A 272507-nucleotide genomic window follows, 5' to 3' on the forward strand; every position below is an offset into this window, starting at 1 on the left:
TGCTTTCTTCATAGCACAGTGCACCTTAAAAGGAGCATGTGCCTGAATCAACAAGCAATACTCACAAAGATGCAACACAATTTGTTGGCAGATTGTCCTGGTTTTGGCTGGCATAGAGTCTACTAGGAAGAAAATTAACTCTATCCCAGCCAAAACCAGGGCACAAATATAAAACTTGACTGACAGGAATGGAATGACCCACAGAAACACTGTGAAGAAAAATACAGAATTGAGCATCACAGGCAAACGCTTAATTTACACTAAAAATGGGAATTACGGATGCACAGCAAACAGAGGTAATCAAAACTGTCATGAGCTGGTCTGCACATGCAAAAGGCTCATTACTTCTGTGCATATACATCTTATACCTGAAAACTGCCATTGACATTTAAATACTTTGGATAACATGAGCCTAACTACAAACTGTATTTACTCTCAAGGCCATTTTTATACTTCTCCAACATTCTGAATACAGCTTGACATCAGGAATCACACGTAAGTTTTTTAAAAGCCACATAAGTTATTTAAAAGATTTATGCTTAATAAAACAGCATCAGCAATTCCTCAATAGAAGCAGATGCATGAAATAACAACATTCCAAATGAGGCATCTTCCTCCCCACCTTCCTTTAAACCTGATTTACGGAAGAAGTATAAAGTGCTCTTCAAGCAAAGGCCACCCAACAGTACACCTGAAACATCCTCATGAGGGTGAAACCGCTTTGGTGTGTTCTGTGCTTGTCTCGCACAAGCTTGCCAGGGCAGTGCCAAAGGCTGAACAGGAGCAATCATTTGTGGCTCACAGGCACCCTGGGATCCCTCGGCCAGGGCCGAGTTCACATGCCACATGCGTTCTGACTATTAGCGTCCTTAATTAGATGACACTTATCTCTGCATTATGGTTAGTAATGGAAGGCATCTAAAGGATGTCCAGAAACTGCAGAAGGAGAAGCTGGTGTTTACTGTGTGCACTGGTCATACAGGGATTGAGTCTTTTTCATTTGTTTGTTTTGGTTCAGCATTAAATTCTACCATCAGGATTTGTGCCTCTTATTACTTTCAGGTACTTTAAAAGAGTCCCTTTGAGGGATATGGAACACATTAAACAGAAAAATGGAAAGTAAAATAACTGTTTGTTATAGACAGAAAGAGCAGAGGATTGCTGGGAAAAAAAAATTTTTTTTCTTTTCAATAAAAAAACCTACAGCTGTAAAGAGCAATCAGTCAAAGCTTCATATTTCCATATGTTTTCTTGGAATGGCACCAGCAAAACTAGATATGCATACTACTTTGATCTGCTTTGGAGTCCAAACCTCAAGCAACATTTATGCACAGCAGCATCCCTACCCACTGCAGACTCTGCGCAATCTGGTTAGAGGATGCAATTGCTGTACTGGATCTTCTAACCAGCACAGAATTAGAGGAAAGATGGATCTTTGCAAAGAAAGGCCCCAGTACACAAAGTCATTCCATACTTTTCAGTATGGGGCCTCAAACTGATTCTTCACATGTGCACACAAATAAAAGAAAAAAAACAGTATCAGAAACCACCAACCTCACCAGCACAAACAAAATCCCTAACAAGGCACTGAAGTGATTTTAACCTTCTTGAATGCAAAGCTGTCTCTTTGACATATTTGTATGTACAGCAAATAAAAAATATAAAATGTGTTTGGTACCCAGAAGGTATTAGTAAACTTCATTCACATCCCAGTCTACAAAACAGACTGAGGTAAAAGGCACAGCCTTCGAAGTTACCAAACAGAACTGGTGAGCACGCATGTGTGTGCAGACACAATTGCTGTAATGATTTGGCATCAATCGATACTGCAAAGCAATGGTTTTTATAATGCACTTCATAGCCGATATTTTAGTAATGTCAGTTCTTACAATGGATCTGACAGGCAGAATCTGATTTGAGAGAAAAGCCTCCCTCCTTTTCAAGAATTTCCTAGCATTTCTGCTTTGTTTTCATCAAGTACAAAGGGAGATTGGAAGTCTCTGTTCTTCATGTACGCCTCCAGACCCTGAGAACGTGTGAAAACAGTACTGTTAGGCTGTAAATGCATCAGACTGGTTATGTGCACTAGTTTTAAGTCTCTGTAATATCCTAGAAGAAAAACTGACTAGCCAAAGTGAAAAGATCACTGGAAGGACGGACAACAGCAACAGTTTCCCCAGTGACAGGCAAAATGTTTCAGCCCCATGCCTGGGTTTCATAAAGGAGAGGCACCAATAAGCCACAAAACAATGGATCTCAAAAACAAGCTTCCTGGGGAGGGGCAGACAGTGGAAGATATATCCTTAACTCACATTAGAATAATATTAGCAAAGAAAAGTCAACTTAAATTGCCTTGTTTTCATTTTGTTCTTACAATGCATCAATTGCGACAAGTTCACTGCCTGCACACAGAAACCCAGCAAAGATTTAGTTTTATGAACACCCTTCTTCACAGTGTCCACATATCCTCCTGCAATTCACTATTTCTCAACCTGTCTGTCCAACACAGGGAAGCTCCTCTTGCTACTAAATGGAAGCAGCTTTCCCAGGCTCAGCTATTTGCAGAGGGATAACTTGAGAAATCTAAGATGTGGTTTCTCTAAATCAAATGTATATATCACACTTCTCACTCAGTGCTCACTCACTCTGAGAGACAAACACAGACCAGCACACACTGAATACAGTGACCCCATGAATTCTGTAATTTGGATATTCTGTGATTTTCATTCAGAAGATCTCAAAGTACTCATAAGTATGGATGAAATTTTGCAGTCTTGTTGCAAGTCTCATTTTACAGATGGCTAAAACTGAGCATGAACAAACTGCTGAAGAGTATATCACAGTGGAACCAGGAATGTAACACTGTCGTGGTTTAAGCGCTGAACCCAGGACAAACACAAAGCCCAAAACCTAGTTCCCTTGATCTTACCATTTCTCAGCAAGCCCAGGCTAAAGAAATCCCCCATGTTTGGAATGAAATCAGATGCATACCTGCATGCTTAAAAATACCTCCATAGACAGTTATTCTCACCTCTCCAAAGTAAGACACTAACGGAGATATCTCACACACAGCCGGAGCATCTTCAGTTCTTGAGAGACTAAAGAAGGGAACACAGGATTAACTTCTTGCTATGCTTAGAAACCAGTGCATCTTCTTAGAAAGCTCATCCCAAATAGGATATCCAGAAGGATAAGACATTTGTTATATTCACATGCACCAGACATTATCCACACACGAAGTGTGAAAGTAAAAGGGACTTAGCAGGTCCCAAATATTTCTCACCAAAACAAGAACATTGCTTTTATTGGAGTGCTTTTCAAGTAAAACAAACAGCTTGTGGGTTTATTAAACTATGAGCTGATGAAATAATAGCCCCACAGAGTAAAAGTAGCTCCCATTTAGAATGATGCAGGAAGTATCTGAATTGGTAATTGCTATAATAGCTGATCCTTAAGCCCTCCTGAAAATCTTGCTGGGCCATATTCAGAAAAGCTGGTGAGGACTACAGATTACAATTCCTTGGCCTGGCTAAACCAGAATGATGGAAAAGGTTGCCCCTGCCTAAGGAGCTGCTATAGGAGGAGCCAACTCATGCTGCCAGTGGCAGGAATCTCTGCCAGACACAAAGCCCTGAGCACTGTGCATTACTGTCTGGAGCACTCACAATCAGTAATGGAGCAGAATCTGTAATGGACATTACTCTTCACGTTCAGAAATGACCAGCTGAACAAGAATCATGCTGAGTCACCCTGGAGTCAAACTTATGCCTGCCTTTGTAGAGCACAGTACATGCCATTAGCTAGCTGGCACGGCTGAGCAACCACAGGCAGGGAAGCTGCAGATCACAGAGGTTCCTACCTGAGTTTCTCTGGTATCCTGCAACCATTTTCATCCAGAAATATGGCCCCAGCCTTGAGAGCCCAAAGGTAATGCTGGGCCAGGAGGGCTTGCCGTGCAGTGGTGGGAGTGTCTTTGTCAGCTGTGTCTGCATTTTTCAGTGGCGAGAACTCTTCTTCTCTCAAAACTTCAAATGCCACAAAATTCCTACCAGCAAAGGGGAGAAAACAATGATAATGAAAAAGCAAGCTAGCCATCAGCCCTGCTGATGCAACAACTTTCATGGGAAAAGGCTCATACACATTTTAGGAAGCAGCAATGTATGCAGCCTGGGACAGTCAAGCTGAGAAAAGCCCACCTCCCATCTGAACAGCAAAGAAGCACCAGGGTTGTATGACGGCAAAACGCAAGAAGCAGCTCAGTGTCTGGGAACATAAGAGCAGCCTCACAACAGCTAGGCACAGGTAAGAAGAAAAACAACAGTTCTGCAGAGATCCCACGGAAAGCTCTCCAGCTCTGGGAGGCTCATGGACAAAAATCCTCAGTCAAGAGCACAAGAAGATGGAGAGAGAAACGATGCCTGATGCACAGACACAGCCCTGGACACTTCAGAGCACCGCACCCCTGCTGCAAGAAATCGCCACTCCACTTGGGATCTGTAGGCAAGGATCAACTCAGGACACCAGTTCCCAGCGATGAATGAGCAATACAGGAGGATTCACATTGAATGTTAAGTGCAGCCATTTACCAGAAATGGGAATGCAAATTAAAGCAATCCCATGGCAGCATCCATGTGCATTTCATGTGTGAACAGCAGCTGCCAAGCTGGTTTTGCGGTATTATGAAAAAAGCACAAGGAATCGCTGATTACAAATAAGTCCTTTCAATGCTCAGGACTTGGCACTGCTTCCATCACACTGGTTTTGGTTTTGGTGTGTGACACTTTATTGAACACATCTCAGGAAACAGAGACTGATTCAACCCTTGAGCTCTCTATCCTAAAGTAAATCATCTGAAGAGAAAAATACTGTCCCCAAAGACAGGTAATTCAGTTTGCATGAGGTCTTTTTCTACCATTTGTTTAAAACTACAACAGAATCCTTACTGCTGAATTCCAGACCTCTGAAAACAGTTTTTGTAAGAACACTTATACTAAATTCCTAAATTATTAAAATCCCATATTGTTTAAACACAAAGTACCCCTGACTGCACCAAAACCAGGGCAGAGCACTCTCAGTGCTTGGCAAATCAACACTGACAATTCCACAGCAACAGTAACTTGGCTCCACAGTGCTTAAACGACCTGTTTTCTTTCTGAGCACTAAGAGTGTGAGCACCTAACCCATAACCAGAGCTGCAGTTGCCATGGAAGCCAGAATCCTAAAAGACCCAATTTTTGCAGTCTCAACATACGCTTGTATTAAACGTTGGCTTTGTGCTCAATTTCCTTTTTATTCTTTCTTTAACAGGGCTGGCAGAGGGTAGACCAGCCTCCACATCCTCAGTGGAATGAACATGGCTCCTCTTGGAGCCAGTAGCATGACTGTGGTGCTGGAGCTTGATGTAGATCCAACAGCCTTTCTAAGCAGCCACTCACAAGCATACGCTCCCTGGCGAGGCCCATTACAACCTACAGTCATTCAAACAAACATTGAGGAGAGAGAAGAAAAATTAAATCATGTCTGCCACTAACTTAGAGAACTGGAACACATCAAATACAAACTTCTCCAGCTTTATCCCGTTCGGTTTTAGTGGTTTTACCAGATTTCCCTCCTCGTCAATGTAGGGCACTTTCTTTATGGCTACATGATGCTTCAGCTGCGGCTCATATTTTCTGCAAAAGGAGAAGGAACAAGTTCATTTACTTTGTGCCCACTTGGGAAAAAGTAGTACACTTCTGGGAAGGAGATGCCTTACTACAGCTCTGGGTCATCTCTCAGCTGCTGTGGGTGTTGCTCTCTCCAAACTGATCCAAGCCACATCCAGGAAACACTGAGCAGAGCAGCCCAGCAAGCAGGACTCCCTGTACCAGTGGGACAGGACAGGGTAAAGCAAGAGGAGAGGGAGGACCTAGCGTGGAGCTAAAATTGTTACCTGACCAGAATGACAACAGAGCACAGCAGATCCCACATAGAAGGGTGGATCAAGCTCTTCAGGAAGGTCGTACAGCTGCTCACTGAATGTCCAGCATCACATCTTCATCTCCCAACACCAAGGAGCACAGTCCTCCCCCAGCTTCACCCTCTCCCCGAACCTCTTGTTATCCCAAGGGAGGGTATGGGTGACATTGTCACTGAAAATCCTCAGTGTGAGGCTTCATCACTGACCATACTGCAGCCTACATGGCTGCTCAACCTTGCAGGCCCAGGAAGGTCATGCACTGGTATATCTATGGTTGATTTAGCTACAGCAAAGCATGCCACTTCTTCACTGGGTAAGGCCTGAAGAGCACACTGGGGCTGTCAGAAAGGGGATATAGCTGTTTTGAACTGTTTGGGGAAGAGAGGAGGTGAAGAGCAGAGCAGGAGGCACCCATAACAAAAGTTAGCGTGGGAAATGAGAACACCCTTGGAGGTACTTCTGGGCTGCATAGCTGCCTAGCAGGTCTGCTGGAACTTACTGGGCCACTGTTTCCAGGAACTCAACCGTGAAGAAGTGGTTACAGATATTGCCAGTGTTGTACATCAGTCCCCCACTGGGACTCTGCCGCTGCGCGGTCTCCAGGCTGATCTCACTGTACTCCACTACTTGGTAGACCCCATCCACACAGCACACCACCCCAACAGGCTCTGTGGCGTAGGCCTTCTCCACCACCTGTAGCCGCAAGACAGAGGGCTATGACAAGGAGTAAGAAAATCCCAGCACTACTCCAACTCCAAACAACAAACAATCCTATAGGACTGTTTTCCACTGATTCTCTGGCACCTCAGGAACAGGGGCACGACAGTGCTGGTGTCCAGAGTAGCCTGGAGGCACATTTTGCCCAACGACTGGGCATAAAACCCAGTACTGCTCAGAAGACAACCCAGTTAAAAGAAATCAAGATACTGTGGAACACTTTTCTTATCAAAGACTGGGACCTGGCATTAAATGGAAAATGTTCGCAGCTATTAGCCTTCAGTGTTAATGATTAAAGTAGTATGTATCTTTCCTCAGGCACCTGCTGCTTTAGGGTGACAAAACTCAGGCTGGTTTGGCTTTCCCCATCTTCCACAGCAGGGCATAAGGAATGCCTTCATTAGTCTTAAAGGTGTATCTATAAACCACAACCCAGTACAATACAGCTTCTAGATAGGACAAGTGCCTTTGCAGAAAGGGCATGGCATAAGCAGGAAGCAATTCCAGTTTGTAATTCCCTGTGCAGTTACAGACCTGCTCTGCTGGAAGTTTATTTCCCACTGTACTCTGGGAAGAGCAGAGGACACCAACAGGTAGGGATTCTGAATGCAATGCAGGCAGCGAGCGGCTCCTCTAACAGCTTGGAGCAAGCTGCTGTTAGAGGTGTGAACACCTCAGTTCACCTAAGCGCACCCAGCCAGCAGGTTCCAGGCATAGTCAGACCTTAATTCCCCATGTGACAATGTCCCAGTGTTAGCACCGCTTCACCTTTGCACCGCAATCTGCCCCTTTGGAAACACAGAAGCCTATGAAGACTGGATCTGCCACTTTCACGAGGATATTGTCCACACAGTATACATGGACATACTGGATTCCACGCTGCTTCATGTCATCCAAAATCTTATTATCCACCAAAGCACGGTATAAGCCACCATTGCCATCTATAACACAAGAGAAAAGAGAAAGACCTGGTTAATTAGTGCCTTTGTAAGGGTTTTGGAGCTAAAAGAGCTATTTAACAGCAGAGCAGGGAATGCTCTCTGGCCAAGAGTCAGTGCTACCAGGTTTTATCACCAGCTTTGCCACACAGTTCAGGCAAATCTCCCCTGCACACCCCAGCTCGCTCACTGGCAGTGGGACCACAGGGACCAGCCTCACAGAGAAGCCTTATGACACTTTATGAAGCCTTATAAGATCCTCAGAGAGAAAACACTAAAAGGCAAAACATTATATGTAGGGTGGGAAAAACCTGTTACATTCATTATCTTCCAGTGCATATCATACTATATTTTTAATCATATTAAAAACTCAGCTTGGAGAAAAAGACCAGAAAAAATCCTGTTCTCTTTCTATCTTTCCCCCACAACTTCCCAATGCCTTTTTAAAGGGCTTGAACTGCAGCTGCACAAGATACCTGCACATTTGCTCCTCAGAGATCACCCTTTCGAAGTTCTTCCTTTGACACTCCTGTCAGCTCTAGAAAACCACTCTGCAGCCACTAAACTGCATCACTGCAACATGGCCACAGCCAGGCTGTCTTCACTGAGTCTCTTACCATGTCCAGGTTAAGAGGAGAACTTTACTAAGTGAGACACTGCAGTTGTTTTGGCAAGTTGATCTTTTTTACCCATTTCCAGCTATCAGCCTTGAACAGGAGCCTGGCTCCTGGCAGCTTCACCGCTGGGAGGCAGCACCTCAGGGACCTCATGCTGGTTGCAACTTGCTCTTGACCTGTAGCTGCACCACGCCTCATCCTGCCAATGCTGCCAGCCTTTCAAAAAAACCTGCTGTGGGTGAACCTCTGGGAAGAACAGAACAGAGATTGCTGCACTTGTGATCACCAGCCTGAAACTTTGAACTGAACCCTCCCACGCTAATCAGAAGCACTAACAGTGACCCAGTTGGAGAGAGATTTGAGCAAGCTGCTCTAGTGGAAGGTGTCCCTGCCCATGGCACGAGTTGGAACTGGACAAGCTTTAAGGTCCCTTCCAACCCAAACCATTCTGTGATTCTATGATTCTATGACCTCTACAAGCAGCTGAGAGCAGCCTCACAGTCACAGGACGTGGTCGTCATGGGGGATTTTAATTTCCCTGATGTTTGCTGGAAGGACTACTCAGCAACCCAGCCACAGTCCAGGAGGTTCCTCCAGTGTATGGATGATAACTTCCTCATCCAAATGGTGGATCAGCCAACCAGGAGAGGAGCGCTGCTGGATCTCATCCTCACTAACAAAGAGGGGCTGGTAGAAGCAGTAAAGGTTGAGGGCTGCCTTGGTTGCAGCGACCACGAGATGGTGGAATTCAGGATCTTGTGTGGTAGGACCAGTACAATAACAAGTAGAATTGCAACCCTGGACTTTAGCAGGGCAAACTTTGGCCTTTTCAAGCAATTGCTAAGGGAAATCCCATGGGCAAGGCTGCTTGAAGGTAAAGGGGCCCAAGATAGTTGGTTGACATTCAAGAATTGCTTATTCCAAGCTCAAGAGCAGAGCATCCCGACATGTAGGAAGTCAAGGAAGAGGGCCAGGAGACCTGCGTGGCTAAATAAGGAACTGCTGGGTATGTTCAAGTGGAAGAGGAGAGTTTATAGGTCATGGAAGGAGGGGCTGGCCACTCAGGAGGAATATAAGGCTGCTGCTAGAGGATGTAGGAAGGCAGCTAGGATGGCTAAGGCCTCCTTAGAATTAAATATGGCGAGAGGGGTCAAGGACAACAGAAAGAGCTTTTTCAAATACATAGCTGATAAAACTAACACCAGAGGCAAGGTTGGCCCACTGGTGAATGGGATGGGTGCTCTGGTGACAGAAGATACTGAGATGGCAGAGTTATTGAATGCCTTCTTTGTCTCAGTCTACTCTGCCGGAGGCAGTCCTGAAGAGCCCTGTACTCCTGAGACCTCAGATGAAGTCAGGTCACTGGAGCAGTTTGCCTTAGTCTATGAGGAATGGGTTAGGGACCAGTTGATCAATCTGGACATCCATAAATCCATGGGTCCAGATGGGATGCACCCGCGGGTGCTGAGGGAACTGGTGGAAGTCATTGCTAGACCACTCTCCATCATCTTTACCAAGTCTTGGGAAACGCGAGAGGTGCCTGAGGACTGGAGGAAAGCAAATGTCACTCCAGTCTTCAAAAAGGGCAAGAAGGAGGACCTGGGTAACTATAGACCGGTCAGCCTCACCTCCATCCCTGGGAAAGTGATGGAACACCTTATCCTTGATGCCATCTTAAGGCATATCAAGGATAAGAGGGTTATGAGGGGCAGTCAACATGGCTTTACCAAGGGGAAGTCATGCTTGACCAACCTCATAGCCTTTTATGAGGAAATAACACGGTGGATGGATGATGGCAGAGCGGTGGATGTGGTCTACCTTGACTTCAGCAAAGCATTTGACACAGTCTCCCACAGCATCCTCATAGCTAAATTGAGGAAGCGTGGCCTGGATGATCAGGTAGTGAGGTGGACTGCGAACTGGCTGAAGGAGAGAAGCCAGAGAGTTGTAGTCTATGGGGCGGAGTCCAGTTGGAGGCCTGTATCCAGTAGAGTGCCTCAAGGGTCAGTATTGGGACCAGTATTATTTAATATATTCATCAATGATTTAGATGAGGGAATTGAGTGTACTGTCAGCAAGTTTGCTGATGACACTAAGCTGGGAGGAGTGGCTGACACGCCAGAAGGCTGTGCTGCCATCCAGCGAGACCTGGACAGGCTGGAGAGTTGGGCAGGGAACTTGATGAAATATAACAAGGGAAAGTGTAGAGTCCTGCATCTGGGCAGGAACAAGCCCAGGTTCCAGTATAGGTTGGGGAACGACCTGTTAGAGAGTAGTGTAGGGGAGAGGGACCTGGGGGTCCTAGTGGACAGCAGGATGACCATGAGCCAACACTGTGCCCTTGTGGCCAAGAAGGCCAATGGCATCCTGGGGTGTATTAGAAGGGGGGTGGTCAGTAGGTCGAGAGAGGTCCTCCTTCCCCTCTACTCGGCCCTGGTGAGACCGCATCTGGAATATTGTGTCCAGTTCTGGGCCCCTCAGTTCAAGAAGGACAGGGACCTGCTGGAGAGAGTCCAGCGCAGGGCGACAAAGATGATGAAGGGAGTGGAGCATCTCCCTTATGAGGAAAGGCTGAGGGAGCTGGGTCTCTATAGTTTGGAGAAGAGGAGACTGCGGGGGGACCTTATTAGTGTATATAAATATATAAAGGGGGAGTGTCATGAGGATGGAGCCAGGCTCTTCTCAATGGCAAACTATGATAAGACAAGGGGTAATGGGTATAAACTGGAACACAAGAGGTTCCACTTAAACTTGAGAAGAAACTTCTTCTCAGTGAGGGTGACAGAACACTGGAATAGGCTGCCCAGGGAGTTTGTGGAGTCTCCTTCTCTGGAGACATTCAAAACCCGCCTGGACACATTCCTGTGTGACCTTATCTAGGTGTTCCTGCTCTGGCAGGGGGATTGGACTAGATGATCTTTTGAGGTCCCTTCCAATCTCTAACATACTGTGATACTGTGATACCTCGAAAGACTGCTCCATGTGCCAAGGCTGGTAGAAATTATCAACACATATTACATTACTGTACCATGTAAGAGGAAATGGTGGGGTACCTGGAGCCATGGCAATTTTCCCCTTCTCCTCCAAGATAGCCTTCCCATCAAAGGTGACAGCGGGCAACATTCTCTGTTCAAACATGACCACGTTGGATCTATCCAGATTGAAGTAGTTGTGTTCTACAAAGAATTCCTCTGTCGGCCCCAGTGTGAACTCACTTGTCATGATGTACCTGGGCAGAAATGGGTGCTGAGTAATGAGCAAGAAAAGCATAAGCAAAAGACAAAACTACAAATGGAACAGAAAAAGAAGGAAACCCAAGAGTGTTAAATGAGAGACACTACAGTGTCCTGCAGTATGCAACTGAGCAGGAGAGCTCTCCTCCAGAACTCATCCCACCGGGATGCTGCACAGGGTCTTGTGCATGATTCAACCTACAGGCTTAGCTCCAGCCAGGACAGAATGTTCCCTACATGTGAATGACATCTGGATGAGCTGGAAAACAAGGCAAAGGACAGTACAACAGCCTCGTTCACCCCAGATTACAGCTGATGTTAAGTGCCTAAAGAAGCATTGAACAGCATGAGGTGCTCAGAATGAGCTGCAAGTCCTCAGCAGCTCAGCCTGCCAGTGCCTCTTCTGTGCCAAGGCCAACAGCAGCATTTGCAAATGCTGGCTGCAGGAATTGTTTTTCTCTTAGGTTTCTTTATTTCCTCCTTTCCTTTCAACTCCATGTTACTGCTGTTTTTCCCTCCACTACCTTCCTTTTTCAACAGTAGCTAAGAGCCATCTTCATCATCTACCTGTCAAGCACTTCAACTATTGGCAGAAGTATACAGCGTCCTCTGCCAGCATGCCAGGGGAATCAACCCCTTGCACAGGAGAGCCTGGACCTCATACGCACCCCGATGTACATCTTTGCAGCACAGCATAGCCTAGCCTCTGGTGTGCTGTTGTAGCCAACTGCCTCCTCAGCCCAGAGAGAGGAACTGTAAACATCAGCAGATGTTGCATCTTGCAAATAATCCATCCTGGGTTCCACCAGCACCAGGGATGGTGCATTTGCAGCTCAGGTCATAAGGGTATCTCTCCAGAACCTAACAAAGACCACTCTGCAGAGAACATTCCCAGAAGCCTGCTGCAGCACCTTCCTCTCTCTCGCCCACCACATCCTATAGGGAATTCATATTTTGCACCATGCACAGAGCTGGTCTCTTTTGAAGCCTTTTGAAGGTTTTTGAAAGCAGCCAGAAGAGACAGATGACAGCCAGCTGTAAACAACAACAGCAGGAGGTGGCCTGGAAATGGAGCATGACAAGTATTTACTACTGTGAGGGGAAGCCTTTTTTGCTGTTGCAGAAATTGCAGGCAAGGTCTTAGACGGTGAACTCCAGGTAATCTCTCCCTCCATGCAGTAACCTGAGAAGGCACAGCACAAGTGGATGACAACTGCTGGGAGGCATCCAGAACAGTCCCTGAAAAGTGCTCTGCAGAGTGTTTTTCAGGGACTGTGCTTAAAAAGACAACATGGTACAGCAGTGAGGGTAGTGGTCAGTGGTCCAAGGACAGTGCTCGGCCCCTCAGATCTGCAGACACAGACCTGCCACTTCTCATCCTTGTGCACCCTCCTCCAGCTCCTGGCATCACAAACCTTGCCAACTAAAGGGTCTCCCTTGATATGTCTCTCTACAGCCCCCAGCAAAATGCTTCTAGAAAACGACACAGGCAGGACTGCAACACAGATGCCTGCAGAGTAGGTCTCTGGTTCGAGGTCACCTACCAGGGTATGGCACACTTGCAGTGGTGACTCTGTCCAGCGAGCTGTTCCACTTTGTGGATTCTTTCTGCTTGGATCTGATACAAGGTCTTGCCACTGGGCAATCCCACGTTGTACATGCCCTTGGGATAGCTCACTCCCAGGCGAGTTCCTTGTCCTCCAGCCAGGAGCAGCACTGCCACCTTGTTCTGCGAGATCTGATGCAAGCCTGAACAGGAGAAAGGGAACATAAGAATCACAAAAGCAATCAACACCCCACCGTCTTCTGAGCCTTTCTGGAGAGATCAGGCAGCAGCCAGAAGCTGCCAGTTCAATGCGCACTGCTGGTGGTTCAGAGAGAAACAGGATGCTGCACGCAATGAAAACATTCATTTCACCTCTCTGATGCAGCAATTTCCTCACCTAAAGCAGCAAATTGTGTAACAACTGGAAACAGCCACGAGTTACAGCTCAGGATGTTCAAACTGAAAATTGGGATAAAAACTCTTTACTAGGAAGGCGATGCTTGATAAAGCCGTAGCTGACCTGACTTAGGGCTGGGTATGGTCCTGTTCCAAATAGGGGCTGGACTAGCGACCTCCAGAGGTCCCTGATCACCAACATTTCTACATCCCAAAGCAGCAAAGTCTCATCATCTTCAGTAAAGCACAGGCATTTCTGAAATCTGCCTTGATCAACTCTCTGTACTTGTGCTTCAGCTCCTGTACAGCTGCAGTCAGGACCAGTAACACAGCCAAGCCTGCAGAAGCCACGACTGCCATGATCTAATGAAAAGACAGTATTGCTTCTTCCAACAAACCAAGAAAGTCCAGAACTTGGGGAAGAACCAGAGCACATAATAAATCCACAGCTCATCCACAGTCTTTGCTCCCTGCCTTCTCTCAAGCCAGCAGTCAGTAACGACTGACAACCATGAGAAAGATTTTTCCTTAGGGAACACTCTGTGTTCCTCCAGGAATGCAATGAGCTCTGGGACTGCCTAGATTAAAAGTCCCAAGTTCTGTTGCTGTACAGGAGCTATCAGAGCCTTCTGCAACCTAGCACAAGTCCAGCACACACCACTGAGCCTGACACTGCTTCCTGCAGCCCCAGACAGCCAGTACTTCCCCCCCTCCTCTGAGGAGAGGACTAACACCCAGCTTTAAACACACCAGGGACTAAAAAATCCTGACTGGGACTGAAGATACTAAATTTCAGAAAAACAGGATTGGTTTTAAGCTCATCTTTAAATAATCGGCTGTTTAAATGAGCAAGAGAGGGAAAATATCAACTGTTGTTCTAATAACCTGGCTGGGTTTTAACTCTGTTCGAAATCTAACTTTCAACAATAAAACCAGACATAAGTCATCCACGACACTGCAGGAACACTAATGACCTCTCCATGCTTACAAGTTGCAGTTCCACCACAGGAGCAACACCATGTTTCTGCCTAAACAAACCTCTTCTGAAGAGGCTGGAGATGACAGCTTGGGCACACTGAGGAGGGTCTTGACAGCTCTTAGCTGCAGAGCGAGCTTTGACTGCACAGGACCCCATAAGTGTTTGTTCAAAGCCACCTCTAGAGATCTGCATTCCACCCTCCCACTCCAAGTGGGATCAGAAGAGCTCTCTAGAGGGAAACCTGTATGAAGGTGGAAGTCTTGGGGTCTCCATGTTTCAGGAGGGCCTTAGGTAGGGGGTGAAGCTTGAATAGGTTTAAACTTAAGATTTACAAGGCACAGACAATGGCACTGGTGAGCTGTACAGCGAAGCAAATAAAATAAGCCTAATTTTATGCAACAAACCACAAGGAATTAACAGCTCCTTTGCATCTTTACTGAACTTCTTATCACAAAGGCTTAAAACACATAGCAGGGGGTCTAAGGTGGTAGTACACCACTACTACCTGCTCCAGTCCCCAGCATATGGTTTGCCATTGTGCGCTCAGCGGGCTGTTTGCCAGCACACAGCATGATCCTGGAAGAAGGGAAGGATCCTGGCAAAAGGCCACAGAATCAAGAATGGTGACTGTCCCCCCAGTACAACTCGGCACAGAGGCAGCCAACTCGCGCAGGACACAAGCCCAGCACGGTGCAGCCCTGGGGCACAAAAACCTGGGTAAAACCTTCCTTCCAACCAGCCCATTCTCCCTCCCCTCCTCTCTCCTCCCCATGCAGACACAGATTCAGCAAAGCAGCAACCAGCTCAGCACCAGATCAGCCAGGGGTGCTCAGTTCCCAGCTGGTCCTTGAGTCCACATCCCTGCCAGGACATCACCTCGGCTTGTGCCGATGCCTTGAAGCAACAACAGTGAGATGGAGCAGGGAGGAATCACAGGCAAGTGGGGAGTCAGCAGTGATAACAAAATTACCAATGGGAGAGGAAAGGAAAGTCACTGCGGTCAGAAACCACAGCCAAACTCTCAAGTCACTCTGTTGTGGTAGTCACTCTGCCGTGGGTCAGGGCAGGGAGAAGACAGTTGCAGCTATAGCTGAAGCAGTGTTATCACGAGCAAGGATGTGGTTACACAGATCCTGCCCATTCCCTTCCCAGGAAAAGGAGTAACAACTGCCATGGTCCTGCTGAGCTCAAACAGCATGGGGAGCTGGTTCACCACTCCACAAGGCAGTGCCACTCTGTTGACAAACCTATCCCTGAGGAAGCTTAATCTTGGCCTCTTCACAGTGACGATAAGCCTGTCATAAAGCAAGATAAATAGCAGCGTCTGAGCAAAGAAAAGCCCTTAGCTATGAGCACTGTCAAGAGCGTACTTGCTGTCATGCCCACAGCCAACGACAACACTGAGTGAGTCACTCTCCAGTGATTCCCAACCACATTCCAGTTAGGAAGCTCACAATGTCAGTTCTCAGAAGTTTTCCACACAGTGATGAGAGGATGGAATCTGCCCAAGGGTGATTTGGCATCTCACACTCGCCTCCCAGAGGAGCTTCTTACTGCAAGGACCAAAATCTCAACCTAAGCAGAATGAACCCAAGTCCAAAGCAATACCACTGATAGCATGAACTGTGTCATTCTCTTTTTCTCTTCCCGAAATCCAGCCGATTGACAGGGCCATATTCCTGGGATATGCCAGCCCCAGCAATGGGACTCTCCTTCCCGTAATTTATGACATTCCCAGTATTTATGGTGCAACCCTACAAATACTGGAAAGTTTTTCCTGATTTTAGGCCACCATGAAGATGAATATCCTCCCAAGCCTGAGTAAGTAGGTCTGCTCTGACTTCCTAACTGTAAAACTACTAATATTCACATCTAAAGTTTGTAGCAACTGACACATCTTGCTGCACATCAGTCCTGCAGTAAATGGAAATATTTATCCCTCTTCAAAACCCATCCATCTTATTTTCTGCAGTGCATGAAATACCAACAGCTCAACCAAACAAGAAAGGGAAGATGTTTTGGCTGTTGAGATACCCTCCAATGCTTCAGTAAGTCTTACTCTGCATAGAAAGTAAAAAACAAATATAGATTTTGCAGGAAGAACAGACTGAATTCTCCCACTGAACAAGCGCATCAGCCTGGTTATAGGAGCAGTCAGCAAAAGAATAATAAAGCAAAAAAACCCAAAACATTAATTCAGACAACCAGAACAGCTCCTCAAGCCTCTGATGGAATGAGAGCTCCACTGCAGCCCTTGCCTAAGACTTAGATTCCATTACTAAAACATCTACAGAACATAAAACGTCTGTGCTTGATTTACACCATCATTCCTGAGGCTGCCTGGAAAACGTGTTTGCTTAATGTTCGTGTTTAAGGTACGAGAACAAATCTGACCACGCTGAGTTTTATTGTCTCAGAGACAAGAACAATGACATCTATTTTTTTTAATGATCAGAAAATATCTCTGGTGTTCCCAAGATCGTCACCACAGAAATGTGGTGGAATGATTCACATGATCAGTGCTGATCATGCGGATGGCTACAGGCCCTTCAGAAGGGATAAGCAAGGAAAAAGAGATGGTGGGGTTGCACTGTATGTCAGGGAGTGCCTTCAATTCAATGTCATGAGTGAGAAGGCTGTGTGTTTGGGGGTGAAGATCAGGGGGAAGGCCAACTAAGCCGATATCCTCTTAGAATGTTATAGATCTATATAACTATATAGGTCTATAATAGTTATAGACCACCTAGCCAGGATGAAGCTACAGATGAAATGTTCTCCAAACAACTGGGACAAGTTTCATGATTACTTGCCCTTGTTCTCATGGGGGACTTCAACCTACCAAATGTCTGCTGAAATTACAACACAGGAGAGAAGAAACATGCCTGGAAGTTCATGGAGGGTATGGAAGATAACTCCCTAACCCAGCTGGTGAGTAAGCCAACTAGAGGAGATGCCTGGCTAGATCTGCTGTTGGCAAACAGAGGACTGGTGGGTGATGTGATGGTTGGAGGCTGTCCTGGGCAAAGCAATAAGAAATGATTGAATTTTCAATCCCTGGAGAAATCAGAAAGAAGGTCAGCAAAACCAGCACCTCAGACTTCCAGAGAGCTGCCTTTGGCCTGTTTAGGACACTGGCTGGCAGAATTCCTTGGAAAACATTACTGAAGGATAAAGGGGTCCAAGAAGGCTGGACACTCTTCAAGAATTAAATCCTTAAAGGCGCAGGATCAGGCAGTCCCTATGTGCCAAAAATAAAACTGGTGGGGAAGAGACCAGCCTGGCAGAACAGGGAGACAGTGCTGGAACTCAAGAAAAGAAAGAGTTTATCACCTGTAGAAGAAGGGACAGTTACCTCATGAAAAGTACAGGATGTTGTTAGGTTCTGTAGAGAAAAAGGTAGAAAGGCAAAGGCGCAGATGGAACTAAAACTGGCCACTGCCATAAAAGATAATAAAAAAATACTTTTACAAATGTATTAGAATAAAAGGAGGGCCAAGGAGAACCTTCATCCTCTGCTGGATATTAGGAGAAACCTAGGGACTGAGGACGACGGAAAGGCTGAGGTACTTAATGCTGCCTTTGCCTCAGTCTTTAACAGTCACACTATCCCCAGGGTACTCAGTTCCCTGAGCTGGATGGCAGAAATGGGGAGCTAATTGAAGTCTCCATAATCCAGGAAGAAATGGCTAGAGATCTCCTCCTCCACTTAGGTATACACAAGTCTATGGGGCCAGATGGTTTCCATCCAAGAGTGCTGAAGGAGCTGGCAGAGGAGCTCGCTGAGCCACTCTCCATCATCTATCCATAGTCCTAGGTTAGTGGAGTGGGCAGGTCCCAGAGGATTGGAGGTTGGCCAATATGACTCCTCCACAGAAACTGGTGGCCTTGGCAGCGCTGGGAATGGTTGGACTGGATGAGCTTAAAGGTATTTTCCAATCCAGCTGATTATATGACTCTATGACTAAATTTTGGGTAGCCTGGTCCTTTTAACCACCACTTTTTATCACAAAAAAGAGGGAATGGGAAAGGAGGAGACATCCTTTCAGCTGTTTAGTCTTTGCAGAGGACACACTGCAGGTGAGAGCTGCTGGGAACATGGACACTCGTGGACAGAGCTTGGACAAGCTCAGTTCAGGGGATACCCTGACCTCACACCGGGGGCTGTGTCAAGCAGTGGGTCAGGGCTGCTCACCCTGCTCCCATCCAGCTCCACACCACAGGCAGTTCACTGGAAAAAAAAGAGCCTTTAGGGGCCTGCATCCCCACAGGGACCCCCAATCCCCACAAAGCCTGTGCGAATGACACCAGCTCCACTAGGAAACGTTACGTCAGGGCACATGGACACTTCAGGATGAGGCCATGTTCACAGGGACACATGGCACAAAGTCTCACTCCCAAGTGCCCTCCTCTGGGAAATAAAACCAAGGTCTGAATCCCATCGCCAGCATTAAACTGGATCATAAAAACGCACCAAAAGGAAACAGAAGGACAGCATGTCCCCTGCTGGTAGAGATTAAGAAACACTGCCTGCAGGGCTGGTGTGGCTCAGGGCGACCAGACCTCAGGGCCAGGGCAAGCTGACTTGTGCACATGGCCAAACATCCCAAACACACCAGACCTTCTGGACTCTGGCAAGCGTTGCAGTGCTGCAGTTCTGCACCCAGCTCTGGGGCAGCAGCACAAGAGGGACGTGGAGCTGCTGGAGAGAGTGCAGAGGAGGCCATGGAGATGCTGCGAGGGCTGGAGCAGCTCTGCTCTGGAGCCAGGCTGAGAGAGCTGGGCTGGGTCAGCCTGGAGAAGAAGAGGCTTCGGGGAGAGCTTTCCCTTCCCTGCTGCAGACAGGCACAGGGCAGATACACCGGCTCCTCATTGGCCCAGCAGGCTAGAAGATCAATGAACCAGTTTGTCAAAACTGATAATTTAACTGTGCAGCCCTGACCTAGACCCCTGTGCCTCTGGAATTCAGGGGTCCTCTTCCTCCTCACCGCCATACCCTCAAGCGAGAGGCCACAAGCAGCATCCCAGCAGGTTCTCTGCCAAACCCCACTGGTTACATCTGGGTGGCTGCTGTGGTACCAGCTGGGCACTGACGCCCTCCTCGGCTGGGCTGCAGATGTAAGCATGGCTGGTGATCCCTGGTTGGACCAACCACAATGCGGCCCTTGGGTTTCCTCTCACTCTGTCCATCATGCTCAGCCCCATCAGTGGAGTCTGATGTGGCAGAGAAGCTCCCTGTGACCCTGCCACTTCTGTTTCTGCTTTTGCTTGGAAATTTTTACTCCCCTGCCCACAAAACCCCACATCTTTGCTGGCAGTTTTAGGTTAAGGCTGTGCAGATGCTTGCCACAATTCAGCAAGTGTCTCTGACCACAGCTGTTTTCTTCAGGCTTCCTTTTTTAATGACGATGATTTTTTAACAGTACTATTTTATTTCCCAAGGAAGGAGGGGAGACACATCTGAACCTTTTTAAACAAATAAAACAGAGCACACACAGGATATCCATGTAAAATATGTGGTCCCCTCCCTGTGGAGGGGAGCACAGCTCACATCAAGCCACCACCTCCCACATCAAGCCCATCTTTCATATGCCTATGGGGTGTTCAGGGAAAGCCACCAGCATACACCAGGCTCCAAAAAAACTGGATGCTGGGCTTTCCAGGCTTCCTCCACACCACCCATCTCCTCTGCTCCCACATTCCATCTCCCTTCTGCACCACACATGGCGCAGTCTGGACAGGGCTCCACACTTACATGAGACCTGCCTCTGCATCCATCAGTGGTCTGAAAGATTGTGTGTAGCTCCCTATTCCAGCAGCAACACAGCCCCCATTGAAGGGACTTCACATCTTAAGCCCTGGGGCCCTCAACACAAAAGGAAAGTGGAGCTGTTGGAGGAGTCCAAAGGAGGCCACGGAGATGCTCTGAGGGCTGGAGCAGCTCTGCTCTGGAGCCAGGCTGAGAGAGCTGGGCTGGGGCAGCCTGGAGAAGAGAAGGCTCCTGAAGGGGAGACCTGAGAGCAGCTCCAGTGCCTAAAGGGGCTGCAGGAAACCTGGAGAGGGGCTTGGGACAAGGGCCTGTAGGGACAGGCCAAGGGGAATGGCTTGAACCTGCCAGAGGGGAGACTGAGATGAGCTCTTAGGCAGAAGCTCTTCCCTGTGAGGGTGCTGAGGTGCTGGCACAGGGTGCCCAGAGAAGCTGTGGCTGCCCCATCCCTGGCTGTGTTCAAGGCCAGGTTGGACACAGGGGCTTGGAGCAAGCTGCTCTAGTGGAAGGGGTCCCTGCAGGGCCTGGATCTGGATGAGCTTTGAAGACCCCTCAACCCAAATCATTCCAGGATTTATTCTATGATTACATCCACCCGCAGGGCATGGCGTTATCCCCGGTCCTGCCAATCACGTGCTCTTCAGCCTCAGGCTCTATATTTAACAGCTAACAGCGAAAATTCAATGTCACAGCCCTAAAGCGCCTCCTCAGCCCCTGCCGTGCACCGGGATGCGGCTGCCAGTGCTTGGGGCCCTGTGGCACTGCCATAAGCCCAGATCCCCCCCCGCTCTCTGTCCCACTCGCCCTCCTCGCCTGACCCCGGTCCCAGCACAGCGCGGTGCTGACGCTCCCGGTCTGCGCCCGCGCCAGGCTCTGCCGGACGCGCCCGCACGGAGCCCCCAGCCCCGCACCAGGGCCGGGTTCGGCCCATTCCCGCGGGGCCAGGCCGCGCTCTGCTAGGATTTTAGGGCAAAACTCGGTATTTCTGGCACCGCATGGCGGACGTGCCGCCCTGGGGTACCCCTGAGGCGGCGCTGGCACAGACGCCCTGTGCCCTCCGCCCCGGCTCCGGCTGAAGGGCTGGGACCGGGGAAACGCTCCAAGCTTAGGCCCCTCTCCGGGACCACGGCCCCGCTCACCTTCCGCTTCCCAACGCTCCAGTGCGGCGGGGCCGCTGCGACGGGCGCTGCCCAGCAGCCGGGCAGGGAGCGGCTCCATCCGGCCGTCCAGGCACTCCGGTGGCCCCCGCTGGCGGGCCCCGGCCGCCGCCGCCATCCGGCAGTGCTCTCCCAGCCCCGGCGGCATCGCGGCCAGCAGTGCCCCGCGCTGCGCCGGGCCCAGCTCGGCCCAGAACCGCAGCAGGTGGCTCTGCCCGCACCGCGCCAGCCGGTCCTGCACCTCCTCGGGCGGCCCCATGAAACCGGACCCTTCCCGCCGGATCGAGCGAGTACCTGCGGGCACAGGGAGAGCGGCGGGACCGCCCCGCCACGGCCCCGCCCCGCCGAGCAGCTCCCGCCTCCCCGGGCCCCTTTGAGGACCCCGGCGTGCTCTACCTTGTGCTGCGTTGTGTCCTGCTCCGCTTGGGGGGACCTTCCCTGCAGCCCTGCGTCCAGCTCGGGGAACGTGGAGCTGCTGGAGCGAGGCCAGAGGAGGCCACGAAGATGCTGCGAGGGCTGGAGCAGCTCTGCTCTGGGTGCAGAAAGTTGAAGTCATAAAATTCCAGACTGTTTGTGTTGGAAGGGACCTTAAAGCTCCTCCAGCTCCAACCCCGGCCACGGGCAGGGACACCTTCCACTGGAGCAGCTTGCTCCAAGCCCCTGTGTCCAACCTGGCCTTGAACACTGCCAGGGATGGGGCAGCCACAGCTTCTCTGGGCACCCTGGGCCAGCGCCTCAGCACCCTCACAGGGAAGAGCTTCTGCCTAAGAGCTCAGCTCAGCCTCCCCTCTGGCAGGTTCAAGCCATTCCCCTTGTCCTATCACTAGTGTAAGAGTCCAGTCACCCCCCAGTACAGGTTTGTCCTGCTGCACAGTCCCCTGGGCTGATTCCACGGCCCACTGCACCCATGCGGGGAGAACTTTTCTTCTGTAAAGCACTGCAAAGAGCAGCATGTGGGATCAAATATACGAGGCAGGACAACCTGAGGGAATATGAAGGAGGTAAAAAACTCAAACATATGGGTGGAACAGGTAAGAAATTCATCCTTAAAAAAGCTCCAGCACCCTGAAAGCAGATAGACAGCAAACCCTGTGTAAGATATTCCACCAGGAGAGAGGCAGAGCTCCCTGTGTTTAGGGCCCTGCATCAGTTTTCCATATATAAGGATCCACGGGTGTATTCCCCAAAGAAATGCATTTTTGCAATCATTGCCTGAGTAAGATGAAGGGCTGGGTAGGTTTTGGCTGTGGCAAGACTGTTCCTAAACCTGCCCTGAGCCGCTCCTGCAAGATAGCTTCAGCAGCAGCAGAGCAAGACTTACAATAGGACAGAGCAATTGCTGGTAGATTCTAACCGGAGGCCTTGCAGCATCTGTCACACTTTGATTTAAACCCCAGATGATTCCCTCTACTTAAACACATTGTGTGAGACCCCCATCAGCAGAAGGGCAGGAAGGTGACATTGGACACGAGTGACTGACATTTCCTACCAACACAAGTCCTTGCTTCGTGGATGAGGCATGTTGCAGCGTGAGCAAACAGAACCCCCACCCTCTGGACAGTTGATTTCAGCTTCTCTCAGCCCTCGTGACAGCCTGTAAGCCACCGAGCAGCCACCACACTTCCTGCTCGAGGCCCTTTGCAGGGAAAAACAGTCGGGAGGAAAGAAAAGCAACTTTGTGAGAAGCAGCTGGCTCCCTCCAGAGCAAACAGAGCCGGTCCTCAGGAGGCCCCACAAGCAGCAAAATGGAAAATGAGATGTCAGTGCAGAGCTGGGAAGATCAAACAAGATAGCCGCCCTCCAAGGGAAGATCTGCTGTGTCTACCCAACCACATGGCCCTTGCCACTTTCAGCCTCTGCCCAAAGGTTTCCTGGGTACAGATGTGTTTCTGGGTTAACACTTTGGTACCCTACTGGAAGTGATTCCCAGCACTCCTCAGCTCTGGGGCTGAAAGAAGAGGTTAACAGCAATTGTGCTGAATGACTTGGACAGTTGTGGGGAGCACCAGAACTTGGCATCTGGACTGCTGTGTGCACAGCTCCTGGTCTGGTCTTAACCAAGCCCTGACCAACTGTTCCTGGGTATGGTCTGGTAACCTGCACTGCCCGGGGACCAACTCATTTTGGATGCAGCACTGTTGAGGCTGTCAGTACAATACATAGAGGAAGGCTGGGCTGGGCTGGGCTGGGCTGGCTGTCCCACCTGTCAGGCAGCAGCAAGCGTGCAGAGAGCACACAGACATGCAGCTGGTTCCCCATCAGACCTTGCTCTCCCCCAGAAGAAAGCAGCAGCTTTCTTGCAACATAGAACCCCAAACTAGTTTGAGTGGGAAGGGACCTTAAAGCTCATCTAGCTCCAACCCCTGCCACGGGCAGGGACCCCTTCCACTGGAGCAGCTTGCTCCAAGCCCCTGTGTCCAACCTGGCCTTGAACACTGCCAGGGATGGGGCAGCCACAGCTTCTCTGGGCACCCTGGGCCAGTGCCTCAGCACCCTCACAGGGAAGAGCTTCTGCCTAAGAGCTCATCTCAGTCTCCCCTCTGGCAGGTTCAAGCCATTCCCCTTGGCCTGTCCTTACAGGCTCTTGTACACATCTGCTTGAACATGATCAGCCTCATGGCTGCAGTCACCGTGTGTCTTGTGCAGAGTCAAGCTTCACACATGAACCCCTACATGCTCCTGTAGTCAGCATGGGGCTTCATCTACTGCCACAGTCACCCAGCATCACCTGTAGATGGCCAGTGTCATGTAGGAAGGTGCCCCAGTCTCCACCACCTGTTCCTCTAGGGCTCTGCAGGGGTTTTGGTGTGGCTCCTGTTACCTCCCCTGCCAGGGGTGGGAAGGCTGGTTGGTGGACACAGTGGCCTGCCACCAGTGTTCCCGGGAACACCAGAAATTCCATGCCCTCCCAGAGAGGGCCAGTGGCACACTGAGTGCCACCGCACTGGAGCTGTGAGTGTGCCTGCAGGCCGGCAGAGAGGGAGGTTTGAATGGCAGTTGGTGCTTCCCAGTAGCTTGGAGGAAGAACTGAATGACTATATTGTTTAGATTAAAAACAAACCCAACACAAAGATGGCTGTTGAGCAGAAGAGTGTGGGCTGGCCCCAAAATAAACTATTCAGTGAGGGGGGAAAAAGCCTTTTCCAAGAATTTTCAACATCTCCTAAACCTTGTTCACCTGCCCACACTGAGGATGAGAGCCTGTCCCATAACAGCTTTTCCAGGACACTTTGCTATGGAAAGCAGAGTAAGACCAGGGCTGCACTAGGCAGTTGCTCCCTGCTGCTGGAGCAGAAAGTGCCTCATGAAGGACTGAGAGTATTTGGGCTGAAATACTTTGTCAATGCAGGAATTGTTCTTGGTGTCTCAGGATTGCTTTCCTGGTGGGTCCTGGTGGGACCTGCCAGGCAGGGAAATTGAACAAGAGACATTAAGGTCATATTGAATTCCTGGCTGTTCCAGCAAGTCCAGATGTGTGAGGAACCTAAATAAAAACTCATTTTCCTGCAGATTTATCTTTTGCTGAGCAGAACAGCCCATGTGCTGATGCTACCAGAGCTGAACAGCATCACATTCACTGCCTTGTTTCTGGAGCAGAAAGGGGAGGGCTGATGCACCGGTTCCTTCTTCCTGTATCCTGAGCAGGTGTGAACCTGTTCAGTCAGACACGGCTATGCCAAGCAGAGATCTCAGAACGGGTAGGACAGGTCTGGGAAATTTATGGAAATAAATGGTTTGAAGAGAAGCAGGTGAGGGGAGCCTGAGATGAGCTCTGAGGCAGAAGCTCTGCCCTGTGAGGGTGCTGAGGCGCTGGCCCAGGGTGCCCAGAGAAGCTGTGGCTGCCCCATCCCTGGCAGTGTTCAAGGCCAGGTTGGACACAGGGGCTTGGAGCAAGCTGCTCTAGTGCAAGGTGTCCCTGCCCGTGGCAGGGGTTGGAACAGGGTGAGCTTTAAGGTCCCTTCCAACCCAAACCAGTCTGGGATTCTGTGATTCTATGTAAGGTGTTCAGGTATTTCTGCTTAAGAAGAGAGCTGCTTTCCTTTCTGCAAGGTTACAGTGTCTTTGAGGTGCAAAACCTCAGAAAGCTCAGGAGGGACCTTATCACTCTCTACAACTATATGAAAGGAGGATGGAGCCAGGAGGGGTGTGATCTCTACACCCAAGGAACAAACGATAGGACAAGAGGAAACGGCCTCAAACTGGACCAGGGGAGATTTAGACTGGAGCTGAGGAACAATTCCTTCCCCAGAGGGTGCTCAGGCATTGGAACGGGCTGCCCAGGGCAGGGTGGTGTCCCTGCAAGTGTTCACACACCGTGGAGAGGATGCCCCCAGTGCCATGGGTTAGTGGTGGCCTTGGCAGTGCTGGGAATAGTTGGACTGGGTGATCTCAAAGGTTTTTCCAACCTCGTTGATTCTGTGATTCTATTTGTTGCCACCGGCAGCAGAAGCAGTCGCTGCAGTCGGGCGCGGGCAGTGGTACCGCAGCTCTGCCGATCAACAGAAGCAGCGGTGCGGTTCCGCCGGGCGACGAGAGGGGCTTTGATCTGCGCTGAAGACCCGCGCAGCTTGCTCCGGCGGGTCCCGGAGCCGGCACCCGGACGGGGGGGCGGAGCCTCCCCAACTTAGACCCTGTCCCCGATGGAGAGTGGGGCGGGCACCGCGCTGTACTCAAAACCGTCGTCTTCCCCCTCAGCCAATGGCCAGCAGGACCGGCCGCCACCAGCCAATGACAGAGCGGGACCTAACGCCACCAACCAATAGCAGCGCGGGGGCCGGAGAGGCGAGTAACGCTCGAGAGCCGCGGCGGTGGTGGCGATGGCCCTGGAGCGCGGTGACCGGCCGCTCCCCGCCGGCACCGAGGGTCTTCCCCGGGCGTTCTTGCAGAGCCTGCGCACCCTTTTCGATATCCTGGATGACCGGCGGCGCGGCTACGTGCACCTACGGGAGATCGAGTCCCGGTGGCGGGGAGCGGAAGCCCGGGAGCTGCCCGCTGGGGTGATGGAGGGGCTGCGGCGGGCGGCACCGGCCAGCGGGTACCTCACCTTCGAGAGGTTCGTCCTGGGGCTGCGGGCTACCCTGCCCGCGGCTGATCCCCCGGCGGACGGCGGCGGGCGGCGGAGCGGGGAGAAGCCGCCGAGCCCGCGCTGTGCCGAGGAGCGGCGCAGGAAGAGCAACGGGCAGCGGGAGCCGGGGTACGGCCAGCACCGCTGCCGAGGTGAGCGGGGACCGGGCGGGGCGGCTTTGACACTGAGGCTCCTGCGGGGCCTGAGCATCGGGCCAGGTGCCGAACTCCTCAGAAGTTACCGATGATTCTGACCTGGGCTCCCGTGCCGTTCCGCCTGCCTCGGGTTCGTGCTTCCTTCCGCTCGCACCCCTCCTCACGCGGGCCTGTTTATAGCAGTGACAGGAAGAATTAAGGGATTTATCATAACGTGTTCGCAGTTGTGCCTGGTGTAGAGGCTGTCGGCGACCTTTTGATGCTGCCGATGGTCATCTGAGAGTGTCGCCTGCGTCAGCGGGAGCCCCAGTCCCGGAGCCGCCGTGAGCTTTAGTGAGTGCTGTGCCGTGCCCTCAAACACTGGGTTCACCATTTCATCTGTGTTTTGGACCAAAAAAATAGGAAAGCCTGATCCAGCTTTTTTGCTTGGATAATACCGCAGCACTGATTATAAGAATAAATAATTAAGTGATAACTAAATGGGAAAGTAGCATCAGAGAGATCATAGAATCACAGAATGGTTTGGGTTGGAAGGGACTTTCAAAGGTCCTCTAGTCCAGTGCCCCTGCAGTGAGCAGGGACATCCTCAACTCCATCAGGTTTCAAAGAACCACATCCAGCCTTGCCTGGAATGTCTGCAGGGATGGAGCATCTACCACTTCTCTGGGCAACCTGTGCCAGTGTTTCACCATTCATTCTTCCATTATAAAGAATTTCTTCCTCACATGCAGCCTGAATCTCCCAGTTTTAGTTTAAACCCATCACCACTCATCCTGTCACAACAGGCCCTGCTAAAAAGTCTTTCCCAATCTTTCTTATAGGCCCCTTTGAAGTACAGAAAGGCCACAATAAAGTCTCCCCTTATTGTGCTTTGCTGTCCCCCATGGTGTCTGGGTGGCCAGGCTCTGCAGGGCTCACCTGAGGTCCCTGTTAACTCTTGGGGTCCCTGGCTGGGTCTGCCACCCCCAGTGGGACCCTGACCCTGGCAAGGGGCAGGTGATTTCACTGGCATCTTGGTTTGTTGCTAGTCAGTAGGAGATGTTGTCAGGAAACCAGGCTTCTGGGTTTATCTGATGCAGGTAATAATTCTTTAGATAGAATCATTGGAAGGGACCTTAAAGCTCATGAAGTTCCAACCCCTGCCACGGGTAGGGACACCTTCCACTAAAGCAGCTTGCTCCAAGCCTTGAACACTGCCAGGGATGGGGCAGCCACAGCTTTTCTGGGCACCCTGGGCCAGCGCCTCAGCACCCTCCCAGGGAAGAGCTTCTGCCTAAGAGCTCATCTCAGTCTCCCCTCTGGCAGGTTAAAGCCATTCCCCTTGGCCTGTCCCTACATGCCCATGATCTGTGAAGTGCTTTGAGATCTACAGACGTGAAGGTCCATGTGAGGAGCTGGTGTTATTTCAACATTGGAGCGCAATGAGTGCCTCAACCTTGGGAAAGTTAGGCTGATTTGCCTTCGCTTCTCACCTGTTCCCTCCCAGTCCCTTCTTCTGCTGGATGGAGAAGAAACTTTTAACTGTGGCTGAGATTCTCTGCTTTCCATTTTGCCTCCAGACTAATCACTGGAGCTTCATCTAGGGCAATAGTATTAAGCAGGCTGGTTCTCCTGTTGTCAACAGAGTAAATCTGGAAAAACCTGAACAAAAATCCTGTTTGGTAAATAAACAGCAAATGGAAAGCTCTGCCCTGGAAAGGAATGAGCAGGTGATTACAGCAACTTCATGGTTGCTGAGAATCTTTCCACTATAAGCTGATGTTATACTGATGTCTGGAGCCTGCAGGTAGGGTTTGTGCCACAGCCTTTGCTGCCAGCTTCCTGCAGCACAGGGCCCTATTCTGGCAAAAGGCTGGAATCTCACTTTGATTCAGCAGCTTAGCAAACATCATAACTCAGTTATTCTGTTTCTTTTAGCTCTGGATCCTGCACAGCTGCCCAGTGCTCCCTCCTACTGTCGAGGGTTTCCCAAGGTGTGGATGAATGGGTAGATGTTCTCCTCACCAGGCTGCGAGGTTGAGTGCTGCTGTGGCAGGGCACAGCTCTTGCTGTGGAGAAATGTGCTGAGAGCTGCCTGTGGATCCAGGAAGACCTATCTCCATTAAGGTTATATCATTTGGGGTTGAGGCTGCTCTGAGCCTTCAGCTGCCTGAGGTAGTTTCTGTAAGAACCAAACCAAGGGCAGCAAGATGGTAGATCAGGGCTCATCAACTACACAGTCTGAAGAAAGTCTCCCAGTCTGCATTTTGGGGGAAGGAGATGCTCACAGGATGCCACCCCAGCTCTGCTTTCTGGTCCAGGGACATCTGCCTGCATCAGAGGTGATTTGGATGGACTCACGGCAAGATGGCAGAGGTTGGAGTTGTCATCAGCCCAGCAGTGCTGGGGCAGCCCATGAACCACTGCTAGCCACCAGCCATAGTCTCTGGGGAGCCAACAGCATCATGAAGAGGCTGATGCTGGAGAAGTTGCTGGGCAGGAAAGTCACTATGATGGCTTCCCTTCTACTGGTGGCCTGTCACAGCAGCATCTAAGTGTCTTGGTGTTGGGGTCTTTACTGTTGTGGTTCCATTGTGAGCTGAGACCTGAGGAAGTTCAGATATAGATTAGGATGTGCCTTGCCCAGGATGTCTGTGGTGGCCTGGGCACTGCTGCCTCCTCCCTGCACAGCACTGGCCCTCGCTGCTGGGGTGGCCTGGCTCTGTCAGCTGCCTGGAGTGTCAGTGGCCTCTGCAGGCAGGAGGGGATGGTTTGTAGGGAGCAGTTACTGTCCATTGCCAAGGATAGGTATGTAAATGTGTAAATGACCATGAGGTGTCTGCTCAGTCCTGGGCACTTGCTTTGGTTGGAGAATGCTGGGCCTGTGCCCTGCAGTGGCAGAGAGGCCATATCTTGTGGCAGAATCTCATCCACCTCTGGTGAGCTGGAACTGCTCTTTGCCGAAGATGAAATTATCTCAGCTCATTAGCAGGGGTCCTGGTTTAGCCACTACATTGTCAGCTCAGTTGTTTGACCAGGGAGCACCTTCTTATTGCAGGTTCAGCTCAGCTCAACCTGGCGCTTCCAATTAACAGCCATGGAAACCTTTTTAACATGTTTCCCAAAGGTGTTCCTAGCTTTGCTTTGGGATTCTGCCTGTTGAAGCTAGCTCTAGTCTTGGGGCTGTTCCTCAGCTTCCCAAACAGGATGTGCTACAGGTCTGCCAAGAGAACATGTGTGTATTTGCACTGGTCTTGCCAGGTAGATATGGGCGTATGAAACCAAAAAAACAGATGGATGGGTGACGGCAAAGCGTTTGTGTTTATTGACATGCTGGAGACCTGTCTATGATGATGCTTTTGCTGGTAGGAGAAGCAGGATGCCATGGTGAACCAGAGGAGGATTTTTCCCATGCCACAGTAGCTTCTTTCCTGTGACACAGCATGACAGGCTGAGCAGGGCGCTTGTGTAGCATGGCCTGTTGCCCCCCAAGCCGGGTTCCAGCTCCTCTAGCTGAAACTGACAGTACAGGCAGCCCCAGTATGGTGCAGCTCTCCTAGACCTCATTGCCTTCAAGGTGAAGGAGAGTGGTTCCTGCGCCCAGCGCTGTCCTTTCCTGCTCCATATCCCTCTTTCATTGTATCCATGTGCTCGGCTGAGGAGCCTTGTGGAGCTGTGGGCTGTGGGTGCCAGCCCAGAGAATGCTACTTGCCCTGCCCTGGCACCTGCTGCCCTTTGTGCGCATGCAGCAGGGAACACTCTGGACCTGTGCCTGGCAGTGCTGGTGCCTGGGAGCCTGCATGTGGGAGAAGATGTGGCGATGGGTAAGGGTGTCTGGGAGATAGGTGGGCAGCAGTCCTGAGGAGGAGGCTCCAAAGGAGTGTTCCCTCGCTGTCTCTGCCTGCTCTTGCTTGCCTGCCTCCCTGCTGCTCTTGTGCCATGGCCAGGCTGGGAAAGAGACTCTCAAGGAGAGGTGTGTGCAGCAGCAAGGGCTGGGTACAGGACAGGGTCTGCCTGGAGCTGGCACAGAGGGAGGTGGAGCGCTCACTGCCCAGGCATGTCGAGATGGTGCTGGCTGCTCTGTGGCTGCCCTGGTGCCACGGTTTGGGGCGGTGCTCGGCCAGAATCAGGCTCTGAGCTGGCCTTGGCCATGCTGCAGGGCTTTGTTCCTGGTGAGTTCTCAAGGGTGGGTGGTGTGGGGCTTGTACTGACTCTGCTGCAGGTGCCCAGCCAATACCTGCTTGGGCAAACAGGCAACATGGGCAGGAGGTGGCTGATCTAGCCTGAAACATGCCAGTATGAACTTAACCTGCAGAAAGGTCATGCCTGGATTTGCACCAGTGTCATGTGTTTGTGAGAGATCAGTCTTTTGCAGGGTGGGATGCTGTGATTTGAATAACATTTTGGAAAACCTACAGCCTGATTTACTCATGGTTAGGCCACAGGCACCGGGTTTGGGGAGAGAATGTCTGCATGTCCAAGCCCATCACCAAGCAGGAGATGCCTTCAGGAGTCAGATTCCGGGCAGAGCCTGTGCCACTGAGTGGGAGCCAGGGCTCTCATGAGGACAGGACAAGGGTAGCCTGTGTCGCTTATGGTTTAATTGCCTGTACTGGGACTGAAACAGCATTGCCTGGAAGCTATCTGCTTTTTGCAGATGATCAAGGCGTGTTGCCAACCTGGCACAGCCATGTAAGTTGCTGCTGAAGCCTGCTTTGCCTGAAAGCAGGCACCTGGTCTGGTGCTTTGCTCAGCTGCTCCCTGCCATGTCTGCAAGACCATGCTGCAGATAGCAGCTGGTGGCCTTATGCTTTCCTTTGTTACAGGTGGTGATGCTAAAGCTGCTGGGCAGCCCCAGGGAGACAGTGGCCATCCAGGGGCTGGGGATGCTCGGAGGCATCATAGGGGACGTGCAGAACATCGGAGACACACCATCACCAACGGCGTGGACTTCAGCATGGTAAGAGGACAGTCCTGCCATGGGCTCCAGTGAAGGGGACCTTGGTCATAACATAGAATCCCAGACTAGTTTGGGTTGAAGGGACCTTAAAGCTCATCCAGTTCCAACCCCTGCTACTGGCAGGGACACCTTCCACTAGAGCAGCTTGCTCCAAGCCCCTGTGTCCAACCTGGCCTTGAACACTGCCAGGGATGGGGCAGCCACAGCTTCTCTGGGCACCCTGTGCCAGTGCCTCAGCACCCTCACAGACCTTAGGAAAGTCCTGGTCCCTGTGGAAAGGTGGGTCATGCGGTCCCTCACCACTGACACCAGCTCTGGGCTGTGGCTCCGCACTGTCCAATCCTGCATGTGTGAACTGTGGGGTGTTGGGCAGATCCTGATATTCTGCATACAAAGCTCTGTTGATGTACGTGGAGGTCCTGCTGTTACTTCTGAGGTGCTTTCCATCCTGATTCGTGCCAGAGAGGGCAGAGGCGTGTGTTCCCCTGCCTTCTCCTGGAGTGAGGTCAGCCCATGGAGCCAGCATTTGACTGCGCAGGTGCCTTCCAGTGGGCAAAATCCTGGGAAGGGAAAGGCAAATATGTAGGTGTAGGAGCAGGTGGATCTCTGGGCCCCTCAAGCACTCAGTGGAGGTCAGGTATGTTCTGTGCTGGCAAGTGGTGGTGCTGGGCTGGGTCTCCCACTGCTTGTGCTCTGAAGGTTGGGGCTCAAGCATGCTGGTTCTCCTGGCTCCTGAGAGGTTTTTTTGCCAGTAATGCAGAAAAATTAGCATTGAAATTAGCTGGGCAGCCCAGGATGGAGGGATCTGCCTTCCTCTCCATGCGTGTGTGGAGAGGCTTGGATCAGAATCCCTGGGTGAAGGGATTTGCACTGCTCTGAAATGGGATGGAGGAGCTGCCTGGGCATGTTGTCCACAAGCTCAAGCTAATTTTTCCTGGGATGAGAGCCAGGACCCAGCCTGCAGGATGAGTGAGTGACTGGCGGGATGAGCTCTGGCTGGTGTCAGAGCTACTGCTGTCACCTCTGCACTTCCACTCCTTGCACCCTGGTGTCACCCTGAGCCCAGTGGGGCTGACCAGTGGCTTGGGCAGCATTGATTACAGCCTGGCCTGGCCTTGGGGGACATAACATGCTGTGGAGCCTGGCCTGAGGAGAAGGGGCTTGTGCACACTCATGGTTTGTTGGGCCTGCAGCCATGCAAGGGGTTGAGGTGCTCTTGGGCTGAGGAGGTCTCTAATGAGAGGTCCTGGCAAGGAGTTATGTAGGTGTGTGTGTGTCTGGGATGGGACTCTTTGGTTCTCTGGGGTTTGGTGGCTGGAAGTTGCTGTTTTGGATAGTGGAAGGTCCCTCTTTTCCCTGGCAAGGCTTTTCCCTGTGAGTACAGCTCCAGGCTGGAGCCCATCACTGCCATGAGCTCTGGCTTGCTTGTTTTCCTAGGCTGTTGGGGGAGCAGTAGGAAGGAGTCCTTCTGCCTTTCTTCCCTTCCTCTGCATGCTGGAGGATGTTGGGCCCCAGAAGACACAAGGCTCTCAGCCGTGATTAGGCTGATTTGTCTAGTGCCTAATGGGGGCTGGGAATACTGGTGTCCATCCAGCACTCTTAGGTGCACCAGGGTTGGTTCATCCCAAGCAGCAGCAGAGGTGTGGGGCTGTACTGCAGCCCAGGACCCTTTGCACCCATCACTGCTGGTGTCTGCTTAGCTGCTTTTCTCAGCCAGTCCATCATTGATCGGCCTCATTTCGCCCTAGCCACAGGAGTGGCTGGATGAGATGTTCTGTATGAGGCTGAGCACTTTCATTTATCTGCAGCCCAGGGTACAGCACTGTCCCCTCCCCTCCTACCCTGGGCAGCAGCAGCCAAGTGCAGTGCTCTGTCTTCCTCCTGTCCCAGAAGCTGCCACTGCTCCAGAGCTTCCTATCCTTAGAGAGATGCCCTCTGTCCTTGGTGATGTTTCACTGCTCTGTGGGATGCCGCCTCTTCCTCCAGTCTCTGAGCTGGCCAGCAAGCCTGGTGGGACTGGAGCAGGCCAGGTGGTGGCTGCCTGCAGCTCAAGCTGGGTGAGAGTCCTTGCCACATACAGCACCTTCTTCATGCCTCTCAGCAACAGCCTGCATAGCACCAAGGCTCTGCGCTTCTTCCTCTGGGTATGTTCCCTTTGGTCAGTCTGTCCATCCAGGTTGGGGGGAGGCTGGTGTGGGGCACTTGAGGGGCTTCAGGGCTGGCAGTGGGGATGGGAAGTGGCCTGAGGAAGGTGTTGGAGTGGTCTCACATGTCTCCTGGGTAGGGATCTTTTACAAGGGCCTGTAGGGACAGGCCAGGGGGAATGGCTTGAACCTGCCAGAAGGGAGACTGAGATGAGCTCTTAGGCAGAAGCTCTTCCCTGTGAGGGTGCTGAGGCGCTGGCCCAGGGTGCCCAGAGAAGCTGTGGCTGCCCCATCCCTGGCAGTGTTCAAGGCCAGGTTGGACACAGGGGCTTGGAGCAAGCTGCTCCAGTGGAAGGGGTCCCTGCCCGTGGCAGGGGTTGGAACTGGAGGAGCTTTAAGGTCCCTTCCAGCTCTTCACCATTCTATGTTTCTATGATTTGTTCAGGGCCACTTCTGAGCTGAATCACCCCTCTCAAGATGCTGTCCGAAGCAGCAGGAGAGGTTCCTGAGCATCCAGCAGCTTCTGGGTGATCAAAGTCTCACTGGTGCCTGGAGGAGGTTCTCCTGGAGCCCAATCTGTGCTATGGGCAGTGGAAGCCAGGCTATGTAGTGGCAGAGGGCACAACAGAGGCAGCAAGGCAGGCAGCTCTCCATGCTCTTGGCATGGAGACAGGGGGGCAGGGGCAGCGGAACAGGGCAGCATTGCTCAGGGGAAGGGGAGCAGGAGCCCTGGGCTCACTGGGTGATGGCTGATGAAAGGGTTGCTGCACCAGTTGCTCTGTTTCCCAGGATGTCCCTTCTTGTCCCACCACCTCTGCAGTTGCCGGTGGCAGCGCTGTGCTGAGGGGCAGCAGAAGAAGGTGGCAGTGGAGCAGGGTCTCTGCGTCCCCTGGGGCACAGACCCCTGCTCCAGCTCTGCTCTTGGTGGAGGAGCTGGGCTGCCTGTCCTACAGCAGCCTTGGCTGCAGGCTGCGCCTGCTCTGCACGTCCCAGGGGCTTGTCTGTGGACAGGAGCCCCAGACATCCAAGTAGCAGCTATCTGGGTGTACAAAAGTCCCCGCATCCCTCTCCAGGTGATGCTTGTGCTTGAACCTGAAAGACCAGCAGAGACACTCAGCAGAAAGGCACGCTGTGCTCTGCTCAGAGGTGCCTGGGGGGTAGAGTGCAGCTTCCAGTCTGCACATCTAGCTTGGCTCTTTACTGCTCACCCAAAGTCGGGTGTGTTTGTGCTGCTGGCTGAGGTTCACAGTGTTGGGAAGTGGCTGTAGGCCCTGCTCTTGTGTCACTGGATAAATATGAGGTGGAGAAACCTTCATCTGTGGGGAGCAAGAGGGTAGAGATGTCCTTCACCTGCCTCAGTTGTTCTCCCAAACCAGAGAACGCTTCTTCTGAAGCAGCATCAGATAACAGCCTTCAGCCGACTCCTCTGTGGTCCTTCATGGGGAAAGCTGAGACTCCTGTCTGTATACTTATCCCTCTGTGCCTTATGAAGAAACTAGCTCCTGGGGCTTGACAAGGCCTTGGTGGGAACAGGGTGACACATCTGCATCCTCTGTCATGCAGCTGAAGCACATGAAGGAGCTGGAACAGGAGAAAGATTTCCTGCTGCAGGGTCTGGAGCTGGTTGAGTGTGCCTGGGAGTGGTATCACCAGCACATCCAGTTCATGCAGGAACGCCAGAGGCTTCTGGGGAAGAACAAAACCAGTGTGGTGAGTGTGGGACTTGTTCTTGAGGCGCCCACTTGCTTGGGAGGTTTTGGGGCTGTGGGTTTGGAGAGGTGGCCTGGGACTTGGCTGGACCTGGAGCCAGCTCCATAGTAACCCCCAGCCTGTTCTTCCTCCCCATCTCCCAGGACTTTCCCCCTGAGGGCAGCCAAAGCCAATTGGGGCGCCTGGTCCCCAAGCTGCAGGAGGTAAACCGCTGCCTGGGTGACCTCCTGTCCACCGCTGGCAAGGTAGGAGCACCACATCAGCACCTTGTGGTTGTTTGCGTGAGCTTGGGGCCCATCCTGTGTGATGGGTCCCAAGCTCATGTCCCTTTTGTCCTTGTCCTCCCAAGATCCTTGTCATCCCCCGCTGTGGTGGCTGGGCTGACATCAGGGCTGCCAGAATTCTCCTGTGCTCTGGGGAGGTGACTTGGCTCTGTGGGCAAGAGGAGGGATGGGGACGGCCCAGAGGACAGCACAGCCAGGCCGCAGCTGGGCTGAGGATGCTCAAGGCATATGGGGGAATAAAGCAAATCCAAAACAAGGTGTAGACATTGTCAAATGAATAAGGAAACAATCCTGCTGAGCTGGCTGTCCCACTGGGCTCCTGGCAGAAATGCTTCCCATGTCTGCCTGCCTGCCTGAGATCCTGTGCTGGGATCTTAATCCTGTGCTGGGCTTCTCTCAGTTCCCTGTGTGCCACAGAAACAGGTTCTGGCTTTGGAGAAGGGCTGGGGTGGGCCTCTAGGAAGGAGGCTCAATATCTCATCCCTTCCCTTCATCTTTTCTGCAGCCAGCAAACCCCTCCTCAGCTCTGAGCAGGCTGGTCCCTGTGGTGTCCCCAGCCTCAGCAGGCTCCCAGCAAGCCATCAACATGCTGAAGGAGCAAAACCGGCTTCTCACCAAGGTGAGGGGTGAGAAAGGGAAGGAGATTCCATGGAGGGAGGCTGGGAGAGGAGGGGGGAATGAGATGGGGTGACAGAAGGAACACAAGGCAGTGGAAAGTGTTCCTTCAGCTTGGCCAACCTTGGCCATCTCAGAGAAGGGCGCATGGGCTGCACATGGAGACCCTGTGTCATGCACCTGTGTCCAGCTGTTTGCTGGGTAATGGTCCATGGGCAGGGATTGAATAAGTGGAGGTCACAGAGAGTGCAGATGCTGCAGCCATTGTCTGTGAGCAGAGCTGCTGGGGAAGTCAGGGCCATGCTCACTGCTTTGATTCATGTCCCAGCACCTGCAGCACAGCAGATGGTGGTGTTCTCCTCCTGAGCAGCATTTTCCTCTGTCCCATCCAGGAGGTGACTGACAAGAGTGAGCGCATCACCCAGTTGGAGCAGGAAAAATCTGCCCTGATCAAGCAGCTCTTTGAGGCTCGTGCCCGCAATAATCATGAGACAAGTCAACTGGACTCCACTTTCATCTAGCACCCAGCTCCCACCTCCCCAGCCTCAAGCTTCCCTGGGGGTTTCATGAGACTTTTACCCCAAACCCACCACATCCATTGCTCCAGGTTTTTATCCTGAGGTCTGGAACTGCCGGTGGCTTCTTTGCAGGAGGAATCCAGGAACCCCTTGGAACTTCCTTGGACCCACCTGGGCACATCCCTGCACTGCTTTGCTGCTGGGCTTTTCAGCTGTGCTGCTCTCAAGCTGCTCCTTTCCTGTTTCTAAGGGGACTGCAGAGACCGTGCCCCAACCCTGGGTCCCTGATGTGCTGGAGGAAACGGCCACTGCCCATGTGGGGGAAGCTGCTGTGCTCTTGGCCTCACTTGGGCTGAATTTTGGGGGCTGTCCTAAACAGACCATGTATCTTCAACACTCCTGCTGGCACCTGCAGGCAAGCCTGGCCATTGGAGGGGGTGGCCTGACCCCTGCTTGTCCTGCTGTTGAAGACAAGATTGAAAATCCAGTGGGGCATACCTGGCCCCTCTGCTGCCTGAGTTCTGACAGCCAGTGACACTGTCCTGGGCCAGAGCAATGCCTGAGCTGGTGCTCCTCTGGTGTAATTCCTCTTTACAATTGCAGTAGTGATGCCATAGTCACTGTTTACATGTGTGCAGGCTCCTGTAGCTCATGAGCCATAGACTCGAATGAGATAGTCCGTATGTCTGAGCTGCTGTTCCAGGGTCTTTGCAGACTGAGGCAGACACTTCCACGTCCTTTGATCTGCCTTGACCTGGCAAATGGATTCTTATGACTGCCAGACTTTATTTTATTTTTTTTTCATGATGACTTTAAAAGGAAAGGGGATGTCCTGCAGCAGGAGGATGCTAACACAAGCCTGACTTCTGAGGAGGCTTCAGGATAGGGTTTTGTGTTTAACTGAATGATGGAGTGGAGGCTGATGGGCTCTTTCCTTTGCGCATCTCCAAGTTGGAGAAATGGCAGCTTTGTCTGTCCTGGTGGTGGATGCTGGATTCCTGGGGCGACATCCTGAGTATGAACTGCACCTTCCTCCAGGTCTCTTGGGAGGGTGGGGGTGGTCTAAGCATGGGTCCTGTTAGACTAGTGCATTTCAGGATACCTCTTCTTCCCACCCAGCTCAGTGGCGATGCTTGAGCTGAATGATGTCTTCCACTGTGGCTTGGTACTTGATATTTATGGTACTTTCATAGGAGATCCTTGTGAATTCCCATGTAGCACAAATCTGGCCCTTTGTAGCTCCAAGACCAGGACCTTTCTCTACAGGATTGTTTCCTGCTCAGACTCTCCTAGCATGATGCTGGAGCACGATGCACTGAGATGGGCAGAAGGCGCTGGACCTGCCCTGCCCTGAGCACTGTGCAGACCAGTTCCTTTCTTATTTGTGGTTTTTATCTGTCCAGTGCTATCTGTCCCATTCAGCTTCTCTCTTTAAGGTTGATCTTGACTTGAAGCTCACTGCAAGGCATGGATCCCTGCTCTACCCTTGTGCCTGCTGCTCTGTGCTGGAGGACGGATCAGCGGAGTGCCAGGGTGAGGGAGGTGGAGCAAGGCCAGGACTAGTTGTGTCCTCTAGCTGCGAGAGCAAGACATCAGTTGTCCCCTGGGCAACTTTTGTGATGCCACCTCTGGTGTTCAGGCCTTGTTTTGCCTGAGATTTAATTGAATGTGACCCTCTTTATGAGGAGGGTCTCTTGTCCATGGGAGTAATAAAGCAGAGTGAACTATTTAATTTATCCTTCTTTGGGCTTGAATTAGCTCATCTGCTGCTGTGAGCCATGATGTTTTCGAGTATCCTGTCCCGTGGGATGTGGTTACACAGTCACACCCTGAGAGTTCCTGCAAGAGGTCCCTGCTCCAGGCCATGTTCCCATGCCCTTTTCCATCCATTCTGGGCTTCCCCTGGGGCTGGGATCCCCCCAGCATCTCCTCACCACTGTGGGCTGGAGTCACAAAGCCACCCACACCCCTTCCAGTGCTTGTACCTTCACCCAGCTGCTCCTCCAGAAGCTGTGCTGGAGGCTTGTGCTCCTCAGGGGGTGCTGGTGTAGTTCACAGCCCTTCCTCGGAGCTGGCCCCTGTAGCTGCCTACGGTGCTCTGCGCTGACTCCTTCCTGCAGGCAGCCAGATTGGACCACACTGGCCCTGTGTGCTGCAGCCATGTCCCTCTGCCTTGTGGCCAGCCTCAGGCTCTGGGGGTCAGAGGCACCTTCCCTTACCCCTCTGGCGAGCTCAGACCCCTTGTGCTGAAGAGCCCTCGGGGTTGAGCCTCCCAGAGCCAGCATGGGGATGCAGCCAAGTCCTCTGCAGCTGCAGCCTCTTTCAAGTGGTGCTGATGGTAGCCACAAGTCGCAGACAGAGCAAGGAGGAGGGGGATAATTGCCCTCAGTTCCCAGTTGAAGCCTTTGCTTGGATGCAGAGCCTGTGAGAGCTTTCAAATGCAAGAGAGGATCATTGTCTGCACTCAGTGCTGCTCTGTGCGGAGGAAGGGCAGCTCTTCCCCTGCTCCATGGCCCAAGGAAACATCCTGGCAGTGGTCTGACAGTGCTGGCCCTGGGCCCACTCCCTGCAGGACGATGCTGAAGATCTCAGGAAGCCGAGGAGCTGGCTGGGGCTGGGCCGCAAGGCTGACCTCGAGCTGTGCCTCTGGTCTGGCCATGCTGTTTCTGGGTCCCTGATGGGTCCATCTGGTGCTTGACCCTCACCTGGGTGTCTGGGCCGTGTTCACTTCACTGCAGTGTCACTGCACCATGGGGGCTGTTACCTGTTCAGTGCTTGTCTGGGAGCCACAAGACCTAGGTCTGTGGCCAGGTCTGTAAGCCATGCACTCGGTGACGTGGGTGACACCTTCCCTTCAGGCTCTGTTCCTGCCGGTGCTTTAGCACAGCTCTGTGAAGGCACCTCCACGGCTCCGGTCACATCTGGTGCCTGCCATGTGGAGCTGTGGTGACACTGGGAGCAGCTGGGGCAGATCTCTGCTGTCCCCAGCCAGGGCAGCTCCTGCCAACCCCCCTCAGCCCTGCCATACTGGAGCTTGTCAGACGGAGGTTCACACCACACAGACCACGCTCATGTCACTGCATTCATCACAGGTGCCGGGCTGAGGCTGCTCAGGGGGTCCCCACTGTCAGACCTTGGTGATGATCAGGCCCCCTCTTACTGGGGGCATGGTGCCCTTGGCGCTTGCCTGGACTCAACCTGGGAACATGCCTGGCACCCAGAGTCTTATCCTTGTCCTCAGTCATGTGGTTTGGGAAGGATCCAGTCCCCCAGGTCTATTTGTAGTTTCACTCTTCTCCTGCCCAGCTTCATGCCCTTCTCACGCCCTTTGAGGCTGGGCTCTGTGCCCAGCTACCCCCTTAGAGAAGGGCTGCTCTCCCAGCAGAACAATTATCCCAAAAGCCAACAGGAGCAGCTGCATCTGGAGCCCCCAGCCTGAACCTTTCATGTTTTTTTGCTTTTCTTCCATGCTGCATGGTCAGGAGCTGCTGTGCCCATCACAGGCCCTCACTGCTCTGGGTAGTTTGCAGCATCTCCTGTGCTGCCAGCCCATGTCCTGAGCACCCACTGTCCTGCTCTAACCCATGCAAATCCCTGGGAGATGAACTGAGGATGTGATGACCTGGAGAAGGTCCTGGGGCTGGTCCTCGCCAGGACAGGGAGCCCTGGGTCATGCAGGGCTGTCTTGGCTAAAGGGGTGCCTGGTGCATCGCAGACCTGTGAGCTGGCACCCGATACCACTTGCTCATCCCCTTGGTCCCTCGTGTTCTCCAGACCATCCTTTTACCTTGTTGCCACAGCCCTGCTGGTATCCCAGATTCCAGCTTGCCAACACCTTTCTCCTCTTGGCAGAGATAGAACTGCCTCCTACCTTAGCAGCATTACCTGACTCCATGCTCCCCATTCCTCCTCCCTGGCTGCAGCCAAACAGGGACAAACAGGGACAGGCAGCTGAAGGGGCAGAAATGGCTGCATGGACGGAGCCTGCCGGAAGCTGGGCTGCAGCCGCGGCCCAGGGAGTGATCAGAACCCTCCACACGATGACACTGTTTGACTTCTCTGCCTCAGTTTCACAGCTGTAGGCACGGGCACATGGACCAGCAGGTCCCCAAGGCAGCAGCCCGGGCTGCTCTGTGCCTGCGCAGTTGCAGCAGCCGAGCACTTCTCCTTCATCTGTTCCCACATCTCGCAGGTCCAGGCAGACAGGTTTGATTTCTGAAAGAGGTCTGGGGAGTCTCTACATGCCTAAGGAAGCACCAGGCAGGGATGTGGCAGCTGTAGGGATGTCCCCTGGCCCCTTTCCTTGGGGAGAAAAAAAGAAAACATCATCAAATCTTCCCATCAGGAAGCTGGCAGCAGCAGGGCCGTCTGCTCGGATCTGCTCTGCCTGGACAGGGGCATCCTGCAGCCACCCCAGGCAAGGGTCATGGCCAAGGCCACATCTCTGTGTCCTGTGGATGGGGCCCCACAGGGCAGCGCTGAGGCACAGCAGTGAGAGCCCAATGCACGCAGAATGTCCCAGTCCGTGCTCCTCAACCCCTGTGCCCTGGGATGGCTTCCAGCTACTGAGCCACCAAGGAGGGACTGGCGCTGGTCAGGACCTGCCTGCAAGGAAGCTGTCACAAGTGACCCCACTGTGGTCCCAGCAGACACCTGAACCAGGTGCCAGCATGACAGGGTGGGCAATTTGGGCAGACCTGCAAAGGAGGTGGGCAAGGGAAGCAGAAATCTGGCCACACCGTACTGAGAGCGTGCCCCAAAGCGTGGGTAGTTTTCCCCTTTGTGCTGCTGGCACACACATGCATGGCAAAAGATTTATCTGCATTTACTGCTCAGGGTCCCCAGGAGGGATGTGACAGGTTCTGAGCAACCAGATCTAGTGGCAGATATCCCTGCTCATTGCAGTGGGGTTGGACTAGATGAGCTCTGAAGGTCCCTTCCAACCCAAACCAGTCTGTGAGGCTGTGTGGAGCTGTGTGGAACTCTCCAGGTGAGTTGTGCCACAGGCAGCGCTGGGCACGGTGGGGAAGGGCTGAGCATGGTGGGTGCCAGGGTGTGGGCAGCAACAGCCCTGTCTTCAGGATCTTGAGTGGGGTTTTGCATTGCTTCACTTCCAAAAAGGCACTGAGCAGCTCTCAAGCCACAGTGGCTTTTCCGTCCCTGCTGAAGATGAACAGCTCCCATGCAGTGCTCATCACACAGAAAGAAACAGTCTTTTAGTTCTTATTGACTAAGAAAAGAAACCCAAAAGACATTGCCTCAGCCCCCCTGTTTTGTTTAGGCCAAGATGAAAATATTTTGTGTTGTTCTGAGTTCAGTTTGGGCTTTGTAAACACACTTCCTTTTTTTCTTCTGCTGTATTTAGGGAAATGTAAAAGTAATTTCTAAGTAGCACAGAGCAAAATGGCCCTGACCTGGTACCTCTGGCTGAGCTCTGCCATGCAGATAGCTTCTACTTCCGAAAAAGCTCCATTAGATCTTAAAAATCTTCCAAAACCTTCTATCTTCCTGACCATCTTGGAGAGAGCTTGGATGGGTCAGGGTTTCATCATTAAATATTTAATATTGATGGCTTAGGAAGAGAATAATTTGGGCTTGTAAGAGACATTGAATCATAGAACAATTAGGTTTGGAAAGGACCTTAAGATCATCCAGTTCCAACCCCCCTGCCATGGGCAGGGACACCTCACACTAAACCATGGAACCCAAGGCTCTGTCCAACCTGGCCTTGAACACCACCAGGGATGGAGCATTCACAACCTCCCTGGGCAACCCATTCCAGTGCCTCACCACCCTCTCAGGAAAGAATTTCTTCCTTAGATCCAATCTAAACTTCCCCTGTTTCAGTTTGAACCCGTTACCCCTTGTCCTGTCACTACAGTCCCTGATGAAGAGTCCATCCCCAGCATCCTTGTAGCCCCCTTCAGATACTGGAAGGCTGCTATGAGGTCTCCACACAGCCTTCTCTTCTCCAGGCTGAACAGCCCCAACTTTCTCAGCCTGTCTCCATACAGGAGGTGCTCCAGCCCCTGATAATCTTCGTGGCCTCCTCTGGACTTGTTCCAACAGTTCCATGTCCTTTTTATGTTGAGGACACCAGAGCTGCACACAATGCTCCAAGTGAGGTCTCACGAGAGCAGAGTAGAGGGGCAGGATCAGCTCCTTTGACCTGCTGGTCAAGCTCCTTTTGATGCAGCCCATCATCCTGGTGCTGATGCTCCTGCTCAAACACCTTCTCACCAGTGGCCATGGGGCTCATCAGTGCCAATGGCCTCTGCTCTGTGCCGGGCTTCCAGGCTTGTCCTACAGGGATGGATGAGCCCAGCATCCCAGTAACACCCTGGTAACATCCCTGCATCCAGGGCAGGCAGAGGCACTCACCTGATTCTGGTAGGTTTCTTTGTGGTGTCTGCAGGGGCATCCTCATCCCCAGGGTTGCTGTGCTCTGCACCACCCAGGACACTGATGGCTCAGGTCTCATTCTGCTCCTCTGCCCAAACTCATTTGTTTTCCAGTCCATTTTTCATGTTTTCCTCTCATAAGCAGCTGTTGTGCTGCTGCCAGTTCCCAGAGATGAACAAACACCCCTGGGCTTCCAGAATCTGAAATTCAGGGGAAAAAAATTGAAAAGAAAAAGAAAAAGAGAAAAAGAAAGAAAAAGAACCAACTTCTGCAAACAATGCTATTCTGAGAGAGCATTTGTTCCTCTACAGAGTCCACAGCCTTGCTCCTTCCCACCACAAAGCTTTCCTCTGCAGCACCCACCCTTGGTGGAGCCTGGTCTTATGACACCAAAGGAGCTGTGAATCCTTAAGTACTGCAAACCTCTATTTCATTAAGAAGAAAGGTGAAGCAGCTGGGGCCTTGCGCTGTGAGCAGGGGAACAGGATCCTGCAGGATCCGACTCCCACACAAACACCTCCGTTGCTGCGTGTCCCACAGTGCCCATGCTGGCATCCGGGGGTGCTGCAGCTCCTATCCATGGCCTGGGGACAGTGGGAACTCAAAGCCCACCCACCCGCGCTGCACCGGCACCCATCTCTGCATCCTGTGGCTTTTCCAGGGACTTTTCCAGGGATTTTCTCCCAGTGGAGACGCGGCTCTTCCCACTCACAGGATCTTTGCATGGCAGGTTCAGGATGTGGGACTGCAGGAAAGGAGGCCAGCAGGTTGAGGAGGGAATTCTCTGCCTCTGCTGCACTCTGGGGAGACCCCCCCTGCAGTCCTGATCCAGCTCTGGGGCAGCAGCACAAGAGGGACGTGGAGCTGTTGGAGCGAGTGCAGAGGAGGCCATGGAGATGCTGCGAGGGCTGGAGCAGCTCTGCTCTGGAGCCAGGCTGAGAGAGCTGGGCTGGGGCAGCCTGGAGAAGAGAAGGCTCCTGAAGGGGAGACCTGAGAGCAGCTCCAGTGCCTAAAGGGGCTGCAGGAAACCTGGAGAGGGGCTTGGGACAAGGGATGTAGGGACAGGCCAAGGGGAATGGCTTTAACCTGCCAGAGGGGAGACTGAGATGAGCTCTTAGGCAGAAGCTCTTCCCTGTGAGGGTGCTGAGGCGCTGGCCCAGGGTGCCCAGAGAAGCTGTGGCTGCCCCATCCCTGGCAGTGTTCAAGGCCAGGTTGGACACAGGGGCTTGGAGCAAGCTGCTCCAGTGGAAGGGGTCCCTGCCCGTGGCAGGGGTTGGAGCTGGAGGAGCTTTAAGGTTCCTGCCAAACCAAACCAGTCTTGGACTCTGGGATCTGTTCTGCCAGGTCTCTTCACTACCTGGGCTGGCACCCACACCCTCTGCTGCAACCACAGTGGCTGTGCTGGCTGGAGGCTCCCATTTGCAAGGTAATGCAGGGCCAAGGCAGCTTTGTCCATCTCTCCAGCTGCCAGCCCAGCCACAGGGCAGGAGGTGGTTTTCCCTGTACCCATGTGTGCCAGTGTCAGGCTGTGACAGCTGCCCAGGCCTGGGCATGTGCCTGGCACTGCAGACAACTGCTGCAGCTCAAGAGCTCCAGCACAGCCAGCGAGGGTGCTACAGAACACACTCAAATGCCAGACAGATGGGGAGCTGCCGGAGGGAGACTCCAGCACAGACACCAGCTTGCCAGCGCTCCTGGCACTGCTGCGGGGGAACGCTCTGGGATTCAGGCACTCCTGGAGAAACCCCCACCCTGGGCAGACACGTGGGCACAGGCACGGGCACAGCGTGTTCATGGTCTCATCATGCCAGGCTGCGCTGGCACCATGCACACCATGACTATGGTCACACCATGTCTGTGCTTGCCCTGTTTCCATGGTCACACCATGTCTGTGCTCCCACCCCACCAAGCTGTGCCACCCACCCCACACAGCAAACCCCTGCCCTCCCACTCGCCTCCTGCCTCCCCAGCAAGGCAAAGAGAAAGGATCTCCTTCATGGGCAGCACTAGGGCTCAACGTCCACTCCAGTGACCCTACATCCACCCAGACACTCCATGTGCACCCACAGTCCCCTGTGGGATCCCCTCGGTCATGTCGGCAGTGCCAGTGCTGGGACGGGAACCAGCACCATGAAGCTGGAGAGGCACCACATCCTGCAGGAGCCTGGGAAAACCAGGCCGAGTATAAAATTAGCCAGAGCTTTTATTGCTGGGATTTTATTTTCAAATGTAATGGAAAATACATTGCTCAAGGGAAAATTCGAGAGGCCGGAGGCAGCCAGTGGGATAACAGTGTATCTCCGTCCCATGGTGCATGTCCTGCTCAGCCCTAGGTGGGACGCAGGGTGGGCCTGGGTGCAGAGTGAAGTCAGTGCGACAGCAAGGGCTGCGAGGGGGCTGATCCTGCTCGCTAGGATGCACACAGGGTGGTGCATGAGGAGCAGGTGAGCACAAGGAAAGATGAGCCCTGCCTGCAGGCATCATCGTGAGAAACTCTGGTGGGAAGGGACCTTCCTAGCTGAGCAGGATGGGAGCCTCCAGCCAGAGAAGACACAACTGGGCATCTGGAAACTGAGGAGTGTCCTTAAGAGGGTGGAGAGGGAAAGAGCCACTGGCTCTTCCAGAGCGTGTGGGAGCTTCCAGAAGGTGGGAGCCAGATTTAACCCAACCTGAAATGGGCAGTTCTCCACCCTGGGATGGCAGGAGCTCCTTGTGGAGGGATCGTGCTGATGCTGGGGGTTTGCCTGTGCCCAAAGGTTTGCCTGTTTTTTTGACAAGTCCAAAAAGGAGGGATCTACCAATGAATGTAAATACAGAGAAGTTGGGAAATCATGTGTGGCTCAGGAAATGAGCTGAAAATAGCTGGAGACAGGGAGAAGGCTCAAGGGAAGTATCACATACACTTGCTGTCATCTTCCTCATCTCTGGACACTGCTGGGTGGCAGGAGGGGACAGTGGGGACATCATAACTGTGTTACTGGTGGCTGCTCCCAGGCTTATTTGCTCAGAGGTGTGTGCCAGCCAGGAGTGCAGCGAGCACAGGATCTGGCTGGACCCTGAGATGGTTATTTTTTAAATCAGTGAAACTTGTACCTGTAAAGGGTCTAAGCCTGGTTCCTTGGTGAGCTTCTCACCATGAGCTGCCTGGTGACTCCCAGGGGAATCCAGTTCCTCCAGACACTGGAAATGTTGCTCCTTAGACAGACTTCCGCTACTGAAGCCGTGGGACCTGACCCCCATCTCCTCCCACTCTGCAGTGAGACAGTCCTGGCAGGGGGATGAGAGGAGCCTGAGCTCCATCTGCAGCATCAGACAGCTCAGGATCTCCATGTGGGCCCGTGCACCTCTGGCTGGCACTGCCCGAGACGTGGCAGCTTGGTGCCAGCTGTGTTGTCTTGCTGCGGTCCAGCACCGAGTAACCAGAACAGAGCTGAAAGGGTTGACCTCAGGGCTTGTTTCCAAAGGGAGGCACATGTGCCATGAGAAAGGAGAGCTGAATCACGCAAGGTACCTGCAAGCTTTCCTACATGACAAGGTGGGGGATGGATGCGGTGGCAGCCGGGCAGGCTCCTGGCAGGAGTTTGGCTCTCAAAGCACACCTCAGAGGCTGAGCAGGCTCCTGCTGCAGGAATGTGGAGGTGTGGAGTCCTCCCTGGGTTGCAGGTGGATATCTGTTCCACCATGGACCTCCACGGGCTGCAGGAGCACAGCCTGCCTCACCATCATCTGGGCCCCTCACTACAAGAGAGACATTGAGGTGGTGGAGCAGGGCCAGAGAAGGGCAGCGGAGCTGTTGCAGGGCCTGGAGCACAGTGTGATGGGGAAGGGCTGAGGGACCTGGGGGGTTCATTCTGGAGAAGAGAAGGCTCAGGGGGGACCTGATGGCTCCCTACAACTGCCTGACAGGAGGATGGAGCCAGGAGGGGCTGGGCTCTGCTCCCAAGGAACAAGGGATGGGACAAGAGGAACCGGCCTCAAGCTGCACCAGGGCAGGTTTAGATGGAGCTGAGGAACAATTCCTGCCCCAAAGGGTGCTCAGGCATTGGAACAGGCTGCCCAGGGCAGGGCTGCAGGCACCGTCCCTGCAAGTGCTCACACCCCGTGGAGACGAGGCCTCAGTGCCATGGGTTAGTGGTGGCCTTGGCAGTGCTGGGAGCGGTTGGACTGGATGAGCTTAAAGGGCTTCTCCAACCTGGTTGATTCTGATTCTGTGATTCTATGTCTGCACCACAGGCCACAGGCAGATCTGTTCTAGTGCCTGGAGCACCTCCTGCCCTCCTCCCTCACTGACTTCAGCATCTGCAGAGCTGCTGCTCCCACATATTCTGTCTCCTCTCTTCAGCTGCTGTGCAGTGGTTTTTACCCTTTCTTAAATATTTATTACAGAAGAACCACCAACTTTGCTCTTTGTGCAGTGATGGGACCATCTTGGAGATGGCTGCAGCTGGCTGGGCCCAACATGAGAGCAGCTTCTGGTGTCTTCTCATAGAAGCCACCCATGCAGCCTCCCACTACCAAAACCTGGCCATGTAAACCCAATGCAGTCTCAAGGACAAGATGTCTCCATGGCAGGAGGAGATCAAGGCTGCAGCAGAGGCACGCAGTAGGAGCGGGATATGGACACTTGTCCACACCAACTTCTGCCCAGCTCCCATCTGGTTGGCACATATTGGGAAGGATTATTTCTGTTCCAACAGCAGCATCCCACATGCCTGGGCTGGATGTGGCTCTCGTAAGGACTCCCCAGCCTGCGCAGCTCCTCTGACACCAGCATGGGGTGTGTTTCGGGAGCTGGACCTTGCCGGCTGCTGGCTGTGGAGTGCTCCTCTGGCAAGTCCCGCAGCCCTGATCTGCCAAACCTCAAACTCGTGCAAAGTCCCATTTTTCTGCAGTGAGGGTTTAACTTGAGCCCTGCCCTGGGACCTTTGAGCTGGAGAAACTCATTCCAGCAAACAGTATCTTCCCTGAGCAGGGTGTTGTCTCCCTGCAGTGCCTGGCAGCAGTGTGAGGAGTGATGGTTGCTCTTCTACCCCGCAAATAGCAAAATCCAGCTGAAGCTGGAAAAATTGCACTTAGTTGTTTCATCCAAGTCACCTGCTGAAGCCTGACAGCGGGACTGAAACTGGAGGTGGGAAATCATCCTTCCCATGCCCTTCCCTAGCACTGCCCCAGCCCAGCAGGCACAGAGTGGCACCTGGAAGTGGCACTGCCAGCTTCCCACAGCTGAACCTGCCTGAGCGTTTCTTTTCCTTTTGTCCCTGTTACAAAGCACAGACTTAAAAGGGCAGGGTGGTGGCTTTGATTGGAGCGTTATTAGCTCTGAAGGCCTCTGAGATCATCCTAGGACACAGCTATTCTCCATCTCCTTTCCCCTTATGATGACTCCATCACCTCTGCAACCTGCTTCAGCCTCAGTGACTTATGTTTAAGTGGTGCCAGCCCGGGCATGGGCCCTGCTTGCTCTTCTGCCCTGCAGCCTGTAACATCTGTGTGGGACTGTGTTTCTTCAGACTATTTCGCAAAAATTAGTGAAGGAGGGGGGCTGGACCCATCCTGAGGCTGGACCCAGGCTGCCGCTCCCAGAGCTGAGAGCCGGTGCCGTGGGGTTAGGCAGGGGATGTGCTGCAGTCCCTCATTGCTTCATGCTGAAGCAATCTCCTCTCACTTTTCTGAGGTTTGCACTAAGCCAGCTGCCCATCCTGGAGTGGCCTGAAGAGGACCCACGGAGATGTCTCTGTTTTGGGGCAGGAATAGAAAACCTGCAGCACTGGGGTGCATTTGAGGGTGTCCATCTGCAGTTGGAGAGATTCCTGTGCATACTCAGAGCATTCATCTGTTCACAAGTTGTACTTTTTTAGTGAGGAAGAGGAATGAATGAGGCTTTCAAGGGCTTTTTGAGAGTTTCACAGCACATGATTTTCTCAACTTGCAGCTGGTGGCATCCCCCAATGAGCTCAGAAGCTCCAGTTCTCCCTGGAAGATAAATAAAACTCCAGTTTTGCAGTTGCGTTCAAAACCTGAAAAGTCAAACTCTGAAAATGTCTGGAGCTCACAAACTCTTCCTTTCTTTCTAAATGTCAGGATTTGGGTTCTTTGACTCCCATGTTTGAGGTTTGAGCCATTTGCGACAAAAACCTAAAGGGAGCTGGGGGAGCTGGGGGTGCACTGGGTTCATACGAAAGGCCCCAGGGTGGGCAATGCTGGTGAAACAGGAGGGTTAAATATGGAAAAAAATGGATTTTAAAAAGTGATGACAGCTGATTCATTCCCTGGCCGGGGTATGGGTCTGTTCAACAGCCTGATCTCAGTGAAAGACAATTTCATGACAGCTCCACGAAGCTCATCCCTGCTCCCAGGCAGCCCTGGGGAGCACTGGGTTTGCTGGAAGGAGATGAGCCTGGATGCTGGAGGGCTGCTGGGAGGTGGATGCTGAGGAAGTGTCTCCAGGAAAGTTCTCAGTGGTGTTTGCCCAGGGCAGGAGCTGTCAGCAGGCCCAGGCAGCGGGGCAGGGCAGCACCAAGGGCTGGGAAGCAATATGGGAAAGGAAGGGCTCCCGTGGCTGAGTCTTGGCTAAAAGGTAGATCCTGCTCCCCTGTCCTTGTGTTCCAGAGTGTCCTTTTGCTGCTATCCCTGCAAACGGGTCCTTGTAAACAGCCAGGTGCACCCCAGGCTGCTCCTGGCGCCTCGCGCTGCCCTTGCTTCTGTGGTGGTGGGAGATGAAGTCTGTCCTGTGTGTGCCATCATCACCTGTCCTGTGTGTGCCATCATCTGTCCTGCATGTGCCATCATCATTTGTCACGTCTGTGCCACCATCTGTCCTGGTGTGCCATCATCATCTGTCCTGTGTGTGCCATCATCATATGTCCTGTGTGTGCCATCATCATCTGTCCTGCCTCCTTCACACTGAGGACGGGGAAGGATGGGCCAGTGGGTCCCATGTCGCATGTTCCTCAGCCTGTTACCATGAGCCTGCGGATCAGCTCAACAGCTACATGAGCAGAGCTGACAGCACTGGGAGCCTGACAGCCCGTGCTGCCCCTCGCTGCGGCAGCTGTCCCACGGCCGGATGCCCCCAGCGTCTGCTCTGTCATGTGAGGGCTCCTGGCAGGGCAGCCGGGAGAGCCCAGTGGCACTTTGCCAGAGAAGCCGCCTATTTCCTGGCTGCTTTGGTGCCTGGACAACAGGGAGCAGATCCCTTGCCGTGGGAGCCCCCTCTGGGCTGGCATCACAGAGACGCTGCCCTGGGAAACAGGATAGAGAAAAAGGTTTGGAAAGTAAGGGAAGAATGGAGACTTATGCTCGGGTTTGATCTTCCTTCCAGGCAAGCATCCTTGCCAGGAGGAGGATTATAGCCTTGGATACGCTGGGGTCTTTCCAATACTTCGGTGTCTACAGGATGAAAAACTCTGTCCTTGAAGCTAAGTCTCAAGTTCACTGAGGAGCTCCCAAAGCTACTGGCTCAGCAGTACCTGCCCTCGGTCACGCTTCCATTTGCTGCACCCCCTTATTTTTCTCCTCTACCAGTGGAAACACTGGTTGGATTTACAGCCTCATTGCCCACAGACTCAAACCCAAACCAAAACGCCTTGCATACATGTGCTGTGGGCTTGCTTAGTGCTGGGCCAGTGTGGGCACTCCCAGCTATTCCCAGCAGGCACTTGCTGCCGGCCAGCCCTGAGCTGGCTCCTGCTTGAAGATAACGCTGGAAATGTGGAGATGTGGTGGGAGCACCCCAAGCAAAAGCATCATTCTGGCTCCAGCTGGCCGTCTTTGCTGGGCTGAGGGATGCACTCCCCGGTAGGACAGGCTACTGGAGGTTTCCTGGTACCCTGCACGATTCTGGGACTCTTCCGTGCAAGGCAGTGAGATACCTGGGAGAGAATTATCACAAGCTCTTTGGGAAGCCCAGATACCCAAGTCCTTTGATTGGATCCGGAGGTCCCTGAGGAAGTGACAGCTCTGCTTTAGCAGGTGGCTGGCCTGCACTGGCCTGTACCCTCCCAAACATACACCTGATTTCTGAGATGAGTCTCCAAGGCTGGGTCCATCCAGGTCCTGAGCCCAGCAAGAGCTGTGCAGTTTATCCAGCTTCACTGGGAGCAGGTCACAGCCCCATCGTTGGGCTGGGCATCCTGTGCTGCTCCCAGGCAGGATTGGGATTGGGATTGGGATTCCACCTCCCACAGGCCACAGCATGTGGACCTGTGAGCAGACTCAACCCAGCCTCTGGCTGAGGAGAGATCCCCTGCCCTTGTCCCCTGGTTCACACACTGCTCATGGGGCAGACAGGAGCTGTGCTCCTGCTGGGGACACCTTCACAGCCTCACCCCATCCTGGACGTGGCTGCACAGGAACCGTGCTCTTCTTTCCTTGCCTGCTGCTCCCTGCCCTGGGTGTCCCTGCAGAGTAACCACAGCCCCGTTGCCTTCCGGTGCTCCCTCAGGAGCTGGTCGGGACCACACTGGGGCTCCTGTCAGGGCTGAGGTCAGTGTTGTGCTGTAGCTGCTCTTGGGTGCATTGTGGGACTGTGTGCACATTGCTCATGGCTGGCCCACGTTGGTGGCTCATCCTAATCCCAAGATTATTGAATGTTCCTGGATGCATCTCCCCTGCACTTGCTTTTGGCTGAGGAGCTTGCAGATGGGAGCAGCAAACTCTGTTCATAATTTCTCATGTTGGACCCCTGCCTGTTGCAGTGTCTCCAGGCTCATTCTGTTCTTCCTGTTATTTCCCAACCACACATGGAGCTGCACAGCTGCTCAGCAGTGTTCCAGATGTGCCGCCCACCCGTTGCTCCCAGATGTGTTTGTCCATGCTTAATGAAGATACTGAGAAGGTGTAAGCCCCATCACCAGCAAACCCCAACATCTCCAGGCACCATCTTTCAGGCCCAGCCAGTGAATTCCTCCTTTTGCTCCGGTATCTCTACTAATCATTCCTTCAGCTTAGGCCACCCTTGCCCAGGTGGCCCCTTGTCAGATGCTTTTGTTGGAAGTGGATTAGAAAAACCTCTTCCCTTTGTCCAGGAAGCGGTCATCCCATCTGGAAAGTGGTTATCTCATCCGGAAAGTGGTTATCCCAACCAGGAAGTGGCTATTCCATCCCGGAAGTGGTTATCCCGCACTACAGGGTGGGTAACACACTCCCCACCTTCTCAGTTTTGTTCCTCACCTGCCACTTTGCCCTCAGTGAATGTTTCATTCTGCCTGAGTCCCACAGCAAGGGGACAGGCTGGGGTGGGAATGCCACCAAGACCCGTTTTCCCTGCTGAGCCTGCGCCTCTGCTCGGAGCTGGGGGAGGAAAGCCCTGTATCCCTCATGCTGCTGAGCTGCAGTCAGTGTTCACATCAGCTGCATGGGATGTGGAAACACCAAGAGCCTGCAGACACCTCAGGCTTGCTGGTGGCACATCCTCATCCAGCTTTACCTGAGACTAAGCTCTCAGTGTTTACCCAGGTGAGAGGTGAGCAAAAGGCACCAGCACAGTTGGGAGCTGGGGCCCCTGATGTGGTTTCCCCTTTGCCTGTGACATCCATGCTGTCTGCTGGGTTCCCTTTACCATGCCCCATCTCACAGCTACCCCTGGCCCCTTGCTGCCATACCCGCTAACGGAGGTATCCCAGACATGGGGTGTGAGCATGAAAATTGGCATTGAACTGTGGGGAACTGACTGTGCCTCACAGCAAACCCCAGCCCTGCATCTGGCTGATTAAATGGTTATTTCAGCTTACTGTAAGTGTCTGGTCACGCTGAGGGTCTCTGTCCCTCCTCTATCAAAGCAGGCCCCTAACATTTCACCATCTGCCTCTGTCCCTGGGGACACTCAAGGCAGGATGAACAGATGGAAAGCAGCCCTGCAGAGGAGGACTTCAGATACAGGAAGATGACAGATTGGACAGCAAAGAGCGGACATGGGCATGATGATTGTGGGATGCTCTCTGGTGGTGGTGCCACCATTTACTGGTGGCACATCCCACAATCCCACCATTTACTGGTGGCACCTCCTGTAAATGGGTGGTGCCTCCTGTAAATGGGTGATGATGAGAAACCTCACTTTCCTGGGGCTGACCCTGGCCAGGCTCAGGGCAACCTTGTCCAGATGCTCCCCGCCTGAACACACTGTCATGGAGATGTTTCTGGCTCTGCATGGGTCTGCATGGCTGTCATTCGCTTTGCATGGCTGGGAGCATTTCCAGCCCAGTGCACTGCAACTCTTGGTGCCTCCCTCTGTGCTGGAGGTTGAGTCTCTTGGGACACCAGCAGTCAGCCAGGGCTCCCTCAGACTGTGGCTCAACCCCACCACTCCATGGGGCCGGACAAAGGGCAGCAAATGCAACCCCATGAAGAAAAGGAGGAAGAGTGCCTCTTGTAGTGGGAAGGGATGTAAACCCTCTGCTCCATGCCAACAGTGTGGCCAAACCTGCGCAAGAACAAGATCCATACCCACATCGCCACTCAAATCCCAGGAGGGTCCCACCACATCAAGTAACCACTTGCCAGAAAGGGACTTGCTCCAAAGTCCCCACAAGCAAAATGAGGATGAGGAGCAAGGGACCATTCCCACTCCCACAGAGCTCCTCCAGCCCTGTCTCTGCTCGTTACTAGTCAGAAAAGAGATTTTTTATTCCTTTTCAGGCTCTGAAGACCTCTTCTCAATGCTCGTCTGGTCTAAGAGAGAAACAGGAGGCTTGGCAAATATTGAAAAAGGGATTAAATGCAATCCAGAGAGATCTTTCTGCTTCTGTGTTAATCCCTGGTGCGGTTGCACCTGTGAGGGTTACAGAAGTGTGCCTCAGAAGGATGGGATGGGTGAGGATGGTGGGAAGAACAGCCAGGACTAGGCAGGTATTTCCCCCTGGAAACTTGAGAAGCACCTTAAAACCAGCAATAACGGAGGAAGGCAGAGAAAATGATGCTCTGCTAAGCCTCTGAGACAAGACTGGTCTCCTGTGGCAGCAGCAGCAGCAACAAAGAGGAATAATTTTTTCACATAAATAAAATATTCACATCTTGGAGTTGATTGAAGTTGATGTCTTGCAGTTTTGTAATCCAGAGGTTAAATGCTTCCTGGATTGAAGTGAGGAGATAGGCACACCTGCAAAGGTCATGAAGAGGTGATGGGCACCTGCAGGATAAGGGTCACTTGCTGTGCCTGTGTTGAGCCATTTCCTTCTCCAGACTCTGCTGCCAGACACTGCTTTGGGGGACAAAACTGAAGCTGCTCCTCACAGAACCTCCAGCAGCAGGGCCTCTGTGGGACCATGGGCATAGGTTGAGCCCCTCGAGTGCCTCTGCACCCAGATACCCCAGCAATGGGCAGGAAGCCCTGAAGAACCGCCAGTGCTGGTACAACACATGCTGCATGGGGGCAGCACGAGCAACAGAAAGAGCCGCTTGCTTCAAAGAGAATTGAGTCCCGGCTGTGAGGAGCTGAAGTGTGACCCTGCAGCACGGCTGGGCTGGGAGCTATGTCCTCCTTCAGCCTCCTCTCCTTGGTGATATCTCCTTGTTTATTATTTTGCTCACTGTTTTATCCCACTGTGTAAGCAAGCTCAAAACGGCCTTCTCAGAGCCAGGGGCCCAACGTTCCTTGGCTCACTATTCCATGTGGAAATGCATTACATTATTCACTTGCGACCATATTAAAACCAATCTCAATATACGTCTGGGCTCCTCAGGGCTGTCACAAACTCCTTGTAATGATTAAAAGTGGAAAGATGTTCAGAGTTGCTAACCATGGTAGAGGATGTTTGGAGTTAATCATGGTAGGCAAGACTTTTTCAGAGTTTTTCTGTGGCTCAGGGTGTTCTCACCTCCCACTAAACCCATTGCTGAGCCCCAGAGCGGGGGTTATGCCTGGGAGGGGCATGATGGGGCTGATCATGTCTGATCTCCCATTGTGGAGAAGATGGGGCCGACCCCTGGGACAGGAGGGATAGCGTGGGGATTGAACCCTGAGGTGATAGCGATGCCCGTGGGGCCGGGGCTGAGTTCTGAGTCAAGGACCATGCCCAGGGGGGTGGATGGGGCTGATCCCGAGGGGCGATGCCCGAGGCGGGGTTGCTGGACGGAAACGATCCCGGTGTCGGGGCAGCCGCGGGACCCGCAGCCCGCTGACCCGCCCGGGGGGGCCGCAGCGGCGGTGACTCAGCCGGGAGAGGCGGGCGAGGAGGAGGAGGAGCAGCAGGAGCCGCCGCAGCCGCCGCAGCCACCGCGGAGCCGCTCACCTGCCCCGCCATGGCCCGCCGGGTAGCCGCCGTCCTGCTGCTGCTCGCCCTCGGCTGCCTCCTGGGCATCCTCCTGCTCTGCCTCGGCTCCGGGGACACGCGGGGCCCGCCCGGCTTCAAGGTGAGCAGGGCCGGTACGGAGCGGGGACCGGGCATGGGGGAGCGCCGCTGCCGGGGACTGGGACAGCCGCAGCGGGCACCAGATGTGCGGATGCGCGGTACGGGAGCGGCGCCGGCAGCCAGCGGGGTCCCCAGCGCTGGCCGAGGGGATCCCCAAGCTGCGGGCGGGGGTGGCGGGGGCACCCGACCGCACATCCCCAGCACCTCAGACCTGAGCCTGCAGAGAGGACTCTGGGGGTGGCGTGTCGGGATGGGCCCCAGCCCCGAGCAGCCTTGTCGGCATCTGCGGGAAGGGCACCTCACACACCCAGCATCGCCCCTGGGCTCCGGCTACATCGCCTGAGCCAGCGCTGCCAGATGAGACATGTGCTTCCCTGTGAAAACGAGCTGCTCCGTTTTCTTTCTCATTCTAAATTCAGATGCTGAAAGAAGCTCCCAAAGAATCTCTCATTGGCCAAGTCCCCCAGTTGACTCCTTTGCGGCCCAAGTCTTTTGTTTTAAAACGGTGGTGATTTGTTTCAGTGACAGACCAAGCTATTCCGTGGGGAAGAGGCTTTTGTCCTGAAAAATGGTTCATCAAAAACCCCCTTTTTCTCATCCCAAGCAATTTGCTTGGAAACTTTCAGAGCCAGCCCAAATGCCAGATGTGCTGCCTTTGCTCTGGGTTTGTCAGATGTAATGAAGATTAGGTTAGGAAAACGAGCTGCCTTAGCCAAGATGCTTGCTGCTGTTGGTATAACTAGCAATGATGAACTCTTCCCCTGTGTCACCTTTCATGGCGACCCATTGCCATGTGCTGGGGCCTCTTGGGCTGGTTTCAAAATGGATTTTGTCTCTTTGGATGTGGGGGAATTAGACAGATCCATCCTGTGAGCCATATGTGCAGCACTTGGTTCAGCCTGGGAAGTTTTTTTTCCTCCTGGTTCCAAGCTGGAGCTTTAGCCAAATGCATTTCTAAATGCATTTCTCCTCCCAGTTCCAATCTGGAATGCATTTAGCCAGATGCATTCCCAGATATTTAATTTTTGTCCTTTTCTGTGGTTTTTCTCTCTCTGGATGGATGCACTCTCCAGTCCACAGGCAGCCCTGCACTGTGGGGCTGAGCAACCCCAAGCACTCAGATGCGTCCTGGCCCAACTCAGGGACTTGGGGGCTTGCACTGTTCCTGGATGTGTCAAGCACAAACGAAGTCCAGCTCAGGTCGGCACCAGTGTCCTGCAGTGCCTGTTCCCATGGGCCTAACACTCGGCAGGCACAAAGAGGTTTGCTTCTGTACAAAACTCAGGGCTGCTTTGGGGATGCAAATCTTTGTCTTAGCCTAACTCAGCCCAAAATATGTTGACACGATTTAGAGAAGGTTGGTCCTGCTGTGGGGCACATCATCCCTATCCTCCTGGGCAAGACATGGTCCTTGCTGTCTTGGTGCATGTTAACAGCAGCTGTTGGATGACAGCACTGTTCACTGCTCAGCTATGGCTCCAATCTTCCCTTTCCAGTTCCTTTTGCTTGGAATATAGCCCTATAATACCCTGAATTAGTTATCCTGCTGCCAGAGAGATTGATCCCAGGAGCACAGTGTTCCCCTTCCCTTGTGGGTCTGCAGTGGGGCTTAGGGCACTGCTACCTGATGGCTGAGAGCTGGTGCCTTCTATTGGCAACCCTTGTTTTTCCTTCTTTTGGCATATCTTTTCACTGGCCATTACAAAATGCACTGGGCTGTCCCAGGGGAGCTGCAGCTCCTCGGCAGGAATGAAACCACCGCAGACCTGGGGCTCCCTGTGGGTCTCACCACCCTCAAGGGAGTTGAGATGCTGTGGGCAGGGCTGGGCCCTCTCTGCACTGTGGGGCAGCTCAGAGAGCTATTGGGTGGTGGGGGCTGGAAGCTCAGGCACAGCCACAGGACACGGACATGCAGCCAGGCTGCAGCAAGTTGGGCAGCTCCCAGCGTCCAGCCCCACCTCCTGCCCTGGGGTGTGGGATGCTTCTGGCCAGAGCCATGGACTTATCAGGAATCCAGAGCCCTACCTGGGACCTCGCTGCCCTGTAGCCTTTGGGGACATCACCTCCCCCAGCATCCCCTCTGCAGGGGCTTTGGGAATGAGCAGCCAAGTCTGGGGCTGGCCTGAGCAATGCTGTGGTGGGGCAGAGCCCGCAGGGCTTGGGCTGACTCAGGGACACTGTCCTGATGTGGGGCCATGCCAGGTCCACCCGTGTCCCCCAGCCCTGCAGCATCACCAGGGCCTGGTCAGGGGTCCTGTTGTTAGGAAAATCTCACATCCCTGTGCCAGCAGGAGGTGCTGGGGTTGGGGACTGTCCTGCAGGCTGGGGCCAGGGCCATGAACATGTTTGAGGACCTGCCAAGCCCCAGAATGCTGGCAGCTGAGCGTGTGGGGTGGATGAGAGGGATGGCAAGAGCCAGGCACTGGTGCGAGAGCATGTCAGGGCATCCTTGTGTCCCTCCAGCCCCCATCTCTAGCCCACTCCTTGGCAGGTGCAGGACACCTCTGCTGAAGAGCTGAGGGCAGTGCTTACACTGCAGATCACTCATGAGATGGACTTTCAGCCAGGTTTGTCCATCCTGGGACCTGTCTGTGCCCCCCATTTGGCTGAGGGCCCAAGCTTGGCCATGGCTTCTGCAACACAGCCACATGTTCTGCAGCACCTGAAGCCACTGCTCCAGTGCCTGGGCACAATGGCTGAGGCAGGGACAGGGGCTGGGAAGGGGGCTGGGGCAGGGACAGAGGCTGCTGTGGGTGACTCACCCCTGATTCCCATGTGGGTGCTGGAGGCATCTGTGCACTCTTGGGTCTAGAGGAGGAGATGGGACTTCTTGTTCATCCCTAGGGAACTTCCAGGTCTGCCTCAGCCTCTCCATACCCCACATGTGTGCACTTGCCTTCCTGCCCTGCCCATCACCCCAGCACTGCTGGGGAGGGTGATGGCCTGGGATGTAGAGACCTGTGCCCTGGGAGGGGGTGCAGGGGGGTGCCATGAGGCCACAGTGGCTCCTTTCATGCTGTAGTAACCACGGAGTACACCATGAAGCACCCCATGGAGCACCCTGTGGAGCACGCCATGGAGCATGCCATGGAGCACACCATGGAGCACGCCATGGAGCACACCATGGAGCACACCATGGAGCTGGGGCCAGGCTAATGGCGGTGAGGGGTCTCAAGGACCATCCCGTGCTGAGGCCTGGGGCTGCTGCTCCACATTTGGCAGCGATGGGGTCTGCCTGTGCAGAGGGTCTGAAAGCAGAGACCCCCACCCTGACCCACAAGCGCTGCCGCGAAGGGCAATGGGATACGCCCGCATGGGTCAGCTGGTGCTGATGCCAGCCCCAGTGCTGTCACTGTCACCCCAACACAACTGGGGTGGGCAGATACAGCCCCATGTGCTCGGCTGCAGGGGCTGAGCAGGCAGCACGGCTGCCCCAAGCACACACACCCACACGCATGTCTGCACAGTGCACACCACCTATATGCACGTACACACAGACACCAGCACACTCGTGCATGCAGACATGTCAGCATGCCTACATGCATGTACAGCTCACCCATGCACCCTGCACACACACCTCCACACTGAAATTTGCACACACGTGTATAACATATGATGACAGAATCCCAGTCTGGTTTGTGTTGAAGGCACCTTAAAGCTCCTCCAGCTCCAACCCCTGCCACGGGCAGGGACCCCTTCCACTGGAGCAGCTTGCTCCAAGCCCCTGTGTCCAACCTGGCCTTGAACACTGCCAGGGATGGGGCAGCCACAGCTTCTCTGGGCACCCTGGGCCAGCGCCTCAGCACCCTCATGGTGGTGAGCCATGCACATCCCACAAGTGCATGAGATGAGATATGCACATGCCATAGGTCCATGCACACACACATCTCCATGCAGGCATCTACAAGCATGCACACCCCATGCACACACACATGCATCCATGCACATATGTATCCCCAGCACTGCTCCTCCTGGACTGTCCCTATTCCTGGTGTGTGGCACTGTGTCCCGGGCACTGCGGGTCATCCTCACTGCCTCCTGCTCCAGCATTTCTTAACCCCTGCAACCCTGTATGCACCCCCATCTCCAGTTTTGAGTTTAGTCCCCCTCCAAGGGCTGCAGGTCCTGTCCTCCCCCATCATCTTGGGATTAGATGCAGCTCCCTGGATCCTGGCCATGCTCAGCCTCAGGTCTGGGAGTGACCTGTCAATGCTTTCCCTTTGAGGACAGTGGTGTTGTCCTGCTGATGCTCATGTCACTCCAGGTGATGTCTGGGGTGGTGCTGTGCCATGAGGACACCAAAGACATCTGCATGGTGGCTCAGGGTTTGTGGGCACACGTGTGGCAGAGGTGGACGGGGGGGGTCTGCTGGGGTTGGACCCTTCCTGGGGATGCCAGCACCCACTTGCAAGCACTGGGACACTAAAGGGGACATGTCAAGAGGATCATGGGGTCGGAGCTAGTGGGGACATGCGCGTGGGTGTCCCTGGGACAGGCAGCTTCACTGGTGCAGCCTCAGTGTCCTCTAGTACTTGTGCTTGGTGGCTGACGCCCATGCGGGGGTGCAGGGGGGGCATGGGCTGGGTGAGGCAGAGGGTACTGTGGTGAGGAGGGATTGGGGGCACACTCAGGGGGTGCCTGGCCCATGGTCCATGTTCTGCTGGGCAGAGGAGGGGGCCGAGACCCCCCAGAGGCTGCTTAGAGCAACTGGCCCCAGCACCAGGCCCAGAAATGGCCCAATCTGAGGGTCCTGCTCCCCAGTGCTGTGCTTCAGAGAAGCAGCGGGGGGGGGGGGCTGTAGAGGCCCCTTCCTCCTCTCTGCAGGGTTCAGTCACCCGTAGCTGCTCCCCACACACCAGTGTGTGGATTCTCCGCTGGCTAGTGCCTTTTGTCCCAGGACGTGTGGGAAGCCTCTGATGGTTAATAGGAGCTGGAGGAGGCTGCAGGGGTTTCACCCATTGGAAATGGTTCCCTGGGGAAGCTGGGGGTGCTGCTGGTGTGGGGCCATGGCTTCACGTGGGAATGAGAGTTGCCTGTAAGCAGGGAGCACAGGCCCGTGCCCTGAAAATTTATTTCTGCGGACCAAAACCCAAACCTGCAGCCACCTAGGCTCTGTGGGAACATGGATGGGGACAGGGATGGGACCAGAAGCAGCCACCAGGCAGGGCCGAGGTGGATCCCAGAGTCTGGGCGAGGCAGGCAGCAGGCAGAGCCTTTGTACAGGCCAGGTCCAAACCTGAAGTGGTTTCACCCCAGAGCTGCTCAGCTGGATCCCACCTCACCCCCTCCTCCCAGAGCAGCAACCCTGAGCGCAGGGGGTGCAGGCGGCACAGGGCAGCCCCTCCCGGGAGCAGGAACCATGGCTTGGCAGGAGGGAGCCGGTTATTTATAGCCAGAGAATGGCCGAGCCATACAAGGGCAGGAGGGACGAGGTGCCGGGCTGACCATCTTTGGATTGCTGCATCCCGAGGCGACACTCCCAGGTGTTCCCCCGGCGCAGGGACCTGCCCGCACAGCTCAGCGTGACTGCCCATGACTGCCTGTGGATGGCCATGGGTGCCAGTGGATGCCTCTGGCAGCCCGTGAATGCCTGTGGATGCCTGTGGATGCCCGTGGATGCTCATGGATCCCTGTGGGCTGTCCATGGATCCCTGTGTTAGCCATGGGTGTCTGTGGGTGCCTGTGAATGTCTGTGGGCACCTGTGGGTGCCCATGGATGCCTGTAGATGCCTGTGGCTGCCCGCTGGCCAGGAGCGGTGCCGTGGGGTGTTGGGAGCAGGCAGCAGGTGCTCAAGAAGGTGAGGGGGTTCCCATGCTCCGAAAGTCAAAGTCCCAGTCCTGTGCCAAGCAGCATTCCAAGACGTCCAGTATCCCCGGCTGTTCCCAGCCCCATCCTGGTAGGGCCCATGCCTGGTCAGGGCAAGGCCATGCCCGCACTGAGCTGAGCAGTGCTTGCGTTTGCCAGACAACGCTCCGGCAGATGCCGGCCAGGGCACAGGCTGTGGTGGGTCATTGAGCCCCGGCGCCTTCCCTCGGATGATCTGGAGCACCAGGGGGGTGCTGCCTCCAGGCCTGACCCACTGCTTCCCCCCTGCAGTATGGCATCGTGCTGGACGCTGGGTCCTCCCACACGGCCATGTTCGTCTACAAGTGGCCTGCAGACAAGGAGAACGACACCGGGGTGGTCAGCGAGCACAGCATGTGCGACGTGGAGGGTAAGGGCTGTCCTGGTCCCCCGGGCCAGTGGCTGGTGGCACGGTGTGTCCCATCCCCAGCAGGCAGGGCCCCACGGTGGTGTCAATGCTCTGCCATGCCCAGCTGCCTCCCCGTGCATCCACCAGCACAGGGAGGTGTCTTAGGAGTCCAGCTCTGTTCCCCAGACCTCTGCCATCTCCCCCAAGGCTTGCAGTGCACGCCTGTGGTTTGTCTTTTCCTGGCATACACTGAACTGCCAGGAAACATTTCAGCTCCCTGCCTAGACCAGTGAGGAGCGAGGGATGGTTTTCCACTCTCCATTTAAGCAACCTTTCCCAGGCTGTCTGCCAGGGGGACGCAGCATGAGCAGGGAGATGTACTGGACTCTGGATGGCTCCATACCCACAGAAACCTGGAGCACCTGCCTCTGGAGCAGGCTGTGCCTGGGAGGGCCTCCCAGCCTGGGGGAGGCAAAGCTGCCCATGGAGCATTTCCCCACCGTCCGCAGGGAGCAATGCTGTTTATTCTCCACAGGTCCTGGCATCTCCAGCTACAGCTCCAATCCTCCAGCTGCCGGGACAAGCTTAGTGCAATGCCTGAACCAGGCCCTGAGAGATGTGCCCAAGGAGAAGCACGTGGGCACCCCGCTCTACCTGGGTGCCACAGCCGGCATGCGCCTGCTCCAGTGAGTGCCCTATGCTGCCCGGGGGTTCTGCCATGACACCCTGCACCTCCTCACCCAGGCGTGAGAGATGGTGAAGAACAGCTCTGAGGGAACCCCTTTGCTAGACAAAGCTCCTCACCTTCCCAGCTGCCCAGCTGTGTGTCCCTCACAGAGGTCTTCCTGCCCCTCAGAGAAGGAGATGCTCTGCAGTCCTCAGCCAGCACATCCCTAACTGAAAAGTGGCTGTAGTGGGACCAGCACTGGGATAACCCATCCAGTCTTTGCAGCTAGCTGGGAGGGAAGGCCCCCTGGACCCTTTGCAGCCTGATGGGATGCAATGAAACTAATTACCCCCCAAAAAAATGGAGAGGAGGTAGTTGTGTCCCCCCTTGCCCAGCCACGGGATCTGGCTCAGGAGGAGGGAGGACACCCCATCCCTGTCCCTGCCTCCTCCAGCAGAAAGAAGGCGAATTAGCTGGGGCTTTTGGGGACATCCCTATGGGTACCTGGGTGAGAACCCACCTCCCTCCTGCCCCAGTGCCATGGTGAGGCTGGGACCCAAGGGCTGTGTGGGCAGCGGGGGCTGTGCTCGCAGCACTCAGCCCAGCCCTCCACTCTGCCTGCTCCACAGCATCTCAAGCCAGCAGGCCTCGGACACCGTCCTCGGTGCCGTGGCGACCACACTGAAGTCATACCCCTTTGATTTCCGGGGCTCAAAGATCCTGTCTGGGGAGGAAGAAGGGGTCTTTGGCTGGGTCACCGCAAACTACCTCCTGGAGAACTTCATCAAGGTGGGCAGGGAATCGTGGCACCCAGCGGTGGTGGCTGTGCTGGCTGGGTGGTCCTATAGCTCATCACATCATTATGCCCACTCTTGTCTCCCTTGCTCAGCGTGGATGGCTTGGGGAATGGATCCAGCCCCAGAAGAAGACCCTGGGGGCAATGGACTTTGGGGGGGCTTCCACACAGATCACCTTTGAAACCAGGGACACCATTGAAGACCCCAGAAATGAGGTGATGCTGAAGCTGTACGGCCAGACGTACAAAGTGTACACCCACAGCTTCCTCTGCTATGGAAGAGACCAAGTCCTCAAGAGGCTGCTTTCAAAGCTCCTCCAGGTACCAGCATGTGCTCAATGAGGATGCTGTCTGTCATCCACATTGCCCCCTCACCCTGGTGTTTATACAAGGGTGCCCTCAGCCCTGGGTCTAGGACAGCCTCACAGGGCCAGCTGCACCTCCTTCCCAGCCATATCTAGGTTTTTGCCCGCAACCCTCTCTCATGGTCCCAAGGCTTCCTCCCACCTTCTCCATAACGTATTGCACCCCTCGGCCAGAGCCAAGACATCCTAAGTCATCTTGAGATGCTTGTGGCAACTGCCAGTTCTGCATCCTGCTGCCCTGTCCCCTCTGCGTCTCCTGGCAGGGAATGGAGGCAGCAGTGCTGGGGCTGTCAGGGCTACAGCTCATTTCACATATCTCATGTCGCTTCTCTGGCAGGCTGAGAGATACCAAGCCACTGTTTCACATCCCTGCTGGCCCACGGGCTACCACAAGAGCCTGTCGCTGAGCAGTGTCTATGACAGCCCCTGCACGGAGAAGGAGAGACCAAGCCTTGCCCTTGACACCACCGTCACTGTGGTCGGCACTGGGAACGGGAGCCTCTGTGCTCTGCACGTCAACAAGCTCTTTGACTTCACCTCCTGCTCCTTCTCCCGCTGCTCCTTTGATGGCATTTTCCAGCCAGAGGTTTCAGGAAACTTCATCGTAAGTCCTGGCATGGAATGGGATTGTGGCCCAGGTCTCCCCAGCCTCTCAGCATCATGCAGCAGCAAAGCCAAACCCCCAGCTCTGCAAGGGCAGTCGCTGGTGCCTACCACACCGTAGTGGCTGTTGGTGGCAAGAAGGTTTGCTCCCAGCCTGTCCCACAGTTGTCTCCTTTCCTCCATCAGGCCTTCTCTGCCTTCTTCTACACAGTGGACTTCATCCAGACAGTGATGGGGAGACCTGTGCTCTTGCCCAGTGACCTAAAGGATGCTGCTGAGATGATCTGTGCCACCAACTGGAGCGAGGTGGGCTCCCTTGGCATGGTAGGGTGGAGAGGGCTGCTTCATGTGGGACATCACCCAGGAACTGAGAGCAGCCCTTGGAGGGAGCTGGGTGTCCTGGCACCCATGGAATAGGGGGATAGGTGATAGGCCCAGAAGTGCCTCAGGTGGGTATGTGCAGTGCCTTGGCCAGACAGGTGCTTCAGGCCACAGAAACAAAGCCTGAACCCTGCTGGCTTGACTCTTTTACTTTCTCCCTCCATGCGTCCCATCCAGCTGCTCCAGAAAGCCCCCAAGCTGGAGAATAGGCTGCCAGATTACTGCGCCGTCACAACATTTGTTTATTTGCTCACCACCAAAGGCTACAACTTCAATAACCATTCCTTCCCCAACATCGCCTTCCGGAAGAAGGTGGGTAATGCCAGAGCACATCCCCATCCCATGGTATCTGCTTGGAGTCAGGCCAGAAAGTTCTGCAGGAGAGTCCCACACCAAGAAAGAGCCAAGCAGTGTGAGGGAAGATCTCAGGAAGCAGGGACAGGATGGGACTGTCGGGGTCTGGGTGGATCTTTTGGGAGGTGAAAAAAACTGAGCTAAGCTGACTGGTCGTGGAGTAAGGTCCTCCAGTCCCTCCTTGGCCCTCTAGACAAAAGCCACTGCAAACAACTCTTTGCTCAGGCTTGCTGGGAAGTTATCTCAGGGCAGAATCCCACCTCTGACACCTTCCTGAGCCACAGGATGGTCAGCAAGATCAGCACCAGCCTGAGCAGATCAGATCCTGTTCCCAGTGGTTGAGCCCAGCTCAGCACAGGATGGTCAATACTTCATCCTTGGGCTGACTGGACCTATGGGCAAGCGAGGGCTCAGGGTGCTGAATTCCCCCACACCCATCTCCTCCATTGGGCTGACACTGAGGTGGTCCTTGGAAGGTCTCGTGAGACTTGTGGAGATGGGTTGAGTGGGGTGGTGACCACACCATGCTCTTCCAACAGGCAGGAGATACCTCCATCGGCTGGGCCCTAGGCTACATGCTGAACCTCACCAACATGATCCCAGCGGAGAAGCCCTCGTCCCACAAAAGCATGCTGTACAACTACTGGGTTATCCTCATCCTGCTCTTTGTGGTCACCACCCTGACATCTCTGGTGACCGCCGTCTGCCTGCTCCGGCGCAGCAAGTCTGGCACAATATAATGGCCTTGTCAGGGGGCCTTGCCTGCAGGGCCCTGCACTGTCCTTCCTGCTGGAGTCTCCATGGCCTGAACACTTGGGATGCAGCAAGTGCTCAGAGATGTCCTGCTCCCATGCCTGATGCTGCCTGTCCCAGAAGGAAAGCTGCCCCTTCATGCCCTCCCTTTGCTTTCAAGCTGCATAAAGAGAGGGACAGAAAAGGACTGCTGGCCTGGCAGGACAATGTCTTAAGGGCTTCCCAGTGCTACTCAGGGACGGACCCCAGAGCAGACTCGGGATTTGGACATTCAGACCTGGGGCATCTTCCTGCCACCAGACCTGGGCTGAACTGGGTCAGCAAGTCAAGACAATAGTAGGATTTATTTTCATGTGCAGGGTGTGGGTGGGGAACATTACTTACACTAGTCCTTATAGCTGACCTCTCTAGCCTGTCCCTGGAGCACAAGCCCTGCTTCCTGAGAGCTCTGGGAATCACCCAGAGCCCATGCTGTCTTTCTGGATGACACACAAATCCCACTGACCTTTCTGAGGGTCACATCTTGGCCTAGACTTTCACTGGTCTCAGCACACAGGCTTTGGATAGCGGCTTAGCAACAACCAGACATGGGGCGCAGGCAGCTTCTCAGGTCCCACTTCAGCAGCTCCATGATGCCTTCCCCATTCCTGTGGTTCCTAACCCAGATTTGCCTCTGGCCATAGCCAGAGCCTCCTCCATTCCCAGGCGATGGCACAAAAAGTCCCCGTGGCTCCCTGGTTAAGGCCACACCAGTGCAGAGGTGATAGGCTCACTGTGGGAGTGGGGCTTTGCTCTGCTTTAGGATTTGATGCCTGCATCACCCCTCCCCAGGCAGCTGGGAGGACACGCCTTCATTTCCAATTGAGCAAGGACAGGGACATGCAAACAGGCAGGTCTGGGTTTGTTTGGTTGGGGTTTTTTTTATAATCAGAAATACATCTTTTAACCACTCCTATGGCTCTGTGGCTCATGATCAGCAACAGGCTGGTCAAGCCTGGCTGTCCCACAGGGGTAGAGCCACTTACGGGGTCTACATGGACACAGCCACAAGTCACGCTCTGCCTGAAGGTCTCATTCCTTTGCAGCCTGCCCAGTGCTGAGACACCACCATGGCTTCACATGCTTTACCAGCCTGAAGACAGACTGAGGTGGGCTTGAAACCTCACTCCAGACTTGGGACCAAGAGGAGGCGGAAGAGTTTTAATCAGCCTAGAAGGCCCAAAGACATGAGCAGGCAGCACTCAAGCTGACTGTCCTGTGCACTCACTGCTGTGCTCACTCCACACACGGAGAACACATAGAGAACCTCTGCTCCCAGAGACTGGTTCTGGTACCCAGGCAGAGCAGGAGAGTAGCCTGCAGCATTGGCAATTCCGTTCATGTAGTTGTTGGCAGCTCAGAGCCACCAGGTATCCAACTGCCAGCACAGGCCCGGTCCCGACTTGTCTACCCCATCTGGAGTGACCCTCCAGCCCTCTGTGTGTCTCCATACACCCTGGGAGAGGAGCAGCTTCAACAGAACTATGGTTTCCTGGCACGACCTCTGCTCCAGGGCTCTGCTCCACCAACACCCTTCCCTGCTCCAGCTACGCTGTGGCTCAGCACACCCGCCCCCTGCAGCCACTTTGCTTTTAGCTGTTCTGTTGGCTGCTCCCCATCTCTCTGCACAGAGCAAATGTGATTCCAGTTCAGATGATGTTCTGAGAGCTCAAACCAAGCTTTCCCCCCGGGCCCTCCATCTCCCCAGCACAGGAACTCCCTCCCGTGGCGAGGCTCAGGGACTGCACCCCAGCTCCTCCTGTCCCACCGTCCACAAGCGCTTTCAGCTCTCGACTTTTATTGCATTCCGCACATGTGATGTTCAGAGGCCACCTGGGAGGCAGCAATCCCCGTGGTGCCTCTACCACGCTCTCACTGCACGATCAACCCATCTGAGGTGTGGGGAAACGGCACAGACCCACCAGTCTCACAGGCAGCACAGGCACAGCAGGCAGGGAGGGCAGGAGAGGCTGAAGCAGGACACAGGCATGGTGATCTGGGCTCTACCAGCTATTCCACAATGTCCCCATACTTATTCTTCCTCGCCAGGGGTGCCGCACTCCCTCTGTCCTCCGGACTAGGCAGATCTTCTGCAACAGAAAGAACAAGCTCCCATCCTTCAGCTGCAGGGTGCCACTGTGGGACTTACACAGGGATTTTGGCAATGACAGTCACCAGCTTAATTATGAGGCAGGAACAGCAGGGAAGAACCAGGCATGACAAGCCCAGGGAAGGAAGCAGAGAGGGATGTGAACATACCTGAAGGCTGAGACACCCCACCAGCCATGGCGAGCTCTTGTGGGAACTTGCCTGTCTCCAGGTAAATCCAGAAGTCGGAGCATTTCTGTGTCTCAGCTCTGGTTACCACGTAGCTGGCGAGGGACCCTGCAGCTGAAGAGACCAAGATGCTCCTGAAAAAGCTAATAGCAAGGGCATCTGCTAAGAGCAGTGGTGAGAATTGAGCTTGCTCAGCCTGGGGAAGAGAAGGCTCCTGAAGGGGAGACCTGAGAGCAGCTCCAGTGCCTAAAGGGGCTGCAGGAAACCTGGAGAGGGGCTTGGGACAAGGGCCTGTAGGGACAGGCCAAGGGGAATGGCTTGAACCTGCCCGAGGGGAGACTGAGATGAGCTCTTAGGCAGAAGCTCTTCCCTGTGAGGGTGCTGAGGCGCTGGCACAGGGTGCCCAGAGAAGCTGTGGCTGCCCCATCCCTGGCAGTGTTCAAGGCCAGGTTGGACACAGGGGCTTGGAGCAAGCTGCTCCAGTGGAAGGTGTCCCTGCCTGTGGCAGGGGTTGGAGCTGGATGAGCTTTAAGGTCCTTTCCAAACTAAACTATTCCATAATCCTATGAAAGCACCTATTGGCATGCAAGGTGCAGCTGCCTGTAGGCCGCACCTCACCCCCCAGGGCTACATGGAGGAGGGATGAGCCAGGGGAGAGAATCCCCCAAGCTATGGACAAGCAGCTCCTCTGCCTGCAACACGGCACCGTCCCTGCTGCCACCAGCCCCCGGGGCAGGACACTCACCGCCGGCCAGCAGCAAGCTCCACTGGAGGCTGTACGGCACCTTCCTGTTCACCAGCTTCTGCACTGCAAAGGCGGCCCCGCTGCCTGCAGAAACCCAGGGGTGGGGCGCTCTTACCGGCCATAGCCCGGCCCGGGCCGCTGCCTCCCCCCGCTGCCCGCAGCTCCTGGAGGAGCTGGGCCGTTACCTGCCAGGAAGGTGCCGATGCCCTTCAGGAAGGCGTGGGACTGGCAGGCCGCGTACTGCTGCAGCGCCTGCGGGGACAAGCTCAGCGCGGGGCACGGACACCCGTTCCCTTGTTCCCCCCTTTCCCCTTCCCCCCCAGCCCCGCAGCGCACCGGGTGCTTGGCGGCCACCTCATCCTCCACCCGCCGCAGCCCCAGCGTCACCATGGCCGGGCTGGCGGCTGCGCGGCAGGTACGGCCCGCACGGATGCGCCCGCCTCTTCCGGCGCGACCGCCATGGCGGAGCCGGCAGGCCCCTTCCACCGGCTGCAGGCCGGGTCGTGCCGGTACCTGTGCTACTGCCGGCCCGGCGGCAGCGTCTAGTGAGTGCGGGGCCGGGAGTGGGACTGGGGCCGGGGCCGCGCGGAGGCTGGGGAGCCCCGGCGCAACCTGAGCCGCTCTCTCCGCAGCGTGACCGATGCGCTGGAGGTGTGGGCTGGGGCGCTCGGCGCCCGCCCGTCGCTGGGCTGCGTACGTACCGGGGCTGGGGCTGGGTACCGGGGCTGGGGCCGAATACCGGGGCTGGGGGCCGGGGCCGGGCCAGGGCCAAGCGGTTTCGGTACCTGCCCTCCTTCTCCCGTGCAGCGGTGCGAGCCGGAGGAGCACGGCGCGAAGCTCAGGTGCGTGCGGCAGCGCGGGGGAACCGGCCCCGGTTCCGGGCCCCGCTGACCCCGGATCGCCCGCGCAGGGAGGCCCTGGGGCGCGGCGCGGCCTCGTTGAGCCCAGGGGAGGGCCCGGGCACGCTGCGGCTGCAGGGGGACGCTCCGTGCTCGGGCCTGGAGCTCTGCCCGCTGCCCGCCGGGGAGGCGAGGAGCCAGCTGCGGGCGCTGCTGTTCGGCATGGCGGGGCGCATCGAGAGCCTGGAGAGACGCCTCAGCGGTACGTGCGGCCCGATTTGAATCGGGGTAAAGGCGCGAGGGGAGTGGGCAGCTCCGTGCAGCCTTCATGGCATTATCCCCCCACCCAGAGGTGCCCCGAGGGATCCAGATCAGCTCTGGGCCTCTCTGGCATCACCCCAGGTGGTTTCTCCTCCCATGGACTGACCAGGAGGCAGTAGAGGTGATGCTGCTGCCTTCTTCCTCGTTGGCTGCCCAGTTCCCAAAGCTGGCCAGGATTTGCATTTCATCACCTCGAGTGGAAGGGCTCCTGTGTGGGACCTGTGTCCCTGTGCAGAAACACAACCTTGTTTCCGTGGCCCCATCATCAGGGAGGGGGGATTCACCTTACAGAGGTCTCTGTTTTAGGGGTCTAGGAAGATCTTGGGGCTTTGGCAGCCTGGGTGAGAGTTCTGGGAGGAGAATATGGCTCAGTTTGGCCATAGAGGAGAGGGAACTTGCAGGGAAGGCCTGGGGTGCTGCTTGCTGCATTAGAGTGTGTGTATGGTCACAAGCTCTGCCTCTGGTTCTTGTCTCAACAGTGGTGGAGACACTAACAACTTCTTGCAGCCCTGAGAAGAATACAGCTCAGAACCAGCGGCAGTTCCTGCCAGGTAGGCAGTTGCCAGGGGACACTTCCCCTGTCCTGCTGTTTATTTGTCTTCTCTTCCCTAGGAGGCTGTTGTTTCTGTGTCCATGTGCTCTCTAGGACACTTTGAGCCCCCTTGACTGTGGCTTGTTCTGGCACAGAAGAGGCCAGGGCTCAGCATGGTGTCTCGTGGGTGTCTGGGATGTGCTGTGCTCAGGCCAGGTGCCAGGCCTCACGAGGCAGGTTGCCTGGTAGCATCCAGGAGGAGATCAGGCTTCGCTGCTCCTCCAGGCTGGAGGCTGTGGCAGGCCCATATCTCCCTGCTCCTTTGGGAGAGAAGGCCAGGCTTGTCCATTCCTTGCTCACCGTGGATTCTGGGCCTGCCAGGCTGGGCTGCTGGGCACTCACCCTGGGCATAGAGGGATTTGCAGGACTGCCAGAGCAACTGGCTGACTCTTTGTAATCCCTGTCCTGCCTGTCCCTCAATGAGGCAGACCCCAAGCCTGGGAAGAACAGGGGTGCTGGCTCTGCTTTGCCAGCCAGGAGGAAGATCCCAGGGGAGTCTCTCATTAATCCTGGCTTTAAAAGGTGAGTGCTGGGGCCAAGTGCTGCGAATGGGCTGTGTAGAGGTCCCATGGACTCTGCTCTGTAACTGCATGGGAGCAAGGTGTGTGATGCTCCCTCCGTCTCCTTCTAGCAAGAAGGCACCGTCTGGAGTAGACTTTGAGGACTCCTGACCTGTGCTGCCCTACCAGAGCCTAGCCAACTGCGGCTCTAGCAGGTGGAGGTTTCACTTGCACCTGAGGAGATGGATGGACCAGCAGGACCCAGAGGGCCGGCTTTTTTCCCTGCTGGCAGGGGCCACCTTCCCACCTTGCTTGCCATGAATTTGTGGGGTTTTTAAAGATTTTTTATATCGCCATGTAACTAAAAGATTGCCTGTGCTTAACTTATTGCCAGTAAAGACAGGTTTAGCCAGCTGGTCTCGGGGGACCAGGACAACATGGGTGGTCCATTTTGCCTTTCCTTTGCTTGGGAATCCTGTGGCCAATTTCAACTGACCTTGGAGAGCCAGGGGCTCAGAGTTCACCTTCCTGACAGCTTTGTGCCAGTGAGCTGGTGGGTGAGTGGCTGGAGATTCCCCAGGAGAGCTGGGAGAATGGGCCCAGGCCCCGCTATGTGCTGGGAATCAGGTGGAAAGTCCTGTGAGGGGTGAGAGCTGCTGAGGCTGGTCACTCCTGACACACTTGTCTCACTTGCAAAGCCTTTATTGATTTCCAGGAGCTCTGATACATGGCTTGGACTTGCCCTGCCTCACCCCCATCCCTCTCCCACATCTGCTCCTGAGAGTTTCCTAATGAAACGTTCTGGGGGCACAGTGCCCTCCGCTCCCCTTGCCCAGGGGAGGGGGCCCTGCCGTGTCCTCCACCCATGCCATGTTCCCCCCACATTCCCAGGGCTGTGCCATGGCTGTGCTGGTTCCCCTCACTGGTGCAGCTGCTTGGGAGGAACATGCTGCGGGTCACTGACTGGCAGGTGGCATCCTGTGCCTCCAGGGGAGGCTGCAGGGATGCCCGCTGCCCTCTCTGCCCCACAGCCCTCTGCTCTGGGCAGCTTTTCCTCCCCAGCTGCTGCCCTTGTCCTCAGCACCACCCAGCTTTGGTACAGATGGTGCCTGTGGCTGTGGCCCCGTTGTACCCATTACAATGTTTGAGGAACCGCAGTGCAGGTTGAGGGGGTGCTGGCTGGGCTGGGAGTGTGACACAAGAGGTGAGAATGCATTTGCGGGTGCAGTGCAGTGCAGATAGCTGCCAGCACCTCGGATAGGGGTGCCAGCTGAGGGAGTGTGGGTGCCAGCGCACAGCTTGTGCTCACTGCCCTCCCCAGTGCATGCAGGCAGGACCGTGATGGTCACAGCAGGACCAGGGCGAGTGCTCACTGCAGTGACCGCACCACGGAGCGATAGGCTTGTACAATCTCCTCGCTGCTGGGGCAGCTGTATCTGAACTCCTTGGTTTCCCTGGCACTGTTGAGGTACCGCCACACGCACCGCAGGTCCTTGGGGATCCCAAAGCGCCGGTAGTGCTGGCACACGACCTGCGGGCAGGAGCAGGGTGAGCCACTGTCCAGCACTGCATGCCCAGGGTGTGCCAAGGAGGGCCCCATGGCCAGGGGCTGGTACTTACAAGCAGGAGGGTGGCAGGGGGCCAGGGGACATCCCTGAGACTACATAGGATGAGGAGTCTCATGTAGGACGTGGAGGTGGTACAGGGGTTGGTGAGTGAACAGGGGTTGCTGCAGGCACCAAGGGGCAGCACTGGGGAGCCAGGGAGAGGAGCCGGGCACGGTGCTGAGGTGCCAGCACTCACCTGTACGATGTTCAGCTTGGGCAGCAGGTTGCAGTCTGCCAAGGTGAGCTGGTCCCCGTCGAGGAAGCGGCGTCGGGAGGCCCGGAGGTGGGGCTCATGGGCCAGCTCGTGCTCCAGGGGGGCACTCAGGAACTCCTCCAAGTTCAGCAGGGCCCGCAGCAGGTTCCGCTGCAGTGCTGCAGAGGGGTGGCAGCATCAGGGCCCCTCAGCTGTGCTGCAGCTCCTGCCGCACGCCCAGCTGCGTGTGCAGCTCCGCGCGTGGGCCCAGCCACACTGAGCTGCATGGGGAGCGACAGCGCCTGGAGCCCCAGCTGAGGCACGGGAGGGCTGCAATGGCTCAGGGTGACCCGATGGGGCTCTAGAGTGGTGCCACCCGAGAGGTTGCATGAGGTATCCGTCCCCCACCCAGCGGCTCACCCTGATCCTGAGCAGGCACTGGGTTCTTGATGTAGGTGGAGAACTTGTGGAAGATGTCATTCCCTGCCAGGCTGGACTCCCTGTACTGCGGGATCAGGCTGGGAAACCTGCAGGGACATAGGCACAACTGAGGGTGGCAGCAGGAGCCAGCGGGAGCTCATGTGCTGTCTGCTGCGCCCCCTCAGCCTGTCCTGCCCTTCTCTGGCCCCTGAACCCCTGTCAGGGCAGCAGCCACCACTGACATGGGCGGGCCCAACTTGTCCTCCAGGAAGTCCTCGATGGTGACAGTATCAGTCTTTGGCTCCCCGTTGTAGAGTAAAACGGGCAGCTGGGCCCCCGGCGCAAAGTCCTTCAGCACGTCCGGTGCCCTGCAGGAGATGGGGACAGATCATAGAACCACAGAATCAACCTGGCTGGGAAAGACCTCTGAACTCAAATCCACCCGTTCCCAGCACTGCCAAGGCCACCACTAACCCATGGCACTGAGGACTTCATCTCCACCTTGTGTGAACACTTGCAGGGACGGTGACTGCAGCTCTGCCCTGGGCAGCCTGTTCCAATGCCTGAGCACCCTCTGGGGCAGGAATTGTTCCTCAGCTCCATCTAAACCTGCCCTGGTGCAGCTTGAGGCCGGTTCCTCTTGTCCCATCCCTTGTTCCTTGGGAGCAGAGCCCAGCCCCTCCTGGCTCCATCCTCCTGTCAGGCAGTTGTAGGGAGCGATCAAGTCCCCCCTGAGCCTTCTCTTCTCCAGACTGAACCCCCCAGGTCCCTCAGCCGTTCCTCATGAGTTCTTCAGGTTCTGCAGAGCACCACATGTGTGTCCTGGGCAAAGGGATGAGGTGGTGCTCCCAGGCTGCATCTCCTCAGCATGTGCCTATTGCAGCTCAGCCCTTGAAGAAGCCCACAAACCTCCCTCAGACAGTGGGGGGGAGGGGGGAATGTACAACAGTCACCATGGGTCCCACAGTGCCCATCCTTCGCACCCTTCCCAAGGTGCTGAGGACCTACCATCTCCCATCACTGTGCCAGGGCAAGTCTGCCCACCCTGCCTGTGACCCCAGGGCTGGCAGCCCCTTGGGAGGAGGCATCACTCACCTCTTCACATCCACGGTGGTGAGGGTGAAGGGCACCCCTTTGAGCAGCAGCACCATGAAGAGCCGCTGGCAGAAGGGGCAGTGGCCCACGCTCTCCCCATCCTCACTTGCCTGTGGGCAAAGGGAGAGCTCAATGGCCCCTTCGCCCAGCATGGCTACAGGCAGCTGAGCAGCACTGGCATCGGCTGTACTGTGCAGGGCACCAGCACTTCCCAGCTCCTGGGGCCTTGCTGCCTCACCCCATCAGCCTCCGTGGCACAGGGGGTGCTGGCCCTGGCTCACTGGGGGACATGAGGACCCCAGCCCCCCGGTGCTGAGGAAGACGGGGCCTGGGGCAGCTGTGGCAGGGGAGAGCCCAGCATGGTGGGGACCATGCTGGAGAGAGGTGATGGTGATGCTGGTGGCCCCATCGCTCCCGGGTGTGAGCCCAGGCAGGCCCATCCTGCTCGGTGCAGCCAGGCAAGCTGCCCTGCCCGAGTGGAGGCGGAAAGGGCCGGGCAGGTGCAGGGGATGCTGCAGTGGCTGGGCAGTGGGGGGGGGCTGGCGTGGGGGGGCTATCCCAGCCCAGAACCCCAGGCTGAGCAGCAGAGCCCTCGCTGCCCACAGGCAGCGTTACGCTGTGTGCTGGGGAAGAGCCCTGAGCTGCCCGCTGCTGTCCATGGCACTACATGAATGCTGGAGTGGGCAGAGGCAGCACAGCCAAGCCAGCCCAGCAGCGCCTGAGGTCCTGCCAGAGGTGCCCACCAGCCTGGGGCACTCCAGGTCCCCCTGAACCCTCTCACCTTAACGAAGAGCTGGATTTGGGGTTTCTCGGCCATGCTGGGTGGTGGCTCCTGGCTGAGTGGTGGCGGTGCCGTGAGCACCCAAGGGCTGTGCCTGCTGCCAGCCCACATTCCTCCCCAGGGTGCACCTGCTCCCACCCATGCCTGGCCCCACGGCACCCAGGGCCGCCCTGCCATGGGGCCCAGCCCCAGTCCCGCATGGGCGGCTCCTGCCTGTGCCCCCAGCCAGCTCCACCATCCACCCCGGAGATGCCAAGTGCTGGGTGCAGCCCGGTGTGGGGCCCAGCTCCCTTTGCCAATTGCAGGCTCTTGCCCATGCATGTGCACTGTTACACACCCCCCCACACCCCAGCCCTTGCCCGCTCCAGCACTCAGCCTGGTGCCCCTGTCCATCAGCACCCACACACGCTTGTTGGGTCCAGTTATTTTTCTTTTATTTAAAATGATCATTATTTTTCACATTTAATCTCTCGTTGTTTCTTTTGTTAGCAATGTACAGGCTCCTCCAAGGTGTCCTCACCCCATGCCCTGCATGGCACCGGCACTGTGCCCGCGGCTGGTGGCCAAGGACGTGCCAAGGGAGGCAAGACAGAGGCGAGGCCAAACTCAACCAAGCAAATAGTGTTAAGGCAGCAACCACCCCTACCCCTGCTCCCACCCCACCGCCACCGTGCCCCCAGTGGGGTTTGTGCCACCATGGCTACCCAGGTTGCATCTCCATTGACCACCGAAAGCCATGGGGCACGGGGACAGTGGCACGCACAGGGTGGGGGGAGCTCTGCATTGGGAGGGTTTAGGGGATGTTCCACACCCTCAGTGCCAGCGCCCACCTGGAACCTGGCAGCGGGGCAGGCACAAAGCCCTGGCCAGAGCACGGCGCTACCTCGGGGTGCCACCACTGAGGTCAGCTGGGACCCGAAGGTGACACCATCCCTTCTTGCCCTGGTGGCAAAGGGCTGACCCCAAGCTGGCTCATCCCCAGGGTGCCCCAGGGAAGGCAGCGCGTGCGCAGCACCACCCCCACGCCCCGCCAGCGCCTGTCCTGTATGCCGTAAAAAAAATATGGTCTGAAAAATCTGAAAATAGAGCTCATCTCCCCCCGGGTTCCCCTATTGAAAATACTGTATTTTGTATCACAATCTAGAGCAGGTGGCATACAGGACTGGAGGGGACATGGGGCACAGGGACAACGGAGGGGCTGTCCCTGCTCCTGTGACCGAGTGGGGCCAGCGCTGGCACCAGGTGCTGCCCATGGCAGGAGCCAGCCCCGGGCTTCCTGCTGAGCCTGTGCCAGGAGGCAGAAAGGGCAGCCAGGTCCAGGTGCTCCTGGAACAGAGGGGAACTGCTCACAGGCCCCCCGGCTGCTGCAGAACATGGGGCATGCAGGGGTGGGTGGCTGGGGTCTGTGTCATGGGTCTGGCCATCACCCCACCTCTGGGCACAGCTGCAGGTCACTGCAGGCTGGGGGTGCTGCCAGGCATGGTCCCTGTGGGTGACAAGGCAGCAGGACCCTCTGCAGAAAGGAGGGGCACTGACAGCCCTGCTGCCACAGTCCATCGTCCCCCCACCAGCCCAGGCACTGCACCCACCCCAAGCTGTGCTGTCTTGTCCTTCTACCCCAAGGCCACGCCACTCCCAGCTTCTAAAGCCATCCTTGGGTGCAGCAACCCTTCTCCCAGTCCCACCCATGTCCCAACAATAAGAAACCAATGCAGGTGTCTCCTGCACAGGGCAGAACAACTATGCTATGACTGGCAAAGGGGAGAAGGAGGGGGGCACAACATGCCACCACCGTAGCAGTGCCCTGTGGTGGGGTAGCAGGAGGCAGGGTGAGTGGCTCTCGGAAGAAGGACGTGGTTGGGGGCAGAGGGGGAAACAGCTGGTGCCAGCATGTGAAATACCCTGTGAAATACCCCCCTGCCGTACCACGTGCCCCCTGCCTGGCCCCGGGATGGGGCCAAATGCCCAGTGCATATGTGGCAAGACTTCCAGTGGGGAAGCCCTGTCTCAGGCAAGCGGGAGATCACTGATGCCACCCCACTGGTGACAGAAATCAAGCTGGGGTGAAGGACCAGAGCCCTGGTACTGGACTGCAAGCTACCCAAGGGCAAGTGCCAAGCCAGGAACAATGGAAACAAGGCAAAAGCCATATCCTTCCTCCGGCCTTGCTGGGGCTAGGCCTGGGGTGGTGACAGTGCTGGGGGGTGTCCCTGCAGCCAGGGTCCAAGGAGTGGGTACAAAGACGAGGCGCTGCTCATGGGCCTCGTCTTTGCCACACAGCAGGCAGTGCCGGTGGCACTGGCACTGACACATGTCCTCTTCACAGTCTCCATCCACGGCACGTGCTGGGTGGGTGAGCCGGTGGCCCTGGCACCACGCTGTGACACTGCCCCAGAGCTGAAGGGGACCATGTGACTGCGTTGGCTCGTGGGGTCCATGCACCATGGCACATGCCTCCAGACACGACAGCTCCGCTCAGCAGGGCAGAGAGGGGAGAGGCTGAAAGGGTTCGGTGGCTTCACAGCTGGGGGACGTGGCTGCGCCGGGGTCTCAGCACAGAGTGTCCGTGTTGAAGGAGAGCTGAGCCTGAGGGCATGGAGCGGGCTTAGGGGCTGGCTGGGGACTGCTTGCTCTGCCCAGAACACCCGGTGCTGCTGGGGATCACCTGCCCCCCGGAGACCCCACTAGGGTCCATCCCTGGCCCCACCCCCAGATGAGGCCTGGTGCTGCAGCACCCATTTCTGGTGCCCAGCGCCAGGGACACAGCTGGGATCAGGGACACCCACATCTGGGGCAACCTCTCCTCACCCTCTCCTCCTCAAAGCTGATGAGGCCTTCGTCGTCCGTCTCCAGGTCCTCCTGCTCTTCCACCACGAGGGCCCGCAGCTCAGTGGGGGCAGCCCGAGGGCGCAGCAAGCTCAGCACACGCTCCAGGGGTGACTGCAAGGCGCAGCTTGGGCTCGTCTCCTGCTGCTCCAGGTTGTCGCTTTGCTTCTTGGCAAAATTCACAAATACCTGGGGGCAGGGCCTGAAGAGTTAGGGCCACCCCTCACCTACCATCCGTGCCACTGGAGACAGGCCCCAGAGCATCCCATGGGCTGTGGCCACCACATGCTCCCACCTAGCTCCACCTCCCATCCCAAAGGCAGTTCCTGCCAGGCACTCTGGCACAGGCACCCCATTGGGCATGGCCACCCTCCCTGGTGACACACATCCAGCAGCCTGCGCCATCCCTGGTCTCACATTGTCCAGCGTGGTCTGGCTGACGGAATAGTCTTCAATGCCCAGCACGTCCACCACCTGCTCCATCTTGCTGAAGACCTGCGCCAGTGAGATCTGGTCCGACTTCAGCTGGTACTGGACCTTGGTGTGGTGCCGCTCCTGTGGGACATGAGGTGACACCTGAGCCCTCGCTCCCTGACCCCTCCTGTCCCCTGCAGGGGTCCCACAGAGGTATCCCTTGGAGGATGACAGCTGCTTGTGCCCTGAGGCAGGGGCTGGCAGGGGACTGCACCACCATCACAGGGAGCTCACCTTGAGAACAGCCTCAGGGAAGTTGCGGTTGAAGAACCTCACCACCTCCTTGACATTAAGGCTGGACTTGGTGCGCACGGTGATCATGTAGCCATCACCGAACCTGCACAGGGACAAGGGACCCCGTGAGGACCCACCACCACCTGCACCTCGGTGGGGAAGGACCCCATGGAAGAGGACAATGCTCCCTGGCAGCTACTGCACCCATGAGGACAGTGCCAGGATGCTCCAGTGAGCTCATCCCCTGCCCACCCTCAAAGCAGCGCTTGCATACACGCTGACATCTCACCATGGGTGCCACACCACTACCCCCTGCCCAAAGTGCACGTGAATACCCACTGGGCTCTTACCGGTTCTTCAGGTGCTGGATGCTGCCAAGACACTTGAGCCGCCCATTCACCATGATGGCCAGGCGGGTGCAGAGTGCCTCGCACTCCTCCATGCTAGGAGACAAAGCAGGCTTCAGCAGGGTGACATGGGGACACACAGTAGGGGACTCCCCACACCTTTACCCCAGTGCTGTGGCTCCACCAACAGGGATAGCAGAAGGCGAGAGGGTGCCCCAGGTTCAATCTGCTGCCTGCCCAAAGGTCCAGAGACCTCCCCCCCCCACAGCACCCAGGTGCCCAGAGGCACCACAGGCCCAGTCTGAAGCTCCCTGAACCTGTGAGATGTGAGCACCACGGAGCGCCCCGTTTTGATGACATCCAGGATGAGGTTCCAGAGGAAGCGCCGTGCCTTGGGGTCCATCCCCGTAGTGGGTTCGTCCTGGGGGACAGACAGCATCCTCAAAACATGCCAGCCCCTGGTACCCTGCCCTTTCCCTCCTGTCACACCATCCCACACCCCAGGACATATGTGGTGGAGCTGGGGGCAGGCAGCTCCCACCCAGGGGCATTTCTCCACCCTGTGTAGTGCCAACCCCAGGGACAGGCGGTGGGTGGGAGGAGGATCCCATGGGCAGGGTGTTGGAGGCCAGGGCGCACCAGGAAGATGAAGGCTGGGTATCCGATCAGTGCGATAGCTGTGGACAGCTTCCTCTTGTTGCCCCCGCTGTAGGTGCTGGCAGGTTTGTCGGCATACTTGGTCAGCTCCAGCTTCTTCAGGGCCCACTTGACCACCTGCAAGCACGGGGGTTGCTGCCATCCCCTTGCCAAGGCCACGGGGCTGGCAGAGCTGGCAGTGGTTCCACAGTTGAGCTCCATGGCACAGGCCAGCAGCCAAGGGGACCACAAGCCATGTGCCAGCCAGGGGAGCCCCATGGAGCCCCCAGCACAGCCACGAGTGTCAGCAGGGACCTGCAAGCGTGTGTGCCCACCCCAGTACCCCACGTGCGTGCACCACCAGGACGGCTCTGCCATGAGGGCACCAGCACTGGCTCAGGTCCCTGATGGAGGCTGGTGAGATGCCATCCTCATGGCGTAGCACCAGCCCATGTCGCCCACCCAGGCTCCTACCCGCTCCTCATCCTTCCAGGGAATGCCACGCAGGCGAGTGTACAGCTCGAGGTGCTCCTGGGCTGTCAGCTCGTCAAAGAGTGCATCGAACTGGGGGCAATAGCCCAAGCTCTGCTGGACCTGCAGGAGCTCTTTCAGGATGCTACAGGAGAGAAGGAAGAGGCCGTGGGGAGAAGAAATTGCTTTTCAGGAGCACCCCATTGCTCACCCCCACTTTCACATGCCTTTATACTGGAGCATCTTCTACCAGGTAACCCACAAGAGGAAGCCTGGGCTGAGAGCTGGTGTCACTTGCCACCTCCCAGATGATGGTCAGCCCAGCAGGACATGGCTGCAGCTTCCCGAAGAGCCACATGGGCAGACTCACACTTTTTTATCCCAGGAGACCCCACCTCATCCTCAGGACAGCAGGCAGTGCCCACCTCCCACCCAGCTCATGCTGCCCAACCTGTGCCCATTAATGAAGGCCTCTCCACCAGTGGTGCTCTCGTCCCCTGTCAGCATCTTGAAGGTGGTGGTCTTGCCCGCTCCATTGACACCCAGCAGCCCAAAGCACTCCCCGGGCCGCACACCAACACACAGCCGGTCCACAGCCAGGATGCGCCCGATCTTGCGGGACTTGTACACCTGTGGGGCAGGGGATGGGGACTCAGCCCACCCGGAGACACCTGTACCCCAGCCCCAGGGCTCCGAGGTGTCTCCTTGCAGCCCTGGCACATCCCCCACCATGGCTGCACCTTGGTGAGGTTCTCAATCTTCAGCATGTCGTTGTCAGCATCGCCACGCAGGACACGGTGCCGCTCGTTGGCCACGTCGATGTCGTCCTCAATTGGTTTGGTGGAGACAGGCAACCGCCTGCAGGAGGGCACGCATGGGGATGAGTGCATGGGAGCTGCTGACCAGAATCCCTGCTCCCAGCTTGCACCCACAGGAGGGGCAGCCTGGAGCTAAGGGGCCCTGACAGCAAAGCACTTCCCATGGGTGTCCCCCCAGCCTGCACCCAGTGCCCAGCCACACTCACTGGGATTTCCGGAAGAAGTTGTACTGGCACATGATGGTGATGAAGAAGCCGACAAAGCCTTCGATTGTCATGGCAACGAGCCCCCGCGTCACAATGTCCCATTCAAAGGGCGATTTCATTTTATCAAACTGCCCTGAGTGGGAGGAAGAGGAGAGAGCAGCTGGGGACACCCTACTGTGGGAATAACCCGGCTACACGTCTTGAGCTGGTCTGTGACAATGACACTGTCCTGCTCTGTCCCCTTCCCTGCCGCAGCTGCCTGGTCACGAGGATTCCCATTCACAGCACATGGGCTGTTGAAATCATCTTCCAACTTCTCAGCCTCAGTAGGATGAATCAACTCACTGAGAGCTGGGATGGATTTGTCAGATCCTACCCTAAAATTGTCCCTCATGCTGCCAGCAGCACCTGGGTTATATACGGAAGCTGCTTGAGAAACAGAGAGCAGCAAGAGCTTTTTGAGGCCAAGCTGAAGCTGTGAGTAGAAAAGGGCTCATTCTGGCTGGGCAGTGCAGCCCTGCAAGCAAGAGACCACATCTGGAAGGAAAGAGTCCTTGCAGTCCCCATCTGTCATACTGCACAGCCCCACCACAGCCCCACCATGGGGCCACACCACTGCTCACCCCCACCAGTTTGCAGCAGCAGCATACAGCTCTGCCAGGGCTGCTCTCCCCATGGGGCTGTTATTCAGGATAGTCCAAGGAACCATTTTCATTATCATCAGCACTAGGCCATGGCTGACCCTCAACTGTAACTCTTCCACTCTAGTCCACAGCCCCTGACTTTTTGTTCCACAGTGTTCTGGGGCTCAGGACACCCCACAGGGCAGGTGAAAGGGATGTATGGGACCCCCCCCAGCGCCACATGCCCTGTAGCAAAAGAGGGAAAGAACAAGAGGCCCTACCAATCTTGGCATAGTATTCATTGATGTACTCATTATAGGCCATCTCCATCAAGCCATGACCCAGGTTGTAGTTAGGGAATACAAGGAAGCAACTCTTCAGGTAGCTGTTCACCACCTTCAGATCCTGTGAGGATGGGCAGAGAGGACATGATCATCAGAAACACCCCTGAGGGCTGTGAGAGCATGGCAGGGTCAGGATTCCCACCAAGATATGGTTCCACTTCCCTGGCAGTGTTAAGACCAGGTAGGATGGGGCTTGGAACAAGCTGCTCTAGTGGAAGGTGTCCCTGCCATGGCAGGGAGGTGGAACTGGATGAGCTTTAAGGTTCTTTCAACCCAAACCAGTCTGGGATTCTAGGATTCTATGATACAGCCCAGTCAGGTCCCACAGTGGACCCTGCTGGGAGCAGGAGTTTGGAGCAGAGATCTCCCGAGATGCCTCCCAGCCTGAGCTGTCCCACAACCTGATGACAGCTTCTCCCTTCCTGGTGGCCCCAGGCAGAGCTCTGAATCTCATACCTTGTCATGCTCAAAGAGCTGCAGCAGGAACGTCGCGACAGTGGCTGTGATGCCGATGAAGAGGTTGATGACAATGAGGAAGACATAGGCAGAACTGGGCACCTCGAACCAGAAGGAGGCAGGGTACATGATGGGTGTGATGGACCAGCTGGGGAGGTGAGCAGCAGGAGCACACGTCAGTGTGGCAGGAGAGGGACAGGTCAGTGCCAACCTTGGGCTCACCCATCTCCCAGCACTGCCTTCCCTGGGCTCTCCCACCCCAGCCCTTGCAACCCACCAGCTATGGGAGCTGCAGAACGTCAGCCAGATTAGCAGCACCAAGGCCAGATCCTGCCAACGCAGCCACAGTGCAGATGGGGCACAGCAGGGACCTACCAGTGCATCCTGACCACTCCTCTAAGCAACGTACCCATAGAGCAGGAAGAGGGAGAGGACGGCGGGGAAGTTGGTAGGAGAGGTATATGCCGGGAGGTCGAACACGAACAGGATGATGATGCAGCATGTGGCCGGCACCAGGTAGTTCAGCTGGAGAAGACAGAACATCTGTGACTGCTCAGCCACACACACAGCCCTGGGGCCTCAGCCATGGGGTGGGACCATGCACCCTGCTCACCATGTCCCACACATAGTTGGCCAACCAGTAGATGACAGGGTCACAGCCGCTCACAAACTGCAAATGCTTGGCCTTGGTGGCCTTTTCAGCCACCAGGAACACCACAAAACTGGCTGGCACAAATGACATGGCCACGATGATGAAGATGGCAATCACCACGTCGGTACCTTGCAGGCTGCATGGGGAGCAAGGAGGAGAGCAGAGACCCCATCACCCTCAGCTGCCCAGAGAAGGACCACATGTCCTGGTGTGGGACAGGGCACGGCACATGGACCCCCACAGCACAGCCACCTGGTTCCTTGCCATGCAGTTTGTAAGGCAGAAAACTCAGCACTGCCCTGCAACCCATGGTGAGGAGCATCCTCCCTCCCACGGGACAGTCACCCTCCCTCCAACTCACTCCCCGGACCTACAGGTAATCCAGGGACAGGCTGGCACTCGTCTTGTTCATGGGGTGGTTGGTGACCGTGATGCCTGCAAGATGAACCAAGAAGAAACATGGCAGTGTGAAGGCTGGCTCAGCAAAAAAGTCTTGTCCCCAGCCTGCCTGGTCCTGGCTTTGAGCAGGAGGACAGGTTTTCTCCCTGCAGCTTAGCAGGAGCTGAGCTGTCTGAAGCCTCCAAGCACCTTGAGGCCAAGCCCTCCCTCACCAGCTGGCAGAGAGCATTCAAACACACACTGCAAGTCCAGGTGCCTTCAGGCAGCACTCTGGGGCATTCTTCCCAGCCCAGACCCGAGAGATTTGCCTAGCCCAGATATAGCCAAGATGTGTGACCTCCCTGCCCCAACTGGGCACTAGGCTGCTTGGTCCAAAGAGGGGACATTGCACTTTAGAGCCTGGTTGGACCAGGCCCTAAAGCTGTTCCTGCCCTTATCTGCCTTCAGGTCCTCACCATAGGCAGCAGGGTTGCCTTTGCTCTTGGGCAAGTTGGCTCGCAGGATGGCGTTGTTGAGAGCGTTGAGGTAGGTGGGCATGCTGTGATAGCCCTTGTTGTTGTAGAAAACCTGAAGCAGAGAAGAGTGGTGGGAGGTGGCAAGACAGCGGGGCCCATGGCATCTGTGCTGGATGGGACAGCCACAGGGCAGGCTTCCTGTGCTCCTGGCTGTGGGGACAGCAGGTCAGTGCTGACCATGCTGGGCCAGACCTGCTGGGGTGGAAGCTGCAGAACACCATGGGGCAAGAGCCCCGCCAGATTCCTCAGGGGAGAGCACAGCTGTAGAGCAGGGCGAGAGGCTCCTGCTGTGCCCACAGCGCTGCTGCCCCCTTCTCCCCACCCACCTGTGGCTGCCACTGCCCTCCCATCCCCAGCCCCATGGCGCAGTGTGATTATACCTGGGCCGTTCTCCGCACAGCGATCTTGCGCACTGTGGCAGGAGCCCTGGCCCCAAAGGAGGCCGGGATGGATTTCTGGACGTTGCCGAAGGTGAGTGCCCCATACCTGTGGGACAAGGCACCATCAAAGAGCCGTGGCCACTGTCCCCCACCTCCCGGAATGGGGCCATGCTCCTGTCAGCACCCCAGGAAGGCGTTCCCCAGCCCCTCAGTCCCCCAGCCCTGTTCCATGGCTCAGGGCAGGCCCTCCCCACCCCCCTCTTGCCTGTGCAGCCGGAAGCGGTCCGAGGTGTAGAGCAGATACTCAGAGACGTTGCGCCCTGTGATGTCTGCCAGGATGTCCCCTGTCACCACCTTCATCTGTGGTGGGTGGCCCCCCACACCACTGGGACAGGAGAAGCCAGTCCCCTGCATGGAGCATGTGCACTTGATGGGCTCGTGGACAATCTGGGGCAGGGCAGGAGCCGAGGTCACGGTCTCTGAGGAGCAGAGAGGGCAGCTCACAGCCAGGCTCCTGTCTGCCTCGCTGCCCAGGACAATGTTGGGCAAGAGGCTGAGCTGAGGGGTCCCAGCCAGGCAGGGAGTGAGAGAGTGCATGCTCTGAGCCAGCGAGAGGGCTTTTGTGTCCTGGTGACTGAGAAGGTCCAAGAGATGGACATGGGGGAAAACTTCACAGGGCAGAAACACTTCAGAGAGGGGGCATGAAGTGCGGCTGGAGAAGGCAATGGCACAGTGAGGGTGACACAAGGCTGGCCACAGGGCTCTCAAGGGTGTCACCATCCCAGGGAGTTCTACCAGCACTGCCAGGGCTGAACAGAGAGCAGTGCTCCATGGCCAGTACCAGCCCTGAGGCAGAAGTCCAGCCCAGCAATGCGATGCTCTGCTATGGCCAGGCCAAACTGACAAGGATTCCTAGAGCTGCTTCTGTGGGGGAGATGCATCACCTCCTTGATGGAGTTGAATCCTAGGCCTGGACACACTCGAGCACCAAGCACAGGTGATACCTTTGATGGCAGAAGAGAAAGTCGTGGAGTTCCAGGCACGGAGCAGGTCCTCATCCGTCGAGATGGGGTAATCGGAGGGAGCTGGGGATGGAGGCGGCGGCACAAAGTTGGAGAGTGGCAGGCCCTGGGTGAAGGAGTCGATGCACATGGCATCAAAGTACTTGGCCGCCAGCATCTTGGACTCATTGCTGTTGAGGTTCTGCATGGGCTGGTCCAGTGTGTTGTTGAAGGGTGTCTTGAGCACACAGGTGGCCCCCACACCGGAGGGCAGGTGGAAGGTGTTCACCAGCTGCTGGGGGCTGGCATCAGGAGACAGCCTGATGCTGCAGGAGAGGAGCAAGAGATTTGGGTCTCACCACCTTGGTCACCTTCTCATGGGATCTCAAGGCCTCGGCACTTATCATGGGCTGAACAGACATGGCTGAAGAGGCCCATGCCCAACATGAGCTGAGCTGCTGATCTCAGTTAGCACCTCTCCCAGAGACACCCTGGGGAGGATGTAGGCTGCTTTCTGCATGCGGACATGGACCACCAGGCTCTGTACCAAGCCTGAGCCAGCCCTGCTGCAGGCTGCCCTCCCTGCTGCCCCCAATGACAGTCACAGGGATGGAGATAGAGATGGGGATGTGGCATGAGACACCAGGTTACCTGCAGGCAGCAGCTCTCACCGGTATTCACGCCGCTCCTCATTGGCGTAAGGAATGAAGTTGCCCTTCGGTTGGGTGTAGTTGTGGTACTGCGATGGCGAGAGGATGAGGGGTGGCAAGTCACCTGCAGGGACAAGGACACGAACCCGCTCACACCACTGCCCACAGGCAGAGTGGCAGAGCATGGGCAAGCCTCATCCTTGCCCGGCCCCAGCCGCTGTCCCCACCAGCCACACTGGGGCAGACAGAAAAGGCCACCAGTAGTCCCCATTGTGTGGGGTTGACTCACACGCACCTATTTCGGGCACAGAGAGTGCCACTGTCATGGCCACGCAGACGAAGAAGGCGGGCAGGAGGATCTGCGAGAAGAGGGCCTTGGTGTTGCGCTTGGCACAGTGGAAGCGTTTGACAATCAGCCCATGGAACTGGCGCAGCTTCAGCCAGGAGCCCTCCAGCTTGAAGCTCCCCTGCCCAGCCAAGTCGTGGTCCTCCACCTCCGCCTCTTGCTCTGGGAGGGGAGAAGGACATCAGCCCCCAGCATGGCTGCTCCCACACCGGCTGTGTCCTCCAGGGAGCTGAGCTGGGCTCCAAGCTGGGCACAGCCACCCCATGGGACAGGGCAGCACCCAACCCTGACAGCCCCTGAGCCGCAGCAGCACTGGGACATGAAGTGAGGCAGCTGGCTGGCGGGTTCCTCTTGGCCCAAAATGGGAAATTTAGACAATAGGTTTAAAAAAAACAACCAAAATTGGTGGGCTTGGCAGAACCCCTCCATTTTCCCATCAGCTCTCCCAACTGGCGGGGGGTCAGCACAGTTGGGACATGGGTGGGGGGACCCAGTGAGGCAGTGGGCATGGGGCTGGAGCTCTGCTGTGACACTGCCTTGGCTCTGCCTCCCACCACCCAAATCACAGCACTTGGAGCAGCCCTGGCCAAGGAAACAGCACATGTCCCTGAATTAACCATGACAAGACCCACTGAGATAACTCAGAGAAGGATTTGCAGACAAAACAGCAGCCTCCTGCTGTCTGCCTGCATCCTCCATCTTCCAGCAACCTCAGCATCTGGGTAGGAAGAGCCCCAAGCCTGGGTCAGGGTACCGAGAGTGAAGCCAGTGGCTGGAAGATGACTCCATGCCCAAAGGCCAAGAGGAGACAAACCACCCGGGAGCCAGTGTGAGGAGTGAGCACGTTAGTGGGGTGTGTCTGCAAGGTGGCACTTGCGGGATTGAGAGGTGAGGGGCAGAGCTACCACTGGCTGTGCCTGTGCCCACCAGCTTCATGTCTCAGCGCAGGTCCCCCATGCATACCCCACCAGTCTGGGAGTGTGAACTGGTGACAGGACCCGTTTCGAGCCCTCCCACCCAGGCTGCAGCTTTCAGGGTGCAGTGTTGGTGGATGCACCATCAGATCCCATGCAGAGTCTCGCCACTGCCCCCCAAGACCAGGCACACCCATGTCCCCTGCCCAGCGGCACGGACAGCCGCTGGCACTGCCCTGGCCACCCTCCATGTCCCCGCTTCGCAGGCGCCTGCCGCTGGCCAGGCGCCGGCGGCACCAACCTTGCAGACTGATGTTATCGGGGTCCTGCCGGTTATCGAACAGGGGCGCGTAATCCCCAAAGAACTCAGAATAAGCCCCACCTTCGTCACCCCGCACGGAGCCCACCGAGGAGGCTGAGCGCAGGGACGCCTGTGACTGCGCCAGCTTGGAGCACGTCACCAGGTTGCTGAGCTCCACCTCGGGCTTCTCCAGTACAGCTGCTTCGGCCAGGACCTCCCCATTGGCCTCAGGCTTTGGGCCCAGCTCGGTGGTGGGTGGCTGCAGGGTGTCCTTCTTGGACTCCTTCATGTCTGGAAAGAGAAAGCAGGTTGCCACTGGCCATGCCACCCCTCAAGTGTGGCACAGAGCAGGGATGGACCTGCTCTGCAAACACGTGGAGCAAAAGCTGGCTGCCCTGGGCTGGGATGGGCTCCCCTGGAGACCCCTCCTCCCCTTGGGACAGGAGACTCCCAAGACAGCCACACACAAGGGGACAGGAGCCACCAAGCACCTGCAAAGGCTCATGGCCCCTCACCAGCCCCAGCAGCACCATGTGTGTTCCTACTGCTCGTACCCACGTCACTGTTCTCCAGAGACTGGTCCTCCTCAGACACCTTCAGGAAGACCTCCTCCAGAGTGGTGTCCATCAGCCCAAAACTGGTGAGGTCTAGCTCCTCCAGGCTCTGTTCCAAGTGCTGTGGAGGCAAAGAGCAGCATAAGGAGGGCAGGAGGTGCCCACAGTGCCAGGCCCCCCAACAACCACCTGTCCGCCCACCCTGCCAGCCCCAGTGGGTACCTGGAAGAGCCTCTCAAAGCACCCCTTCTTGACAGCCTCGCTGGGCAGGACATAGGATAGCTCAGTATTGGTGTCTGAGATGAGGAGGCAGGAGGCCACGTACTTCTTGATGAACTGGGAGACACGAGGCTCAGAGCAGGGGCTGATGGAGCAGTGGGCTGGCGGGCTGTGCAGCTGGGCTGGCTCTGCGGCAGAGGGGCAGCACCGGTTGGTCACTACGCAACTGGCTTCCCATCAGGACCCAACACATCCACCCTACACCCCCAGTGCTCTGGGGGCTCCTCCAGTCTTCATCATTGGGTGCTGCGGTTTCCTGGCAGCCCAGTCTGCCCTGGGGATGGTGCTCTGCACTGCAGCCACACTGGACATCTCCAAGGGCAGCCCATGGGCCAGACAGAACCAGTGCTTGGAAGCAAATATCACCAAGCAGGGTCTAACCTGGGACCCAGACAGGAGAAATCAAGGCAGAGTAATGCTACCTTCTACAGCTCTGCCTCATTCCCCTCCACCCTCCATCTGGCCTGAGACTCTGGAAGGGAGCACTTGGGTGTTGACCTTTCGCTCCTCTCCTGGGGTGAAGAAGGACTGGTCCCACCTACACCTTTAAACAGAGGGTCCTGCTGTCCCCAGACCTGTGCCATTCCTGGTGTCTGACTGCTTCTTCACTACTGTCAGCTTGTAGCCATCGCCGTATGTGCTTTTAAGGAAGAGTGGAGAGCCACAGCACTTGAGCTTGCCATGGGAGATGATGGCGATACGGTCACCCAGCAGGTCAGCCTCATCCATGTGGTGTGTGGAGAGCAGGATGGTCCTCCCTGATGGTGTCACAGAGCTTCAGTTGAGGGGCCAGGGCCACTGCAGCCAGAGGAGTGATGCTGGGCTCTGGCACCTCCACTCACCTGGCTTATACTTGAGGATGAGGTCCCAGATGGCCCTGCGTGCATATGGGTCCACACCAGCTGTGGGCTCATCCAAGATAACGGCCCGTGACCCACCCACAAAGGCTATGGCCACCGAGAGCTTCCTCTTCATGCCTCCTGAGAGGGTCTGCACCAGGGAGTGACGTTTGTTAGACAGCTCCAGGTCCTCAATCATCCTGGGGACAGGGGAGAAGCACCAGGGATGCTAGGGGACCATACTGGTGCCCAATGATGCCTCTTCCCTGCATGGACCTCAGTTGCTGGGACAGCCCAGCTGCAGCCAGGCTACAACAGCACCTTCTGCTGGCTTCCACAGCATGATACCCCAAGTTTTGGAAAGCACTTGGTGGAGCTGCTCCAAGAGACACCTCTGCTACCAGATCATAGAATCACAGATCACCCACCATGGCTTTAGGCAGCAGGAAGGGGACCCACTCATGCAAAAGGAGCTGGAAGGTGCCTACTTGTCCATCTCCTTGCGGATCTCCTCCTCTGCCATGCTCTTGAGCTGCGAGTAGAACCAGAGGTGCTCTTCCACTGTCAGCCTGTCAAACAGCACATTGTGCTGCGGACACATGCCCAGGTTCTTCCGGATCTCATCCATCTCCGTTCGGATATCATGGCCATAGATGGTAGCGGAGCCCGAGGTTGGAGGGAACAAGCCAGTGAGGATGGACCTGGAAGGATGGGAAAAGGCTACAATATGAGGAATCTTGCATTCCTCTGTCTGATTTCAATCCCAGCCACCTCTAGGAGTATCTGCTCAGCTCAAGCAGAGCAAGGCAGTGCAGGGCCTGCTGCCTGTCCCCCTTCTATACTACCCTTACATCCACACCACTGCCTGCATAGCACTACCTGCCCAGGGGCCCTGCCAGGATACCACGCAGCACCTTCCCACCCACTGCAGCTGGCCAGAAGGACATAGCCCATGTCCACCCTGATGGGCACTCACATGGTGGTGGTTTTCCCTGCACCGTTGTGCCCCAGGAAGGACACCACCTGGTTTTCATAGAGGTTGAGACTCAGCTTGTTCAGCGCCAGCTTCTTGTCTGTCTTGTAGACCTTGGTGAGCTTGTCAATGCAGACAACCAAGGGGAGGTGGGTGGGCTCCTCCTCGATGCCGCGTGTCTCCTCTGCTGTGAGAGCGGGATGGTGAGCAGCTGGAGTGTGTCAGAAAGGCTAAGCTTGGAGCAGGGATCCCCAGGGGATAAACCTTCATCCCACAACAGCTGTGCTACCTCATGGCCCCCTCCCCTCTGCTTCTTGCCAGCTTCCCCTCATCCCATGCCACAAACAGCAGCTCCCAGACAGGCAGCAGTGCCTGGGTAAGGATCCCACCCTTAGAAGGGCACAGGGGACACACAAGGTTCCATGACCACAGCAGGACCCTGTGCCACCCACTGCAGTCCCTGCCTGCCCTCACCCATCCTCCGGCTCTCCATGGCACAGGCCTGATCCTCCTCCATGATGCTGAGGCGGGTGGTGCGGGACCAGGGCCACGTCCATTCCCAGGTCTCCACTCGCCCGTTGCCCAGCCAGTAGGACTTCTGGAAGGGGAAGTACCAGGGCCGCGGCAAGCCAAACATACCTGCAATCAGCCAGTGTGGTCAGGGTAGTCCTGCACCCATGTCTGAGAGCCAGGACAGAGGTTGGCACAGGTACGGGCACCGGCCTGCAGGTTTCCCAGCTCAGGGACATCACTGTGGGGTGGAGGCTACAGGTGCTTTGGCCAATTGGGCTCAGGACAATGCTGCTGGGCTGTGCAAGGAAGAAAGGTCTTTTGGGCTTTGGGGTGGGCTTGGCTCACACTTTGGTTTCACCAAAAAGACAAGGAAGTAGGTGAGACCCCTGCCCAAGTCGACAATAAAGGGGACCTGTGCTCCAATGTGGACACCTTGCTTTGCTACAGCTGGCCAGTGAACTGAGACATGCAACTGCAGATCTCCAAGGAACCTGCTGGTGTTAGAATCATAGAATCATAGAACAGTTAGGTTTGAAAGGACCTTAAGATCACCTAGTTCCAACCCCCCTGCCATGGGCAGGGACACCTCACACTAAACCATGGCACCCAAGGCCTCATCCAACCTGGCCTTCAACACCTCCAAGGATGGAGCATTCACAACCTCCCTGGGCAACCCATTCCAGTGCCTCACCACCCTCTCAGTAAAGAATTTCTTCCTTATATCCAATCTAAACTTCCCCTGTTTCAGTTTGAACCCATTACCCCTTGTCCTGTCACTACAGTCCCTGATGAAGAGTCCATCCCCAGCACCCTTGTAGGCCCCCTTCAGATACTGGAAGGCTGCTATGAGGTCTCCACACAGCCTTCTCTTCTCCAGGCTGAACAGCCCCAACTTTCTCAGCCACGGCATATGGGCAGGTGTCCCCAGCAGAACACACACAGGGCACCCTGAAGGCACACTGTGCTGAATCCCACCATGTCAGGGCTGAGCAACACCAGCAACCAGCAGCCTCCCCAGCAAGCAGGCTCCTGTAAGATCAGAGGAGCCCTCATGCCCCACGGCGCACACCTACCTGGGTGCACAGCCTCAATGTACCATGTGAGCACCCCGTACACCACAGCATCCACGATCAGCATCATCATGGACAGGAGGAGGTTGAAGTCATCTCCTTCCACAGGTGACTGACTGAAGGTGTGCCACTGGATGCCCACACCAGCCACCTCATACAGAGCAAAGTACTTGGAGCCCAGCCCAAAGGCTGTGGTGGACATGAGGGACTGCAGAGAGGTGAAGAGAATGAAACATCATCAGGAATCACAGGGCACCTCCAGAGGGACAGGCTGGGGCAAATTCCTATCCAATGCTGCCTCACCCAGCCCTGTGGAGATGGTCCCCGCCCTGGGAGGCACCAAACTTTCTGGAGATGCCTCCAAAGCCCCTTGGGGAGTTGGTTCATACAGGCAGAGGTTTGTCCAGGGCTTGGTGGCCTGTGTACTGGACATGCGGTGCCCAGGGTAAAGCATCTCCCCAGCAGCCGCAGCCAACTCACCGCGATGCACTTCTCAAAGGCTGTGATCTTGTCGTGCGCCACCTCCTCCCGGATGGCCACATACATGTAGGGCACATAGCTGAGGAAATAGATGATGCCACCGCAGGCAGAGGCCAGCTTGGCCTTGGAGTATAGTACAGATACCAGGAAGCTGCAGGGAGGACAGCATCACCTTGGGTCCTACCCCACCAGGGCTTGCCCCACACCGTCTGATTTTGGCAGTGTTGAGGTGATAAATCAGCCCCATGGCACAAGGACCCCAGCACTGCCCACGCCTCCTCACCCCACAGAGCAGACCAGGCACTCACCAGAACATGATAGTGGCCACTGCGTAGATGGCAAGAAAAAGCCAGATGATGAGGACATCGCTGTGCATCAGGACCTTGCCATACTTCAGGATGGCCGTGAGTGCCGTGACCGAGATGGAGAGCTGGACGAAGCCAGTGATGAACCAAGCCACCCAATGCACCGCGTTGTTCAAACCCATCATCTTCATCACCTGCAGGGCCAAAACTGCTCAGTGGTGCTGTCCCCTACCCTGCGCACCCCAGCTGCCTCACTCGCTGGGGCTGGCACGAACAGGCACTGAGGGGTCCCTGGGGGCTGGGGAGCGGACAGGACACAGCACCCTGTGCCAGGGTGTCAACGGGATCAGCTCCCTCCAGCACTGAGCAGGGCTCATGCTGAGAACACTTGGAAAGACCAGCTCAGCCCAGTGATGTGAGGTCTGAGCCCGCCCCAGCTCACGTACCCCAGAGAATGGGGAAGATTCACGGGGACAGCACAGGACAGAGCTCAGAGATGCCAGATTCTCCCCAGGGATCTCTCTTCACCATACCTACCTCTTTCAGGCGATGTTCCTTCTCCGTCACAATGTGCTGGATCATCATGGCCACTGAGTAGACCCAGGAGATCACCATGCACAAGGGCATCATATGCTCAATGACAAAGAGGAAGCTGTTGGGGTAGAGAGGGGAGAGGTGGATGGTGGCACCACAGAGACCTGGGGAAACCCTAGGGCACAGGGCAGAAGAGGGGCTCTCCCACTGCTAGGGGACAACCAGCCCTTCAGTCCAGCAGCTTCTCAGTACCCTGAAAGAGCTTCTCCAACGAGCCCATAGGACAATCTAGTGTCCTGGCTCTCAGGTCCTGGCAGGCATCAGCCCAGCGCCCTGCGTACCCTGGTGTAGACAAGACATTATCCACCCTTCTGCCCTGGAAGGTTGGTGCATCTGGGACTTCTCCAGGTGCTTTCTCCAGACCACCGTGTTCAATAACCACCAACAGATCCATGTGCTATCCATTTACTCCACTCCTCTTGTTCTCCCAAGACTTTCAGCCTCCAAGACACCCCACAGCTATGAGTTCCTCACTTCACTCACTAACTGGGCAAAAAGTCCTTTCCCTGCTTGCCTAGCCTGGTGGTCCAAGGAACAGTGTTTAACTGGTTGCTCATCATTCTCCATGTCACCAACCTCCTGCAGGCCCCCAGACTTCTCCCTCTCTCCCAGCTGAGGTGTCCTGGACTGCAAAAGAGAAGAGGGAAGGTCCTGCCCCTGCCCGCATGGGTGCTACTCACTCATCCCGGGTGTAACATGGGTACGGGAACATCTGCACATAGTTGCCAGGCTCCACCACGTCATGGCCAACAAACGTGTTGATGAGGGCACGCTCCATCATGTCTGAGAGGAGGAGCAGAGGCTGAGCTGAGCAGGCAGTGCAGGCAGAGGCTGCAGGCAGCAGTGGCAGGCAACTGGCACTCACCCTGGATCCAGACAAAGCCATAGAGGAAGTAGAAGCGGCCACCAGTATTGGGGCCAGGCCGCCAGTATGCCCGCCGGATCTCATTGGTCTTTTCCGTGAAGCTGGAGTTCTGCCGGATCTTGTACATGACGTGGGGAGGCAGCAACCCATCCCTGTTGGTCTGGAAGATGACACCTGCAGTGGGAGACGCAGGGAGCCCACTGGCACCATGAGACACAGCCACTGCAGTCATAGGCAGGGACATGCAGAGGTTCGGCGTGTCCCAAGCACCGCAAGGGCTGCCATGGGTTAGGTGGGGTGGGCATGGTCCTGGCTTGGGTTACAAGGGCACGTGGGCAGCAAGCAGTGGCAGCGGGAAACCAAGGACAGCAGCAGAGTGCTGTGCCTAGCAGGGCTCAGCCACGGCAGAGGATGGGTACTGTGAGATGCTAGGTCTGCTCATCCACCCAATGCATGCACCAAGGGAGCATGTCCCAGAGCCAGTGGCCCCAGCTCACAGCACAGCTGGAGAAGGACATAGCTTCAGGGACCCCTATGAAGGGGCTGGTTCCTGGGGACATACTGGCAAAGACTGTGACATTGTCCTGGTAGGCCTGGTTCAGTGTGTAGTTGACAATGCTCTCCTCATCTGGGAAGCCTTTGAAGATGTCCACGCTGACCTAGCGGGAGGGAAAGGCTGGTGAGAACCCACTGCTCCTGATGGTCTAGCAAATGGACCCTTGCAGACAGTGCAGCATGTGCACCTGCAGCCACTCCATGACCCCTGAAGCAAATGGTGGATGGGCACCTCCACCACCTACATCTATTCTAAGGCACATGGCACTACTGAAGCCACTGTCTCCTCCAGGGCTCGTGTCCCATGGCTTTAAGATAGTCTGAGCAGACCTAACCCTCTTCAGCACCACAGAGCATGGCTGTGGGCAGTGGGTGCTGCTCTGGCACCCATGTTCCCACAGGGCACAACCTCACCTTGGCCATGAAGTGGACCCAGCCACAGGCAGCATTGTCGATGGTGTCCAGCTGCTGCAGCAGGACACTGGCATTGGGCAGGGAGAAGTTGCCGTTGAGGAAGTTGTGGAGAACATCACTGTCAGAGACATTCAGGATCTCTGGGTGCTTGTGGAGGTCAGCAGTGAACTGGGACAGAGACACAGGAGGGAGACATTGGGACACTCCCTGCCCCTCAGTGCCCTGTCTTTCGTATGGGCACAGAGGCAAGACCCAACACTCCTGGGAATGGGGGAAGCAGCATCCACCCCAGCATCCACCAGGGAATCAGCCTGGTCCTCACAAGAGCAGGGTGGGCACCTGCTCTGGTGGTGCTCTGGCGACCATGAAGAAGCTATGAGGTGCCTTGGGGCAGGACACCCCATTCCCACCCACTTCCCAAGCTCAGCCTGGCTGTCCCCACTGCACCATCCTACCTGCTGGAGCCAGCGGATGCGCCTCTGCAGCCTGCCCTCCTCCAGGTAGGCACGGATCTCAGGGGAGATGTTCAGCCATGCTTTGGCATAGTGGGTGACGTTGCCCACAAAGGCAAAAGTCTCGTTGGCCTGGAAGGGAGGAAGGTCACACACTGGGAGCAGGCAGGAGGTCCCCTGCTTTCCGGGATGACCAGCATCATGGAGGCAGCTGCCCCAAGGGCCAGGGCAGCCGGCTGCTTCTGGCCCCACTGAGCCTGCTTGGGCATGTGAGGAGCTGCTGGGAGAGGAAGGACAGGATAGGACGGACAGAAGCCCTGGCCTCTGCACCCTCACCTTCAGGATGACCTTATCCACTTCCGTGCCCACAGGCGCATACAGGATTTTGGGGTTGCTCGTCATCAGGTGCACAAGAAGGCCCAGGTTCCGCTGCTCCTTGCTGGTGAAGCCCAGTGAGCTCATGTTGCCCTGCTTCAGCGCCTCAGGCTCGATTGTCCTGCAAAAGGGGCAGAAGCTGCCAACGCTGCTCCCCAGCACCCCTCACTGCAGGCAGCTCCCACCCCTACCTGTGAGGGGACTCCCCACTCAATCCCATGCCAGTGCAGTGCTGCCCAGCACAGGGAGCTTTCCCCGGGCACCGCACAAGAATGCAGTGCAGCAACCATCTCCCACGTGCTCATCAAGGGGTGACTGGGGCCTTTGACCATGCTCTCACACCCCTGTCCCCGTCAAAAAGCACCTGGATCCAGCTGCTCCATCCCCCAGGGTTCATACCGGTTGTTGCCGCAGAGGATGGGCTGCAGCCCAGCCCAGAGCTGCACAAATGCCGAGAACTGTCCCTGAGGGTTCTCGCCCCCAGCTGGGTTCCCCCCAGCACCCTCCTCCGCTGTGGTGTTGCTGGCTGTGGCATTAGCACTGGCCCAGCCAGTGCTGTTGGCAGTGGGTGGTGGGGCCTTGCTGGCACAGGCTCCCCTGGGCAACAGCTTGGCCAGTGCCGAGAGGATGTTCACGTCACGGAGAACCTTCTCCATCTCCACCAGGTCCTCCAGGAGGGCATGGAAGCGGTGCTGAGCAGCCGTGCTGTTCACCTCATCCAGCTTCAGCTGCAGGAAAGTGGTGACTCATGGCTGGGTGACAGCAGGAGGGGACCACGGGGAATCCCAAGCAGTAGCATGTCCCACTTCTTGATTAAGAAATCAAGCTGGAGCCACACACTCAGTGCCATGCACTCATGGTTATCAGACAGCAGGAGTGCAGGCAAATGCTGGCATGGTCTTGCTGGGGACAGAAGATGTCTCCCAGGCAGGAGGGGTGGTCACAAGGGACATGTCAGACTCAGGTGGGACAAAGAGGGGGACCTCAGAGCCAGCCCTGGGAAGCTGTCCAGAGCTGACCCAGAGACAGCTGTCTGGGTCAGGACTCTGCCAGTCCAAAGGAGAGGACCCTGCAGGGACATGCTTGGAGGATGCTGGGGACACCCAACCCCGTCCATTGGGCAGCATGCGAGCAGGCGGCAGGAGGGGAATCATCTGGGGTCTTGCTGTGGGACTGGGCAGTGGGTGCCCATGTGGGGTAAAGGGGTGATCAGGAGGGACTGAGCCATGTAACAGAGCCCCTCCGTCACCACACATCCCTGGTGAGGAGGGAAACCCGGCCCAGGCCATGTCCCTGTCACAACCCACCCTGCAGCTGTCAGGAAGCACGTCTCACAGCCCCGTGCTCACCCTGCTGATGATCCTGGGGGTGTCCAGCTGGTCCCGCAGCTCAGCTGCGAGCTGGGTGAAGCGGTCACGACGGGCAGCACGGCTGCCATTGCAGGCCAGCATGCGGTACGCCTGCAGCACTGGCTGCTGCGCCGGGCCCACGCGCAGGAGGCGCCGCAGCCCTGCAGGGCTCCGCTCACACGTCAGCTGCTCCAGCACTGGCCCCGTGAAGAGGATACTCTGCAGGACACGGAGCCATGCGGGCACTGTGCAGGCTGCAGAGCCCCGGCACAGCACCCACCCCATGAGTTGCTCACCTCCATCTCTGTGACGAGGGCCTGGGGACTGTTGGAGGCAGCGGGTGCCGGTGTGGCAAGGCCCAGGGCCCGGGAGAGCAGATGCAGCAGTGCTGGACGGCGTGGGGCTGCGGCAGGGTCCCGCAGCGCCCTGTGCACCAGCCCCTCCCGCAGGCTTCTCCAGCCGCCTGGCAGACTCTGCTGCAAGAGGAGTGGCTGGTGGGGGGGTGTCCCTGAGGTCCCCCTCCATGTGTCCCCCCTAGGCACAAGGGAACAGCCCTACAGCACCCATGTCCACGGTCTCCATGGAGAGGAAAAGAAAGGGGGATATGCAGATGGGGGGAGCATGGGTTCTCTGCACCCTATCCAAGGGAGGGAACAATCTCCCTCACTCCTTCCACATTCACCATCCCATTCTCACTGCAATGGGAAACTGAGGCACAGGCACTGATGTGCCTCAAAGCACTGGGGAACCAGTGGCAGCACCAGGACAGGACTCAGCCATCCCTGCAGCTGCTCTGGCCACCTGACAAGAGTTCCATCACATCCCCCTTGCTGGGATGGACATCCCCAGATCGCCCTGTGGTGGGACATGGAGGATGAGCTCTATCCCACCACGTCCCCCATGCATGGCACTGCTCCTCACCTCCAGATGTGTCATCTTCTCACTGGCACCAAAACCATCCCACAGGTCTCGCTTCCAGGTCTCTTCGGATACCAAAGGAAAGGAACCGAAAAACAGGCGATAGACCTGCACCAGGGTTGGGAGCAGGGCTGCCGAGCATGCAGGAGCACAGGCACCCACCTGCCCAGCCATGCCCTGCCACAGTGGGGTGGCAGCACAGGACAAGTCCTGCTGGGTGCCCTTGGACTCCCACCCTGTGGGTCTGGTGGTAAGAGCTGTATGGGTCAGGACATGCCCATTGGCTGGGGCACTGCAGACCCCTGATGGGCAGTCACCAGCTCCTACAGGTTGTCACCCACCTCCCGCAGGTCAACGCTGGAGCCCAGGAGCAGCTCTGCTGTGCTGTTGGGCAGGGACAGGTTCTGTGTTAGGAAGCGGCGCAGCTCGCCCTGGTCCTTGGCTGCCCATGCCAGCGTGAAGGCAGATCCTGTCAAGGAACAAGGAGCAGGACAGGGTGGTCAGAGCAGCTCCCCAGCATCAGGGACATAGCACAGTCCCATGTGGGGACACGTCACAGCTGGCCCTGCGTGACACACTGATATGTGCCCTGGGATAAGGCACTGCCCACATGCCATCACATTGCTGGTTGCCTGGTGGATGGGCATCTCCATCCCTGCCCGCACAGGTAGCGAGGGGCAGGCAGGACACAGCCTACCTGCTGGGTTGCTGAAGTGGGTCTCCATGGAGCTGGGCTCACTGCTGCTGAGAGCTTCCAAATGTCTGCGCAGTGACTCCAGCTCCTCCTCCAGCCCTGGGTGCTCTGGGTCGAAGAGGCTGCTCTGCTCCACTGCTTCACTGAGGTGCTCCAGGAGCTGTGTCACCCTGCAGGAGCCCAGCACCACTGCAGCTTCAGGGACAGTGACAGAGGGATGGGAACACCTTCCACAGAGCACCTCGGGTGCACAGGGCAGCAGTGCTGCCTGCCACAGGCATCGCTGCCGTGGAGCTGCCCTCACCAAATCCACCATGCCAGGGGCACAAAGCAGAGCTCAGAGGTGTCCCCAGGGGCCCCCTTCCTTCCAGCACCAGGCACCCAGGAGCCCAGTAGGGGGAACAGGCTGAGGTGTCCCCTGCAGCCCAGGGACACGGTGCTCTGCACCCAAACACTATAGGGGACACAGACTTGTGGCTCGCCTGTAGTGGGGCAGTGCTAGCACGGAGGAGACAGGCTGTGCGCAGGAGCGTGCCAGGGAGAGGAGGAGGTGCAGTGAGGGCACGACTCACGTGGAGTTGGAATACTGCAGGAAGCCGAACTCGTCGCGCTGGCCATCGGGGCACAGGGACTGCATGACGGGCAGGATCCCGGCCGAGGTGAGAGGTGCCGCCGTGTAGAAAGCTGGAGCCAGCAAGAGTGTGGAAGAGGCCAGGGAAGGTGCAGCCAGGGTAGGAAGAGAGGTAGGGAGGCAGGGAGGAGGCAGAGGGGAAGCAAGGGGCCACCAGAGAGACAGACACTCAGTTCAAAGAGGAGCTGGGTCCTGCGAGCCCCGCGGGAGGTTGATGGCCAAGGTCACAAGGCTGCAGCATTCCCACAGGGCTGACCCTGGCTGGTGGCTCTGGGGCTGTGGGCAGCTCTTGCACCATGGCTCCTGCCCCTGCTCACTCCCCCCTCGTGACAGGTCCCTGCTGCCCCAGGACAATGCTGGTTCTGCTGCTTGCCCCACGATGGCTGCCAACCTCCCCTGGCCTCTTGGCCCCTCTTGTTAGTAACCTCCAAGGCACCACCAGGTCTCCAGAGGAAGAGAAGGAAGAACACGACAAGGAACAGAAGAGTTGTCACCCACAGCCCTGAGAGCACCCGGCCTCCCCCCATCCGGCTGCTGGAGATGTGTGGACATGGTGATACAGTGGGGAGAGAGAGACGAAATGAGGAGCAGCAAGGGGACAGCAAACCTTCCCGCCCTCCACTGGTGCCAAGCCATCGTCCCTGCTGGGGTCGTTCCATGGAGGGTAAGCCCAGGAGGGCCCTGTCCAAAGGGGACCAGAGGTTGTCACTGGGCAGCATGAGGCAGGGACCCTGCTCTTGCACCCCAGCCGGTGGCCCCATGGTTAAGAGGCAGGTCAGTGCTGTTAGCACAGCTGTGGCAGTCAGGGGCTGGTGAAGACGGGCTTCTGGCAGGAACAGGGCCAGCAGCCTGCTGGGGTGGCAGCACAGACAGTTGGTGGCCATGCCACACTTTGGTGACAAAGCCAGCGCATGGATGGAATGTTGCTGGCCTCCAAGCTCCTGGTAGTGCCATGTTCCAGCTGCAAGGCACCGGAACAGGGATGGTGGTGGTGCAGGGGTAGAAGCCAACTCCAGCCTCTTGGGGACCAGCCTGGCAAAGACTTGGGTGACCACAGGCTATGACATGGGTGCCAGCACCCAGCAGGGTCTGCCCCAGAAAGGAGGCAAGAAAACAGGGTAGGACAAGACTCCACCTGGCCTGGAGAGCTCTCTGCAGGCAAGGAGACTGGCGACATCGCCACCAGCAGCCTCAGCATGGGAGAACCTGGCACCACCAGCCTGATGGGGACACTACCATGGGCCAGTCCTGGCTGGGCAGCCCCCAGTGCCCAAGCTCATCTTCACCAGCCACAAAGGAAGGCAATGAGGTTACAGAGGTGCGGATTAGGCCAGAGTGAGTTGATCCAAACTAGGCTCTTTCTCCCCAGAACACGTGGCTGGCAAGGCAGGGAAGGGGGGGAGGCACCCACCCGCCCCACCAACTTACAGACTGGCGCATGCAGTAGAGACATGGAGGGCAGGCAGGCAGGGGAGATGGTGGGAAAGAAAAAGAAAACGTGAGCAAAAAGAAAGAAAAACCAACCCAAAACCAGCACACAACTTTGCACACGTCAGTGCCGGGCAGGGGCAGGACAGCATCTGCCACTGCCGGCAGCCAGACCCATGGTCGCCCTGGGCTCTCCCTCGCTGGCTGTGCTGAAATACAGGCTTGGACCAGTGTTATGTTGGCTCATCACCACCGCAGCTCCCACTGCCCCCCCCATGCCACTAGTGCAAGGGCACCCACCAGGGGGGACATCCCACAGGGTTTCTCGATGCCCCATGGAGCCCTGGCAAGTCGACAGCCCACAGGCACCAGAAGACATAGCCCACCCGGAGCTCCGAGTGCACACCTCCAGGAGCACACAGCTCTGGTCCCAACAATCTGTAACCTTGTGAGTGCCCCGGAGTGCCCCAGCTAGGCACAGGGCTCCATGCACTGCATTACCCACCCTGCACCATGAGGAGCTGGGAACCCTTCCCAGCACCACTCCACCACTCCTTGAGAACTCAGGGGTACTGCAGCTGTTCCAGCACCATCCAGCTCCAACTTCCCCTTTCCTCCCCTGAACACCCCTGTTGATGGTAGCCCCGGTTGGTGCTGGCACCCCCAGGGTGGTACCCACGGATGGGATGCTTCTGGCTCTCCAGCCCCCCTGCATCAGCCCCACCAGCCCTCAGCTGCAGCCCCTGCCCAGCAATGTGTCCCACAGAACACCCATCTGGGTCCCATCAGCTGTTGTGTGTCCCCCCCCCATCCCCAGGCTGTCCCTGGGGGGCTGCAGCAGCTCCCCAGAGCCTCAGGGTGGCCCCAAGTATGAGTGCTCTGAGCACCACCCTGCTGACACCCACCTTCCTTCACAGGGATGGTTGGCTTCTTCTGCCGCAGCCCCAGGAGGATGAAGAAGAGCACCAGGGGGATGAAGATCTCAAAGGTCAGCACCCACTGGGGAACACAGAATCACAGAATGGTTTGGGTTGCAAGGGACATTAAAGATCATCCAGTTCCAATTCCCCTGGATGACATGAAGCAGAGAGATTGTGATGCTTGAAGACAGGACCCAGCTACCAACAAGGAGCACGGACAGGATGGAGGGCCCTGGGATGCCCGCGCAGGGCAGCACCATGCCCAAATCTTGCAGGTGGCTGTTGTCACTGTCACAGCTCAGCAAGAGACAAAAAGGTCCCTAGGCACCCTGGGATTTCCTGCTTGCCCCTGCCTGCTCCATTCTGCCCAGGGGCACCTCAGGACAGGAGAGGGTATCACAGCAGGATACCTACTCCATCAATATGAACAGTGTGCTGGGGCTGAAAGCCCAGCCTCAGCAGGCCACCACAGCCAGGGCTGCCATGGGGAGATGACCCCAAGTCCTTATGGCTGGCAAAGAGAAATGGCCCCCATCCTGGCAGTGCCCTCGCAGTCAGTACTTGCCTGCCATGATGTCCCCCTGCCACCGCCAAGTTCCACCTGGGGACTGTGTACGGGACAGACCCCAACTGCGTCATGACAAGGATCGGTTTGGCCAGACCCTGGCACTGGCTCCAGATGTGGAAGGAGGGCAGCGCTGGGGGTCCAGGCACCCCCTCTGGGCCCTCCCAGAAAGCTATGGCTGCGCGGGATTTCCTCCAGCAGCATACGGATAATCACAGCAAATCCCCAGGAATCCCTGACCCCGACTGCGCAGGCAATGCAGGCTGGGCTCTGTGCCCAGAGGCCCTGGAGATGGGCATCAACTGCTGAATTGCACTGGGAGCACCCAGGCCACGTCACACCCACATTGCCCTTGCTGCTGAGAGAAGAAACTGAGGCATGAGGTGAGGTGAGCCAACCTCAGCTTGCTCCACAGCCAGATCTGATGCCGGGCTGGTGCTGAGACCCTGGAACCTACTGCCACCACAAGCAGAACAGGCCCTAGCTCCGCTGGGCACCAACCACCAGCTCCTGCACCAGCCCAGTCACCCGCAGTGTCCAGGTACCAGAACAATGCAGTGGGCTGGGAAGAGACAGCTTTAACCCCACAGCAGCTGCCTGGAAGGACGTAGCTGATGGCAAGGTCAGGCCCTCCTGTCCCCAGCAGCGTCACCTCCACACTGCCCTCAGCCAGCTGCAAACACTCTGGCAGAAATTCCCAGCATCCCTGAGGCACCCCCACACTCAGGCCCCCACTGGCATGTGACAGTGACACTCCCATGAGCACCAGGGTTGGTAGGGCTATGGGATGGACATGGCTGCACCCACGGGTGCCCCCCATGCTGCCCTCCCCACTCCTAGAGCTGCCAATTTCAGAGGAGACGAAGACCAAAGGAAGAAAGGCTGGAGGGGATGGGGAGGGTAGATGCCCCAGCAGTAGTGCCATCTTTCTGGCACTATCAGTCCAAGGCATGGTCCCCAGTGTCGCTGTTCTGGTACAAGGGAGGGAACAAGGGACACTCCGAGCTGCTCTGCCAGCCCCTGGCCCTGCCCCTCGCTGCCTGCACCCACCTCCTGCCTGTTTACCAGGGACACAATGGGGCCTCTGTGCCCGGGCGCCTGTGGGATCATCCCCACAAACCCGCTGGGCCGTACCAGGCTCCCCTGGGGACCACTGGGCCCTTGGTGGTGACGAGAGGGACCTGCCTCTTGTTATTTATCTTTTTAACGTGGGTCATTGACCTTTTGCTCATCTCCTGCATCCCCTGTCCCCAACCCTGCCTTCACCACTGCACACCCAGAGCCAGGGCACAGTGTCTCCATCACCAGCCTGGGCTGACAGAGTGATGGGCAGAGGGGCAGAGTGGGGCTCCTCAGCCCACACCCTCTCGGGCTGATCCTGCCCCTTTTGGTCACCTGCAGGGGCTTCCCAGGGAGACCATGGCTACTCCACACCCACAGTGGGGCAGAGCCTCAGGCATGCAGCAGTGGGCAGGGATGCCGTCCCAAGGGAGCATCCCACAGTGGCATAGCCTGGAGACAAGGGTCCCTGCCTGCAGGTGCAGGGCACTAGGGGACATTTTGGAATTGTATGAGGAAGCAAGCAGAGGGGAAAAGTCAGCATCCACGCAGCTGAGAGCAACAGGACAAGGAGAGGAAAAAGGCCACCACCTGCTAGAAGCTGGCTGTGCCCTGTACTGACCAGAGTGCTCTGTCCTCTTCTCTCACATGTTCCCTTCCTCATTCCTGTGCTCTTGCTGGGACATTGTGGCAGAGCAACAGGAGATGGATGGGCACAACTTGCACTGAGCAAAAGCGTGACCAGGAGCAGAGGTCCAGGCCTTGGCTGTCCCCATTGGTGAGGGCCCAGGCAGGTCACTCTGGGGAGCCCTGGGAGGTGCCCAGGCTGGTGGTGACCATCAGCAGGTGCCTGTGGTTGGGTCACCCCCCCTGGGGTGGGGGCTCAGCTGGGCCGTGTGGGTCTGCCCAGCCAGGTAGGATGGGGCTTCGAGCAAGCTGCTCTAGTGAAAGGTGTCCCTGCCTGTGGCAGGGGGTTGGAGCTGGATGAGCTTTAAGGTCCCTTCCAACACAAACCATTCCAGGATTCTATGATTCTATGAAGTTGTAAGAGGAGGAAAATCCCACTGGGGTTTGCCAACACCTCTCCTGAGCTGGGATCCCAGGGAGAGCAAAGCATGGTTGTCCCCAGTGCCAGCCCTGCGGTGCTGTGTCGTGTGGGCACCAGCATGCCAGGGGACACAGTAGCACTTTGGCACAGGCACATGGCACAGGGACACCCTCCCTGGCACAGGCCTGTCCTGAGCAGTGGCATGATTGTGCTGGCAGTGGCAGTGTGGAGGCCAGTGCCAGCCACCCCCAGCCTCTCCCTGCGGGCCAGGAACAAGGCAGAGCCCTGCAGCCCTGACAGCTCATGTCTACCCTGCTCCCAGCCACCGAGGCCACCAACCGCTCTGCAACCAGTATCCCCACAGCCGCCTGTGAGCGGGTGTTCCTGGGGACACTGCCCAGTGCTGCCAGGCCAGCAGCACCCTGCCAACTCTGCGGGTTCCCCCCCGCCGCCAGCTGCAAACAGCGAGGGGGCAAAGAGCACCCTGAGCAGGTGGTGCTGGCCCCATCAGTTCCTGCTGCTGATCCGGCTCCCGCCCCAGCCAGCACCAGGGGCAGGGCCCTGCCACCGGGTGAACCCCAGCACTCCAAAGTTCAGCCTTTCTTAGTTTGGAGGTATCAAGGTCCCACAGCTCCACTCCCACACACCAGGAAGGAAGGGACAGATCTGCCAGGACAACCCCTTTGTGTGGTGGGAGCTTTCTTGGCTCTTGGCCAAGGAGCAGAAGGCACAAACCCTGCACAGGGTGAAGCAGGCACGCTGCCTGTCAGTTTTACATCCAACAGGGGTTTAAACCAGCTATCAGAAGTCATTGAGGAGCCCACCCTTAGGACACAGGCAGCTCAGTTCACCCCCGGTGCCAGCAGAGCCAAGGCAATGCAAAGGACAGCACAGCCTGCACTGGCCAGGGCTGCCTTGGGCACCCACAGCCCTGGCTTCCCTCCACTGTTCTGCTTGAAGCCCACCGTTCCAGGGCTCCTGCCTGAAGTCCTGCCCTGGAGAGAATCCTATCACAGCTAAACCTCAGAGCAGCTGCCAGAACCACTCAGCCACACCAAGTCCAACCATCCCTCAGGCTGAGCATGAACCCTTACTGAGGTGCCCAGCCATCAACCTCACCAGGCTACAGGCAAGCTCCTCTGGTGACAGAGGAGGTTATTGAACCGGGTGACATGGTGCTGTGGGTCAGCACACTTCTCACACCTCTCTTGAAGGCTACCTGGTCCCTGTGCCCACCACCGCTGAACCTCAACCACACCAGCCAAAGCCCTCAACAAGTGCCCACAAAGTCTGACCCAAAACCATCACTATGCCTTGCCGCAGTGCTGCTCCCCCCAGAGCCCCTGGTGCCAGGGGACAATGGGCATCCCCTCAGAGTCACCAGCACCCAGGGCAGTGCAAAGCACCAACCCCAGCTCTCCTGAGGCTCCGTATCTTCAGCCAAACATGCAGTGCCTGTTCCCCATCCCGTCCTGCAGCACAGGGCTGTGCCAACAGGCAGCTACCAGCAGCACAAGGCACCCACCATATTCTGTCTGTGAGACTGGGAGGACCCAGCAACCCCAGCTCTGCCCCCCCAGAGTGACTCCCCAGCAGGGGAGGGGGCTCAAGCTGACCCCTTCCCTGCTCCAAGCTCCCAGCCTCTGCCTGCAGCAGCAGGACAAAGAGCTGGTTTCACTGGGTGAAGCATTCAGCTCTGGATGGGGCCAGAGCAGACCTGTGCTGGGGGAGGCAGCCAAGGAGAACAGAGCACAGGCTGGGCTCTTCCCTGGCCAGCACCAGCAGCTCCACTCTCAGGCTGCTGGGAGAGGGCAGCACTCCCCAGGAGCAGGCAGGATGATGATGGGGAGTGTGAGGTGATGGCAGGACTTGCAGGCAGCAGGGGCACGAGGAAATAGATAACACACAGGGCACGACTGCCTCAAGGGCTGCACCAATTCCATCCCTGAGCACCAGCAGCACAGGGGCACCTCTCGCTCTGGCACACACATGCCCCATCCACAGCATCACTGGGTGGGTAAGGAGGTCCTTCCCCTGTCACCCTGCCAGCAGCAACCAGGGCACTCAAGTGATGGTCCCCACATGTGGGAGTGACTGGGTCTGGGCTCATCCTACAACTGCAACCTCCTGTGCTGCTCCCCACACTGCCCACGGGGCTGGGGAGGGTCAAGGAGAAACTGGTCCCCAAAAGATGTGCCCAACCACCAGCCACATCAGCCAGGCCCAGGCCAGAGCGTGCTAGGGCAGAGCAGTGTCGCCCCGCAGCCTCACGAGCAGGGTCCATGGCACACTGCCACTGGGCAGCCCCTCAGCATGGCCACACGGGGCACAAAGCAAGGATGACTCAGCCAAAGTGTGACCCCCATCACCCATCTTGGGGGAACAAGGGCAGCCCATGAGCAGGCGCCTGCCTTAGCCCTGTGTGCCCCTGGCCCAGGGTGGTCCTAGGTGCTCTGGCCACCAGGACAGAGCCAGGTCTGGTGCCCACAGGCTGCTGGTGAAGGAAAGCAGGATCAGGCCTGCAGGATATTTGGGAGGGGGAAGAGGAGCTGTCTCGCTCTCCACAGTAGCTCGCTACCCTCCCCCACCTCTAAAAATAACTGGCTTCTTCGGTGCCCAGCACCCCCATCCCTGCCCAGTGCACCCCCATTCCTGTCCCCAGCACCCTCATCCCCACCCCCCAGCATTCCTATCCCTGCCCCTCAGTACTCTCATCCCCGCCTCCAGCATCCCCATCCCCAGGACCCCCATCCCTGCCCAGTGCGCCCCTATCCCTGCTCCCCAGGACCCCCATCCTCGCCCCCCAGGACCCCCATCCCTGCCCCGCGCTGCTGGGGTCCCTGGGGCTAGGGTCCCCTCTGCCCACTCACTGGCTCTGGCAGGGAATCCCTGCACAGGCGCAGCCAGGGCATAGTTACACCAATTCACCTATGGAACACCTTACACCGATTCCTACGTGGAAGGTGCCATGCTACGCGGCTGGTCCCCCTCGGGAGGCGCCCAGGCTCCCGGACCCCCGCGGTCCTCAGAGCGGGAGCCGCTCCTGCAGCTCTGACCCACATAGGGGAGGGGACCTATTTATAGCCCAGGGGGAGCGAGGGCTCTTGAAGAGCTCCTTTCGTACCCGCAGGGGCGGCCCTGGGGGCCGGGGAACAGGGCTCCGTGTGCCCGGGGTATGTGGGACATTGGACGGCACCAATCGCGGCCCCGGCGGGCGCGGGGCAGGAAAGGCCCAACTGTTGCTGCCCCGCGGCTGGGCCCAGGCCGCGGCTGCGGGGTCGGGGTAGTTCCGGGGCCGCTGCGGGGGTTCCGCACAGCGGTGCCCGCGGTGCCCACGGCTCTGGCTCCCGGCAGCCCCCGACAAGCAGACAGGGCCCGGTCCGCACCGCCCGCGCCGCGGGGACCGCGGGGACACCCCGCCCCGGGCCCTGCCTCCCGCCCGGCCGCAGCAGCCGCTCAGGCCCGCAGCGGAGTCCCGGCCCCCCCGCGCTCACCGGGCTGCGCCGCTTCAGCGTCACGTTCTTCCAGAGCAGGAGATGAAGCTGGTGCAGGAACCCCATGGCCCGGCCCGGCCCCGCCGCAGGGGCGGCCCCGCTCGGCTCCGCGCTCACCCGCCGCACACGGCCATCCCCCGCCGGGCCGCCGCCGCCGCCTTTGTCCGCAGCGCGCTGGGAGGGAGGGCGCGGGACAGACCCCGATGACAGCTCCGGCTCCAGCCCCGGCCCGGCCTCGTGCAGCGCCACCCCTGGCCCGGGCCGCCCGCCCGCCACCGCCCCTTAAAGGCACAGCGGGGCCGCGGCCGCTCCGCCCAGGGCAGGGCCTCGGGGAGCCGCCTCGGCGCAGGGCAGGGCAGAGCAGAGGACAGTGGCCCCGGAGGGCCGCGGGGACCCGTCGCCGGGGTCCTCCCGGGGACCGCAGCACGGAGCCCCGGGGCTGTGCCCGGTGTGGTCTGTGTCCTGCTGCTGCGGGAGGACAAACTCTGCCTGCAGGAGCTGCTGCTCCCAAAGCCAGGGGTGCACAGAGCTCTGTGTTTGTGTCCCTGAGCTTCGGCTGTGCCGCTCCAGCACACACTTGCTGCGGGGTGGTGGAGGTACTGCGTGAAGCTTGAGTGGTGCTGCTGTCCCCACACCCTGCCTGCCCTGCTCGGCCCAGCTGCCCCAGCCCCTGCCCACCCCAACCCAGGGGAAGGGGAGGGTGTCTACATGTGTCCTTGGAGGGGAGCGACCAACCTGCCTGCAGCAAGTGTACCCCTGGGTAAACCAGGCCAGCTTTCCTTTCTGTGTTACTTCCAGCCATCTATGCTTGCTTCCTTCCTCCCTTCCTTTCATCATTCCATTCTTCTCTCCCTCCTTTCTCCATTCCTCTGGTTCTTGCCATTTTTCACCTCTCTCTACCCCTCTCTCTTTATGCCTCTCCATCCCAGTGCTGCTCTCAGGGCCCAGAGCAGCTGGAGCTGTGGCAACTCCTTTGGCTGCCACGGCCTGTGGTGCTGCTGGGGGTGGCTGGTTTGGGGTGGGCTCAGCAGCAGCCACCCGGGCCCTGTCCCGCCACAAAGAACCGTTATTCAAAGAACTTCTGGGTGAAGCTTTGCCCTGGGGCAAGGGAGGCTGAGGGGTGCCTGGGGTGGGGTGCTCAGGGGTGCCTGGGGTGCATGTGGTCAGAGGCACCCCACTGCCCAGCCCCGTGCCCTGCTTGGGCAGTTGGGAGCACTGCAGGTGTGCGGGCAGGGTGCAGGGTGCTTCCCACCTGCCCTGCAACCCGGGGCTGCTGCTCTGCCATGACCCAGAGTTTTCCTGGCATTTCTCCAGCTTTGAAATGCTGGGGAGATCCGGTGCCAAGGTGACCTGGGCCGGGGGGGTCAGCCAGAAGGCTGGCCAGCCATGCACCCTGCTCCAGCAGTGGCTGTTTCTTGGTCCCTGGGGAAGGAGGGATGTGTCCACCCTTGGCTGCTCCCAAGTAATTGCATGTAGGCTGTCCCCAGCCCACACTAGGAGCAGCTCAAAAAGCCCTGCCCTGCAACACAGCGAGTCCCCAGCTCAGAGGGGAGCAGAGGAGGGGGTCATGTGTGAGGCTATGGGTGATGTGGGCTCAAAGCCCTGATCTGGATCTCCTGCCAGGCTCCCTCTTCCTGCCCCTGGGTGGTCTTGATGAGCTTCACAGCTCCTCTTCTGTTTGGCATGACCACGCAACCCCGTGAGCGGCCAGCAAGAGACAAGACCCAAGCGACTGGGTGCTGGGACAGCATAGCTCCAGGATCCAGTCACCCATCTCCTCTATGGATCTGGGGACATGAAGTCCTGAGGAACTGGTGGCCTGTCTCCTCCATGGACCTAGGGCTCTGAGCGTCTCTCAGGGGACCTCCTTGATGGGTGGTCAAGCTCCTCTACCTGTGTGGTGTCATCTGCAGATGGCAGCACCCACCTGCACAGTGCTCGCATTACCTGATGGTCCTATGGCCTGCCCCCGGTGCTGGGGGCTTCTGGCAGAGCTGGCCCTGGCTCAGAGCACTCAGGCAGTCCCAGCCTCTGGCACCATGCTGCCATGTCCCTGTGCTGCAGGGGTCCAGGTGTCTGCACCCACTGCCTGGAAGGAACCCCCTCAGAACATTGTCCCTTGTGCCAAGGTGTCCTGGGGCAGCATCCAGCAGTGATGGCTACATGTGCCAGGTCAAAGCTCCCTCCTGCTCTGCCACCCATCCAGTGTCCCCCAGGGCATGTCCCTAGTGCTGCCCCCCCCCGTGTCCCCAGTGCTGTCCTCTGTGAAGGGGAATGGCCCTGTCCTTTGTGACCCTGGTCTCTGGGCCTGTGCAGGGGTGAAGGGGACAGCAGCAGGGATGGTGCTGACAGGGAATGCTGCCTGCAGCCAGCAGGGTTTGGGCAGGTGAGGCTGGGAATGATGCCCCACGGGCTGTGCAGCACCCAGTATCTGGCCTCTCGATCATGCGGGGGAAGAAATGCAGAAAGAGGGCGAGAAAGATAACAGGAAACAGGGGACATGACTGGGGAGGAAAAAACACCCATCCTCAGAGCTGCAGTTGGCCTCTGAGGGCTCCCAGGGTGGCACTGAAACCACAGAGCCCAGCTACACCCTGGTACGGTGGCACTGCACTGTGCCCAGCCGCTGCCTGGCCCCTTACCTGCAGCCTTCCCAGGATCTGGGACAGTGGCAGAAGCAAGGGGCCAGGGGGGATGTGGACCCCAGGGGTGCTGGAGCAGCCCAAGGACCCCCGGGGAGTAGCGTGGGCCCTGCTGCCAGCTCCGGTGTGCCAGCTCCAGGGACAATGCTGCATGCCAGGAGCCCCCTCCCTGCCTCTGCCTCAATTTCCCCATCTCTTTTTCCCTGCCAGGGCTTTCCAGAAGATTTGGTGCCCTGAAGATGACCAAGTGTGCGGCCAGAGGAGGAGAGGGACAGAGGCAGGGGCAGGGAGAGATCTGAGGTATGGGTGGCAGCTTTCTGTGAGACTCACACATGCCCACTTCCCCTTCTGGCAGCAAACACCCAGCTGGGGCAGGTGCAGGGGCTTGGCAGCACTGAGGAGCTGTTGTACCTGCCCATCTCAAGATGAGTCAGTGGGAGCCAGCGCCAGGCTGGTGTCCTGGTTTCAGTCGGGTGGCACCTTGGCGAGGCTCAGAGCAGGTTTCCTGCACCCATCCCAGCAGAGGCAGGGCTTCCAATGCCACACATGCACCAGGGCAAGCTGCTGGCTCCTGCCATGGCCCTGCCGCGACACAGGCGGTGCCGGTGGCTGTGCCAGGCTGGGCTCCATCCCACCGGCTCTGCAATGGGCGGCAGCAAATGCTGAAGAAGCGCCTGGTATCAGTGCAAGACAAATGAGTGTCTCGCTGTTCAGCTACTGCTGGGTGACTTCAGAGAGAGCTGCATGTGCCAGGGGCATGCAGCCAGAGGACACCCACCCAGTCACAGGGTACCTACCCAGGCATCCTGGGGCAGCACCCAGCTGTGGGTCAGCCGGTGCCCATGCGGTGCAGGGGAAGTGCAGGGAGGGGGCTGTGCCAGCTGCAGCGTGGCAGGAAGGACCCACTGCGGGGCCAGGACGAGGCAAAACCACAGAAAAGAGGAAGCCCTCGAGTGCCCCAGCCCAGCAGCAGCAGTGCCAGGGCACACGCACACAGGCATCTCGCAGAGCACCGCGGCCCAGCCTGGTAAGTCTGAGCTCAGCACCAATGCCCATGGCAGGAAGAGGGGCTGAGGAACAGGGCAACCCCAGCACTGCCAGGGAGGTTGTCCCCACCGGAGCATCTGTGAACAGGGCCAAGGAGTGGTGGGCAGAGGGACCAGAAGCACTGGTGTGCAATGCGGGGAGCAGGGAAACCTTTCCCATCCCTCCTTGCTTGGGATGCCAGGTTTTTCCGCAGCCTAAACTTAGCTTGTGTGTTTTCGCAGAGGGGCAAAGGCAGGGAAGAGGTTTTTCACAAAGCTGCAGTAGCTGGGGTGGGAGAGCCGGGCACCACTTCTCAGAAGGCTCAAAAACCGTGGAAGAATGGGCACAGCCCTGGCCAGCAGCAGGGCTGGCACCCCATGTGTTTGCAGAGGTTACCTGGAAAAGGAAAGCACCCTGGGTGCCAAATGCTGGAGGCTGCATGTGGGTGCTGAGCCCCATGTCTGGGACTGGCACTCCCGCTGCCTGTGGGGCTCAGGCTGCAAGCTCCCAGGTTGTTGGGGCTCCCTGTGCACTTGGTGGCTGGGGAGAACACCCCAAACCTGAGGAGAGCCCCCAGCCCGGGGGCAGCCCAGCCATCACTGCAGGAGGGTGCTGGAGCAAGGGTGCACTTCTCAGGCAGGACACCCCAGTTGGGGGTTCAGACTTCTCAGTGATTCCAGGCAAACACGGTTCCCAGCTTGGGCCTTGCTGTGGGGTCATCCAGGCAGGGCCTGGGATGTTCCCCATTATTGCCCTGTGGTGTGTGGCCCTATCCTGCAAACTCCCAGGCACCAGGTGGCATTCCAGACTTGACCCGGGCAAGCAGGAAGTGTGGAGTTGGGACCGTGGCTCTTTGTCAGTGGGAAAACTGGGGACCAGAGAAAGTACCAAGGACTGAATCCATGGTGTGTGTGACGGGGAGCAGTGCCAGGTGTGGGAGACACAGCTGGCTGCTGTCCATCAACCCTGTACCTCCCCTTCACAGAATCCAAGCTTGGTTTCAGTTGAAGGGACCTTAAAGCTCCTCCAGCTCCAACCCCTGCCACGGGCAGGGACACCTTCCACTGGAGCAGCTTGCTCCAAGCCCCTGTGTCCAACCTGGCCTTGAACACTGCCAGGGATGGGGCAGCCACAGCTTCTCTGGGCACCCTGGGCCAGCGCCTCAGCACCCTCACAGGGAAGAGCTTCTGCCTAAGAGCTCATCTCAGGCTCCCCTCTGCCAGGTTCAAGCCATTCCCCTTGGCCTGTCCCTACAGGCCCTTGTCCCAAGCCCCTCTCCAGGTTTCCTGCAGCCCCTTTAGGCACTGGAGCTGCTCTCAGGTCTCCCGTTCAGGAGCCTTCTCTTCTCCAGGCTGCCCCAGCCCAGCTCTCTCAGCCTGGCTCCAGAGCAGAGCTGCTCCAGCCCTCACAGTGTCTCTGTGGCCTCCTTTAGACTCGCTCCAGCAGCTTCACATCCCTCCTATTTCGTTGCCCCAGAGCTGAATGCAGAACTCCCCTTGGCAGCACATCCCTGCTTGCCCTGTAGATGGAGATGCTGAGGACTGTGGGAGGGTGACACAAAAGCCACCATGCGATGACACCAGGGACATGGGGGAAAGCAGGAGGGTCAGGGGTGACGCTGGAGCCCAAGTCAATGGAGAAGCCCTTTCTCCCGCCCCTCCAGCCCCAGCACCTCCCCACTGCCCCTCGCAACCTGAGCTGACAGGCCTTGGTGTCCTTTCCTCTCTTCCAGGTGTCAGCTTGTCACTGGAGGTGACAGCCAGCCTGGCAGCATGCCCCAGGTGTCACTGCTGCTCCGGCTGCTGGGGTGCTGGCCTGCTGTGAAGGCAGTGGCCATAGCAGTGGTGCTTGCAACCACCCTCTGGAGCCTGAGGTGCTTCCTCAACCCTCCCCAGATCTCCAGAGAAGCCCCTCAGCCCACTGAACCACTGCTGGTCCTGGTTTGGGAATGGCCCACAAAGCAGGTCCCCAATGTCAGTGGGGATGTCTGCCGCGAGCTGTATGGCATCACAGGCTGCTGGGTCACCATGGAGCGCCAGCTCCTGCACTGGGCAGATGTTGTGGTGTTCCCCCACACCAGGCTGCAGCCCAGCAGGGACAGCCTGCCCAAGGACAGGCCACCGTGGCAGAGCTGGGTATGGGTGTCCCTGGAGTCCCCCTCCAACACTAAAGCTCTGGCGGGATGGAACCAGACCTTCAACTGGGTGATGACCTACAGACGGGACTCGGACATCTTCATCCCCTACGGCAAACTTGTGCCCAACCGGTCAGCCACTGTGAACATCCCTGCAAAGACCAATTTGGTGTCTTGGGTCATCAGCAACTACCACAGGACTCAGAAAAGAGCTGAAGTCTACAAGAACCTCTCCAGGTACCTCCATGTGAACATATACGGGAAAGCAAACAAAAAGCCACTTTGCAAGGAGTGCCTCTTGCCAACAACATCCAAGTCCAAGTTCTACCTTGCTTTCGAGAACTCCATCCACCAAGACTACATCACCGAAAAGCTCTGGAGGAATGCACTGATGGCCGGCACCGTGCCTGTGGTGCTTGGTCCTCCCCGGGCCAACTACGAGCAGTTTGTCCCTGCAGACTCCTTCATCCACGTGGATGACTTCAGCTCCCTGGAAGAGCTGGCCACCTTCCTGAAGACCATGAACTCCAGCCGCTACCAGCAGTTTTTTGCCTGGCAGAGGCAGTACAGTGTGAAGCTCTACACCGATTGGAGGGAGCGGATCTGCACCATCTGCAGCACCTACCCCAGCCTGCTCCATGGCCGCATCTATCCTGACCTCGAGAGCTGGTTCAACACCTAGAGCTGGTGTGCAGGGACCATCGGGGCAGAGGATACAGGGGTGGGATACAGAGGATACACAGGGCAGTCCTAGACCAGGACATGGGGCAGGGATGGATGTGGGAGTCTCCACCTCTCCTCCCAGCCTGGCTGTTGCCACACTGGGACCTTGAGCAACTACTTGTGACTTAATTTCCTGCAAAATTGAACCACCCCCCCACCTGGCCCAACACTGACCCACCTTGCCATGGTGCGGGAAGGATGAGATGGTGCTTTGGAAATAAATGACAGTGCTGCAAAGGCTCTGCCTGTGCTGTGGGGCAGGGAAAGGGGTTAGGGGGGGTGTGGGGCTCCCCAGCCTTCCCCTCCCATTGCTCTGTTCCCTCCCCAGTGAAGCTGCAGTGCCAGAGACCCTGTGGTGACATTCCTGGTTGGGCTGGAGGAGCCAAGGTCAGGGCAGTAGGGAGAACCCAGCACCCAGTGGCTGGAGAGCACAGCCTCTGCTCCCCCACTTCCTGGCCCACCTCAGCACGCATTTCCCCCCACAACCCCAACTGCCGAGCTGTGGGTGTCACCGTGCTGGTGAGGAGCAGGACACCGGATGCTCTTGGGTGCAATCTCAGCCCGCTCAGTGCAGTCAGAGGGATGCTGCGGTTTCTCACTCTCCTGCCCTGATGCAGCAGGAAGCCAGCAACACGGTGGAGGCTGGAGCCTAGCAGCAAGCCCAGAGCAAAGCCACTGGACAACGTGTGGCACTGGCAGTCTGATCCATGTGCCCTGGGCACTGCCATGGAAGGTCGTGCTCACCCTGCACTGCACACACCAGGCACCACGCTACCAGCATGGTGCAGAGCTGGACTCGGTGCGTACATTGTGGGCACCCTGGCCCATGCAAACACCTTGCACCTGGGCACAGGCAATGCCAGGCACCCCGAGGGGACACCTCCACCTAGGATGAGTGGCAATGCTGGGGATGGGCGACAGGACTAGGCAGTGAGACAACAGCTCCATCCATGCCTTGCTCTGTGCCCCTCAGCTTGGTGCCATCAACCCCCTTGATACAAACAATTCTTTCTTCAGTTCCTGCCCCTTTCCCTCCCCGCAGCCCTACATCACCTAACCCCACTGCTGCCAGGCCTCAAGGTGCTGGGTGCTGCCAGGACCCACCCCCCATGCCCAGGGTGCAGCAGCATATCCTCTGCAGATGTTGTACCTGCCTTGGGCTGGCACATCCCTGTGTGCCCAGCCCGGCCCTTGCTGGACTGCAGGTCAGTGGCCATGCTGTGCACTTCCAGTTTGAGGCTTCAAATTTCAGTTTGGTTTTGCCTTCTGGACAAGTCGAAAATGCAGCAGGAAGGGTTCAGAGTGCCCAGGGGCAGGACACTGGGCAGTGGGATTTGGGGTCCCATGGAGGGGAGCAGGGGTCCTGCCTGGCAGGCCTTATGCTGGAGGGGAAAATCACATGGTGGAGATGTGGAGGAACAAAGCTCAGGTGACATCCTTCCCAGGCATCCTGCTACTGACTGTGCTGCAGCGCCAGCCCCCAGCACCTCCTAGAGCACCAGCACCAAAAGGCAGCAGTGGCCTGTGCCCCTGGCCTGTGTGACCCTGGGCGCAGGGCACTGGGGAGCTAGTGGGGACACAGGGCGAGCCAAGGGGATCCCACCACATGGGGCTGGTACCCAGCCTGGTGTGTGCACCTCAGCCTTCGCAGGGTCCCCACTCCTGTCAGGGCCATGGCAGCAAGGCTGGGGCCAGACCCAGAGCAAACCCATTTACTGGCAGCCCAACCCAGGAAGGGACTTTTCAAAAGTTTCCTAGAATCATACTCAACCAGATTGGAAAAGACTTTTGGTACCATAAAGTCCAACTGCTCCCCAGCACTGCCAAGGCCACCACTAACCCATGTCACTCAGGGCCTTGCCTACATGGTTTGTGAACACTTCCAGGTATGATTCCCTGGGCAGCCTGTTCCAAAGCTAGTTTCCCTACAGGAGCACAGCCTGGTGCCAAACCAGACTGCAGAGGCCATGGCAGTGAACAGCAAGGTGTCATCTCTCAGATGCTCGATTCTCCTGGCTGGTCTGGCACCCCCAATCTCAAACAGCTCAGCCCCTGATGCTCACCTGGGCTGACACCACTTGGCACAGCCACTATGGTCAGATCATGCACAGGAGCATCCCTTGTCCACCAGTCCCACCTTGTCCACTGGCAGCCCCATGGCAAGGGCAGTCCAGACTTCCTGTTCCTCTCTCTGTCCACCCCAGGGCATGGAGTGCTGCAGCTCCCACCACATCCCTGTGAGGTGCAGTGTTTGTTGGAGCAGCCTGCAATCAAGATACTGCTTCATTCCCACCCTTCCCAAAAGCAGCCATGGAAAAACAGCAGCTCCAACTGGGTGCAGGGTGATGGGGGCAGGAGGGGGGGATGACGGAATCCAACAAGCTGCCGCTGTCCTAGTAGTGGGCAGCAAAGAGCTGTGTGTTGCTGGTTTGACAGGGACTCCTCCACCCTATTTGGGTGCTCTGGTCCTGCCTCACCGTGCTGCCCCAGAGCCAACCAGGCTGGCCTACTGGCAGCATGCAGGAGCAGGGATGAAGTGAGGCAAGGAAAGGGTTAACTTGCTCTCAGGCCCCAAAGAACCGATATTTATTTCATTGTCAGAGGGAATATAATTAAGAAAAAATAGAAATCATCATCAACTACAGCAGGCTCAAAGGCACAGGGGTGCTCACAGCACAGACAGGATGGTATCAGCCCCTCAGGAAAGATGATCCTTGGGGCAGCCATGCTGAGGCAGAGGGACCACACTGGAGAGGGCACAGGGGACCCGGGGTGATGTCGAGCACCCTCAAAACGAGCCCCAGCAGTAGCCCACCCACGGATGGGTGAAGCCTTGTTGTGCCACTGGGTGAGGGTGGCAAAGCCCCTTGGCACAGCGCCCCAGCCCCGCTCTGTGTGACAGGGAGGAGTCAAGCTGGGAAACTAGGAATCACTACAGAGAGTTTGGCTTTTTAAGAACTACGACCAAAAAAAATTAAAGAAAAAATTAAAAAAATAACAAAATAACACCACCCTCCCCTCCTCCCCCCCATCCCCCAAATCACCTAAACCCCACTTTTATCTGGGTCTCACAGGAGCAGCTCAGCTGGGCACAAATGGCTCCACTCAGCACCCCAGGCACACATGGCTTCAGCAGGGTGCAGTGGGGCAGCTGCCCTACAGGAGAGGTCGGATGCTGCTGGAACCAGTAAATTCGCCTAACTGGAAAGGGCTGGGAGCAATCGCAGGGAGTGGGTGACATCCCTGTGCCAGGCTTCCAGCCCTTCCCCTGCCCTGCACACCCCAGCGAGTGCCCCGGAGCGGGGCCGTGCCTGAGCCTGCTTGGGGAAAAGCTGCCCCACGGAGCCTGCGCAGCCCTGGCTCAGTGGCTGCTGTTGCTCATGGAGAGCCCAGGTTGCAGTGCGGGGGGGAACATCTCAGATTTGTGGAAGGGTGGCATGTAGACAGGAGGGGAGGGTGCCAGGCTGTAGCCCTGGGACGTCACCGGGATGGGCAGGCCGGGGGGCACAAGGGGCTGGTTCATGTCATACATCACCCCTTCTGCCTCGTTGCCAAAGGGCAACAGCAGCCGTTTGCCTTTCTGACGCCGGTTGCAGAACCAGACCCGGACCACCTGCAAGAGAGGAGAGACAGGGCAGGGTGAGGGGGGAGAGGGTGACAAGGACACCCTTTTGCAGGTGGCATCTCCACAGCAGAGCCCAAACCCTGCCACAGCTCCTCCTGGGGCAGGCTGAGGATGGCCACTTTCCCACAGCTTCCAGTATTGAACCAGCTGGATGCAAGTGCTTAGGAACCATGGCCATTTGGACACCTGCACTCCAAACTCCTCCAACCTACATCTTTGTCTAGGTTGAGGTCCTCAGCGATCTGGGAGATCTCCTGGGGACTCGGCTTCACACACTTGCGGAAGAAGCTCTCCAGTGTCCCCTTCACGTTGGTCTCAATGCTGGTCCTGCGCTTTCTCTTCCGGGCTTGGGCCAACACTTGCTCCGCATTGCACATCTGAAAAGGAGAGAGGAACCACGCACTTGGGTCACAAGGCTAGTGATGTCCCCACCAGGATCTGGACACACATGTGCTCTAGGCAGGATGGGGACAGGCTTTGTCCCTGTTACTGTCCACTGAGCATCACCCCATTGTGACTAAGGCCATTGCCATTCCCAGCATCCCACCACCACCTGCGGTGTAGAGGTGTAGAGGTGCACATGTCCATGTCTTTCTGCATCCCCCCAGGGAGCAGCAAGCTGCATCTCCAGCCTATCTGTGATTCCAGCAGGACCTGCCTGCTCCAAGATGGGACCACAAGGTTTCTGGGGGGTGATTTGGGGTCTCCCCAGCCTGGCACCAGGCGATACCCAGTGATTCCTCCCACAGCCGGGTTGAAGGAGGAGCCCAGCTGTGCCTGGGCAGTGAGATGCTGCTATGGCACAAAGTACCTGCTGCTCCTTTCCTCTCCCCTCCCAAAAATCTCATGTTAAAGAAAGGGAGAAGCTGCAGCTTGAGGGCTCATGAGTGTGCAGTGCCCTGGCTCCAGCCTGCCCCAGCCCCACACCTCTTGCATGTTGTCCGTGTTCTCTGCCTCGTTGAGCCAACGCTGCAGCAGTGGCTTCAGCTTGCACATGTTCTTGAAGCTGAGCTGGAGCGCTTCGAAGCGGCAGATGGTGGTCTGGCTGAACATCTTCCCTGCGTGGGCAGGCAGGACATCACACACTGCTCCAGCCCCCCACAAGTCCCCTCAGAGCCCCCCCTCCAGCATCCCCTGTCCCTCGGGATGGGGAACAAGGCAAGGCACTCTCCCTGATGCTTAAACATCGAGTTAAATCACTGCAACACTCTTCCAGAAGCAGCTGCAGCCATTTAAAATCAGCTCCTTGTTCTCAAACCCTTCTGGGTTTAAGCAAGTACTTAACAGGAGCCCCAGGACTGGTACTTGCCACCTCCTTTGCAGGTTGTTCAGGTATTTCCCCCCAGCCATCCCCCCAAGGCCTCTTCCTTCCCCCCAGTGGGTGCTCACCGTAGAGGGTGCCCAGAGCCAGCCCCACATCAGCCTGGGTGAAACCCAGCATGATGCGCTTGTGCTTGAGGTCCTTGGCGAATTGCTCCAGCTCCTCCGAGGTTGGTGCATCCTGGCAGGGGCAGAGAGAAGCTGAGAGAGGACAGCCCTTGCCCATGGGCTGCCGGTGTGGGGTGGTCAGTGTGGGACAGGAGGGCTCAGTGGAGCTTTCGGCACCCACCAGCCGCTGCCAGCTCTGGGCAATGGGGTGCTGGGGACGATGGGGTGGGTGGCAGGAGGGTTTTCCCCAATTTCTGAAAGAGCGGCTTTGCTCAGGGGTTCCAAAATGTCTCCCCCACCCTGCCGTACATAGCACCCCCTGCGTACCCTCTGGACTTCCCCCCCCACGCCCAGGTGGCCCAAGGACAGAGAGCGGGCCCGGGAGCACCCAGAGCTCTGCCCCACCGTACCTGGGAACGTCCCCTCAGCCCACGACACGTTCCCACGAGCTCTGCACTGCCGGAGGTGCGCACCCACCGCCCTCCCGACGGGGCACCCCTGCGCCCGGGACAAGTGAAACGCCTCAGGTGAAGCGAGTGATGAAAGGGCCCATGACTCCAGCAGGATCCCAACACTTCCGTGCCACAACCCAGCTCTTTCCTTCAGGAGGGCTGCTTTTCCCTATACTTCCCTTCCTCCCTCAGCGCAGCCTTCAACTGCTGCGGGCGCACGTTGGAATCTTTCACCCGATTTCCATATTGGCAGCGCAATTTCGGATCTCCCTCCTGCCACTTAAGTTTCAGGTTTGAATTCCTGCCGTACTTCTCAGCAGGAACCCCGGAGGATCCCCGCCACGGGGCGACCCTCAGCAGGGAAAAGCAGCTCCTCGTAGCCCCCACCAAAGCGGGGACTGCTCTCCGGGACGCGACGCCCGCACCGATCGAGCTCCGGCCCTACGCAGCAGCCGCGCGGACGCGCCCGCGAAGCCCGCCCGGGAGGACGGGCTAATACTGTGCTGCGGCTTAAAAACACTGAAACCAAACCGAAACCTCAACTGCCAGACACGAGAACTACCGCTGCCCCCGATCCAAACCTGGGCTGGATCTGCCCGTCCCGGTAACCACGAAGCCACGGGAGGAGCGTCCAGGGTTGGCACAGCGTGTAGGGGGCGATCAGCAGAAGAAAAGCTGCCCCGAGTCCCCCAAACCGCCCTTCTCCCCCAAAACAGCCTCCCCGAAGTGTTCCACCCGCGGAAGAAGGAATTGACGGGCCTGCTTGAAGGGGGGCACCCGACGGAGGGGACGGACGAGCAGGACGGCACCGACGGGGTCCCCGCTAACAGCGATGCCCGAGAGCGGCCAAGCGGGTCCCTGCCCCGACGGGGCGTCACGGCAGCGAGGCCGGGCTCTGTCCCTCTCCTCCGCAGCGGCATCGGGGGCAGGAAAAGGGGAGCGCGGTACCTGCGAGGGGTGCCGGGGCTGGCCGGGCGGAGGGCAGCCCTTGCCTGTTCCCGTCCCGTCGGGTCTCACCTCGTCGCCGCTGTCGCTGGAGTGTCCGCCCTCGCTGGCGGCACCGCTGGAGCTGCCGCTGCTGCCCAACCCCGACAAGCCACCAGAGCCCGGCTGCAGGGCGGCGGGGCAGAGCTGCGGGCCGGGGAAGGCAGCGGGGACGGGGAAGGGCGGGCCGGGCAGGGCGGCGGTCGCGGGGGGCGCGGGTCCGGCCCAGGGCGGGGATGTCCAGGTCGACCCGCAGCAAGCCGCGGTGCGGGGCTCGGGCGAGGGCTGGCTGCAGGGCCGGACCGGGCGCGCCTCCGCCTTGGCGGGCGGCCCCGCGGGGGGGGGCAGCCAGGCGCGGGCTGGCGGCTGATCGCGGGTGGCTTCGGGATCGGCGGCGAAAGGGAAGAAGAGCGGCTGAGTGGCCGCCCCGTCGAAGCCGCCGCGGGGGAAGGGCGGGCCGGCTTCGGGCAGGAGGCCGAAGTGGGCGGCCGGCAGCCCCCCGTCCGGGCTGAACATGCTGCCCGCGGGCCTAGGGCTCCATGTGGGGGCTGCCGGCCGCTGCCTCCCTGCTGCGGCGCCACCGGGGCCTCTGAGGGCGGCGGGGCCGTGCTGGGCCGTATGGAAATGGACCCCGGCCCCATTGGCCCCGCACCGGTGGGTCGGGCGTGAACTTGATCCCCCCGGGAGGGGTTGAGGGTGGGGGGCAGGTGCGATGGGAGGTGGGCTGGGTGCTGGGACCCGTCTGTTTCCTTCCCGTCTGGCCGCAGGGTGGGGAGTGCTCCGCTGCGGGGTCTTGTGCCCCTCTGGCTCCGCTCGCCCCATGTGCGGCGAAGGGCAGAGCTTCCCCCGCCCCAACTCTGGGGTGGTCGGTGGGACTCACATCCCCCAGTGTTGGCGCAGCATCAGCCCCAGCGTTTCCCCACCTGGGAGCTTCCCAGTGTCGCCGGGTCCAGGCACGGGCAGGGAACGGCACTGCTCTGGGCAGCAGCCACGGCCTGGGATGCGGTGGGCGCAGCCTACCCAGAGCCGCAGCAACCCCTTGTCCTGAGGATGCTGGTGCCATCGAGCTGGACAAGGGCTTGGCCATCCCCTCCTGCCCCTCTGCAACACCTGGTCCCAGGTGCGGCCTCACACACCGTGGGGTGTCCTGCAGAATGTTTCATGGAGCTCCCCGGCTCCCTCTCACTCCCACTGTCCTCCTTTTTCTCACCCCACAGAGGAAGGCAATGACTCTGAGGGACCATGTCCTTCCTGGAGGCCTCTGCAGGCAGAGAGGCCCCGAAACTCTGGGTGTGCCACCGGGAGCTAATTGCAGCCCTGGCTATCAGCCCCATCGCTCCACAATGGAGCATGCTTGATATTTTCTCTATCTTAAGGGCTTTCCTCACACTGCCCTTCACAATGGCGCTATCGGGGCCAGCTCCAGCCATTTCCCCATTCCCTCCCTCCTCCAACAGCACTGGGAGCTTCCCTGATCCCGACGCTGCTGCCCCATCAGCCTCTGCTGGGATCTGCCAGCCCAGTTCCTGTCAGATGCTCCGGGGTACCCCTGACCACAGCTGGAGCAGGGTGAGTGGCCACCCGGCTGCCAGCACAGCTCCCTGTTTATTAACCCGGATTACCGGCAGCCTGCTGCTGTCTGGCACTGGAGATATGCCAGAGAGATAGGCTGGAGGAGCGTCCCCCGCGGCGCTGGGATGGGACAGCTGGGGGAAGGCGCTCAGTGCTCCTTATGAAGCACTAGCTTTGGCTCCTGGGAGTGCTGGGACTCGTAGTGCCAGCAGCAGCCCCCGGCACTGCTGCACACGGGGGAAGCAGAGCAGCCCTCCTTGGTCATGGAATCATAGAATGATTTGTGTTGGAGGAGACCTTAAAGCTCATCCAGTTCCAACCCCTGCCACGGGCAGGGACACCTTCCACTAGAGCAGCTTGCTCCAAGCCTCGTTCAACCTGGCCTTGAACACTGCCAGGGATGGGGCAGCCACAGCTCCTCGGGGCAGGATGAATTCTGCATGATGGACCTATAAGGGAGAAAAAGAACAAAAACCAACCAAGTGGCTGAGCTGGAATCACTTAAAATCCCTTCCTGAGTCCTGGTGGCATATGTGCCAGTCTGCTCTGCAGAGGGTGGGTGATGCTGAGCAGCCCCAGGAACAAGACAAGAGAATGTAAAAAGCCAGTCAGTGGGGATGTAGGCAATCCTGAAACGATGTGGGCAACCATGAGGGGACATGGACAGCACTGACAGGACATGGGGCACCCTGAGTAAGCCCCAGGACTGTGGGACCCACTGGGGGGCTCACCTCTGCCCTGCCCCGGTGAGGCTCTGTCTGTGCGGGTGCTGACATCAGCCATGCCCAGGGCAGAGCGGGGCCCTGGGCTGTTCTGCATCGGGCTTCCTGGGATGCCGCGGGCAGAGGAAGTGTCTCTGCGGGACTCCAATGGCAGCCATCAACCCTGCTCCTCCCGGGCTCCCGCTGCGGCCCCGGGTTTCAGAAGATCCTTGGCTGGGCAGTAACTCCCCTTCCCTTTGATTTATTGTTCCCGGGCTGGACCCCCTCCTCCTGCCAACCTGCTCTTTCTCTCCATCCCCCCAGGAAGCCCCCCCAGCCCTCTCAGCCCCACAGGCCTCAAACGCATTCCTGCTCCCTTTCATATACAGGCGGAGGGGAAGGGAGACGTTGACTTTGAACCATCCCCTTTGTAGGAGCAGGGCCCATTGTGGCAGTGATGGTTTTAGCTGGGGGATGTGGAGGGAGTCAGTAGGGGTTCTCAGTGTATGTCCCCCCCTACATTTCAATGGGGCGATTTTGGGGGGGCTGTGAGTGGTCCCCGGTTACTGTGTGGGGTCCCTGTGCACCAATGGCTGTGTTTGGCCACATATTTGGAGCAGAGACTCCAGCCTGCTTCAGGAGGATGGATCTCAGGCCCAGCTCTGTGGTCTAATGCAGCCAGGGATAAGTGAGATCCTGCTAGGAAGAAGGGAGGAGAAAGAAATGTGTCCAGCTTCCCCAGCTCGCTGATGTGGCAGCAGGCTGGGGAGGACAGAGCTGCACGTCTGCATGTCCTGTTGCTGAGTGCACTGTTTTGAGGCTGTTTTGGAGTGGAGATCAGATTTTAAGAGAGTGTATGACTGCAGATGGTGCTTTAGTCACTGTCCACCCACCCTCTCTCTGTGGCAGATGATGGAAAAGCAGTTGGGGCTGTGCTGGGTGCGCTTGAGCTTCATGCCTGAAGCAATCTCACCTTGATCCTCCGGTCAGAGCCAGCCCCAGTCTTCACCCTGGGTCCATCAAAGGTCTGGGCAGTGTGTTCAGCTTCAGAAGCCACATCTCTTGAAGGAACGCTGAAGCTCTTCCATGGCACCACAGTTTGCTTGGCTGCAGCTGGTCTGGGTGGACAGGATGGAAAGTTCATAGGAGGATATTTTGGTCCAGTTCTGTTCCCTCATAGTCACAGAATGGTTTTGGTTGGAAGGGACCTTAAAGCTCATCCAGCTCCAACCCCCGGCCACGGGCAGGGACCCCTTCCACTGGAGCAGCTTGCTCCAAGCCCCTGTGTCCAACCTGGCCTTGAACACTGCCAGGGATGGGGCAGCCACAGCTCCTCTGGGCACCCTGTGCCAGTGTCTCACCAGGGAAGTTAAAAGGCCTCTGCGTTACAGAGCCTGGGTGTAGTTGGGGCATCGCCTGCATCACTGCAGTGCCTGAACACCCCGGCTGCTTCTCCTGCTGATGGACAGTTGGGGAAACTGAGGCATGGACATGCTGTGGCTGAACACAGACCCTGCACCCAGCCCAGGGCTGTCCTGGGCTGTCTGCAGCACAGACCTGGTGTCCCAGGACCAATGTTTCTTCCATGCCAGGATGCGATGAGGACACGACTCCCCAAGGGAGAAAGGGCTCCTGCTACTGCGGTGCCCTGAGGCAGAGGGTCTTCCTGGGAGGAACCATGTTTGACTCAGGGCTTCCCGAAAAGCCTGGGCATGCTGTGAGAGGCTGCGGGGCCCTGAGAGCAAAGGATGAATTTGGAGAGGAGAGTCTCCCCATGGGTGCAAGGCTGGGTGTCCCCATGTATGAGCCTTGGGACAGTCCCGGGTGATTTGGGTTACGATGCTGCCATAGTCCTGACGATAATGGTGATGATGATGGGTGGCTTTGAGCTGAGCACCCCCAAGGGTGCCCAGGTGCTTTGCCGGTGAGTCAGCACCCACTAGCCACCCTGGGGCTGCTGAAACCAGGAGGAGACGAGATTGTATCAGCCTGATGGGGGGCTGGTGTGATCAAAGGGCCAGGAGAGTACAATGCGGGGACAGGATAGCCCTTATCTACTGGCCCCATGGAGGTGAGAAGGGCCTCTGGGGTGAGGGGTGATGGGGTGGGTGGGTGCTGGGTGCTGCAGGGCTGGGTGCGGGCTGGGCAGGCACAGCTGGGGGCTCCCACGCAGCCCTTTGCTGGGGAATCCTCTCCTGGCAAACACTGGAGTGAGAAAATCGACTCTGATTCTTGCCTGGTCTGGGAAAAATCCCTTGGGAAGGGTTTGGGGGCAGAGGCGGGATGGCTGTGCTCGCTATTCCCAGGGAAGGTTTTGGGATGGGGGACCCACAGCATCCTCCCTCTCTGTCTACCTCATCCCTCCCCAATCCTGAGAGGAGCACCATGACCAGGGAGCTGCCCCCACACCACACACTCGCATGGGTCTCAAACATGGTCGTTTAATAAAATCTCCTGTTAAAAGAACTACATACAACAACAAAGGTGTGGGGAAGCAGCAGCCCATGGGCCGGGAGCAGCGCACAGGTGAAGGTGCTGTGTGCTGACGGGCTCTGCCCGCGGCCCCGGTCCCGCAGCACCACCGATCACCAGCACAGCCCGGCCACCGTGGCCCCCCCGCCTGTGCTGCCCATATGTGCAATGGCTCCTGAGTGTGCAAGGGGACACCCCCTGCAAGACACCACATGCATGCAACAGGCGACCTGCAGCTGGGACAGTCCACACCAGGAGCTGGACACGGAGCCACATCTGTGAAAAGCAACTCAAAGCCATTCTTATACTGGCCATGGCCAACGTACCTGGGAGGCTTTGGGGAACAGCACTGGGCTCTGAGCAAGGAGCTCTGGTGAGCCCAGACACACACATGGACAGTGGAGGGGTGCAGGGGTCTCTGGAGCCCAGGGGATGCCTGGGATAGAACAGCAGACACCGTCCCCTGCCATGGAGCCAGGCTCTGCAGGGCAGAGACTAGCACAGCAAACCCAGGTGCCTCAGATACCCCTCGCAGCCACCCGAGCTCCCGCCAGCCTCGCTCCTTCCTCCCCCATGGCTACACAGGCTCAAAACCAAACCCCTCAACCCTTTCTCTGAGCTTCACACTGAGCATCCCAGAGAGCTGAGCTCTTCTCTGAGCATCACAGAGGCCCTTGAGAGCTCAGTTGGCACCCAGGGCTGCTGTGAGAGAATCCTCTGCCAGCACAGCCTGGCATTGTTCCCAGGCCACAGGCACCAGGACTGCCTGCACCGCAGATCCCCAAGCACCAGCACCCCTAGAAGGGGATGGAGCCAGCACAGGGGCTGGGGCAGAGCCTCTGCTCCCGAATGGACATTGCAAAGGGCTGCATCTGATGGTGCATTCTGGGGAGGAAAGCCAGTGCCTGCCCCCACCTCGTGGAGCAGGACCCTGCTGCCAGGGGCTGCCTGGGCTGGGGAGGAGGGGACAGACCTGGCATAGGAACCTTTACCGATGCCACCCACCCCAGGGAAAGTCTCCACCCCTGTGAGAGGGGCTCTGGGAAGCTGGCAGCACTGACACCTTCCCTGCAGACCTCCACTGCCTCCTCTCCTGCTCCCCGACCCTCTCTCCATCCCTTTCCCAGCTGCTCTTGCATCAGTCCAGCAGCAACCAGGGCAGCAGGCGCTGCCTGGAAGCCAGATGCAAAGAGATAGCGCTGCAGCCTCCCCCCCCCACCCCCCCAGTTTCTGTGCCAAGCCAGCGGCCTCCCCACCATGGGGCTGGCACATCCCCGAGAGCAGCGAGCCAAGGGTAAGGCAGGGATGTGGTCACAGCAGGATCACAGCAGCAAAGAGGACAAGGATGCTGGAAACAGGGGCGATCCCCCCCTCCCATAGCTGTTAGTGGGTGTTTATTGGGCAGGCGTCGAACAGTCCGGCAGAGCCCCTTCACCCGGCTGCGGGTGCCCATCAGTGTGGTGCCGGGCACACAGTCTGTAGCGAGCTCAGGTCAGAGGGGTGTTACTGGTGCGACTTGGGGTTGGAGGGGTGTAAGGAGGAGTCGTCAAACAGCGGGTTCCTCACTTCCATTTCTCCGGTCTGCAGCGGCGGAGGGAACGGGATGGGAAGGAAAAGGCAGGAGGTCAGACACCAGCCAGGGCTGAGCGGGCCCATCCCCAGGGGTTTGAGTTTGAACGCCAGTGCAGCAGGGAAGGTGGGGGTAACTCTTGGGCTGGGATGGAGTGACTCACACCAGGACCCTGCCATCAACCCTTGAAAGGTGCTGCCTGCCTGCCAGGAGTGGCTGGGGATGCTGGCATGGGGTGATGGTGTGTAAAAGCCACGGGCCTGGGTGGGATGGGATCTCACAGCCTGGCTGGGGACCCCAAGACGGGACTCCCAGCCTGGCTGGCAGGATTGGGGTTCCGTGCCCAGGCTGCCTGCCTGCCATCAAGTGTCCTTTAATGGGCCTGTAAAGACCTAATGATGACCCTCAATCTGGGTCCTGATGGCCGGGCTCTGCAGCCATTACCATGTGAAAGGCTCCTTTTGGGTTTCTTTGTGCTCTTTGTACCCAGGGCTGTTAGGAGCTGCCCTTCCCCGGGGTCCCCTGCCAGCGTCCCCCCTCCATATTCCCCCCCCCCCCCCGCCCCAGCTTTAAGGGGTCATAGGTTCCTCGGTCCAGGCGCTGGGAAGGCACCAGGATGAGCTCCATGGTCCCAGTACCCAGGAGTCCGAGGTGATCATGTCCCTGATCATGGGTCTGCCAAGGGCTGTCCCAACTCCCTGCTCCCGGGTGTATGGGGCAGCACCCCCCAGGGTAAAACACCATGCCAGGACAGTCGGAGAGCTCCAGTGGGGGTTGGAACTAGATGATCATAAGGTCCTTTCCAACCCTAACTATTCCGTGATTCCATGACCTAGCCAGGGCACATGGGAGAAGCAGGGGTTGGACCATATCAGGGTTTGATGAAGGACATGTTGAAATGGTTCCTCGTCAGGAACTGCACATCCCAGGCATGGATCCCAACCCATAGATCCCCAGGTTGGATCCCACCCTGCATGCACAGGGTCCCCCCCGGCCACCCTGCACCCACCGTACCGGAGCCAGCCCAGGGCACTCATACACAGTGAAGTCTCCATCCTCATTCTCCTCGTCGGATGATGCCGAGTCTGGCAGCTTGGGCTCCTCTTTATGCCTGGAGAAAAGGACCAGAGAGCGGGTGAAGTCCAGGGGGATGACTGTTGGCACCCCAGTTAACAGCAGGGCATGGACCAGCGGCTGCTGTCTGCTCCTGGGCTGCTTACTTCTCCATGGAGAGCATCTGCTGCTTTTGGTGCTGGTAGTGGTACATCTGGGCGCTCTGAGCCAGTGTCTTGTCCCCAGGCTGCAGAGAGAGCAAAGACAGGGCCATGCAGGCTGGGCTGCAGGAGCCCCAGCTCTGCTGGGAGGGGGACCCCAACATGTTGGAAGCCCCTCAAACAGAGCACACGCCTGGCCTGAACACCAAACATATAATCAACTGGGTTGGAAAAGCCCTTTAAGCTCATCCAGTCCAACCATTAACCCAGCACTGCCAAGGCCACCACTAACCCATGGCACTGAGGCCTCGTCTCCACAATGTGTGAACCCTTGCAGGGACGGTGCCTGCAGCCCTGCCCTGGGCAGCCTGTTCCAATGCCTGAGCACCCTCTGGGGCAGGAATTGTTCCTCAGCTCCATCTAAACCTGCCCTGGTGCAGCTTGAGGCCGGTTCCTCTTGTCCCATCCCTTGTTCCTTGGGAGCAGAGCCCAGCCCCTCCTGGCTCCATCCTCCTCTCAGGCACTTGTAGGGAGCGATCAGGTCCCCCCTGAGCCTTCTCTTCTCCAGACTGAACCCCCCAGGTCCCTCAGCCCTTCCCCATCACACTGTGCTCCAGGCCCTGCAACAGCTCCATTGCCCTTCTTTGGCAACGCTCCACCACCTCAATGTCTCTCTTGCAGTGAGGGGCCCAGAGCTGAACACAGGATTTGAGGTGCAGCCTCACCAGTGCTCAGTGCAGGGGGACAATCAGTGTCCCAGTCCTGCTGGGTACAAGCCTTACCGAGATCTTGTCGTAGGGCAGGGGGCTGGCCACTCTCTGTGCGGAGTAGTCCACTTTCTGTGCCAGCCTGACCTCCTTCTGTAGCCTGCCGGAGCAGAGGACAACGCTCAGGAGCCACCACAGCCAATGACTCCATATGGGAGCCAGGGACTCCCATGGGCTCAGTCTCCCCACCCACACCCCTGTTCCCTGCAATGGCACCCATGACCGTAGCAGCCCCAGGCACAGCCACGTCTGTCCCGCTAGGCATGGAGTGTCAGCACCAGCACTGCAGCGATGCCTAATCCAGGTGTCACCCGCTCCCAGGAGGCTGTGCCTGGCACAGGGATGTCCCACTGGTCTCGTCCAGCCCTGACTGTAATGCAGGGCAGCTATTGCCTCTCCTCCAGCCCACCCCCCCCCCCCCGGGAAGCTCAGGAACAAGCTCCCCTGGGCACAAGGGCACACGGGCAGCCCCCAGCTCACCTGCACCAGCACACCCCGGCCACAACCAGCGCCGAAAGCCCGGCCAGTGTGCACACCACGATCAGTCCTGAAGGGTGGAGGGGACACAAAGGGATGCGTGAGCACAGCAGCATGGAGCCACCAGCCCACCCTTCCCCATGGGGACAGGAAGCCCCTTCCCATGAGCTACACATCCCCGAGGTCTCACCGAGCACCACATCGTCACTGGAAGGGATGGGGGATGCCTCCACCGGGTACTTCTGGATGGTGGCGGTGGTGGAGGTGGGGAGGGTGGTGGCTTCCTTGCTGCCAGTGGGACTCTGCTGCAGCAGCCCCAGTCTCAGCCCACTGGCCACATGCTGTCTGCTGCTGGCAGGGACTGGGGTGGCTGCAGGAGAAAGCAAAGGGTTGAACAGAGCAGCATCCGGGCAGCTCTGGAGGGCAAAGCAGCCTGGAGTGCAGGGCCTGGCTGCCATGGGGTCCCTAGCACCACTGCAGAGAGTGGTGAGAGCTGGAGAGCAGACACTTACACCTGAGCTTGCCATCCCTCAGTGGGTGGGAGCGAGGAGCCTCCTGCCTGGCCAGCACGTCTGCCAGGAAATCGATTTCCTTCTCCAAGGTGGAAAGGGACGTCCGCCCTGAGCCAGGAGAGAGCAGCATGAGCCGGGCATCCTGGGATATGCTCCCAGCCCCAGGACACCCAGAACCCTGCCGAGAAGGGGCCCACGTCCAGCACAGGCAATGGCAGGTGGTTTGAAGTCCAAGCACACTTGGATGGAGCCCTCCAGCACCACCACAGTCCCAAAGCCAAGACCTGGAATCTGCATATGTCCTTGATGCTTTTTGGATGCTTTTTACCCCACAAATGCTGGAGGCTGTGGGAGCAACAGCAGCCACAGCTCCCACCCCATGCCAGAGCCAGCAAGTACTGCAGAGCCCTGTAGGAGCAGGAGCATAGGGCCTGCCCCATGTCCCTGTGCTTTGGGGACTTACAGGGGTCCTGAGCGAGGAGGGACATAGGCTGGACCAGGAGAGACACCAGGAGAGCTGCCTCACTCTTGTGTGAGGGATGGGTCTGGCAGGGTGAATCGCAGCAGGGCTGTTCCAAGAGCAGGCAGGGCACATCTGAACACTGGTTTTTCTAAAATCCCAGAACCCCAGCCTGGTTTGTGTTGGAAGGGACCTTAAAGCTCACCCTGTTCCAACCCCTGCCACAGGCAGGGGCACCTTCCACTGGAGCAGCTTGCTCCAAGCCCCTGTGTCCAACCTGGCCTTGAGCACTGCCAGGGATGGGGCAGCCACAGCTTCTCTGGGCACCCTGTGCCAGCGCCTCAGCACCCTCACAGGGAAGAGCTTCTGCCTAAGAGCTCATCTCAGTCTCCCCTCTGGCAGGTTCAAGCCATTCCCCTTGGCCTGTCCCTACAGGCCCTTGTCCCAAGCCCCTCTCCAGGTTTCCTGCAGCCCCTTTAGGCACTGGAGCTGCTCTCAGGTCTCCCCTTCAGGAGCCTTCTCTTCTCCAGGCTGCCCCAGCCCAGCTCTCTCAGCCTGGCTCCAGAGCAGAGCTGCTCCAGCCCTCGCAGCATCTCCGTGGCCTCCTCTGGACGCGCTCCAACAGCTCCAAGTGCTGTTTCCGCAGAGCTGGACCAGGACTGCAGGGGGGGGCTCTCAGAGCAGACACCCCACATTCTCCTGTATGTTTGGAGGGCTGAAGCCACCCCAGAGCACAGCTCGCCTGGGGCTGCCAAGGAGCTGGTGGGATCCCTCACTCCAGCTGAGGATCTGGTTTCTGCCTAGCGCCCGGCAGGATGCAGCCCTTTTGGGGAAGGCTGCAGCGAGGACCACCGTGGGGCTGGCTGGGCATTCCATGGCTGGCTGCCACAGCCCATGCCCCAGCACAGTGTATGCCAGGGTTCCACCAAGCTCTGGGTGCTCCTGTGGCATGGGAATGGGCAGGACCCACATCCCAGCCTGGACAGTGCCCAACTAGAGTGGGAGAGTGCAGAGCAGGAGTGGAGCTGCTGTCCCCAGGGCTGCTGAGCAGAGCCAAGCTCTGGTCTCTCCACTGCAACTTTAACAGGATTAAACTCAGCTTCAAAGGCAGGAGATGTCCCCGTCCCCATCCCTGCTCCCTGTGCCACTGCCGCATTCAGGCGGTCCCCAGCGGGAAGCCCTGAGGGGAGATCAAGCCATACAAAGGGGAGGTGATACCGGCAGCTCTGTTCCAGGATGATGCAAGGTTATAACAATTGCAGTTCCTCGGGAATCCCGCCTCACGCTTCACTCCCAATGTTTGGAAATAAACCCCACTTCCCTCTGGAGCCAGGCATAAAGGCCACTCAGCCAAGTTGTGACTCAGAGCCACGCAAGCCAAGAACAGTTTAGAAGGGGACACTTTGCTTTAAACAAGTCATGAAGAGCCACTGTCTCCTGTTCCCTGTGTCCCCGAACTGCCCCAGCCCTCACCCTTGGCAGGAGCTGGAGCACCCCCAGCTCTTTGCACCCTGTTAATTTCACCCCAAAGCAATTTGCAGAGCAGCACCGTGGCCACACAGTGCCAGGTTTGGGCTGCGCCACCAGTGCTGTGCCCAGCAGCTGAGTGTCCTGGTGCCAAGGTGCCAGCACAGGGCCAGGCTCTCCCGATGGGCAGGGACCTGGCATGGGATGGCGGTGACAGCCCTGTGCCCCGTGGTGACAGCCTGGCTCTAGCTCCCTACAGCACCTGGGGAAAGGCCAGTCCTCATTCCCACAGGAGCGAAGGGACAGCCCTGCCCATGCTCATGTGTCACCATCAGGCCTGGGGATTGGGCACAAGGCTCAGCCCTGCTCTGGCACCCCTTGGCCTTCAACAGCAGATGCTTCAAGAGAATGAATGTGACATGGCTGGAAAAGGAAAAATAAAGCTGGAAAACCAGCAGGAGCAGCTCCCAGGTCACTCTGAGCCTCCCGCTGTGCCAAGCAGCACAAGGAAAGCCAGGGCAGCCACGCTGTTTGCTGTTTCCAGTGCTGCCAGCAGTGCCCTGTCCATCAACAGCTTCATCACCAAGTTCCCTGTCAGGGACTAAATCCCCACACCCCTGCTGTGTTTGGCCAAGGACACTTCCCCTGGTGATGCCACATCTTGCCACCCCCCTGCATCCACAGGGCAGAAGCTGCACTGGCACCAGTGGCAGCTCCCGCTGGGCACAGTGAAACGTAGGGCTGAGATGCTGGCCCAGAGCTGCTCCCCAGGGAGCAGATCCCAGATCTCTCAAGAGGAGCAGATCGGGGTGCTGACAGAGTCCCCCAGCTCCACTGCAGTGCATTGGGTATGCTGGTGGGCACAGGGTGCATGCAAAGCGGGCACAGGGCATGGAGGATGCAGGCTGTGCATGCACAAGGCATGCAGAGGGGCATGCAGGGCGCATGCAGGGTGCACACGTGGCTTGCACAGGACATGCAGTGGGGCATGCAGGGTGCACACGTGGCTTGCACAGGGCACGGGTGCCCTCTCATGGTGGATCTCACTGCCTGTCTGCACACAGCATCCAGCCCAGGGTCTTCCCCGGGCCTTCCCCCCTCCCCAGAGTCTCCAGGGCTCAAGGCTGGGACACAATGGGGGTCTGGAGAGTTACTGTGATGGGTCTGGGGACAGCAGGGACAAAGAAAGGACGCATGGCTTCCGCCCTGGGCAGAGGAGACCTGATGCTGACAGCCTCCACAGGAGGGCACAAAATTCCTACAAATCCACTGATTTCTGTAGTCCTGCCCTAGGACAGCCGATGTCCTCCTAGCTGCTGGCAGCACAGCAGGCAGGAAAGGGGGAATCCCCAGGACATAAGCCAGGATCCCGTTTTCCTCCTCTTCCCAACGTGCTTCCCACAGCCTGGGGGGTTCAGCCCTCACTCAGCGCTGGCTGGATCATGCAGGGACCAGGACCCACCAGCCCAAACCACACTACGCAAACCCATCACAGCACATTCAAATCTAGTCCTGGCAGGGTTTGGGGGGCTCAGACCCCTGCACAGGCAGCACCAGTGAGATGCAGGGAACAGGATGCTCCGCGCCACGAGGTCCCGTGTGTCCCGTCTCACCTCTGTGCCAGTGTCGCGCTGGGTATGCCAAGACACCCATGCACGCCGTCGCCAATGGCAGGAACATGCCACTCACATACATCGCTCTTCTGAGACCCCAAAACCGCTGCTTGTCACCCCAAAACCCTGCTCGTGGTGCCTCTCTGTAAGGGTATGATGAGGGAGAAGAGCCCTGGTGCCTTCCCACGCTCCTGCCGGGAGCCACAACCAATCGCAGGGATGACGGTGGCAGCTGCTGGGATCCTGGGATCGGCGTCACTGCCAGTCACAAACAGCTCAAGGATGCAGAACCCTTTAAAGGGGCTGCCCACGCTGCCCATGCTACCACACAGCGTGGGCAGCCCCTTTAAAGGGTTCTGCATCCTTGAGCCATGGCAGCCCCCCCCCCCCATTTGCATTGTACTCCCCTAAACACAGCTATTGCTGCTGTCAGACTGAGGTACCTATACGATGCAAAAGCACCCGTGGGATAAATTGGTGCCTCCCTGCCAAAAGGAGCTGGGCATTCCCCTGCCTGCTAAAATAGAGGATTTGGGAGGGGATCCCACTTTTTTACCCCCCCCAACTTTTGTTGCCAAAGCTGGTGGCATCACTTGAGACAACAGGATAAGGCTGGGAGAGACGCTGGGATGGGCTCTATTCATCTCCCAGTGTCCTCTCAGAAGATGCTACTGCACATCTCCATAACAAAGCTGGAGAGGACACTGCTGTGGTCCCACAGCAGCTGGCAGAGGATGCTACCGTGGTACATCTCTGCCAAAGATGGGCGAGGATGCTACTGTGGCTGCACCTCCCTGCTCAAGCCAGCACAGAGTGGGGTTGCTATGGAGATGCTGGCGCATGAGCAGCCCTTTCAAGAGGGGAATTTGCTCCCAGAGACTTTACACTAAAATATAAACCACAAACAACTACTAAAGCCATTTGGTACCTGGCAATGTGGAGCCTCTGGCAGGGTGCATCAGCCCTGCTCGCTGCCAAATGCCAAGGCTGGACCCCATCCCTGTGCCATCCCCTCTCATTCCCTGTGCCATCCCCTCTCTCATCCCTGTGCCATCCCCTCTCATTCCCTGTGCCATCCCCTCTCATTCCCTGTGCCATCCCCTCTCTCATCCCTGTGCCATCCCCTCTCATTCCCTGTGCCATCCCCTCTCTCATCCCTGTACCATCCCCTCTCTCATCCCTGTGCCATCCCCTCTCATTCCCTGTGCCATTCCCTCTCATTCCCTGCGCCATTCCCTCTCTCATTCCCTGCGCCATCCCCTCTCTCATCCCTGCGCCATCCCCTCTCTCATCCCTGCGCCATCCCCTCTCATTCCCTGTGCCATTCCCTCTCATTCCCTGCGCCATTCTCTCTCTCATTCCCTGCGCCATCCCCTCTCTCATCCCTGCGCCATCCCCTCTCTCATCCCTGCGCCATCCCCTCTCTCATCCCTGTGCCATCCCCTCTCATTCCCTGTGCCATTCCCTCTCTCATTCCCTGCGCCATTCCCTCTCTCATTCCCTGCGCCATCCCCTCTCTCATTCCTGCGCCATTCCCTCTCATCCCTGTGCCATTCCCTCTCTCATTCCCTGTGCCATCCCCTCTCATTCCCTGTGCCATCCCCTCTCATTCCCTGTGCCATTCCCTCTCATTCCCTGTGCCATCCCCTCTCATTCCCTGTGCCATTCCCTCTCTCATTCCCTGTACCATTCCCTCTCATTCCCTGTGCCATCCCCTCTCTCATTCCCTGTACCATCCCCTCTCATTCCCTGTACCATCCCCTCTCATTCCCTGTGCCATCCCCTCTCTCATTCCCTGTACCATCCTCTCTCATTCCCTGTACCATCCCCTCTCATTCCCTGTGCCATCCCCTCTCTCATCCCTGTGCCATCCCCTCTCTCATTCCCTGTGCCATCCCCTCTCTCATCCCTGTGCCATCCCCTCTCTCATCCCTGTGCCATCCCCTCTCATTCCCTGTGCCATTCCCTCTCTCATTCCCTGTGCCATCCCCTCTCATTCCCTGTGCCATTCCCTCTCTCATTCCCTGTGCCATCCCCTCTCATTCCCTGTGCCATCCCCTCTCTCATCCCTGTGCCATCCCCTCTCATTCCCTGTGCCATTCCCTCTCTCATTCCATGCGCCATCCCCTCTCTCATCCCTGTGCCATTCCCTCTCATCCCTGTGCCATTCCCTCTCTCATTCCCTGTGCCATCCCCTCTCATTCCCTGTGCCATTCCCTCTCTCATTCCCTGTACCATCCCCTCTCATTCCCTGTGCCATCCCCTCTCATTCCCTGTGCCATTCCCTCTCTCCTCCCTGTGCCATCCCCTCTCATTCCCTGTGCCATCCCCTCTCTCCTCCCTGTGCCATCCCCTCTCATTCCCTGTGCCATTCCCTCTCTCCTCCCTGTGCCATCCCCTCTCTCGTCCCTGTGCCCGTTGTGCGGCCAAGCTGGGTGCAGGTGCCATGGCTGCACCAGGAGCTCTTCAAGGCTCTGCAGCAGTGGGTGGAAGACCTTTGTGCAGGTGCCACAGGTGACCATGGGCTGCTGCTGCCTGGGGATGCTCTGCCCATCTCTGCCCACTGCTACAGCCCCTCAGCTCCCACGGGAAGCTGGAGCAGGGGAATCACAGCCAGAGCAGCCCCCGCTGCCTCCTGCACAGCCAGGCAGCGCTCCCACTCAGTGCTGCTGGTTCCAACCCTCCCACCATGGATGCTGGGCATCACCAGGGGAGGAGATTGCGTCCATAAACCACAGCCCAACATCTCAAACCAATGGGAACCAGGAACTGAAATCTCAAACAGCTCAGCCCCAGGATAGGTGGGGCCACAGAATGTCTGAACAAGTCACAGCATCGTGCACAGAAGCCGGCTCCCTGCTCCTGCAGGGCAGCCAGGCAGACCCCAGGGTCCCCGGCCTCAGGGCACCGCTGGGTGCTGGCAGGGCCCAGCAGCATGCATGGTCACTGGTGTGGATACACGACAGATAAGGAGCAGAATCAGGTCCATGCGCTCCCCAACAGCCCCACAACCACCCACAGTTGGAGCCTGGGGACAGAGGGAGCAGAGCTGCCATGCCCACAGGGACATGGCTGCTGTGGAGAGAAGCCAGAGGATGGGGAACAGGGCCAGGGGCTTGGTAATCTCCTGCAGCTGCACAGCTGCAAGGCAGCGCTGGGGCAGGGTTGGGGGCAGGTTTGCAAGCAGGGCAGGACAGGGCAGGGCAGAACAGGGGGGTTCACCTACCGCTGGTGGGGAGCTGCTTCTGGATGCATCGCCCATGCTCATCCTCCTGGAAGGAGGCCAGGCAGGGGCCACAGGCTCCCGAGCCTGGTGGGCAGAACTCCCGGCGCTGCAGAGCACAGTCCAGGCTCCGGGGACACGATGCTGCTGCAGGAACAGGAGACAGCAGGTCAGGAGGAGGGTCTGTCCATGGCCCCTCAGTGTGGGACCCAGCGCACCAAACAGCTCCCGCTGCATCCCATGTAAGGTGTGTGGATGTGCTTCACCGAAAGTGCCCCCTCGGCCCCCTTTGCCCTCACAAAGCCATAACTGACTGCAATTAAGCACAGGTACCAATGAGCTGGGAGGTGGACCTGGTGATCCTTAAGGGCCCCTTCCAACTCGAGGTATTCTATGATTTTATGACCTGTGCAAGGCAGGGATGAGCAAGCAGTGCCCATCCTCCCACATGGGACCCCAACCTCCACTGTCGCACCCAAGCCCCAGGGTGCTTCAGGACACCCCAAGTGTGCAGAGCTGGCAGTGACAAGTCTCCAGCCCCTGCCTGCACCACGCAGAGCAGAATGGCAGCTGAAATACAGCCAACACAAACTGACATGCGTGTGGTAGCTGTCAAACAACCTCCCGTCAAACAAGCCCCCCCCCCCGAGCCTCAGCGTGGCTGTGACAGGTCTTCACTGGGAGCAGCAGCTTCAGCTTCCATCCCTTTAGCATCATGACAGAAGAAACTGACGGGACCCAAACCTCCCCTGGTGACACAACACAGCTCAAACCTCTCTTGATGCATTATTAAGGATCTTGTTTCTGTGTCACACCTAGGGACTTCTCTGCTACCTGGGGACAGGCAGGAACCCCCATGATCTGACCCCATCCGGACCCAGCACACATTGGCAGTGCTGCCATGGCTAGGAGCAGCCTCCATTCTTTACCCCTCCTGGGGTAAAGCAGGACCTCCTGGGGGGACACAAAGTCCCCAGGTCCTATGCAAAGCTGAGTCCTGAGACCGGGTGATGGTGGCAAACCCTGTGCAGAGTTGGAGAGGGGAACCACAACCAGCCAGATCAGCGACGCATGAGGCCAGCGCAGAGCTATCACCTGTAGCACGGGGCTGTGGGGACATTCTGGGTCCTGGCTTTTGATGGCAGCAGGAGCTGCTGGGACGGTGACGCTGCCAACGGCAAGAGCACAGTCATCCCTCACTGCCAGGCTGGTGGCAGTGTGAGCTGGGTACCGCCCACTGCACCCCTGCCCTGTGCTGGGCACGGCTGGATGGAGCGCAGCTCCCAGCCCTGCTGCTCTCCTCCAGGGGTGGCCATGCCCTCAGCTTTCTCACAGTCAGAAGTGCACCAGGGCTCCCACCGGGAGCGGGGCCAGACCTGGAGATGAGTCACAGCTCCAGCCCCATCCCACGCTCCTGGCACCAGCACTGCCCAGCCTTCACCTGCCCACACCAACACCATCTGCCTGTTCCTGTGCCGGGGGGCAGTCCCAGGGACAGCTCTGGTGCAGCTCTGCACCAAACAGCTCGTGAGCAGGTGCACGTCAACTTTGGGAACTCCCCCAGCATCCCTGTCCCCACAGGCACAGCACAGTGGAGTGTACCAGCACGGGATGGAGCCACCAGGACTAGGTATTAGGCAGAAGTTCTTTCCTGTGAGGGTGCTGAGGCGCTGGCCCAGGGTGCCCAGAGAAGCTGTGGCTGCCCCATCCCTGGCAGTGCTCAAGGCCAGGTTGGACACAGGGGCTTGGAGCAAGCTGCTCTAGTGGAAGGTGTCCCTGCCCGGGGCTGGGGTTGGAGCTGGATGAGCTCTAAGGTCCCTTCCAACACAAACCATTCCATGGTTCTATGATTCTATGACCACTGAGGCAGCTCTACACCCCCAGCAGGGGTGTAGTTACTGAGCAGAATGCCACCCCAAGCAACACATGAGATGCCACCCACAAGAAATCCCTATTTCACCATTAAACTACTCACTGGAGGGTGCAACCAACACCAATGACCCCCAGGCTGCACCCAGACCGCTCCCCACTGCACCCCATGGCGCACTGCATTCAGTGCCAGTGTGAATGGCAGTGACAAGGAGCAGAGAGCTGCCCTTGCTGCAGTGGTTCTCCTGCGGGCAGGGTTTTCCCATCAGCTGCACTTGGGGTTGGCTGAGCCCACACCAGGTCCAGCAGCCTGGAGAGGATTCCTTGGGGCCGGGTTTGCCTCCCAGAGATGGAGCGGGGCTCAGCCCAGCAGCTGGGGGAGAACTAGAGCTGAATGGGAAAAGAATCAGGTGTTCAGACACAGCAATTAGACTGGACCCAAGCGCCTGCCCCGGGCTCGAGATCAAGGCCGCTTTGTTCAACCATCACAAAACAGGCTCCAGGGCAGGAGGAGGTTCTGCACTGCACAGGCCCCATGTGGGGATGTGCCACATCCTTGTGGGGCACCGGGTGTGACAGTGGAGCCCCCCTGCCTGTGCCATGGGCTTGTGGAAACATGTCCCCCCGAGGCAGGTGCTGCCGAAAGCTGTTCCCTGGTGGGATGAAGCCACCCCAGCATGGGACCCCAGCAGTGCAGCACCCTGCAGGATCCAGACAGGGCAGCCCTGACCAGAGCCCAGCAACGGTTAAATAAAGGCAGCCTGGCACACAGCAAGGTCGTTATCTCTGTTTGAGGAACGAGCTGTGCTTGCCCAGCTGTCGCAGCCTGGCATTAGCAGTGAGACAGGCAGCATGAAGCTGATGGAGCTCCCCGTGCGCAACCAACTGGTGGCTGGCGAGCAGCCATCGCAGCGTGGGCACCCTGTGGAGTGGGGGTCCCACGGTGGCTTTGCCGCTCTCTGAGCCCACCCCAAAGGTCAGCGGTTGCTCCCTGGCCAGGCTGGGTGCTGCAGACGAGCACTGCCACAGGAGCACTGCCGACCCCAACCACTGCCATCCCCCAACCTCACTGTCCCTCCCTGCCCCACAGGTGTCCAGGAGGCCGGTGCCACCCTGCCCAGCGCTCCAGCAGGCACATGGTGGGGTCCTGCTCCTATTCCGGCAGGTACCTGATCCTCCCCACCACTCCTTGGCTTCCCCAGCATCCCGGTCATGGGTCCCTGCTCCCAACCCAAGGTGGTGGCACAGCACATGAGTTTCATTTCCACACTGTGCTACGGCCACGCTGCCTGCCTGTAGAATCATGGAATGGTTTGTGTTGGAAGGGACCTTAAAGCTCCTCCAGCTCCAACCCCTGCCACGGGCAGGGACCCCTTCCACTGGAGCAGCTTGCTCCAAGCCCCTGTGTCCAACCTGGCCTTGAACACTGCCAGGGATGGGGCAGCCACAGCTTCTCTGGGCACCCTGGGCCAGCGCCTCAGCACCCTCACAGGGAGGAGCTTCTGCCTAAGAGCTCAGCTCAGTCTCCCCTCTGGCAGGTTAAAGCCATTCCCCTTGGCCTGTCCCTATATGCCCAAACACCAGTGCATATCGTGCCAGGGCCAGCTTGCAGGCTGCAGCCTCTCAGTCTTGCCTCTGCTCCTGTGGGGCTACTGCTAAGTCTGAGAGAATTTTGGACACCCCTGTTTCTGCCATGTCCCCTGTTTGGCACCAGAGCAGCCCAGCATGGCTGCTGTGGGACAGGAGGTTCGGCCTGGCCATAGGTGGATGGGAGATGTGGACGCAGTGGGGTGACACAGACCCACCTGCAGGACAATGCAACCCGGCTGTAAGGCAAAGCAAGAGGAACATGCAGTAACTGGAGTCTGAAGGCAGCACTGGCCATGGCTCAGCCAGGACACTGCTGGCCAGACGTGCAGGGGGATCTGGAGGAGGGGGGTGCTCCATCCCACCGCTGCTGGCACAAACCTCCAGCGAACCCAGCACCACCAGAGGTGAGCCGTTAACAGGGGCTCTATGCTGGGACACGCCTCCAGCGCAGCAGGCAGGGTGGGTGCCCGCAGGCAGGACAGAGGCAGGAGCTGAGCCCAAGGTCAGCAGGCGAGACACGGAACACAAACAGCGGGGGAGCAGGAGCGGCCCCCGCGCAGGAGGAAATGGGGGCGTGCGAGCGTGGGGGGGGGGAGCTCAGGACAACCTCCCTGCCCCAAGGACCCCCCGGGAGAGGGGCTGGCCTGGCCAGGCAGGGCACGGAGCCGCTGTGGGCACAGCCCGGGTGAAGCAGTTCTACACCCGCCACAGCTCAGCAGTGAGTTGGAAAGACAAATCAGCTGGGGAACACATCCGGGAGGGCCGGGCCCGCCCCTCCTGCTCCCTGCGCCGATGGGGAGATAAAGTTAACGTCAGAGGGCAATTCATCAGGGCTGGTGCTTGCACGGTGCAGCGCCAGCGCCCAGAGGATGGACTCGGTGCCAGCAGCATGAGCTGGCAAAGCCCGGTGGGCACAGGACATAGCTCCTGGGGTGGTTTGGCTACTGAGCCAGGGCATGGGGCCACCGCAGGAGGTGGGTGTTGCTGGGTGCCCGGGGAGCAGGGGTGCAGATCTCTGTTCCCATCTGAGCCTCCATGCACTGGTACAGGGCTGCAGCCGAGGGCTGGCCACGGCCGAGGACACAGTCGGTCCCTGACAGGGGCTGCAGCCTGGGCCCCGCAGCAGTGCAGCAAGTGCCAGCTCCACACCAAGGTCACTGCTCCTCCAGCCAGACGATGTAAGACCTGCTGTGGGACCTGCCTGCCCCCTGCCCACCCCCCACCGCCTCTGCTGTGAGCTGGCACTGGCTGGGGCTCTCACAGCTCTGCAAATCGCTCCTGGCTCTGAATGACTGGAGACAGCCTCAGGCAGGGCAGGAAAGAAGGCAGGCAGAGGGGCAGGCAGGCAGGCAGGTGAGCAGATGGATGCGCTGCCCCACACCACACCCCAGCCCCTGAGGTTTTGCTTCCCTCTGCCCACAGCCTCCCTGAGGCAGGGGCTCCTGCCAAGCAGCAGGCAGAAACAGGGGGGCTGAGACACTCCCATGCCCCAGCTCCGCACACCCCTATGCCCATGGACACAGCCTGGAGCTGGATGCTGGGGGTCAGCCAGGGGGCCCTGGCACCCTGCTCTGCTGCCCACATGCATCATGGGCAGAGCCCACTGTGGTACCAGCTCTGCCACCACCGGCAGCCCCATGGGAGCCCCGTGTTGCTGCCGCTGCTCACATCACATCACATCACCACCGTGCTGCTGCCCCTGCAGTGCAGCAGAGGATGGAGACCCCTCCTGCACGGAGGCAGCTCCCGCACACTCCAACCCCGCACATGGGGAGCAGGGGATGCAGCCACATCACACCACTCCTGGGCACAGAGGGATGAGGCATGGCCCCCCCGCAGCAGCAGCAGCACACGCCAGCCCTCGGGACAGCATTTGGCAGCGCAAAGCACTTGTTTGCTTTGTGCTTGGTCAGGTTTGTCCAGGCAAAGGCGACGTGCCACCGCGTTTCCCGTCCCTGAGCCCACTGGGGCTCACGTACCAGCTTCCAGCTTTTCCGGTTCAGCTGGGCTTTATCCAGCTGATAAAGTGCAACAGCAGAGACGTCCCCAGCATGGCTGGTGTCACAGCTGAGGGACAGTGCCAGCAGCCCTGCGCCACGGGAGGGGTATGTGTGTATCTCCACAAGGACCCCTCAGCAGCATCCCTACCGCCCGGATGCACCCTGCTCCCACCAAGGGGATGGTTCTGCCAGCAGCGCCCCCACCCAGGAGCGATGGAAGTGCCACCACGAGCAGTCACCTGGGTCAATGCCACTGCTGCAGGCAGGGCTGCTGCCTATGGTGTGCACGCAGTGCTGGGAGGAAACAGAGCTAGTGTAGGGGAGGCAGGGGCCTGTGGGAGCATGGGGGCTGCATGGCAGCGGAGACGGGAGCTGCGCCAAGGGCAGCTGCCTGCTGCAGCCCTGAGGCCATCACAGTGGGCCCCCAGAGCCTGGTCCCCCTCCAGGGTCAATGCCAAGGGGCAAATGGAGGGATAGAAGAGGCTGAGCCAGGCTGCCCCAGAGGTGGGAGAACACCCAGCTCTTCACAAACCCAAATACTTCACCTCCCCGACTGCTGGCGTTACTGCAGAGCCCGTTTACAAGCAGCCCCAGAACCTCAGCTTGCTGCTGTGGTCCTGGGAAGCACAAGGCAGCCTCCTCCTGCCAGGCTGAGGGAGCCATATTTTGTGTCATTGCTCCTCAAGCCTCTCAGATGGCTGGAAAAATCCCTGTTCCCTGCCCCAAGACCCACCTGGCACACCAGGGGAAGACTGGGGCTGCAGGAAGGGGAGATGCCACCTGGATGGATGGAAACGGCTCTAGCAAACCACAGCCCCAGATCCACAGCTGGGACCAGGCAGGGCCAGGATGCAGTAGAGGATGCAGCTCTCTTGCCTGTAGCAGGTGAGGAGGACACTGAGCTGGCAAGACCCCTTTGTCCCCATCCCAGCCATTCCCAGGCACTGCTGGCTCCGGCTCTGGCTTGCTGCCCCCTTGAGCTGTTCAGGGCAGCTCCAGACTGCTGGGGTGACACGCTGCCTGCCCACCCTGCTGCACCCTGCAGTGCCAGGGCTGCTCCAGCCACAAGTTCTTTGCTTCAGGTATTCAGGATGAGAAGAAGAAATAATAATAAAAAATAAATAAAACGGGATCCCAGATGCTCTTTGTAATTTCCTTGGTGCTGCCCACCCAAACCTGCCACTGGCTCTGCACTGCCAGTCCTAGCTCTGCTGGGTGTGCACCCACCGGTACCAGGGATCCCATACTGTCCCTGATGCCACCGCACGCCAAAACCACCTCATTGTTCTTTCAGTTCAAACTACCCACTCTCAGTCGTGTTGATCAGATTTTGTGCCAGCAAATACCAGCGGGCCATGTCCCTGCCCAGAACCCATGGGGCAGGGGTTGAGGTTGGGGGTTTTAGTTCTCTTGTCACTGGCTCTGAGGTTTGGCACTGTGTGACGGGCAAAATGCGGTGCTCAGGCCATGGCTCAAAGCACCACCACAGGCAGGAGAGCAGCGTGCGATGCTGAGTGCACAGCACCATGGCTCCATTGGCAATGGGGATGCCCCGGCATCCCTGCAGTGGGCAGCGCAGTGCAGTGCCAGCAAGCAGGGGACAGGCAGCACTGGCACCACTGTTGCGCCACACATGCCCTGTGGTGGGGGGTTTTGCAGCTCTTCTGAGCATGAACCCATCGGAAGCCACAAGCAGCCTTGAGTGTCCTTGTCTCCTTACTGACCGATGGGCAGGGCAGAATGCACAGAGCCCTGTCTGCTGCCCGGTGAGCCACGGCCACCAGTGAGTTGTCCCTGCAGACCCGCTGCTGCCCACCTCCAGCCGAGCCCCCGAGGCGCTGCCACGCCAAGAGCCCGTGCGGCCACACTGGCACAGCTCGGCCATGGTGTCCAGCCATGCTCCTGCTGCTTGGCTGCAAACACCCCCCAGAGCAGCAGCTCCCACGAGGCACTGCTATGCCTGTGGGGCCAGATGCTCTTTGGCAAAGCCAGAGCTCTCCCACTCCTTGCTGCGTCCCACGCTAACACAGACATTCTGCAGCCCTTGCTGAAGATGCACCGATAGGATTTTGCTGATTGAACACTCTCGGGCAGCTCAAAGGTGGCAGCAGCAGCACAGGGAGCTCCACACAGGGTAGCGGGTCCCCATCCTGCCCCCACCATCCACCCCACAGCCTCAGTGCTTCCAACAGCCCATCAGCCTGAGATGGGGGCTTGGGGACACAGACACCCACCAAGAGGTGCCAGGGGCTATAGGGACTGATCTTTATGGCTTTCCAGCAGCTTGGGGACCCCCGGGCGGGCAGTCCATGTCCTGGCACACACGCAGGGCAGAGGCAGGCTGAAGAGCTGGGGCCGCATCACTGCACCCAGTGCTGCCTGCGCTGACTCAGACACCAGCAACAGACCTGCGGGACATGGGCAGAGAGCCCAGGAAACGGGGACCCAAGGGAGGCACAGCCGCTTCCTGGGCTGCTGGGAAAGGGCTGCAGGCGGTGCCAAACAGCCAGACCCAGATTTCTGTTGCGCTTTATCCCTGCAGGAGGCAGCCAGCTCGGGGGAATGCTCTCCTTCTCAGCCCGGAAGTCAAGAATTATGCGGCAGGATGGGTCACATCACTGTGGCTCACTGGGGCCACCCGGCTTAGTGGGTGGCTGGGAAATAATCCCCAACAGATGCGAGATGATGAGCTCTGAAGGCAGAGCTGCTCCTCCTGCATGTCAGAGCTGCAGGATCTCCAACACGCTCCTCTGCGGGCCCCAGTCAAGCCTCGCTGGCAGCCATGGGTGCTCTGGGTGCACAGAGAGAGCGGCACCATCCCCACCTCTATTGCTGTCTCCTTTCTGTAGGAGGGGAACAGGGGGCCAGAACACAGGGGACCCCAGTGCTGAGCAAAGTCCCTGCCAGCACACCAGCTGACATGTCACCTCTTGTCACCCAGCAGACGGGATGGGTCACAGAATCCCAGACTGGTTTGCGTTGAAGGGACCTTAAAGCTCATCCAGTTCCTATCCTTGGCCACGGGCAGGGACCCCTTCCACTGGAGCAGCTTGCTCCAAGCCCCTGTGTCCAACCTGGCCTTGAACACTGCCAGGGATGGGGCAGCCACAGCTTCTCTGGGCACCCTGGGCCAGCGCCTCAGCACCCTCACAGGGAAGAGCTTCTGCCTAAGAGCTCATCTCAGTCTCCCCTCTGGCAGGTTAAGGCCATTCCCCTTGGCCTGTCCCTACAGGCCCTTGTCCCAAGCCCCTCTCCAGGTTTCCTGCAGCCCCTTTAGGCACTGGAGCTGCTCTAAGGTCTCCCCTTCAGGAGCCTTCTCTTCTCCAGGCTGCCCCAGCCCAGCTCTCTCAGCCTGGCTCCAGAGTAGAGCTGCTCCAGGCCTCAGAGCATCCTCATGGCCTCCTCTGTACACACTTGACCAGGTCCCTCCACCAAAGAGCAAACCTCCCTCCCGGAAAGCTTTGTCACCCTCTGTCCACACAGAAAGGACCCCAGCAACACCCCCCAGGGTGCACTGGTTCGAGCAGGCAGCCCACAGAGCTCCAGTGCTCCGGAATGGGAAGAGGCCGGGACTGGGACCTGCTCCAGCTGTGTTTCCTTCCTCCAATTCAAAGCGCACTCCAGGCACTTCATGGCCAGTTTCTTCCCGTTGCAATTCTCGTTAGCTCATGTAAAACTAATTATAGGCCTGAGGCTGCCACTTGCTGCTCTGCTCACGCACAGCAGCAGCAGTCAGAAAAGCCCAGACACAGGAAGAAGATGTGGCAGCAGCAGCACTGGGGCCGTGCCATGGGGTTTGGGGGGTATTGGGGGTAGTCATCTGGGGGGATCCAGTGCACCCATCAGGGATAGACCTGGAGCCCCCCATGGGAATAAAGCACTGGGGCATTGTGTTTATGGGATTAACACAGGCACAGGACTGATGGCAGCTCCTGTCCCCAGTGCCTTGCGCCTGGAGAGAGGCCAACCTGTCACCCCTCCTGTCCTTGGCACCCCATCACCTCTCTTGTCCCCAGCAACCCGCATCAACCTTCCTCTTCCCAGTGTCCCACTGTGCTATCACCTCTCCTGTTCCCAGCATCCCCAGCTCTCTCCTCTCCCAGCACACTATCCACCACACACATCCCTATCACCGCTGCCGCACTGTCACCCCTCCTATCCCCAGTGCCCATTGCCTCTCCTATCCCAAATATCCTCATCACCCCTCTAGACCCCAGCACCATCCACCTCCCTGTCCCCAGTGCCCCCATCATGTTGTCATCCCTCCTGTTCCCAGTGTCCCCCCCGGCAGAGCTAAGCTGATTTAATTCTTAATACCCCCATGGCCCAGAAGAGCTGTTTCAGGCAAACATCCCAGATTCATCTTCCCCTTTGCACTGCGGGAAGAACCCAGGTGCCCCTGGGAACAGAGGGGTCCCTGGGAAGGGGGGCAGCCCCAGGGACCCCCCCAGGCAGTGCAGCCCAGCTGTGGGGTTAGGCCAGGATCCTGCTCCCTCAAGATCAACTGCAGACCCCAAGTCCACACTTGGAACTGCCAAGGAGGTGGCTGATCCGAAAGGCCTGACCCTGCACCAGTAACCCCAGCATCTTCCAGGCTCTGGGACTGCCATGTCTCCACCCTGAGCTCCAGCTCTCCCCAGACCAGCACCTGCAGGGCACAGCTGGGGTGCACACGGGTTTGCAGGTCCCCAGCAAGCTGCAGTGAAAGGAGAGGAGGAATTTTCACTGTGTCTTTTCCATAGACTCTTCTTCCTTGATGCTGACCACACTGGGAATTGGGATCACGGAGAGTGGCGGCCTCTTTCCATCCATTTCCACCTGGTCTCCACCATGATGCTCCAAGAAGGGTTTGGAGCTGCTCCAGTGTTCACAGTGATGGTCCCCAGGGACAGTCCACTGCACCCTGACCCTGCCATGGCTCCCAGTGGCTGCAAAGCACATTAAACAGCAAGAGATGGACAATACACCATAAGCAGAGCTGTGAGGACCTCATAGGGGATGGCTCTCCCCTTGCTGTGCCCAGCTCTGGATCCTGCACTACCATATGGCTGGGGCAGCCGGTATCAGCACCAGCATTTGTGCTCCCACCTGCATCCCTGAGGAGCAGCACCAGGAGGAAAGGCAGCGAGGAGTCGCTGATTCACACGTGGCCAAATGGGTCACTTGGACTGGAAAGGGCCACTTGTTTTCTGCTGAGGAGTTTCTCTGGTGTTTCTGATGTCAAGTGCTGGCTGTGGCAGCTGGGCTGAGCTTTTCAGGGCTATTAACAAAAGAGGTTCTTGCCCATCAGCTTTTTTTTTTTTTTTTTTTTTTTCTAAATACTAATACTAGATGAAATTTGGCAATGAAATTCCTTGGGAAGGGGTGAGAACTGCCACTAATGCTCCAGGAAATGCATCCAGAAAAGGAGGCAAAGCAGTGCCCAAAGCCGGGTGTGCTGGATGGAGACACGTGGGGAAAACACAACTAAGGAGCACCAGCCAAAACTGACCCACCACAGCACCGCCTCCAGAGCAGCTGCTGCCCTTCCTGCAGCTTGGACCAGGCACGATGAGGATGTACCCGTGCCATGTGCTGCTATGTCCCAGGAGATGGCATCTATTGCAGAGGCCTCTGGGCTGCAGAAGGTGGGGAGGAGGAGATGCCAGCCCCCGTTTGAAGAAGCTTTGCTGAAGCTGCAGAGACAGGAGGATGTGGGTATGATGGTCCAGGACCTTCTCCCCCAGCAATCTCCTTACCAGCTCTACCAGCACAGAAGTGTGGGAGCTGCCCCTGGCCCTGCACCTCCAACCTTGCAGAGAAAGCCCAGCTCTGCCCCATCTGCCCCGGAAGGGCAATGATAAAATGGGAAGAAGCAGCCAACATTTCATCTGCCCTGCCATGCTCAAGGGGGAAGGCTGCAGGGACAGGACAGCAACTCCTTTCCCTGCTCAGCATCCCAGAGATGCTCCTCCGGCTGCCCCAGTCATCCCAGGAGAAACCAGCCCAGAACTCCCCACTGCCACATGCTGCACAATCCCAGCCTCCCAGCAAGAGGATGCTGCCATCGGCATTTCCAAACGGTACAACAACATGACTGGAAACAGCGCAAAGAAACCATCCCCACCTTCACTTGAGCTGAAAATCCCAACCCCACTTGTGCCGACAGACCCAGCCAATAGGGTGGGAATGGGGGTGAAGGGGAAACTCTGCTCCCCTCCCCGTGCCAGCTCCGAGCAGCCCCACGAGGGGTCCCTCCGCAGCAGCGCTGCCAAGCCGGTTTATCCCACCTCAACCCCTTAATTCAGAGGCAGTAGAGATTATGCGGCTGCACCAGTCACACGGATCTCCTTCCTCCCATAGCAGCCTGCGTCACTGGTACCCCCAGCCAGGCCACCCTGGCCTGGACACATGGGAAGAGGAAGAGCGCAGGAGCATCCCCACCTCTGCCTCCAGCCCCCAGCACAGAAAGACCCGGATGATCTGAACCATTGGCAGATTTAAAACAAATAAAGAATCGTATTGTACCTCCTCACTCTGCCTTGGAACACAGTGCGTCTGACTGCGAGCCGGAGCAAGGAGAACAATATGGGATCCACAAACAATGCTGGGAGCCAGGAGGAGCTCCCCAGACCTGGGGGCCAGCGAGGCGGAAAGAACCTGCCTGGAGACTGGAGACACGGCGTCCCGCAGGCCGGGACACGGCACCCGCTGCTGGTGCCACCAAGAGCAGTGCAACGCCGGGGGCTTCCCAGGGCTTGTTGGGCGGTGTTTATGGCTCCGCACACCTCAGCAGCAGGCACAGAGTGAGGGGACACGGCACAAGGCAAGTGCAAGACCCACCGGGAGGGGCAACGCTCTGACCCAGACTCCAAAACTAAAAGAAAACCCCAAACCAAACCAGAACCAAACCAAAACAATCCTTAGGGAAAAAGTGAGAAAGGAAAGGAGGTGCTGCTGGTGGGGAACCAAAGCCACGCATGTGTTTTACCCCAGGGGAGACAAGAAACGCTGCGGTCACCAGTACAGTGCTGCGGGGCAATGCTGCTGCTCCCTCAACCCCGGCGGGTGGGTGAACAGGGTGCCCTGGGTCCGGTGCGACCCCCCCGGCACACAGCAGCAACCACCGCAGTTTGTGTTTGTTTTCCTGGTTTTATGGTTTTTCCCCATAAAGGTGCTTCACGAGGGCCCCGCGGCAGGGCCTCTCCCCCAGCTCACGCTCTCTCCCCGCTCTACGACAGGCCCCATCTCTGTGGGTTCCTCCTGACACCCCAAACCGCAGCCGGGGTCACCCCTGCTGCCTGCAGCAGCGGGGGGAGGGCGGTGGCGCTGCTCGACCCCGGTACCGGGGGAAGCGGGGAAGGCGGGGAGGATCAAACACAGGGTGGGCAGCGCAGAGGGGACCCAAGAGCAGTTCGCACCGCGCTGCCAGTCGTGGGGGTGCCGAGCGGCCCCGAGCCCACAGCAGCATCTCCGCTATGCCTGGGTGGTGCGTGGGGCGGCGGTGCGGGGAGGGACCCGGGGGCTGGGAGCCCGAACGCCGGTGGATGCGGATCGCTCGCGGGGCTGGGGGAAACAACCGCACCGGGATCGCGGCGGGAGGGGCAGCGCGGATCCCTCGGGAAGGGAACAGGAGCATCCGCGGTGCCTCGTGGGGGGGGAAGGACACGGGGGTCACGGGGCAGCCCCGCGCACGCACTCACCGGCACGGGCGAGGCGCGGTCCGCAGGCCCCGAGCGCGGGCAGCAGCAGCAGCAGCAGCGCTCCGCGGCGGGCGGCGCCCCGGGCAGACACCATCGCGCGCCGGGCGGTGCGGGCCGCGGGCGGCGGGAGCGGTGGGAACGGCGGGGCGGGGCCGGGGCGGGGCCATCCGGCTGGGAACGCCCCCTGGGGGGGTGGAGCCGCGGCCCCGCCCCTCCTGCAGCACCGCCGGAACCTTCAGCGCATCCCGCATCGGTCCAGCCCATCCTGCACATCCCTGCGGGCCCGAGGGGCTGGATCCCGCTGGCCGGGGATGGACACATCCGCGGTGGTGGCGGGATCGCGGGGCGGGGGAGTGGTGATGGAACACTGCACCCAGCGCCACAGAGGAGGCCGCGGGGATAATGCAAGGGCTGGAGCAGCTCTGCTCTGGAGCCAGGCTGAGAGAGCTGGGCTGGGGCAGCCTGGACAAGAGAAGGCTCCTGAAGGGGAGACCTTAGAGCAGCTCCAGTGCCTAAAGGGGCTGCAGGAAACCTGGAGAGGGGCTTGAGACAAGGGCCTGTAGGGACAGGCCAAGGGGAATGGCTTTAACCTGCCAGAGGGGAGACTGAGATGAGCTCTTAGGCAGAAGCTCTTCCCTGTGAGGGTGCTGAGGCGCTGGCACAGGGTGCCCAGAGAAGCTGTGGCTGCCCCATCCCTGGCAGTGTTCAAGGCCAGGTTGGACACAGGGGCTTGGAGCAAGCTGCTCCAGTGGAAGGGGTCCCTGCCCGTGGCAGGGGTTGGAGCTGGAGGAGCTTTAAGGTCCCTTCCAACCCAAACCATTTTCTTAGTCTATGATCCCTATGTTGGCATTAAGGCCATCAGTGAGGCATAAACTGAGGCTTAACCTGTCCCCAAACCACCCTCCTTTAAGCATGAGCTTTTTCCAGCATGCCAGGATGGGACAGCCACTCTGTGCGCTCGTTGGCTTGGCAGCATCACTGTTTTTTGTGGGGTTGTCTCTACATGCCAGGTGGGACAGATAACATAAAACTTGAAACCAGCAATGCAGCCTGCACAGAGAGATGAGGAGCACAGGGCAGCGCGATGCTGTTTCTGCCAAGCTCCAGGAGCAGAGCTCAGGGGATATTGGGACCCTGTTACTGCCCCGGTCCCAACAGGAATGGCACAAACTGGGGATGAGGGTCTGGGAAATCCCATGTGTGGGTCATGTTGCTGCTGGGGCCATGCCCAGGCTATGGCAGGAGTGCTACGTCCCTGTCTGTCGAGCAACTGTGGCTCCTGGCTGCGAGTGCTCAGTTTGTCTGATCTCAGCTGCAGCCTTGGGCAGAGCTGTGCACAGCCAAAACATCCATCCCTCCTCGTCACAGCCACATACCTGTGTTCCTCTGGGGTGAGCTCACTTTTGAACCTCCTCTGTACCCTCATCCAGACATACCCTGGACCAGCCTCACATCTCTAGGGTTTGTTTTCTAACCCTTGATTCCTCCTTGGAGCACAAGCATCCCAGCTGGCTGCAGGACAGCGGGTCTCAGTGGAGTTGTGCCTCCAATGCCAACAGCTCCAGGGATGCACCACAGACACCCCAGTGATGCTGATCACCGTGTCCAGCCGGGATCTCAGGTTATCATCCTAGCATTCCTGCAAGGGGTTCCCCCCACCCCAAGCCAAGGCAGACACCTTTGCAAAACCCAAGCAGCCAATCTCCAGCCCCATGCTCTGGGCAGAGACCTGAGACTTTGGCACGATGCCGGATGGGACCTGCTGCCCGGGCTCCCGCTGCCCGACATATGTTGACTCTTCCTTGCTCATTCTCTGAGGAGGGATTCCCATGGCTGGTGTCCTGCCACGTGCCTGGGCTTGGTCCCAGTCAACGGTGCTCACAGCAGGGGCCGCGTTAGAGCATCCGCGGGGCCCTGGCTGGCTGTCAGCGGCTCCTGCACTTCCGAGGTTTGCTGGAGCGCTGGCTGGAGCTGCAGCGTGCTGGGAACGCCGGGCTGGGCTTCGACAGGGGCTGCTCCCTGCCCGTGGTGCCCGCTGCCGCTGCGGCTGCCCACGACGGTGCAGGCAGAGGGGGGTGACAGCATAGCCATGGGGACAACGCTCTGCAGCCTTGTCATCTGCCTCCAGCAGAATAGACAGCTTAACATTCCCTTTCTTCCTTGATTTTCTTGGTTTCTCACTACCGCCAGCTGTCTGGGATTTTAATTCCAAAGGAAAGAGCCTGCATTTTCTTTGCTCTCTGATTTGCTCCAGCTCTGTACTTGTTAGTGCTTCTCAATTTTAACGTGGACCTTTGGGACCGCAAGTGCTCTGGGTGATGGTGCTGGCAGAACTGGGGCAAGTGCCCATGGTGGGGCCAGTAACCACATCTTTAACCTGCTGTATTTTGCTGTGCAGGAGAGTGGAGGGTTGCTGGGATGAGACCATTTTAGTGCCCCACAGAAAAGGGACCTTTCTGCCCCAGGAAGCATCACCTGCAAATCCTGAGTCCAGCATATTCTGCAGAGAGAGCTGGGAAGGTGCGTGCGGCTGGAGTGGGCTCTGGGACAGAGGTTCCTGTGCCTGGGTGGAGATGTTCCCAGGGCAGCACCATTATCTGGAGGGCCTGGTATTGGGACCACAGGGAGTGGGGCATGGAAATCCCTAACTCCTCCTGATAAACCTTCTGGTTTATCAGAAACTGCCACCTACGTCGTGGGGAATAGGTTTCATCAATGTTCATGCCATGGGTGTGGAGGTTTAATCAAAGTTCGAGCACGGTTCTGCTGCTGGGTCAAGTCCCATCTCCTACTTCATGCTCCCCTGGTACTTACAGGAGTTTGCATCTTGACCAAGTTGGTTGGGTTTCTTTTAGGACCATCACCCTTTGCTCACGTCCTGCAGGTCTGGATGGATCCAGACCATTGGATTCCAGTTAATGGCATGCAGCTTTCCCAACAGGCCTCCTCAAAAAGCAGCTCCAAAGGCCATTTGGTTGCTCCAGCCTGAACAGCTTCTGGGGAAGGTGCAAAGCTGCCCACAGGGCTTGAGCTCAGGCAATTCCAATTAAAGACATTGTAATCAGCAATGTCAGGGATGTCTGGGAGGAAGCTGTCAAGGGAATACTAAGATTCCCATCTTTCTTCATCTCCTACTCAAGAGCGGACACCTTTCTAGGAGTAACAGAGTCATCATCCAATTAATTGGGCTGAATGCACAGGTAATGGGGGAACCTCTATCCAGTGCTAGGCAAAAGAAGGAAGAGCAAAAGGCTGTGGAGAGCTCTGGCACAGCAGACCCTCTGGTCTCACCTCCTGAAGTCTCCAGGATGTGGATGCCATCCATGTGCCATGTCCGCTGGTGGAGCTGGCTGATCACCATTCTAGGTTGGAGGCAAGAGACCAGCTCCTGGCAGCTCCGATCTGTGCACAGCAGCAGCCACGTGTGTAATTTTCTCTGTGTTTTTTGAGGAACTCAAGAGCCAGCCCAGGTGAAGAGCAGCAGAGCCCTGAGCAAAAGCCACCATGAATGGGAAGATTTGCACTGACACTCATCCAGAAATTAAAGTTCTGGTGCTATTTCATAGTGAAATACTGTACTCACAGGCATCCCCCTGTTTTTCTCGAGGTCTTTAACCTAGCTAGAGTGGGAAGCTATGGAGATGGTGGAACACTGCCCAGCGAGCTGGAGAGGATGGCTCTGTACCCATTCACATGGAGAGCATTGAGAAATTTAGGGATAGAGCAGGAACCCCCCCACTACCTCCCCTGCCCAAGCTGCTGACTGCTGGAACAGCATCTCTTCTGCCAGGCAAAGCAGTCTGCCATAAAAAGCTAACCCGATGCAAGATCTCACTACCCAATGACTCCCTCACTAAAGTGTCCAAGCACACAAATGTGCTGCCAAAAGCCAGGGAGCCTGAGGGACCTACAGCATGAACTGGAGTCCTTGCAAAACCAGGCAGGTGGGTTTTGTCTGACCTCTACTCCCTTGTGGAGACTGTGTGCAAGCAAAGCATCTTCCCCAACCTCCACCATGGGAAAACCCCCTCCAGCAGCATGACCTTCTCTCCAGCAAAACATTCCTTCGAAGGGATTTTTGCCCAGGCCTGAAGCACCAATGGAAGCATCAACTCCAGGAGCAAGAAAATGGCCTTCATCTTCAGCACACCTCTGGGAAGATGAGCTCTGCAGGCAGCTCCCAGCTCTTAGCCCTGCGGACAGATCCTCAGGGCAGCAGATCAAACCCTCCTTCACCCCATCCATGTGATGGCAGGTGCCAGGTAACATCACGAGCTGGGTTTTTCCCCACCTACAGCCTAACTGAATGTTCCAATTGAGCAACCCTCCCAGGGCCTTGGTGAGAGGGCAGGAGAAGTGGGGTGAGAAATCCTCTGTCAGCTTCAACCCACTGAGGCTTTCCGGGGGGGTCAAAACAAGAGGCTCCAGAGTGATGGAGAGCCCCACAAGAGCTCCTTGGCACCCTGGGCTGCATCCTGCCTGGTCCCAGGAGCTGAATATGTCCCATGTGAGGAAGTGGTCCCCATTTAATCCCTAAATCTTCCTCTGCTATGGGTAAAGCTTCACTCCCACAGACTCTTTTGCTCTCCTGTGGTGGTGTATAGCAGTGCAGAGCAGTGCTTTCCAAATGGCTTTGATTGCATGCCCTTTATCAGTGAATAGCTTCTGAGCATGCACCCCTGATATATGTACATTTATTCATAAAATCTATACATGCACATTATAAAACATACACAGTAATAGACATTTTAAGAAGACAAGATAAAAATTAAATAAATACCACTTCTAATATGATTTTATTTGATCCTATTTATTAATGGTACCAAAAATACTTTCTTCCTGAACCCTAGCATTTTTTTGCTAGAGCACATGCACCCTGCTTCGGAGACCACTGCAGGTAGGTCTCACAAAAGGGAGAGATGTTGCTTTTATCCCTAGTGATGCTACTGGTCATGGTGTTGTCTCTCCCATCAGTGTCACGAGTTGCTGAAGGCTGAGCATGAAGCACACTCAGGATTCTGGTGCCTGACCCTTTCCTGCCACAGGGATTCTCCATCCTCTTCCCCTGCCTGTCACCTCCAGAGGTGCATAACAGGTACTAAAGTAGCTACAACCGGCAAGAGCAGTCATGAAGTCAGAGGTTTCCCTGTCAGTGGGGAGAGCAGAGGTTTGGCAGATAGCCCTGGCTCACCGTGTCCTGGAGCCCTTCCCCCAGGAAGGTATGTGAAATTCCTGTTGTATTTCCAAAGGAACTGCTGATTTTGTAGGTGTTCTAAAAACTGGGCTCCCCAACTGGTCCTGTCTTGTTCGTGTGCTCTGGGAGGACAATAGCCTCACCTTAGTGGGATAACGCACGTTGGGTTCCTACTGGGAAATCGTTGGCTCTACCAGGGATGGGGCTATTTCCAATCACAGAAACCCATAATTTCTGCTAGGTGGGTGCCTTATGGAGTCTTACTTGTAAAGAAATCCCAACTCAGCATTCAGCCAGGTCTGTTTGCTGTGCCTCAAGGTGTATCTTCCTGCACCCACTGAGCAGTGGTCACAGCATCTTTTCACCCCATCTGTGTCCCCCCCCCTTTTTTTTACAGCCCCCAAGTAACACTTTCCTGGCTCCATGTGCTGCTGAGAGCCCCTGAACCCTCTTGAAGGCACATCATGAACCAGATTAATCCCCTCTTCCACTCAAGCTCCTGCCTTATCGCCACCATTTTGCACATGGAAGTAGCTCTCCATACCCAGGCTTAACTTTGACTCCTGAAACAACAAAGATCAATCCCCTGACAGTGGTTTTCTTACTTATACATAATTTATTGCATTAAGGGAGAGACATCCGGCTCTGCAGTGTCTGCAGGTCCAGCCCAGACAAGATTATTCACCACTTAACAGGAGATACAAGCAGCCCAGCATTACTGCTGTGCTCTGCACAGTGATCCACCTTGGAAAGGGCTCGACTGAGGCATAAAAGCTGTTTCCAGAAAGTCTGGCAAAGCCCTGGTGTAGGTAAATGATTAAAAAAATAAGGCTTACCAAGGGCACCATCCCGTACAGGGCAGTGTGTGAGCAGCCAGCACAGCTCCTCTATGGGGCAATGACTATTCCTTAGGAAACAAGTTCTCAGAATCAGTTCCTGGGAGAACTCCGTGTCCAAGCAATTAGCAATGTTATAACATCCCCTCATGGTCTGTTCAGGTCTCCAGAGGATGTTGTGCCCCATCTTTCTGCAACCGGTCCAAGAGGGTGAAGACTTCTGCAGTGCTCCATGCTGGAAGGACAGTACCTGGGTCCTGGGATGGGGTGGGAAACAGCTCATTCCCGGTGGGCTTTCTGAAGCTGGCACTGTGAGCTCAGCCTGGCTGTGCAAACACACACACAACGGGAGGCAATGCTGTGAATTGGGTACCCAGCCGCTGTGTCCCATCGGTCCATAATGGGTCTGAGCCTTGGATATGTTGGTGAGAGAGGGCGAGGAGCTGTCAGTTTTGCTCCCCCACCACCACCAGACGCCTTCATGTGTGTTGGGTCACCGAGAACTGCATCCCTGCCTCGGGGAGCGTGGAGGTCGCTCAGTGGCAATGCCTGAACCCTTGGTGGACATCTGTAACCTCCCCCTGCACAGGGCTTTCCTGATGGCATCCTTGACCTCGCTGTTTCTCAAGCTGTAGATGATGGGGTTGAGCATGGGGGTCACAGCAGCATACAGCAGGGCCAGGACCTTGTCCATCTCCTTGGAGGCGCTGGAGTGAGGCACCAGGTATGCCACAGCCCCAGTGCCAAAGAACAGGGACACCACAGTCAGGTGGGAGGTGCAGGTAGCAAAGGCCTTCTGCATCCCCACTCCCCTCTGAAGGACAGCCCTGATGATGTGAGCGTATGACACAAGAGTGAGGAGGAAGGAGCCCATCGCAATAGTCCCAGCCAGAGCATACAAGGTGGCCTTGTTGAGGAGGGCATTGGGGCTGCAGGATGCCTGCAGCAGGAAGGGCATCTCGCAGAACAAGTGGTCGATGACGTTGGAGCCACAGAAGGGCAGGCGGGCTGTGAGGAAGGCCTGGATCAGAGATGAGAGGGAGCCACTCAGCCATGAAATGGCCACTAAGCAGTGGCACATCCTGCTGCTCATGAGCATGGGGTAGTGGAAGGGGTGGCAAATGGACAGGTACCGGTCATAGGCCATGGCAGCCAGAAGCAGACACTCAGAGCCCCCGAAGCAAAGGAAGAAGTAGATCTGTGTGATGCAGCCCACAAAGGAGATGGTCTTCTGCTGTGAGAAGGAGTCTCCAAGGATCTTAGGGAGGGTAACGGAGGAGTAGCAGATGTCCAGGAAGGAGAGGTGGCCCAGGAAGAAATACATGGGGGATTGCAGGTGGGTGTCCAACCAGACAAGGGTCAAAATAAGCAGGTTCCCCAGCACTGTCATCAGGTAAATGAGCGAGAAGAACAGACAGAGGGTCACCTGTGCTCTGTAGGCACTGGAGAATCCCAGCAGAAGGAACGTGGTGGGGCTGCTGAGATTTCCCTGCTGCAGAGACTCGGGGCTCATCTACAGGGAGAGCAGGAGGTAAGGACAGATAGAACAAGGGTGAGTGCTCTCCTCTATCAGGGGGCATCCCCAGCTCTGGGCTCTGCTCTGTGGTGGGCTGAAGCTGTGCCTGTGCCCCGCACTGCTCTCACCTTGCCGAGGGCTCGGGGGTGTATGGCGGTGGGGGCTGGTGTCAGCCCATGGGGGTTCAATCCTCCAGGCAGCCCCAACCCCAACCCCGTGTCACTTGAAGGACACCAGAATGAGCTGGAACGTCACCACCTTGCTCAAAAAGGATCCCAGGAGCTGTCAAATGAGAGCAGTGCCTCTCACCCCTCCAGGTTACCTGGGCTGCAATGGGAGGCTGTTCTGAAGATCCCACAAAATGTGACAGGTTGGACCTGCCTGAACAGAAGCTGTAGTTCCTGGGAGCACACTGTGTTTACATCATTAGTGAAGGTACAGCAAGATCTCCTGCTTTACCTTATCCATCACAGACTGTGACAGCAGAGCTCAAAAAATAGACATCTTTAACCAATACAGACAAAGAAAGTGCCTGTTTGCAAATCCTGCACTGGAGATGTGTGACCCCACTGGAACACTGGGTCCAGCTCTGCGGCAGCAGCACAAGAGGGACGTGGAGCTGTTGGAGCGAGGCCAGAGGAGGCCATGGAGATGCTGTGAGGGCTGGAGCAGCTCTGCTCTGGAGCCAGGCTGAGAGAGCTGGGCTGGGGCAGCCTGGAGAAGAGAAGGCTCCTGAACGGGAGACCTTAGAGCAGCTCCAGTGCCTAAAGGGGCTGCAGGAAACCTGGAGAGGGGCTTGGGACAAGGGCCTGTAGGGACAGGCCAAGGGGAATGGCTTGAACCTGCCAGAGGGGAGACTGAGATGAGCTCTTAGGCAGAAGCTCTTCCCTGTGAGGGTGCTGAGGCGCTGGCCCAGGGTGCCCAGAGAAGCTGTGGCTGCCCCATCCCTGGCAGTGTTCAAGGCCAGGTTGGACACAGGCGCTTGGAGCAAGCTGCTCCAGTGGAAGGGGTCCCTGCCCGTGGCAGGGGTTGGAGCTGGAGGAGCTTTAAGGTCCCTCCAACCCAAGCCATTTCATGACTAGTATGATTCTAATCCCCATGTTCACACCTAGAGAACAATGCAAGTGCAGGACCTCTGAGAGTCTGAGACATCATAGGAGGACAGAAAGGCAACTGAAGGTGACCATGTTGTTCTAACCGGCTTGAGGGTGGCAAGGAAAAGCAGAGACACTGGCCTGCAGGAAGAAGAAAAGACTCTGAATCTAATGAGAAACTGGAGCTTCAGGATAAATGGAGATGAGACACAGAAGATTCTGAGTGTGAACCTAAAACTACTGAATGCACAGAAAGAGCACTGAGGAGATGATCAGATTTGTGCAAGCTGCAAGAGGCTGTTGGAGCGCCTGCAGGTCCTTCCAGAGGGAAGTGTGGGAGCATCTTCACCAGGAGTGGAGAGGAGGTGGGTGCCAAGCTGAGGAGACTTGAGCATCCTCAAGTGACATTGCCAGCTACCTCCAAGAGGAACAAGGACAACCCCACCATGCTGGGGTTGTCCTTCACAGTGCAGAGATGCCGGGATGGGCTGTGGATTTGTCCTGGTGCCCAGCAGCTGGGGTGGGGTGTTAGCAGGGAGGGAGAGAGCAGCAGGTAGCCAAGTCTGGGTGCCACAGCAGGGGCTGGGGTGCTCGAGGTGCTGGGTGCCTCCATGGACACTCTCCTCTTAACATAAGGAGGCAGCGGGATGGGAGAAGCCTTCAGGGATCTGATGCCAGGCTTTGAACCACAAAGAGAATGGATGTCAAGGAGAGGCATGTCCTGTCCCTGCTGGTTTGGGTTGTATTGGAAGAGCAGGAGCTGGTAAACAAGGGCATAACCACAGAGAGAAGGGAAAGACTGGTAGGGATAAGAGCAGCTGGAGAGTGTGTAGCAGAAGGTTGGTGTCTCCTCTGGCTCAGGAAGAGCAGATGGTCCATAGCAAACAAACAACTGTGGCCTCATGCAAAGCTATGGGGGAACTCCATAGGTACCAGAAGTATGGGGGAACTCAAATTACTATGTGGGCCCCCCCCACGGCAGCAGATGTTCCCCAAAGTCAGAGAAATAGCTCTGAGCAGAGTAATGGAAGTGATAAGAGGAGAGAGTAAGCGCAGGAAGTGAGGAGGAAGGGTAGGACAGCACAAGACGCTGAAAGGCACCATCAAAATGTCTTCATGGATCTAAATTGCCTTGGGAAGGAGTGAGGGGAAGGTCTGGGAGCCTGTCACACATTCCCAGCCAGACTGAGGGGAGGGCAAAGCTCCAGGGGAGAAATTAATCCAGGAAGAGTAACTCTTTGGAGGGGTGATGGTAAATAAATCACAGCCTCATCTGTAATGGTCATTCCAGATCTCCCTGGATATGATACCTCACGTGGCTCCTCACCAGGTCACTGCAGAAAGTGATGAGGTTTTCTTGTACCTGCTCCTGACAAAGAGGCTGTTTTTAGAAGAGCTGTCTGAGAAAATAGCTTCAGCTCGAGTAGGGATGAGTCAATGCCATTCTGCAGAAATGGCAAGATCAATAGGAACAGATTGGTGACTGTGGCTGTGAACAAGCACAAATCAGGACATGGGAGGAGGGCTGGTTACTGCAGCTGGGCATACCGGGGATGTTGAGCCTGCAAACGTAGGAAAGAGCTGGCATTTCGTGAAAGAAGAGGTGCAAAACCCAGCTAAAAACTCCCTTTTGAGCACAAGGCAGAGGCTGCTGGAGAGGGGCTGCTCCCTCTGCAAACAGGGAACACACAGACACCAAGGAGAATGTTTGGCAAGAGTGGAAAGCCTGAAAGGAAAGAAGAGAGCCTGAGAAGTGGTAAGGGCAGCCTGCACTGAAGATAGAGGAGTGCAGGGAGCCTGTGGGAATGGCTTGCAGTGTGACACATACACCTTCAGCCATGCAGATGAAGGTCAGGCAGCCCCGCAGCGCCCAGTGCCTTGGGAGCCGCGTGTCCCCACTCCCAGTTGCCCAGGAGGACAATGACAGTTTATGGCAAAGGGAGGGTGTCTGGTGGCAACAGGAGGGCACAGGGCCAGCAGCGTTAAGGAGGGAGGAGAGTCTCCAGAGCTCTGCTGCGTGTCAGAATGGGTGCAGGACGGGAGCACTGCTGCACCTGAATCCATGAAGGATGAACAGTGCTTGCCCTGCAGAGTCTCTGTGATGGGGCTCTATTCGTTGGGAGAAGAGGCGCCCAGCACCAGGCATTTGCAAGGCTTTAGGGGAAAGAAAAAGAAAGAAAACTGGGTGTGCACAGGAGCTCTGGGACTGTGGAGCAGTCTGCCTGCCCACAGCATCCTTAGCTGGAGACCCCGTGGTCTGGTCAGCCCGGGGCGGTGCTGAGCTGTGAGTGTGGCACAGGATGCCAAACTGCCCATGGGAAGAGCAGGAAAGTTTCCAGCCATGGGGGAAAATTCTGATGCTGTGGAGCATTAGTGAGACCCTGCCCGGTGGTGCTCAGGGAGAGGGAGCCCACTCGAGGAGGAGGAAGCAGAGCCAGGCTGGCTGGAGAAGTGAGAGTCCATTGCAGAGGACATGGTCAGCCTGGAGAAGCAAAGCCAAGCAGGGAGGCGGCTGTGGCATCAAGGAGCAGAGCCCTTCACTCAAGCATGATGCTGTGGGTAATGCTGGCAGAGGTGAGCCTGCAAAAGCCAGCAGCTTAAACCCAACTCCAAACATTACTTTGACCCAGGAATCTTCTCCTTAGATCTAATGCACCAGGGTTTAGACAAGGAGCTGTGGTCTCACATCATACCTTATCAAGGAGATTTGGGGTCCAAAGTGCTCACATCAAGGGGCAAAGGTAGGAGCGGCTTTGGTTCCTAACTCTCTTTGTCTTTTCCCTTTACCTAAAATAAACCTGCTTGAAGTATAAGTAGGTGTTCACAGAGCCTTTGCATTGGTTTAATGAAGCAGAGGTGGAAAATGACACGCCTGGTTCACTTGGAAGACATCACAAAGGCTCCTGGGGTGGACACCCACTCTCATCTCTCCCCTATGCCCCATGGCCTCCCCAGAACTGGGCACAAACCAAGACTCTGGTGTCCCCAGGGCACTGTCACAGTTGGGCTCCCAGAGAACCGGCTGGGTTTCTGTGGCACCAGTGGCCTCACTGGGAGTTCGAGGGTGCAGGAGGGAAGAGGCACAGAGACTGTGTCCATGCCAGCAATGGCCTCTAGCCATGGAAGCCAGGGAAGGAGGAGATGTCAGAGGTGTGTGACTGGGGCGCAAGTGGCTTCATTTCATTTCTGATCACTGCAGAGGTTTGCAATTCCATCTGTTGATGTGATAGTCATTAGCTGGGTGATCAGCCAGTCATTGGAAGTGTCTGTTTGCCTTTCTGATAATTAAACTGCATCTGATTTGCGATCAGATCTAATCTGAGACAAGCGAGCTGGAGGTAGGTGGGTGCAGCTTGCGCAAAGCTCAGGCCAACAGCACAGTCCCTGTGTTTGTCCAGCTGGATCCTGGAGGACTGGGAGCACCGGCGGGACACCAGCTGTGGCACAGGCAGACAGGGACACTGCAGCCCCGTGTCTGCAGCAGGGGCAGGGCTCCCGTGCTGCCAGGGCTGACCTGAGGTGCTGTGAGACATGAGCTGGGCACCCAGGGACTCCCCCGGCTGCTGGGCCAGGAGGGGGACAATGAGGACACCCACGTCTGCAGGTCACAGGAGTGGGGCACAGAGCAGGGCAGGGCAGAGCTGGCCTCGGCAAACCCTGCCATGGGGCTGGCTTCTTCCCCCCTCAGTCTCAGAGCTGTCCTGGCCTCAGCACTGACCCGGTGCTGATGCTGGGACACCAGTGACACAGCTTACCTTGGGCAGATGCTTCCTCTCTTCACACAAGGTGTGTCTGGCAGCTCCAGTGGTCTGGGACACCAGGGTGATTTCAGTGTGCTCCTGGCAGGCACCTGGGAACAGCTCCCCTGTTACAGCATGGTCTGTAATTGCCACACACAGCCCCTTGGGCACAGTTCTTTGGGATGCTGTGGGAGCAGGGAAGCGCACTGCAAGGGAATACACTGGGTCCTGTGTCCCACCATGAACACTCCCTCGAGGGCTGCTCCAGCAGCATCCCCATGAAGAAGCCCCCAAAACCCACAGGGGCCAGGACTGAGGGACAGGTCTGAAGCTGACTTTGAACTTATCATCTAGAGACACCAGAGGGGTGGTGCTGTGGTGGAGCTGGAGGCGCATGGTGGGCTCTGCAGCCAGAGGAGCTCAGAGACACCCTTAAGCAGGAGCCTGGATTCAGGAATATGTTAGAGTTTGACTTTTCAGCCTCTGCTTTCATTTCCTAGCTTGTTTTTCCCTCTCCTGCCCTCTGGAGAGACCCCCCCTGCAGTTCTGATCCAGCTCTGGGGCAGCAGCACAAGAGGGACGTGGAGCTGTTGGAGCGAGTGCAGAGGAGGCCATGGAGATGCTGCGAGGGCTGGAGCAGCTCTGCTCTGGAGCCAGGCTGAGAGAGCTGGGCTGGGGCAGCCTGGAGAAGAGAAGGCTCCTGAAGGGGAGACCTGAGAGCAGCTCCAGTGCCTAAAGGGGCTGCAGGAAAGCTGGAGAGGGGCTTGGGACAAGGGCCTGTAGGGACAGGCCAAGGGGAATGGCTTGAACCTGCCAGAGGGGAGACTGAGCTGAGCTCTTAGGCAGAAGCTCTTCCCTGTGAGGGTGCTGAGGCGCTGGCCCAGGGTGCCCAGAGAAGCTGTGGCTGCCCCATCCCTGGCAGTGTTCAAGGCCAGGTTGGACACAGGGGCTTGGAGCAAGCTGCTCCAGTGGAAGGGGTCCCTGCCCGTGCCAGGGGTTGGAGCTGGAGGAGCTTTAAGGTCCTTTCTAAAACAAACCAATCTGTGACTCTGTGATTCTATTACTTTTGCAACCAAACATGTACCTTCTGGCTTTGCTGGATAACCTTGGTTTCTTCCACACAAGTTCCTCTAGATTTAGAAGTTACTTAAGGAGCTCTGGCAAGTGTGAGGTGTACTGCTTCTCTGAACCGCTGCTTGGAGAGTTTCCCCCTCTGAGAAATTTGGGAATCTGGAAGGGAAGTTTTCCCCCAGATGTATCAATCTGCAAAGGTCATGGTGGGGCCTGAGAGCACCCACATCTCTGGGGAGGTGACAGTGATGGAGATGCTGGCCAGAAACAGGAGCACCTCTCCCTGATGCAGCACTTCTCCCCTGGTTGAGCCGCTCCAGCTCAAACCCTCTTCTCACTTTCAGTGCACACAAGTGCATTTGGAGGCTAAAGCTTCCTTTCTTCTCTGTCAGCATCGCAGCCCTGGCTTCTCCCCGCGCCGCCCGCAGGGGATGGCTGCAGGGCAGCAGAGGGAGGGCTGAGAGCACACCAACAGCACACACATCAGGACTGGGCACCTTCCAAGTGCTGGCCGCAGTTACTGGTGGTCAGTAACGAATGTTTTCTATGGGTGTTTGATGCTGCACTGGCCTCATTCAGCTGGTTCCATGTTATCAGTCCCATCTGCACAACCCATGGCTCAGGGAGCCATGGGAGGGTTTTGGCTGGAAGGCATCTCAAAGGTCTTTGGCTCTGCCCCTGCTCAGAGCAGGGCCAGCTTTAAAATTAGGTCTGGTTGCTCAGGGACTTGTCCAAGGACACCTTCAGGGATGGGAGTTTCTCAGCCACGTTTCTGGGTGTGCTGTAGTGCGGGATCACCCTCATGATGAAGAACTTCCTCCTTTTGCTTTACTGGAGTTTGCCATGTTGCAGCTCATGCCCATTGCCCTTCGCCACTGAGCACTGCAGTAAGAGTGAGACTGCATCTTCTCCAGACCTCCTCCTGAGGTGGCTGCTCACAGCAGCCAGATTCCTCCTTCACCTTCCCTTCCAAAGGCTGGACTATCCTGCTTCTCTGAGCCTCTCCTTGTACGCGCTGTGCCGCAGGCCCTGACCAGCTCGGTGTCCCACACTGCACTCTTTGCCATTTCTCAGGTCATTTCTTGTACTGGGGAGCCCTTCACTGGACCCAGTTCTCCCAACATGGTCTCTCAAGTGCTCCCTCAGGCTGATGTCTGCCCTTCACTGAGCCAGACCACAGCTGACCTTGCTGCAGAGGCATTCTGCTGAGCAGTGTTCTGCTTGCTGCCTGCTGGACATGCAGGGCTCCTCCAGCATTGCTGCCATTCCCTGCAGGCCCAGTCTGCCCCATTCTGTGGGGTAAGCCCAGTCCAGTGGCAGGACTTTGCATTTGCCTTGGCTGAACATCAGGAGGTTTGTGCTGCCTGACTCTGGAGGCTGATGGGGCCTCTCTGAACGGCAGATCCAGCATGACAACATGTCCCCAAAGCTTGAACATTGTCACTGAGGTTGGGCATTGCTGAGGCTGATGCATCTTCATATATTTCAGGATATGATGAGCTTGGCAGCTTGGGAAGTCCCCAGTCACATTGCTTCCCACCTTTGTAGAATCACATTTAGGTCGGAAGGGACCTTAAAGCTCACCCAGCTCCAACCCCTGCCACGGGCAGGGACCCCTTCCACTGGAGCAGCTTGCTCCAAGCCCCTGTGTCCAACCTGGCCTTGAGCACTGCCAGGGATGGGGCAGCCACAGCTTCTCTGGGCACCCTGTGCCAGCGCCTCAGCACCCTCACAGGGAAGAGCTTCTGCCTAAGAGCTCATCTCAGTCTCCCCTCTGGCAGGTTAAAGCCATTCCCCTTGGCCTGTCCCTACAGGCCCTTGTCCCAAGCCCCTCTCCAGCTTTCCTGCAGCCCCTTTAGGCACTGGAGCTGCTCTCAGGTCTCCCCTTCAGGAGCCTTCTCTTCTCCAGGCTGCCCCAGCCCAGCTCTCTCAGCCTGGCTCCAGAGCAGAGCTGCTCCAGCCCTCGCAGCATCTCCATGGCCTCCTCTGCACTCTCTCCAACAGCTCCACGTCCCTCTTGTGCTGCTGCCGCAGAGCTGGATCAGGACTGCAGGGGAGTCTCTCAGAGTCCCTCCCTCATCCTGCTGGTCACGCTCCTTTTGCTTCAGCTCAACCAGACAATCCCTGTCAGCCACTCATGAAGCCAGGGTATAAAACCATGTCCTGAGATGATCCACGTTGAAAATACTCCACATTTTCAACAGGTTTCAACACATGGAGGAAGCAGGAACACTCAAAGCCATTTGTGTTTTGGGTGCCTCATGACACTGTGGCCCGTGGGGCACCTTCTGTCCCAGCAGCACTGAGGTTTTTTCCTCACTTTTAATGGGTCTCAGTTGTGTCATTAAAAGTTTCTGAACTTCTGCAGTGTCAGCTCTCGAAGGGGCTCCAGGGGGTTGCTGTGCCACGCCTGGGACAGGAGCTATATTTGCCCCTTCCCAAAGCAGGGAGCAAAGCCAGTGTTTATTTGTCTGTGGGGCTCAGAGCAGCACAGAGGTGTCTCAAAGCCGCAATTGGCACTTGAGAGGTGACTCACTGCTGGCCTGGGGGAGCTCAGGTAGTTTATGTTTGTGCCATTGAGAGCCGACGCTCAGCACCCCAATCCCAGCGAGGGGCTGCCCTGATGCGGAGGTGAGGGAAGGCTCAGCTGGGTTAGCACCCACCAGGTCCCATGGGAACCCCATGGTCTCACTCTACACCATTCAAGACAGATGGACAAGACCTGATGACTTGGAAGACTGCCACTGTGGTGCTGGCACCCATCACATGCAAAGGGACCTCTGGGAGCCTCTAACATATGGTCACTCCAGGCAGGTTGGATGGGCACTGGGTTTTGGGATGGCCAAGAGCCCACAGATCATGAGCAGCAAGTGGCACCTGGCTCCTGGGCTGAAGTCAAAACACCATTCTCCTGACAGCCAGTGCTATGCTGAAAACCAGAAATGATCCAATACAGTTCCATTTAATTTTTAAAAGGGGAAAAAATGTAAAGTCAAGAAGATTAAGTATCACATATGGCACAGAGATTGTCTGGGAAGACCAGCTTAGCTTCCCTCTGAGCACTTAAGGTGGTATTAGCAAATACAAACCCTAAACAACATTCCAAAGAGAAAGTCTAAATGGAAGTCAGCACAATTCAATCATTTGAAATAAGGTGATCAGAAATAAAATAGAAGTTCTAAACTTGTTGAACCTGTCTCCACATCAGATGACCTCCGGTAACTGCAAGACAAACAATGAAGACACCAGAATTTGGTCCCTTGCTCCTCTACTTTGAGGAATATCAACTGCACTTATATATATTCCCTTTGTCAAAGGCACTGTGAGCAGGAATTTAACAGTAGAAGATGTTTGTCCAGTTTCCAGTCTAATTCAGAGTGAGTCTTCAAAGGAAATAAGCTGATAGAAGAGTGAAGAAACTGCACCCACCTCGGCTGAGGAGGAGCTTTGGTGGATCCCTGTCATGGTTTAAACTGAGCCACGCAGTCTCTCTCTCTCATTCCCCCCCTTCTTCCCCCCGGCTCCTGGAGGAATGGGGAGGAGAATCAAAAGAATGTAACTCCCATGGGTTGAGATAAGAGCAGCCTGGTAACTAAGGTATAACACAAACCACTACTGCTACCACCAGTAATAATAATGATAAGGGAAATAACAAGGGAAGAGAATACAACTGCTCACCACCCGCCGACCAATACCCAGCCCGACCCAAGCAGTGATCTGGCCTTTCTGGGTAACTGCTCCCAGTTTTACATCCCTGGGCATGACGTGCTGTGGTACGGAATACCTCTTTGGCTAGTTTGGGTCAGGTGCCCTCTCTCTGCTTCCTCTCGGCTTCCCCTCCTCTCTGGCAGAGCATGAAACTCAGAAAGTCCTTGGTCAGAGTAAACATTACTGAGCAGCAACTAAAAACATCGGTGTTATCAGCACTGTTCCCAGGCTGAAAGTCAAAAACACAGTGCTGCACCAGCTACTAAGAAGGAGAAAAAATGACTGCTACTGCTGAACACAGGACAATCCCAGCCTGGGTGATCTCTTTGGCAAACACCAGAAAAGGCCCTATCCGTACAAAGAGTATGTAATACAGAGGAGATGACATTTCCAGTCAACGTAAATCGGGTATGAAACTTCAGCTCTTCACTGCAGCAACTGCAGCATGTCACCTGCTGCTCAGACTCACCTTTTTGCTACCTCTAGTTTCACCAAAAGACTAGAAGCAAACATGCTGGCTTTGGAAGAGCCTGCCAGAGGCAGAGAGACTGCAGACAACTAGATGTGTGAGGCAGTGTGGGCAGATGCTCACAAAAGGTGTAGTAAAGGGCAGACCTGGTTTATGCGTGGACAAATTATGTCACAGAGGAGACTGAATCCAACTTCTGCAGAGGAACATCTCACCTCAGAAATACACTTTCTGGAGGATTCTAGGTATGGGTGTTGGACATCCCCAGGTCAGCTGGGAAGGGTCTTTATCAAAGTTTGCACGGGACAAGCTGCCATAGGCTAGAAAGGAAGTCTGGCATCACCAGTAAGCACCACAGCCATCAGCTGGGAGCCTCCAAACTGCTCCTCAATGTCGAAGTCTTGTCCAGCACCTCCCTTGCCCCAACACTCCTCCGCTGTCTCCAGCAGCCATTCAGGACCCAGGTGCCTGGGCTGATCTCTACTGCAGCAAGCCAGTCCCTGCCAGGCCTTCTCACCAGTGAGTGCCCACAGCACCCATCAGGGAGCCTATTGCTGCAGGATACCATCAGAAGGTGCCTCACCCCAGGAAGCCCTTAGAAACACTTGGAGAAGAAAAGTCCCATGTCAGGAAATATATAGTGACATCTGGCCAGGTTTGCTGGGGATAAAGGAGGGCAGGTACAACTCTCTTGTCACCCTGTCCCTCTGTGCTTCTTCAGGGGCTGCATGGTCTGATGAGCATTGGATGAGCAGCAGCTACAGGGACAGGCTTCATGGGTGGGGGCTGCAGTGGAGGACCCCCCTTGCACTGCACGGAGGGTCTCACACCCAGGGAACGGTCTGGAGTGGCAGCCTGTGTGCATCCCACTCCAATGGCAGCCTGTGCACATCCCGCTCCAATGGCAGCCTGTGTGCATCCCACTCCAATGGCAGCCTGTGCGCATCCCGCTCCAATGGCAGCCTGTGCGCATCCCGCTCCAATGGCAGCCTGTGCGCATCCCGCTCCAATGGCAGCCTGTGCGCATCCTGCTCCAGGGCACAAGGAGAGAACAGGCGGACAGAAAGGGAAGTGGAAATCGCCAGGGGCAGAGGAATGATCTCAGCACTGTCTGGGGTGCTGCCTGCACACAGCAGGGGAGGAAATGTTTGGCTGGAACATGATGTGGACACACTGGGACTCCCCATCACACAGTCCCTGGCAAAGGGAGCTGCTAGCAGCGGAGCGTTCTCATCTGCATCAACACACGTACCAAAACCAAGGCTCTGGGCAAAGCCTGGTGTGAGCCTGGTGTTCCTGGGAGGGCAGCAAACACTGAATTGTTCAGTACAAACTGCCAGGGAGAATTCCTGCTGGAAACACTGGGGTCTTTCCAAAGAGGGTGGAGATGACACTGGGATGGGAAATCCCAGTGATGCCCTTGCCCTGGGACGTTTCCAGCTCTCGCGGCCCACAAACTGGGAGATGCTGTTTCCCACATGGTTTTTCCCAGTCCATGGGAGGAGGTTCTGAGGTGCTCAGTTGCTGGGACAGCACCTTCCAGGGATATTTGCTACCATCACACAGCAGCAAGGCAAACCCTGGGCTGAACCGAATGCCCGGCTGGCTGTGCAGGGATGGGCAGGGTCCCTGTGGAAATGCCACCAGAGAGGAGTTTGAAGGAGTTTCGCTTTCCAGGAGAGGCACAACCTGCTTCATGTCCTACCAGACCTCACTTCCTACGAGCACTGTCCGAGCCCTGGAGATGAGCATGTGTGAGGGTGCAGGGCATCACTGGGGACACAGGTTACCCGGACGGGTTGTGGTTTCTCCTGTGTGGATTTGACGGTCTGAATGGATCAAGAAGGGAAGGATGGAGTGGGATTTCAGAAATAGAAATTCGGACAGCCTCTGGAAGCAGATGTCCACCACTGCAGGCAATCTGACTCCAGTGGAGGCTTTCTCTGCTCAGTGCCCAGGGCCTACAAGGATGCTGGGGACAAGGATCCCTTCATTAAGGACTGTAGTGATAGGACAAGGAGGAATGGGTTAAAACTTAAACAGGGGAAGTTTAGATTGGATATAAGGAAGAAATTCCTTACTGTAAGGGTGGTGAGGCACTGGAATGGGTTGCCCAGGGAGGTTGTGAATGCTCCATCCTTGGTGGTGTTCAAGGCCAGGTTGGATGAGGCCTTGGGTGCCATGGTTTAGGGTGAGGTGTCCCTGGCCATGGCAGGGGGGTTGGAACTGGATGATCTTAAGGTCCTTTCCAACCCTGACTATTCTGATTCTATGACAGAGACCATGCACAGCCTCACACCAGTCTGAAGGTTTGGGGCCAGAGAGTTCAGACACCCACCTTCCACCGACCCTGCAGCGCTGAGGGCCTGAGAGGTCTTCAGGCTGAGTCCTGCCCCTCCAGGGGAGCAGAGGCTGCCATTGCAGCAGGGTGAGCAAAGGGAAGGTCAGTTGGATGGTGGTGGTGGTTGCAGACCTCCAGCTCCAACTTTAGTTATGTGGCCAAGTCCCACAGCCTTTCTCCACGCAGCCCCTCGTGCCCATGGGATTCGCAGCCTCACGGCATCACATATTCGAGCTCTGCCTGGCCATGGTCCTGCCCCATGGGAGGCACCCAGGAGGAAAAATCCTTGTGGACTCTAAAACTGCCCTCACTTGGGTGAGCTCAGCCCAGGATGCTCCCCAGTGCAGACCTGGAGGCCAGCAGAAGGGACCACATGCCTGAGCATCCCGGGTTCTCCCCAGACAGTTACACCAAGCTCCGGGGTGAGTTGTTTATTTGGCAAGAAGGAGGGACTGAATGCTGGAGGAGCAGGGGATGTGTCACAGCCTTGACCACTGAGCTCAGAAGAGGGATGCAGAAGCTGTAGCCTGGAGCTTCAGAGTGTGGGTCTTGCATTGCTTGGCAGGAGCAGCCACCAGCCAGCCTGCACCTCCTGGAAAACAGCAGGAGAAGTGGTCTGAGTATTTGAGTGGGGAGGCCAACGGAGAAGGCCAAGCAGGGCTCCCCATCAGCATCAGCTTGTTCTATGCTAGTTGTCCCTGTTGGCTCTGCAGGGTGAGCCATCTCCAGCAATGGAGCCAGCCCTACAGCTGAGTCTGTGTCAGTGTGGTGGGACATCACGTGCCAGAGTGGGCCAACAACAAACCCAACCTCTGACCAGTTTTGCTGGTCCACAGCCCCAGGCCCCCTTGGCCAGATGCAGTCCTGGCCCTGGCTGCTGCAGGAGCTCTGCAGCTGTTTCTCCACTGACCGAGTGGTTTTGGTTCAAGTGCCCTTGCTCACCACCAGGCAGCTGCGCCCTGGGGGTCTCCACTGCGGAGCAGCTCCCAAGGGAACAGTCCTACCTGGGAGTCAGGCTCAAACATGTGGCTCCCAGAGTTCACGGTGACCCTTTCTGGAGCACCAAGGGGGCAGTTTCCAGCTGAGGACATTGCAAAACACCACGTTGACTGCAGCAACTCACCTACACCTCATTGAGGCTGCATTCGTCTGTGAAAATAAAGAGAAAGGCTGTGTCATGCCACAACATGCCAGGCCAGCGTGCCTCTGGCTACCAGGGGCAACGCTTCCTCCTGGCAGCTCAGACTGCAGAGCGGCGGCAGTGATGGACTGAGCCGCACGTCCTGGCTCAGCCACACCAGCCCCACACATGCGGGCAGCACTCACCCTGGGCGGGCAGCATGACAATCATGTCATTGGTGAAGCTCCTCTGCCTCGCGAGCTTCCTGAAGAGCACTGCCAGCCTGGGGCTCACCTCCCGGGTCTTGGCTAGGGGTGAGGACATGAGTTAGCTCCAGGCTGTGGCCTGTCCTCGCATCTCCTGGGCACCCAGGTGAGATGGGAGGGATGATGGTCCCCAGGGAAGGTTGGAGGCAGTGGGGAAGGTGCTGGAAAGGAGTGGTGGCCAGGGACATGAGACACCCATCCCAGGGGACAAGGCAAAGTAGAGGCCCTGGCACCAGCACAATGTCTCCTTTCTTGGTTTCCATCCCCACCCCCTGCAGCAGGACCCCCACTTTTTGCCCCATTTCCACAAGTGGCTGACTCAAGGCCATTGACTCCCCCTGGGTGCAGAAGCTGAGCCCAGCCTCCCCATCCATCCCCAGCTCACTGCCCCTTCCCCTGCCACACCGGCCCTGTCCTGCAGCCCACCCAGGGCAGGAGGGCAGTGCTGAGGAGGGGTCCCCGCGGGTCCCCTGGCTCCTGGCCTCCTCTTGGGACACCTCCAGGCTGCCCACCCTGCTCAGAGCACCACTGGTTACGCACTGTAGAGCCTCAGGGCGTGCAGGGTCTTCCCATCCTTCACTCTGGTGGCAAAGACCACTGCATATGTCTTGCCGTCCGTGTCCACCACCTGCGCTGTCTTATAGCCTCTGTCTGCAGAAGGACGTGCAGGAAAGGGAACAGTTAATCACCTCCTGGAATTCCCACCCTGCACAAAGGCTGTAGGAGTGTGATCCGGGATGCCAGGGGCTGGGCCCACCCAGTCTTCTCTGTGTCTCCCTCTCCTGGTTTATCCCCTTGCTGAGGCTCCTCTGAAAGCCTGGGGGAGCCGACAGACGGCTGCAGAGCAGAGGGACTGGGAAGGGACCACAGGAGGCTCTGGGGATGGTCGCTGCAGACAGCCGAGTAGCACAGATGGACTAACGCTGGGAAACCACTCCCGCTCCATCGCTTGGGAACAGCCACCCACAGCCCCTTTGCAGAATTAACCTGCTCCTCCCCAGGGTTTAAGCCTGTTCTGGACGTGTCTGATCCCAGAGGGAGAGAGCTGAGGGATCCGCCCGCTGATGGGACACCAGCCCTGGCACAGACCAGCCCTGGGGTGCAGCGGCTGCAGAGGGATGTCCCACCCAGGACCTCAGGAGGACCATGTCCCGGGGACAACTGGCTGCTGCACATGGGGACGATGCAAAGTGCCGCTGCCCCGGCCCCACTCACCAGAGCTGGAGTATTGACCCAGGACTCCTGTTGGCTTGTAGATTGACACCAGTCTCATACATTGCTCCGGGCTGCAAAGCAGTGGAGGATGCTTCATCTGGGGTTAAGTGACACCTCTTCCCTCCCCTGCAGATGTGGGCTTGGGGGTCTCCCCAAACATGGGACTTGCTGGTGTGGCCAGGGAAGGGATGGGGACAGAGCAATGGGTGCCTGGGCTGGCCTGAGGGGTGTCCTATGGGGTCACGCAGCCCTTCCCTTGCTCATCCTCTGAGCTTCTGGGATGAGGCTGGTCTTGCTGGGAGAGCTTTAATCATGGAGTCCCCCAGATCCTGCTGCATCCCTGCCGGGAGCAGCAGAGTTTCAGCTTTATGGTGGGACCGCTCCTGGCTGGTGCTGACCCCTGAGAAAAGGGTACCCACGATGCAGCTCTGCCGAGCCCCTGTTGTACACCAACAGGTCCTGCCTCACCCCACCCTGGTCTTTGGTGGGTGCTGGGCAGAGGCACCCGGGTGGAGTCCCACCAGCAGAGGTAAGGGGGGGTCAGTGAAGCCCATGGGGAAAGTGCTCTGCACTTACGTGGGAATGGCAAAGGAGACGTTGAGGTCACCATCCCCCAGGACCTCGATGGACGTCATCGCCATCTTCAGCAGATCCTTCTTTTGGAGGTAGCTCTCGTTGTCAGTGGCCATAGCCGTGATGTGCCATTTCCCTGCAATCTGGCAGCGGGAGCAGGCTGTGAGCCTGGAGGAGCAGGCAGGGGCTGTTCCCTCCACGGGGACTGAGCCCAGACACCCTCAGGCCATGGGACACTCACAACCCCTCTGGGCTCAAGGGACTGCGTGACCACCCTCACCTCGGTGGGACAGCAGAGCCAGGGGATGTCCCCAGCACAAAGCCACCTCTGCAGTCCCCACCCTGTGAGCGGTGGCCACGCTCCCTCCTGCCCTTCCCAGGATGCTGCAGTCACCTTGCTCATGTCCAGCTCCGCAGCACCGAGGTCCTCAGCCCCCACGCGCAGCAGGCAGAGCAGTGCCAGCCCCAGGCTCAGCCCCATGGTCCTCATCTCGCCGCAGCCTCCTCTGGGTTCGCCAGCGGGATGGGGAGCGGTGCCGGGGCTGCTGAATTTATAGCACCGGGCTCTCCTCCCCTCCACACACCCCGGAGCTAGGGTTGGCTGGGGCAGACGGTTTCCAAGGGCTGAAGTCGCTCCAGAGTAAACAGCCTCGCAGCAGAGGGGAAGTGCCCAAAGGGCACCCGGAGCGGCTGAGCAGCGTATTGCAGGAACTCTTGCACCACATCAGTGCTGAAACTCAGGATTTCCCCGATGTGCTTGGTTGTGAAAAGGACAAAGTTGGTTGTGAAAGAGCAAAAAGAGCATTTGTTTACCAGCAGGATGGTGGAAGGCTGCTGGGAAGAGTGGGGACGCCCTTCCCGGCACTGGCCCCAAGCAGCGCTGTCACCAGTGACCTGTCACCAAGGAGCTCAGTGACCCATCCCTCTGGCGAGGCTGGATCTGCCCAAGGGCTGCCGCTGGGATCGTGCCCAAGCCCAGGCAGCTGTACACCACTGATGTTCTGACCCTGCGGTGCTACACAGCTCACCCACCTCTGTGAGTGCACCTCTGCACATTCAGGGTCTGCAAAGCAGGATGCACCCGGAGCAGGGATGGCAGAAGAAGGGGTTCATGTCACTGTCAGAGTGTGTCCCTCCTTCCCAGAGGGTGATGTCCCCCGTGCCCTGGCTCTGGTTCTACCGTGGCCAGTGGGCAGATGGGGGGAGCCAGGGGGATGGGAACACACATGGGAGGTCCCTGTCCTGCTGTGCATTTACCCTGGGCAGTCATGGGGCAGCCCCAGTCCTGCTGGGGGGCTTCAACTGGGTGTCCTGGGGATGAGCTGCCTACCTGGAGCCAGAGCCCTGCAGGCAGGGATGGGCAGCCCAAGTGCTTAACGCTGCCTGCCCAGACCTGCTGCATGAACCCCTGTGCATCTCAGCTCAGTCCTCCCCTGCCCACATCCCCAGCACTGCCCCCTGCATCTTCCCCATCCTCTGCTCCCCCTCCTCACCACACCGGGCACAGCAAACAGCACAGCAAATGAACCCCAGCTCCCCTGGGGTGCTGAGAGGAAGGGGTGGACCCAGGAGCACGGGACTTGGGGTGCCTGGGGACCCCGGCAGCACCTCTGCTCCTGCAACCAAAAGCACCAAACTCTGTGGCAGATTCTGCACCTATTTATTTTGGAGGGTGAGGTGTGATCCTGGTGTGGGGCAGTGGAGGACAGGGAGGACAGGAAGGGGTATCATGGAGCGGGGAGCAGAGCCTGGCTTCCACCAGGGCTAGAGGAACCATAGCCCTGGCACCAGCCCCTTCAGCTGCAGGGAAGAATGACGATGGGTGAGTTAGAGCAGGCAGAAGTGAAGTGATGCAGATCCCCGAGGCAGGCAGGGAGTCTCTGGGGGGCTGTGAGTCCCTGTTCAGCCCTGGCCATGCCAGCAGGGACACCCGGCATCCCCTGGCCATGCTCACCTGACGGCTGCAGTGCACTGATCTGTTGAAAAGCAAAGAGAGGGGTGAGCACACCATGGGCAGTGTCCTGAACATCCCCATGCAGAGGGGCTGTGCGTGCACCCCCGCCCTGCCAGCACTTACCCGACTTGGGCAGCACAGCCAGCATGGCCTTGGTCAGCCCCATGGCAGGGATGAGCTCTTCAAACTTCTGCAGGAGCTGGGGGCTCACATCCTCCTCCCTCGCTGCAGCCAAACACCCAAAGCAGGGGCTGATCAGTGCAGGGGGACCCGGCAGCAAGCCCCACACTGGGGCTCTAGCTCCCGTAGGGCAGCGATGGGGCCCCAGGGAAGGGGAAAGGTGAAGCCATGGAGGTGCAGGGTGGACACCGGGCACCCCACAGCCACCCAGGGCTGGCAGCAAAGGGGCACAAGCCCCCTGGGATGAGGAACCCCCCAGCTGGGGGTGATATGAGGCGGCTGGTGGGGCTGGGGAGCTTCAGGTCAAACCACAGCCCATGGGGGATATCTTTGGTGCAAGGTTTAATCCACCCCAAATGAACTCCCTGGGTGGCAGCACGTGGGGTGCTGAGGCAGGGGGCCCTGGAATGCAGTGGGGAGCCCAGCCCCTGCTGCCCCCATGTCCCTCCGTGGGGAGCTGTGGGTGCCCATTCCCGCTCCTGATACCCACTGAGGAGCTGCAGCGCGGTGCTGGGCTGCCGCTCGCTGTGCTGGATCTCGTGCACGATGGCGTAGTGGCTGTAGTCTGTCTCCATCACACGCAGCTCTTTCTTCTCTTGTGCCGCTGAAAGACCACAGCAGTCAATGTGGCGCAGTCTGAGCACCTCCATGGCCCCTCCTGGGGCTCACGGCTCAGGGCCTGAGGGGGGTATGAAGGGAACCAGGGGACCCCCGTGGGATCCAGCAGATCCATGCCCCCACAGCAGTGCAGCCCCTGGCCCAGCCATGGGGCAGAGGAGCTGAACACCCCCTCTGTGCCAGGGTGTGGGTGGCTCTGCCCCGCCTGCCCACCCATACCTGTGTAGTGTCCTGCCTGACCGCTCCGCTGGAAGAGCAGCTCCAACCTCTGGCATCTGTCTGGCCTGGAGAGGGAAAATGGGAACGGCAAAAGGGGGCTGGACCCCACCTGGGAGGCCAGCAGATGGGGAGGGCTGGGAGGAACCCAGTGCTGTGGGGCAGCAGCAGGATGATCCTCGCCCAGCTGCATTGGTGGGGATGGAGCCCAAGTGGGACCCATCAAGCATGTTGGCACTCACAGGGGCCAGGCAAGCTTCATAGCCAGGTTCCCTTCTGGCGTGAAGCTGATGGTGACGATAGGTGACTTCATCCCATCCTTCATCTTCAGGTACACAGAGCAGTTGGAAGCAGCGGCTGAGAAATACCACTTCCCTGCGAACTGCAGAACATCACAGGGTTGGGAGAGGCATGGGGACCTGACACCTATGAGGGGAACCTGCCACCCTCTGCAGAAGATGTGACAGTCCAGTGCAGGAACCTGCCACCCGCTGTGCAGACCTAACCCGGGGACCTGGCACCCTCCTGCAAGCACGATACACAGGTCTGTGCTGGAAGGGTGAGAGCAGCGCCTGGCCTATGTTCCCTGGGGCAATCCCACACGTCTGGGGGCATCACAGTGCCGGGTGTTCATGCCCCTGCAGCGGGGCCACGGCTGGGTCTGGCCATCGCGGGCAGGCGCGGGGCAGGACAAACCCAGTGTGCACAGACACCCCCTCTCCTGGGAGCTGCCCTGGGGCGGGCTCGGGGCCGGGGGCTCCTCGGGGTGCCCGGGGACACAGCACGGGCTGGGGGCTCCCCCCGCCCTTCGTTACCTTCTGGGTGTCAAAGCCCGGCTGCACGGGCACCTCGGCCGCGGCGCGCAGCACGCAGAGCAGCGCCAGCGCCAGGCAGGGCAGCGCCGCCGTCATCCTCACCGAGGGCTGGGTGCGGGCAGGGGAGGCTGCTGGGACCCGTCTCCTCCCGCACCCACCTTTATACCCACACCGCTGGCAGCACTCTCCCGCTGCCTTTATGCAACAGGTTACTCAAGAGCAGGGATCGCTTGTACCCGTGTTAGGTGACAGCGCTGGCCCCTTTCCCCCCATTGTCCAGTCCTGGATGAATGCAGCCTTGTGCAGGACCCAGCCCAGAGCAGTGGGGGAGCAGGTGATGCCCCAAAGCTGTGTCTGGGGAGAGGGACAGGGGTGCCTCCCAGTGCCCTGCTGTTGGCTACTGACCGCTGGCCCCAGGGCCTGGCAGTGCCAGGGCCGGTCCCATCTCAACGAGGAGGGTTCGAGCCCAGGGCTGAGCTACAGCCCAGTGTCCCCCAGAAGGGCTTGTGGCTTCCCAGGCTGCCGGCAGCAGGCACAGGCCCTGCTCCTGGTGCAGATCCAGGCTCATGGCAGGAACACCATGGAAGTGGTCGGGACTGAGCCACATCCAGAGCTCACAGCAAACACCTCCTCCCCATTACCCCTCTGGGACTCCCCTCAGGATGACCCAGCAGACAAGGGGGGGGGCTAGGTTTATACAGGCTTTAATGGGGTGGGGGGTACAGGTGTGGGCGTGAAGCCAGGGAAAGGGGGCTGCTGCAGTGCTGGGGGGTCCAGGGCACGGGGGGATGGGGCAGCCACCGGCTCACGGTGCTCTCAGGGCTCCGGCCGGCAGCAGCTGGTGGGTCTGTCTGAAAGAGATGGGGGTGAGACATGGACACACGGGGGGACATCGGCCCGGCCAGCCCCACACTGAGTACATGGGCACCTGCCACCCAGGGACACCAAAGAACCAGCCATGGGACAGGCTGGGGCATGATCAGGGACTGGAGCACCTCCCGTATGGAGATAGGCTGAGAAAGTTGGGGCTGTTCAACCTGGAGAAGAGAAGCTGCATGGACACATCAGAGCAGCTCCTAGTGCCTAAAGGGGCTACAAGGATGCTGGAGAGGGACCCTTCATCAGGGACTGTGGTGATGCATTGAGGGGTGATGGGTTCAAACTGAAACAGGGGAGACTGAGATGAGCTCTTAGGCAGAAGCTGTTCCCTGTGAGGGTGCTGAGGCGCTGGCACAGGGTGCCCAGAGAAGCTGTGGCTGCCCCATCCCTGGCAGTGTTCAAGGCCAGGCTGGACACAGGGGCTTGGAGCAAGCTGCTCCAGTGGAAGGGGTCCCTGCCCGTGGCAGCGGTGGGAGCTGGATGAGCTTTAAGGTCCCTTCCCACCCAAACCTGTCTGGGATTCTATGATTTTATGATCTGTGGTAGCAGTAAGAGGAGCAGCCTGGAGAGGGGAGGGTGATGGGGTGGAGCATCTCTAAGTACACCCATACCCCCCTGCAGGGCTGCTCTGATCCCAGTGAAGGCAGGACTCACCTAGGCAGCATCTGCCATGCATTGGTCTGCAGGAGGAAGAAAAACAGAGATCAGCTCCTCCATGGGCTGGGGGACTCCGGAGAGACCCCCATGGAGACGCCCCACGGCCGGTCCCACGCTGCTCCCTCAGGGAGGCGGGGACAAGCCAGCAGGGTCTCCTCCCTCTCAGCCCCCCAGGGTACCTCTCCTCTGCTCCCCACCACCCCCCTGCACCCCCAGCCTTGCCCCCTGGCTGCACTCACCCGTGCGGGGCAGGATGAGGATCTCCTCGTCCGTCAGGCCCTGCTCCCTGGAGAACTGGGTGAACCTCTCCAGGCGCTCAGGACTGAGCTCCTTTGTGCGGCCTGCAGCCGAGAGCAGGGTGAGAGGCAGCCCCCCCGCGCCCCCGAGCGCTGCCGCAGCGCTGCCCAGCAAGGGACAAGAAGGCAGCGGGACCCGACCCAGACACCCCATGGGTCACCCCAGCTTGGGAGATGCTGCTGCCCTTCTCCCGCAGGAGAGATCCCCCACTGAACACATCCTGGGGCTGCTGGGGAGCGGGTGGCACAGAGGTCCCGGGGCACACGTACTGTAGAGCAGCACCATGGTGGAGGGGCCGGTGCTCTTGGAGATCTGGGTGGCCACCAAGGCATACTCCTCATAGTTGGTCTCCACCACACGGATGTCGTGCTTGCTGCCCCAGCCTGGGGGGATAGGGAGGGCCCAGCTCAGAGCTGGAGTGCTCCGGTGAGGGCAGGAGCAGGTCCCAGTGGCGCTGGGCTGGGAGCCGGGCACTCACGTGGGCTGGTGTAGCTGTACCGCCCTGGCTGCTCCGTCCTGGTGTAAAGGCTGTTCCTCTTCTCGCACTGGTCACCCCTGGGGAGTACAACACGAGGGGCCGGGGGGATGCTGCAGCCCACACGTAGCCCCAGGCATGGCAGCATCGCCCACCCCCCACCCCTGCCCATGCCCGTACTTGGGGTAGGTGGAGGTGACTTCCAGGCTCCCATCTGTGGTCTCGGAGATGACCGTGGTGCACATCTTCATCAGGTGCTTCTTCTCCTTGAACCAGTTGGAGTTGGAGGCCAGGCCGATGCTGAACCACTTCCCCGTGAGCTGTACACAATCCCTGCTCAGTCACCGGCTGCACACAGACCCCATCTCGCCCTTTGGCCACCAGCCAGCCACAGCCCAGGCCACCTCCCTGTCCCATGCTGGCCCCACTGCAAGATGGGATCCTGGGATCCTTGTCCCCACGGAGCTGCTACAGCTCCTGGTGTCCACAAAACCCCTGCCATAGGATGTGCCTGGCACTTGGGGTGTTTCCTTCCTCTTTGCCCCAAGCCAGGGAGGGGGTGACAGCATTGCCTGGCTCCAAAATGCCATTTCAATACATCTGGAAGCCCAAGGAAGGGTCAGGACGCCGCGGCCAGCACAGGTCATCACAGCCTGGTCCCTGCAGGTACCAGATTGGTGCACTCAGAGGGGCCCTGTCAGCCTTGGAGACAGGCGGTATTGGGACCACCCTTGCAGAACCCCCATCCCTGCAGGACGTGCCTCCATCCCCAGCACCTCCCTGGATGGCTCCAGGAGCTGTGGGGCTGGGCCCCTCCAATGTGCAGCCAGGCTGGGTCTGTCCTGCTCTGGGTGCTGCCTGTCTGGGGGGTTACTGCAAGCACCCCAAGCATGCCAGCACCAAGGGGTGGGAGGGCGGAAGGTATGTGGGACACCCCAGCCCTTGGTCTTCTGGGACCCTGGGCTGGGCAAATGGTGTCTGTGTAGGGGTGGGGGGTCCATGGCCCATCCCCATGGGCTACCTCAAACTAAGATTGCTTTTCGCAGCCCCGCTGTAGCATCCCTGTGTACCTGCACCCACTCCACACTGCAGATGTCCCAGCCCCACACATATTCAGCCCTGGATCCTGCATCCCCCATGGAGCCACCAAACCCCAGCTGCAGGGGCTTCGCAGGGATGGAGGCTCCTCAGGGATGGGGTCTGCGTGTGCACCCCACACACAGCCACCCTGCCTGTCCCAGTGCTGGGGCCACCTTGGCCCCATATCCGCCTGCAACACCCCCTGCACACGTTTCCAGGGCAAGGATCCCCCCCAGACACCCCAAACCCCCATCACCCAGAGTGATGCGGGGTCACCTTGTCCTGCTGGAAGTCGGTTTGCACAGGGATGGTGTCCTGAGCGCGCAGAGCCCCGAGCAGCGCCAGCCCCAGGAGGCCGAGCAGCGCAGTGTGCATGGCTGCTGTCGGCAGGGCCGAGCAAATCCGAGCAGAGCCGAGCCGAACGGAGCAGAGCGCAGCCGAGCGGAGCCGGGCCGGGCCGAGTGAGGAGCGGCAGAGCTGCCGCAGAGCCGGAGAGCCCCTATTTATGGGCTGGCTGCGCGGGGGCCCCAGGGAGACCAGCCCTGCCTCCCCCTGTGCGTTATGCAAGCGGGAGCGGGGCCGAGAGCTGAAGCCAAAGGGCAAGCAGAGACCCTGCAGATGTTTCTCTCCTGGTGAGATGCCATGTTTGCCTGGGGGCGCCGAACTGCCCGGCAGCAGCAGCACCACAGCCTGAGCCAGAGCGATGTGCTGCAGCCGGTGCGGGCAGGGCCAGGGCCGGGGCTTCCTGGCTGCCCCCACTGCTGCAGGGTGGCTTCACTCAGAGAGGAGCCCGAGCGAGGTGGTGGGAACGTCACAAACCAATCCTTGGAACTCAACACCTCCGGGTGCTTCTCGGGGGTCCCGCGCCTTGCCCTGTCACAGGTCCCTGCATCATCCATGCAAGCATCTCAGCCCCATCAGGGTTCAACCCACCAATGTGCAACCCCAGTGCACATCGATGGTGAGCTGGGGGAGCTGGTGCCCAGCCCCCTGGGAACCAGCACACAGCAAGGGACCAGCAGTGCTTCAACCCAGCCATGCCACCCAAGAGGGGCTGCTAGATACCCTCCCCCTCGGTTTGCAGCCACCAGCAGACACTGAACTGTCCCCCCCCTTAATGAGGGGACATGAGCACGGGTTTCAGCAGCTGCTATGGGTCTGGCACAGTCTGGGCAGGGCTGGCCAAGCTGGGATGAGCATCAGCCCTTGGCTCAGCCCTGCCAAGGCAAAGTTTTACATAAGGAGCGTGTTGTGTTTTCACAGCGGCTGTTCCTCCGCGGGCAGGCCCCCCTGTCCAAGCACATTCCCTTCCCCGCACCCAGCTGCGCCCAGCTCAGCCCCGGCTCCATGGATTTATTAAAACAAAACAAAAGCTGAGCCAGGCAGGACCGAGCATCACGAGAGCCTGGCTGGGGCCTCCCCACACGCTGGGCTGGGGGCTCAGCCCCTGCCAGAGCCTCCCCTCGGGGTGCAGAGTGCCAGGAGGGGCTTTCTCCATTGTGCATCAGAGGCATGGAGCACCCATGGGTGCACTATAGCCCTGTGCACACAAAGCTCCGCAGTGCCCAAGGGTCCCCAGCCCCTTTCCAGACATCTCCCAGGGTTGGTAAAGCTGAGGCTGGCCAAGGAGCTGGGTGGCAAAGCTGGGTGCGAGCTCAGAACCTTAGGGACACAGGGGGTCACTGGTGTGAGGCAGGGCTGAGGGGTCACTGTGGTGCCTGGATACAGACTCTAAGGCAAAACCTAAGGGTTGGCACCCCAGAAACGGGTTCATCCAGATGAGTGCAGGCTGATCAGTGCAGGAGGAGGTCCTGGGGTCCAGGCCAGCTCCCCCCACCTCACACTGCAGCCGCTTGTGGGGTGCAGAGCAGAGACTGACCCAGCCCTGCAGCCCCTGCTCTGCCGGGCTCGGCCGGGGGGGGTATGAACCGCACGTGGGCCGGGGGCTGGCGTGGGGTGAGTCACGTGCGGAGCCTTACATAAACCCTTGATAAACAACATGTGTTACCGGTACCGCTGCGATTGCGAAACCCCGGCCCCTGGCCTGCAGCGTGACCGGGCACTGCCCGGCCCCATCTCATCCCATCCCCTGCCACCGGCCGGCCCGCGCCGGGGCTGCTGTTCACCCCTGCCCGCACTGGGGAATCAGCACCAAAACACCCCAGCCCAAGCACGTGGCAGGACAGCCTTGGTCGCACTCAACACGCACGGCAGATGGGTCCTGTAAGGGCTCCTCTGCCCTGGTTGCACACCTGATCAAAGCCCCCATAGCCCCCGCAGCCGGCTCTGAGCGTGCAAAGGACACCCCTGCCCGGCTCTGCGGGGGGTGCAGGCAGTGCGGGCAGGCGCTAGGAAGCGCTCGCAGGCAGGGTCTGGTGCAGGCAGCAGCTCTACAGTGAACACGGTCCGCAGGGCTACGGCAGGGAATGCAGCGTTTCACTGCCCAGAAGGCTTGGAGATGAGAAACAGGATCCCTCCTCTGGGGTGCCTGAGGCATCTCCTGGCTTGTCCCGGGGAAAGGTTGATCCTGTCCCGGTCCCCAGCACCCCCAGCCCCAAAGCACCAGCACGGAGCTTTCACTCACTCAGGGTAAACCAGGAACTGCCATGATTCCTCCTCGCTGTCCCGTGGTTGGGACGGGGCTGCATGGATGGGGCTGCACGGACCCCTCCGCCTGCACCTCCCAGCTGGGAGCACTGGCAGCCCCACAGTGGAGGCAGCCATGGCCTTGCTGGGGCACACCAAGGGGTGACTTGCCTGGACACAGACTCTTCTCAGAGGCGTTTATTGGGGTGTCATTGCTGCTGCAGGCACAAGGGTGCAGAGCACAGCGTGACACAAAGCTGGGGGGGGGCAGGACAAGGACCCACATGGCTGCCAGTACTGCTGGAGGAGATAGGGAACCCCAGGACTGGCTCCAGGGCTGTTGGAGCATCAGCAGGGTCTGACCAAGCCCGAGCTCAGTCCTGTGTGGCCATGGGCAGCTGGATGAGGTGAAGGCTGAGCTCTGGAGACTTCCTGGCAACACCATCTGCACCTACGGCTTCGTTTCTGGAAGGGAAAGGGAAGTGCTGAGGGGCTGGGGAGGCGTCCAAGCCCAGCACTAGGGCTGGAGACCCACTTCTACTTCCCCAAGCACTAGCAACAACTGATAGAGCTGTCCTTGGAGACCCCAGCCCTCACACCCTGGGGTGTCCCTGTGCCAGACCAACCTTCACCCCTGGAAACCCCTCCTGACCCATGTGGGGGGTGAACAGGGCTTTGCTTTGCCAGCATGCATCTGATGCCCATCTTGGCTGCTGGTCTGCCACCAACTTGCCTGTCCTGGGGTCCCATGGCAGGACCATACGGGTGTGGTATGGTGAGAGTCTGAACCCTCTGTGCCCAGCTCCCAGCCAGGGCAGGAGAACCCATGTGGTGCCCTATGTGGAGCCAGGCCTGGCCCATAGGGGGACCCAGCGCATCGCCCGGACCCCACAACTCACCATCGAGGATGTGAAATTCATCTGTGGAGTCACAGAACCCTGCAAGAGACACAGCCCAGGGGGTCACCTTGCCCAGTCCCAGCCCTGCACCCAGAGACACTGCAGGGCGCAGCCCAGTCCCTGCATCTCCGGCACTGGGACAGATCCCAACTGTGGCCCTGCTGTGGGTGACATGGGGCCACAAGCTCTTCAAACCTATGTGGATGAGCCTCCCCTCCCAACACTGCACCCCAGCCCCTGGTGCTGGTCTCTGGATGTTGGTGCTCCCAGGTCCCAGGGGACTATGTGCCACCCACCGTACATAGGGAAGTAGTAGGTCACATCTTCGCTCAGGCCCACAGCCCTCACACGCTGCTCAAACTTGTCTATGACAGCATCACTGACCTGGCTGCTCCGTCCTACACAAGGAGATGCCATCAGTGGCCTCAAGCCCTGCCTGTCCCTGCCCCAAAGCCCACCCTACCCCTGTGGCAAGGCTTGAGACCAGAGTAGGGTTATTGGTTCCCCCTGTCTCCCTTCCACCATCATCTGGAGACAATTCCCCATCTGGGACCAGGACCCTTGGGGACACCCATTCCTGTGCCTGGGTGCTCCAGGGCTCCTGCAGGCAGCTCCTGGTCCCAGCCCAGGTTTCCCACCTTTCTGCCACCCACGTCCTTCATGTGCCACAAGCCCCAAAACACTGACCCACCGTACAGTTTGACCGAGATGCTCCGGCCCTTCTGGTAATAGAGGATGGCGTAGCTGCTGTGGTCTGTCTCCCCCACCACCATGACCACCTTGCTGCCGTGGCCATGGCCTGGGAAAGACAGGAAACAGCCCTACTTAGTCCCAGTTAATCCTGGTTAGCCCCAGCACCATCCAGGGGCCTTGTTTCACCACAGGTGAGGTGTACAAGGGGTGAAAATTGGGGCCAGCCCCACAGGATGCTGTTCCCTATGAGTAGGAACAAGCCCATGGTGCTGCTTGTGATGGACCCGGAACTGGGACACAGATCCTAGAGCTGAGACACTGGGAGGACGGACGCCAGTCCCAAATCGCTGCTGAGAGCAGGAGTGGGGGCTTCAGCTCCATGGTCCCTGCCCCACCCCCAGCCCGACCTCCCTCACCCTTCAGAAGGAAGCGTCCGCGCGCCTGGGCAGGGAGGTAGCGCTGCCTGATCTCCCAGCACATCCCATCCCTGTTCGGGGAGAGGAGGAGGTTGTTGGCACAGGCTGGGGAGGATCCAGCCCAGGCCCCTGCCCACCCTCCTTGCCAGGGCACACGCTGTCCCTGGTTTCTCATCCCAGAGCCTCAGTTTCCCCAGCCTGGCCACCCCCATGCAACCCAGGCTGGCGAGCCCAAGCTCACCCCATGCTGGTGGCCAGGTTCCAGCCCACCATGGCCCCGGCTTCTCTAGCACGAAGCATCCCACAGGAGATCACAGCCACACTTTGCTCTGGGCCAGCTCTCTCCTCCTTGGAGCCTGTGGCTGGGGCACTGGTCCTGCTCTGACCTGCCTGCAGTGTCCGTGTCCAATCCAGCATCCCTGACCCCAGCCCCTGCCTGTGGCCCCGGTGCCTGGTTTCACTCACAGCTTCCTGAAGGTGCTGATGTCCAGGCTCTGCCCATCACCAATGGTCATCGTCACCACCGTGGCCTCCAGCCGGTGGCTGTGCTCAGCCAGGAAGCTGCAGCGGGAGGCCATGCCAACCAGGAACCACCTTCCTACGAGCTGCACGGGACCGGGTGGCACTGAGGGACAAGCCACTGCCCTGGGTACCACCACCCCACTGCCCTCAGCACCCACCACCCCAAACACCCTCCCCTGTGCTGCCCACGGGGACAGGAGCTGAAGGGTGGGAAAGAGCAGGAAGCAGAGGAGAGCCCGGAGTAGGGGCAGGCTGCAAAGGGGGGGGTGCAGGGGAAGGGTGCCCGAGAGGCACCGAGCGCTGCCAGATCCAGCACCGGCAATGCTACACCGGCCCCGGGGCTGAGGAGCCGGGGTCTGGAGGGGCAGAGCCGCCGGGCCGCGGCTGGCTCCAGGACAGCCCTCGGGGCGAGCTGTGCTCCAGCAGCCCCTGTCTCGGAGCAGGGAGCGCACTGGGGGGATCAGCCCAGGCTCAGGCTGCAAGGGCAGGTCTGGAGGGTGACGCTGCAGGGCTGGACCTCGAAGGGGACTCACAGGGGAACGGGCTGAGCCCCAGCCCAAGAGCTGCCGAGCCCCGTAGGGCCGCCCTGGCCCGGCCCCTCACCTCGGGCAGCCTGAGCTCCGACGGGACCGCTACCTTCTCCAGCAGGCTCTGGACAGGGGGCGGCCGCCGCCGCCGCCCAGGGCCCTGCCCCAGCCCCGGCGGGGAGGTGAGGAGCAGGGCGAGGAGCAGGAGGGCGCCCCGGGACAGCATGGTGCTGGGTGAGCGGTGCGGGGCCGGGAGCTGGGGGGGGGCAGGAGAGCGGCGAGGGCAAAAGAGCACCGCGGGAAGCCGGGAGCTGGAGCCGGGCCCGCGGGGCTGTGGGCAGGGGCTGTGGGTGTTCGGGCCGGGGCCGGGGCGGGCTGTGCCGCCGGGCCTGCGGCGGGGCCGGGGCTGGATGGAGCCAGGGGTCCCCGGAGCGACCCCGGGGCCGGGACCCCGGGAGGGGGGGGAGGGGCCTGATGCGATGGGGCGGGGTCTAATAGGATGGGGCGGAGACAGTGCGGGGGCGTGTCCACATAAGGGGCGTGGCCTGTCGGGAGGGTGTGGTCTGATCGTTATGGGGGCGTGCGATCGGGAGCGAGCGTGCCACGTTCGGCTAGCGGTGCCTAGCGCTCGGTTGGGAGCTCTGTGCTCGATCTCTCCGGCCCTGCGGCAGAAAGCGGAGCGGTGATTGGAGGGCGGGGCGGAAGGGCGGGGCGGGACGGCGGAAGTACTGAGCGGAGTGGGCGGGGTCAGCGGAGCCGCCGAAGCCGCCGAGGTGTGGGAGGGAGCCTGGGGGGTGCCCGGTGCGGGGCTGTGGCCGGGCAGGGTCTCACGCCCGTTCGTTCGCAGGCGCGGCGGCAGAATGCCACGATGGATGCGGGCGGCGGCCCTCTCCTCCCCGACAGCGTTCTCTACGAGATCTTCCTCTACCTGGACCACGTAGACGTGCTCTCGGTGGGGCTGGTCTGCCAGCAGTGGCACGCTGTGGCTCGTGACGAGTTCCTGTGGAAGGAACTCTTCTACCGCTACTACCGCATCTCCCGGGAGGTGCCCCGGCACCCAGGTGCGCGGCCGCGGGGGGACAGGGCTGGTGGGTCTGCCCTCCTTGGAGCTGCCGGGAGCTGCCCGGCGCCGGGGCCTTCGGTGGCTCTGCGAGGTGTGGTACCCGTGTGATGAGAGCCTGAACTCCCATCAAGAGCCAAGAGAGGAAAGTTCTCTCCCCTTCTGCTGCTCAACCCATTGTCCTTTGGTGCTGTGGGCGATGAGCCCCTGAACTGTGTTACATTAGCAGTCTGTAGGGCTGGGTGGTGATGTGCACGTGAAAGGCTGTGGAAGTGCACAAACCCTTCAGAAAAGGGAGTCAGGTGGTTGAAAATGCTTCAGCTTTCCTTTCCCAGCTAGGTGGTTTCTGAGTGCTCTTGAGGCAGGAGCTCTGTGATAGCTGCTGCACAGCTTGGCTGGGTGCTGCTGAGGGAGATGGCAGGAGCCGCAGTGAGTCACCGCGTGCAGCTCCAGCACAACCCAGCTGGGCTCGGTGATAATCGCTGCTGGCTTTTCCTGAGCAGGACCTCACACCAAGCCCCTGCTCCAGGCTCTCCCCTTTTCATGCAGACCAGGAAGAGCTGCAAGTGCACATTAGCACATGACACTATTTCCATAAGGCTCAGGCTGCAGCCTGGCTCTGAAGGCAGAGCTGTGCCTGCTCCAGGAAGAGGGAGGTGGGTGCGCGGCCCTTTAATTGTACAGCAAGGCTAAGGCAGCAGCTGACCCACTTTGCAAGGGCAGGTTGGACTTGATCTTGGCCTCAGCTCCCAGTAGGAAAATGACCCATTAACAGTCAGCATCATCTGAGCCTGGTAGGGCCTTCCTTGGGTAGAGCTGTCGCAGTCAGTGGTGACCAGCACACGGTCATGAGTCAGTTCCCGGTTGAGTATCAGTAGCAGTTTGTGCAGTCTGGAAGGGTAACCCAGCGCTGTTACACCAGCAGACAGGCTTTGGGGACCTGCCAACAGGAGCCCTTGCTGCCACAGCGGGTCTCTCCTGGAGTCCAAAAAGCACATTCCCAGCGTGCTGTGGAGGTCTGAGAGGGATGTGTTCTGTCCTCAGCCCCAAGGATGCTCTTGGGGGCCCCAGTAGTGGCCAAGGCAGGGGGAGGTGAGTTCTTGATCTTGAGTTGCAGTTGCTGCAGGAGGATGGGAAGAAACACCAAGGATCAAGCAGCAAGAGCCCATCTCCATGCAGCAGGGAACATGAAGACAGGAGGGCTGTCAGATGTGGCTTTGTGACTTGACTTGTGCAGGCCCTGGGAACTCCATGGAGTTGAGGACATTCCTTTAGGTTTTACCTGAGGCTCTTTGGCCAGGCTTATTCACTTCCAGCTTCCTGGAGAGAGTTAGGAAGCTGCTAGCATCGTTCTTCTGCATTCATTGGGATTGAGCAGCTGGTGGATCTCAGTAACGTATTTGGACACCTCCCAAGCTGTGCTTCTGGAGTTGTGAGAGCCCCTCATGAGGCAGGGGGTGGCTGCCAGGCCCAGACATGGGCTGAAGCAGGAGCCTGGGGAAAAGCCCTGCCAGTCTGCCTGCCCTAGGTAGCTCTGTGGTATCCAGTCAGCCTTGTAAGAGGGAATGTTGGGGTTGCTTGGCCAGATAGGATCTGTCCATGCCGCTTTGCAGCCAGATGGGCTGGAACCAAGAGCTTCAGAGGTTAGTGAGTAGTGGAGGGTGTCCTGGCAGCAAGCAGTTCCCTCACTGGGCTGCAGTGAGTTCCAAAATCCCTCAGTCCTGTTCAGTGTAACCAGGAAAGTTGGCCCTTATCCATGTACGTGTCTAATTCTCTTTGCTTCCTTGGGATTTGCTGCTGCAAGAGGTCTCTAGGCTGCCTTACGGGGCACTTGATTAAAAGTCCTCTTTATTTGTCTCTTTATTGGCTGTCAGTGTGACTTCTGTGAGTGTGCTCCAGGCTTTGCCGCAGGGCTCCTGATCCGTCCTGGCAGCCTGGGTCCAGCTCCTGCTCTTCCTCTTTTTTCTCTAGTCTCTTTATCTCATGGAGATGTCGTTTTCCTGGTCCCATACCCTTTCTGGAACCTTCTTAACTATGTGTTAGACAAGATAAAGATAAGCAGAGTGGAGCCAGTACTCTGAGGTACTGGGCTTCTCTCTTATCACATGATGGATTTGTTTGCACTGTGTTGGAGCACATCTGCAGCTCTGATGCTGTTGTGTCTGAGCAAGGATTTTGTTCCATAGCTCTGCTCTGGGTGTTTCTTGCAGGGGCTGTAGGGGTTGATACAGCAGTGACATGGTGCAGAGGTGTCTGTTCACTGCAAGAAACTGATTTTTTTGTGTGTGTGGGAGTAGGAAAGCTGCAGAGAAAGCTGTTCCAGCCCCTTGTGAACTTGGCTGGACCTGTGGGGATGATGCTGCCCCATCAGCAGAGTAGGCAGGGACACCTTCCACTGGAGCAGCTTGCTCCAAGCCCCTGTGTCCAACCTGGCCTTGAACACTGCCAGGGATGGGGCAGCCACAGCTTCTCTGGGCACCCTGGGCCAGCGCCTCAGCACCCTCACAGGGAAGAGCTTCTGCCTAAGAGCTCATCTCAGTCTCCCCTGTTCTGGCAGGTTAAAGCCATTCCCCTTGTCCTGTCCCTACAGGCCCTTGTCCCAAGCCCCTCTCCAGGTTTCCTGCAGCCCCTTTAGGCACTGGAGCTGCTCTAAGGTCTCCCCTTCAGGAGCCTTCTCTTGTCCAGGCTGCCCCAGCCCAGCTCTCTCAGCCTGGCTCCAGAGCAGAGCTGCTCCAGCCCTCGCAGCATCTCCGTGGCCTCCTCTGGCCTCGCTCCAGCAGCTCCACGTCCCTCTTGTGCTGGGGGCCCCAGAGCTGGATCAGGGCTGCAGGGGGGGTCTCCCCAGAGCACAGCAGAGGGGCAGGATCCCCTCCCTGAGCTGCTGCTCATGATCTGGGGGTGCACTCAGTACACGGGGGGGTTCAGGGCTGCAAGTCTCAGGACTGTGAATGCCATGTTGCTTCCCTCCACTTTCATTCCTGTGCCATGTTCCTGCTCATGTGTTGCAGCTGCTGTTTCCTGGTATGATGAGTTCCAGAGGCTCTACGATACCATCCCCTGTGTGGAAGTGCAGGCCCTGAAGGAGCACAATGACCAGGTTTTGCACCTCAGCTTTTCCCATTCTGGCTGTTTGTTTGCGTCATGCTCCAAAGACTGTACTGTCAAGGTAAAGTGTCCGCCTCCCCTGCACAACCCTTCCAGCTTCAATTTAGTGGGGCTTAGCCACAAGAGCAGCCTTTAGGAAGTCTGTGGAGAGGAGAGGTTTGACCGGGTGTCCCTGGACTTAGGCCAGTTCCTGCAATGCTGAGTTGTTCTCCAAACCACAGAACTAATGGCTCTTGCAAATGTAGCCTTGAGGGCTGTGGATTCCAGCTCTGGCCCATGAGAAGGTGGTGGCCAAGGCGCCTGCCTGGCTCGAGCTGCTTCCTAGGTGAAAATCAGCCCCCTGTTGTGTTGTGGGTCTCACAAAGAGTGTGGAGATAATGATCCACTGCAGATGTCTTGCTTGAGGGGTTGTCTTGGGAGAAATCTCTCTGAACATGCTGAAAAATCCAGCTGTGACAGTGCCATTCACTGCACTGGCTGAGGGAGCAGTCCTGTGCTGAGCTCTCTCCAGAGCTGCTGACCATTTTCTATCAGGGGAATGGACAGTGAAGTCAGGACTGGGAGGCAGTTAAATGGGGTCTTTGATACTGGCTTTTTTTCTTGGCCTGGTGAGTGCTGGCAGAACAGATAAAGTGGAGCCACACTTGGGCTTCTCAGCAACTTCCTGACTGTTTGTCCATCTGTTTATAGATCTGGAGCAACGAGCTAGACATCTCCCTGCAGCACAGCTCCAACATGAGGCCATACAACTGGAGCTACACACAGTTCTCCCAGTTCAATTCTGATGACTCGCTCCTCCTGGTGTCCGGTGTCTTTGTGGGGCCTCACAACTCCTCCTCAGGGGAGATTGCTGTAATCAGCATGGGTAAATGTCACCCTCTCCTTCACTGGGGTGCCTGGGAGGGCTGAAGTGGTGGGTGCTGGGGTTCCTTTTCTCTTATGGTGTGTAATGGCCTTGACCTCTGCTTGTCCTGCTTTCTACCATCTGTGCAGAGGGTTCCAGATCACAGTTTCATAGGGTAAACCTTATGGATAGCCTCAGCTCTGATGTGGTGTGACCATGTCATCACCTAAGAGCAGTGTGGCATATGTTTATTCTCATTTCAGTTCTAAGTGTCAGTCTGAGTTACCCACGTTACCTGTTGTCTTTGAACCACCATTTCTGGCTCAAGTGGTGCTAGTCCCATCCTGGTCTCTCACATAGCTTTCTGAGGCTCATTCATCTGGGTTTGCTTCATCTCTTCTGCTGCAGTTCTGTGAAGCTCCCAAATCCCAGCTGTGTTGTCTCTCACCACCTCAGTGTGCCAGAAATCGAGGGGTGCTCCTAAATGCACATATGTCCGGCTCAGAAAGGCCCTGAGCCCCAGGGGTGGGAGTGAAGATGTTCTGTACGTGTTTGACTTGTTCTTGTCCTTGGGGTGGCTGCTCTGAGCCATGCTTGGAGAAGGGCTCTGAGATTAGATTGCTCTTTGCTCTGGCTGCCCTTTTACTTTGGTTTCCCTTGTGCTTGCTCTCCTCACACACCGCTGTGGGAGAGAGAAATATCTGTCTTCATAGGAATGACTGGAAGCTGGATGGTGGTTGTGCAGCATCTGCTCAGCTGGCAGTGGAGGTGCTGCATCAGAGCCTGTTCTGGGGAGACTTGAATCCATCTCCCATGTCTTCTGCCATGGTCTCTCTAGGGCCAGGAGCCATCTCCTCATGCTTGTGTTTCCCCTCCCTTGCAGAGAACTTCACGCTGCTTTCCAGGGTGAGGAATAAGCCATACGATGTGTTTGGCTGCTGGTTGAATGAAACCAACTTGATATCTGGCAATCTGCACCGGATTGGGCGTATAACCTCCTGCTCTGTGCTGTGGCTGAATAACGCTTTCCAGGTGAGGTGCCTTTGTTCCAGCTCCACAGGCAGCGCAGCTTCCTGCTGGCTCCTGGGGGAGGAAAAGCTGCAAAGGAGGTGTGAGTGGGAAGGAATGGCCCAATCCTCCTGTCCTCCCTATTTGTCTTCTCTGAGTTGCCCTCAGGATCCTGAGCTTGAGGCAACCCTTGTGTGAGGCTTCTCCACACTCGGTGTTGTGGTACCCATTACAATGTTCTAACTCTACTTTCGCATTCCATTAACTCTTGTTCCATTAATTGGGATGAGAACTTGACTGCAGTGCCTTAGAGCATGTGTTGCTCAACAGGAGAGTGGCTGGAGCACAGAAGGGTTGCTGAGGTCCTTGCTAACATGAAGCTGGGCCTGGGACAGCTGGAGCCTGGCATGTACCCGGTCAGTGGCCATTCTCCGACTTGGCAGCTCAGTGCGTTATTTCTGGGAGTCAGAGGCAGTTGAGAGCCTGAGCTCAGCCCTGCCTGTCCTTGCTGGTGGTTCTGTGAGCCAGGTGCTGGCTCTGATGCTGTGATGAAACCTGGAGATCAGTGTGAGCTGCCCTTACGCTGCTTATTTGCAGCTTGTCCATTCTCTGGCATTTTTCCTGCTCAGGCGTATTCTTCTTCCATGTTTTGCATCTGTCTCAGTGTCACAGCTGCTTATCCCACTGTTTGTGGTTTTTAACATGAACAGTTGATGCTGGCCCCAAGTGAATTCATTGGGTAGCAGAGATCCTTCCCATAACCACATCTCTGTTTTGCTCTGATACTACAGCACTAACTCTTCCATCCCCATGAAGTGAGGAAGCACCTTGCCCACATTGTCCAGGGGTGTTGAAGTGCAGCTGCAGACTACCAGGGCAGTTGGGCAGGAAAAGACCCACTGCTTGTATCTGGGAGCAAATAACCAGGGTGGTTCTGCACAGGTGAACTGCAAAGCGTGGAGGTTCCCTGCCTCTGCTGCTTGTAGGCCAGAGACTCGTACTTTGTGCTGCACTTGTGTGTATTTTAGAGGCCTGTCCTGGAATTCTTCTAACACCTCAAGCAGCACCAGCTGATAGCCTCAGCTGCAGGTGGCAGCAAGGCTGCTCAGCCTGTGTTTCCCACCTCCAGCCTGCAGGAGTTTTGTGTCTCTGTGTGCCCACCTCCAGGATAGGAAGAAGTGCCACAGAACTGGCCAGCCTTGGGGGCCAGTTCTCATGGTCCGTGCTGCATGTAGCAGTGCAGAGAGGTCGGTGTGTGGCTGGTGTTGCTGTGTGAACTCACAGGCTCAGCAGGTGGCTCTTGGTTTGAGCTGTAGGAGGGACCTAAGATGGTTCTTGCTTACTTTTTCCTTCTGCTTTCAGGGCATAGAGTCTGAGAATGTGAATGTAGTGAAGAGACTGTTCAAAATCCAGAACCTGAACGCCAGCACTATCCGGACGGTGATGGTGGCCGACTGCAGCCGTTACGATTCGCCAGACCTGCTCCTGGACTACGAGGAGCAGCTTGCTGCCTCCACCTCCACCTGCCCAGTCTTTGATCTCGGCAGTGACAGCGAGGAAGAGGAGGCCAAGCCCAAGCAAGCTCCGGAGCCAGCCGTACAGGAATTGCTGGATGACGTGGGTGTGCCAGCAGAGGATGGGCTGCAGCAGCTCTTTGATGATATCATGGAGGGCCGGGTGAGGTCTGCCATGACCGACACAGAGCTCGAGACAAAGGTGGCTGAGCTGTTCGTACGCAACAGAACTAAACCTCCTGAGCTGAACCTGCTCTCCACAGACAGCAACAGCAAGACAAAGTACTTAATCTTCACCACAGGATGCCTCACCTACTCCCCACACCAGATAGGTAAGGTTGAGGTCTGAGCCCAGGGCACACCAGCTGCCTTTGGGGCATGGACTGAACTTGAATCTGGAAAAGACCTGGTTTCTTTGCTGCCTGTTTGTGGCAAGTGAGTTGCAGCTTTGTTGAGGCTCTTGATACAGGAGGCTTTTGAGGTGCCCCCAGTCACTGAAGGGGGTTCCACCTTGCAAGTGCTGGCCTGAGGGTTTTGTTGCTACCAGACATGTGGCCAAATGACAAAGTCATGGTGAGGGCTGAGTAGAAGATCAAGAAGGAACTTCTGACTTCAGGACATCAGCCGTGGGTCATGCACCGTGTGTGGATGTGAAGGGTTGTGATTGTTCTGATGGGAGTGTGTGGAAGGGCCTCAGTCCTGTTCTCGTGTGGGGGTGCAGAGGGCATCAGGGTAGGGCTGGTTTGAGCAGCTTGGAGCTCACATGTGTTGCTTGCACAGTGCCCCTCAGCTCTGGGAGACGGTGCCCTGCCTGCCCTGAGCCTGGCCTGCCTCACCCCCTGCCCACTGTGTGGTAACCCCCACCATTTGGCCTTCTGGGGCAGCTCTGGTTTGTTTTGCAGCTGCCCCAGCGGGTGTTCCATGAGAAGCTGGTGCCAGGCAGTTTGTGGCGCTCGGCCTCGCTGTTCCATAGAGTACAAGGGGCTGTATTTGCAGCACATGCCAGGCAAGGGCACTGCTGGTGACCTTGCTCATCCAGTGCTCTCTTGTCAAGGCACTGGGATTCGCAGAGGCTGAATTTATGGGAAGTAGGTACAGTGGTGAGCAGAAGCAGGTAGTCTGGCTGCTTCTCCAAAAGCCCCTAAAGCTAGCAGAGAGGTTCAGTGGAAAGGACTAGACAGACCAGTAGAAGTGGGGGGGGGGTGGGGGCAGGGAGAGCTGCTTCCAGGCGAGAAGGCTCTTCTATAAAGCCAGACAATTTCAGCTCCTTTTGCTGCTTGCACAATTACAGCCTCGCTGCTGCAGACTCTTCTAACCTTCCTGTTACTTGGTCCTGCACCAGCGCAGCCCAGGGAGAGGCAGTTTCCAAAGCTGAGGCCAGCTTGGAGAAGAGTCACTTGATCTTTGTACACCTAAGTTAGGAATGTGACTGAGACTGAGTGTGGCTCTGCCCCGTGCTCCTCTCCACCACCAGGTCTTCAGCTGAATGTGGTGGCCTTTGCCCTGCGTGGTGGGTGGCAGCTCAGCCCTGCACCCAGCCCCATATCTGCATCCACTGACCTCCAGCAGAGCCCCCGGGCTGTGGGCTCTGGTGCCTTTGAACTACCTCCAGGAACTCCCTGGCTGGTGGCCAGTGCTGGCAACACCGACCCGCTCCTGGGGGGGATGAGCCCTGGCTCAGCTGCTCTCCAGCCATGAGTCACTGCAAGATGTTATGTTCACCCATGAGTTTGTGTGTGGAACCAGCCCTTGTGCATCTGGTGTCTGCCCCAAGGAGCTGGTACTTTAAAGAGCTCTATGTTGTGCTTGTCTCTCGCCCTGCTGCTGCTGGAGCTGCTGGGCAGCGGCGCGCTCTGGTCTTATCTGTAGCACCCAAGTGCTTTTGCAGGAGTTGCCTTGGAGCTCCTGTCTCCCTTGTGCTGGTGTCAGGTCTGAGTCACGGGCACAGCCTCCTCTTCTGTTGGCTTGTGCAGAGGGGACGTAGCCGAGGTTGGAACTGGGAGCACAGTGCTGTGGAAATGAGAGTGAAATGCTGGTGAGCAGTGGCAGCTGGGTGGGAGAATGGGTGTCCTGGACTGCCCACTTTCAGATGCAGCGATGCTGTGAAGAGCCTTGGACTTGAGGTGCGTTGTGGTGTCACCCCAGTCATGTTGATCTGTGGGAGAGGGCTGAAATTAAAGGTGTTCGGCAGTGATTCCTTTAGAAGGGCGATGGGATGGGCCATCTTCCAGCTCCACTTGGACCTGCTGAGGGTGAAGCCCATGTGAGCGCATGCTGAGGCTCATAGGATTCCTTCAGGAAGCCGTTGTGGATCATTTGTGTTGGGACCTCTAGAGATGGAAGGTGACAGAGCTTGACATGTGTCTCCTTTAGTCAGGAAGTCCTGCTTCAGAGTGTGCTGCAGGAGGGACTTGGAGCGACGAGTGTCTGTGCCAGCTGGGCACTGGGCATCTTCCTGCCTGTGGTGGAATCATAGAATCCCATCGTGGTTTGGATTGGAAGGGACCTTAAGATCATCCAGTTCCAACCCCCTGTCACAGGCAGGGAGACCTTCCACTACAGCAGCTTGCTCCAAGCCCCTGTGTCCAACCTGGCCTTGAACACTGCCAGGGATGGGGCAGCCACAGCTTCTCTGGGCACCCTGTGCCAGCGCCTCAGCACCCTCACAGGGAAGAGCTTCTGCCTAAGAGCTCAGCTCAGTCTCCCCTCTGGCAGGTTCAAGCCATTCCCCTTGGCCTGTCCCTACAGGCCCTTGTCCAAAGCCCCTCTCCAGGTTTCCTGCAGCCCCTTTAGGCACTGGAGCTGCTCTCAGGTCTCCCCTTCAGGAGCCTTCTCTTGTCCAGGCTGCCCCAGCCCAGCTCTCTCAGCCTGGCTCCAGAGCAGAGCTGCTCCAGCCCTCGCAGCATCTCCATGGCCTCCTCTGGACTCGCTCCAACAGCTCCACGTCCCTCCTGGTGCCTGTGCCATTGTGTCACTTATGGGCAGTGTCCTGGCTGAAAGTATCACTTGTGAGAGCTCGAAGGAGCCAGGCAGGGACAGCAGCCCTGGTCTGGCTCTCCACCAGTGAGCCAGTTCTCTTCTCTTAGCAGCAGTAAGGGAAGTCCCTTCTTGAAGCCTGGGGACCTCCACCACGCCTGCTGTCTGTGGGCAGCAGCCTGCAGAATGGCCTGATTCTGCTTTCTGTCCCCAAGGGATTAAAAGGATCCTGCCCCACCAGATGACAACTGCTGGGCCTGTGCTCGGGGAGGAGAGGCGCTCGGATGAGTTCTTTGACTCACTGGATCACGTCATCGACATCCATGGGCACATCATTGGCATGGGCCTCTCTCCTGATCACAGGTGAGTGTGGTAGTGCTGGCCTCAGTGCTAGCTTCGGGCACTGCAGGGGTGGGCAGCAGCTGCTCAGGGGCTTTGTGGAGTGACCAGAAGAAGTGACTGTAGTGGGTGCAGTGGGTGCCTGCGTGGGCAGCTCTGCTTGTTCACATCTGATTTCTGTCCTGATGTCTGTGTTCCCGCCTCAGCACGATTGCTTTTCTCCTCTGCACTGCTGAGCCTGGGTCAGGATAGCGTCAAGCAGGGAGCTTGTAAGCGTGAAGAAACTGCTTGCATGAAGTGTGTTGCTCCCAAGGCAGGTCAATCCCAGCCTGGTTTGTGTTGGAAGGGACCTTAAAGCTCATCCAGTTCCACCCTGTGCCAGTGCCTCAGCACCCTCACAGGGAAGAGCTTCTGCCTAAGAGCTCATCTCAGGCTCCCCTCTGGCAGGTTCAAGCCATTCCCCTTGGCCTGTCCCTACAGGCCCTTGTCCCAAGCCCCTCTCCAGGTTTCCTGCAGCCCCTTTAGGCACTGGAGCTGCTCTCAGGTCTCCCCTTGAGGAGCCTTCTCTTGTCCAGGCTGCCCCAGCCCAGCTCTCTCAGCCTGGCTCCAGAGCAGAGCTGCTCCAGCCCTCGCAGCATCTCCGTGGCCTCCTCTGGACTCGCTCCAGCAGCTCCACGTCCCTCTTGTGCTGCTGCCCCAGAGCTGGATCAGGACTGCAGGAGGGGTCTCCCCAGAGTGGAGCAGAGGGGCAGGATCCCCTCCCTCAACCTGCTGCTCACAATACACCGCCATCCTTCAAGTTGGTTGGGAATGCCCATGTTTTAGCCTGGGTTTTGGTGAGCTGAGCCTCAGGCTCACCAAGGGCCAGAGCAGCTGCTGGGTCCCTGTGCCACCAACCTGCACATTTCCAGCTGGGGCTCCCTGAGTGCTGTCGCATGCAGGAAAGTGCAGGGTCACCCCTCTGCTCCCCCCAGGTACCTGTACGTGAACAGCCGAGCCTGGCCCCGCGACTGCGTCATCTCTGACCCCATGCAGCCTCCCCCCATCGCTGAGGAGATCGACCTGCACGTGTTTGACCTGAAGACCATGAAGGAGGTGAAGAGAGCACTGCGGGCACACCGGGCCTATACGCCCAATGAGGAGTGCTTCTTCATCTTCCTGGATGTCAGCAGGGACTTTGTAGCAAGGTGTGTGCGATGGGATGGGCCTGTAAGAAAGATGGGGAGAGACTTTTTAGCAGGCCCTGTTGTGAAAGGACAAGGGGTGATGGTTTTAGACTAAAAGAGGGAGATCCAGGCTGTGTGTGAGGAAGAAATTCTTTACAGTGAAGGTGGTGAAGCACTGGCACAGGTTGCCCAGAGAGGTGGTGGATGCCCCATCAGTGGAGACATTCCAGGCCAGGCTGGATGTGGTTCTGAGCAACGTGATCTATTTAAAGATGTCCCTGCCCATGGCAGGGGGTTGGACTAGAGGAGCTTTCAAGGTCCCTTCCAACCCAAACTGTTCTGTGGGTGACAGGGCTGCAGACGGAGGCTGAGGGGTGGGAGCAGGCTGTCAGTGACGTCCTTAACTTGTCCTGTCCACTGCAGCGGGGCAGAGGATCGCCACGGCTACATCTGGGACCGGCACTACAACATCTGCCTGGCCAAGCTGCAGCACGACAACGTGGTCAACTCGGTGGCGTTCAGCCCGGTGGAGCAGGAGCTGCTCCTCACTGCCAGCGATGACACCACCATCAAGGTGTGGCGCTCGCCCCGTGCCGTGCGCAGCCAGCAGGCCCGGAGGCCCCGGCCCAGGAAACTGCTCTTCTCCTGGCTCTTGAACCAGAAAAGCTGAACCTGGGTCCCCCTGCGCCTGCAGCTTCTCACTGCAGCCACCTCCTCTGGAGCCTGCAGAGCCCAAGGCCCGGCGCAAGAGACGAGCTCTGGGCACTGAATCCCATCCACTGAGTCAGGAGGGGCCCCGGTAGTGGCAATTGCTTCCTGCTTGGAGCATCTGCTCCAGAGACAGAATGTAAGAGCCAAGGGCCTGCTCCTGGACACTGCGGGCACAGCCTGAGCTGGTCACTGCAGGGTGGGCTCCCCACAGCTTCTCACAAACGCTGCTACTTGGTCACAGCTCGCTCTGGGTGAGCTCTGGTCTCCAAGAACAGACTGAGGTGCGTCCCCAGCGCTGGTACTGCTGAGCCTGGGACGGGGCTGACCTGGTGAGAGCTATCACTGCAGAGCACTTGGCAGAGCCCGGCACAGTGCTGCTCCACCGCAGGACTCTGTTAACATAGTTTTGTTCATGGTTTTGTCCCAGATCTCCGCAGGCAGTTTGGGCTGACTGCTGGGCAAGGCCAGCACCTGCTCCCTGAGGGTATCTTTGCCCTGGAGAGCAGCAGGGCTGGTGGGGCAGCCAGGTCCAGTTGATGCCTTCTGTTGACAACAACGTGTTGATCTCCCGTTCCGAAACCTGAGTGTGGGGAGGCTGGTGGTGACATGGTGTTCGCTTCGCCTCTCGTCCTCTGCTCAGTAGCACTTCACTAAGCTCTGGCATCAGTAACACACTCCAGGGGCCCTGCTGTCCCCTCCTGGGGCAGCTGTGTCCATGGCTGGTGCTCTCGTGGTCGCCTCCCTCCCACGCTACCCAAGTCGTGGCACTTTAGGTTCTCTTGGTATGTTCTCTGTGAACGGGTGTAGGTGCTCATGGGTGGCCGCAGGTCCCTACGGGTGCCAGGGGCCCACGGCCCGTTTCTGCCTGATGTGACAGTTGAATAAGCTTCCCCCTGGGTTTGGAGATGAGGACCCCACGGCTGGTGGAGCTGCAGCACTCGAACCCATGTTGATTGTATCTGGCCCTGAAGCTTTTCTCACTGCAGCAGGCAATGTATGTGAGGGTCTAAAATTAAGCTCCTGCTCTTGTCCTGGCTGGGATGGGGTGCAGGAGCTGCTCCCAGGCTGTGGGCTCTGCTTCGAAAGGAGCCACGTTCCAGGCAGGGCTGGGGCCTCCCCTGAGCATGGGAGCAGTTGTCTGTGCCACTCAACCAGGGTTGCAAATAGACCTCCTGAAGGCAGCAGGCACTGTGCCGGTGCACACCGATGGCTGCAATAGCTCCTGTGCCCTTCCGCAGGAGGGTTTGTGCCCTAGCAGGTGCCCAAGGCTTTAACCACAGCCCCTGTCCTCAGGTTTTCTGTCATCGTAGGGCTTCCAGAAACAGGGAAGTCCTTTGTGTGTGCACAGGCTCCACACCAAGCGCTTAGTCCAGTCACACAGCATAGGAACAGCCTCCACCTTCCTCCTACCCCAAAATTGTGCAGTCTGCTCTTTGGCTCAGTGTAGCAGTGAGCAGGGCACTCAGGGGTTGTGTTTGTGCTGAGTTTTGCTCTTCACTATGGCGTTGAATAAATATTCTGCTAAAGCATCTTTGCAATGTTAGTTTGTTTTTCTGCTGAAGCAGAACTGAGGCCAGAAACATCATCCTGCTGTGCCTGTGGCTGCTTGGGGAACCCACATGGAGCTGAGCAGCTTGAGCCCACCTGCCCTGGGCTGCAGGGGGCAGGCAGGAGGCTGTGAAATTACAGGAAGAGAGGAGGAGAATCACAGAATCCAGGGATGGGGCAGCCACAGCTTCTCTGGGCACCCTGGGCCAGCGCCTCAGCACCCTCACAGGGAAGAGCTTCTGCCTAAGAGCTCATCTCAGGCTCCCCTCGGGCAGGTTAAAGCCATTCCCCTTGGCCTGTCCCTACAGGCCCTTGTCCAAAGCCCCTCTCCAGGTTTCCTGCAGCCCCTTTAGGCACTAAAGGGGGCCTACAAGACATCTGGAGAGGGAACTGCACAACTGGGAAAGCAAAGCCAGCAAGTTACACTCGTGCTGGGGGTGCTGAAGCAGCTGTGAGCTCCCTGGCTGCTTCCACCATCCCTGTAAGGCTAAGCCCACCCTGGGGAAGGATCCCTCCCCCCCTCCCCAAGGTGCTCCTGCCCCTGCACTGCTACAGACCCAGTGGCCCATGAACCAGGCAACACCGATGCTCTTCAAACAGCTTTTATTGATGGCTCTGACCAGTCTCCATCCTCAAGGCACACAACCTTGTTCCTGCTGCCCGGCTGCGCTGGGGCTCCCTGTCCCACCCCATGCCCCAGGCAGAGCGCAGCCAGCCCCAGCCCCTGCACACAGCTCAGGCCACGCTGCAGCCACAGCCCCGCAAGCAACAGCTCCCGAGACAGGGCCCAGCTGGGAGGGACCGGTCTGAGCTTCACCCCCAGCCTGGGCTCTTCCACCAGTTTTCCAGGCACACGCTGGGATGGGGGGGACCGACCGTGAACCCTCCCCCCTGCCACAGACTGGTGTCTCCACAGGCCCCCCTAGCGCCGCTTGGCCAGGGGCAATGGGTGTCCCGCAGCCCAAGAGCAAAGCTGCATCAACTCCCACCAAGCCTCTTCCCCCCCATAAAATGCACTCAGTTCCCAACAGCTGAATGTCCAGAAATGGTTTTCTTCCCCATTCCCAGGCTGGCAGCTGCCTTCAGGCCTGACCTGTTGGAAGCATGTGTGGGAGTTCTGGGGTTTGTTTGGCGTTTGTTTCCTCCTAAGGCAACAGGGTGAGAGCAGCAACATGCGGCTGGGTCCGTCCCAAGGGACAGGCTAGGGGGATGCACAAAGGATGGGTCCTCTCACACTGAGCAGAGTGCAGGCAGCTGCCTGTGAGCTGGACACGCAGTCATTGACCATCTGCCTCCGGGAAGAAACAATGAGGGCCTTGCCTGTAACTACAGCAGAACAACAGCGGCTGCACCAGGCAGGTCCCTCCTCGCTGGCTCCTGCCCCCCTCCTGCTGCTGGAGCAGCAGAGTCTGTCCCTGCCCTGCATGCGCAGGTTAAGATCCACGTGGACACTTCAAAGCGAGGCTCAAAGCTTGATCCATAGGAGCTGTGAAGAAGAGTGTGACCACCCCCTACCCCGCTGCCCACCCTCCTTGCCAGAGCAGCAGCACAGGCGCTGGGTGGGCTCCTGCACCATCACTGCAAGCACCCGTCTCCTCCAACCAACAAACCATCCCCTGGGGTATGTGAAGACACTGACCCCGGTGCGGGAAGAGAAGGCAGCAAAGCCTGGAGCCCAGCCTGGGTACCTGCCCCTCCAGAGCCACTCATGGCCACAGCAAAACTGCAGGAGCTTTAAGGTCCCTCTGACCCAAAGCAGTCTGATTCTATGCTGCTAACCAGCCACCAAGCACACGGCAAGAGCCACACTGGGGGTCCTGCTCCCACACAGCGCGGAGCAGCACCACCCTCTGCAGGCACCAGCGGCACCACAACAGCGGTGGAATCCTCTCCCCTGTGGCCCGGCTTGCACCGAGCCGGCCGCCCACCTCCCAGCCCCGCAGTGCACGAAGCTTCCAGGAACACAGTGATCGCTGTGGGCTGCTGCGCCGAGCCTCCACACCAGGAGGAGCCCGGGCAAACCCTTCTTTTACTACAGAGCGCTGCAGGCGTGCTCTAAGGGGGAAGGCAAGAGCTGCGCTGGTTCCCAGGGGGAGCCCAGGCAGCGGCAGTTCACACACCCAAGTCCCTGCAGTCCCTTCTTGTACCCCACCAACCGTGAACATCCACCCAAACCTCTTCTCAGGAAGGTCTTGCGACACCAGAGAAGAGGGTTCCCATCAGACACCTCATTCCCACCCAGAGTGAAGGTTCCTTTCCGGGAAGGGCTTTGCCCCTTCCACGTGTTGCCCCCTCCTTGCTCCGAGACCTGCCTGAAGTGCAGCACAAGAGGGGGATGCCCCACGCGGGGCTGGCTCTGTGGTCACTGCTCCTGGAGGTGAGGGTTAGAGGCCCGTGAGATCAACGATGGCTTTAATAAAGATGGCATCATCCCGCACGTAGGAGTTCTTGGCTTCCATCACGGAGACAGGGCAGAAGAGGGGGCAGCCACTGGCAATGTTCATTTCTGTGACCGGTCGCTGGAAGGACGAGGACGTCACGTCAGGCCGGAAGGCGTCGATGATGTGCTCCCGGTTGTTCTGGTCCAGGAGCATCAGCGTTACCTGTGGGGAAAGGTGGAAACACACGAGAGCGGATGAACAAGCGGCACGTGGAAACCCAGCGGCCCGTCACTGGAAGCCTGTGAGATGTGCAAGTACCAGCACAGCCACAGCCCAGCACACACCTACAACCCCAAGAAACGCCTGAGAGCAGGGCCAGGGGGAGCACCACCTCAATGACATTCTGCAGAGCCCTCCCCACATCCTGCCCCGTCACTGGAAACTTCTGGTGGCAGCACAGGGCTGTCACCCTGACCTGAGAACCTGCACCCAGCTGGGACGGCGCTAACTCCCAGCACCAGCACCCCACGTGGGTGTTCTGTCAAGTCCGTGTTGATGTCCCCCGGTGACAGGAGGCATCTCCTCTCCCTGCATCAGAACCTCACGGGCTCAGCCTTGAAGTCTTTCACAAACCGCAACTCCCAGACCTACAACGTGAGCTTCTGACACGGGGTGAGCATCAGCTGCACCCTGAGCAATGGGGCCATTCCCCTTCCCCCAGCCTCAACTCCTGCAGAGGCTCCACTTGCCTTCAGCCACGCTGCTGCTCCCCTGCCTCGGCCTCTGCCCTTCTGTGCCTCTGCCCTGTGGCACACTCAGTGCTTTCAGCACTACTGGGGAATCCCCTGGGCAGCCAACACATCACAGTCCTTCCTCCTTCTGCTCGCCAAGCAGGCCAGAGCAGTGGCATCTAGAAGCTTGAGTGGGTGCAAACCTAGAGACACACACTGCTGGGCACGGTGGGCTCTGTTCCAGACCTACCTTCTGGTTGAAGGGCCACCGGAGCAGCGCGTCATTCGGCCCCTTCATCACCACAAAGAACAGGGACAAGTGGGTCCCGCGCCCGGTGCCGTCCCCGTTCAGGTAAACGCGCAGACACATCTTGTAGCCATACTTGCTTGTGTAGAAAGCTGTGAGAGGCAAAGCAGACACAGGGAGGGTCAAAGGCAGCAAGGCCAGGACCAGCACGTTCCTCTGGACTCTGAGGACTCTAACACTGGATCCTGGAAGAAGCCAGGTCCAGGTCTTAAAGCACCTGAAGCATGGAAGTGGTCTGGAAAGCCAGCAGGTACAACAGTTAGATGCCATCTTAGACTGGCCTGGGGACAGGCCAGGGTCAGGCAGTGCCAATGCCCTGGTCTAGCTGAGACACTGCAGCACAGAGCAGAGCTCCGGCCCCTGGAGGTACAAGCACCCTGGGCAGAGCCTGGAGCTGGAGCAGTGCCCAGGAGCTGAGTGATTCCCAATGCACCCTCCCAGACCCACCTTGTGCTGCTCATGACTGCTGAAGGAGCTGCAGCTCATGACAACAATGCTGAAGAGCTGAAGCAAAACCCCCTGACTGGGTGTAGAGCATCCTCAGTGCTCACTGCACCCTCTTTGTAACCTGTGGCTGCCCCATCCCTGGCAGTGTTCAAGGCCAGGCTGGACACAGGGGCTTGGAGCAAGCTGCTCCAGTGGAAGGTGTCCCTGCCCGTGGCAGGGGTTGGAACTGGAGGAGCTTTAAGCTCCCTTCCAACACAAACCAGTCTGGGATTGTCAAAGCCGGCTGCCTCTGGTGGGAGCAGGGGCTCAGGCACATAAGCTTTGGTCTCCTGTTGGATCCCGGCCGCTCCGCACAGCACGGGCACCGTCAGGCACGACCTCTGGGATCTCATATGGGAATGCCCATGTTTGACACCAGACCTGTGTGGGGCCACAGAAACACCCCTTGGGAGGGGACCTGCCCCCAGCTGCCCTCACACAGGGCCGAGCCTGAGCAGTGAGCCAGGCATCCTGCTTCCCCCCAGCCCCAGCAAAGGTAAAGAGCATCAGAAGCAAAGCAAGAGCCCAGCAAGCTGCCAGTAGCACCGGACAGCTGGCAGCAGGCAGCTTCCTGCTGGAGCTTCCCTTTGGACTGTCCCTGTTCAGGCCCCAACAAGCCTTTCCCATGTGCGCTTGCCTATTGGAACTCATGATTCTGCCCTTCACAAAATCCTGTGGTAATCGTGGTGAGCTCAGCGTGAGCGAGCAGCAACTCTGCTAAGGAAGTTGTGACACTGATTTCATTTGCTATTTCCTCACCTGGATGCTTAAATGCAAACCAAACACACTCACTTCCCTTGGTTGTCCCATTCACAGCCTCAGCCTCTCTCCTCTCAGCTGACTCCCTCCAGACTGAACAGCACCAGTCCATTCACTTCCCCTTCCGAGATAAAACCCCACCTCCACAAGAAACGTTTGTTTCTCAGCCCAATCTCCCCGGCTGAAGCAGCAGCAATGAGATCTCTGCTCTGAACACAATTGGCTGCTGCAGGAAACAGGGCCTTGGACTTTGCACTTGCAAGATAAAGAAGTGCTGCCTTTTCCAGAGCCCGTTCTGGCATTGGGCACCTTCACCTTCAAACCCCCCCCCCCACATATGAGACATTAATCAGGAGATTGCAGAGACCAACCAGCACCATGAAGCGCTTCTGGTGGCTCACGAAGGAGCTTTTGCTTTGATGGAACAGTTTACAAAAGCCCTGAGCCCTGCTCCTGCTGCCAGAGAGTATCCCGGAGCCTGGCCTGCACACAGCACAGAGCAGGAGGCACCAGCAACCGTGAGCTGCAGTTCCGGGAGGAACCAGGCACTCAGAGCATGTGTCTGGATGGACAAAGCCTCCTGCAGCCAGAGGTTTCAGCCCTTTCCCTCCCTTGGGCTCTGACACATCCTGCTGACCTGATTCTCCAACCTAGAAAACCCTCCCAGCTGCAGGGATGCAGATGGCATCGGCTTGTGTGGGGCCTGGAGCCGGGCACAGTGTGGGATGCCTGTGGCCAGAGGAGCGGAATCAGCTCCATTCATCACCTCCCTCCAACCCACAGTCACTGTAGACATTCAGGCCAAGCAGCAACGGAGCACAGTGTGGGACATGGGCAGGCTGCAAGAGTCAAAGTCCTTTCAGTCACACAAACCAGATTTGGAGCAGATTTGGGAAAAGGAAGCAGTGCCCTGCCTGCGGGGGTTTCCAGGCTGCTGCTGACTGAAGGAAATGCCTCTGTACGCACAGTGTCAGCAGCACTGCCGTTCCCATTGGCAAGGGGAATCCTTTCTTCTTTCAGTTTTTCAAGAGGAAAAGCCTCTGAGCAGCCTCCATCCAGAACACAGACTGCAGAGTACTAAACCAGTTTAGCTGCTTTCATCCTATGGCCCAGCCACAACAACAGCACTGGGAGCAAGGTACCTGCTCCACACGTGCACACAGCTCTGGCTGGTTCGAAAAGCTCTCCAGCACACTTCAATCCCAGTAACTCCTGCTCAGGCAGACCCCAACTCCCCTCTTCAACCATTCTGTTGTGAGATGAGCTTCCACCAAGCAAGAACTGTTTGAAGAGATGGTTTCATCTCACAGCCACCAGCCAGGGAAGTTCTTTCCCCAGCAAAGAGGCCAGATCCCAACCCACTGCTCACTGTCCACCAGGTCATTCTTTAGGAACAGGAAGAACAGTGGGGCTGGGGCAGCTCTGTGAGGAGAGCCCCTTCCTCCAACAGGTATTTAAGCACTTCCTGGGTATGGATGGGCTGAGACAATTGTTTCTTGCACCACCATGTTTTAGGCACTACAATGTATTGCAGGAGCTCCAATATATATTTCCTTCCTTCCTTAACCATTTTATTGCTGGTTTTATGGTCTCTGAAGGGTTATGATGGGCTGTTCCAGAGCTAAGAGGGTTGCATGCTGCATTATGAGAAATCAAAAAGGTTTTCTGCAATCAAAAAGAGCACCATTTCACCACCAGCTTTACTTTGCCCACTGCTAAAAAAGAGCTGCTCAGGGTCCATGGGGAAAGGGGAAGAGAACAGAAGAACATCTGAAGGGGCAGCATCTCCCTTTTCAAGGACATCACCACAAATCCCACACCCAGCTGAGACACAAAAGGCAATAACCTGGAGAGAAGATGGCAGGAGAGCAGCCTGTTATGGCCTCCTGGCGCTTCCGGGCAAACTCCGTTATCTTCCAGATGAAAACACCATCATAGGTGGAGGCTTCCATGTTGCGGATCTTCTCCTCCATCTCGGCCATGGCCAGATCTTTGAGCCCAATGCTCCTTTCCAGCTGCCGGACCTGCTCAGTGGGATACAGGGTGCAGCCTGGTTAGAAACATGTACTGCTGTGAGACCCAAAAAAGCCAGCATTCATCACTAGAGAGGGGCTTAGAGAGGAACGTAGGGTCAGGACAAGGGGGAATGGCTTTAACCTGCCAAAGGGGAGATTGAGCTGAGCTCTTAGGCAGAAGCTCTTCCCTGTGAGGGTGCTGAGGCGCTGGCACAGGGTGCCCAGAGAAGCTGTGGCTGCCCCATCCCTGGCAGTGTTCAAGGCCAGGTTGGACACAGGGGCTTGGAGCAAGCTGCTCCAGTGGAAGGTCTCCCTGCCCGTGGCAGGGATGAGCTTTAAGGTCCCTTCCAACACAAACCAGGCTGGGATTTTATGATCCCCTTCAGGGTGTCTCTTCAGTGAGAGCTGTTCCTCAGAACCGACAGTGGTCACAGGAGGGATAAACTTGGCATCAGAATCTGATTCACTGAAGCTCCCTCTTGAATTCTGTCACTCCAGAGAAGATTCACTGACACAACTCAGTGCTTGAGCTCAAAACCTTTCCACAGCAAGTGGAAAACTCCTACCAGAGAGAGCTCTGTTACCTGAGCAGCCAAGAAGTGCTGGCGGGGTCCAACAACTCAGCATTGTGGCAAAGCTAGACTGAGAAGAACCTACACCCAGCCCACAAGGTCTCCAGAGGGTCCGTCACTCCTGGCTAACAGGATCACACCAGTGTTGGCAGCTCCCTTGCTGAGAGCACAGGTACACTGCAAAGTGCACAACTCCCAGCCTGCAGTGCTCAGCAGGGCCTGTGCTGGAGCACGCTGCTGGGGACAGCTTCCTAACACCTCCAGACCGTGCCTGCCACAACGCTGCAGTGCAGCACTAACGACTTCGCTCCTTTAGGAAGGTCTAGAAGCAGCCTCATGGATCCAGAGAGATCCAGTGAAAAGCTGGGTGCTCTGTCTCTCATTGGAAAAACTCATCCAGGAACAACATCTCAGCGTCTGCACAACTCGATTGTTGTGAACAGAGATCTGAAGGCTTTATGCCTGTCAGTTCAATCCCTGCCTTTTCCAGGAACCTTTTAAGGGTTGGGCACAGGCACAGATGATATTTTAGTCCTGCCCTTGGGATATGTGGAGTTTCAGGGCTGATGAAGCTTTGCTAATAACATGGGAAGGAAACAGAAAAAGCTTCTGCTCAGGGTGCTGGGAAGCCCAAGCCAGTGCTTACACACCTTGTTACTCAGCGTCTCGATCTTCTTCTGGTCCAGCTGATGCTGCCGGTTGTAGGCTTCGGCTGTCAGAGACACTCTTTCCACCTCCCGGTTGAGCACACAAACAATGTTCTCAAAGGTCACGGTTTTCCTCTCAAGGGCCTCACATCTTCCTAGGAGCTCCAGGGACCTGGAGACCTCCGACTTCGAGTTTTCTGTCAGCACTGGGGTGTTTTGTGATGAGGAAAGGGCAGGAAGAGGCTTCAGGTCTCCAGCCCCAGCCTTGAGGCTGAGCACAAAACTCAGCAGCATGTAGAGATGCTCTGCCAAGCACTTCCTTTCGTGTTCGAGAAGCTCTTCTTTTTCCACCTACGTGAAGAGAAATACGTCCCCCATTCAGCAAGCTCCCCCTACGCTGTCACCATCCACACAACAAATTCCTCCTCTCAAGGTCACAACTTAAGATTTAAATTATAAAGGGTAAAAACCAAAGATAGTTAAGAAAACTGGTTTGGGGACAGGGTTTTTGTTTAGTTTTACAGATGCTGCAGCTCACATACAAAGGGGATGTTTAACATTTCCCCAGCTGTACACACTGCTCTGCTCTGCTTTCCTCTGGTACTCCCTGGAAGGGCTCTATCAGATGTACTCAACAGCATCGAAGGACAAAGCCTCGTGTAATCCCCCAGAGGAGGGATTTGTATGAACATCACCGATAGGAGCTGGAAAACCAAGTCACATGGAGCAATACTGGCCTGGCCCCAGTCCTGTGCTTAGAGCTGAAAGCAGCACAAACCCCAGAGCATCAAAGCACTTGGAGTGTTCCTCGAAAGAGGTTTCCTTCCACAGTGAGCCCATTCTCTGGATACGTCAACTCTGGACAGCAGGTGATGTTAAGCAAAGAGTTTGAAACACCTCTTTGTTCAAATACCTGAATGCAAGCATCTGTAGCAGTTTGGACAACAGCAGTTTGCCGGTTACTAACACTGGAACTGAAAACAAGCCCCAAGATGAACATCAACACATGAGCTCTTACCACCTCAGTGCATCCAACAACCTCAAATCTGCAAGGCACTTTAGATCTGCCACAACTCTTCACATGGTCCCGAAACTAGAAAGCAAGGAAGGCAATGTTACATCTCCTGTGTCCCCAGTAGCTCCCTCTCCATCTTGCTGGTGTTTAGGAAACTGAAGGTTATCACAAGAACATCCAGGCCATCACTAATCACTCACTGCCCAAGTGCACGGTTACACGTGGACACTGTCTGCCATCAGATTCAACTTTCACTATAATATAAATCTAGTGCTGACACCTGGACGGAAGTTTTCTTTCTCTTGATGGCTCACTTCTCACCTCCATATGCAAGAAAGAAAAAGCAACCAGCACAGGTACATGTTATGGATGCTGGACAAGCTTCACTGAGGACAGAGGAAGGGGAGGATGAAGAATGACTCTGTGAAGCAGCCAGCCATTAGATTTTGTAGGCTTCATGTAACCCTCGTTAGGACATGCCACAGCTTCCAACTGATCATTACACATCTGAGAACAAAACGCTTCCCCCTGGTCCTGCCTGAGCACTTACAGCACTTACTGCAGGTGCAGCTGTGCAAGGGCAGAGGCTCTCTGGGTTCAGCATTCCCTTGCAGGGTGCCAGCGACACCACACCTCACCTTGCCTGACCACTGCTGTGAAGAATCAGAGAATCCCAGACTGGTTGATGTTGGAAGTGACCTTAAAGTTCCAACCCCTGCCACGGGCAGGGACACCTTCCACTGGAGCAGCTTGCTCCAAGCCCCTGTGTCCAACCTGGCCTTGAACACTGCCAGGGATGGGGCAGCCACAGCTTCTCTGAGCACCCTGGGCCAGCGCCTCAGCACCCTCACAGGGAAGAGCTTCTGCCTAAGAGCTCAGCTCAGTCTCCCCTCGGGCAGGTTAAAGCCATTCCCCTTGGCCTGTCCCTACAGGCCCTTGGCCAAAGCCCCTCTCCAAAAGAGCCGAGGCCAACAGTGGGTATTGCTAAGAGGTGTGCTGGAGAAGAGCCCCTCAGCTGCCAAGAGGACTCCTTTGGGTTCCCACACAGTGCATGATTAATGCTAACAAGCATTGGCACATCATCAGCTTGGGTCTGATACACCTCTCATCATCGTATAGGGGGTCTGTTCTGAACAACCACCACATTCCACATTTAACACCTACATCTGCTATAACAGATGTCGATTAAAACTGTTTTTCAACCACTTTCTTAAAGGCTTCTAGATCCATCTGGCTTGCTTAATGAGTCAGGTTACAACACTGCAGATAATCAACTGAAGTTTGGAGAGGGATAGAAGAGGGAGTTAATATTTACACACAGGATAGATCACCCATTGGAGTCCTACAGGAATCCTACAAGCCCAGTTAGTCTCTGCTGGGCTCCAGCTCCAGTCTGCAGAGCAGATCCGTATCCCCAGACCCCAACACAAAGCCCTTCATTACCTCCCCATTTAGAACTCTTTGCTCATCTTTATAACGCTTCTGTCCGCCCTGTCCTGCTACAAGGGCCTTTGACAACAGCGCTACTCAGAACCTTTGCCCATGGAAGGCACGAGAGTTTCACATGAATGTGCTTTTTGAAGGTGTTTCGCAAACCCTTGGTTTCCTGGTTTTGAGCCTTGCCCAGGAGCCAGCAGCACAGATTCCATGACACCATTCATTAGAAATTCATTCATTTAGCTGGAGATGGGCTCCCTTTCCATAATTGCATAATTCCATATCACCTGTGGGTGATAGAGCCATGGAGGCTCTGCACCCAGACGTGGCAAACACACTGCTCCGAAAGAGGTGGCCCTGGCAGCACTAACACACAACTACACATGCCATGGGTCATGTTCTCACACCCAACCAGCATTCTGAGCCTTATACAAAGGTTACACCTGCACTAATAGCCACCACTTGTTTCATACACCCCACTTCCTAATTAATGGTCCCAGTTTCCCTCCTGGCTCTGAGAATACCAGTGTCAGCCCCTCAGGGCTCCAAACCCCACCACAGCACACAGGTCACCAGCAGGCAGGGGTTACCTTCTCCCTTGGGATCTTCTTCCCACAGCCTTCGCAAGTCAGCGGGAATTCAGGGCAGACTTCATCGTGAGCCTGTAGGAGAATTGACAGGAAATTGTCCTCTAAAGAAGAGCTCCAGTGAGGCTGTGTGATGAACCCAACAATTCAACAGCAATAGTTTTGTACATCATTACAGAAGAGCACTGTGCTCCACCAACCTCCACTCCAGCCTTGGCCAGGCTGGTGACGCAGATGCTGACTCATCCGTGTGCTCTCCAGGCTACCAGATTTCAGGTGCCTCTGTAACCTCAGCCACAGTTTAAAGCTGCTGTAATAATTTCTTTTTATATCAAATTACTGCTTTGATGAACAAGATAGTCAACAGGAAGCTCCATTTATGGCTCTGCCAGGAACATCTATGTTTGGGCAGGTTGAGTGCAGTAAGCCTCTATCTCAGCAAGATCATTTGTATAACTGGTCCCCTGTGATGGTTATCAGACAGTGGAGCTATGACCCACAGCCTGGTCATCACTCACTGCGCTGAGCTCTCTGGTAGCATCTTCACATTTGAATCAGAAAACCATCTTTTCACCAGAAAGAACAAACCTGTTTCATTCACTTGTCCCTGCACACAGGCAAGAGCATGCACACACTGTGTCTGGCAGCCAGAGGAGCTGCACAAGGGATCAGGGCAATGTGATACTCTGTCCTCAGCAGACACCAGTGCCAGTGACAACAGCTGAATTGGGAATGCCAGAACGTGCCTCTGCTTTGTGTCACTCCCACACTGCTCAAACCTCTTTACACAAAACCCAGCTGGGACAAAGCACTGCAAGTGCCATGAACATGCGGTTCAATATTCAGGTTGAAAGATAAGTGCAATGAAGTATCCTGCCATGGTGGTAACGGTGGGGGGGAACAAACACAACCCCCAGAAACCCATCCACAAACCCCCAGAAGCATTCATACAGCAGCCATCTGAAGCCACATGCTTTGGAAACGTGGTCACATTTATTCTTTATTAAAACCAGTTACCGTCTTGGAAGCGTGGGGGGAAACATGCCCAGACTTAAATAGTTACCACATCAGAAACTGGAAAGTGAAACCCATCAGTGGCTCAGCTCTGGCTTCTTACTTACTCTCTCCTTTTTATACTTCACATGAGTGGCCAGACTCAAGGCCTCGCTGCCCTGTCCCTGCAGTGACCTGGGTGGTTTCGTTAGGGTGGGCAGTGCTGCCTGCAGGGACCCTGCCTGTGGAGGAGGAGGAGGCAGAGCACCTTCCTTCCTCCCACTCGTTCGAAGGGGCTGAGCCCTTTCTTCTCCCCATTCACTGCTCTCATGTTCTAGAAACACCAGATAGCATCTTCCCCAGGACCCACAGATCCTGGCAGCAGAACAGACGTGGCTGAAGAAGGAAACTTCACTGCAGAGACAACTATTTAAACCAGGAGCGTTTAAACTCAGCTTCTCCCATGCCAATGTGCCAGGCATTAAACTACCCCCCCGTGCTGCCCACCTCCAGCAGTTATCTGCACCCCAGTGCCATTGCCACGTAGCACCCAAGATGCAGGCAGGGCTGTGAAGCTGGTCCAGCTTCCAGCAGAAGCGAACCAGCCCCACACAGCTAAGCTGAAAGTGCAACTGGTCTGTATGGGAAGTGTTTAAGGCATTCAGCAGCATTAGCTTGAACCCGCACAGAGCCAAACCTCTCAACAAACATTCCTGTACAAACAGTTTCAGGCTGTTCTGGAATCCCCTGTTCTTTCCCCCTCGGCACGGGCGTCTGAACAGATGTGATGGTATCGCCACAGGAAGAAATCCACCGCACCCAGAAGCCAGAGCAGAGGCTGGCATTCAAGCCTGATCTGCTGCACTCCCACTCCCCAAAGGAATGGGGCAGTCCTCACGTTTACACCTTTGCCAAGCACACATCTGTGAGCTCCTGCAGCAGGGACGAGCGTCTGACATTCAGAGAGCTGCTGTAGAGGGGCTCACAACAAACCTGGAGAAGGGGCTTTGGACAAGGGCCAAAAGGTGCTGGCCCAGGGTGTCCAGAGAAGCTGTGGCTGCCCCATCCCTGGCAGTGCTCAAGGCCAGGTTGGACACAGGGGCTTGGAGCAAGCTGCTCCAGTGGAAGGGGTCCCTGCCTGTGGCAGGGGTTGGAGCTGGAGGAGCTTTAAGGTCCCTTCCAACACAAACCAGCTTCTCTGGGCACCCTGTGCCAGCGCCTCAGCACCCTCACAGGGAAGAGCTTCTGCCTAAGAGCTCATCTCAGTCTCCCCTCGGGCAGGTTCAAGCCATTCCCCTTGGCCTGTCCCTACAGGCCCTTGTCCCAAGCCCCTCTCCAGGTTCCCTGCAGCCCCTTTAGGCACTGGAGCTGCTCTCAGGTCTCCCCTTCAGGAGCCTTCTCTTCTCCAGGCTGCCCCAGCCCAGCTCTCTCAGCCTGGCTCCAGAGCAGAGCTGCTCCAGCCCTCGCAGCATCTCCGTGGCCTCCTCCTGACTCGCTCAAGCAGGTTGATCTTTGAAACAGAGTTCATTAGTCCCCTCCGAGTGTGGCAACAGTGACCACGAGCACAGACAAAGCTGAGCCAGCAGGAAGGGAGCAATGAAAGGGAAGGAAAACTAATAGGAGAGCAGAGGAAAGGCAGCTGAGGTGGCACCAGGCACACCACAGCGCTGCCAGGGCTTTGGCATTCTCCAACCCCTGCACTGCCATGTCCAGCACGCGGCTCCTTTGGCATCTTACCCTGGCTGCAAGATAAAGGGTGGGCTCACAGAACTGTGGAGAGACCCTGAGAACAGGCCTCCAGTGCCTTGGTTTCAAGGGGACACGCGTCCCTTGTGACAAGAAGCACGAGCTGCTTTGTGCACCTCTGCCAGGCCCCCAAGGGCTCTAGAGCCCCCGAGACAGAACGTGCCACACAGTGCAGGTACTGTGGGATGTCCTGCTCCTCTCAAGTCAACATACCCATCCGTGCTGTGACGACTCCTCTTCAGGGGTGTCCTAAGGCTGGTTAAGGCCTGCCCAAAGCTTTCCTCACACATGGGGTTGGCTACCACACACAGGGTTCTTACATATGGTGACCACACATATGGTCCTTGTGCTGCTTCATGGAGCCCAGCAACACAAGGCTGGGAAGCAGGAACCCTGTCTATAATTGATAGTGCCATCTGGGAACAGGAGCTTTCAGAGACTGTCACATCAGCTGGTACCCGGCACAAACTGCTCCCTTTGCTGGGACACGCTGGTCACAGAGGTCCAAGCAAGTTCACTTGGCATCACAAATAACTAAACCCCAAAAGAAGTGACAAAAACAAAGATGAAGCTCCCATCAGTAACTGCTTGTGGCTTCAGCCCATGGCAGGGGTTTGGAACTGAATGAGCTTTAAGGTCCCTTCCAACACAAAGCAGTCTGGTTCTGTGCACGGCAGTGATGACACAGGAAACCAGCATCACCTTTCCTCTGCTGTCCAGTGCCACAGCATCACAGCTGAGGACAAGGACTGGCAGCAGGGATGTTGCGGTTCCCAGCAGCTTCCCTCACGCCTCTCTCCAGAATCAGTACAGGAACTTCTGCTTTCAGCATCAAGGGTTTTGTTCACCAGCTCTTAGAGCTGATTAGACACATTTGATCTGGGATTTCTCGGCAGAGGGACACAAAGGCAGCACTTCACACATTGAAAACATCTGAAAGCAAGAGCAGGTTTTGAAGAAGGCTGAAGGAACAAGAAGCATTTGAAAGCAGCAGCAGGTTTCCTACTGTTTCCTAAACCAGGCTCTGCTCTTCCCTGGTTGTGAGGCAAGGCCCCAGAGCATTTTAGATAAGCCTGAGCCTGAGTCTGACCCAGCCCCATGGCCAGCAGGAGCCCGCACGCCGCTGTGCTCCCACCTCCATGTGCCCACTGCACTGCAAACCCAGAACACTGAATTCACTTGCCAAGGAAATTAAACATTACAGCATTGGGACTACCCCAAGTCTCCATAGGCTGACATCTAAGGGAGGTTCACAGCAATTGGGAACGTCTGATGAGGGATAACGCTGCAGGTCTTCTAGGCTACAGTTAACAGCTGCAGTCACGGCTGCATGAAAAGTGCCCAAGACGTGATATTCACATCTAATGAGGACACTGCTCAAGAACAACCTGCTACCAGGGAGGGGACCCCAGGCCTCCCCTCACACTGACAGAGCCAGGCACCAGCATGTTCAAAGCAATGAATTCATCTCCCACGGCGATTTGACAGCCAACCGCTGCCTGCCGACAGCTCCCGCTGCAGGAGACACTCCAGGCACACCAAGAGCATGGCCTGAGCCAACCAGGCCCCAGAACAGCCCCCCTGGAGGGATCCCCCTCTCTTCTAGCAGCACACAAAGCTTCACCTCCATTGCTCAGATCACAGGGGACAGTCTTGGGATGGAGCCTCTCGGTGGCCTGCCTGACCTGCATGTTGGACAAGGTGGTGGAGCTCCAGGAGCAGAGGCACCAAAGGCGGTCTCCTTTGCCTCACAGGCAGCACGGGGGGCAGGCTGTGAACAGAAGGACTGTCACAGCGTGAGGCTGAGAACACCACTGGCACCCAGAGGAGAGGAGTTGAGACAAATACTACAACTGGGACATGTGCCTTCCATGTGAAGTCGAACCTGTGGTTTCAAGCCCCCTTCCTCCAGGCTGCCCAAGGGCCCAGGGGTGTGTCTGATCACAGCTTTGGCTCCTGCCACACATGTGGAGCCCAAGGAGCATCCCCCTGGGGTGCTGCCCCACATCGCCCCCAAGCTGTGCTCAGGCTGAGGGGTTTCATCACAGCCCAGAAGGGACACACAGCTCCCATCTCAGAGCTCCTGACAGCCTTTCGCTCTTCAAGGAGCAGATGCCCAAGTGTTCACTTGCTGGGCCACCACAAGGCTGAGCTGGTTTTACAAGCCAAGGGCAGACCCTTTCCAGCCGGGGCCTTCCAGCGCCCCCCCCACACTGACATTCCCCATGGCTCAGCTCGGGCTACGGGCTTGGATTAGAAACTGCCTCATGTCTGGGCAGCCAGATACAGAAACTGCTCTGGGGACTGTGAGGGAGGCCGGGGTCTGTCTGTGGACCCCAGTTCCAGCTCTGGAAAGGAAAGGTGTCAGATCCCTTCTGCCAAAGCAGGAGGTGCTTCTGGTCACCTGCATGTGCAAGTCAGGGATTCCCCCACAAGGAAGAGATCTGGTCTTGAGGCAAACTGCTGGTGAGGTTGAGGCTGGCTGCAAACCACCACCAACACAAGCCATGACCTGGAGCCAAAACCTTCAGAATAAACTGTAAATGCTGTAGTGGATTTTAAAAGGAAGGGTTGTCACCCTGGACCAGCATCAGTACGTGTGCTTGCCACAGTGCTTAAAATGTCATATCCCGCGCAGACAACACTGCTATAAACCGCTCAGAAGTACATCTTGGAGGCAACATGACCCAGGTGAAGCAGCTTCAAAGACCAGCAGCTCTGTTCTAAGCAATGTGTGGACGTCTGAAGATGAAGCTTTCGGACTAAGCTGAAAATCACCACCAAAGTCTGTTGGGATGCAGCATGAAACAATGAAGACCATGAAGCAGGAGGACCCCCTGGCTCCTCAGGGGCCCCAGCAGCATTTCTGAACAGGAACAGCTTCTCCACATGAAGGCTTCTCCAGCATCTCCCAGTAGGAACACTGGGTAGGAAGGCACTGCCCAGTTACCCTGTCCTCCAAGTCTCAGGAAGCCATACATCCCCGAAAGGGCTGCAAACATCCTCTCTGACACCACAGGCTGTGGAGTAACATCTTCTGACATTTTGCACCTTCCACAACCTTTAACTGAAGTGAGCTCTTCAAAATCAAGGTGACAACAAACTCCAAGGAGAACATGTGCCCTCCGGCTGGACCAAGATAGGTTATCACCACAGGTGACAGTCCCTGTCCTCATTTGCTGAGCAAATCTGTTTCCTGAGAACCCCCACACCTCAAATCTCCTTTTAAATACTGCTGTCAGGATTAAGCTTAAAACTTCGTTCTCCTTCCAAAACTTAGACAATTCCATCTCCTTCTGTCTCAAATGATTCTGTATCTCCTGAGATGAGCAAGGCATAGTTAAAACCTCCGTCCTGGGTAACAAATGGAATTGCCAAGGCTGAACACTTCCTGCAGCCCCCTCCTCCCATCCCAGTCCTGAGGGACAGGGTACAGGGTGGGCAGGGGGGATAAGACGAAGAAAGGGAGCTGGTGGTAGGAGAAGCTTGGATAAAAGGCACATGAGAACTGAAGATACATTGATAAGCCAGAGCAAGGCTGATAAAGCAGAGATGTGGGCAACTGGAGGTACTGGAAGGCAAGAAAAGAAACAGGCCACAACTGGGAAACATCAAACTCCCTCTCCCTGGACACCACAGGGCAGGTTCTCTTGGACTTTCCTCCTGCTGTAAGGGGCCAGTTTTAGTTTGTACAACCCTGCTCAGACTTTCCACCTGAATCGAAAGGCTCCTGCCCACAGCCTGCTTTGCTCTCTGTAGATTCAGGCAGACTCATCGGGAAACCCGCACATATAGAGAGGTTACCGGTTAGAAGGAACCCCCCCCAGCCCCGCCACAACCTGCGTTATCCAAATGCCACGTAATAGTTACAGAATGTGAAAAAATGTATTTATAACCCCAGACATGTGCTCAGCATTGAAATATTTCCTATGCTCCACACAGCTTCAAGCAGAAATGCAAGTCACGCCCAGGCAGATTGCTCACCCTGTTCTGTATGTCCCTTTGAGACCTGAACTTTGGCCTGCCTGAACAGAAACAGAACTGAAATCAGCTTTATTAAGTTTTGAAGCTCAGGGGCCAGAGCTTTCCAGCTGCAGAACATTTTCTTTCTTGTTCGAGCCCTGATGAGATCAGCAAAGCAGAAGTGACAGCCTCCTGCAGTGTAAGTGGATACAGCAGCTGAGCAAACCTCCCTCGGCATGAACACAGGGGTTTAAATTAGCAAACAATGAATCTGCTCTCAGGGACTTTCCATGTCCTGTCGGAAATAGCGCAGCAGCGAGGGACTTTCCAGAGCAGAGCTGGGGCAGGACGTTACCCACGCTGCTGGCTACAGGCGCTCTCATCCCGCCGGAGCCGAACGCAGCACTAAAGGAGCCTGACCACGAGGCTGGGTTTGACACTAGCCCACAGCTCGGAGACACTGAACTAACACAGATGTTTTGACATCTCCTTTCATCAGCCCTCCTCAGGCACACATACCAGGGCTGCCTGGCCTGATTAGATGCCACAGCTCCTTGGCAGGCAGCTGGGTGGGAGGAGAGAGGACACAAGCCAGCGGGGGCCTCCTCCCACCAGTTCCCAGGAAAGAACCAGCTTTTCCCATGAGGGCACGAAATACCCTTCCCCTGTCACACTGAACAGGGAGGTGTGAGTGTGTGAGAGGCTCAGCCCCAGATGAACCGGCCAGTGTTGCTCACAATCTCCACTCCCCTTCCCTCACACAGAACTGCCCCGTCACTAACAAAACCTGTGACAGCCACGATCAGTGCTGCAGACCCGCAGCCCAGGCACTCCGGAGCCCACCTCCGCTCTGGTTTAGCAAAGCAATAAACAGGACCTTTGAAAATCAGATGGAGAGTTTAAAAAGAGGCACTTGATCCAGATGCTGTTCAGTATTTGGACAAAAGATTCGAGCATCACACACACCTGCAGCCTTGCAAGACAGACTTCACAGAATCCCAGACTGCTTTGGGTTGGAAGGGACCTTAAAGCTCCTCCAGCTCCAACCCCTGCCACGGGCAGGGACACCTTCCACTGGAGCAGCTTGCTCCAAGCCCCTGTGTCCAACCTGGCCTTGAACACTGCCAGGGATGGGGCAGCCACAGCTTCTCTGGGCACCCTGGGCCAGCGCCTCAGCACCCTCACAGGGAAGAGCTTCTGCCTAAGAGCTCATCTCAGTCTCCCCTCGGGCAGGTTCAAGCCATTCCCCTTGGCCTGTCCCTACAGGCCCTTGTCCCAAGCCCCTCTCCAGGTTTCCTGCAGCCCCTTTAGGCACTGGAGCTGCTCTCAGGTCTCCCCTTCAGGAGCCTTCTCTTGTCCAGGCTGCCCCAGCCCAGCTCTCTCAGCCTGGCTCCAGAGCAGAGCTGCTCCAGCTCTCACAGCAGCTCCGTGGCCTCCTCTGGGCTCCCTCAATCAGCACTTATCCCAGGACAGCTCATTGCCCTTTTGAACTTCTAGTGAAGTTCTGCTGACTCAAGCCTGCATTCAAACACTTGTAGGATCACGCAGGAGCACCTTTGACAGCTGATGGTTTCTGCTGAGCTCTGCAGGAACTCTTTAAGGCTTTTTCTAAACCCAGGAGAAGCAGCTCAGAATTGCTCACCAGTCACAGCACAACCACCAGCACTGGAAGCTGCTGACAAGCAGGATTTGATTTAGTTAAAGGAGATGAGCTTTCTTACTACAATCACCATTTTGAACCCTGCAGTGGGCATCAGACTTCTAGTCACTGCTCCAGAAAGCAAGCCTGGGTCAAACAATCTGCAGGTCCCAACAGAACAGCTCCAACTTGGAACCTCATTAAAACACACTGTACCCTGAAACGCGACTCCCAGTGCTGCATCGAAGTGAAGCTTTAACTTGACATTTATTCATTTGTCCGTCCACATCATGAACCACTTCCCAGTCAGTGAGGGCTTCGGAGCAGGACAACCATTTAACACCCTACATCCCCTCATCTTTTGGACTTAACTTTCAGCGTAAAGAAGCAAAAAGTTCTAGACAGCAGGACAGGAAAGCAGAGGTGCAAAAGCATCTCTGTTAATGGGCTCAGCAAGCCAGGCAGGATCCACAGCTTCCTCCCACCCTGCAGTGGCATTGCAAAGAGAATCCAAATGTTAGCCTAGGCCAAGGTTCTAGACACACATCTCAAAGCTCCATGAACCACAGGGCTACAGTCTTTACCCAGGCCAAGTGTTAGAGGGAAATAAAATCTATTCCTCTTATCTCAGGCCCTGCACATGGTGGCTCTTCCACCCCAAGAGGAATGACAAAACTGTCCCTTAAGGAGCACCAAAGTATATACCCATTCACAACTAACTGCCAGTGCATTTCAGCAACACAAATTGCCACAGCTGAGGTGAACTGCTGGAAAGCACAGTGTCCACTGCCATCCTCAGCTCAAAGACACTTCTCACAAGGCACCATTTAGCTGTATACATGCTAAGGACCAAACACCCCCAGCCACAATTAAGGCCTGGATTAAAATGCTGGTGGACTCCTTGAGAAGAGCAAGAGTCAAAAAACCACCCGGTCCATCAGGATCGTGGCCCAGAGCATCTCAGAGCAACAGGTGCCCAACCAGTGATCAACAGCCAGTCCCACGGCCCTGGCAGCTACGGCGCAGCTGGCTGGAAGCAAGGTCATGGCCAGGCTGCTTTCCCCAAGCTTATGGGTCTGAAGCAGGTCTTGGGTTCACACAACACAGCAAACTTCACAACTACTTCATGGCACAGCACAGCTGCTTCACAGTTTGTTTGTCTTTTATAGCAGAAAGGAGCTGGAGATAGTGAGGGGATCTCATCAGGGAAGGGACGTGCTTGGTGCCAAGCAAATCTGATGCTGTTTCAGTTCAGCCTGTGTGCTCAGCAAGGCGCACACCCCCAGCACAGGCAAGAATCTCCCCAGCTCATTGCTTAGCCCAGGGAGTTAACAGCTCCCTCCACCACCATCAGTGTCCAGGAAAACCACCTGAGCCCTCCCCAGACACAGAGGACAGAAGAAGGACACAGATATCACAAGCCTTGCTCTGGTCTTTACCTCGTATTCTTTAATAGTGCCCTTCCAAGTGCAGCCACTATTAATACAGACAGCAGGCAGACTTTCCACCTCCCGACGAGCTGCGTTGTCTGGGAAAGCCTAAAATAGAAAAAAACAAGCAAACCACAAGCATTACCAGGGGTTGCAGTTTTGGTCTGGTCTCTTAATTCTTTCTCAAGACCAGTTGCCTGTCCCGTTGCCACATCACATCCTCAGAGGTGTGCTAATGGCAAACACATCATTATTACAGCATTTAAGTGGGCCACCACCACGGCAACATGACCCAGATTTCAGAAGCTGGGGAGTGCACCACATTAACCAGAACTCTCACTACCGAAACAAACATTTCCTAGGAAGAAGGGGTTCTATGAGCTTGTGTTTCAAATGCAAACTGCACATGGTGTCAGTGCCATCAGTGAGCTGCTTGAGTTTTCAAAATGCATTTTTACTTACCGAGCTTGTTTCCAAAATAGAAATTCCCTCTTCGAAGATCCCCTCCTGAATGCAGCTGGCACACTTCTGAGGCCCAGCACTATCAGACAGAAAAATAATCATCAAACACAACGAGAAGAGACCAATTTATGATCTAACAATAAAGTGATTTCTGGTAACTTTAGAAAACAAAAAAGTTTTCCTGTTCTGAAAACATCACATTGAGCCTTTGCTCAGGGATATTTCTGACTTTGGGTTTTTTCCTTCTCCTGATTAACCATGGATTCAACTTCCCTCATTCAAAGGCAGGAGCGAGGCAGAGCACCAGGAAACTTTTCCAGAAGCCAGCTTGTGTTTTGTTATGTTTTGGCACAACCACCACATAATGACTTTTAAGAGCAAGTTCCTTCAGTGGCTGTGATGGAGACTGAAGCAGATGGGGGAATCCACCTGGACGGGCACCTGAACAGCAAAACCAACCCATGGGATTCTGGAAAGGGAACTCTGAAGCACCTCCAGAACAACAGAACAAGTCAGAGATCACACATTCCCTTAGAGATGATCTGATGCTGCACCTCAACGCAGCTCTCTCACTGAAAGGCCCTGAAAATAAAACTCTTCTTTCCTTTTCTGCTTGAAAACACCTTTCCAAACATTTTGCCATCAGACCGAAGGCACAGTTACCTTATAATTTTCTTCAGGCAGTAGGAGCAGTAGCGATGCCCACACTGCGCTTGGAACGGCCGCCTCAATATATTCTTACAATCGGAGCAGAGGTATTTGACCTCCAGTTTCGTTCCCAGGATCTCCTTTGCAAATCCTGGTTGGTTGAGATCCAGAGAACCCGGAGGGGTGTTGTTTGTTGCTGCCATGTGAACGAAAAGTTCTGGCTGGACCTCCAGAGCCTGGAAATAAACACATTTTCCCTTTGGATTACAAGTGGCTGGTGGCAAGCTTTCACATCAACAGTGTGTTACACCGGCAGCCAAACCCCATCCGCACAGAGATGTCACCAGGAGCTTGCCTCCACCCGCTGAAGAACGTGGCAAGAAACTTTACAGTTAACTTTAGAACTAAACCCAGGCCAAAGGTGGACAGAGCTCACTAAACCCCCTCCGCGTTTATTGAGATGCAGCTTATTCGGAGAAATCAGGGTTTCTGCCCCAAAACACTGTGAAAAGCCGCCTTAAAGCCGATCAAGAAAGAAATCGCCTCAGTGCAGCAACCCCTGCGGGGACCCGGTGCGGTGACCCCGGCCTCCCGCAGCACCCGGCGCTACACCCCACCGCCGGCCGAGGGAGCCCTCGGAACCTGCCCGCGGCGGGGCGGGGGTCGTTGGAGCCGGTCCCCGCGCGGCGGTAACGAGCCCCTTCCCCGGGAGCCCTGCCAAGGCCCCGCCGCTGCCCGCCCCGGCTGCGGGAGGGGCCTGGCCCGAGGCGGAGCGAAGCGCAGGGCAGGTCCCGCCTCCCCCGCGGCCCGGCCCCGCCGCCCGGTACCGGCTGGCGTTGGGGGAGGGCAGCGCTGCACTCACCGGCCGCCTCCGTCCGCGCCCCGCACCGGAAGCGCCCCCCAGTCCCCGCCCACCGGACGCGTGTGGCACGCCCCGCCCCGCCGGGACACTCCCCCTCTGCCCCTCCCGGCACCGGTGCCCAGGTACCTGCAGACACGGTCCCCTGCCCCATAACCCCCAGACGTCACCCTGCCACCCCTGCGCAAACACCCCCAAACACACACAATCATCTACCCCATATCCCCCACACTGTCACCCACCCTGTCATCCCCCAGACACCGCCATCATCCCCTTCCCCGCCACTGTCACCCGTGCCCCAAACACCCACCAGACACCCTCACACTGTCACCTACCCCCATCACGCCCCATCAGTCCCAGACATTCCCACACCATCACCCACCCCATAACCACCACACCGGCACCTACGCCTGTCACCCCTCTGCATCCCCACATCCATCATCCCCCATCACTCCCCCAACCCCCCGCTGCCACCCCTGCCCCAAACACCCCTGAGACTCCCTCCCAACTGTCCCCTCCCCTCATCACGCCCAGTCACCCCATACACACCATCACCTTCCCCGTGTCACCCCCTCACATAAGTCATAGTCACCCCCAAACCCGACCTCCCGCGACTGGGCCCAGCCCCACCCTGACCCCGGCCCTGCTCCGCCGTCCTCCTGCAGCCATCCCGGGAAAGGCCCCAGGTGACCCCCGTCACCCTCCTCGGCTCATTCGGTCGTTCCGGGGCGTCGGGTGCCTCCTCACCTGGGCACAGAGCGCCATGGCCACCGCGTCCCGGCACGGCACGGCGCGGCGGGGAGCGGACACCGCCGCGGCAGGGGAAGGACGGGTGGGGACGGGCGGGTTCCGGTTTAATAGCAATAGAAAATAACCGAATGACGCGGGGGAAAGGCGCTGAGGTCACCAGAGGTGATTGCACAGCGGAACTCGCCCGGCAGAATGCCACAACCGCCGGGTTTACGGTCACCGGCTTTTCCACCCGCGGCGCCCAGCGCGGCCCATGCACCGGGCGCTGCCGGAGCCTTCCCTGTGTGCGGTGCGGGGACTTCGGGGCTTCGCCGCTTCCCGCACGGCGGGGCTGCGGCCGGCTCGTCCTCACCAACCGGGAATTCACCCGGCGGCCCCGGAAAATCCCTCCCGGTCAGAGCCGGGCACAACCGGGTGGTGGCAGCGGCCGTGGCGGCAGTGCCGGAGCGGAGCGGACCGAGCCGGTGGCTGGAACCGCGAGGCCACGCAGGCGCCTGTCGAGGAGCGGCTCCCCAGGGCGAGCGGCTCCAGCGGGGCTGAGGCGCATCCCGGCGCAGGAGGCAGCACCGGGAATGGCACCCGGCAGCTGCTCGCGGACGTGCCCGCTACCGTCCCCGCGGGTAGCAACGTCCTAGTTCTCGGCACAGCTGCGCGCTCCCGGGGAAGCGGCCGCGCTGCTGAAGCTCTCGGCTGGGTGATGCAACTCGGCGGGGGAGAAACCCCTTCTCCGCCTCCCGCACCACCCGTGTCCCGAGCAGGACGCGCCGCTCCCAAGAGCCGCGTGTGTGTAGCACCAGCCGCGGGGCGGAACCACCAGAGGCCGCTCCGGGTACACCTGCGTCCGGCGGAGCATCACGGAGTAACGCACTCGGAGAACGGCGCTCCCCGGGTCCCCACACAGCCTCCCCACCTGCCCGCGCAGAGGCGCAGAGCGCCTCCGGCGGCAGAACCCGGGACTGGCAGCGGGAGAGGCCAAACCTCGCCCGAACGGGACCTGCGGCGGCCGAGAGCGGAAGGAGCAGCCACGGAGCCGCCCAGTGGGTCAGGGCGTGATTATTGGCCAGCGGTGTTGACAGCGCCGAGGATTGAGCCAATCCCCTGCGGGTACTGGGTGATTGGCAGGCACGCAGCCTATCGCGTGCAAAGCGCGAGCCCGCCCTCCTCCAGCCTGGCGTGTACACCAGCCAATCGAACAGCGACAAGGTTGATCGCTATGTTCCTGCGCCTATTGTGTACAACTGCGTCACACCGGGTCGCCATTATAGCGCTGAGTCCGCGGAGCCTGCCAAAGTCCCGCCCACTGCGAGCGCTCGTCTCTCCACCAATGAGAGGCTGCCGCTCCTTGAAGGACGGGAGCGCCTTCCTATCGGCGTGAGCAGCGCCAGGCGTCACCTCCCGGGGGCGGGCGTTGGGGTGCGCCCCTGAGCGGCGGGCGCGGCCGCGGGAGGGGTCGTGCCGGTGCCATGGCGGAGAGCGACTGGGACACGGTCACGGTGCTGCGCAAGAAGGGGCCTAGCGCGGCCCAGGCCAAGTCCAAGCAGGTCAGCGGGTGGCGGGCGACGGCGGAGCGGCCCCGGGCGAAGCCGAAGTCGGGGTCCGCGTACACCGGCGGCCAGGCCCTGGCGAGCCGGCGGCCGGGGCCAGGCTGCCGCGCAGGGAATGGCTCCAGCGGCGGAGCGCTCACCGCGGCCCCTCTCCTCTCCGCAGGCGATCCTGGCGGCCCAGCGGCGCGGGGAGGACGTGGAGACTTCCAAGAAATGTGGGTATCGCGCGGGTGGCTCCGCAGCGCGGAGCGGGGGCCCGGGTGGGGACCGGCCCCGCAGCTGGAGCTGAGGCGGTGCCAGAGGCTCCTGCAGCGGGGGACGGAAGTAGCACCCCGCAGCTGAGCCAGAGGATGGGGCCGCGCAGCCCCGCGCCCTGCCACCGGCAGTGCTCCCTGTAGCCGGGGCCGAGGTTCTCGTCTGGAGCTGAGCCCAGATCTTGGGGAATCTTTCACGAACTTTAGACTCGCAATTTCTGCAGCTGATTTCTCGTGTTGATGATGAGTGCCCGAGGGTTTAACCGCTGGCACTTCTGTGGCGTTCCTCTTTAAAAATACCCCGTTTCCTCTGGTGTAAATTCTCAGGTTCTCTTGCCATAGGGGTGAGATCAGGGTGGTGGGAAATAAAGAGAGACTCCTCAAAGGAGGTTTAGTCAGTTTTATCAAGAGACTGAACATCGGAGACTAATGTTGGAGGAAATATTCAAACTGCGATGAGGCAAACCAAACAGCATGTTTTGAACCTCATGCGTTCAGCAGAGCCAAGTACAGTTAGAGTTTACTTATGAAAGGAATCAGAAAATTGATTAAAAGCTTACTCTTTGTGCTGCCTTAGTACCTGAGCAAACCCCGCTCAAGTTTGGGTGTTACCCCCCCCCACATGTTGTAGCACAAACGTGTGTCTGGACCAAAGCTGAATGATAAATCTCCAAGCCATAGTGAGATCTTGCCTGTCTGGAGTGAAGTTCAGATGGGAAATGGAGAAAGTGGTGGGCTCTGCGTGGCTGTGTTTAGACACCAGCATCAACAGGATTAAGATAATGTGTTCTCTGATGGGCAGGATCTGTGCTGATGTTGGCACATTGAAATCTTGGAAGCTCCCTGGGATGCTGAGCAGCTGAGAGCTTAGAAAAAGCACCTTGATACTGTTGGGCACAGCGCTGAGCCTTGTTTTGTTTGTCCTTGGTTTGTTTTGGTTTGGTTTGTTCTTGCTTTGGGTGACAGGGGCAGCAGGCCAGAACAAACAACACTTCATTACAAAGAACACAGCCAAGCTCGATCGGGAGACAGAAGAGCTGCACCATGACAGAGTTCCCCTGGAGGTGGGCAAAGTGATCCAGCAAGGCCGGCAGAGCAAGGGCATGACCCAGAAGGATTTGGCCACCGTGAGTACAGCCCCTGCTCCCAGTCTCCCCACGCAGCTTTAAGTGAAGGTGGATGCTCTTCCTGTCTCCTCCTGGGCAACTGCAGTGGAGTGGTGTCATGAGCAGGAAGTCCGGTGAACGTGGCATCTCTGGTGGCTGCTCTCCAGGCAGGGTTATTTACCTGGGGAACGGTTTAGGGGTTGTGCAGCCCTTGTACACTGCTTGCAGATGGATCGCTGGTGAGCTGGGAGGAGGCTGTTTTGCCCTTCTCCCATCATCTCAGCAGTGACATGAGGTTTTGCTGATACCATCTGGGCCTGACACAGCATTCGGAAACCTGCTACTGTCTTAAAGAGCAGCAGTGTGGAGTGTTCCTGCTCCTCCTGGGAGGCCGAGGGAAGTAGCAGCCTGTCCAGGATGCATGTCACCATTGCTGTGAGACCCAAACAGGGGAGGGAGGCGATAGTGGTGGTGGAGTGAGCCTAGAAGTAGCGCTTTGTCTTCTGATTCTGGCATAATTCAAGGCTGTTGTTATGTGTGTGAGCAGTGTGGGGCTGTGCTGAGGGGTTCAGTGTCAAGAGCCAGGGCTTGAGACTCAGCCTCTTGTTGTAGAAAATCAATGAAAAGCCGCAAGTTATCGCTGACTACGAGTCGGGACGAGCTATCCCCAACAACCAGGTCATGGGCAAGATTGAGAGAGCCATCCGTAAGTGGAGAAGGGAAACAAAATACATGGCACACATTCAGTGCCTAAGAGGGGTGTTCTGGTGTAAGTTATTTCCATGTTCCACGTCAGGAGCAGTCACTGGCTGCTGGTTACTGTGCATGCAGCTTTGTTCTACAAAACCTGGGTCTGCTGCCTGAAACCAGAACATGGAGCTCTTGTTCTTTGTTCATCTCCGTGTGGGGGGCCATTCCCTGGGGACCACCCCTGTTTGCTTTTCCCCCAAAATCAGAGAGATACTAGGACCCATGAAGGCCTGATGATACTTGGGAAAGTGTTGGTGTTGCTCTCTCAGGCCAATTCAGATACCATATTCTAGGAAGATAATGCACAAGCAAGAGTTGGAGCTTTGTCTGAAGTGAGTCTGGTGCTCCTAGGATCTAAAGTAGGATTCTCCCTCCCTCTGGGTCCCCTACAGTCATTCTCTTCCATATAGCAAACATGTGAGGACATAAAGTTACCAGGTGAATGATGGAGTGATGATGGCAACTGATGGTGGTCATCTCCTTTGTCTTGTTCCAGGCCTTAAACTGCGTGGGAAGGATATTGGAAAACCACTGGAAACCGGCCCCAAGGGGAAATGACAACAAAGCCTCGAAATCAGTTTGTTCAGACTGATCTCGTCTGGCTGGTTCTCCTTAACCACCAGGAGCTCTCTTCATATTGCCAAGCTGAACAAGAGGGTTTCAGACTTGCTTTGGGGGGGAAATCTGCCGAATCTGTACCTGCTGTAAAAAAGCAACCTTAAAGAAGCAATTCTCCTGATTGTGTTTTTCCTTCCTCCTTTCCAGAGATTGAGGAGCTAAACCCCCCCAAATACAGCATCTGATTTGCCAGAACCCATGTGCGTCTTGGTGTTTAGAGCTAATGTTAAGGCACTTGGGGTGGTCTGAAATGCAGTCACTTAATTGGAACAATTTGGGGGCGGGTGTGATATCTTATATATAAATAATGTGGGAGAGTTGGGGCTTGCCCGGTGTCTGCATTTGAAGTGACACCTCTGTCACTGCATTGCAATGACATTTCTGTTTCTTCCTTCCAGCCTGTTTTAAAGAGATCTATAATAAAGTTTGATACCCTTCAGTTGCACAGGGCAGTTGCTGCGTGTTTACCAGCTTGTAGTAAATTTGGGTTGGGTGTGACTGAAGCTGCAGCACCCTCTTCCTTCTGGAAGTGTAATTAATGGGAATACCTGGAGTGTCTGGGGAGCAGGCGGAGCTATCACAGCCTCCCCTCCCTGCTGGGGAGGACTGCAGCTCTGGCTCACAGCCCACGGATGAAATCAATTCTGTGGTTTGATCTGGTGCAGAGGTGAGTGGAGTCGAGTTTTGCAGTGTGCGGCGGATGTGGAGATGATCACTTGGGCACTGTAGGAGGTCTGAACCCTCCCTACTTCTTACCTCCCTTCCCCAGCTCCCAGCAGCCCAGCTTGCTGGGAGCTTCTTCCTGCAGCGCACTGCTGGGGCAGGACAGTGATGGAGCTGTAGGGATGCTGCTTGATGTGGCTGTGGCACAACCTAAGTGGGACAGAGCTGAAGGGTGAGAGGATGGACAGGCTTTGGTCACAGACTGGGGAAGCAGCATGCCCCAATCCCCTCTGGACAAGCTCTGGGGATGAGGTGAGCAGGATCCTCAATGAGCTGAACCGGTCTGGGAGCTCTTGTATGTCCGTGGCGGGTCTGGCTGTGAGCTGTTCAAGGCTTGTGCAGGATTAAATACGGTTCTGAAAGCTGGGGCAGGAAGAAAGGAGTCCAGCGTGCAGGGGCCTGGGTGAGGGGTGGGCACCCATACAGGGTCAGGGCTGCCCTCAGGTATGCTGTGTGGTGCCCTGGTGCTGCTCCCTGTCCCCCTTGGCCACTCCTCCACCCTCCCTAAACCTCCAACACCAGCAGAAGCAGCTCACTGCCCTGGGAGCTCTTGGGTGTGGGAAGGGGCTTGTGCCCCAGGCAGCCCCCTGATCTGCACAGCCCTTGGCCTGGCTGGGACTGTGCACTTTGCCCCTTCTACTGCTCAGATGAGGGTGGCCCCTGCAAGGAGCTCCTGGGGGCAGCACCCACCAAAGCACAGGCACATCACCACGTCTTGGCACAAAACGTTCATGTTACAAAAGACAACGTTTTGGAGGTGCGGAGGCAGTGGCAGGTTCCTGCATGGGGCTGGCACCCCCGGGTGGGCGCCCACAGCCAGCCCCTGCTGCAGGATGCTGAAAGCTGGAGGCGGCTGCTGGAGTGTGAGGTGCTGTGGGAGGGATGCTCTGCAGTAGGCAACGACTGCTGCTGGCTCATGATTTCAATTGACATCCCCTTCTTTTGGCATGGGAGCTATAATGACCTTGTCCTGTCGAGAAAGGAGAAGGGAATCAGTTTACAACCAGCTCATTAGAAATACAAGGACTTCTTCTAGGCTGCAGAGAGAACCTGCCTGCCAGCCCCCCGTGGCCCCAGCAGAGGAACCAATCCCCCCAGGGGGGCTCCAAGCCTCTTGTGGGGTCTGCCTTGGGGCTGGTGGCTTTGCTGTGGACTACATGGCACCAAATCAAACTGCAGCTCAAGCTGCTCTCAGGGTCTGAGCTGCTGGCTTGAAGAGGATGAGCCATGCCTGCAGGACCTGCTCCCTGCAGGGCCTGGGCACGAAAAGCAGCCTCAGCTCCTCCTGCAATAGCTGCCTGGCGGCGGCAGCAGCATTTCTGAGTCAGCCCCAGAGCGCAGGTCACTCCTTTGCCGCCAGCAGATAAGAGGCAGGGCCTTTTGCCCCCCCGCCCCCCCGCAGTGCTGGCTGAGCGCAGGCTCGGGGCGGGGGGAGCTGCATTAGGGGAGCTTTTGGCGAGGTTGGGACAAGGGAGAAATGCCCCCCGCGCTCACGTCTCGGAAGGTGATGTTGTCGAAGCCCTGGGGGGAGCTGCCCTCCGCCGGCGGCGCGCTCGGCAGCCCGCGCCGCTTCACCCAACACCAGCCGCCGGCAGCCGCCAGCGCCAGGATGATGATGGCCAAGAGGACACCGACCACCGCCTCTGTCACAAAGCTGCCGGTGGAGCGCTCTGCAAGGGAAGGAGATGCTGCCGGAAGAGCTGGCTGCGGCCGCAGCCCGAGCGCAGCGCCCCTAGCAGCGCCAGGCGCACCCTCACAGCCACAGTAATTCCCGCACCTTGCCCTGGCAGCTCCGGGCTGGAATGGCAGCTTGCCCCGGCGCTGTAAGCGATGTCATCCAGTGCCACCGTCCCCTCCATCGGCCACGTCCTTGTGGTCACCTCAAAGATGATCTGCCGGGGAAGGTGGGGCCTGGGGGGGCTGCTGCATGGGGAGGGGCCACGTGCACCCCATACGGCACCCTGCACCCCACACAACACCCTGCACCACGTGTGACACCCTGCACCCCCTATGCTACCTTGCACCCACACAGCACCATGCACCCCACACGGCACCCTGCACCACACACGGCACCCTGCACCCCCTATAGCACCCTGCACCCCCTATGCTACCCTGCACCGCACACGGCACCCTGCATCTCGGGCGCCCCCCCTCACCTGGAAGGCGCCGGGGCTCTGCACCGGAACCGCACCGCTCTGCCAGCCCTGGCCCCGGTGCCCTGCTGCACTCCACAGCGTGCGCTGCCCCGCCGCGCTCTGCAGCACCACCCGCAGGTCCCCGCAGGCTGCAGCGAAGGGAACAGGGGTCCCAGCATCAACCCACAGCCTCCGAGAGCCACTGGGCTTCCTGCGCTGTGGCATCCTCCACTGGGTTGGCAACATCCAGTGGGAATGGGCATCCCCACAGCTCGACCAGAGCTGAACCAGAGTGCCCATGGTCATCAGATCATTGAATGGTTCGGGTTGAAGGGAGCTTAAAGCTCATCCAGTTCCAACCCCTGCCACAGGCAGGGACACCTTCCACTGGAGCAGCTTGCTCCAAGCCCCTGTGTCCAACCTGGCCTTGAACACTGCCAGGGATGGGGCAGCCACAGCTTCTCTGGGCACCCTGTGCCAGCGCCTCAGCACCCTCACAGGGAAGAGCTTCTGCCTAAGAGCTCATCTCAGTCTCCTCTCTTTCAGTTTGAACCCATCAGCCCTTGTCCTATCACTACAGTCCCTGACAAAAAGTCCCTCTTCAGCATCCTTGTAGCCCTCTTCAGATACTGCTCTGAGGAAACTGCTCTGAGGTCTCCATGCAGCTTCTCCTCTCCAGGCTGAACAGCCCCAGTGTGGTCCTATGGATGGGATAGTGTTTGCAGTCCCTGGCCTAGCCCCCTGCTCTCATCTGGGCTCAGGACATCCTCCCCAGGGGCAACACCTCCTGCCTGTGCTTACAGAGATGCTCTGGGATGTCCATGTGGTACCAGAACCGCAGGCAGGAATCGGCAGCAGCAGGCAGATACTGGCTCTCCAGCAGGGCAGTGGTGCCCCCCGGGCCCAGCACACTGGTGTCGAAGTGCACGTAGTGACCTGGATGTCAGCGACAGAGCACAGGGCATCCCCAGTGCTACAGCCCCGCCATGTGTCCCCCTCAGAGTGCTCAGGGCAATGCCCAGAGAATTGCATCCCCAGCCCCACTCCTTGCTGTGTTTGGTACTGAAGGGGGCAAAGAGGGGACATGGATGCTGTGGAGCCAGACCCCCTTGACATACTGGGGGGACATTCAGGGGTGACCCCATCCATCCCCAGCTCCTCTTCCTCACTCCAACCACAGCAGGGTGCCCCAGGAGGATGCGTGTCTCCTACCATTCTTTGTGCCCAGGGTGTGATCCTGCTCGGGGCCAGGGTACTTGGTGAGGGGGACCCCACTCTTCCAGCCCCAGGCAAAGCTGTGCAGGCGGGGGTCCGCAGGGCTGCTCCAGCCGCACATGTCCTGCTCGAAGTCACAGGATGCTGGGAGGGAAGGGGGGACTGTGATGTACCCACTGCATGGAGGGAGACAGCAGCGGGGGGGGAAACCCAAGACCCACCCCCATGGCTGCATGCCCCCATGGGTGCCCCATGCCCCTCTCACCTGGCTCGGGGCAGGCTCCATCCGACACGTGCAGGTCATCCAGTGCAATGTACCCATGGTCACCCCCAGCTCCCACCACCTCAAACATCACCTGCAGGTGGGCAGGGGTGCAGGGGGGCAGAGGGCTGCCACGTGCCTCCCCGTCCCCCTCCCTGCCGCAGCTGCCCAGTGCCCTGCCCTGTCTCACCTGCCAGTCCCCGTCTGCCTCCACAGTGGCGTGGCCACGGTGCCAGGCATCCCCTTCCGCACTGCTCACAGCCAGCACCCTCCTCCGCACCCCGCTCTGCTCCACAAACACCCCGAGGGAGCCTGCACCAGGGCACCCACCATGAGGCAGGGTCTGTGTGGGACCCCCCCATCCCGAGGTGCCCCCAGGGTCCTGGTGCTCACCTGGAGTGCTGGCGCTCAGCTGGTACCAGAAAGCCAGGCACTGGGCAGGTGCCGAGGGCTGATAGGGCTGGGAGGTGAGGGCAGCCACGTGCCCTGTGGGCAGGGAGTCCCTGCCCGTGCTCACCACCAGGTAATGGCCTGTGGGAGGGAAGCCTCAGCTCTGTGACCCTCCAGTCAGCCCCAGGGGACCACTGGGGCTGGGGATCTCCCCTGGCTTGGGGAGCCCCATCCAGAATCCCAGCATCATTAGGGTCTCTCTATGGAGCTCATCCAGTGCAACCGCTTGACAGGGCAGGGCCTCCCAGAGCAGGTCACACAGGAACGTGCCCATGATGGGTTTGGGATGTCTTCAGAGAGGGAGGCTCCACAACCCCCCTGGGCAGCCTGTGCCAGGGCTCTGACACCCTCAAAGGAAAATTCTTCCTCATGTTGAGGTGAAACTTGTTGTGTGCTAGTTTATGGCTGTTGCTCCTCATCCTGTCACTGGGCACCACTGGAAAGAGTCTGGCACCATCCTGCTGGCACCCACCTTTGAGATACTGATCTGCACTGATGGGTTCCCCTCTCAGTCTGCTCTTCTCCAGACTGAGAACCCAGCTCCTGAAATCTCATCAGAGAGATGCTCCAAACCCCTGAGCATCCTTATTGGTCTCTGCTAGACCCTTTGCAGCAGCTCCTTGTCTGTCTTGTACTGAGGAGCCCAGTAATTCCCTCTTCACATCCTGGGCAGGCAGGACACAAGGCAGATAAGCAGGTTAGGAAAGGCACAGGGCAGGCAGAGCACAGGGCAGGTAGAGCACAGGGCAGGCAGGGCGCTCAGGGCAGGCAGCGTGCTCAGGGCAGGCAGGGCACTCAGGGCAGGCAGCGTGCTCAGGGCAGGCAGGGACAGCAGGCAGGGAGCTCAGCTCAGGCAGGGTGATCAGCTCAGGCAGGGGGGGCAGGCAGGGCACTCAGGGCAGGCAGGGAGCTCAGTGCAGGCAGGGTGCTCAGGGCAGGCAGAGTGCTCAGCACAGGCAGGGAGGGCAGGCAGGGAACTCAGTGCAAGCAGGGTGCTCAGGGCAGGCAGGGTGCTCCCCAGGAAGCTGTGAGGCCGGTACCTGCTGCAGTGCCGGTGGTGTGGTCGGCTGGGGGCCCAGCAGTGGTGCCGGTGCTGTTGCTCTGCCGCAGCCATCCCCGCTGCCCGCTGCCTACCAGCCCACAGGCGTCTGCCTCGAAGGAGCAGGAGAGCTCAGCCCCACAGGGTCCTGCTGTCAGGGCCAGGTCATCCAGCGCCATGTCCCCAAGGAACCCGTCCCGCAGGGCCTCGAATGCCACCTGCACCGAGACAGCCCCATCAGATGGACTGACCCCAACAATGCCCCATGAGATGGACTGACCCCAACACAACCCCATCGGATGGACTGACCCCAACACAGCATCATCAGATGGACTGACCCCAACACAGCCCCATGAGATGGACTGACCCCAACACAACCCCATCAGATGGACTGACCCCAACACAGCCCCGTCAGATGGACTGACCCTAATGCAGCACCATCAGATGGACTGCACCCTACCAGAACCCAGTTGCATGGGGGTGCCCAGTGCTCACCCAGTATCGATGCTGGCCCGTAGCAGGCAGTGTTGCCCGTCCCCGGTGCCAGACACTGCCGTGGGTGCCCCGCTGGGTCCAGAGCACTGTCTTCTCTGCTCCCTCCAGCTGCAGCTTGAGGTTCAGGGTGCCTGTGACAAGGACAGAATGGAGCAGCCGTCCTGAGCCTGCAGGGTCCCAGCTGTCCCCCGGGGAGGAGGCTGCGTACCGATCTGCGCGCCAGCCAGGCGGTACCAGAAGGACAGGCAGCGCGCAGTGGCAGCGGGCTCCTGCAGGTAGGTGATGAGCTGCGCCCGCTGCCCGCGGCTCCACAGCGCAGAGGGGTCCGCGATCAGGAAGTAGCCTGAGTGTCCGGGACAGCCAGGGTGGATTGGACATGGACACGGGTGCTCAGAGCTGCACCCACATCACCTGCGCCCTCAACCTGGATCCGGGTGTCTCCAGCCTGTCCCTGGTTGGTCTCACCCCATGGGCACATCCCAGCACTGGGGACAGGAGGCTGTGGGTGCCCTGGGCTGCCTGGGGCCCCTAGGAAAGGAGCCAGTCCCTTACCTGAGCCTGTGGTGTGATCGGAGCCCTGCCCCTGCCCTGTGCCACGGACCCATTTGAAGTCACTGGACTGATCCTGGTACCAGCCACACATGCCCTTCTCAAAGTTGCAGGACAGCTCTGGCCAGAGAGAGATGATAACAATGAGGGAGCAGGGACAGGGCACCCCAAAAGCAAACAGGTCCTCCCAGTGTCCCCTTCCCTCTGCCTGCCTGCCCCTTCCCAGATTCACCCCATGCAGGTGTCTAGAAACAGGATGTGTGTTCAGCCCTACCTCAGAGCTTCTGCACTGTGATGCTGTCCCTAGGCTGAGGGCAGGGTGACAGTACCAGGCAGCCCTCATGGGCTGGGGGCCCCCTCCTGCCTTCAGCTGCCCTCCCTGCCGACTTGCCCATGGCCGTACCTGTGGCTGTTGGTGGCACCATGTCAGGGTGGCACTGCACAAATGTCACATTATCCACGGCAGCGCTTGCCGAGTCCTGCAGATCCACCAGTGCCAGCAGCTCAACCTGAGGGCAGTGTGACAGCGGCAATGAGCCCCGGGTGCCTGGTACTGCCCCGCTGCAGCCGACTGCACTGGTCCCTTGTGCTTCAGGAGCACCTGGAAGGGTCGGCTCCTCTCTCCCAGCAGGACGTGGATGTGTCCCTCGGCTGTGCCGCCCTGTCCCTCAGTGTGCCAGGCCACATGGGAGGTGCCAGTGGTGTGATCCGAGATGCTGACAGCGAGGAAGCCTGGCACAAGAGGTGATGCTGAGTCTGTGGGCACCAGCAGCACCCCCACCAGAGCCCCCCATAGCCCCAGCAGCCTGCAGCCCACCGACATGGGGGACTGGGACACCACGGCTCCAGGGCAGTGTGATGGGGTAGAGCAGGGCTGAGCAGCAGCCAAGTCAGGAAGGGGCAGGGGGATCTGCCGGTGCCGTGGGGGCAGGGAGCAGGCAGAGGCAGGCAGGGTGCAGGCCGGGCACCCCAGGGCAGGCAGGGGGTTACCTTGGGGGCTGCTGTGGATGTGGTAGCTCATCTCCATGGCACAGGCAGGGCCAGAGGGGCCCAGCAGAGGCGTGAGGGCCTTGGCAGCAGCCACCATTTGTCCTTCTCCTGCCTGGACGGCCAGGAAAGCCCCTGGGGATGGAAACACCCTGAGAGGCTGGGACACCCCCGGCAGCACGCACCAAGCACGCTGCCCACCATCACCTCCACCCGTGGAAGGTGGGAGCGGGGGGCCCTGCACCCTGGGGACCAGAGCTCCATCTCAGTGGAGGAGCAGCCTCACCTGCGAGGACGGTGCCGGCGGGCTGGGGCTCGCTGATGCTCTGCAGCCCCCAGCGCAGCCGCCCCACGCTGACGTCGTGCCAGCCCCCGGGCCCCGCCTCGAAGGTGGTTGCTCCTGCAAGAGCCCAGGCTCAGCCCCGCACAGCGCCCGCGTCCCGGCCGTGCCACCGGGGCTGCCGCTCACCGCAGCGCGTCTCGTCCGAGCCGTCCGCGCAGGTCGCAGCGAAGTCGCAACCCAGATCCGCCGCGATGCACTCGCCGCTGTCACACGCCAGCTCCGCGGCCGCGCAGGGACCGGCTCCCCCCAGGCTCGGCAGCGCGGTCGAGGGCTGCTCTGGTGGAGAAACCCCCCGGGATGGGAGCAGCGGCGAGAGCAGCGGCAGCGCCGCCCCGCCCGGGCTCCCCATTCCCTATCCCTGCCCTGCTGGACACTGCACGGGCAGGAGGATTTGGCACGGGAGAAGGGGCACCAAGCTATGGGACTTGTGACAAGTGACTGCCACGGCAGACCCCGCGGTGTGTCCCATAGGGATGGTGCCGTGGGCACAAAGCACTCAGGGACATGGCCTGTGCCGGAGTGGGACTGGGGACGCTCAGGCTCACCTGGCTCCTGCACACAGCCCGGAGACAGGATCAGGTCATCAATAGCCACGGTCCCTGAGCTGCCAGCCACTCCCTCGATCAGCACCTGCAGAGAAGTACCACGCCACCACCGTCACCATAGGGTCTGACACTGCATGGAGAGGGTTGGAGATGGCACTGGGTACAGGGTGACAGAGGGGAGCTGTGGGACGGGGGGACCCCACTCCTGTGACTGGCCAACTGTGCTTCCTCCAGGGATGGGCTCAGCAGGGTGATGCTGAGGCTGAAAGGGCTGGCAGGGCTGCGGTGGGCCTGGGAAGATGGTGCTGCCCATGCACATCACCATGGCCTGTGTTTGCCCAGGGTACTCTTAGGGTGCCATTGGGGTTCCCTCTAGGGCCATTTGGGAGAGGGTTGGGTTGTGTGTGTAGCCATAGCGGACAGCAGACAGGAAGCATGAAGGCATGGGGTAACATGGGAAGAATGCAGACACCCTCTCCAGTGGGGTGGTCACTGGGCTGGGAGGGCCGGTAGGGGGTTTGGACATGTGGGCACAAGGACACAAGGGTGGCAAACACCAACATCAGAGGCCCAGCTCTGGTGCCCAGTTCCCAGTTAAACTCTGGTCCTATAGGTGTGTACTGGGGTGTCTGTGCGCCCCATCCCACAGGCACCTGCCCACCTTGAAGCTGCCCATCACGTTGAAGTCCACTCTCTCCCGGACCCAGAGGCTGCCCAGGTCCCCTGTCCTCTCCCTCACCAAGTGCTTGGTGAAGTTGGTCACATAGGAGATGCTGAGGCTGCCGGTGGCCGAGCCATGGAGGTGACAGTATAGCACGAGCTGGGAATGGGGAGGGGATGAGCAAACCCCAGCACCCCAGGGTAGGAGCAGCCTACTGCACCCACAGCACAGCCAGGGGATACTCTCAAAGGTGGGGTTGGAGGAGCTAAGAGCTGGCAACAGGCACCAGAGATGCCACCAAACCACCTCAAAATGCTGCTGCCCATCCGAACAACCCCCAAATCTCTCCACTCATCACAAGGAAAGGATCAACCGCAGCCCAGCCCCATGTGCCCACACAGGCCGTGGTGTGGCGTTCCAGGAGTGACTCACAGAGCAGGAGTTGGTGGCCTGGAGAGTGACACTGCTGAGCCGTGCTGTGCCACCGGCGCTGCCCACGTGGAGGAAAAACCCTGCAGGAGATGCCGGGAAGGGGCTGGTGGCACCATGGTGGTGCAAGATGCTCTTTTCCTGGCACAGCTTTAAGCTGGGCCCAGGAATGTGCCAGCAATGCCCCACGGATCTGCGGTGGGGCTCCCCTGGGGTGCTGGTGCACAGGTACCTGCCCTGCTGTTACTGCTGTGGTCCCGGCTGGGAAAGCCATGCACAGTGCCCAGGTTCAGGCTCATGTTCCTCTCCCATGCCGGCTGCCCAGCCTCTGCCTCCCAACTGCAGAGGTTCTGCTCGAAGGAGCAGAGCTTGAAGGATGCTGTGGGCAGGGAGAGGGAGCAGTGACCCAGGGGTGGGGTCCCAGCCTTCCCCACAACAGGGGGGTCCCTGCAATGGGCCGGGCTTTTGTCACCCCTCCAGAAAGCTCTTGGGGTGATTTTGCCCCTCCGGCTGCACAGCCACAGGGCAGAGCTGGGGTGACCCCTGACAGCCCCACCGCCCAGCTTTGCCCCATCAGTGCAGACCCACAGCCCATCTGTGTGGCTGGGGGTGCCGGTGGGCAGGACCCCTCTCTGGGGCCAGGCATGCTCACTGCATTGTGTTGGATCCTCATCCGAGCCATCTCCGCAGTCATCGGTGCCATCGCAAAAGCGGTGCTGTGCCACACAGGAGCCGCGGCTGCAGCGACTCTCCTCCGCCCCGCAGACCTGCTGCCCCAGCTCTGGGGCGGTGGGACACTGTCAGAGGGTGGCTGGACCCATAGGGACCCCCGCACATCCTGGGCTCCCCCATATCCCTCCCTGGAGTTACTTGAGGGACAGACTTTGCTGCCTTGCCTTGGCCTGGACAAGGCAGCCCCGAGACACAGCAGAGCTCCCAGACCAAAGGTCAAACCAATTCCCAGCTCACATCTCATCCCAGCAGATGTGGGACTCACCCTGCAAGCCACAATTCTTGAAGACAATGTCATCAAGCGCCAGCTCTGCCCCACACATGGGTGGTTGTGTCAGGGAGAAGATGAGCTGCCGATGGGAGGATGGGGATGGCACAAGCAGAGCATCAGCCTGAGCTGCCCAGGTGTCCTCAGCTGCCGGGGCATCACCCAGCTCTGCCAGCCCAGCTTGCAGAGCTGAACACTGCCCTGTCTCACCTGGAACTCTCCCGTCACTCGGCCTGGGTACGCAACCAGGTGGTGCCAGCCCTCGCCTCCATGCCCAGGGCTCTGCCACAGCTCCACCACCTCGTCCCTGTGTGCCATGGCCAGGCGCAGCATTGGCCACTCTGTCTGGTCAAGCACTGTGGGGATGCCCAGGATGTGGTCACGGGCATCCTGGCATACCCCTAGGGACGAACTGAGCCCTGCCAGCTCTGGAGACCAGAGCTGGGACCCCTACGTCCTGTCAGCTCTGCTTGTGGAGCATAGAGATGGGAGAAAAGGCAAGGACCCATCTCAAGGTGCTGGTGGCTTTGTCCCTGCCATGGGGGCAGATGGCCCCATCCATCCCCACTGCCCCCGTCATAGCTTCCCTGTGCCTGGTGCACCGAGACCTGTCTGTGCCCACCAAGGAGCCCTCACCATTGCCTGAGATGTGATACCAGGCCCTGATCTCGCATGTGGCGGCTGCTTCCCGCATCACGGGTGACCTGAGCCAGGCGGTGGCTGTAGTCTTTGCCGGGGGGGACACAGTCAGCATGAACCACCCTGGGGACAGCAGAGAGCAGAGCAGGGGCTGCAGCCCCATGGGATGGCACCGGAGCTGTGGCTGGCACTGCTCCTGCCCACCATGGGTCTGCTGCATCCCCTGCACCCTACAAAGATGGGTGTCCCGGCACCCCTGCCTTCAGGACACCCATGGCCATGTGGTGCGGTGCTGTGAGTGCCTGGAGCCTGCTCAGCAACCAAGTAGCTCCTGCTTACCCAGGTCGGTGCCCAGGGTGTGATCCGAGTGGGGCCCCGTGCCCCACGCGGCCAGGCTGGCGTGGTTCCGCACCCATCTGTACACTGAGGTGCTCACATCCTGCCAGCCACAGGTGCCGTCCTCGAAGTCACAGGTAAAGGAGGTGCCCAGCACCGCTGAGCCATGCAGATACCCTGGGGCAGGCAGATGGGGCGTCAGGGCAGCGCTGGGGCCATCTCAGGATCCTGCACCCACCCCATGGACCTGCATCCACACCATGGACCTGCATCCACCCCGCGGTCCTGCACCCACAGCGCCCTCGCACCATCACCCGGAGCGCGGCAGGGGCTGGGGGGGCACCCACCGCACTGGTTCTCGTCGAAGCAGTTGCCACAGTCGCAGATGAAGTTGCAGAGCTCCTCGGCCGCGCTGCCGCAGCTGCGGGCACTGCTGGAGCCGCGGGGGAGGACGGAGCCGGCTGTGGGAGAGACAACGGCACTGCACAGGGCAGGGGCAGCAGCGGTGCCAGCACACGGGCTCTGCAAGGGACACTGGGCTCCCATCCTGGGACCGTGCCGGGGAGCGCTGAGCTCTCAGTGGCTCCATTCCCTGGACAGGAACCCACCAGTGCCCCACAGCTCCACATCTGCTCTGCCGTGTCCCACTGCCAGCCCTGCTCCCGCACACCCCGGGTCCTGCTGACCCCCCGGCCCTGGATATCCTACCCCTCTGCCGGGGCTCACACCCGGTTTTGGGAAGAATAGGAAATCTGGGAACATCCCGCAATGCCCAAAGGCATCGGTGATTCCCAGCCCAGCCATTGCCCTGCGAAACCCCGGGCTGTCAGTGGAGCCCAGAGGAGGGTTTTGCAGGGCTGCATCTGCTCCTGCTCCCCCCAACAGCGCAACCCCCCAGAGCTGGGGCAGCAGCGATCCCCATGGGAGCCCGCGCTGGGGGGGAACGAAGCGGAGCAGCAGCGCCATAGCCCCTTCCCTCCCCACAGCAGCACTTCCGCGGCGGCAGAGCTCACCCAGCAGCAGCAGGAGGGTGAGCACCTTCTGCCCCGACATCTCTGGGCCACGGCGACGGTGAAACAGAGCTGGGAGAGGCACGGGACTGGTGGGGGAGGCCATGCTAGGAGCCCAGGGCTGGAATCTGCTCCCCTGGACTTCAGCCCCACTGTTATCTGCTTCCCAGCCCCGCAAGCAGGGTTTATGACCGGGCTGGGACAGGTCACCCGTGGTCCTGCTGCCCGGCACCACCACAGCATCACAGATGGTGAATGGGCAGCTCTGCATCCAGCCCTAGGAGACCTTATTGAACCACTCTTTTTTAGCCCCCTTTTTCCAACCAGGACAAGATGCTGGGTGCTGCTCTGACCAGGATGGGGTTGGCTGGCACACACTGGCTCAGACAGGGAAAACGCCACTTCTTCCCACCAAGTCACCGATGCTGCCAGCTCTGAGGGAGAAACTGGCACCTCTGCCAGGGGCCTGGGGGCCATGATGTGCCAGCTGCTGGGCTGTGTCATGTTCATCCACAGGGAAGAAAAACATGATAGTCTCTGAGCACAGGGAGCAGAGGGAGAATCTCTGGATGAGAGGCACGGGGTGGCCAGGGATGACAGTTGTGCTAAAGGGTGGGGGGAATGGAGTGCAAGGAGCAACCCCAAGGCAGGAAAGGTATAAATGAGTCATGATGCAGCCAGGCAACAGTGAGCCGCAGCAGGCAGGAATACTCAGGACTGGAGTGAGTTAGCCTTAAAAATGTTGGAGCTTTGAATTTAGAACAAAACTCAGTGTCCGAAGGTTTAGAACAGGCTGGGAGGGAAGGCAGGGACAGGCAGGACACATCCCATGGTGTTTCACAGCCTGACCCAGCACCCAGCTGAGCTGCCTTAGCACACCCCAGCCCTGCCGAGGGCAGGCAGGAGGGGGGGCTCAGCCTGCCTGCTCCAGGCAGAGCAGCCTGGCAGATCCCTCCAGGGCAGTGCCCCTTCCTCAGGCTCTCAGCAGCATCACTCCAGACATTGACCTCTTCCCCAGCCCCAGCAGAGCCTCCTGCTGCTGCTTTTGCAGTCCCCGTGCCTGAGGCTGGGCCCCTGCGGCTGAAGCTGTGTGTGGAGGTTTCTCCTCTCCTGTCGATGGCCTTGGACAGCAGATTGCAGGTGATTGCATCACGCGCAGTAAAGCACAGGGTTCAGTCCTTCCCTGAGTGTGAGAAGGGTCGGTACCTGCATCCTCCCAGCCCCATGTCTCGGTGCTGGCAGTGCCTGCAGGCAGGAGCCCTGCCCTTCCCCAGCTGCTTGGAACCCTGATGGGTACTAAACTGAGCTTAAGCAGAGCAGCCACCGGCTTTCTGGAGCATCTCCAGCAGGTCTGATTCCTTCCTCCTGCACTGAGGAGACATAAAGGGATGTTGTGGATCCCCAGTACAGAGATTGGGCAGAGATTGGGCTCCATTGGACTGGAGCGAACTGTGATGACGATAAAGGGACTCAGCTTCCCATGAGGTCAGGCTGAGAGAGCTGAAGCTGCCCAAACTGGAGAAGGCACAGCAGATTGTCACCCATGTGTATAAAGACCTGACAGGAGGGTGCAGAGAGGAGCTGGCTCTGCTGGGGTAAAGGATGGACTGGACATCTCCAGAGTTGCGTCCGTGCAACCAGTGCAGGGCACTCAGCCCCCACCTAACAGCCACCAGTGTTGAGTGCACTCATGACTGTTGTGTGACATTCACCCCAGCATGGAGATGCTGATCTGCAGATGTTGACCCCAGATGGTCAACACCTTGCAGGAGGTCAAATCTAGGCACAGCAGAGCTGTTTGTCTAGAGCAGCCCAGCTTGCCAGGCTGGCGGGCACCATCCTCCACAGGAGACTGAGCTCCAGCCCTGAGCCACTGGCTGTGCAGTGGTCCCACACCCCCCGCCTGCCCCATGAAGCTCATTCCTATCCCTCATGATCTCCTTCTGAGTTTGAGGCAGGACACTGGGCCTGAGCTGGGGGGCAGGGTGTGCTGACCCTGCATGGCTTCAGGCACAGAGGAACCCACCGCCTGTCTAGGTAGCCTACATCCCTGATGGCAAAAGGGGAAGGCAGGGAGGCAGCAGCAGGCAGAGCAGCCAGGCAAGGAGCCAGGAGCACAAAAGATCTTAGTCTGACAAGTGAAACAGGGCTGGGACCAGGGGGTTAAGGTTCCTCCAGTCCCAACCTTGTATGAGATGGTGATCAAGCGATCCACCTGGCAGCCTAACCAGCATATGTCCCTCTACCTCTCCTGGCACCGAAGGCTTCAGCAGCTTTTCCCAGTCCCACCCCACTTCTCACTGGGAGTACAAGCAGTCTCCCTTGGCAAGACTGAGGGACAGGAGCTAGGTCTGGCTGTCCAGAGGGCTGCAGTCAAAAAGATGCTCTACCTCAAGGTGTGACCACCTTATGGGTGGGAACAAGCATGGTCTCCCAGCCACGCTCCAGGGCAGCTCAGCTCCCTCCCAACAGGGGAAGAGGGTGGTAACCCTGCCATTCCGTCCACCAGGCACTGGGGACCCATCGCCTCCTTCTCCCCCTTCCCAAGGCTAATCCTAACATCCCCCCAGCTGTCCCCACCCCAGACCCTGCCAGCTCCAGGATCAGGCCCCTCTTATTGGCTGGAAATCTGGGAAGTCACTCCTGTTATGGGGGGCTACATCCCAGACCAGGAAAAGGAGCAGACCTAGCCGTGGATGCTGCGCTGCCCAGTGTGTTTAATTCTCACATACACATGTGGGACAAATCCCGTCGCCACCGGGGATGTCAGGGGAGGGCACTCCCCGGCTTCATCGAAGCTCTGCCGTGCTGGGGAGGTGGGACCACCCACCGGCACATGGGAAGTCCGGTGACGGTGGAGAACACGCGAGTTCAACAGAAAGGAAAACCAGGAGAGCCCAGAGCACTGGGAGCCTGCTGCCACCACCCCAACACCGGGTCTGGCTGCACCAGCTCCAGGCTGGTGCCGCTGCTGCAGCCCGCGCAGAGGAGTCAGTAGCCTTCATCTGCCCAGGTGATCTCGTAGTCTGGGTACTCGGCCTTCAGCTTTTCCGTAGTCACGGAGTGGTCGGCTCGCCCGAAGCCCTGGCAGAGGAAAGAGGGGCCCCAAGTAGTGCCAGTAACACCACCCACGGGGGCGCTCACGGCAACCAGAAGGTTCGGCAGCAACCCCAGCAGCGACAGACGCCGCTGAGCCCGTGAACCACCGGTGGGCTCCGACCCCTCTGCAGCGGCGGCTCAGGCCACGGGCAGCTCCGCCCGGCCCCGGCTGCCGGACAGCGGGTGGTGCCACCCTGGAGCTGGGAAAACAGGCACCGGCACCACCGACACCCTCCCCGCGTGCCACGGAGACGCGATGCACGCACCCCCGAGCAGCGCGCCCGGCGCGAGAACCCGCGCGGCATCGGGAGGAAGCGGCCGCGCCCACGGGGGTGTGAGACCTGTCCCCCCCGCCGCACCCCGGCCCCCGCTTACCACCGAGTATCCGTAGACGTGGATCTTCCTCTCCTGGGGGCGGTGGGCGAGCCGGCCGCCCCCCAGGCACTCGCATTCCAGGCCCTGCCGCGCCAGCTCCGCCGCCGTCCGCTCGTAGATGTCGGCTGCGGGGAGAGGGACCGGTGGTGCCGGGAACGCGCCGGGGGGGGGGGGGGGGGGGAAGGGCACACACCGCCCGAGCCCCAGGAGGAGCCGCGGCGCGGGGCAGCCCCGGTACCGCGGGTGCGCGCGTCCCTCACCGTGGTACTCGGCCCAGCCGTGCCCGCGCACGACGTCCTTCCCGGGCGCGCCAGGCGCGCGCACGCGCACCAGCACGTACTTGAACACGCCGTCACCGTCGATCTCCACGTCCCGGACCCCCGAGAGCGCCGCCGCCATCGCGCCCGCCCCGCCCCGCGCCCCGCCCCTTCCGCCGCCGCTGCCAACCAGCGCCCGGCACCGCCCACGGGTGCCCGCCCACCGGCGGGGCGGGGCCCTGGCCCCGGGTACCGGGGCGGTACCGGGGGGATTCTCCTGGGGCTTCTCCCCGCGGTGTCGGGGCTCGGTTGTGGTGCTGAGGGCGGTGCGAGGGGCGGCCCGGCCGGGAGCTGGCCCGCGGCACCCTTACTGGCAGCGCTCCCGGGGCTGGGCAGGACCATGGGGCAGCCCCGGGCGAGCGGCGAAGAGCCGGGCCGTGCCTTCGACCGGCTCTGCCCTCCGCCGGTGCCCCGGCACCTCCCTGGGGCAGCCCCAAGGCCCTCGGCCGCAGTCAGACCTCCCCGCCGCGGTAGCCCCATGCGGAGCCTTCACCTGCCCGGCTCCACACGCAGCCATGGGTACAGCCGGGGCTCGCCGCAGCCCCTGCCCTGCCTGATGGGTTCCCGGGGGCATCCGCGGGTGCGTTACAGCTCCCGCGCGGGGTCCCCGCTGTACAAGACGATCACGCAGTGACGTGCTCAGGACACAGACTCGAAGGAGCAGCGACCTTGTGGCACTCGCTCCCACCGCAGACCGCACCAGTGCATCCCTGCAGGGCTGCCAGCAGCACCCCAGGCTCTGCACAGCCCCAGGACCGCTGCGGTGGACCCTGGGGCGCTGTGCAGGGCTCTGGGTGCAGGCAGGCACAGGGGCCTCTGTGTGTGCAGGCAGCCAGGCTGGCCAGTGGGCAGAGGCTGGCGGTCCTTGGGGTGCCCTCTCTCTGAGCAAGCATTAATCACCCCGAGAGGGCTCTTTGGGGTCGTGCCAAGGGGCTGGCTGGGACCTGTGCCCCATGGCAAACCTTAGCCAATGCTCCTGTGCCCTACAGCACCCCCACCTGCAGCCCCCCAAACCGATGCCGGCTGCCTGCAGCCCATCGCAGCCCATTGCAGCCTCCTCCTCCCCTCCCTGCCACATCTGAGAGGGGGTCCCTGTCCCACCGTGCTGACAGGGCAACACCTATCTACAAAGGGGTGTGAGCCGGGGGATGCTGGAGGGGTCCCCACCCCATGTTTACATGATGTCATCCAGGAGGTTGGGGCTGGCCACCCAGTCGAGTGTGCGGGGCTCGGAGGCTGCCATGATCATGCACATGAACTGTTTGCCTGTCCTCTTGTCGATGGGGTAGATGGTGGTGGGGGTGAAGCGCTTGTTACTCTCCACGAAGTCGCAGAGCTGCTCATAGACAGCGGGGAACTCATGGCGCAGGAAGACGCCGCGGATGCGCAGCTCGCGCTGGATGTTGATGAAGCAGACCTCCCGTGCCTTGCGGCCCTCCTCGCCCTCCTTGTCGATATCTGCCGTGCCAGGGGGCGGCGTCAGGATCAGCGTCTCCATGTCCCGCTCCTTCTTCAGGATCTTCTTCTCGGGGCTGGAGGAGGCTAAGGCCACCTTGGCGTATTTCCTGACCGTCGGCACCTGCATCTTTGGAGATGGCTTGTCCGGCACTTTTTGAGTGACAGCCACAGTTACATTCAGGAGGAAACATTCATCAGGGTCATACTGGTTGCCCGTCTCCCGCAGCTCCCGGGCGTACTCCCCCAGGTTGTCCGAGTAGCTGTCCAGCTCCCGCAGAGACAGGTAAGTGGGGGACATCAGCAAACTCTCCAGCCCAAACTGGAGGAAGTTCTCCGCCGAGCCGGCATTGGGGAAGCCCAGGAAGAGGACACCACGGCCACGGGAGAGGTAGCCCACCTTGGCAATGCGTGAGAAGGCCTTGTGCACCTCGGTGTTCTCACGGCAGAACTGCAGGACGTGGCGGCAGACGCTGCCCACCCGCCCATAGACACAGCTCTCCTTGTGCGTGTCCCAGTCCTCACGGCGGCAGTGCCGGGAGCAGTAATAGGTGTAGCAGCTGTGGCACGACTTGAAGTAGAGGCAGGCGTTGAACATGGTCTCTGTCCGCCGGCACTTGGCGTTGGAGCACATCATCATGTCATCCTCTTCTGCACTCAGGTCAGGGGAGCAGTTGTCCGGGGACTTCTCAAAGGTGCCGGCAGGCACAGGGGCAGGTGAGGGGCGCGGTGCGCTGGTGCGGGAACTGGGGCCTGGCTGCTCCTTTGTGGGCCGGGGCATGTCGGATGTGCCGGAAGGACCCCTCCTGCCCTCGCCCCGCCGTGGGGCCCCTGTGGCAGTGGTGCCCAGGAGCTGTTTGAGCTGCTCGGCAAGGCTGTCCCTGTCCCCGGCACGGTGGCCCGATGTCGGCTTGTAGTCGATGACAAGGTCGGTGATGAGCTCATCCAACTGCTCCAGGCTGCGCTGGCGCCCGGAGCTGCTCTCCCTGGGGACAGGCTGCGAGACACTGGGCACAGCGTAGGGCCCGTGCTCCCGCCCCCCGTCCAGCATGTCCCAGCTAGCCGAGCGCCTCTCGCTCCTGCCCATCCCGTCGGCACGGATGTCGTTGTCAGTGATGGTGATCTCCGGCGTGACGTACCAGGAGCGGCCTGGGGGGCCGCGGCCACCATCGGCATGTACCCTCTCAAGGATGGAGCTCTCCGAGAGGGACAGGGCGGCGTAGCGCTTGGGCGAGCTCGACAGGTTGATCACCACCGGCTGGCGGCGCTCCTCGGGGGATAAGGCACGGTGCTGCTCTCGGGTGAGCAGGTTCTCGTAGCTGCGCCCGCGCTGCAGGACCTCCTCCCTGTGCACTGCCGGCGCCAGGATGTTATCCCAGGACTTAGAGTAGTGCTGGGTCTCCCGGCCCAGCCGCGGGGGGGTTACTCCGTAGCTGGCGTGCCAGGAGGAGACCATGGCCTCGTGCCCTGCTGGCTGCGGGGCGAAGCGTGACACTTGCAGGGTCTGGTAGGGCAGCGCGGCCCGCTTGGGGCCGTACCAGTCGCTGAAGTGCAAGGGCTGCGTGCTGCGGGGCGGGGGGCACGTCCGCGACATCATCTCCCGCTCCCGGTACTTCCCGTAGTCCTCGGCATAGAAGACCCGAGCCGAGGAGCCGAGGGCTGGGTACGTCCGGGCGTCCTCAGCATAGAGGGTTTTGACCGGGGTGCCGCGGGGTGGGTAAAAGCGGGGCTCGTCCCCGTAGAAGGCGCGGGTGGGTGCCTCCTGCACCGGGTAGCCCCGGGGCTCCTCCACATACAACGTCCGGGGTGGCACCGTGTGAACGGCGGCTTTGGCCGGGTCCTCGGTGTAGAAGTGCTGGGGGACAGCGTGGCGGCCGGGGTAGGGGTAGCTGGCGTAGCCGGAGCTGCGCAGAGGCATGGCGGGGCTGGGGCATCGCGCCGGCTCCTCTGCATAGAAGAACTTGGCGGGGACGCCGGGAGCCGAGAAGGTCATGCAGCCCCTGTCGGGGTATTCCCTGAACTCCCGCGAGGCCGGCACCGGCACTGTCTGATACGCCAGCGCCCGGGGGTCTGCCTCGTAGTACTCTCCGGGATAGGGCAGGTACGGGGGATCCCCGCTGTAGGAGTCGCTGGGGGTGGGCGTGCGGGACGCGGATGCCTGCCGCCCCCCCGGCACCGCCAGGCTGCGGACAGCAGCGCGGGGCCAGCGCGGCGGCTCCTGCCGGCCCTGCGCTGCCCGCAGGCTGCGCGCTGCGTGCACCAGCACCGCCTCATCTGGCTTAATGTCCACCCGGCACTTGACATGGGGGCTGGCCCCCGCCTTGCTCCCCGGTCCCTCCTCGAAGCAGTTGCTGCCCAGGCAGAGCGGGGAGATGCGGCTGACGCTGCTGCGCTGCGGCTGCAGCTTGATGGGGTGCACCTCGTTGGCCATGGCTCGCAGCGGAGCCTGGCTCTCACGGCGCGGCGAGGGCTCGGGCCGGGAGGGCTCTCGTGCCACCCGCAGCACCTCGCGCCCGCGCCGGGCCAGCGGCGGCGACGCCGAGACCGCGATGGGCACCGGGGTGAAGGTGGTCTTGACCCGCGGCGCGCTCTTGGAGCGGGCGCGGCGCTTCGGCTCGCTTCTCGGTGCCGGGGCTCTGCAGGCGTAAGGGTCCGGCTTCGGGGGCACCCGCCTGCCCGGCGGCCCTGGCGTGGGCTCCGGGGTGCCGGGGTGCGGGCACGGGTGCTCCATGGCCGCGGGGATGCCCAGCTGCTCCTCCAGCGACTCGTCGAAGTCGAAGCTCCTGCAGTGGCGCTTGTTGAAGGGCTGCGGCTCGCGGGGCAGGGACGAGGACATGGAGGCATCACATTGTGCCAGGGGCTGGCAGACAACGGAATCCCTGGGGGCTGCAGTGGCCACCTTTATGTCTTGGTACACCGTAGACACGAGGATGTCAGGTGGGTCTGTTCGTGTCATCTTAAAAGCGACTATTCTCCTGCCAGCTCCCCTTCAGATGGCCTCAGAGGAAGGAAGCCGGCCCTGCAAGAGAACAGACGAGGTGCCTGAATCCCAACGGGGACCTCAGAAGCCTTGACAGCACTGGATATATCCCCACAGCTCCTGGCTTGAGCGGGAAGTTTGGCCACATCCTCAGAAATGAGGGCTCGGAGACATCCCAGCCTCTGCTGCTGCTGTCAATAGTCGGATCCCAAATGGGGGAAAAGGACTTCAATCCAATTTGCACCTCCATTTGGGGTGCAAATAACAGAGGGGATGGCAGAGTACCCATGAGTGCTCCAGGCACTGCAGGCAGCAGGGCGGTGTGCCAGCTCACTGCAGGAGAGGAGGCCACCAACCACTGTGCCCTGTTACTGGTGTGCAGGACATGGGGACCCTTGTGCAGCATGACAGGAGATGGCAGCATCAGGGGTTTCCACAGCAGATGGGAAGCACGTGCCTGACTCCCCACTCTGTGATCATGTGTCCCCACATCCCAGCACACGCTGTACCGAGCACCATCAATGCAGACAGGAGCACCACTCCAGGATGGGTGCCATGAGCACCCACTGTGGTGGCTGTGAAGCTCACACAGCTCTGGGGCTCCAGGGATGCAAGAGGCTGTGCCCACCATGGCCCACAAACACTCCTGCGGGGTGCCAACAGTCGTAGAATCCCAGCCTGGTTTGTGTTGGAAGGGACCTTAAAGCTCATCCAGCTCCAAGCTCATCCAGTTCCAACCCCTGCCACGGGCAGGGACCCCTTCCACTGGAGCAGCTTGCTCCAAGCCCCTGTGTCCAACCTGGCCTTGAACACTGCCAGGGATGGGGCAGCCACAGCTTCTCTGGGCACCCTGGGCCAGCGCCTCAGCACCCTCACAGGGAAGAGCTTCTGCCTAAGAGCTCATCTCAGTCTCCCCTCTGGCAGGTTAAAGCCATTCCCCTTGTTCTATCCCTACAGGCCCTTGTTCAAAGCCCCTCTCCAGGTTTCTTGTGGCCCGTTTAGGCACTGGGAGCTGCTCTAAGGTCTCCTCTTAAGGAGCCTTCTCCAGCTGGACCAGCCCAGCTGTCTCAGCCTGGCTCTGTGCTCTCTTACAGCAAATGTCTTCAGTGCCACTGCTTGCAGAGACATCACTCCCTGGGGGCTCATTGGTTCCAGCAGAGTGGTACCAGGGCTGGGTAGAGGGGTGCTGTGTCAGGTGCCCCAACCCCACATGCCAGCAGCAACTCCTCCATTGCTCCCCACAGCTCTGAGCAACACAGACCAGGGTTTCTCTGCAATAACCCTGCTGTGAGGGGCTGCACTGGCTCTGCGCCGACCGGTTTTGTCTTCTCTTGCATCCTGTGGCTGTGACATGTGTCCAGGGCTGGAGAGGTGGGATGGCAGCTGCAGCTCCTGTGAGATGTGGGGTCTAGCACCCACCGAGCACCAGCACCACGCACCCACCTGCTCCTGGGCAATGCTGCCAGGGTGCGCAGGGCTCCCACCACGTGTGACCCTGCTGTGTGACAAGGGGGGACATGAGCACAAGCTCCCCCCAAGTGACTGGCACCAAGTGGATGTGCCACCTGCTTTGCCCACGGCAGAGACACCTGGCCAGCTTTAATGGTTATTACATCCTATGAGGGTTTGGCCAAGGTGGGCACCAGCTGTTCCACAAGGCACTAAAGGTGCACAGCAAAGACCAGCAAAAGGTGTTTGGCTTTGAACAGCAGCAGAGGACCACAGGAAGGTGTTTCTGGGAGAAAAGGAAGATACTTTATTCAGTGAGCAGCAGCATGGACTATGCAGAGATGGGGGGCAGCTTGGGTTGCCTCTCTCTACCCAGCTAAAGCCCTGTCTCACCCCAAAGCAGGGAGGCAGATGCTGGAGTTGAGGTGAGGCCAGTGAGGTTGGGATGTCTGTCCATGGGGTAGGCTGGGGAGATCTTGATGCCAGGAGGAGATGGGGATTCCAGTGCCTCTGAGGCTGAGAGGAAACGTTTGTTTCCATAGTGGTGGTTCAGCATCAGCCTGGCTGCATTACAGTGCTTGAGAGCTGGGCTGGGTCCAGGCAGGCAGCACCCATGCTGCAGCCATGCTGATGATGGCATTGGGAAGCCCATCTCCATGCTGTCAGGGTGGCTGGCGGCAGGGAACCACAACCCAGGGTCCTACCTGGTCTGGCAGCAGCAGGGAGGGGGAGCAGGGGGTGACCTGGCCGAGGGCTCTGCAGTGGCTCCATCCCAGCTCTGCAAAATCAAAGAGGCACGTGAGGGTCCTAGGGCAGCCCTGGCCATGGTGGGGGGAGGGGGATACAGGATGGGATATGGAGCACCCTGAGACACCCCTGCAGCTGCAGCACTGCTGAGCCACATGGAGTTGCAGCCCCCGAGGCCACTGTGCACATCCCTAGGGACATGGGCACCACATCCCATGGGCAGTGGCAGGTCCCTGTCCCCCCCCCCTCGCACACCCTGTGCCCGCAGAGCCCACAGGTTGCCATGGTTTCTCCCAATCATTCCTGCTCTGTGTGGGGAGTGTGGGTGTGAGGGGGGTGTGGGTGCATGGAGAGTGTGGGTGCGAGGGGGGTGTGGGTGCATGGAGAGTGTGGGTGCGAGGGGGGTGTGGGTGCATGGAGAGTGTGGGTGCGAGGGGGGTGTGGGTGCATGGAGAGTGTGGGTGTGAGGGGAGTGTGGAGGCGTGGGGGGGGTGGGTGCATACGAAGTGTGGGTGCATGGGGAGCTGCAGGGGACTGCGGGGAGTGGGGGGGGACCCCGGGCTTTGTGGCACTGCAGCGGTAGAAAAGCACCCACAGAAGCACCCTCTGCCCTTTTGTGGTGGCCCCTCCACCAACCCCCACGCCGGTGCCACCTCTGCAGAGAGAGGGTTACACATCCTTCCCTGCTCTCCCTGCTCCCCCCCCAGCCCTGCTGCTCTCACAGGCTCCAGCCCTGCTGCCCAGGATCTCCGTGCTGGGTCACCCTGGGGATGCTGACATGGGCTGGCAGCACTTTCTGAGCTCACAGGACACCCCTGAGGACCCCCGTAGGGACACAGCTCCCTGCCCATGTCCCCACCCCAGGCTGCTTCTCGCAGAGCCCCCTCGTGCCCCCGCTGCTGAGCAGGACACACAAACACCTCTGCCCAGCGGGATGCCCACAGGGACCCCCACACAGGTCGACTTGGCACCAGCACAGAGCCCGGTGCCTCCCACAACCCCCCCACTCCATTCCCTGCTGCCCGCAGCGGGGGCTGCCCTCGCTCCCTGCCCAGCTCCTCACGCTGCTCTGGGCCAGGAGCCGGAGGAGCCTGCGAGAGGCTGCCAGGAACTGGGTCACTGCCGGCACGTGGCACGTGCGCTCTGTGCAGTGCCCTCCAGTGCTCTCACCACTGCCCAGGCACTGCAGCGCCAACCTCCCACTGCCTGCCCTGTGCCCATGCTGAGCGCTCTGCCTGCTGCCTGCCCTGCACGAAGCACACTGCCAGGGCACTGCTGCACTGCATTGTCCACTGCCAAGCCACTCCTCTGTGCACGCTGCCCTCCTGCTGCCAGTGAACTGCTTGGCACCCCCTGCCCACACGCTGCCTGCACATCCCACTGAGCACATAGCAGAGTGCTGCCTGGGCGCACTGCAGCAGCTGCACTGCCAGCACACTACCTACACATGCAGTGCACCAAGCACGCTGCCACTGCATCAGCCCGCAGGCAGCCCCAGCCCGCTGCCAGCACATGCTGCACTGCACCGAGCTCCTGGCCTGCCTGTGCCGGCAGCATGCCCTCAGCACACCTGTCCAAAACAGCACCAGGGCAGCATTGTGTGTGCAGTGTGAGCGCCATGCTCCTGCAGACGATGCTGGGAGTATGACCGGTGCACTGCCGTGGGTGCACTGCCACGGGTGCACTGCTATGGGTGCTGTGACATGGGCACTGCCAGTCCTGACCCTGCTGCACACAGGCTTGGGAAGGCACCGACAGTCGCCGCTCCCCGGGCCCTGCCTACACCTGGCACTGCCCAGAGCCAGGGAACGCCCAGCTCCTGGCCCCTGCCCTGTGCATTGGCAAACAGACGCTTCCCCCCCTCTGTGCCCCCACCAAGGCACCCCCGAACACACAGAGTGCTCTGTGCCCCTACAGCATTGCCCCAGCCGTGCATCTCATGGCCGCTTCACACCTCCCTGTGCCCCTCCATCCCTGAGCCCCCCCCGGACTCCTGCACACACACTGCACAGCCCCAGCACCCCCAGCCCTGGCCACCCCCCGGGAGGGGCTCATCCTGCCGCGGGGAGCGGCACCCCCGGCGCAGGAGGGTGCCACGGTGCTGGCACCAGGCGAGGGGGTGCAGCACCCCCAGGGCAGAAGAGATACCCCGACCGCAGCCAGCCCCGGCCGCCTCCGGAGAAGCTTGGCAACGGGCGCGGCCGGGGGGGCAACGGGAGACCCCAAGGGGGGTCGCAGTGCCCAGGCTGGGGGGCTGAGGGGAGCGGGGCTGTCCCGGGCGCTGCCGAGAACCGTGGACTCCAGGGCGGTGGCCGCGGAATTCACCCCCCCCCCCCGCTGCGCACCGGCACCGGGAGGCACCGGGCCCGCTGGGCCGCGCTGAGCGCTGCAGGGGGAGATGGCCTGGCCCGGGCACTGCGGCGGGATGGAGAAGAGGATGAGGATGTGGATGAGGGTGAGGATACGGATGAGGATGGGGAACACGGGGATGAGGTGAGATGCGTCGGGTGACTCGGCCGGGGGCGAGGGATGGGGATGGCCCCGGGAGACCCGAGGGATGGGGAAGGCACAGGGGGATGGGATGGGGACAGGGATGTGCGGCATGAACTGGGGGGGGGATGGGGGGAGCACGGGTGGCCGAGGGGATGCCCCCGGAGGGTCTCAGGAGGATGGGACTGGGATGTGAAAAGGGGGGAGTGAGATGGGGACTCAAGGAGAGGGCATAGGGGGATGGGACGCGATGCGATGGTCCGGAGGGGTCGGGGAGGGGGACTGGTCAGGGTCCCCGGGGAGTAGGACAGGCCCCAGCCCCCTGTCCGGGTCCCCCCTTACCTGCTCCGCGCCGGCCGCCCCAGCGGCCCCCCCTCCGCATCCTCGACACCACCACCGCGCTAGGCTCGGGCTGCCGCCGCCGCGGTGGCCATGGCCCGGCCCCGCCCGATCCCGCACGGACCGGTCCGGTAGGGCACTGCACGGCTCGGCTCGGCTCGGCTCAGCGCGGCACGGCACGGCACGACACGAAGCTCCGCCGCGGCCGCCCGGCTCCGCCGCCGCTTGTTTTCGCATAAATACGGCAGGCGGAGTTACTGGCCGGGGCCGGGACCGGGACCGGAGCCACCCACCGGCACCGCCCCCGGCCCCGGGCCCATTCATCGGGCCTAGCTCTGGCTCCGCTCGGCCCCGGCCCCCATCCCCATCCTCATCCTCAGACTCATCCTCATCCCCTCCTCATCCCATCCCATCCTCATCCTCATCCTCATCCTCATCCCATCCCATCCCGTCGCATCCCCATCCCATCCCCATCCCCATTCTCATCGTGCCGTGCACGCAGGCTCCTGCCCTCACGCCGGCAGATCCCCGGCGCCGGCAGCCCCTGGGCCCGTTCCCGCCTGACCTTGGCCCATCGTGGCCATTGAAATCCCCGATAAGCTCCTCTGTGGCACGGCCTCATTTCCCGGAGGCGCCGGGGCTGCCGCTGCCCGCGGCCGGGAGATGCTCAGTGATGGGCAGGCAACGCGCCGGGGCGGACGAAGGCGGTGTCCGGCAGCTCTCGGCGCGCAGCGGCTTCAGCACCCGAGTTCTGCCTCAGTTTCCCGATCTCCCGAGCCCCCGAGGCACCGCTGGTGCAGCCGAGAGCCCCGGCACCGGGGGGTGCCCCGGGAAGGAGCCTCGGCACTGGGGACCTGCTCTGAGCCCAAGGCTGAGCTCTGCCCTCCCCGCCAGTCCCTGCGCGGCCGGTGCCTACCAGGATCTGCTTGAGTTCAAAATCCTCCATAGCCAAGACCCTTCCCCCCCACGCTGTGGCTCCGGGAGCATCCTCCCGTGGTCCTCACGCAGCTGAGCCGGGCGCTGCAGCACACTGGTGTTGCCATGACTCCTGCAGGAATGCAGCCCGAGATGCTGCATTTGGCCCCTGCGTGTCCTGTGATCCGCAGCAGGGCACCGGGCGAGCGCACTGCAGAGATGAGGGGACACAGCTGCTGCCGGGGGGAGCGGGGTCGGGAGGAGCAGCCCCCCGGGGAGCTGTGGCCTCACTCAGCCAGGCTCGGCTCCTCCCCCGCTCCCCCCAGTTCCCATTTTCCTCCCTGCAGGACGCAGGGCTCCGGCTCCCTGCCCGGTGCCCCCCGCGGCCTCCACCCGCGGCTCCATCTGCTCCCGCCGGCTGCCGGCCCCGCGCCGGAGCAGAGCCGGGCGAGTTCCTGACGCGGTCACTTGTGCCAGCCCGGAGCCCTGCCCGGAGGTGCCGGGGCTCAGCACCCTCCACAGTGCCACCACACAGGCGGTGCAGAAGCTCAAATCCTATGGGCATGCAATGGAGTCCCGGCATGGAGAATGCTGCTGCCACGTGCCTTCCCTGAGGACATCCCCTTTGGAGCCACCCTCTGACCTTGCAGATGTGGCCCTGAGTAGCACCTGCATGGTCTGAGGTCACCGATCCGGAGCTCTATGCTTTGGAGTGGCCCCAGGGCCTCGGACAAGGGGCTGGACCATGTTCCCCGAGTCCTCCGGCAAGGGGTGGTGGAACCATCTGCTGCCCCCACTGGGAGGCTGCTATTTTAGGCTGGGAAGTGCCGAGGGATCCGACTGGACCATGAGCATGTCTTCTTAGCACCGGAGATGCCGGAGCCATGGCATGTGCTGCTGTCACTGGGGTTGTGGGTGCCTCCTCCTCCTCAAGTCAGAGGCAGCCTGGAGGAAAGGAGATGCCACAGGAGGAGGATGGATTTTGTGTAGGGCTCACGGGGAGTGGGCAAGGGAGGCTCTGGGGCATGCGGCTGCTGGGGCTGTGGCACCCCCGGGCACCCAGACAGGCACTCAGGAGGTGACAGCCCCGGGGTGGCCCTTGGGTGCAGTGGGGGCTTGTCCCCAGCCTTGTGCCTGCTGATGCAGGGGGGGGCAGCCCCTCAGCTGGAGGGACCCCCGCACAGCCCCGTGCAGCGGCAGCGCTCTGCTGGAGGGACAGGGCTGTCCCTACCCCTGTGCTGGGCTCCTGCCATGGCTGTGCAGGTCCAGGCTTGTCTCTGGCCGAGCTGCCGGGCCCCGTCCTGCAGGAAGGACACGGGCAGCCAGAGGGACAACAGGAGCCGGGCTCGCTCCCACAGTCCTGCAAGTGAAAGGCCAGCGCCGTGCCAGCTCCTGCCCCGTGCTGGGTGCCCGGCCTCGTGTCCCCCCATGGCCCCATCAGGGCCGAGAGCTGGCGAAGGCCTGGAGTGGGGGACCCCCTCCTTGTGTGGGGTTCTTGCCTGGTTGGTGCGAGCAAGCCAGCAGGGAGCAGAGCTGCAACAGGCCCTCTGTAGCTGTGACTCAGTTTCCCCACCAGCACCACGCTCCTGCTCTCTGCTGATCATGGCCGAGAGAGGCCCCCCTGTGCCGCACTGGCGGCTGAAGCTGTTCACGCGGCTCTGCCCGGTGGGCAGCGCTGGGTCGGTCTGTGCCTGTGGCTGCAGGTCACAGACTCAGCTCTGCCATGCCCTGGCCAAGGGGAAACTGAGGCACAGAGGAACGCCTTGCCCACGGGTCACAATGAGGATCACTGGGGATTGGTGATGATGCTGAGCACTTGGGCAGCCCCAGAACACGACGGATCTCAGCCCTGGGGGGAATGTGGAGGCTCACATCTTCAGACATTGAGAGGCCTGGGGGAGAGCCCATCCAGGGACCTGCGTGTGCCATGGACAGCACCAGGAACGTGCTGGGGATGCTGCACGTTGCCCCACTGCCTGCCCGGCTACTGAATTTACAGCAGGGATTAATGTTCGATCCCCTCCCTTTGCGCCCAGCTCATCATCTCCTCGGTGCTGCTGTCCCAGGTGGGCAGCTCCTGGCTGGGGCAATGCTCTCATTGCCCTGAGCTGGCTGTGTCAGGGGTCTCTCGCCTCCTCCCAGCTTCTCTCACCCTTTCCTGGCATCACCTCCCTTCCCCCAGCCCTGAAACGAAGGAGAACCAGGCCCCGCTGCCCACCTCAGGGCTCAGGAGGGAGCTGGATCTTGCCCACAGCTCCTGATGCCTTTGGCGGCAGCAGGATGAGTATGAAGCGTGTAAAGCAGCTGCTGGCTTTAGTGTCCCTGCCTGTAAAGAGCTGTAGACCCACATCCCCTTCTGCCTCCTTGGGAATGATGGGTCAGTCCCCAGGGCAACGAGTCTTGAGCTTAAGCACAGGGCATCCATCTCCTGCCCCACAGCAGTGCCAGAGGCAGACACCCCATTTGGGGTGTCCCTCACCCCCCATGGTAGTGGTGGTGGGATGCAGCCCTGGTGTGTAATAAAGCTGTATTCGGGCAGCACCAGCACTGGCCGGCCTCCCAAGTGATGCCACTCGTCAGCAGCACCTTAGCCTGCAGCCACCAGCACCCGCAGTGACGCATGGACCAACCTCCTCATGCTGGGCCATGACTGCAGCACGGGCAGTGCTCGGGGCCAGCACTGTGCAGCCCTGCCCGGAGCCGCTGCTTGCCAGTGGCACAAGGAGGGTTTCTCCTCCCAGCTCCAGGAAAAGCCTCTTCCCAGCCTGCTCAGGGTCCTCAGGACAGGCAGAGCTCCCCTAGGTCAAGACTCACTGTCCCAGAGCAGTCAACGGCTGGCATTGCAGGACACAGCATCCTCCTCCCCTCATCTCACCTCTGCAGTGATGGACAGCCACACCACTGCTTCCCTCCTTGCTGCCATCTATTTGGAGATCACTGGTTTTAGTGGGCTCAGAAGCAGATTTGCTCATAGGCAGTATCCCACATACAGCCCTAGCAGAGCCCAAGCACACAAAAGGGAACCTCCTGCTCTAATCCATCATTGGGCTCTAGGTTCCCAAAGGCTGCTCCATGTCCGAAGCTGCAGGTTGAGCCAGCGACACCACATCTCACCCAGCCAAGGTCTGCCCAAGCCTGTGGGACCTGCTGGCTCCAGCCACTGTCTGATGGTGCCAGGGGACCATTTCCCTTTGCTCAGCAACTCCCCTGCGGTGTGGCTGAAGGCTGGATGCTCACTGTGAGCTGACCTCGGGCCAGGAACATGTGTGACATCCCTGAGGTGCTGAAGGCTTGCTTCAAGTCAAGGAGGCTCAAGCACCTGCCCTGCTATCCTTAAGTGGCAGACTGAGCCATCACTGGATTAATTATATTATGCCATGATTGAGGCTGTTGCTTGGTTACAGCAGCCGGTCCCTGAGCCCATCCTACTGCAGGAATTCCCCAGCATCACTTGTTTCAATCTCCGGGGCATCCCAGAAGGACAGGACGTGCTATGGCCTCTCCATACAGCAGGAAGGGGAAGCTGCAGGCAGCTGCAGGCAGCAGAGCCATCAGCCCCCTTGCCTCAGCCACCCCCTGCCTGCTCACTGCCCTCCCCTCAGCTCTGCCTGCCCCAGCTTTACCTCTGCCGTGTGTTTGTCCAAACACCCGAGGTTCCAAGTTCTGCGGTCATTCTATGTCCTGCCAAATGCTGGGCTGCACCCCAGTGCGGATCAGAGCATCCCTCTGCTCTGGAGGGTGCCTTCACCCACGTCTTGTTGCAGCAGCTGCCGCAAGTCACACACCGAGTTGCCAAGAGACAGGAGCTGCTCAGTGAGACGCTGGATCCCAGCGCAGGGAACCCTCCCCGCTCAAACACTGCGTGCACAGCTCCAGTCATGTCTCCAGTCAGCAGCACAGCCTCTGCTTTTCCCACTGGGACGCTACACACGATGTCCCCAAAGCAGACAGACAGCGTCCTGCAGACGGGTCCCTTCTCCTCCCCGATGGCTGCCAGCCCAGCCTGATGCCTGAGCGCATGGAGGCTGCTCCCCCTGCAGCGATTCCCGAGCAATCCCAGCTGCGAGGACACAGGGAGCTCAGAGGTACCTCAATGACTGATCATGAAAGCTCCACCTTCAAGATGGCACGGTGGCAGCCAAGATGCAACCGCACTGTGGCTGAGGGGCCCGTGGATCTGGTGTGGAAGCAGAAGAGCAGCAGCCTCAAGGCTGGGGCTCTCCACACTGCAGATCAACCTGCACTTCTCCCTCATGATGCTCTAAACCAAGCACAACCTGGTCCAACATCAGCTCTGGGTTCACCACGAGAACCCGCAGCTCCTCAGCCCTCCAATTTCTTTTCTGTGGATGACTGATAAATCCCAAAGCTACCACACTGGTACTGCTAGAGATGCTCACAGGAACTATTTATATCCATGTGATCCTGCAGAAGCTTCCCCATAACAACAGGCACACACATGCTTTTTATATTTAGCTTATTCAAAGACTGGGCATGGGAGAGCCGAGCTCAGTTTGTTTCTTTCCCCCCTCACTTCTGCTTGCTGCCATGGGATTACACCTCATGCTGCAGTCCCAGTTGTGTTCAGCCTTCCTGAAAAAGGGAGAAATCCAAGCCTAAAATGCACCTTTTTTCCTGCTATTCCCTTGCATGCTCCTGCTTCACTTCCAGGTTGGGATTGCTCTGGCCTTACTGCTGAAGGCAAAACATGGCACACACCCTCCTGGGGCTCCAGTGCAAGTGAAGAGAGCTCCTGCATCTGCTTTTCTCTTTCAGAGGAGTATTTTGAACACAGTGACTCATTTCTTGTTTTCCTCTCAGCTCCTTGTGCTTTACACGGAGTGTAAAGGCTCCCGTGGTGCTCAAATCTGGCCCAGGTGAAAGACAAACCAATGCCCACGTCGGTGCTTCCAGGGGGCTCAGAGCCTTCTGCTCGCCAAGAGCTGCACTCACAGGGAAGCAGAGCTGAGCTTCCTCCCTTCCACTGTGTGAGACAACAGCTTGCAGGACAGTTTGGGGAAAGAACTCATGGGTTTTATGTTCACCTTTTGGGTTGTTTTAACCATTTTTAGTTGAGCGCCCCATTCCATGAAGTGTAAGAATATGAGAGCAGGGCAGCAGCGGGGTGCCTTTGTGTGCATGAGTCCTGGAGACCTGCAGCTCCTGCACCCAGGCAGACAGGCTTGTGGTGGAGAAGAAGATGTCAGAGGCAGTTGTACAACAGAGCTTTATAGTCAGGATGGACTGTATCAGGCTTTTTCGATGCAAAATGGAACATGACCCAAAACCTTCACATAACAGAAGTGCTCTCAGGAACGCAGCCAGTTGAGGCTCCAGCTCCTGCCTGACCTTTTGCAATCCAGTCACATCCCAATCCCCTTTTATGTCCCCAGACGTGCAAAATTTGAACTGTCCCATGCAATTTCCCTACAGTGTCATGTGAAATGTAATGCTCAGAGAAGTAGGCAAATGCTCATGGCAAACAGACCTGAATGATACACTGCTCATGCAGCAAAAAACCCAGTTTGTTTTATAGGGAGAGAGTTACAAGTGCATTTTGGAGGCTGGGGGGAAGGAAAAAGAATAATGGAGCAGCGAATTGCCTGCTGGTCAAGACAGCTTTGGAATGGATCATGGATCTAACGGACACCTTGCTTTACAGGGATGTAGAAGGAAAACCCAGTTTGAATTCCATGGCTGACATTTTACAACAAAAAGGTGATGGTGGGAACAAAACCAAACCTCAAATCAACCTGCAAGCAACAGGGCCATGGAATGCACAGTACCTGGAGGGAGCTTCACCGCCTGAGCTGTGAAAGGGACACCGGAACCAGACCAAAAGGGGTGCAGAGAAATCACAAGCTCCATCAAAGACAGGGGCAGCTCACTGGGACACAGGCGAGTGTGAAGGGCCTGAAGAGCCCATCCAACAGCTCCCACGGCTCCTGAGCCGTGGGTACCAACCCGTTGGTTTGGGTTCAAAGCAGAGACTATGGCTTCCCACAGGCAGGGGCTCGGAGGATGCTCTCCACTTGCAGGGGAAGGCAGCACGCTGGTGGCTGGAGGCTGGGTCCAGGGCACGCGGCTGTAGGATGGACAGGCGCTGGCCCAGGACAGACACTGGCGGAGCTGCAGTGCTTGTCCCTCAGCATAGAGGCAGCCAGGGTTTTACAGCGACACTGTAAGATGCCTGAGAAGCATATGCCTTGCCATGCTAATACCTCCCTGGAGACAGTTCTGAAGCTCTGGATATCTTCATTTTCATATGAGAGTCATGTCCCTGAGAGGTACTGAAGGGAGGGGATTCTAGTGTATGCAAATCCAAGGGTGGGAAATGCAGAAAAGCACTGATTCTTCTCTTTCTTTTTCAGGTTAGCTTTGCACTTTGCATTGTTTTCCCAAACTGCATAGCAGCTTACGTGTAGTGTCTGAGACACCGGGGCCACAGAAATCCAAGGGGCTTCATGAATGCCAACAGCAGCACCAGTGAGTGCTGATTAAGCTGCTGTGCAGAAAGGTCCCGTTCAAAGGACTCCAAAAATCACACTCACTCTCTCTTGCTCTGGCCCTGTGGCTGCTGTGTGCACCACCATAGCATGATCTGCTTCATTTAAAGCTCAGCAACTGCTGGGTGGAGCAATGGCCAACACCACCTTTCTCATTACAAAAATAGGAAGGACAGAAAGTTAAAGACTTGAGACAGGCGAGCGCGATGCATTCATGCGGCATGTTTTGCTGCACTCCTCTTAACAAGACAGGAATTTCAGGTGTGCAGGAGTAGAATATAGCTGGGGCAGAGCAGGCAGCAGGTCCCCTTCTCCTCCCACACCTGCCAGCTTCCCACAGGGCATCTCTGGAAGGAGAAAAACAACAGCCTGGAAGTGGGCCTGGGAGCTGTGCCCTGAACCATCCCCTTACTCAAGTACATCTCAGCTGGATTTGCTTTGTGTAAGGAACGCACCAGAACAGCGCCCGCAGATGTGAAGCTTTTGTTTTGCCAGCTCTGGTTTCAGAGAATATTGGGCAAACAGCCAAAGCTTCACAGATCTGCCCCCGTCCTGGTGTGACTCCTATGGAAAGATGGAGACAGCAAGACTGGGAGTCTGCCACGCAGCAGCCACCTACAGCTCCTCATAGTCCCCACCTCCGCTGGGCTTGCTCATGCTGGCTCCTCCTCCTCCCAGGAAAGCCTCAAGTTCATCTATCTCGCTGCTTTTCTCCTTGCTCTTCTTTTTCTTTTTCTTCTTCTCCTCTTTGCTCTCCTCCTTCTCTTTGCTTTTCTTGTGTTTGCTCTTCTTTTTTGCAGATTTCTCTTCCTCCTGCAAAAGGAGAGCATTTTTGTTAGCAAATCCTCTGAGCATGCCAGTAACCAGCATACCTCACCCTGGAACTTGGCTCTGATGGGAACCTGACTTAGGGTGAAGCATCTACTACCAGGGCTGGCTTGGAGTTCATTCCAGAAGACCCTTCTGCGAGTTTGGACAGAACAGAGCAAAGACCATCTGGTTTATACATAGTACTGGTCTGTCAGGCTGTTTGTGCCTGATGATACCACAGTATTGGACAGGCAGAAAAGCCAAAGACAAACCTCCTGCAGACTCCCCTCGCTGCCTCTGAGATTAAGGCTGTCAGGGACACCCCTCTGCTTGGGGAAAGCCATGGTGCTCTCAATGGACTCAGCCCAGCAGAGATGCATGGCTCTGTTTAACCCTGTAATTTACAAAGTCACACACTCCCTGCTCAAAATTCAGCTCTTCTAAAAGCTTGTTTTTAGAGCCTGGGAGGCACAGGTCTGGTTGTAGGATGGGAGAATGGAAGGAAGTCCACCAGGCGCACAGTGCACTGTGGAAGGCCACCCCTCTCCTTGAGCAGTAGATAATATGGCAGATCAGCTCGGAGGAATCCGACAGTACCTCTTTGCTTTTCTTTTTCTTCTTCTTTTTCTCCTTCTGTTTATCTGTTCAAAAAAAAAAAAAAAAAAACCCAAACAATATTGTTTTTAATCAACTGAACCAGAAGAGAAGCAATTCTGCTCTGTCCCGATTCCTGAGACTCACAGAATCCTGGGATGATCAGGGTTGGTTTGTGCTTCTGGGAGTTGAGCTAGTGATGGACGAACCATTCAGGCCACAGCATCAGCAGTGGGAGGGCCATGAGAGGCCAGCAGTCACTGTGTATGGAAATTTTATCACCACGAGGCCAAAGTGTCAGTGCTGCAGCCCTCCTCTACAGGGTGGCTACTTTCACAGTATTAAATGAATCTCAGTGTTCATCACTGTCAAAACATTTGTCTCAGGTTGCTGTGAGTGATGACCTGGCTGCTGCTTTGACTGCTGACTGTCCACCGCCTTTGCACAAACCCCCCTTGATAAGGAGAGTATTTACTTGGCTGATACACAGGAGGCTTTATAACTGCACCACATTTCACATGCGGTATTAGCCTATCATCTGTCAGTCTTACCTACACACTCTTTTTTACTCAGTTGATCTGTAAATACAAGTCAGCCCTGGAGAAGTCTAACTGCTGGTAAAGCCCCAACTCACTGATGCAAAGATAGGCTTTTATATTTATTTGAGAAAGAGGAGATAGAAGGAACCGACATTGAATTATTAAAGATGTTAAACTGAAGTTCAGTTATTGACCTGGACCTCTGCAGACGCACTTCAGCTATTTCAAGCTGCACTGTTCAGTAAGTCAAAGCTCAAGCTGATAAAGCCACCACAGCCTGTGGCACCTTGCTTATACCTTTGGAATAGTTATTCAAAAAGGTCTCTCTCTGGTGCTGCTTACAGCTTTGTTCCCCCACTTAAGTCTTTCACTTCCCATCTTCCGTGGTTACATCAGGGGCAGATCTATAGGAAGCTGCTTTGCAGTAATGCCAAGACAGCAGAAAGTATTTCTGTGGGTAAGAGTTGTACCCTCAGGGGATGGGGAGGGCAGGAAAGTCTGAGGAATGCTTGTGATCAGGTTGTGATCAAAATTCCACCTCACCCTTCCCAAAAATAGAAGAGCAAATTGGCAAGGAATATCAGAGCATCTTGCTGAAGTTGATCCAAATCTTTGAGGGGGTGGACACTGTGGTGCTGAGTACCACTTCCCAGGCAGGCAGTGTAAAGCAGGAAGCCTTATGCAGAAGCAGCTTGTGAAGGATGTGCTCTGCTTCCAGCTGGGACCAAAATAGTCCATGGTGGTTGCTATGGATAAGCCAAGTTCCCCTGCTCCCCCTGGGGAAAAACTTAAATAAATGTATTTATGCTGTGTTAAACCCCATTAGAGACTCCCATGAGGAAGTGCATGACCCTAAAGGCTATTTTATTTAGTGCAAATTGGTTTCCTTACACCTTTGAACCATTCTGGATAAAACAGAAGCCTGACAAACAAAACCAGGAAGAGTGGAAATAAGGGGTGACCTTTACCTTCCTCACTGCTCTCCTTGGGACCAGCTTCTTCCAAACCCAAACCAAAGAGATCTGAGTCATTTTTCAGTTTAAAGGAGTGGACTGTTGCTTTCACAGCCTGGGGTGGCTTTGCCAACGAGGTATCATCATCCGATAGTTCAGAGAGATCTTCCCGGACTGGGAATTCATCCTGGAGACAAGAAGAGGCAGACAACACCCACAGGTTTTCAACCCAAATCTCTCAGCATTTTGCACACAAGACATCAGATGTCAGCAGGCAGGGAGGAGGGAAGGAAATGGCAGCTGAACTGAGCTGTTATTGCCTGGAAATCAATGCTCCTGATCTCATAAGCTCTATCTATTTCTTGCCTTGGTAAAACACCTCAGTAGCACTGGCACTGGGCAGTGTGCTCTGGCAATGTAACATTCCTGCTACCAAAATCTAATTCCTGATGTAAAGGCATTAAATGAGACCTTCAACTGTGTTAGCTCGACAGCAGCAGCCTCTAACTGCCCTGGAGAGGCACCTCAAATCAAATCTAATGGGCTGAGAACTAGCCTCCAGGCCTAACAGACAAAACCTTGCTGCTGTGTAGCTCTGTGGGGTCTCCTGGACAAGAAGCAACCTGCAATAGGGCCAAGGACGTGGTGTGTTTGCAGAGTATCTCCTCTCATCGAGTCAAAAGGGAATGTGCTTCCAGGGCACATTTGCCTCTTCAGTGTGGGCTAAATAAATAGGATGTTGCAGAGACTGGATATCACCCCAAAGTCCTCTGTCCCGGCATGATGGGGATGGAAATGGAGTTTAAAGATCTGGTGATTCCTGCCAACTGATCCTCTCCAGAATTCACTAACCACCCTTTCTTTCTATCCTCCATACTGCCCAAACACAGCCTTGCTCTGCTGCTGGTCTGGGCAATGCTCCTTCCTCCCTGCTGATGGTGGTGTTTTACTGCTCTGCCTGACCAGTAACTCTTGTAGGTGTCAAGCATTCACACGCTGTGGGGCATCTCCCTGACACTGCTGCAATGGCAAAGCTCTCACACAGATCCTGTTTTCGTCACTGCATGTGAAGAGAAGTAAACTTGTTCCAAATACTTTTGCTTTCACATTAAAGTGCCAAGAAAAGTAGGCACTGGAAATGCAAAATGAATGGAAAACTACTTAATAAACAGCACGACACATAGGCAAGGGCAAAGAAACTGGGACAACCATCCTTTCTGCAGGACTCTGGAATGATGCAAACACATCCAACACTCCTGAACATCCCAGACACCAGGAATCCCATCTCAAATCATGTTAGCAGTTTCTAGGGATTGCTTTGCTGCCTGTGAGTACAGATCACTGAAAGCAGGGATATTTCCAGCCACAGAAGCAGCAAGTTCCTACCAGCCCAGAGAAGATACTTGTGCTTTCTCCACCTATAACACCCAATAGGTGCAGAGGGGAATCCTGCTGCACCATGATTTTGAGCAGCTGCCCACATGCTGAACGTCACAGAGACATTACAGCCAACCTGGCTACACTGGAAACTCCTTCCCAGATTTTCCTGCTTCAGTAAGAAGCTTTGCCAAACAATTCTTGTTACAGCCTTTTGATTGCTGTAGGGAGCTCACCCTCTGGCACATACACGCTTTTACATGTTAAACCTTGGGTGAAAACCCATTAGAGCTTTGTATTTTATACCTTGCACACTGCTGGACTGACACCACTTTGGCCCTACTGAGAATAAACAGCATATTAAAACCCGTAAGCACAAACCTTGTTGCCATGTGGCTTCAACAGTCACAGTGGGTTTGTGCTTACATCAATCTCTACAGGTTGCTTAGCACCTGAGGTGCTGTGAGCGCCACTGAGAGATGGGGGAGCAGATGAAAGCTCTGCTCATGAGATGCCTCAACACTTCAAGCTCAGCTTGACAGCAGCACACAGCAATTCATGCATGTTATTTACCATTTTCTTCTTCTGGCTGTCAGAATCCTCACTTTCGAAGTCCGGGTCATCCATAACAAATGAGAGCATCTGAGTAGCTATTGGTCCCTCTTGATCGCTGTCAGATTCCTCAGGCTTTTCCTCTTTGACCACTTTCTGCTTAAGAGCGTGTCCTTTACTTTGGGAAGCGGTCTTTGGGGCCTGGACTGCTGCTGGGGTTGCAGCAGCAGCAGCAGCAGCTGACAGGCTGGTGTGGACCTTGTTGCTGCTGGTTCTTTCAGACCCAGAACGTGGAGGTAAAGTGTCAGGAGGCTTCGGGTCCATTGCTTTGGTCAAAACGGCTTCACTCTGTGGTTTCAGAGAATTTCTGGAAGACCTGAGAAGAAAGAAACAAGTTGTCAGAGCCTGTCCACCCCCATTCTGTGAAGCAAAGCACAGTGACTAATTAGTAACTGAGCCTGCCTCAGGGCTGCATCTCCACAGCAAAGGTAGTTCATCCTAGGGGGGTGGCTGGTCAAACACATACCACTCAGGCTGAAAATAGCCCTCAAGTCCCTGTGGATGCTGCTGCAGAGGTGCCTGCACCAGCTGGCCCATGCCTATCACATACAGGATGTGGTATGTAGAGAACATGATCCAGTTCATCGTTCTCCTGCACAGGGTGTGGTGAATGACTTCCACTCCCTTCACAAGGCTTGACCCCTCTGTCGTCCTCACTCAGCTATGAACAGATATTGAGGTGCTCAGTTCCAGCCTCTGTTCAAACTGGAGGAAAAGGCTGGGCCTTTCCCAAGCAGAAACGTTCCAGTGATAGGAGCACAGTGCTCAAGGGCACGCTGCCTAGGTGTGGTGCAGCAAACACTGCACAGAACAGGCCCAGCTAAAGAAAACACAGCCCAGCTTACAGCTGAAGGAACAGACATCAAGATTCCCCAAAGGATGCCCAGAAGCCAGTGGCAGGAAGGAGGAGAGGCCCCTTTGGCAGCACACAGGCCCCTCAGCCTGTGCTTTGTACCTTTTTTTTTCCTGCTCCGCGTTGATGTCTTCATTGGGTGTGGGTACGACATTAGAGTCCTTCACGTCTTCTTCCTCTTCCTCACTGGAGAGGGTGATGTTCTTGCTTGGCACCCGCTCTGCTGCCAGCATGGGTCTGCTGGGGATCTTGTCATCCAGATCCAGGTCATCTTGGAAGCCTGCCACCATGGGGTTCCCCCCAGGGGCCTCTCCATCGCTGCAGAACAGGCAAGGATCAGACACAGCAGCCCAGGACGTGCTGGGACAGACGGACCTCCCCTGGAAAGCAGACTGCCGCTCGCCTGGCGTTTCCAGCCAACTGCACGTCCCCATCCCTCAGCCCAGGGCAGTGACACTGCACCACCCAGCCACTGGCCCCTTCAGACCTGATCCCCATGAGCTGCAGCCGTGGCACAAACCCTCTACAAAATGGGCCACAATTGGGTGTGTCAAAAGAGCGGCTGGAAAAGCTGAGCCTCAGTGTTTCAGAGCTGCCCATTGCAGCTCTCTACTGGAAGATCTCTGGTCCAACACGCAAGGATCAGTCAATCAAACCATGGGAACTGCCTGCCTTAAAGCCCACAGCCTGTAATTAAACCTGATCAGACACTGACACTCCTGGGGAATTCACTTGCAGCTATTAGATTGCTGGGTTTATTTCTGTGTCTCTTGTGCTCCCTGAAGCAGGCAGGTACCCGCTACCACAACCAGGCTTTGACATTCCCCAAATTAAATTCACCTAAGGACACACTTTCAGAGCTGGGAGTCTGTCAGGCTCCCTGCATGCAACACGGTTACGTGCTCAGAGGCAGACTGATAAAGAGCTTTGCAGCTGAAATTACCAGCTGAGGATTCTTGTCTCAATGTCCCCAGGACTCAGCAACTTTAATACTTTCAGAAGGATTTGCTCATGTCAGGAATACAGATGTTTTCCCCAGCCTCAGCAGATGAGCCTTTGCATCACCCTTCCTCATTCTACTTGCTTTATGTGCAGCAGATACCCAGCTCCTTCTGACAACCCGCACACAAGTCACTCCTTTTAATGACTTGATTTGGATTGTACAAACACAGCTTCATTTGTACACAGAAACCAAAAACCAAGATGTTAGCTTGGACCACATCCCATTTTAGAGGCATAAAATGAATCATCAAAACCTGAAATCCTTAATCTGGATGAAGGTGCTGCTCCCAGTCACTAGCACATAGGCAGCACTGGAAGAGGCAGTGGGGGATGATGTGCTGATGGGATGAGAAATGCTGAGGCCTGAACACAGCCCAGATAATTGTTATTACTCAGCCTGGTTCTTCTTATGGCCAGTTACTGGTTTATGGGTTGAAGAATTAATACATCTGCCACCAGGTAATGTTGTTATGTGTGACATCTGGGACACCACACTTATGACAACCAGCACAGCACATTGGCAGTGATTACAACCAATGCTTGTTTGGGTCAGTGCTCAGATCAGGGCTAACACCCTCTCTCTCCTTCCGCTTTTGGTGCGGCTCCCCCCGCTCCCAGCACAGCTCCCAGCTAAGCAGAGACAGGCTGCTGAAGAGCCCCTTCAGAAAACACTGCTGCTCTCATTCTGAGCCAGAGAGGAGGCACACAGCCTGTCCCACACAAAGAAGGAAAGAAACTGGTGCCCAAAGCAGCAGCCAAGGCTGGAGGAATGACAAGTGAGTGATTTCTGTGGTCTGCAAAGCACTGGTAGCGTTCCTCTGAAAATGTGCTGGAACGTAAATGGATTGTGTCCTAAAAATGGCAGGATGTTATTCTGAACTGGTGACGCTGCATTTCTCTAACACTGCATTGCTCCATTAAGCACAGGGACTCTTCAGAGACTGCCGCCACTCTTCTACCACACACCATATGAGATCTGCAGCCTGTAAAGCATTCCCAGCCTGAACAGGATGTCCATGTGTGTTCACACACCTGCACAAAGTGGATCACCTTCCCTTGCAGGGAACGCACTGCCTCCATCTCCAACTCATACACGAAGTGTGGAGTGACAGCTTCAGGGCAAAGCCACGGAGTGAGCACCCCTCAGAAAAACCACTGCTGCACTATGAACAATGCAGAGTTAATATCAGGTCGTGGTCTAAGGCTCCAGCTGGAAGGAATCAAGAGCACGCAAACCCAAGCACATTGCATCACTTTCTCCAATGCCTTTTGTGGTGCCAAGCCTGCGTTAGTGTTTAGCCAACGTGTTTGCAGTGCAGGTACCCACCAAAAATGCCTGAGCTTGCCAAGGCCTGTGGCTGAGCTACTGATCAAGAGCATGCCGGGGTCTCCTTCAGGCTGGTGACGGAACAAACCCTGCTGCAACACAAGTGCATGGTCCCAAACCTGAACAGACTGTGTTCCACCAGCCCTGCCGTATGGCCACAGAGCCAGCAGGATCCTCTGGGCACATCAGGTTTTGGGGCTAGAGAACGAGGGAAAACCCAAACCCTAAAGCAGCAGATAAAGTGAGGCAATCACACACTGCAGGATGAGCTGCCTGGCTGTATTCTAGGAGATGGGGGTCTCCTGTTGTGAACCAGTGTCCTCAGCTTCTCTTGCTTGGTCTAGTGCAGCAAGGTACCAATAGAGTGATTGTCAAAACAAAACCAGATGCCATTAAAGCAAAGATCCAGCTCAAAGCCCTTCAGATGTAAGAAGGACTTACCCATGGCTAAGATAAACATCTAGTGATGCTGAGAAGACAGATGAGGAATCCTGTAAGTACAACCTTGCTTGCAGACATCTACAGCCCATCCATGGACCTCGGCCAGCCTGACCCAGCAGTGGGGAAGAGGGGAGCCCCTGGAGCCAGATTAGCTCCTCCAGTGCAGTCACATACCCACTGGCTCACGGGATCAAACTGAAGAGCAGCAAATTAGGTTCCTAAACAGCAAACCAGCAGCTGGAACTGCCTTCCTAATGAGCTGGTGAAGGAACTGATTTTGGGAACTCTCTTTATTGCAAGCTAGAGAACCATAACACACCATTAAACAAACCCCAGGACTCCATCCATCTCTGTAGATCTGTGCTGGGATTTAGTTATAGCAACTCCAAGAGATGTCAGTAAACGCTGAAAGTCTCAGCAGCTGCCTGGTCTTTGGGCAAGAGTAGCCTCATCCCACAGGCAGGAGCACATTCCCTCACTGACAGCCTGTCTGAGAAACAAAGAAGTGCTTTTTCTGTAACATCACTGCTCCATGTCAACTCCTGCTCCATTGTTTAGAGATGTTATGGAGCAGGGAATGGGAGAAGTTCACCGGGCATCATTGTAAACAAACCTCCAATGTCAACAAGATGGATGAGAAACCTCAGACTTCTAAACCTCCTTCTGAAGCTCAGAGACAAGTTCTTATACACGGAAGCACGCCCAGGCCTGACATGAGGCAGCAGCTCAGTCACAAAGCGGAACACCCTGCTTCCAACAGGACAAGACCCTCTCCTCTCCCCAAGGAGTCACCCTCTATGTCAGTGACCAGTGCAACGCATGGAGATCTGCCTGGGGATGGCCAAGGGAACTGGGAGCATACGGGACAGGATTCAAGAGAGGACAGGTAAAGGTGACACCATAGTGTCTGGAAACTGGTTGAATGACAGAGCCCAGAGTATGGTGATCAGCGACACAAAGTCTAGCTGGAGGCCAGTAACTCGCAGCGTGCTGCAGGGATGAATAAGGGGTCCAGTCATGTTTCTCATCTTCATTAATGATCTGAATGATGGGGCAGGGTATATCCTCAGCAGATGACTCCAAACTAGGAGCAGAGCAGTGACTGGTACACCAGAAGGTCATGGTGCCACCAGAGGGACCTCGCCAGGGTGGAGAACTGGGCTACAGGAACCTCCAGCAGTTCAACCAGGAGGTTGAACTGGGAGCTCCCAGCAGCTGGGAAAGTCCTGCTCCTGGGGAGGAACAACCCCATGCATCAAGACATGCTGAGGGAAACTCTGCTGGAAAGCAGTTTGGCAGAAGAGGGGCTGGGGGTCCTGGTGGCATCAAGTTGAACATAAGTCAGCAAGGTGCCGCTGCTGCAACGAAGGCCAAGAGTATCCTGGGCTGCATTAGGCACAGTATCACCCCAGGTCGAGGGAGGTGATCCCTGCTCTCTGCACAGCACTGGTGATGCCACACCTGGAGTGCTGTGTCCAGTTCTGGGTGCTCCTCAGTATGAGAAACATGGGCCTGGATTGGAGAGAGCCCAGTAGAGGGCCATGAAGATTATGAAGTGACGGGAGCAGCTCTCGCATGAGGAAAGGCTCTCCCACGTGAGAGCTGGGACTGCTTAGTCCAGAGAAGAGAAGGCTTGAGGAGGGCCTTATAAATGTATTTAAATACCTGAAGGAGGGTGCAAGAAGATGAAGCCAGGTTCCTTTCAGTGCTGCCCAATGATGGCATGAGTCGAGGAGCACAAACTGAAACACAGGAGGTATCTATGAAAATCAGGAAACACCTTTTCCACTGTGAGGGTGACTTAGCACTGGCATAGGTTGCCAGTGAGGTTGTGGATTCTCCATCCATGGAGATATTGAAAAGCCATCTGGAATGGTCCTGGGTGGCCCTGGCTGAGCAGGATGACCTCCAGAGGAGCTTTCCAACCTCAGCCTGGCTGTGATTCTGTGACTGTAACTGTCTCTGCTGCACATGTGCAATGCACAGAGCACTAAGGCACTCACACATGAGCTAACTGCAAGACTCTTGCTTACAGAGAGCAAGGCAATTCCTCTTACTTGGGTAACAGAAGTAACCTCACAACTTCTCAAAACAGCCCATTCTTCTGCCACATCTTCAATGGCACTTGGAGCCATTTGGAGTGTACACGTGGTTACAGCACACCCACAAGAACTGCTGGCAAGCTGAGTGAGCTGAACACTCAGGTATCTGCTTAAAAGCAATCAGGAGACATGAACACATCTCTCCAGTATGTTCTCAGGCTTCCAGTATTTCATTTTTAAACCCAATAAAGCCTCCATTGGGTTTGGGTGGCTTCACAGCCACTTCTGTATTCTTCAGATCAAAGATAAATGTCTGCAGCACGAGATTTTGTTGCAACTACAACAACTCACTCCCTGCAGTAG

The 272507-nt window shown here is 57.8% G+C and overlaps 22 protein-coding genes across 46 annotated transcripts in view; 6 read left to right on the plus strand and 16 right to left on the minus strand.

Moving 5' to 3' along the window:
- Positions 1–1939: 1939 nt before the first annotated feature.
- UAP1L1 (UDP-N-acetylglucosamine pyrophosphorylase 1 like 1) lies at positions 1940–21565 on the minus strand (the record flags this gene model as incomplete). Its single annotated transcript, XM_080630818.1, has 9 exons — positions 1940–2026; positions 3032–3098; positions 3860–4045; positions 5532–5672; positions 6459–6652; positions 7445–7617; positions 11285–11460; positions 13009–13213; positions 21289–21565. 9 exons carry the CDS (start codon positions 21563–21565, stop codon positions 1940–1942), a joined length of 1506 nt encoding a protein of 501 aa, XP_080486944.1.
- A 4558-nt stretch (positions 21566–26123) lies between these two features.
- SAPCD2 (suppressor APC domain containing 2) lies at positions 26124–36739 on the plus strand (the record flags this gene model as incomplete). Its single annotated transcript, XM_080630488.1, has 6 exons — positions 26124–26523; positions 31332–31465; positions 35173–35319; positions 35463–35564; positions 36109–36222; positions 36611–36739. 6 exons carry the CDS (start codon positions 26124–26126, stop codon positions 36737–36739), a joined length of 1026 nt encoding a protein of 341 aa, XP_080486614.1.
- An 18636-nt stretch (positions 36740–55375) lies between these two features.
- ENTPD2 (ectonucleoside triphosphate diphosphohydrolase 2) lies at positions 55376–65586 on the plus strand (the record flags this gene model as incomplete). The annotated part of the gene is made up of 9 exons (XM_080630862.1): positions 55376–55486; positions 61583–61700; positions 62215–62365; positions 62976–63135; positions 63236–63463; positions 63845–64111; positions 64297–64416; positions 64669–64803; positions 65385–65586. 9 exons carry the CDS (start codon positions 55376–55378, stop codon positions 65583–65585), a joined length of 1491 nt encoding a protein of 496 aa, XP_080486988.1. The 3' UTR covers position 65586.
- A 1824-nt stretch (positions 65587–67410) lies between these two features.
- Positions 67411–69461, minus strand: TMEM141 (transmembrane protein 141). Of its 3 annotated transcripts, none has more exons than XM_080630868.1 (5): positions 68996–69062; positions 68845–68911; positions 68660–68743; positions 67897–68022; positions 67411–67727 (listed from the first exon to the last, which is right to left on the minus strand). In XM_080630868.1, the coding sequence occupies exons 1-5, from the start codon at positions 69047–69049 to the stop codon at positions 67648–67650; spliced, it is 411 nt and encodes a 136-aa protein (XP_080486994.1). In that variant the 5' UTR covers positions 69050–69062; the 3' UTR covers positions 67411–67647. The 3 variants fall into 3 exon arrangements, with proteins under 3 accessions (XP_080486994.1, XP_080486995.1, XP_080486993.1); XM_080630867.1 differs by having other exon boundaries at positions 67420–67727; positions 67897–68028; XM_080630869.1 differs by lacking the exon at positions 68996–69062 and adding an exon at positions 69445–69461 and having other exon boundaries at positions 67412–67727; positions 67897–68057; positions 68660–68911.
- On the plus strand, positions 69044–71349 carry PAXX (PAXX non-homologous end joining factor; the record flags this gene model as incomplete). 4 transcript variants are annotated; one of them, XM_080630865.1, is made up of 7 exons in its annotated part: positions 69044–69204; positions 69292–69352; positions 69467–69501; positions 69570–69760; positions 70299–70370; positions 70840–70933; positions 71043–71349. In XM_080630865.1, 7 exons carry the CDS (start codon positions 69119–69121, stop codon positions 71080–71082), a joined length of 579 nt encoding a protein of 192 aa, XP_080486991.1. In that variant the 3' UTR covers positions 71083–71349. The 4 variants fall into 4 exon arrangements, 3 of the variants coding, with proteins under 3 accessions (XP_080486991.1, XP_080486990.1, XP_080486989.1); XR_013958150.1 differs by lacking the exon at positions 69292–69352 and having other exon boundaries at positions 69048–69204; positions 69467–69760; positions 70466–70933; positions 71043–71094; XM_080630864.1 differs by lacking the exon at positions 69292–69352 and having other exon boundaries at positions 69048–69204; positions 69467–69760; positions 70836–70933.
- A 133-nt stretch (positions 71350–71482) lies between these two features.
- CLIC3 (chloride intracellular channel 3) lies at positions 71483–75421 on the minus strand. Its single transcript, XM_080630870.1, has 5 exons — positions 74227–75421; positions 73374–73499; positions 73132–73238; positions 72715–72890; positions 71483–72442 (listed from the first exon to the last, which is right to left on the minus strand). The coding sequence occupies exons 1-5, from the start codon at positions 74376–74378 to the stop codon at positions 72281–72283; spliced, it is 723 nt and encodes a 240-aa protein (XP_080486996.1). The 5' UTR covers positions 74379–75421; the 3' UTR covers positions 71483–72280.
- A 1719-nt stretch (positions 75422–77140) lies between these two features.
- On the minus strand, positions 77141–108220 carry ABCA2 (ATP binding cassette subfamily A member 2). 9 transcript variants are annotated; one of them, XM_080630861.1, is made up of 49 exons: positions 107975–108220; positions 101794–101887; positions 99402–99513; positions 98833–98999; positions 98477–98604; positions 98139–98243; positions 97514–97693; positions 97218–97436; positions 96268–96596; positions 95830–95989; positions 95497–95625; positions 95042–95209; positions 94635–94731; positions 94073–94246; positions 93888–93990; positions 93151–93265; positions 92617–92807; positions 92309–92459; positions 91832–92036; positions 90720–90884; positions 90249–90429; positions 89761–89973; positions 89276–89472; positions 89009–89191; positions 88377–88561; positions 88155–88275; positions 87601–87891; positions 86335–86547; positions 86061–86163; positions 85393–85715; positions 84654–84867; positions 84389–84494; positions 83949–84060; positions 83469–83529; positions 83056–83230; positions 82852–82967; positions 82443–82590; positions 81924–82047; positions 81020–81152; positions 80736–80853; positions 80447–80625; positions 79999–80140; positions 79528–79662; positions 79206–79309; positions 78892–78984; positions 78542–78644; positions 78251–78388; positions 77816–78022; positions 77141–77593 (listed from the first exon to the last, which is right to left on the minus strand). In XM_080630861.1, exons 1-49 carry the CDS (start codon positions 108038–108040, stop codon positions 77558–77560), a joined length of 7512 nt encoding a protein of 2503 aa, XP_080486987.1. In that variant the 5' UTR covers positions 108041–108220; the 3' UTR covers positions 77141–77557. The 9 variants fall into 9 exon arrangements, 8 of the variants coding, with proteins under 8 accessions (XP_080486987.1, XP_080486984.1, XP_080486982.1 ...); XM_080630858.1 differs by lacking the exons at positions 101794–101887; positions 107975–108220 and having other exon boundaries at positions 90249–90432; positions 99402–100736; XR_013958149.1 differs by lacking the exons at positions 101794–101887; positions 107975–108220 and having other exon boundaries at positions 77816–78035; positions 90249–90432; positions 98833–100736.
- Positions 108221–111616: 3396 nt separating this feature from the next.
- Positions 111617–114598, plus strand: FUT7 (fucosyltransferase 7). The gene is made up of 2 exons (XM_080630615.1): positions 111617–111643; positions 113375–114598. The coding sequence occupies exon 2, from the start codon at positions 113415–113417 to the stop codon at positions 114456–114458; it is 1044 nt and encodes a 347-aa protein (XP_080486741.1). The 5' UTR covers positions 111617–111643; positions 113375–113414; the 3' UTR covers positions 114459–114598.
- A 3127-nt stretch (positions 114599–117725) lies between these two features.
- LOC308227810 (POU domain, class 5, transcription factor 3-like) lies at positions 117726–121504 on the minus strand (the record flags this gene model as incomplete). The annotated part of the gene is made up of 5 exons (XM_080630672.1): positions 117726–118112; positions 118337–118501; positions 119052–119182; positions 119514–119625; positions 121022–121504. The coding sequence occupies 5 exons, from the start codon at positions 121502–121504 to the stop codon at positions 117861–117863; spliced, it is 1143 nt and encodes a 380-aa protein (XP_080486798.1). The 3' UTR covers positions 117726–117860.
- Positions 121505–127236: 5732 nt separating this feature from the next.
- Positions 127237–150271, minus strand: NPDC1 (neural proliferation, differentiation and control 1; the record flags this gene model as incomplete). The annotated part of the gene is made up of 9 exons (XM_080630697.1): positions 127237–127314; positions 128318–128414; positions 128524–128603; positions 129300–129384; positions 129765–129831; positions 129952–130131; positions 130274–130381; positions 137040–137183; positions 150178–150271. The coding sequence occupies 9 exons, from the start codon at positions 150269–150271 to the stop codon at positions 127237–127239; spliced, it is 933 nt and encodes a 310-aa protein (XP_080486823.1).
- Positions 150272–156700: 6429 nt separating this feature from the next.
- LOC308227731 (olfactory receptor 2A5-like) lies at positions 156701–157720 on the minus strand (the record flags this gene model as incomplete). The annotated part of the gene is made up of 1 exon (XM_080630551.1): positions 156701–157720. The coding sequence occupies one exon, from the start codon at positions 157718–157720 to the stop codon at positions 156701–156703; it is 1020 nt and encodes a 339-aa protein (XP_080486677.1).
- A 12842-nt stretch (positions 157721–170562) lies between these two features.
- On the minus strand, positions 170563–173867 carry LOC308227875 (extracellular fatty acid-binding protein-like). Its single transcript, XM_080630771.1, has 7 exons — positions 173715–173867; positions 173324–173463; positions 172748–172818; positions 172073–172183; positions 171473–171574; positions 171270–171295; positions 170563–170738 (listed from the first exon to the last, which is right to left on the minus strand). Exons 1-6 carry the CDS (start codon positions 173808–173810, stop codon positions 171270–171272), a joined length of 546 nt encoding a protein of 181 aa, XP_080486897.1. The 5' UTR covers positions 173811–173867; the 3' UTR covers positions 170563–170738.
- A 1249-nt stretch (positions 173868–175116) lies between these two features.
- LOC308227732 (lipocalin-15-like) lies at positions 175117–177199 on the minus strand (the record flags this gene model as incomplete). Its single annotated transcript, XM_080630552.1, has 7 exons — positions 175117–175120; positions 175275–175296; positions 175398–175499; positions 175945–176058; positions 176292–176356; positions 176531–176670; positions 177104–177199. The coding sequence occupies 7 exons, from the start codon at positions 177197–177199 to the stop codon at positions 175117–175119; spliced, it is 543 nt and encodes a 180-aa protein (XP_080486678.1).
- A 720-nt stretch (positions 177200–177919) lies between these two features.
- Positions 177920–180866, minus strand: LOC308227733 (lipocalin-like; the record flags this gene model as incomplete). Its single annotated transcript, XM_080630553.1, has 6 exons — positions 177920–177954; positions 178879–178980; positions 179206–179319; positions 179415–179491; positions 179592–179731; positions 180768–180866. 6 exons carry the CDS (start codon positions 180864–180866, stop codon positions 177920–177922), a joined length of 567 nt encoding a protein of 188 aa, XP_080486679.1.
- Positions 180867–183478: 2612 nt separating this feature from the next.
- C8G (complement C8 gamma chain) lies at positions 183479–186360 on the minus strand (the record flags this gene model as incomplete). Its single annotated transcript, XM_080630554.1, has 7 exons — positions 183479–183542; positions 183977–184015; positions 184273–184374; positions 184668–184775; positions 185086–185156; positions 185551–185690; positions 186211–186360. 7 exons carry the CDS (start codon positions 186358–186360, stop codon positions 183529–183531), a joined length of 624 nt encoding a protein of 207 aa, XP_080486680.1. The 3' UTR covers positions 183479–183528.
- A 339-nt stretch (positions 186361–186699) lies between these two features.
- On the plus strand, positions 186700–200380 carry FBXW5 (F-box and WD repeat domain containing 5). Of its 3 annotated transcripts, none has more exons than XM_080630656.1 (9): positions 186700–186816; positions 186982–187195; positions 190203–190360; positions 190990–191164; positions 192027–192175; positions 193514–193997; positions 196857–197004; positions 197955–198167; positions 198570–200380. In XM_080630656.1, the coding sequence occupies exons 2-9, from the start codon at positions 187003–187005 to the stop codon at positions 198814–198816; spliced, it is 1767 nt and encodes a 588-aa protein (XP_080486782.1). In that variant the 5' UTR covers positions 186700–186816; positions 186982–187002; the 3' UTR covers positions 198817–200380. The 3 variants fall into 3 exon arrangements, with proteins under 3 accessions (XP_080486782.1, XP_080486783.1, XP_080486784.1); XM_080630657.1 differs by lacking the exon at positions 186700–186816 and adding an exon at positions 186880–186907; XM_080630658.1 differs by lacking the exons at positions 186700–186816; positions 197955–198167 and having other exon boundaries at positions 186907–187195.
- A 626-nt stretch (positions 200381–201006) lies between these two features.
- Positions 201007–223893, minus strand: TRAF2 (TNF receptor associated factor 2). Of its 4 annotated transcripts, none has more exons than XM_080630409.1 (10): positions 223830–223893; positions 222239–222459; positions 221576–221654; positions 221123–221221; positions 211346–211417; positions 209322–209396; positions 208307–208654; positions 206916–207093; positions 203768–203916; positions 201007–203008 (listed from the first exon to the last, which is right to left on the minus strand). In XM_080630409.1, exons 1-10 carry the CDS (start codon positions 223845–223847, stop codon positions 202790–202792), a joined length of 1458 nt encoding a protein of 485 aa, XP_080486535.1. In that variant the 5' UTR covers positions 223848–223893; the 3' UTR covers positions 201007–202789. The 4 variants fall into 4 exon arrangements, with proteins under 4 accessions (XP_080486535.1, XP_080486538.1, XP_080486537.1 ...); XM_080630412.1 differs by lacking the exon at positions 223830–223893 and adding an exon at positions 223086–223148; XM_080630411.1 differs by lacking the exon at positions 223830–223893 and adding an exon at positions 222870–223072.
- A 1281-nt stretch (positions 223894–225174) lies between these two features.
- Positions 225175–228549, plus strand: EDF1 (endothelial differentiation related factor 1). 2 transcript variants are annotated; one of them, XM_080630413.1, is made up of 5 exons: positions 225186–225373; positions 225540–225591; positions 226597–226757; positions 227349–227442; positions 227983–228549. In XM_080630413.1, the coding sequence occupies exons 1-5, from the start codon at positions 225296–225298 to the stop codon at positions 228042–228044; spliced, it is 447 nt and encodes a 148-aa protein (XP_080486539.1). In that variant the 5' UTR covers positions 225186–225295; the 3' UTR covers positions 228045–228549. The 2 variants fall into 2 exon arrangements, with proteins under 2 accessions (XP_080486540.1, XP_080486539.1); XM_080630414.1 differs by lacking the exon at positions 227349–227442 and having other exon boundaries at positions 225175–225373.
- A 1200-nt stretch (positions 228550–229749) lies between these two features.
- MAMDC4 (MAM domain containing 4) lies at positions 229750–241028 on the minus strand (the record flags this gene model as incomplete). The annotated part of the gene is made up of 29 exons (XM_080630555.1): positions 229750–229797; positions 230322–230497; positions 230605–230719; positions 230984–231111; positions 231764–231898; positions 232175–232321; positions 232443–232533; positions 232630–232751; positions 232833–232970; positions 233930–234146; positions 234424–234554; positions 234632–234766; positions 234976–235092; positions 235376–235481; positions 235574–235704; positions 235963–236094; positions 236246–236359; positions 236429–236578; positions 236848–236932; positions 237509–237667; positions 237941–238020; positions 238170–238316; positions 238590–238718; positions 238935–239019; positions 239148–239293; positions 239574–239699; positions 239916–240089; positions 240260–240373; positions 240926–241028. The coding sequence occupies 29 exons, from the start codon at positions 241026–241028 to the stop codon at positions 229750–229752; spliced, it is 3681 nt and encodes a 1226-aa protein (XP_080486681.1).
- A 2594-nt stretch (positions 241029–243622) lies between these two features.
- PHPT1 (phosphohistidine phosphatase 1) lies at positions 243623–244801 on the minus strand. Its single transcript, XM_080630616.1, has 3 exons — positions 244657–244801; positions 244397–244521; positions 243623–244006 (listed from the first exon to the last, which is right to left on the minus strand). Exons 1-3 carry the CDS (start codon positions 244793–244795, stop codon positions 243914–243916), a joined length of 357 nt encoding a protein of 118 aa, XP_080486742.1. The 5' UTR covers positions 244796–244801; the 3' UTR covers positions 243623–243913.
- A 1086-nt stretch (positions 244802–245887) lies between these two features.
- Positions 245888–249124, minus strand: AJM1 (apical junction component 1 homolog; the record flags this gene model as incomplete). Its single annotated transcript, XM_080630632.1, has 1 exon — positions 245888–249124. One exon carries the CDS (start codon positions 249122–249124, stop codon positions 245888–245890), a length of 3237 nt encoding a protein of 1078 aa, XP_080486758.1.
- A 12315-nt stretch (positions 249125–261439) lies between these two features.
- The window catches only part of RABL6 (RAB, member RAS oncogene family like 6), a 53604-nt gene continuing 42536 nt past the window's right edge, over positions 261440–272507 (minus strand). For 4 of the 6 annotated variants that reach the window (XM_080630407.1, XM_080630406.1, XM_080630404.1 and 1 more), the window contains 6 exons: positions 267435–267650; positions 266441–266795; positions 264506–264677; positions 263002–263045; positions 262233–262407; positions 261440–261941 (listed from right to left, as the gene is read on the minus strand). In XM_080630407.1, coding sequence (XP_080486533.1) covers positions 261835–261941; positions 262233–262407; positions 263002–263045; positions 264506–264677; positions 266441–266795; positions 267435–267650 — 1069 coding nt within the window. In that variant the 3' untranslated portion in view covers positions 261440–261834. Of the gene's footprint in view, positions 262408–263001; positions 263046–264505; positions 264678–266440; positions 266796–267434; positions 267651–272507 lie in introns of all 6 variants that reach the window. The other 2 variants (XR_013958108.1, XM_080630405.1) reach the window with 2 other exon arrangements.

Source organism: Psittacula echo, assembly GCF_963264785.1.
Source record: "Psittacula echo genome assembly, chromosome: 16".
NCBI classification, from domain to species: Eukaryota; Metazoa; Chordata; class Aves; order Psittaciformes; family Psittacidae; genus Psittacula; species Psittacula echo.

Excerpts from the sequence above, each read along its gene's own strand:
- CLIC3 (XM_080630870.1), bottom strand. The coding sequence starts at position 74,378 with ATGCTGGGCGAAGGGGCCATTGAGCTCTCCCTTTGCCCACAGGCAAGT. Across the intron at positions 73,239-73,373 it reads GACAAGTTGGGCCCGCCCAT|GTTTCCCAGCCTGATCCCGC; the intron begins GTCAGTGGTGGC and ends ATGTCCCTGCAG. Across the intron at positions 72,443-72,714 it reads CCAAGCTGAACATCGTACAG|GTCGTGTGCCAGCACTACCG; the intron begins GTGAGTGCTGGC and ends TCCTGCCCGCAG.
- TRAF2 (XM_080630409.1), bottom strand. Across the intron at positions 209,397-211,345 it reads AGAAGATCCCAAGGGAGAAG|TTTCGGGACCATGTGAAGAG; the intron begins GTAACCCCTGCC and ends CTTGCTTTCTAG. Across the intron at positions 203,009-203,767 it reads GGTGGCCCTTCAACCAGAAG|GTAACGCTGATGCTCCTGGA; the intron begins GTAGGTCTGGAA and ends CTTTCCCCACAG.
- EDF1 (XM_080630413.1), top strand. The coding sequence starts at position 225,296 with ATGGCGGAGAGCGACTGGGACACGGTCACGGTGCTGCGCAAGAAGGGG. Across the intron at positions 225,374-225,539 it reads CCCAGGCCAAGTCCAAGCAG|GCGATCCTGGCGGCCCAGCG; the intron begins GTCAGCGGGTGG and ends TCCTCTCCGCAG. Across the intron at positions 225,592-226,596 it reads CGTGGAGACTTCCAAGAAAT|GGGCAGCAGGCCAGAACAAA; the intron begins GTGGGTATCGCG and ends TTTGGGTGACAG.
- LOC308227875 (XM_080630771.1), bottom strand. The coding sequence starts at position 173,810 with ATGAGGACCATGGGGCTGAGCCTGGGGCTGGCACTGCTCTGCCTGCTG. Across the intron at positions 172,819-173,323 it reads GTCTCCTTTGCCATTCCCAC|CCCGGAGCAATGTATGAGAC; the intron begins GTAAGTGCAGAG and ends ACTGCTTTGCAG. Across the intron at positions 171,575-172,072 it reads GCACGCCCTGAGGCTCTACA|CCAAGACCCGGGAGGTGAGC; the intron begins GTGCGTAACCAG and ends CCTCACCCCTAG.
- TMEM141 (XM_080630867.1), bottom strand. The coding sequence starts at position 69,049 with ATGGTGACGCTGGGGCTGCGGCGGGTGGAGGATGAGGTGGCCGCCAAG. Across the intron at positions 68,744-68,844 it reads CATCGGCACCTTCCTGGCAG|GCAGCGGGGCCGCCTTTGCA; the intron begins GTAACGGCCCAG and ends GGGTTTCTGCAG. Across the intron at positions 67,728-67,896 it reads TGGGGTGTCTCAGCCTTCAG|AAGATCTGCCTAGTCCGGAG; the intron begins GTATGTTCACAT and ends TTTCTGTTGCAG.
- PHPT1 (XM_080630616.1), bottom strand. The coding sequence starts at position 244,795 with ATGGCGGCGGCGCTCTCGGGGGTCCGGGACGTGGAGATCGACGGTGAC. Across the intron at positions 244,522-244,656 it reads CGGCTGGGCCGAGTACCACG|CCGACATCTACGAGCGGACG; the intron begins GTGAGGGACGCG and ends CTCTCCCCGCAG. Across the intron at positions 244,007-244,396 it reads ACGTCTACGGATACTCGGTG|GGCTTCGGGCGAGCCGACCA; the intron begins GTAAGCGGGGGC and ends TTCCTCTGCCAG.
- FBXW5 (XM_080630656.1), top strand. The coding sequence starts at position 187,003 with ATGGATGCGGGCGGCGGCCCTCTCCTCCCCGACAGCGTTCTCTACGAG. Across the intron at positions 190,361-190,989 it reads CCAAAGACTGTACTGTCAAG|ATCTGGAGCAACGAGCTAGA; the intron begins GTAAAGTGTCCG and ends ATCTGTTTATAG. Across the intron at positions 198,168-198,569 it reads AGCAGGGACTTTGTAGCAAG|CGGGGCAGAGGATCGCCACG; the intron begins GTGTGTGCGATG and ends TGTCCACTGCAG.
- FUT7 (XM_080630615.1), top strand. The coding sequence starts at position 113,415 with ATGCCCCAGGTGTCACTGCTGCTCCGGCTGCTGGGGTGCTGGCCTGCT.
- ABCA2 (XM_080630861.1), bottom strand. The coding sequence starts at position 108,040 with ATGGGGTTCCTGCACCAGCTTCATCTCCTGCTCTGGAAGAACGTGACG. Across the intron at positions 95,990-96,267 it reads ATCCTCTGCGGCAACAACCG|GACAATCGAGCCTGAGGCGC; the intron begins GTATGAACCCTG and ends CCCCTTTTGCAG. Across the intron at positions 78,985-79,205 it reads GTGGTGCTCACATCTCACAG|CATGGAGGAGTGCGAGGCAC; the intron begins GTTCAGGGAGCT and ends TTTGTCTCCTAG.